General features: G+C 45.6%; 1 protein-coding gene and 1 non-coding gene across 3 annotated transcripts; one reads left to right on the forward strand and one right to left on the reverse strand.

The window, feature by feature from the left end:
* Nucleotides 1-41,508: 41,508 nt before the first annotated feature.
* Nucleotides 41,509-189,536, forward strand: RPS6KA1 (ribosomal protein S6 kinase A1). Of its 2 annotated transcripts, XM_060257997.1 has the most exons (23): nucleotides 41,509-41,701; nucleotides 74,352-74,396; nucleotides 116,810-116,860; nucleotides 129,712-129,828; nucleotides 139,725-139,806; nucleotides 140,077-140,157; nucleotides 140,916-140,995; nucleotides 145,403-145,509; nucleotides 147,091-147,128; nucleotides 147,265-147,407; nucleotides 154,528-154,598; nucleotides 155,343-155,431; nucleotides 156,583-156,647; nucleotides 159,784-159,886; nucleotides 160,744-160,871; nucleotides 168,663-168,788; nucleotides 169,805-169,894; nucleotides 170,476-170,634; nucleotides 171,740-171,901; nucleotides 172,930-173,006; nucleotides 175,914-176,031; nucleotides 185,686-185,823; nucleotides 188,437-189,536. In XM_060257997.1, the coding sequence occupies exons 1-23, from the start codon at nucleotides 41,630-41,632 to the stop codon at nucleotides 188,557-188,559; spliced, it is 2,265 nt and encodes a 754-aa protein (XP_060113980.1). In that variant the 5' UTR covers nucleotides 41,509-41,629; the 3' UTR covers nucleotides 188,560-189,536. The 2 variants fall into 2 exon arrangements, with proteins under 2 accessions (XP_060113980.1, XP_060113981.1); XM_060257998.1 differs by lacking the exons at nucleotides 41,509-41,701; nucleotides 74,352-74,396; nucleotides 116,810-116,860 and adding an exon at nucleotides 118,935-119,114.
* A 44,898-nt stretch (nucleotides 189,537-234,434) lies between these two features.
* TRNAP-UGG (transfer RNA proline (anticodon UGG)) lies at nucleotides 234,435-234,509 on the reverse strand. The gene has a single exon. It is a non-coding gene; the product is annotated as a tRNA-Pro (tRNA).
* Between the last annotated feature and the right edge of the window lie 53,849 nt (nucleotides 234,510-288,358).

A 288,358-nucleotide genomic window follows, 5' to 3' on the forward strand; every position in this document is an offset into this window, starting at 1 on the left:
CCACCTGTGCCTGTAGGGTGTAGTCATCTTCTCTTATATAGACGATTGTTTGGTTGTGGCCAGTTCCAAGCCTCAGCTTCTCGTCCACCTCAGACTGACCCTCAGTCTCCTTCAGGACTTGGGTCTTCAGGTGAATTTTGCGAAGTCACATCTGATGCCTTCAAGAAAGGTGCAGTTCATTGGCGCGATTCTGGATACCACGCCCCACTTAGCCATCCTTCCAGAGGGCAGAGCATCAGACATTATTGCTCTGGTCTCTCATTTGCAGCTCCAAAAGAAGGGGACATTGCTGCAGATCCAGCGTCTCTTGGGATTGATGGCAGCCACTACGAATGTTCTCCGCTTCGCGAAGTTTCGCATGAGGACACTACAGCTGTGGTTCCTAAAGAACTTCGATCCGTTGCTGGACTCTTGGCGAAGGTCCTTGCCCATTCCTGCTCTGGTTCTCCGCTCTCTGGACTGGTGGAAGGTGAAAGCCAGCCTTTGCCAAGGAGCTCCATTCCGACTTCCGTCCCCCTCGGAGATGATACTAACAGACGGCTGTCTATAGGGATGGGGGGCCCATCTGGACGAGCTGAATGTTGGTGGTCCATGGACCCGTTCTTTTGTGCAGCACCACATCAATTACCTGGAGCTGACTGCTATCAGATTAGCTCTCCCTTCAGGCCCCTGTTGGAAAACAAGACTGTAGTTGTTCTGTCAATACTACTGCTATGGCCTATGTCAACAGACAGGGGGGGCACAGTTTCAAGAAAGCTGTGCACTTTAGCAATGAGCCTGTGGGAAGACTGCATCCGAGCAAACATCTTTGTGGTGGCCATGCATTTGCCGGGAATGCTCAATGTGAGGGTGGACTCTCTCAGCAGAGGGGCAGCGACCCCTCACGAGTGGGAAATGAACTGGGGGTTCTGACTCCTATATTCAAACGTTGGGGACATCCAGAGATAAGACGCTTTCGCAACAGTGCAGAATCGCAAGTGCCCTTGCTGCTGCTCCAGAGGAGGGAAAGGGCAAGGGTCCTTTGGGGATGGCCTCCTGTTTTCGTGGAGGAGCGAGTTCCTCTATCTTTTCCCCCCATTATCTCTCCTCACCAGAGTACTCCATAAGCTGATGTGGGAGAGACCGGAGTGCATATTGATCGCTGCCTGGTGGCCCAGGCCGAACTGGTTTCCAATCCTTCTGGCTTTAAGGGGGATCGGTATCACATGCTTCCTCCCGAACCAGACCTCCTACTAGCTCGGGGCGGGGGGGTGTCTCTGTTTCATCACAATGTCCCTCATCCGAAGTTAACTGCTTGGAGGATCAGCTTCCGGCATTCTCCGGCAGAATTAGACATGTCCTGCTGAATAGTAGGAAGCATTCGACTCGCCGCTCTTACAGCAGCAAGTGGGCAAGGTTTTCTATATTTGTCAGAGAGCAGGGTGTGCTAGCCCAGAGTGCTGGACTTGAACTAGTTTTTGAATTTCTTTTATCCCTGGTGGATGCTGGCCTTAACCACTCTTCTATTAGGGTTTATTTGGCTGCAATTTCAGCTCACCATGCCCTGGTGGAACGGAAGTCTGTGTTCACGCACGGGCACACTAAACGTTTCTTGCAGGGTCTGCTTCAGTTATACCCACCTTCCAGAGTGCCTCCCTCTTCCTGGGACCTTCCATTGGTATTGGGTAGGCTTGCGGGGAAACCGTTTGAGCCCTTAGCCGCCTGTCCCTTGCATTTGTTATCATGGAAGACTGCTCTCCTGGTTGCTATCACCTCGGCTAGACGAGCGAGTGAACTGGTGGCTTTGCTCTCTGACCCTCCTTACATCGCCTTCCATGTTGATGGAGTGCCCTTAGCACCGATGTTGCTTTCCTTCCTAAGGTGGTGTCAAGTTTCCATCTGAACTTGGAGGGCACACTACCGGTGTTCTATCCCTCGCCCTCCTCAGCAGAGGAGCGGAGGCTGCACTCGCTGGATGTTAAGCAAGCCTTACTTTTTTAATGCATCGCACAAAGAGCTTTTGCAGGGACCCTCATTTGTTTGTCTCCTATGCACCCCCTAATTTGGGCCATAAGATTTCGGCTCAGAGACTGTCTAAATGGATCTCGGACGCTATTAGACTGTGCTACTTGTTGGTGAAGTGGCCTCTGCCAGGTCCCATCCGTGCCCATTCTACTAGGGGGGTGGCTACTTCCACTGCATTCCTCAAGAGTGCTTCCTTAGCTGACATCTGTAAGGCAGCTACATGGGCGACTCCTCACGCTTTCATGAGATACTACGCCCTTGACGTCAAGAGGCATCATAGAGCGCAGCTGGAAAACCTGGTTCTGCAGTCTGTTCATTCGGCTTCACCATCACCTCTCTTTTCCAGGTAAGCCTGGCTTGCTAATCTCCCATGGGTGTGAAGCACAGAGACCACGAAGAAGATAAACAGGTTGCTTACCTGTAACTGACGATCTTCGAGTGGTCATCTGTGCATTCACACCACCTGCCCTCCTTCCCCTCTGCTGTTGGTCATTCTTGTGACTGACTGCAGTCAGAAGGAACTGGGGGGATCTCCGCGTCGTCCTGGGAGCATGCATGGTGGAGGCTTTGCGCATGCTCACGGGAGGTTGGCGTGTTAAAATCCCGCTCTTGGGTACTACCATTCGGGGATCAGCACTGAAGCTTCATCTCATGGGTGTGAATGCACAGATGACCACTCGAAGATCATCAGTTACAGGCAAGCAACCTGTTTCTTTTAGTATTTTGTTTTGGACTAGACTCCAGCTTATTTTCAGAGACCATTTTAAGCATGCCCATTCCCTTTTCTATCACAGGGTGGCGCCAGGAAATAATGAAATCCCCAGCTGAAACAAATGTGGAATGATTCTGTCAGCCTGCACTCTGAATCACAGGACACCTCTAAGTGACAGAAGAAGAAGACTGCAGATTTATACCCCGCCCTTCTCTCTGAATCAAAGACTCAGAGCGGTTTACAATCTCCTATATCTTCTCCCCCCACAACAGACACCCTGTGAGGTGGGGGCAAATTTATACCCCGCCCTTCTCTCTGAATCAGAGACTCAGAGCGGCTCACAATCTCCTCTATCTTCTCCCCCCACAACAGACACCCTGCGAAGTGGGGGCAGATTTATACCCCGCCCTTCTCTCTGAATCAGAGACTCAGAGCGGCTTACAATCTCCTATATCTTCTCCCCCCACAACAGACACCCTGTGAGGTGGGGGCAGATTTATACCCCGCCCTTCTCTCTGAATCAGAGACTCAGAGCGGCTTACAATCTCCTATATCTTCTCCCCCCACAACAGACACCCTGTGAGGTGGGGGCAGATTTATACCCCGCCCTTCTCTCTGAATCAGAGACTCAGAGCGGCTTACAATCTCCTATATCTTCTCCCCCCACAACAGACACCCTGTGAGGTGGGGGCAGATTTATACCCCGCCCTTCTCTCTGAATCAGAGACTCAGAGCGGCTTACAATCTCCTATATCTTCTCCCCCCAGAACAGAAACCCTGTGAGGTGGGGGAAGATTTATACCCCGCCCTTCTCTCTGAATCAGAGACTCAGAGCGGCTTACAATCTCCTATATCTTCTCCCCCCACAACAGACACCCTGTGAGGTGGGTGGGGCTGGAGAGGGCTCTCACAGCAGCTGCCCTTCCAAGGACAACCTCTGCCAGAGCTATGGCTGACCCAAGGCTATTCCAGCAGGTGCAAGTGTAGGAGTGGGGAATCAAACCCGGTCCTCCCAGATAAGAGTCCGCACACTTAACCACTACACCAAACTGGCTCTACACCATAACTATTGCTATGGACCAATATATTCTCTGCACTTCACCAAACTACAATTCCCAAGATAGTTTGAGCATACATTATAATGGTAAAAGCTTGCATGTTTGGAGAGCCAGTTTGGTGTAGTGGTTAAGTGTGCGGACTCTTATCTGGGAGAACCGGGTTTGATTTCCCACTCCTCCACTTGCACCTGCTAGCATGGCCTTGGGTCAGCCATAGCTCTGGCAGAGGTTGTCCTTGAAAGGGCAGCTGCTGTGAGAGCCCTCTCCAGCCCCACCCACCTCACAGGGTGTATGTTGTGGGGGAGGAAGGTAAAGGAGATTGTGAGCCGCTCTGAGACTCTTCGGAGTGGAGGGCGGGATACAAATCCAATATCATCATGTTGCTACATTTAGGCCAAAACAAAATCCCAGACTGTAAGCCCGTATAATAATATACAGTATGTTTTAAAACCATTTGTGATGATTAAAGCGGTATGAAACTTATATGAGCTTGTAGTGTAGATATGTATTTGAGGATGGATTCACAGGTCTCTTTCACTCCAAATAGATTATCTTTTCACTATTTTTTTCTCTCCGTAACTATCATTCAAAACATGATTTCTTTACCAGGCTGAAGAATGCACTGTTTTTCAACTACTTTCTGAAGGTTTGCCATGGCACATTTAATTATAATCTGAATCCTGTGTGAACATAACTGCAAGGAGGGTGTGGGGAACATCCAAAAGGTAACCAGACCTGCAAGTGGAATGCTGCAGCTGGTGAGGAGCACCAAAGTTTAAAAAAAAAAATTGTTGGAAATATTAGGATCCGCGTGACTCACACTGAAGCAACCCCCTCTCCTCCAGCCTTTGGGATTCATGTTGAGCAGACCAAGCAAATACAATGCAACAGGTTTTCCAGGGCTGTCAGGGAGCCAGTCTGGCTTAATGGTTAGAATTTCTATCTGGGGTCTGAGAAAACAGAATTCAAAGATGCCTTGAGCCACCTGCCGCTGGATCTTGCCCCAGCGCACCACATTCTGCTAACTGAGTTCTTCCATCACAAATAGTATATGTGGGAGTGGGCTTGGAGATCACCTGATCCAAGATATTCCAATTCCTTTCAGTTTTTTGGCCCTGGAACTCTTATGATCATCCTGAATTAGGTGTCCGATTTTGAGATTCCTAGTTTCATTTTCTGACGAGTTATACATGCCACAAATGGGCAGGCAGATAAACATGCAGGTCCTTTTATTTTTATAGATGTGTGGCAACAGCCAGACAAGTTATTTTTTGTTTGTTTGTTTGGATCAGGTCATGTGAAGGGGGAGGCCCAGATGAAGTCTTTGTCCAGAAGCTTATAGTAGCTCTCAGCAGTCCTGTCTGAACCTCCCCAATGCAGGGATTTCTTAGTCCTTGACTGGCTCCTCATCCTATGCTCCATTCGGCTTAGGAGCCTTATAAATGACCTGACCCAGGTTTCAACGGCCTAGGACCTGCCTACGTCAGGGACCGTCTCTCCCCGCATGTTCCCCAGAGAGTACTGAGATCAGGTTTGCAAAACCTGCTTGTAATCCCCGTGCCAAAGGAGGCCCGTTTGAAATCTACCAGGGATCGGGCCTTCTCGGTAACGGCGCCTTACTGGTGGAACCAGCTGCCGGAAGAGGTGAGGGCCCTGCGGGACCTTGGGCAGTTCTGCAGCGCCTGCAAGACAGTCCTCTTCCGGCTGGCTTACAACTAACCGACACTGAGAATTTTGGATGGGGGTAGGGTGCATTCTGACAGACCGCTGGTTTTTTATGTTTTATTAACCTACTGTTTTAAACTGCTGCTAATTGATGTCTTAAAGCCAAACCTATGTTAGTTTTTATATGCTGTAAGCCGCCATGAGCCACTCTGGTGGGAAGGGCGGGATACAAATCGAAATATAAATAAATGCTTACTCTTGCTCATGAATGGCTACCCAGTCAGTCAGTCAGTCAAATATCTTTATTGGCATACATTAAAATCAAATAAAGCCAAATATTAAAATATACAAAGTGCAATCAAAAATCGATCATCTCTCCAGAATTTTAATCTTATATTCTCTGATTCTCATAGCAATGGGGAAAAAAAACCTTGTTACGCAGAGGATAATATAGGAACGCTGATCTGATAAAAGAAGGGAAACAAGTCTCACTTCCGGGAGGCTATGCTTGTTATACAAAATAGGGCTAATTAGAACATCCTGTATTTGGACATAGCATTCACATTGAAGCAAAATATGAGCAATTGAATTGGGGTCCCTACTATTGCATGGACAGATTCTTTCATGGTAAGGCAAATTCACAAATCTCCCATAGAGAACCACTGATGGGCAGACATTAAATGGTGCAAGCATAAAAGCACAATATAATTGTGAGACTGTAAGATGTGTAAAATAGGCAGCTGAAAGCCTCTGCCTCAATGTCGTAGTAAACTGCAGAGGGGAACAAGTTTTACCTGCAAGAGACCAGAGCATTTGTTTCTCGATGTCAAGGAGTCTCTGTTTCAAGGATCTAAATACTTGAAGTTCATTTAACATGAGAAGGGAGTCCAGAGGTATATGAATTGACTTTATTCTCCTCACGATTTAATGGAACCAGTTAGATTAAAATGAATCCAACAGCATGAGGGAGATATAACTACTAGGTCCTGCCCTGTAATGGAGGTGTAACCAAAATTTCAGTGTTGAGAGCCAAATTCTAGTCAGCAGAAAACCCTGCTCAGTCTCCGGGCACATGACCGTATAAACTATACAGTTTAGGACCCCGAGGATATGTTGCAAAACTGTTGCCTGGATCTACTCAATGTGTGAATTAAACAAATTGATCCAGACACAGGGTTACCATAAAGTAATTGGGACACAAATATGGCATTGAAAACTTTCACAGCTGCAGGGCCAAATGGGTTACTCTTCACATTTAAAAAAAAAAACCCTAGCAATTGCAAACAGACTACTTTTGGCCAATTTTAATGATTGTTTCCTCTGGGCTGTCCAGTCATTACATTGGAAGAGGACTCTGAAGTATTTAAAATATTTAACTTGCTCTATTGAGTTGCCATTAATGCATCAGTTAAGGTGCCTCCAAGACCTCGAAAATACCAGAATGTTTGGGTTTTTTGAAGTTAACAGTAAGTTGGTCTCACAATAAGATGTAAAAGTAAGTAGGAGACACTTGAGACCTTTCTGAGTGCAAGATAATACAACCTCATCATCTGCATGCAATAATAAGGGGACCACTTGAGAGTCCGGTTGAGGAAAGTAGCCATCAGCTGTGCATAAGGTAGAGTACACTCTAGGCCATTCAAAAATAGATCGAATGAATAGGGAGGCAAGATGCAACCTTGCTTAACTCCATGGTTTATGAGGACCATAGATGTTAACAGACCTGGGTTCCCATGTCTAAATTGGCAGCTGGTTACCCACAAGTGAAATTTGCTTTGTGTGCCATAGGCTTGGATTCCTTTGACTACTGATTGCTTTCCCAGACACTGATCCCTTTGTTTCTTGATCCAAACACATATACCAAAAATTCATTGAGTTGTCTTCCATGCAAGCACACATTGGGACTGTTGTATACACAGGCCAGTCACACAGAAAACTCTCTATTAGCAGTGTCTAGCCCTTTAAGCCCCAGCGGAGTGATTTTCTTGTGCTCCAAGGGGAGTAGGATTGCCAGGTCCCCCCTGGCCAACAGCAGGGGATGGAGGGGTAAATTTCCAGATCCAAATTGGAAAATCCCTGGAGATTTGGAAATGGAACCTGGGAAGGACTGGGACCTCAGTGGGGTACGCTGCCATAGAGTCCATCCTCCAAAGCATCCATTTTCTCTACAGGGGCAGATCTCTGTAGTCCACAAGATTAGTTGTAATTCCAAGGGGATCCCCAAGTCCCATCTGGAGGCTAGCATCCAGGCCTATAGCTACAGTGGGGCCAGGCCACTCCATTCAACGCCCCCCCCCCCCTTCCATCTGTATGACCCCTCCATTGCAGGGCCTCCAATTTGCCCCCTTTGCTCACCGCCACTTGCTGCCACTCTGAACACATGGTGCATGTGTGGGGAGTCTTATTTTTGTGGCATGGAAACCACCTCCCTCCTATATGCATTCCAAGAGAGTAGTTATGGGACAGATCTCTCTCCCTTGCCCACCAGCCACAGATTCCTCCTTTGTCTGGACACACTTCAGGCTCTGTGATGTGTCAAGTATTTTGGGCCACATGCCCCCCCCCCCACCTAAAATTTTATCCCCCGGGCCTCCCCTCCACCTAAAATTTTCTGGCTACGGGCCTGTTAGCATCCATAGTTCACCTTTCCCTCAGTTCGTTCTTAGCTGCTGTGACAAAAGGATCAACCTTTTAGCTCTATGAGTTGATTTCTTCTCACTGACCTGCTTTCTCTCCCTTTGCAGACACCATACATCATGTCTCAAAAAACATTGTTTTAAAAATACTCTTCATGTGGAAAGAAGATGACTTGCCCCCGGTGTGTTCCCTCTGTTTGATATACGTCAGTGAGGGACACAATGCAGCAGCCTAGGAAATGTGCCAAAATTTTACATCTAAGGCCAGAAGGGATCATGCTTTGCATTTAAAAGCTGCCCTGTGGGAGAGGGCTTTGACCAGTTCAGAATACCTGGCAGCTAAGCCATCTGCCCCAGCTGAGCATGTCTGATCAGAGGCCACTAAGACTTCTACCAGAACCAAACAGGCTTCAGGACCATCTGTCAAGAGACCCCAAACCAAGATCCTTTGGAAGGGGGCAGTTCAAACAAGACAAAAAAAAAAGGCTGAAGTGTGAGTCCTCATACCCCAGGGTAAGGCTACCACCAGCCCCCTTCCAGTATCCAGACAGACAGAGACCAAGGGACAAAGTCTTGGGCCCTCTTGGAACTAAAAATCAAGAAAGTCACCCTTGCAAGTTAGGATGCTTACAAGGCAAGTTTCACAAATCAATCTGATAGCTGTAGCCATTTCACACTAGAGCTTTAATCCTGGTTTAACTCTATCCCCAAACTGACTTTCTACACTAGAATCAGAGAAACCAATTTTATGACTCTATGATTCTATGGCTTTAGTGTAGAAAGTCAGTTTGGGGACAGAGTTAAACCAGGATTTAAGCTCTAGTGCGAAATTGGTGATTCAGTTTGAAGCCTCCTGAATTCTAGAATTCAACAAAAAAATAAAAGTGACTGATTTTAAAATTTTAAATGTGATTTATTTTAAAATTTTGCAAAGTTAATCAATAAAAGAACTATGGATAGTGAGAATAAAAATTACAAAGCTTAAAGTCTAAGCATGTTTCCACACATTGGTTCAATATCCAGATGTTACCAACAGAAGACTGAATCCAGTAAGTTTCTAAAGTCCAAGACAGTACAGTCAGTAAGACCCACACAAAACAAGAAGCATCTCAAAGTCAGATGTAATTAGGGTTGCCAGGTTCCCCTTGGCTAGCAACAGGGGATGGGGGTTCGGGTTGCCAAAACCAGGTTGGGAATTCCCAGGTCCCACCTGGAGGGTGGCACCCTAATTAACCCAAGCAAGGGATTAAACGAGAATGAGAAACCGTTGCTTTCTGACCAAAAACCTGATTCTGTGGCCTGATTCTAATTGTATTTATAACCTAGAACATTAAATAAATGCAAATCTGAGAGCCAATTCTTAAAAAAAACATGGTACACTTAAGCATCCTATTTTGATCCAGGAGATACAGTCTTAAAAGCAGTATTTGTGTTACTATTGTAGTATTGAGTCTAAGCGTACTATTTATGCTTGACCACTGAACAAGGCCAGCTAGGCTGAAACATGTTGGGTCACATTAGAGTTGTTTTGTGTATATTGCATGATTTTATCTTGTACTAAGGCTATATAATTGAGCCAAAAACTGTTTTTAAATTATCCTGTAATAAATATATGCATTTTAAAATAATTCTACATGATTTTTATGCTTATGTTTTACATTTCTTGTTTTTACAAATTGGCCCTCAGATTTGTATTTATTAGACTTTCTAGGTTCTTAATTCAATTTTTTCGGGGGGGGGGGTGTTCTCTTCTTTCTGATTCTAATTAAACAATCAAAAGTATAGCAAGTGATGTAACTTGACCATCAGGTCTATTGCTAAACAGGTGACCTGACCAATCGGAGGTCTCTGTCTCTCAGATAGTGATGTAGCTAGGACCCCACCTCTGTCTTTCCTCTTTACTATCAAGTATGTTTGTTCCTGAATAAAGCTTTATCTATACTTCAGTCACCTTTGTTGTGTTAATTACTCGGTCAACAGTAGGAAGACTAGGGTTTAAGTTCTCCTCCTCCACTTGTTTTTCTTGTGAAATCCCCCCCCCCCTCTGGTGTTTTACCTGTGTATGGTTCCAGACCTATATTTCTAAGGTAAATGTGGAAGATAGGCAAGGGTTCCAGGACAAAGCCAGATGGATATGGAAAGCTGAAGAACCTTCTTTCCAATTCCGTTGCCCTTGAGAACACCTCCCACTTAACACACTTAGCAACACTTCAAATGGCTACCATGTAAGGAAGGTAGATCCAGATGGGTAGCCATGTTGGTCTGAAGTAATAGAATAGAATCCAGTGACACCTTTAAGACCAACAAAGTTTTCTCAAGGTATGAGAAAGGGAGCTGATGTTTGACACCTCTGGCCTAGTCCTTTTAAATGGACTATAGAGATGCCAGAGATTGAATCCCAGAGATTCTGCCCCCGGGACTGAACATGGGACCTTCTGAGACCAAGTAGATGCTCTATCACTGAGCCATGGCCCCACCCCCCACCTGTAGCCAGGGAGGACCTGGCACCACTGGTAACAAAATGTGCCTGATGGCTCACTTCCTGCAGACACTTGAAAACCAGTTATGTCAGTTCTTTTGTAAATGCAGTGAGAGTCAGGTGGGTAGTCTTGTGGTCAGGGTCAGTTCAGACATGGGTTCAGTTCCTGTAAAATACTGGGTTTGATGCATTGATGTTCGAAACAGGAACATGCTTTATTAATAACTCAGGAACAAGATATCATGGCAGAGCCGCAGCCCCACTTATATGCATGCACAGAAACACACCCGCAGACCCCCATATCGAATCACAACAGGAAGGAGGTGAAAGGGCAGCACATTCCAAGGCCCTCAGCATTCTTGCATAGGGCAAAGTACATGAAAGCTTAATCCTGCTTTCTAAGTCTATAGATGAAGTCGGATCAAGGTTGGCCAGGCCGAAGGCTGCAATGGCGCCTGCATCACCGAAGATGGCCATTTTCGCACGTAGACGAAGGTGCGTCTTATGGTCCGAAAAATACGGTAGTTTTGGAGATCATCTTCAGTTTAATATTTGGGAATGTTTAGCTAACATTAACAACGTTTCACATTTTTGTCTGACGCAACACACTGATTTACGTATGTTATTAGGAACCTGTCTAATTCCTGTTTGCAAGGCTCCAGGAACTGATACAGCTCTTGGTAAATGTTTAAATGAATCCCAAATCTCTTATGCAACTTTACCCAACTAGGGCATTCCCGCCTATAAGCTTCCAGTGGATGCCTTAACTCTATATACCCCAAATGTGGCTAACCATGAAAATCTCATTTGTGCACAGATGGTAAATTGCACAGCTGCCTGCCAACAGGTGCCCCCTTGTGGAAATGTAATGCAACAATTAATGTAACCAGTAATTATGGCCATATTCCCTTACCACCTGGTTGGTTTTTCTCTTGCTTCCATTGAACTTTTAGTTATATTCCTGCTAATATATCCTTTTCTGTATGTTGTTTAAGTCACCTTGCTGTAGTGTTGCCTCAAAGATCCTGGCTTATGGAACCCTCTGCCTCACGCATTAGCAGAGAAACTATCCCCTTAGACTCTACCTGTGATTCTTCTGATATGGCATTATTATCTCAAGCTGAATATGTGTCCCTTGCTGCTTCACTCATCGGGGTGCCAGCCTTAGCTGATATTAATCACAGAACATTAAGCAAAATTGCTTGCAGCTTAGCAAAAACTATTAATTCTACCTCCATCGCCTTGGCCGCTTTGAATGCAGAACAGGTGGAGCTGCGGCATGCTGTTTTAGACAACCGTGCAGCTATAGACTATCTACTGCTCCTCCACCACCAAGGATGTGAATCACTGGAAAATATGTGCTGCTTCAATATCACTGGCAATTCTCAAAGAATAAACCATCAGCTTGATAACCTATGGCAGTTGGCTGCTTCCATTCATAAGGACATTCTACCATCCTGGTGGGAAGCACTATGGTCCTGGCTGCCTACAGGATGGCTGGGCACTTTGTGTCAGTGGGGTTTGGGAATGTTAGGACTAGCTGTAGCGGTGTGTTGCTTTGTACAATGCTTGCCTTCCTTATGTGTCTTGTTTACAAGAATATGTAAACCGTCAGGAGAAGAATATACCTTGCAAGCCAATCATGCATATGTATTAGCAAAGCAATTGGAACAATACACCCCTCTAATACAATCGATTCCAGAGAGTGATGGTGAGGGGTCAGAATATTTATGATACCCCTTAAAAAAAAACCAGAAAAGAATGGGATGAAGGAAGGGTCAACGGCCTGGCCAACCTTGATCCGAATTCATCTATAGACTTAGAAGGCAGGATTAAGCCTTCATGTACTTTGCCCTATGCAAGAATGCTGAGGGCCTCGGAATGTGCTGCTCTTTCACCTCCTTCCTGGAATACACATTTGGGGTAAAAAGCTAAGGTAAACATCGGTCTCATTATTCTGCACGTTGTTAGTAAATGATTGTGTAAAAAAGTATGTATAAGAATAAAACAACACAACCACTGTGACAGAGACACAGACAAACTGGTGCGAGATCCTCAACCCTGAGTCGTGTGACATTTCTACAGAATACAATTGTATATATTTTCTCTACACAGAATGAGAGTGTCATTTCAGTTTCTTTACCTCCATGGTCCCGTTCTTCGTTGGACATGACTGTGTCAAGCAGACTGGGGGTGCTGAAAACCCGTCTGAGGGTCCAGATGGCAGCTTGAACTCATGTGGAAGATACAGGTATCACCTTCAACCATTTGGTGTAGGAGTCCACCAGAATGAAAAATATCTGCCTGTGAAACAGGCCTGCAAGGTCCAAGTGCAGCCTTGCTCAGGGTGTGCAAGTAGACTCCCATCTATGTACAGGTGTGCTCAGGGGCTCTGGGGCATTTCCTGGCAGATCTGGCATCGCTTCACCTGCGTCTCAGTCTCCCCGTCCAGCCCGGGCCACCACACATAACTCCTGGAAAGGCCTTCATGCGCATGATCCCCAGCCGTGTCTTGTGTAGGCCTTCTAAGACTTCTTGTTGCAGCAGTGGGGGAACCACTACACAGCTTCCCCAGAGTAGGCAACCCTTGTGGGCTGACAGTTCATCCTTGCGAGAAGCAAAAACTATAAACTCCAGGCCCACCCAGCTGGTGAGCCATCCCCTTCCCATCCAGTCCAGAACAGGGGAAATGATGCAGTCCCGGGCTGTGTGTTTAGCGACATTTGAAACATGGAGGGGCCACTTGGGCATTTCCTCCACCAGCATGATCTGGTGAGCAGGAACCAGGTCCGGGTCGATGGCATAAAGCAGAAGGTGGCTGAGTGCATCAGTGTGGCCCATGACTTCCCATGGCGGTAGACAAGATCATACTGGTAGGCGACCAGAAAGGTAGTCCAGCGTAGGACCCATGGTGATAGGATCTGTGGGGCTTGCTTGTCCAGGGTGAGCAGTTCTTGCAGAGGCTTGTGCTCAGTGCAAAGGTGAAGGGGCTCCCATACAAGTAATCATGGAACTTCTTTACCCCTGCCGTGATGGGAATGGTTGATCTGGGAATAGTTCCGTTCTGCAGAAGGCAAGGTATGAGAGTAATAGGCCACTGGTACCTCCCGGCCATCCAGCAACTGATGCCTCAGTACCACCCGGACACCATAGGGAGAAGCGTCACGTGCGAGGACCACCGATAAGGACTCGTCAAAATTTTGCAGGACCTCGTTTGAGACAAGAAGGTCCTTGACTGCTAGGAACGTGGCTGCCTGCTTCTTACCCCAGACCCATGGAGCTTATTTATTTATTTATTACATTCCATTTCTATCCCGCCCTCTCCACCAGCTGACTCAGGGCGGCTAACAGTAAGTGATGGAGCGGCTTGGCCAGCACAGCCTTGAGGGGCAAGAAGGAGTGATAGAGGTTCAAAAGTCCCAGAAAAGCCTGTAACTCTGCCTTGGTGGTGGGTGAAGGAACCTTCACGATAGCACAGACCTTTTCAGATGTGGGGTGAATGCCAGTTGCAACTGCGAAACCCAGAAACTCCACTCAGAGAATGCCCAGGGAACACACTTCTTTCTTCATCTTCGGTCCGGCAGACGGGAACCAATGCAACACTGTGCAGAGATGGCAGGGAAACTCTTCTTTGGTGGGGGAGGCAATCAAAACATCATCAAAAAATGGCTGGACCCCAGGGATTCCTTTCAGGAGAGAGTCCATGAGGTTTTGAAAAAAATCCCTGGGGCCATGCTCACCCCAAATTGTAACCATTTAACTCGGAAGGCTCCCCAGTGTGTGGCTATGGTCTGTTCCTCAGCAGTAGCGTCATTGACCTGATCTAGATCCAGCTTTCCAAAAACCTTGGCACCAGCCAGCGAAGCCAATATGTGACTGACCACCGGGGCCAGGTTCTGCAGTGCCTTGTTGATAGTGCACATAGTCTGCGCAGATGCAAGCTTTGGCGTCTCGCTCAGTCTGCTGAACCACATGTGAGCTTGCTCTTCCATTAGAGGGATGAGGGTGGGCTTCCTTTTGGTTTGATGAGCATATATATATATCTGAAATCTATGTAGTACGTTCTTGCCTCCATTCGTCCTCAGTCCTAGGTGTTTCAGACTTTTTCATACTGTAACAAAAATGCCTCCCAAATCTCAAAATTCTTCTTAGGAAAGAGGAACCATAGAAAGGAAAATAGGTCGCACAAAGCTGCCTGTTTAAAAGGGCTTGAGCATTTTCTGAAGGTGAGGCAGGAGGAACAGAGCAGTGGGTTTTCCCAAGTATTTCCGGGAAATCTCAAGACCTTGGAAGCTTCAGGGAGGGTATTATGATGAGAGAGCTACTTAGTGGAGTACAAACACCCCTGAAATTCCTCTTTCCCACTGCTGCTGACCTTGCCTTGCACTGTGTGGAGAGTGTTATGCTTAGTTCACATTAAGGAATGGTCATGTCACGCAGGCCTCCCATTCGCCAGTCTCAAGGGTGCCAACTACTGGCCGTTCCCCCCCCCCTTTTGGGGTTGATGGGTGTCACAATCGGGGTTTCTCAGGCCTTGTGGGACTGGCTCTAACACCTCTTGATCTACAAGGTGGTCTGGCTCAGCCTCAATTTTTGGTTTGATTGCAAACAGAATATGCCTCACCTTCAGCCTTATGGACTGCACAGCTGGATTCAATTGTGATGACACCGGAGGACCCATATCGCAGCCAAGGGACCCATCAAAAACTTTGGGGAACTCGTCACAGATGTGCAGGAGACTGGAGGGCTGTGTCTCGTTCACCCCAATTATTTCGATTCCCAAGCGCTCAAACCAGGCCAGTCCGAATAGACTTGTGTGCCTGCCCCCCCACCAACAAGCCCAGCATTCCATCAAAATGTTTGTATTGCACTCAGAAGTGGCCCCACCCCTTAATCGTCACTGGGTTCTTTCGGAAGTCTCTCAGGATGAACCCAGCGGGCTGTAACCGGGACCCTCCCTTAGGGCAAAGTCTTTTAAGTGTGTCCTCCAGAATGATGGATATGGAGGATCCCAAGTCTATCTCCGTTCGATAAGGAGCACCATCAATCAACACCATGACTTTTATTTAATCAGGGGCAGATTGAGTACATGGAGACAGTTGACGGCAGTAATGTGCAGCTCTGCAGACTCCTAGTGCATGGCTTGGTGTCTCTGGGGAGCCTTGGCCTGGCAGATGTGGGCGATGTGTCCGATCTTACTGCAGCTCCTACATGTGGCATTCTGGAAGTTGCAGGAATGACGCTTGTGTATGTCTCCACAGCTTACTCAGGCTGCTGGCGCTAGGGTGTCAAAAGGATGAGCGGCCACTCTTGGTTGAACCTTGCGGTGAGGAGGGCATCGAATTTGATGGGTCTCCCTGCCGTCGGACACTTCAATTGTGGAGGATGTGGTGGCCTGCTGTGCGGCGGTCATTGGGCGATCTCGTTGGGATTGTTCAAAGGCAGTAGGCTCCTGAAGCTCCTTCGTCAGGTTTCTCCTCCAGGACACCCATCATGAATTTGTTGAGGAGGGCTTTGTCAAGATTCAGGAACTCACAGTTGAGGGCTAGTCGATTCTGTGGGCTTCTGTTGCCAGGAGTAGAATTCAATACAGCGTGCCATGCGAGTCAGCTGGGGTGCTAAGTGGCTGGTTGAGGGCAGTCGATTCTGTGGGCTTCTGTGGGCCGGGATTGTTCAAAGGCAGTAGCCTCCTGAAACTCCTTTGTCAGGTTTCTCCTCCGGGACACCCATCATTAATTTGTTGAGGAGGGCTTTGTCAAGATTCAGGAACTCACAATTGAGGGCAGTCGATTCTGTGGGCTTCTGTTGCCAGGAGTAGAATTCTATACAGCGTGCCATGCGAGTCAGCTGGGGTGCTAAGTGGTTGGTAAGCACCCAAATCAGGCCCTTGTAGGTGGCAGCTTCCAGCATGGTGGGTGCGATTAGGTGCTTCACCAACGTCAGGGTCGCAATGCCACATGAGCTGAGCAGCAGTGATTTCTTGCTCACCTTGCTCTTGTGGAAGATCGCATAGTACTTCAGACGGTCCACCCAGGTTTCCCACAAGTCTGGGTGAGCAGGTTCAAATTCCAGCAGATGATGTCCTGGAGCGACAGCCATGATCCCAGCTGCTATGCATTGTAAGTAGGAGTGTGGGCACTAGAGCGCAGTGCATGGTGTGGTGCAGCTGAGTGATAGGCTGACTCATCAGGATCTCACCTTCGTCTCCAGTGTAAAATTCTGGGTTTGGTGCATTGATGTTCAAAATAGGAACATGCTTTATTAATAACTCAGGAACAACATGGCGGGGCCATAGCCAGTTTATATGCATGCACAGAAACACCTCCCCAGACCCCCATATCAAATCAACAGTTGAGCCTCACACCATACCCGCTGATTGGCCCCCAAAGAGTCCAGGTCTAATTTGTATCGTGAGTCTCTGCGCCCTGATTAGCTGGGCGCGCGTGTGAATGCTCTGTTAAACATGAAGTTCAATACACAACAGTTCCCTACTTAGTATGAACACAATTGGGTCAGTCATGTGCTCATTCGTTCTCTCTTTTTCTGCCTAATCAAACCATCATATCATGAGGTTATCCTCACAATGGAGAAGGTGGGAAAACATTTACATTGCCTTGAACTCCTTCAAAGAAGGAAAGGGTAAAAAAAATGTGATAGGAATCACTAAAACAAGCTGTTTGCCAAAACTGAACTTAGTAGGTACACAAGTAGGTCTCTCTGTTCTCTTATTCTATGATGTCAAGAAATGCCTTGAGCTAAGTGCCGTTTTTAATTGACGCTGTCTGAATATGTTAGCTTTGTTAAATGACAGTTCTAAATGCATTAGCTGCTTCAGTGTGTTCTTTTTTGTGTTCTTTTTTGATACATGATTTTTATGTTTACAAACAAGCAATAACAAAAATTATATGCAAAACCAGGGGGATCTCCTGGTTTTGCAGACTCCTCCCCATCACCAGCCATCTGGCCAGTGGGGGAAAGCCCCAATAGCCACAATGTGTCTTTAATTACTACAATTGTCCTACATTACTACAATTGACGATTGGCTTACATGAACACAAACATAGGCATAGACTAGGGTTTCCAGGTTCAGTTTTATTCCTGAAGGGGGGATTCGGGGGGCATTCTGGAGGGGCATAGCCATCCCCAACATTATGACATCACACAGAGTGACAAACGGTAATCAAGGATCCGCCAATGCGGTCTAAAGATCTATACCGCAGTATAACCGTATTTACTGGATCGGTTTTAATTTAATGTTTTAATGTCTTATTATTCTATATTGTAAATCTAAGGCTTTATTTATTACTGTATGTTTTTATGGAATGTTGTTAGCCACCCTGAGCCTGCCAAGGTGGGGGAGGGCGGGATATAAATGAAATAAACAAACAAACAAATAAATAAATCATCACATTCCCAATGCAGCTCCCACACCCTCTGCTTTTCTCCAACCATTTAAAAGGAAAACTGCCTCTTGCAACAGGGGAGCTGGTGGCACCTGCTTGGAAAGAGCAGGCACTGCTCGTATCTGCCCTGCAAGAGGCAAAATCGCCTCTTGCAAGGTGGGAGCCTGCTTGGAAAGAGCAGGCACTGCTTGCTGACACCCTACAAGAAGCAAAATGCCTCTTGCAAGAAGGGAGCTGGTGGCACCCACTCTTTTCAAGCGCCAGCACCTGGGGAAAAGCAAAGGAACCTTCACCAGCACCTGGGAACTGGCATCCTTAGCATAGATGATGATGATAATAATGATAATAATCTCTCTCGGCTTGACTTCGCGAACGAAGATTTAAGAAAGGTGCAGTAGTCTACGTCTGCTGCAGGCTCGCTGGTGGCTGACGACCAATGTGGGATAGGCAGGTCCGGCCACAGTGGCTGCAGGGAAAAGTCTGATTTGGGGTTGGTGCTGTAGCAGTGCGATTCTTCTTCAATCTCCTTTTGTCCTCAAGACCAGCTATGCGTGTGTTCTCAAAGGAAGAGACAGCCTGGTGGATGGTGTGCCTCCATGCTTTGCAATCTGAGGCTAGGGCAGACCACTGGTGATGGTTAATGCAACAGGTACCAAGGGATTTATAATAATAATAATAATTTTTATTTATATCCTGCCCTCCCCGCCGAGGCAGGCTCAGGGCGGCTCACAGACATGGAAAGTACCACGATTACAGTTAATACAGTATACGATAAAATACATTAAATTAATTAATTAATTAATTAAAATCACTACAGTTTAGGTGCTATAATGCCAGACAGTGTATATCAGATGGCTAGGTGTCATTTCAGGATTCCGTCTTGTAGGCCATTTGGAAAAGGATAGTTTTGCAGGCCTTGCGGAACTGATATAAACATAGGCAATCATTCATTTATGGTCATCTACTTTTTCTATTATATCTAATTCCAACCAAAAACAATACTATTCTAGATTTTGGGTCCAGTAGCACCTTTAAGACCAGCAGAAGTTTGTTCAAGGTATGGGCTTTCATGTGTAGGCACTTTCAATAAACTTTCGTTGGTCTCAAAGGTGCCACTGGACTCCAAATCCATGTTACTGTTTCACAGCTGCGCAACTTAGGCTTGCCAGACCCCAGGTCTGGGTGGGGGATCTCCTGGTTTTGCAGACTCCTCCCCATCACCAGCCAGCTGGCCAGTGGGGGAAAGCCCCAATAGCCACCATGTGTCTTGAAATCTCGGCAGGCTTAGAAGAGGCTTGGAAACTGCTTGTGTTTTGGAAGGTGTGTGTACCTTTAAATTTCAGTAGGAGGAAAGCTGGATGGGGCAGAGGAAGCAGGCGGAGCCATTTGGCTCTTCCTGGTGAGTGTGCAAAGCTTTGAGAAAGTAAGAGAACACAGCCCCTTTGTTTTGCATTTGTTTCAGAAATAATTTGCATAGTAAGATAGATCATAAAGCATAAACCTGATTATGGAATGGAGAAAAACTCCACCCCCTACGCAGCTTTGTTACTTACTTTCATTTTCCTGTGAGTCTGAAGAAGTTGGTTGAAATACTGCAGACCGTTACATTCAACAACTCCCAAGAGTAAACTGCTCCAGTGAGCAGCCTCAGTGCTAGGGCCTTGTGCACCTGAGGCTGGCACCTGCCCTACGCCTCCCTGTGCCTGCCCTGCCGCCACACCCCCTCTTGCAGAGATGGCAGGTGCAGTGGCATGAAAGAAGGGCTGGGTGGGTTCCAGCCGAGTGCTGTGGAGTGCCTCCGAGAGCGTACTGCGCAAGCATTCTCCTCTGAGCCCAGCTTCCCTCACAGGGGAAGCTGAGCTCGGAGGAGAACTCGCCCTGCCCCGCTGCTTTTGCCTTGAAGGTGAGAGCAGCTGGGTGAGGAGCATTCTCCTCCAAGCTGGGCTTTCCTTGCAAGAGAAGCCTGGCTTGGAGAAGCTGTGCTGACACCCCACCCAGCTGCTCTCGCCTTGAAGGTGAGGCATGTTCTCCTCTGAGTCAGGCTTCCTTCATGAGATAAGCTTGGCTTGGAGAGGCCAAGCTAATGTCCTGCCTGGCATCTCCTCTGAGCCAGGCTTCCCTCTTGAGGGAAGTCTGGCTCAGAGGAGAGAGCACGACGATGCACTGTCCCACCATTCTCAGTTCCCAGGCCTGCAACCCAGGAAGCCGAGGGTGGGGGGAGGGGTGCCCAGAGGTGACTCATAGGTGAGGTGGTGCCCCAGGTGGCTGCCTACCTTGCCTACTCCATGCACCAGCAATACCAGTGAAATCACAGAAGTGTACCTTACAATGAGATCACAAAAGTATAAGCTGTGTTTATGTTGGCTGCTTTATGAGTGTGTGCATGTAAAGCCATAGCAAGGGACTTGGGGAGTATGACAAATTTCACTTTCATTTACTGGAAGTGCAGCTGCTGGGGAAGCCTTTGATGGTAGAAAGGAGGATGAGGAAATGAAGACTATTCAGGGGAACTGCATTGCTGTATTTTTATTTCTTTTTTAGGGAATGGTAAAATCTCCTGCATCCACCTCTAAAGTCTCCATACTCCACCCCCAAAGTCCCCAGAGTTGGACCTGGCAACCCTAGTCCACCTGTATCTAATGCTCTTCTATTTATTACAGTTGTCAAACAGAACTTATTCTGTTGCATAAGATTTATTTATATAAATTCTAAATTTTCTCTTATTTTTTCTATCTTTTCCTTATTACTTCATATCTTACATTTCGTTATTACAAACATGTGTTGCCTAAGTCTCTTAATCACTCTCCACTTTAACAATTCAGCCCTAGTTTTCATCTATATAATCAAACATTCCATTTTTCTTGATAGTCTAAATTTGATCTATCACGTAAATAAGATGTTAGTTTTGCCATTGTCATGTACTCAATTAATTTATTATTCTAATCTGTAAATTCTGGACATTTTTCTGCCACCATTACCATATATTTAAATAGTTCACTTTGTGTTTTTCTAATTTTACTTGATAAAATATTTAATAGTATATTTTTGGGTGCATCAGAAACTTAAATTTTAATATCTTTTTAAAATCTCCATAGACCTTTATCCGATATTGTCTTCCTTTCTTACATGTTCACCACACATGATAAAATGTTGCATCTATACTTTGACATTTCCAACATTTTCCATTATAACTCTTATTGGTTCTTGCAGTTTCTTTAGGCATAATGTGCTATCTACAAATATTGTATGCCAATTCTCCCTTAGTATTTGGGACTCAGAAAATTTAATTTATTTAGTCCATGAGTTTCCCCACTGGCTCATAGAAATATTCTCTTTGATTTTTGTTTCCATCTATTTTATCATACAGTCTTTCACTTTTTCTGATTCATATTGCAATAACATTTTATATATTTTTCCTAAGAATTTTTTAAAGTCTCCTATAATTAGTTGTTCATAAACTGTTTTATCTCTTAAGCAACCTCCTTCTTTAGCTATTTGTTCTTTATATTTGGATACCATTTGGTAGTATGACAGTCACTGGATGCTCGTTCCTTGGTTTTGAACTTCTTGCCAGGATTCACTTTTCCCTTATCTCATCATATAATCATGCTAGATAATCAGGTCCTCCCCCCCCCCCCCAGATACTTCAGTTGCAATAAGCATTAATTGGAGATGTCAATGGTGAAGTGGGCAGACTTATTGTATGTTTACATTGACACCATATTCTTAGTAATCCATCCCTCAAAATATGACTGCCATCTTGGTTTTGAATAGTTTTTAATGACTTCTTAATACATAAATAATTGTGAATTATTTCCTTTGGCTATTTCCAATTTAGTATTCCTGTTTGGATTTATAATCCAGTCTGAGATCCAAACCAATGCAGATGCTTGGCAGTATAATTTAATATTTAATACGGCCAGACTGCCTCTTTTTTTCCCATCCTGTAATATTTTAAATCTTATTCTTGGTTTCTTTCCATGCCGTATAAAATTGTTTATCGTTTTCTGCCATTTTTAAATAACCTTTTTATCTATATCAATTGGTAGCATTTGGAACAAAAAGGTAAAATATTCATTTTAGTAGAGGTTTTGCCTAGACATGAAATTTTCAATTTTTCCCATCTTTGTAGATCTTTAGTAACACTTGCCAAAACTTTTTGATAATTATTTTTTTTATAAAATTGTACTGTGTTCTGTTACATGGATCCCCAGGTGTTTAATTGGTTTGGGGTTTTTTTTTTAGTAACAATACATACTGTCGGGAGTGGAATTCTAGCAGGAGCTTCTTTTGCATATTAGGCCACACACCTGTGATGTAGCCAATCCTCCAAGAGCTTACAAGGTCTTTTTTGGTTCTCTTCCCTTTATTGTGTAGAAAAGAGTAAGATTCCAGTAGCACTTTAAAGACTAACAATGCAAAGTAATAGAGGAAAATAATAGAATGGGAAGGACAAGAGATCTCTTCAAGAAAATTGGAGAGATCAAGGGAACGTTTCATGCAAAGATGGCCATGATAAAGGACAAAAATAGTAGGGACCTAACAGAAGCAGAAGAGATTAGGAAGAGGTGGCAAGAATACACAGAAGAATTATACAAGAAGGATCTCAGTGACCTTGATAACCATGATGGTGAAATTGCTGACCTCAAGCCAGACATTCTGGAGTGTCAAATGGGCCTTAGAAAGCATTACTAACAACAAAGCGAGCGGAGATGACGGTATCCCAGTTGAGCTATTCAGAGTCTTAAAAGACGATGCTGTTAAAGTGATGCATGCATTATGTCAGCAAATTTGGAAAACACAACAATGGATTTTAGGAAGAGAGTAAAAAATGGGTACTCTTGGGTACGCGTTCTGCTAAAACCTATAGAGATTATTATCAATTAAATTAGTGCTGGCTGCATCCATCAAAGTGGTTGAAATAATGTTTTTTTTAATTTTGTCTGTAACGTCTCCTGAGCAGATGGAGGCAGCAGCGTTCCAATGTTGTGCATGAATTTGTGAAAGAACTGAACATTGTGCATATTTTCTACACATATACCACAAGTTTTACAAGATGCTTCTTGAAGGAAGGACCTGGCCATCCGAAATGGACTTTCCTCTGCTAGCGATCCATTGGAGCTCTTTTTGGACTTATGATTTGGACTATTTGCACACTGTTATATATATGTGCATAATTATGCAAAGGCGGTGTATAAAATAATGTGGTTGCTGAAATGCACTTTTTTTCTTGTATGAATTATATTTTGTAATAGTATTTTTCACAGAGTGGTTTGTTCTATTTGGTTGCAACTAACTGGAGATTGGCAACCTCACTTATTTTTCCTGCAAGTGCTTTCTCCCTGCAGAGATTCATAGGGTTATCAAGTATGTGTTGGAAAATATCTTGAGACTTTGGGGGTCGAGCTGGGAGAGGATGGGGTTTGGGGAGGGAAGGGGCCTCACCATGGTACAGTGCCATAAAGTCCACTCTGCAAAGCAGCCATTTTCTCCAGGGGAGCTGTGTGCAGAATTTCTAAGATAATGTGTTGATCCATGTGCAAGAGAGGTATTCTGTGGCTCCGTTAGAAATTTCTTGTATGAGAGACTGAGCAGAAGAAGGGCATCGAAACCATCTAAAGTTCCAGAGAGGTGAGTTCTCTTTCTCTCATTTTGTGGGCTTCGTTTAATTTCCTCAAGGTGCAAACTAAGGTTGCCAAGTCCAATTCAAGGAATATCTGAGGATTTGGGAGTGGGGCCAGGAGAATTTGGGGGTGGAGCAATAAGCAAAGTTGTGACAAGCACGATTGAACTCCAAAGAGAGTTTTGGCCATCACATTTAAAGGAACCACACACCTTTTAAATGCCTTCCCTACATTAGAAATAATGAGGGATAGGGGCACCTTCTTTTGGGGCTCATAGAATTGGACCTCCTGGTTTCGTATGCAAACTTGGAGAGCATTTTTAGGAGAGTCATCAGATGCTATGCTGAAAATATGGTGCTTCTACCTAAAAAAAAAAGCCCCTCCAGAGCCCCAGATACCCCAGATCAATTCTCCATTATACCCTATGGGAATCGACCTCCATAGGGAATAATGAAGTGCCCGGCAGACATTTCCCTCCCCCCCCCCATTTCTGATGACTCTGAAGTGGGGGAGGGCCTGCTCCTACCTGGGGTTTGGAACAGGTAGAAAGCGTGGATGCCTTCTGGCTTTCTACCTGTTCCAGTTTCCATGTTACTCTTTTTGGTTGCTACCTACCTGAGGATTGGCATCTCTACTCACAAGTTGCTGAACTTCCAACTTCTTCAAAGTAACACAGAGCCACCAAAGGTTCAAATTTACCTTTCCTATGCAAATGACCTCTGAAAAGATTGTGCAAGCAACGGAGGGTCTGGGCTGCTTTCACAGCCACTGGGAGCAGCCATGTTGTTCTGCCTGCTCCCCCGTCCCCATTCAGCCTTAAAGACACAGACACACCATCCCAAGAGGAAGCCTTTCCAAGTGGAGTCTGAAGCCTCCGGAGGTGGAAAGGCACATGGTGGCTGTGGGGGCGGGGCTTGCCCCTGCCGGCCAGCTGACTGGGAGTTGGAAGGATCCTGGGAAAGCGGGAGAACCCCAGCTGGGACCTGGGGATTGGCAAGCCTAGTGCACACAGCTCCAGATCAACATTCACTGAAACATATTTGTGGACATTTCTATTGAAATTGAAAAATGGAGTGTCACAGCACGAGGACTTAAGGAGATGTTGCCTTTATAGATTTTGGATATGTGGCTATTGTAATTTGTTGTATTTGCTATAAATGCTGTAAAGCATATTTATTGTACTAAGAGTTGATAAACAGATATTACGTATATGTCACATTGCTTTATTTAGAAAGTGAACACATTATAAATTTTGTATTCTTTCGATGCATAGTTTGTTCCTGTATTACTCACACCGAAGCCTGGTTGTATTTTCTAATTTTCTCCAGGGGAGCTGATCTCTGCCAGCTGGAGGTCAGTTGTAAAAGCAGGAGATCTCCAGGCCCCACCTGGAGGCTGGCAACTCTAATGGCATCAATTCAAGATTCCGTAAGGATGAATTCACACACGTTATTAATTTTATTTATTTATTTGGAATTCATATCCCGCCCTTCCCACCAAGTGGCTCAGGGCGGCTTACAACATGTAAAAAACTAACATATAAAACTAGCATAGAATATAAAATTAAACATAAAAAGTTAATATTTCATAATTTACGTAGTTAAAATCTAGACATTTATCACAGTTATATACATAAACATTAAACCATACAGCGATCTTACAGCTACACTCAGTTCAAGTTCAGTGCCGGTTAGTTGTGGGCCAGCCGGAAGAGGGCTGTCTTACAGGCCCTGCGGAATTGAGCAAGGTCCCGCAGGGCCCCTACCTCTTCCGGCAGCTGGTTCCACCAGGAAGGGGCCATTACGGAGAAGGCCCTGTCCCTTGTAGTTTTCAAACGGGCTTCCTTTGGCCCCGGGGACAACCAGGAGATTTTGAGTTCCCGATCTCAGTACTCTCTGAGGAACGTGTGGGAAGAGACGGTCCCTCAGGTAGGCAGGTCCTAGGCCATATAGGGCTTTAAAGGTAATGACCAGCACCTTGTACCGAACTCGGTAGAGTATTGGCAGCCAGTGCAGAGCCCGGAGTCCCGGCTGGATGTGCTCCCGTCTTGGGAGCCCCAATAACAGCCGGGCGGCTAAAAGTATGTTTAATCTTTGTTCTGCTGTTGCTGCGCGCATGTGAAAAAAAGGCTATTCTCAATCTCAAGGGGTGTACTGGGAATATGGACCAGGGTGCCAACAGAGGCACTGGCTCAGTGTTGCCGCCAGTAGACTACAGAGGAGGTTCCTGAACAGCCAGCAGTATTGCTGCTGAGCGTCCAAACCAGCTAGGGTTGCCAAGTCCAATTCAAGAAATATCTGGGGACTTTGGGGGTGGAGCCAGGAGACTTTGGGGGTGGAGCCAGGAGAAATTAGGGGTGGAGCCAAGATCAAGGCTGTGACAAGCATCATTGAACTCTAAGGGAGTTCTGGCCACCATATTTAAAGGGACGGCACACCTTTTCAATTCCTTCCTTCCACAGGAAATAATGAAGGATAGGGGCACCTTCTTTTGGGGCTCATAGAATTGGACCCCCTGGTCCAATCTTTTTGAAACTTGGGGGGTATTTTGGGGAGAGGCACTAGATGCTATACTGAAAATTTGGTGCCTCTACCCCAAAAAACAGCCCCCCCAGAGCCCCAGATACCCGCGGATCAATTCTCCATGATTTTCTATGGGAATAAATCTCCACAGGGAATAATAGAGTTCCCAGCAGACATTTCCCTCCCCTCCCCCTGTTTTCTGACGACCTTAAAGTGGGGGGAGGGCCTCCAAACCGGGGGATCCCCTGCCCCCACCTGGGGATTGGCAACCCTAAAACCAGCTAGCCCCTGTGGTGTTGGCAGAGCTGCTGGAGCTTGGCCGTTTGCTCTGGGCCTCCAGCGGCCTTCCAGAACAACGACTCACCAGGAATTTCCCTGTAAGTTAGATGGTCAGTTTTCCCCTGCTGGTCTATGAGTAAAAGGCACAGGCAGATTAAAATGCGTTTGTATTGTGTTTCTGCGTCAATAGATGGCCACACAAGGGGAAGCCGATTGACAATTGCATTTATCTCTCTGCGTTTTTGCAGGGTATGTCTGGTTTTGGGCTGGGGGGTGATTAACTCCACACACACCCCCATACACATGTCAGAACATTTCCCAGTACAATGATTAATCCCTACAGGCTGTACCAAGAAAATCTGCAAAAGCCTAGAAAGAAATTGCTGCTATTCAGCCGGAGGCAGTTGAATAAGATTGCCTTGAGCTGGAAGAGCCTCTGGGGGCTCCACTTTTCTTTTCTCATTTGATAGGCCCATTTCCCCTCAAAAGGGTTGCAGATAGTTAACGTGTGCAGGCCTTTCATTTTACCCAGTTTATGCCACAGATAGGCTTGCCAATCCCCAGGTCCCAGCAGGGGTTCTTCCGCTTTCCCAGACTCCTTCCTGCCCCCAGTCAGCTGGCCGGTGTGTGGAGGGGGAAGCCCCGCCCCCAGAGGACCCTGTGCCTTTCAACCTCTGGAGGCTTCAGTCTCCGATTGAAAGGCTTCTTCTTGGGATGGTTGCTCTGTGTTACTTTGAAGACGTTGGCAGCAACTCGTGAGTGGATAGGCCAATCCCTCGCTTCAGAGTTGCCAGAAAAGGGAGGGGGAGAGGGAAACGTCTGCTGAGCACTTCATTATTCCCTATGTGGAGATCGATTCTCAAAGGGTATAATGGGGAATTGATCTGGAGGTTTTGGGGGCTCTGGGGGAGCTGTTTTTTTGAGGTAGAGGCACCACATTTTCAGTATAGTATCTAGTGCCTCTCCCCAAAGTGCTCCCCAAGTTTCAAAACAATTGAATTAGGAGGTCCAATTCTATGAGCCCCCCAAAAAGGTGCCCCTATCCTTCATTATTTCCTATGGAAGGAAGACATTTTAAAAGGTGTGCTGTCCCTTTAAATGTGATGGCCAGAACTCCCTTGGAGTTCAATTATGCTTGTCACACCCTTGTTCCTGGCTCCGCCCCCAAAGTCTCCTGGCTCCACCCCCAAAGTCCCCAGATATTTCTTGAATTGGACTTGGCAACCCTAGCCACAGACCAACGCTGATTAATGTTTGTTCTTTTGGTACCCATTGCATAGCTATGCCTGTGCGTTAGAACGGAGAAAGGAAAGAGTACAGGTTATTTGTCCTTAAGTTGGTATACAAATTCTTGCACTAACAAATGGAAGGTCTGCAACCTGACATGCAGTGAGGAAAAAAGAGTAATAAAAACCAGGGGAGATTTGCATGCATACCTACACTTTGTAGTTTTCTATACTAGCAACCTATGCAGGGTTTTGTCCCGATCAGGAGTAGTTGGGCTGGCCAGGGGAGTTCAAGAGATGCCTTAATGCCAATGCACGAGTAGAAAATGTAGGTCAAAATGCCCCGAGCCACATGAAGGATACAGAATTAGCCTTTGAGAGATCAACCCAGACCTTCTGTTGGTTTCTGAATTCTCGGATCCATGTATTTTCACACATTGTTTGATAATAATGAACACTTGAAACCTGCTGATGTCCAGATTAAAAAAGAACGTTTGAAGGTTCTGATGTGTGTGCCGACCCCCTGCATTTGATGGCTGGATTCTATCCCATGAGTTACAATTCCTACCCCTGGCCCAATGCATGTGGAACACTTGCATGATTTAAAAGTACATTTTAAAATCCCAGACTGCACCACAAATGTGAACATGCTTTACTTCTTATATTGCCACTAAAACTGCCTTGGTGGGAACTTGAAACTGAAATAATCATTATTTGTGTTCATGCATAATGAAACTGAAATAATAATGATTCGTATCACTGCATAATAAACAGTGCAATACAAGGCACAGTTGTAATACCCTTCTCAGTCCATTGACAAGGTGTAGTGCTGTTTAGGATTGCACTGCAAACTATCTACAACGGTGAGGCATTCCAAATGCAATGTACAGATAACTGGATATAGTGAAGGCAGCATGTCGAAAACTCTATAGAGGATCATTAATTCCACCTGTGCACACAGCCCCTTTGATTCATCAGCCAAGAGAGTGTGCCTATTTTCAGTTGTGAAGTGTTAAGAAGAGGATGCAAATTGGAAGCCGGTCGTGAGCTGACTCCAGGCACTAAAAGCTTCTTGCTGAAAGTGTCAACAGTGTGAATTTTTAAATTGGAGACGACAATGGAAAGGCAGTTTTGAATGTTTAAAGTGAAGTTAGTGCTGCTGAACAAGGCGGGGGGAGCTAGAAGCCTTTATGTCTTCTGATGAACTGTAAAACTGTCTCCAAGCTTTGTCAGCTACTTGGAAGACAAAAGGCAGTTAATGGGCTCTTGTTTTTCATTTCATCCCTTCTCCCAATCCATTCCCCAAAGACTGCTAACAAGGGTACCATATTCCTCACTGCAGAAAACCAGCTTGCTGGAAACTCTCAGTGAGTCTGATTTTTTTTTTTTGTTACTGTTTCAAAGCTAGCTTGCCAGCTCAGCCTCTCTGGATGGTAAATCATCTCCGCTGGAGGAACCAATCTATTTCCTCTCTTCTTTTGGCTCTTATCTGCTAGCAGGTGCTGTGCTTTTGTACTGATCAGCTGTGGCCAAAGCATTCACTTGTTCAGTGTACTCTTCCAACGCTGGGGTATGATGACTTCCACTTTCCATAGCCTAGTATAAAAATTTAAACTTTTTTTTTAAAAGGCAGTATGCAGACACCAGAATATAATGCACAAAATTAAAGGGATGGAAGTTGAAAAGCTATGTTTTGCATTGTTTTTGAAGGATCTTGAATAAATCTTATCATAGTCTATCTTATTCAGTAGTCCTGAATACCAAAATTTATTCTCCTTTTTTGCCCCAGTGCTGTATCAATGCGGCCTGTTCATTTTCTTATGTCTACAGTGTATATGTCACCTCTCCAGAAACTTCCTCGGCATGACTCACAAAATAAAATAATAAAAGCACCATAAAACTACTTATTTACAAAATGCATGTGCCACTTTTCTGCCCAATCAGGGCCAGAAAGGCAACTAATAATTAAAAACAAAAACATTATCTAAAAAATCATAAAACTTCAACTACCATAAAAGTAAAGGTAGTCCCCTGTGCAAGCACCAGTTGTTTCCGACTCTGGCATGTGTGTGTGTGTGTGTGTATAAACACAAAAAAAGGCAATTAAAACATAGGTTAGGAAGGTTTTTGGGATCAATGAGGGAATGCCAGACAAAAAAGTCTTCAGCCCTGTGATTAAAATGAGACAAATTAATATCTTTATGGACGGAGTTTCATAATTTTCACACCATAACAGAGAAGAGTCGCTTTCAGGTTGCCACCTATCTAGGCTCAGAAGACAGAATATGACTTTAATGCATGACCTGGAGAGAACTAGGCAAGCCCAATCTCACCTGATCTCAGAAGCTAAGTAGGGTCGACTGTGGCTAGTACTTGGGTGGGAGACTGTCCTTTAAATACCCAGTCGGAAGACAGAAGCAGGCTCTATTCAGCCACCACCGTGAATATCCTCCAGGCCCCCAGTAGGGGTCAGTCTCCAGAGGTTAGAAATCAATACCAGAACCCTGAATTGGGAGGGAGTGTGGTTAGGCCAAAACTGGCGTGATATGGCTCTTATGATAAAAGCATAAAAACAATCAAAATTGTGTGTGCCACCAAATACCTTCTGACTTATAGCGACTCTGTGAATTTATGACCCCCAGAGTGGCCTATCGTTAACAGCCTTCCTCGAATCTTGCAAACTTCCTTTACAGAGTCACTCCATCTCATTCTGGGTCTTCCTTTTGCTGCCTTCAGCTTTTCCTAGTGATTGTTTTATCTAGTGACTCTTATCTTCTCACAATGTGGCCAAAGTACGATAGCATCAGTTTAGAATCAAAATTAACACAAAACGCCCTGACCTGGGTAGCTCCAGCAAGCCTGATCTCATCAGATCTCATAAGCTAAGCAGGGTCAACTCTGGCAGGTACTTGGATGGGAGACCTCCTTGGAATACCAGAGCCAGAAGCAGGGACAGGCTTTATTCAGCCACCTCTCTGAATATCCTCTAGGCCCCCAGTAGCAGTCAGTCAACAGAGGTTGCTATGACTTCTAGGTGCACACACACCTGTACATATTAAAAAAAAACCCACAAAAAATTAACACAAAATGTTAAACGCCTAGCAATTAGAAACCCAGTTGTTTATTTCATTTTTTCATTTCATTTTCATTTTATTTGCTTTATATCCCGCCCTACCCCACCAAAGCGGGCTCAGGGTGGCTCGCAACATAAAAGTTCTAACAATAAAATTCAAGAATTAAAATGCAATAATAATTGACATAATTAAAACAACAAATATGTCAGTACATCAATCAGTCTCAGTGTGCTATCTTATAGTCTTCTGTCTTATAGTCAGTGTGCTATCTTATAGTCTTTCCATATTTCAATGCCGGTCAGTTATAAGCCAACCGGAAGAGGACTGTCTTACGGGCCCTGCGGAACTGTCCAATGTCCTTTTCTTTAAGCATACACAAATCCTGTTTGGGACTTCCTAAGTCATTCTGAGTAGCTTTCTTGCATAAGAAGCCCCATGTTAGATTCGATCAAGGTCCACCTAGTTCCTTTGGACTAGTTCATCAATAGTTCATGGCAGTGTTCCTGCATTACCAGGTTTCCAATGTGTGCCTCCAATCAGAACTGGTCCCACTCCACAGAGGGGGCTATGAGCCTGGGAACAGGGAGATCTGGACGCAAATCCAATCAAATAAATAAATGTTTTTTCTGCTGCTGGGAACCTGCCAACTCCACTCAGTATATGGAGCAGAAAGATCAACCCTTCTCCTCGATTAAACTGTTCTAGTGGTGTGGACCCAATCAATTTTCCCACTCGTCATCCAACGCTCCTTACAGCAACGGCCCTGTCTCAAGTGACTTTTGTCCACATAGGTCCCATGATCCTCACTATAATTTTGGGGGGTGGTCAAAGAGGACCCACCTTCCCTTTCTATCAGCAAAAAGCTGCTTCAAGCCACACCACTAACTCCATGCTCAATCAGGAGCTCTTCATCCAAATTCTCTCCTAGGCCTCAGCAGTCCCTCATTGGTAGTAGCCAAGTCAGTTGCAGCAGACGCTGGTAGCTCTCCCTAAGGAATTGCACATCTTGGTTTGGTTTTCAGCCACAGTGCAGCAGAAGGTGTTTTGGTGCGCCACCAACTTTTATTTGTTTAAGTACTTAATTAAACAGTTGTCTTAGCCCCTGCCTGGTCCAGAGAGTTCTTTGCAAGACATTAACTAACCAGAAAGCACTATGCGGTCTGTCAGAGAGTGTCCCACAGAACCAAATAATAATAATAATAATAATAATAATAATAATAATAATAATAATAATAATAATAATAATAATAATAATAATAATAATAATAATAATAATAATAATAAAATTATTTATATCCCGCCCTCCCCGCCTAAGCAGGCTCAGGGCGGCTAACAACATCCATAAAATATACAATACAGTAGTTATGCAAGACGTTAAAATCGACATTATCTAGAAACCATTCTAAATTCACATTCACAATTCACATTTAACATAATTTGACAGTAACAGTGATGTTCCTGGTGCTATTTCTGTCAATTTACGCGATAGCGAAGATCCCTGAGGCAAAATCATTTTGGCGGATCCATTTGTTTAGTGATCGTTAATCAGCAATCTGCAAAAGCCAGCCTAAAAAGGAAGGTCTTGCAGGCCCTGCGGAATTGGTCAAGACTCCGCAGGGCCCGCACCTCTTCCGGGAGCTGGTTCCACAGGCATGGAGCTGCGATGGAGAAGGCCCGTGCACGGGTGTTCTGCAGTTTGGCCTCTTTTGGCCCAGGGATAGTCAGCTTGTTCTTCCCTGCTGACCTCAGTGCTCTCTGGGGCTCGTATGGGGAAAGACGGTCCCTCAGGTAGGCAGGTCCTCGGCCATATAGGGCTTTAAAGGTAATAACCAGCACTTTGTAGTGAACCCGGTATGTAACTGGCAGCCAGTGCAGTTCGTGCAGCCCTGGCTGTATGTGCTCCCACTTCGGGAGTCCTAGCAACACCCTAGCTGCTGCGTTCTGCACTAGCTGCAGCTTCCGGGTTCGGCACAAAGGCAGCCCCATGTAGAGGGCATTACAGTAGTCCAGTCTTGAGGTGACTGTCTCGTGAATCACTGTTGCTAGGTCCCGACGCTCTAGGAAAGGGGCCAACTGCCTTGCCCGCTTCAGATGAAAAAACGCTGACTTGGCAGTTGCTGCTATCTGGGCCTCCATTGATAATGAAGGCTCCAGTAGAACTCCCAGGCTCTTGACTTGGCGCGCCGCTTTCAGCGGCGCACCGTCAAAAACCGGGAGAGGTATCTCCCTCCCCAGAGCACCGCGGCCCACGTAAAGGACCTCTGTCTTCGTCGGGTTCAGCTTCAATCCATTCAACCTAAGCCACGTTGCCACAGCCTGCAATGCCTGATCCAGATTCCCTGGGGCGCAGCCAGGCTGGCCGTCCATTAGCAGATAGAGCTGGGTGTCATCTGCGTATTGATGGCAGCCCAGCCCAAACCTCCGGGCAATCTGGGCAAGGGGGCGCATATAGATGTTAAATAACATCAGGGAGAGAACTGCTCCCTGAGGCACCCCACAGTCTAGTGTGCGCCTCTGGGACCGCTCGCTCCCGATTGCCACCCTTTGTCCCCGACCCTTGAGGAAGGAGGAAAGCCATTGTAGGGCCAACCCCCTAACCCCTATGTCGGCGAGGCGGCGGGTCAGTAGCTGATGGTCGACTGTATCGAACGCCGCTGACAGATCTAACAACATCAGCACCGCGGCGCCACCTCAATCCAGTTGCCCACAGTCTATCCCACCCACTTTTTACCATTTATAGACAAAACTGAAGGCCATGTTAAAGTCGTGGCTGAGCAGCATAAAGAAAAACAAAAGTCTCTGTTGTTGCACACATAGCAGGAAAGAGTAAACAGATGGAGCCGAGGGCTACAATCAACAACAACCCACGGGCCAACTTGGGAGGCCCTTGGGCTTATACACCCCCCCCCCTCCTTTACCCCAGCCCAGGAATTGAGTACTTTTGCATTCCTAACTAAGCACAGCTTGTTATATCATCCAACGTGCTGTATGGTTTGTACTCTTCCTTATAAATCTGGATGGAACTGAGCTTTGAAGCCCTGATTTATAAGCAAGTTGACAACATGTTAAGTAGTGGATTGGATACAGACTAAATTGGTAATTCCCACTGATACCCCTTCCTACTGCAGACCCCATGTCATTCTGTGGGGTCCCCTATCCTCTGCAACCAATATTTCGTGGAGATCAGTGGGCAGCAATGGGGGGAAGAGTCAGGAAATGTCTGTTCTGCTGATGAAAAATTTAGTGCGGATTCAATCCGATGGTTAGTTAAGAATGTGGATGTCGTTGGTTTCTGAGACACAAGGGGGTGGGAGGGAAAGGAACATACCAGTAAATTATCATAAGGACAGAAGTGACATATAAATGCAGCAGCCAGGGATGTTTAATGAGTTTGATTCAAAATCTGTTCAGTATATTTTTATCCCATATCATCTTCTAAGGGACTCAGGTGGGCACGCATGGCTCTTCCTTCCCCATTTTATCTTCCTTCCCCATTTTGTCTTCACAACAATCCTGTGAAGTTGATTAGGCTGAGATTGTGTGACTGGTTCAAACTGGCAGAGTATGAGGATTTGAACTCAGCGCTCCCAGATCCTAGTCGCACACTATAGCTGCTATACTACATTGACCTCTGCTAGAAGCTGTCAGTTATTGGAAGGTGAAACGGTAGTGTAGAACTGAAAGGTGGCAGGATCAGCTAAGAATGCAAAAAAGAGGAATGGATGCCATCCTTGCCTAAGCTCTCAATGCCAGTTTTACATATAATTGTAATAACAGTTATTTGCACGGTTTGCCAGACATCCTGGTTTACATGAACTGGCCCTTCACTCTTGCATTATCATGTCGCTGCTGCAGTTGGATCATATTGGAATTTTGTTTCTTTGTGCCAGAGTCACTTGAGATTTTTCCATTTGTTAATGTCTCCCAAGTGCCGCTCTCTCCTTTTTGTTCACATCAAAGGAACAGATACATCTGTGCGTGGCTGGCATCTTCCTGTGGTGGTTTATTGTAGCTCATTCATTATAGCCAGCTGTATTAAAAGCAAAAGACAAAACTCTACAGAGATTCCTTGTATGACATCCTTTTATTACATGAAGTTTTGTAGGCAGTTTTGGCAATTGTATCTGCTGACTCGTATGTCTTTTAGATAGCTATCCGGCATTGGTTTATTCATAGAAATCCCTTGAACTCACAAACAACATTTTATCCTCAAGTAAATATAGTTGACTTCCAAGTGTTTAAGCTTGTAATAGCAGAGTATTTAAGGTTTTACCATCAAAAGAACATAGCATACTCCTTTCCAGCATATAAAATCTTACCCTATGAACATATGAAGCTGCCTTATACTGAATCAGACCCTTGGTCCATCAAAGTCAGTATTGTCTTCTCAGATTGGCAGCGGCTCTCCAGGGTCTCAAGCTGAGGTTTTTCACACCTATTTGCCTGGACCCTTTTTAGTTGGAGATGACAGGGATTGAACCTGGGACCTTCTGCTTCCCAAGCAGATGCTCTACCACTGAGCCACCGTCCCTCCTACATATGAAGCTGCCTTCTACTGAATCAGACCCTGGGTCCATCAAAGTCAGTATTGTCTTCTCAGACTGGCAGAGGCTCTCCAGGGTCTCAAGCTGAGGTTTTTCACACCTCTTTGCCTGGACCCTTTTTTGGAGATGCCGGGGATTGAGCCTGGGACCTTCTGCTTCCCAAGCAGATGCTCTACCACTGAGCCACCGTCCCTCCCCTGACTGGCAGTGGCTCTCCAGGGTCTCAAGCTGAGGTTTTTCACACCTATTTGCCTGGACCCTTTTTAGTTGGAGATGCCAGGGATTGAACCTGGGACCTTCTGCTTCCCAAGCAGATGCTCTACCACTGAGCCACCATCCCTCCTACATATGAAGCTGCCTTATACTAAATCAGACCCTCGGTCCTTCAAAGTCAGTATTGTCTTCTCAGACTGGCAGTGGCTCTCCAGGGTCTCAAGCTGAGGTTTTTCACGCCTCTTTGCCTGGACCCTTTTTTTGGAGATGCCAGGGATTGAACCTGGGACCTTCTGCTTCCCAAGCAGATGCTCTACCACTGAGCCACCGTCCCTCAATATTGGAACTGGTGGTCATATATGAACAAATGAAGCTGCCTTCTACTGAATCAGACCCCTGGTCCATCAAAGTCAGTATTGTCTTCTCAGACTGACCGCGTCTCTCCAGGGTCTCAAGCTGAGGATTGGTGGTTGCCTGGAGTGATTCATACTAGTCAGTGTAGGTGACCAGATGTCACTATTTGTAAACATATATTAAAGTATAGTTTGCATTTTTGCTTGCTTGATCTTGAGCAGTTTTTAAAATTTGTTGTATTTTTGTATTTGTCAGAAGTCATGGCAACCTCTGGTGACTGACCTCTACTGGGAGCCTGGAGGATATTCAGGGAGGTGGCCGAATAAAGCCTGCTTCTGCCTCCTGACTCCCAGTATTCCAAGGAGATCTCCCACCCAAATATTTGCCAAAGTCAACTGATACTCTGCTTTTCTCTCCAATAGGGATTCAAAACAACTTACAACATTGTTCTCTTCTCCATTTTATCCTTGAAACAGCCGTACACGTAGTGTTGCCAGGTCTGGATTAGGAAATTCCTGGAGATTTTGAGGATGGATCCTGGGAGGGCGGGTTTGGGGAGGGGAGGGACCTCAGTAGGCTATTGAGTCCACCTTCCAAAGCAGCTATTTTCTCCTAGGGAACTGATCTTGGTTATCTGGTGGGAGATCTCCAGGAGGGTTGGCAACCTGACTTATGAGGTCGGTTAGGCTGAGAAAGTGACTGGCCTGAGGTCAGCCAGCAAATTTCCATGGCAGAGTGAGGATTCAAAACTGAGTCTTTTAGATCTGCCAGAATAATGCATTATGATTCTATTTGCGACTTCTAAAAACTCAAGACGAGACTTATTTTAATGTCCTATTATCATTGCTAGGTACCTTGTCAATATGCCAATTTCCTTGAGATGAAACCTGTGACAGAATCACTCTAATAGTGAGGGGGTGGAGGAACAGCAGAGATTCGCACTTTGACGTGATATTCAGGCACGTTTAGCCATATCTCAAGCACTAACCCTGTGAACAATAGCCATTAACTTCCCACTGTGACCTTGACAATTAGCTCCTTAGCTCCTGCTGATTAGTGTACCACTTGCCAGCTGGCTTTTTATTAAATCCAAAGGGAACCTATTTTATTTTTTAACATATTTCCTTTTTCTTCAGTAGGCAGTCTTGACCTTTGGGGCCCAGATTTTCCAGCTGTTAAGTGGCCGTTAAAGGGTGTGGTTTAAGTGGCTGAGTGGTGATAAAAACCTTGCATTGCAAGACATACCAAACACCTCTTGAAAGATGGATCCAAGTGGGTAGCCATGAAGCAATGTGACAAAAGTTAGAGTCCAAGAGCACCTTTAAGACCTACAAAGTTGTATTCAGGCTGTGAGCTTTTGTGTGCATGTGCGCATTGTCAGGCATGCATATGAAAGCTCACAGCCTTAATAAAACTTTGTTCTTCTTGAAAGATGGGCATAAGCTGGCATTTCAGTAGCTTTGCAGGCTTGGGTTCTGTTTCCTTGAGAACACCATGCCTTATGAGACCTCATTGGCCAAAGGCAGGGATGGACCATCAGCTTTCATACAACAAGGAAAATTTTCATGACTAAAGACGAGTCATCCATGACTAAGCAGGTTTTCATGACTAAGGACGAGTCATCCACAGCAGCCTCAAGAAAGACCTTCTCGTCTTCTAGAAAGACCTTCATGTTTCAAGTCCTCAGAGGAAAACTTAACAGAGACAAGGCAGGTAGATAGATGCAAAATGCCTTGCCCCCAGGACTTTTTTGTAGAAAAAGTCAGCAGGAACTCAGTTGCACATTAGGCCACACACCTTTGACGCCAAGCCAGCTGGAACTGTGTTCATGTGCGTTCCTGCTCAAAAAAAACCCCTTTGCTTGCCCCCAAACCCAGTCTATGCTTCAGGGATTTTTTCCCCCTTGGGGAATGTGACAGAACGGAGTTTCAGAACATCTTAGTGGAAACAAAATTCTCAAAAAATGTTTAAGAGTTCATGAGGGTCACCTGTGTGTTTCTCCTTCATATCCCTCTTTAGAGTTCCAGCACCCCTTTTTCCCCAGAAAAAAATCCCTGCTATGGTCAGTTCAAACCAATGTCAGGAAAAATCAATACTACTTTGCAGTTCTGAGAGACTACAGTCCTACTTTGGTGCAAAACTGGATTTTTTTTTTTGCACCTGTGCCTCAAGAGCCAAATATGACTCCTTAACAAGGAAAATTAAAATTGAAGGTATATGGAGGGGTAGGAGGGATGTTAGAAAAACTGGGATGTAAAAGCAATGGCACCCAAAGGTTTTTGTGGGAGTAAAGGGCTTCGGATTCTTTACAAAAAGGGAAATCACAGAGCCAAACAGTTACCTGGAATCAATGTGCGAACCATGCACAGGTTTATGCCAGTGTACCAAAAGAATTGCATAGGCTGCTTCTCGGGGCTTTTGTTTTTTTTAAGCAGGGAACACACAGGAACACAGTTCCAGCTGGCTTGGTATAAGGGAGTGTGGCCTAATTTGCAAATGAGTTCCTGCTGGGCTTTTTCTACAAAAAAGCCCTGTGTGAAATAATGGTGATATCAGGGGTGTGGCCTATTATGTAAATGAGTTCCTGCTGGGCTTTTTCTACAAAAAAGCCCTGTGTGAAATAATGGTGATATCAGGGGTGTGGCCTATTATGTAAATGAGTTCCTGCTGGGCTTTTCCTACAATAATAGTCCTGTGTGAAATAATGGTGGTATCAGGGGTGTGGCCTATTATGTAAATAAGTTCCTGCTGGGCTTTTCCTACAAGAATAGTCCTGGTGCTTCTGCATATATTTATGAGTTATCGTGAGGCCTTTTTATGTGCCTCATTCCTAAGAAAGGGGTTGCAACAGCCAGTGTTTGGGCTGCAGAAAGTTTATGACTTATGAAGCAACACATCAATTATTGGTAATATTAGATATTATATTTTTAGTTATGGCCATGGGCTTTCTTAGCCTGTCTCTTTGCTGATCTCTTTCTCTGCATCTTGACATATTTTGGCTATTTAATAAGGCTGACCTTCACGAAGACTTATACCCTCTATTGCTATCTCACAGTGTCAGCATGCCCAGACAAAGGCATCATACAACTATCAACAGTGATTGCACAGAGGTACTGGCTATGCTTCTGTGTATGTTCCTGGCCATTGTATTTAGCTGGGTTTTCACCTGCTATATATACTTTATTAACCTGAAAGAAGTCTCTAGTCAACGGAAGCACTGTGTTGCCATTTGCTCCCATTTAAATCAACAGTGTGGCATCACGGGGATAAATTTTTACCTGTCAGGATCTGATTTAAAACTGACCTTAGTCCAAAAAGCGGTTCTCAGTGCTGCATTCCAGGCTTGAAATGAGTGATCAAGGAATGTTTCTGAGCATGTGCAGAATGACTTTCCTTCATCCATAGGTATCCACAGCTTGGCCCCAGCTTTTGAGACTAGGGAAAAGGATCTTATTTAGAAGGTCTCCCAGTGAGTTTCCATGGCAGGGCAGAGATTCAAACGTGGGTCTCCAAGAATCTAGTCTGGCCCTCTAACTACTGCATCATGCTGCGTCTCTCACTTTGCCCCTCTTTGGCAGGCCCCTCTTATGTCAGCCATGCGCATAAGTCCCAAAGGATGACTCAGAATTCTGTCATTCTTGGGCAGTTCTGAAATATTCAGGAATAACAATTCTTCTGACTATGCAGAGTGTTTCCCTTTCACCTAGGTGGACTGGTGAGCATGATGAAAGAAGAGGTTGGCTGATCCCTAAAGTATAAGGATGAAATTGGATTTATTTTTTCATTTTATTTCATTTATTTATTTTTTTAGCGGGACGGTCTTATACAGAGTGAATACACCCGTTGGGCTTTGAGCTCCAGAGCAGCTTTGGCTACTAGCTGTCTTAAAAGGGGGGAAAGCAGCTTACCGGAGGCGGCATACACTTTTATTCAATATATATTGTATGTATTATGTTACAGGGATGCATATTTTATATTACACATTGGTAGGGTTGCCAAGTCCAAATCAAGAAATATCTGGGGACTTTGGGGATGGAGCCAGGAGACGTTGGGGGCGGAGCCAGGAAAAAGGGTGTGACAAGCATCATTGAACTCCAAAGGGAGTTCTGGCCATCACATTTAAAGGGACAGCACACTTTTTAAAATGCCTTCCTTCCATAGGAAATAATGAAGGATAGGGGCACCTTCTTTTGGGGCTCATAGAATTGGACCGCCTGGTCCAATCCTTTTGAAACTTGGAAGGTATTTTGGGGAGAGGCACTAGATGCTATACTGAAAATTTGGCACCTCTACCTCAAAAAACAGCCCCCCTAGAGCCCCCGTTACTAGGGTTGCAAATCCCCAGGTGGGGGCAGGGGATCCCCCGGTTTGGAAGCCCTTCCCCCGCTTCAGGGTCGTCAGAAAGTGGGGGGAGGGGAGGGAAATGTCTGCTGGGAACTCTGTTATTCCCTAGGGAGATTTATCCCCATAGAAAATCATGGAGAATTGATCCGAGGGTTTCTGGGGCTCTGGGGGGGGCTGTTTTTTGAGGTAGAGGCACCAAATTTTCAGTATAGCATCTAGTGCCTCTCCCCAAAATACCTCTAAAGTTTCAAATAGATTGGACCAGGGGGTCCAATTCTAAGAGCCCCAAAAGAAGGTGCCCCTATCCTTCATTATTTCCTATGGAAGGAAGGCATTGAAAAGGTGTGCCGTCCCTTTAAATGTGATGGCCAGAACTCCCTTTGGAGTTCAATTATGCTCGTCACAGCCTTGATCTTGGCTCCACCCCTAATGTCTCCTGGCTCCACCCCCAAAGTCTCCTGGCTCCACCCCCAAAGTCCCCAGATATTTCTTGAATTGGACTTGGCAACCCTACCTGTTACCCATGGATCAATTCCCCATCATTCCCTATGGGAATCGTTCCTGGAGGTGCATGATGGCTGTGGGGGAAGGGGCTCCCCACCCTCCCCAGCCAGCTGGCTGGGGGAGTGGGGAAGTCTGTAAGAACATAAGAGAAGCCATGTTGGATCAGGCCAACGGCCCATCAAGTCCAACCCTCTGTGTCACACAGTGGCAAAAATGTTATATACACACATACACTGTGGCTAATAGCCACTGATGGACCTGTGCTCCATATATTTATCTAAACCCTTCTTGAAGGTGGCTATACTTGTGGCCGCCACCACCTCCTGTGGCAGTGAATTCCGCATGTTAATCACCCTTTGGGTGAAGAAGTACTTCCTTTTATCCGTTTTAACCTGTCTTAACCTTTAAAACCGGGGGATCCCGCTCTGGGACCTGGGGATTGGGAAGCCTATACATTTGTTATATATGTTACTCAGTATACATATTAAGCCCCGCTGAACTCATCGGGGCTTGCTTTCGATTCTTCGACTCCGACTTGGCTGGGCAGGTAGCCCCAGGAGCGGCTGAGATTCCAGACCGCTGGCGTCATCTCGGAGGCCCGAGCTGCAGGGCTGCGGCCACGCGGTCGCCCCGGGAGCAGCTCGCCACCTGCCTGCGCCACGCCGAAGACCCTCCCCGCCTCTCCGCCCTTCCGCCCTTCCGCCAAGGCAGAGCGACGCCGACTGCAGCCAGAGCAGAAGCCCGCCGCGCCTGGGCGGAGCCGCCTTTCCCTTTCCCTTGCCCGCCAGGCCGAGCAGCCAATGGGGCAGCAGAGGCCGCCGCGGCGCTCCTCGTTGGCGGGGAGCCGCGCGCTCAGGGCTGGGGGAACGAGCGGCGTATAAAGTCGGAGCTGCAGCGCAGGGGCTCGGCGGTGCGGGGCTCGCGAGGGAGGCGCGTTGCCGGCGGGACTCGCGGCGCTGCTCGTGGCGCTTTGCGGAAAGCAGCCGCGATGCCGCTCGCCCAGCTGGGAGCCGAGCCTTGGCCCGACATGGAGCTGGTGGACATGGAACTGGACGCCGAGGTAAGCCGTGGCGGGGCGCGACGTGGAGGGCAGCGAGCTGGGCGCGGGGCCCGGGGATCCGAGGAGAAGGAGGGAGGCTCCCTTTCCCCTCCTCGCCGGAGGGCTCCGAGCGGATCCTCCGTGGACTGCGCTCCACCTGGCCCGCGCTTCCTTGCGCGCCCGCGACGTCTCTCTTCTTCGCCACGTTTGGAAGCGAGCAGGGGGGAACTGCAAAAACCCGGGCTTGGTCTTTGGGCGCGGTAGTAGGAGGCCTCTGCTTTCTCCCTCCTTTTTAGGGTTGCCAAGTCCAATTCAAGAAATATCTGGGGACTTTGGGGGTGGAGCCAGGAGACTTTCGGGGTGGAGCCAAGATCAAGGCTGTGACAAGCATCATTGAACTCCAAAGGAAGTTCTGGCCATCACATTGAAAGGGACGGCACACCTTTTCAGTTCCTTCCATAGGAAATAATGGATAGGGGCACCTTCTTTTGGGGCTGGTAGAATTGGACCCCCTGGTCCAATCTTTTTGAAACTTGGGGGGTATTTTGGGGAGAGGCACTAGATGCTATACTGAAAATTTGGTACCTCTACCCCCCAAAACAACCCCCCCCAGAGCCCCAGATATACGCAGATCAATTCTCCTTGATTTTCTATGGGAATAAATCTCCATAGGGAATAACAGAGTTCCCAGCAGACGTTTCCCTCCCCTCCCCCCGCTTTCTGACGACCCTGAAGGGGGGGAGGGTCTCCAAACCAGGGGATCCCCTGCCCCCACCTGGGGATTGGCAACCCTACTCCTTTTGTGCAAGGGGAGTCTTTCCACGGCTTTAGCTCCCCCCCCCCCTCCTTCCCCGCTACATGGATTGAGTTGGGGGGGGGGGAGACTTGGCACGCCGAGAGGAACCGCTTCCTTTTCCTGGAAGCTGCTAAAAGGAACCGTCGAGGGGGGGGGGCGGAGCGGAGAGGGCCCTTTCCCTGCTCGTGAAAAGGAATCGGGACCTCGTCTTGGAGCTGATCGACGTGCGGCGTCCTGCTCTTTGCCCCTGGAGCAATCGGCGTTGGGGGCGGGATCGCTTTGCGCGACTGTCGAGGCGAAGCGGCCCCGAGGAGAAGTCAGCCGTTCCTGCACGACTAGGGTTGCCAAGTCCAATTCAAGAAATAGCTGGAGACTTTGGGGGTGGAGCCAGGAGACTTTGGGGGTGGAGCCAGGAGATCTTAGGGGTGGAGCCAAGATCAAGGCTGTGACAAGCATCATTAAACTCCAAAGGGAGTTCTGGCCATCACATTTAAAGGGACGGCACTCCTTTTCAGTGCCTTCCTTCCATAGGAAATAATGAAGGATAGGGGCGCCTTCTTTTGGGGCTCATAGAATTGGACCCCAATTTGAAACTTGGGGGGTACTTTGGGGAGAGGCACTGGATGCTATACTGAAAATTTGGTGCCTCTACCCCAAAACACAGCCCCCCCCCAGAGCCCCAGATACCCGCAGATCAATTCTCCATGATTTTCTATGGGAATAAATCTCCCTAGGGAATAACGGAGTTCCCAGCAGACGTTTCCCTCCCCTCCCCCCACTTTCTGACGACCCTAAAGCGGGGGGGGGGGGCTCCAAACCGGGGGATCCCCTGCCCCCACCTGGGGATTGGCAACCCTATGCACGACGGAGTTCTCGAAAGGGGAAAGTCGCTCTGCAGCCGGAGGCGTTGCTGACGGAGCTGAGGAAGCTGCGGGGCTGGGGAGGAACGGGCTGACTCCTTGCCCGTTTGCAGCCCGGGGCGGGGGGTGGCTTTTCCTCCGAGCCTTCCGGCGCAACCAAGGGGGAGTCTGCCGCTCGAGGGCGGCCGCTGCTTTCTGCACCAAATGCGGCAGCCGGGAACGACCCGGAGAGCAGATCGGCGCTCCAGTGGGATCCTGCGCTTTCTGGCTGCTTTGGGGAGCTTGAGCTGCTGTCCTGAGAAGTCTCGCCTGCGGGGAAGCCTCGTTGGATAAAACGGGGCTTTCTGCACAGTAGACTTGTTGAGGATTGTGCCCCCGTCTCGGCAGTACACTTGAAGGTCTTAAAAACAGTCGGGGAGGTGGGGAAGGCGCTTCCTTTTAAATAGGGATAATTCTTTTAAAACAGTTTTAGCATCTAAGCCTGACCTGAGACAGGACTCTTGTGGCATCTTAAAGGCAAGCTGATTGATTTGTGTGTGAGCTTGCTGAGGGCCAGATGCTGGGTCAGCAGATGTGCCTGCTGCATTTTTGCCTTTCTGTGTGTTTATTTTAATACTTCTGCTCGAGGCTCTTTTTGAGTTCAGCTACCTTTGGTTTTGGCTAGAGTAGAAGAAGAATAGTTGATTTTTATATCCTGTTTTTCTCTATTGGAGTCCAAAGTGACTGACAATCCCCCTTCTCTTCCCTGACATCAGGCATCTTGTGAGGCAGGTGGAGCGAATTCCGAGAGAGCTGTGATTGACCCAAGGTCGCCCAGTAGACTTCATGTGGAGGAGCGGAGAATCAAACCCACTTCTCCAGATTAGAGGCTGGCTCTTGGTGTAGGTTGAAGTGCTTATAGTAAAATGCAAAGTGATCTGTGGTCTTTATTGAATTCAGAGTCCTTGAACCCACTGCTTGAGCTGCCTGTGAGCTTGAACTTCTACCTCTTAAAGCTTTGCGTTCCTGTCGTGGACTAGCCGTGTTCATAAGCTGGTGGGAACACACATACAATCTGTGTGTATACTTTATCTTTCTTTATACATGCATGGAGTAATTTTCATGCGACATTCAGCGCCATGAATGCGCTTGGCTGTTTCTTACAAACAAATATACTGTATCATATGAACGTGGGTACTGAGCCATTGGTTCATTTAGGTCGGTCTTGTCTGCTGTGACTGGCAGAGGCTCTTCCAGGTCCAGTGTCAAAATATTTCACTTCACCTCCTGCCTGGTACTTTGAGCTGCAGATGCCAGGGTTTGGAGTTGAGAGCTTTGGCATGATAAATCACCCAAAGGGTGATTAACATGTGGAATTCACTGCCACAGGAGGTGGTGGCGGCCACAAGCATAGCCACCTTCAAGAGGGGGTTAGATAAAAATATGGAGCAGAGGTCCATCAGTGACTATTAGCCACAGTGTGTGTGTGTGTGTGTGTGTGTGTGTGTGTGTGTATATATATATATATATATATATATATATATATATATATATATAATTTTTTTTGCCACTGTGTGACACAGAGTGTTGGACTGGATGGGCCATTGACCTGATCCAACATGGCTTCTCTCATGTTCTTATGTGACACAGAGTGTTGGACTGGATGGGCCATTGGCCTGACCCAACATGGCTCCTCTTATGTTCTTATGTGACACAGAGTGTTGGACTGGATGGGCCATTGGCCTGATCCAGCAGGGCTTCTCTTATGTTCTTATGTGGCACAGAGTGTTGGACTGGATGGGCCGTTGGCCTGATCCAACAGGGCTCCTCTTATGTTCTTATGTGACACAGAGTGTTGGACTGGAGGAGCCATTGGCCTGATCCAACATGGCTTCTCTCATGTTCTTATGTGTGACACAGAGTGTTGGACTGGATGGGCCATTGGCCTGATCCAACATGGCTTCTCTCATGTTCTTATGTGACACAGAGTGTTGGACTGGATGGGCCATTGGCCTGATCCAACAGGGCTCCTCTTATGTTCTTATGTGACACAGAGTGTTGGACTGGGGGGGCCGTTGGCCTGATCCATCTTGGCTTCTCTCATGTTCTTATGTGTGACACAGAGTGTTGGACTGGATGGGCCATTGGCCTGATCCAACATGGCTTCTCTTATGTTCTTATGTGACACAGTGTGTTGGACTGGATGGGCCATTGGCCTGATCCAACAGGGCTCCTCTTATGTTCTTATGTGACACAGAGTGTTGGACTGGAGGGGCCATTGGCCTGATCCAACATGGCTTCTCTCATGTTCTTATGTTCTTAAATAGATGCTGTACTGCTGATCCATGAGCCCCTTCCTTTAGTGGCTTTGCTAAGTGGTCTCAGTGAGCTTTCTAGGGGACAGGGCGCTGCATCAGCGTAGGTAGGCATCCAGATTTCCTTTCCTGCCTTCTACGTGTTCAGTCTCCCTTGCTTCTGGAGCACCAATTATTATCTTGTATTTTATTGGGGGATGTGTTTGCCTTTTTCTCCAAGGAGATGAAGCGTGTGGTGTACTTAGGCTCTTCAGCTGTATTTTGTCCTTGCAGCAACCTCCAAGCCTTGCTTTGAGGTAGTGACTGCCTAGAGATTACCCAAAGAGTTTAGTGGCTGAATGAACAATTGAACCAGTGTAGTGAAGCGGCTAGAATGTCAAACTAGGATCAGGGAGCCCCGGGTTCAGCTCTCCTCTGTGCCATGGAAGCTTTCTGTATGACCTTGGACCAGTCATGTTCTCAGCCTTACCTACCTAAAAGGCATGTTGTGAGGATGAAATGTTGAAAGGGATAACTTCACCTTCAGTCCCTATTGGGGAGAAAAGTGGGGTATGGATGAAGGAAATAAACAATCCAGGATTTCCCTGGGTAGTTCAGTTCTCTTATCTGCTGCAGCACTTCAGTTTCCTAATTTATATCCCAGCTTTCTCACTTATGGAGACCCAAAAGCAGCTTTCATAATTCCCCCCTTCCATTTTGATCTCACAAAGCACCGTGAGATAGATTAGGCTAAGAGTATGTGGCTGGCTCGTGGTCACTTGCGATCTTCCGTGGCAGAGCAGAGATTCAAACTTGGGTCTTCCACAGCCTAGTCTGACCCTCTAAGCACTATACCACGTTGTGAGTACAGAGGAAAGTCAGAAGTGCTGACTGCTCATTCTGTCCTGATTCCTGAGTTCCATATGTTCTAGTGTCTGTTAACTTGAGTGTCCAAATCTAATACGAGGGAACAGGTGACTAGGTGGCAAGGAAAGGAAGCTGGTTTGTCTTGATACCTTGGAACGAACTGTTATGTAATGCTGACAGATATACTTCCACTGTCATGCATTCTTTAGGAGGAGGCTGGGGCTCAGTTTTGCTTGCCCAAGGTCCCATGTACAAGCCCTAGCATCTCTAGTTAAAAGGACTGGGTGAAAGACCTTAGCCTGAGACCCCGGAGATCCACTTCTAGTTTGAGAAGACAATTCTGACTTTGAAAGACAAAGGGATTTTACTCAGTAGATGCCAGCTTCATGTGTGTTCGCATGTTTCTGTGTTTGTTTAGGATAGGAGTGCTGATGTGTGAATTTGCAGGCTTGTTCTTTGACATGGCTTTTTTCCGTGTTGATTTTTTAGATAGAGGTACCTGTCACTGCACGCTCTTGGGGTTGAGGATGAGATCTAGATGACTCTTCCTATGTTTTGTGCCTATAATTATAAAAGGGTAGCCCATGTCAGTGTAGAGCAGCAAAATAAAAGTCCACTGGCACCTTAAGAGATGAATAATACTGGAAATGTAAAAAACATGAAGGTTCTTTCTTCCATATGTGGTGGACTTGTGAAAAAGCGAAAGAGTACTGGAAGATGATACAACAAGAAATCTCCAAAATTTTGGGTTACAATTTCAAGAAAACTGCAGAGACGTTCTTGCTTGGTTTAAAATTAGAAAAATTTCCAAAGGAAGACAGGACTCTAATTTGGTACTTGCTATCAGCTGCTAGGACATTGTATGCGCAGCTTTGGAAGCAAGAAAAAATACCAGAGAAATGGGACTGGACTATGAAAGTTTTATCGGGGAGTGAAATGGACAAACTAACTAGAACGCTAAGAAACTATGATTTAGAGATATTCAAAAAGGAGTGGAAGAAATTTAAAGGATATATGGAGAAAGAGTGGAATGTAAAAAGACATTGGGCAATTTTTTAGCATTAATGAGGGAAAATATATATATATATATTGAGCTTTGATCAGTTAGTAGTACCTTTAGTATTGAACTTGAATCTATAACTTCGGGGAAGTCAACATTGGAGGGAGGGGGGATTGAAATGTCATATGGGTTAGTACTGAAAATTTATAATTAAGATTTTTAACCATATGCTATTAATACATTGTTAAAACACAAAGAGATGAATAATATTTGTTCCATTGTAAGCTTTCGCAAGTCAGATCTCACTTCATTAGATGCATTAAGTGTACGTAAGGCCACAAGGACACATGAAATTGCCTTGCGCTCAGTCAGACCATTCTTCAATCAAATCTGTGATGACCTGCTGCTTGACCATTTCCCCTTGAGATGCCAGGGGTTGAACCTGGGTCCTTCCGCAGGCTAAGCAGATGCTCTGAGCCACACGTCCCCAAATTGTAGGCTAATCATAGGGATGTATACACCAATGCATCTGAAGTGAGTTCTGATTTACAAAAGCCAATGCTGTAACGAATTCCATTTAGTCTCTGTGGTGCCACACTGAACTCCTGTTCTGTGTTCTCTGCAGCCTTTTCCATGGTGCGTTTGAAAGGAACACGTTTTGTATGGACTTGCTTGTACTGCACTGTAGACATAGATACCCTGGAAGGAACAACCATTGATCTGCTTAATGGCATTACAACTTTCTTTGTGTATATTATTATTCATTCTTAATGGCTTCTGGGCTTAGTGCAGTAACCAAAGGAGTAGTTAAATTTCCCCCTCACATTATGGGGGGGGGAGAGAATGTTCTCTAAATCCCTTGCCCCTCGGGGGGGATTTCTTCAGATTCCTTTCTTTGAAAAGTATGATGCTGTGTTCTCTTAAGGGTGGAATTCAGTCCCTTCAGACTTTGTGAAGCCTGGAGCCCAGGTTGCCATATATGTTCTTAACTAGAGTAGCCCTGACATGTGGGCCAGATTAACTGTAGAGAAGGGTCCGTTCCACAGTGTAATATTCTGAAAGCCTGTCTGTATACAGACCAGGAGTTCCTATAACTCTGAAGCTGGACTCTTAAATTCTTTGCTGCTCATGTGATGAGAACGGTAGCTGTGTTCCCAGTTGGGAGAAGTTTAAAACTTTGGCAGCCTGCCCGGTATGAGCTGGGCAATGAGAAGTGCGAATGGTTGTTTTTGTGCTGTGGCAGATAACAGGTGTGGGATTAGCAGGGTAGGTTAAAAGGGTGCTCACCTACAGGAACCATTCTGAAGAAGGAGATAGTAGAATCCTGGACTTTGGACTCTAGATGGTGGGTGCTTATCTTTTGGAATTTTTTTCTCTGGTTCATGTTTCTGTTGTCCTGGAAGGTTGGACCGGAACCAGTGGGTTGAAATTAAATCGGAAGAGTTTTCGACTAAACATTAGGAAGTCGTTCCTAACAATTAGAGCAGTTCCTCAGTGGAACAGGCTTTCTTGGGAAGTGGTGGGCTCTCCTTCTTTGGAGACTTTTAAACAAGAGGCTAGATGGCCATCTGACAGCAATGCTGATTCTGTGAACTTAGGCAGATCATGAGAAAGAGGGCAGGAACGGTCACTACAGTGCTTAGTTCTTGTGGCCCTTTCTTACATGCCCAGGGAAATGCTGTTTGCCACTTTGGAGTTAAGCAGCAATTTTTCTCCAGGCAGTTTTGCCAGAGATCCTGGGGGGTTGTTTTTGCCATTTTGTGGACATGGAGCTGGTGTCACTGGGGGTGTGGAAGGTAGTTGTGAATTTCCTGCATTATGCAAGGGGTTGGGCTAATGACCTTGGACATCTCTTCCAGCTCTGATTCTATGCAGAAGATGAGCACATTTGGGAAAGGACTCTATTAAACCTTTCTTTCTGAGGTGCTAACCTTCTGTATGCAGGGATTATTTCATGCCATGGAGGGCATTATTGAAAAATGCAGCCCCAGCACTATATTGCATCTTCAAATAGTAGCTCTAAACTTTTCTGTATAGCTGTACAATCAGCAAATATGACGCTTCATCTTTTGCCCAAACTGTACTGATTGCTAGTGGAAGATGGCACGTTGGGGTGCTCCGTCTGCCTGCCTCTTTTCCTAACTTGTCTACAACATATATTTGCAACATATCCAAACATGTCAAATAAAAATACAAACAAACATTGCTAGAATAAAAACCATTAAAATGTTAAAGCGAAGCAATAATCTTCTATTTAATTAGACATGCTAAGGCACAAAAAGTAATTATATTATAAGTCAGCAAGGAGAAAAGAAGTATAAAATGGATTAGATCTACCTGGAAACCTGGATATAATTGGAGTTATATACATTTCTGAATATTTTGGTAATACTGGCAATGTAAAAGCACATGCTCAATTGTCTCTACCAATGCAGATTGACAAGAACACAGATGTTGAGCATAACAGAGTGTGTGTATCCAAGAAGGAAGAAGAAGATATTGGATTTATATCCTGCCCTCCACTCCGAAGAGTCTCAGAGTGGCTTCACAATCTCCTTTACCTTCCTCTCCCACAACAGACACCCTGTGAAGTGCATGGGGCTGGAGAGGGCTCTCACAGCAGCTTCCCTTTCAAGGACAACCTCTGCCAGAGCTATGGCTGACCCAAGGCCATTTCAGCAGGTGCAAGTGGAGGAGTGGAGAATCAAACCCAGTTCTCCCAGATAAGAGTCCGCACACTTAACCACTACACCAAACTGGTGGACGGGAGACAATTAAGTCTGGCCAGGGTAAAAGCTCTGTCGTTATTTGGAGAATCCCAATGAAAAAAAATAACCCAGAATAAAATTTTGATTGCGATTCCCATTCCTGGAACAGAGCAGGCTCTTGATCTATCCTCTTGAAGAGGAAAGACCCTATAGTCTCTGTTTAATTGGTGCTTTAGCTCCTTTGTAACCAAGGGGCAAAAGAGGTATACTGGAAAAGCCCACCTCTCCGCAGTCTACTTTTGCATCCAGATGCATTATCCAACTTGGTTGAGAAGAACTTCAGTTTAGAGATGGCGGCTCACTTGCACACGGTGCACATCTGACAAAGTTTGAGTGACTGGTAACCCAGTAAGTTTCCTGGCTTAACAGGGACTTAAGCCAAGGTTACTCTGGCCTGAGAGTCTAACCCAGTGGTTTCCCTGAGTGACATGCTGCCAGCCAGTGTAGTTCCTGGCTCCTGTTTGCTTCTTCCCTGAAGGAAAGGATATTTTGTCCAATTAACTGGAGTAAAAGATACTTTGAAAGAGCCCAGGAGGTTATGATTGGGCCCAGCCCCTAGGGCAGCCACTTTGTTGTCTTACTTCGTAACTGCTTTGCAAAATTCAGGAAGTGTGTCAGTGTGCGTGGAAGTTCTGCAGGTATGAGTGCCCTGATAAATGCAGCCCCCAGTAAAAGTTCTATGAAGACAAAAACTTCAGCAAGCCAGTTGAAACAGTTGTATTTGGTGTAAGGCAAAGAGAGTAATAATAGGCAGTCCAGATAGTCAATACACAGTAAGTTCAGTCCATCCAAGTTAGCAGTACACAGTCACAGTCCAAGAGAGTAGTCTACACATACCAAGTCATCGTCATCATCAATCAGTCCGACAGAGTAACAGCCTCTGATCAAAATAGCTCTCCACTCCTCTGCACGTCCTCCGTATTCATCAACCCACAGAGAATGAGAGTTAGGCTCTCTGTTGATATAGTGCAGCTAGCCAATCATGCCCACAAGTTCATCATGGTTGGGGTTTTCTGGATACCACACTGACATTCTAACCACCTCTGCCAAGACAGTTGAGAGCCCAGAGGTGAGAGGTATGAAGTTCTTGGAAGGTAAACAGGAACTGGGTGGATTGAATATTTCTCTCTCCCTCTCCCCCGGGAAAGGGTTGTCTGTTTTATATTTCATTCTTAATGGGGTTGGATCTTGTAGACAAAAGTTGAAGAACTGGGAACACTTGATGTGAGCAGTTACGTCATATTAGGGTTTATGATTGTCAGGAAGGCGATTTTGGTAGAAGGTTAAGTTTGCACCCTGAATTTTAGGGGAAAAGACTAATTTTAGGAATAAGAGGCAAGCATTGGGCGATCTCATGGAGCAAAATGCTTCAAGCGTAACGGAGGGTCGGGAGGGGTAGGATTTGTAAAAAAGTGAGATGCTGAAGGCACAGTCACGATTTTTCCTATAAAGAAGAATGGAAGTCATTATAAGAAATCATCCAGGCTTCATAGGGGGCTTTTTAATGATCTGAGGTTGAAGGAGGGTTAAGAATAGAGAGTGCAAGAAGGAATGTATTAATAATGCTATAAGGATAGCTAGGATCTGTAGGGAGTCAGGAGGGCTGAGGCCCGCAATGAGCTTCTGTTAATGAGGGAGGTAAATAACAACAGAAGAGTTTTTAAAATTATGTTAGAAGCAAGAGGAATAAGGAAATGATAGGTCTGCTTAGGGAAGGTGATGGGTGAGTTTTAAGGAGCGATGACATATGAACATATGAAGCTGCCTTCTACTGAATCAGACCCTTGGTCCATCAAAGTCAGTCTTGTCTTCTCAGACTGGCAGCGGCTCTCCAGGGTCTCAAGCTGAGGTTTTTCATGCCTATTTGCCTGGATCCTTTTTTGGAGATGCCAGGGATTGAACCTGGGACCTTCTGCTTCCCAAGCAGATGCTCTACCACTGAGCCACCGTCCCTCCCCTAACATATGAAGCTGGCTTCTTGAATCAGACCCTCGGTCCATCAAAGTCAGTATTGTCTTCTCAGACTGGCAGCGGCTCTCCAGGGTCTCGAGCTGAGGTTTTTCACACCTATTTGCCTGGACCCTTTTTTGGAGATGCCGGGGATTGAACCTGGGACCTTCTGCTTCCCAAGCAGATGCTCTACCACTGAGCCACCATCCCTCCCCAAACATATGAACATATGAAGCTGCCTTATACTGAATCAGACCCTTGGTCCATCAAAGTCAGTATTGTCTACTCAGACTGGCAGCGGCTCTCCAGGGTCTTAAGCTGAGGTTTTTCACACCTATTTGCCTGGACCCCTTTTTGGAGATGCCAGGGATTGAACCTGGGATCTGCTTCCCAAGCAGATGCTCTGCCACTGAGCCACCGTCCCTCCCCTGACGAAACAGCTGAGCATTTTAAATTCTTGTTTCATTTCGGGTTTTTTTCCTGTAGAGCAGGGGTGACCTAATTGTGGCTTGGGAGCCACATTTGGCTCTTTCACAGTATACTCGACTGCTCTCGAAGCCATATATTGGCTGGCTTGGAGAAGGGATTTATCAGCGGCTTGGAGGAAGCATTTCAAGTTGCCTGCCTACCTACCTACCTACATCTGATGTTCATGTCTTGCAGCTGTCAAACATCTGGTGTTTATTCTGTGTGGCTCTTACGTTAAGTAAGTTTGGCCACTGCTGGTGGGGATAATCAAGTAGAAAGATTTTGATTTAGAATAAGTATGGATCTGGTCTGTGAACACCTAATTGTTTTAAATTCATCCCAAGTCCTCAGGACCAGAGGAGTTTCATCCTAGGTTGCTGAAGGAATTGGCGGGTGTCATCTCACAACCCTGTTCTATTTTTGAAAAAAGCCTTTGAAGCCAGGGAGGGTAGTGGGGGGGGGGGGATTGAGCAATGGCAAATTTGCATGTGTTCTCAAGAAAGGGTGAAAAGATGGTTTGAGAAATCATCAGCCAGTTTGATGTTGATTCCAGGAAAGATTATTTAGGGATCCATTTATGAACATCTGGAGAGACGTGGTATGACTATTAAATCTCAGCACAGCATTATCAGGAACAGGTCATTTCCCCTGTATCTATGTAGAGGTACCAGACAGGGCTGCCCCCTATTGCCCCTATTGTTTGCCCTATCGGTAGAGCCTTTAGCCCACCTTACCAGAACCTCCAGAGAAATCTCAGGCATCCAAGTCGACGAGCACGAATATAAAACAAGCCTCTTCGCAGACGATATGGTGTTCTACCTAACCAACCCCTGCACCTCGTTGCGTCACCTCAAAACTAGCCTGGATGAATTCGGCAAACACTCTGGGTTCTCTGTAAATTACACTAAATCAGAAATTTATCCTATTAACATCCCTGCAAACCTCCAAGCAACAACAAAATCCTCCCAGCCTTTCAAAAGGAACAGGTCATTTCCAATCTTGCTGTCTTTTTTCAGTAGAGTTACCAGTTTGGAGCATCAGGGAAATGGATGCTGTATTTGGATTTTAGTAAAGCTTTTGACATGCTGCCCCATTAAGTCCTGGTTGATAGATCTCATTTGGAGTACTGTGTGCAGTTCTGGTCACCGCACCTCAAAAAGGATATTATAGCATTGGAGAAAGTCCAGAAAAGGGCAACTAGAATGATTAAAGGGCTGGAACACTTTCCCTATGAAGAAAGGTTGAAACGCTTGGGACTCTTTAGTTTGGTGAAACGTCGACTGCGGGGTGACATGAGAGAGGTTTACAAGATAATGCATGGGATGGAGAAAGTAGAGAAAGAAGTACTTTTCTCCCTTTCTCACAATACAAGAACTCGTGGGCATTCGATGAAATTGCTGAGCAGCCAGGTTAAAACGGATAAAAGGAAGTACTTCTTCACCCAAAGGGTGATTAACATGTGGAATTCACTGCCACAGGAGGTGGTGGCGGCCACAAGCATAGCCAGCTTCAAGAGGGGTTTAGATAAAAATATGGAGCACAGGTCCATCAGTGGCTATTAGCCACAGTGTGTGTGTATATATAATTTTTTTTGCCACTGTGTGACACAGAGTGTTGGACTGGATGGGCCATTGGCCTGATCCAACATGGCTTCTCTTATGTTCTTATGATCATACCCAAAGTGTAATAGTTTGTGGTTCCAAATAAGCCTGAAAGGAGGTGACAAGTGGGGAGACTGAGGGTTCTGTTTTGGGCCTAGTATTGTTTAACATCGTTATAAATAACTTAGGTGAGGGTGCTCAGAATGTGGATCAAGTCTGTGGGTGATACTGAGTTGGGGTAGTTAATACCTTGAGGGATAGAGGCAGAATGCAGTTGAACTTGGATAGGATGGAGCATTGGGCCAAGTCAAATAAAATTCAAGTTTAATATGGACAAGAGTAAAGTGTTGCATAATCAATTATGTAAATATTGGATGGCTAAAATGTGACTAGGTAGCACTACCTGGAGAAAGGATTTGGGGGTTCTAGTGGACCATAGGCTTAATATGAGCCCGGAGTGTAGCGTGGCAGCGAAAACGGCTAATGCCATTTTAGGTTGCCTTAGCAGAAGTATAGCTTTGAGGTCCCTGACCCGGATAGCCTACCTAACCCATTCTCATCAGATCTCAGAAGCTGAGCAGGGTCAGTGCTGGTTTTAGTATTTGGGTGGGAGTCTACCAAGTCATACCAGGGTTGCTACACAGAGACAGGCGATGGCAAACCACCTCTGAACGTCTCTTGCCTTGAAAACCCTACAAGTGCAGGCCAGCCACCGGAGGATTTTTCCAGATTTTCTGTCTCTAGAGAAAGCTACAGGGGAGGCCCTCCCACTCCTGGAGCTGAGAGGTGCTGTTTTCTTACCCACATGGTCATGTGCTCTGAGGGAGGGGACGGGCATTTACTTTGTCTCCTTTGCCTTGGGGAGGAGCAAGTATTGCCTTCAGTTTACCCCAAAGGCAAAATCAGATAGAGTTTCTATAAACCAGTCTGGAGTTTTTCAAGCTCTCTCCTCTCCCCGCTGCTGTCAGTGACATGCCTCAGCTCGTCCTGGGACTGTCCAAAGGGGCAGTTCAGAAATTCCCACCAACCGACACCACTAGGGGTTTTCACTTCAGGTCCTTTCTTGTTCCCCAAAAGGATGGGGGACTTGGGCCTACTCCAGATATAAGGGGCTTTTCTTTCTTACCGTTAAAACGTTTCTGCTGTGTTACCCTTCTTGAAGTTAAATTCCTGGTTTGTGGTGGTAGATTTACTTTTACCTGACTATACTTCCAGCCCACTGCAAATGCCTGCATTTTAAATTCCTGGGCATGATATATCAATACACTGTGTTCTCCCTTGGGCTTGCCATGGCTCCATGGGTGTTCACAATTTTCATGGCTGTGGTCGTGGTACACCTTAGGTCCTGGGGCTGTACTACCTATCCTTACTTGATGATTTGTTGATCGCTGCCCTATCCAGAGAGCGGATTCTTCAACACATTTCTATAATTCTTGAGACTGTACAACATTTAGGCCTGATGGTTAATTATGACAAGGAGAGCCAGTTTGGTGCAGTGGTTAAGTGTGTGGACTCTTATCTGGGAGAACCGGGTTTGATTCCCCACTCCTCCACTTGCACCTGCTAGCGTGGCCTTGGGTCAGCCATAGCCCTGGCAGAGGTTGTCCTTGAAAGGGCAGCTGCTGTGAGAGCCCTCTCCAGCCCCACCCACCTCACAGGGTGTCCGTTGTGGGGGAGGAAGGTAAAGGAGATTGTGAGCTGCTCTGAGACTCTTCGGAGTGGAGGGCGGGATATAAATTCAATATCTCCTTCTCCTCCTCCTCCTCCTCCTCCTCCTCCTCCTTCTTCTCCTCCTCCTCCTTCTTCTCCTCCTCCTCCTCCTCCTCCTCCTTCTCCTCCTCCTCCTCCTCCTCCTTCTCCTCCTCCTCTTCCTCCTCCTCTTCCTCCTCCTCTTCCTCCTCCTCTTCCTCCTCCTCCTCTTCCTCCTCCTCCTCCTCCTCCTCCTCTTCCTCCTCCTCCTCCTCCTCCTCTCGGCAAGCCTCTTGTATAGGTTCCCTTCTAGATGCCACTGCAGAGAGTGTAGAGCGGCTTGTATAAGGACTGTAGTCCGCCTTGTTTGGTTTATTTGGAAATTTAATCCCACCATTGGGGCAGAAGTTTTCTTTACCATGCTACTTGGTGCACTAACTGGGCTGGTGGCAGTCAGAGTGCAGCCTATCAGTTCCGTTTGGTCAGCTACAGATGACTATCACTATGGATTCTTCCCTGGAGGGGTGTGGAGCTTTTCCATTCAGGATAAGTGGCTGCCTTCAGAGAGAGCCCTGCATAATAAGCTGTTACAGCTGTGTGCCCATTAGCTCTTTTTGCAGCTTTTGCCAGGGGGGCAGATTGTCCAGGTACAAATGGACCACATAGTGTGCTGTGTCAGCCATCATGGAGTCACTCTGCCAGAAAGCCATGGCCATTTGGGAATTGGCTGCTACGCTGGGAGCTTCACTTCAGGCCACTTCATACCAATTTTGACATGCTGGGGGAACCTTTCCATGAACCTGTTCACCTTGAGAAGCAATGTCAAGGCAGACATATTTTGCTCCAGGGCAAGGAGCGATCTCTGGTCGATAGGGGGGGTGTTATGAACTCAGGTGGGAGGGTACCCTGTTCTATGTCTTCGCTCCATTACCCTTAATCTCAAGGGTTTAGCCAAGATTCAGAGTGAACCTGGTGTATAATAAAACCCCCCTTCTGGCCAAAACAAACCTGGTCCCAGGCTCTCATTCTGGCTTCCTAGGGAAGATTTATGCACTTCCATGCAGCCCCAACCCTATTGTGCCGGGGTCTGACACTCCACTATGAGGTATGCAACTGACAGCCCGGCTGCTGAACGCCACAAACTAAGGTTTTCTGAATGGGTATGTCAGGTTCACTTCAATGGCAGAAAACCTTCAACTAGGGCCTTGTGCACTAGTAAATGGAAGTGTTTTGCCATTTGGGTGATTTTGGGAGTTCTGCTATTTCCTGCTCCTACCTCTGGTCTTTGATTATCTGTTGTTGCCCAAGACCTCTAACCTTCCAGTGTCATCCATCAAGGTACACCTAGGGGCTCCATCTGCTTTGCATATTCTAGTGGAAGTCGAAACCCAGTTCTCACACAGATCTGTTCCTCTAGGGCAGGGGTCCTCAACCTTTTTAAATAGGGGGCCAGTTCACTGTCCCTCAGACTGTTGGAGGGCCGGACTGTTGTGGTGGCTGCCGTTACTGTACAAGGCCGCGGGCCGTCAGTTCTCCGTCTTCTGCATCTCTCTCCCTTCCCCACACCACACACCCCAGCCTGGGAACTCACCTCACCTCGGTATCGCCTCACACTCTGTCTCTGCCGCCTCAGCCCAGTGCTGGAAGTGTGCATTGCTAACGCGAGTTTAGGTCGAACGTCACTTCTGGTCTGATTTTGCCATAACCCGGCGGGCCGCATAAACGTCCTCAGCGGGCCGCATCTGGCCCGCGGGCCGTAGGTTGAGGACCCCTGCTCTAGGGGTTATCTAATATGTTTTAGCCCTTGGCGCCCATAGTCCCTCACTGGTTCCTGACTTTAATGTCAGCTAATGTCAGAGCCATTTGAGCCAATGGCTACTTCCTCCTTTGAGGCCCTGCTGGTAAAGGTATTTTTTTTTTCTAGTGGTAATCACATCAGCCAGGTTGGGGAATTAGCTGCCCTCAGGGCTGACTCCGCAGTCATAAAGTTTCACACCGAAACTAGTTAGAGTTTTTTACCCGAGGTTGTTTCTTTTTTTCCACCTGTCACAGAACATTATCCTGTCTCCCCCCCCCCCCCCCGCACCCGACTTCTGATGCAGAAAGAGTACTGCACAAGCTAGATGTCCGGAGGGCTTTATTGTATTATTTGCATGGAACAAAACCCTTTAGAAAATCTATATGCTTATGACCTGACCTGGATAGCCCAGGCAAGCCTGATCTCATCAGATCTTGGAAGCTGAGCAGGGGTGTCTCTGGCAAGTACTTGGATGGGAGACCTCCTTGGAATACCAGAGCTGGGAGGCAGAGACAGACTTTATTCTGAATATCCTCTAGGCCTCCAGTAAGGAGTCAGTCACCAGAGGTTGCCATGACTTCCAGGTACACACGCTCATTTAAAAAAATACAAAAATACCAAAAAGAAAATTTGTATGCATATCTGTGTTATTCAGGCCCCTTGAGGACCAGGGCAAACAATTTCTAGGTGGATCACAAAGGCCATTGGATGATGCTACGATCAAGCCAGACAGCTGTGTCCACTGCTGATCCAAGCCCACTCTAGCAGAGCACAGGTGACATCTGGGGCATTTGTGCAAGGCACCCACTGACAGGCATCTACACAGCAGTGATGTGGTCTTCTTTGGGCACGTTTGTCAAACACTGCTGTGGATGTCAATACTAGAATGGAGACTTCAGTTGACAAGGCAGTATTGCACTCTCTGTTCCAGTGAGAGCATTACTCACCTCCTTGGTGAGTGGCTCTATGGTCTCCCAATGTGGGACTGCACGGAAGACAAAGATGAAAACAGTCTTACACTTACCTGTAACTTGTTCATCAAGTTTGTCTTCTGTGCAGGTATATATTCCCTCCCTCCATTCCTGCTATGAGCTTTCATATTTAGTCTGGGAAATTCTTAAGGGGAATTAAGGGAGAAGGGGGGCCCTTCCCCCTCTCAAGCACATGACCATTTGGGCAGGAAAGGGCACCTCTGAGCTCTCTGTGTGTGGGTGTGTAGCTTTCGCTAGAGAGAGAGAGAAAAAACCTGGAAAAATCCTCTGGCGTCTGGCCTGCATTTGTGCAGTCCTAATCTGTGCCTGCACAGAAGACAAGTCAATGAACAGCAATTACAAGTAAGTGCAATACTGTTTTCCCTTTGGTCACCATGGCTAGTAGCCATGAATCTGTCTCATCATTTATAAGAATCATCCATGAATTTGTCCAGTCCTCAAAGTACATTTGTACTCATGGCCATTCCTGTGGGTAGTAGCAATTACCTGTGTAAATTAACTATGCATGGGAAAGAAATGCTTCTTTTGTCTTGTCTTAAGTTTAACCCAAAAAGCTTGGTGGAGGGGACTAATAATTGTGTTTTGTGTGCTCACAGGTGAGTTTGCGGCTTAATTTTCTCCACGCCGTTCTTGATTTCCTTTTTTTCCTGACTACTGTGTGATAAGGAGAGACCTTGGTTCGTGGGTGTTTTTCCAAAGTTGTCGTAACTCTTGTGGCGCTTACCCCAGCAGTGATATCATTTCTGGTGACGTTTCCGTCCCTCTTTACTGTTGCTTGGCAGGCAAAAATGGAAAAGCAGTGCTGCCCCATCAGTACTAGGAAATGCATAGCATTTTGTTTTTCTGCCTGTTTTGTGTTTATGTGTATGTGTGGGGCGGGGAGGAAGTAGGAGCTCTAGTCAGGAATACCAGTTATATAATGTGCCCTGGGTTTCTCAAACCTTTGGTGTTTGAGTCATAGGGTAGAGATGTTGTGATTGCAGTTGGGTTCCTGAACGATGTTTGTATTTCCTGAGATGTGTTCCCAAGACTATACAAGTGTCAGCGATTTAATTTTTGAAACTACTCACCCTTGGGGTATGTGTTTCTTTCCCCCTCTGTCTCAAAGATAATAGCTCATAATTCTACATGGTTAACACCCTTGTAAGTTATTTGGAGAAGAAGAGCAGCCACATCAGGCAAAAGAAAGGAAAAATTAAAAGTCTCCCTTCCCCTTTGTGCTAAAACTATATTTTTATACTAGATCACCTTTCGTGTATTCTGGGGCAATGCTGCCCATGTGGCTTTGTGTTTGGCGAGGGAGTATGTATCTCTCTCTCTCTCGGCTTGACTTCGCGAATGAAGATTTAAGAAAGGTGCAGTAGTCCACGTCTGCTGCAGGCTCGCTGGTGGCTGACAAGACCAATGCGGGACAGGCAGGTCCGGCCACAGTGGCTGCAGGGAAAAGTCTGATTTGGGGTTGGTGCTGTAGCAGTGCGATTCTTCCTCGATCTCCTTTTGTCCTCAAGACCAGCTATGCGTGCGTTCTCAAAGGAAGAGACAGCCTGGTGGATGGTGTGCCTCCATGCTTTGCGATCTGAGGCTAGGTCAGACCACTGGTGATGGTTGAATGTATGTATGTATAGTCAGTGGGATATATCCTCTGCTTTTGTTTTAAAACAGCAGCACCTCTCCCGAGCATGAGAGCCTCAGAGAATGAGGGAAAGCTCCTTTGAGCTAGTAGAAATTGTCACATTTCATAGACTAGATCTACAGGATCCAGCCCTGTAAGGATTTTCCTGGCATATCCATGTCTGCCTGATGCTATTTTCTTTTTATCTCCCTTTGGGTTTGCCGCCTCTAACATCTTCCAAGGAACTGTTCCTTATTTCAGAAATACTCCTGGGAAAAATGATTGTGTTTTGACACACAGAAAGCATCAGTCTTCTGTGCTGTTCCTTAATTTGGAGGCGCTTCAGGTGGCCACACCATCTCCTGTTCGATTAGCTAGTGCTGTGCTCTAAAGATGTTTTAAAGCCAGTGCAGACTGCTTCCCAGGCACTTCACTGTGTTAAGTAAACACCCACATGAACAATTCAGGATGCAGCCTTCTTGATGCCTTCATTCCTCTGTCTCTTCTAGTTGGTAGGTACACAGGTGTACACAGTTGGCTAGGGTCCCTTTGATGCCGGATGCAAGAAGTTTTGCTGTTGCCCTTGGATGCATTTACTGAAAAGGGCATTCGGTGATGAGATGTGCAGTGGGAAGAATCGTGTAATGCAGCCTTTTCATGTGACATTCAGACATCAAATGCGTGGAGGGGTTGGTGATGAAGCAATAGTTTGCTTGAATGTACCCTGACTTGTTAGCACACTGCTTGTAAAATAGCAACATTTTGAGGGGGGGGGGGAATTGCCTTCTCCTTGGCAACTTGATTTCCTAAGACTTCCTTTTACCAGATGTGCCGGTTTTTAATATGCTGAGCTTTTTGAAGAAGCATATGGTGAACCACATCATAAGCAAAGTGGTATACAGCGTTGTTGAGGAAGAATCGCACTGCTACAGCACCAACCCCAAATCAGACTTTTCCCTGCAGCCACTGTGGCCGGACCTGCCTGTCCCGCATTGGTCTTGTCAGCCACCAGCGAGCCTGCAGCAGACGTGGACTACTGCACCTTTCTTAAATCTCCGTTCGTGAAGTCAAGCCGAGAGAGAGAGAGAGAGAGAGAGAGACAGCGTTGTCATAGACCAACTTTTAACGCTGTCAGTTTATCTTAAAAGCAGCAAAGGAAGTCCGTTGAGGCGAGTTCTTACAATGCTTAGGATGCTGAGTTTCGAATGGTTGAGGAAGATCAGCTGAAAACTAGCAGCTTGATAAAAGTGTGTGTAATAAGTGAGCTTTGGGTTGACTCCAAGAAACAAATGGAGTTGGCACCAAATGAGGAATTAGGAGGTGAACATTCCACAGGTGATGGGCCACAACAGAAATGTCCCTTGCCCTCCGCTTGGGGCCAGTTTGTGGGTTTTCGGGGGAAAAGGCCACCTGGGCGTTTGATGACCACCTTAAAATGTGGAAGGCTTATATGGGAGTAGGCTGGTCTTAGAGCATTTGGGGCTTCGACTGTGGGGACCAGTGCTTTGAATTGAGCCTGACAATGAATGCATACTCAAAATCCTGTACTAGAATTTCCAGCGGTAATTAATTCTGACTTGGAACGTTAATTGCTGTGCCTGTGGGCTCGCACACTGTCAGCAGCAGGAGTCAGCCAGTGGCAACATCCTAGGGTGGGTATTCAACTACTGCAGTGTTTTCGAAGAAATTCAAAGGAGCGAATGTAAGCAAGACTAATTTGCTACAAGGAAATCCTGATTTCTATTTAGGGGGGGAGAGGATTTGAGCTGTGTGTTTCCCAGTGTCTCATTGTATCCTTAATTTGAATTCTGTTCTGTCCAAAAACTTGATTTACATGTTGATAAAGATGACAGGAAAGCTACAAAAAGAAAGAAATTGAATGAGTTTTGTTCCTGAACAGCAAGCAGTGTTCAAGTTAGCTTGATGCTTTATTATTATGCTAATACAACAGCAGTGTAACTAATGTAAAAAATTACACAGTCAACCCTGGACTTATTTCAAGCTGGAATTTAATTTGCTTTTCATGAAATAAATGATCCTCCTCTTTATTTAATAGTTCTTCAGTCTCTCCACTGGTAAGTTCGGTTCAATACTTTGTGAAGTGGAAATTTGGACAATAAGGAAGCTGTCTCCTTGTTTCTCAAAGTGTAACTGATTCTCTCTAATTACATCATGAGTACACACACACACACACACACAACCAATAATGTTTGACATTGCAAAGGGGTTTCCTTTTAGTTAGGGGCTCGGTTTCTCTCCCACTGCATGAAGCTTCAGCAGCAGCCTGTAAATGGAGCCAGCACAAAACATTGTGGCATTTCTGGTTTGGACACTCCCCCACGTGCATGTTTCTTCTTTGTGTCTCTCTCCTGCCAATGAGCAAAGTGGGCGTCCTCCATACATGGCTATCTCTGTGGCCGGCCAGCTGTGAAGGGCAGTGTTACTCCACAAAGTGTGGCTTGTGAAGTCCTTGAAGACCGCTGTTTGGATCGAAGCAGTCTACAAATGACAGTTTGTTGAAATTTCTGAATACAGCTGTAGGTGTCTGAAGTGTGCACACATTGTGGCCTCATTCATTAGCATGCCCATCTCCCATTCAGTTTGTTAGTGCCCGTACAGGAGAATTTCCCAGTGAAGGGCCCAAGATTTGTTGCTTGGGGTAGCTACTTTTGCATGGGTTGGATCCTGTGGATACATTCAGTAATCAATGGCATTTTTCCCCAGCTTAAGGAGGGGGGAGGTCTCATAAAGGTGTCTTATACAGAGTCAGATGCTTAGTCTGTCGTGGTCACATCTATGCTGACTTGTAGTAGCTCTCCAGGATCTCAGGTAAAGATCTTTCACAACACCTGCCATTAGATCCTTTTAATTGGTGACACTGAGGAATGAACCAGAGACCATCTGCACGCAAAATACATGCTGTAACACTGAACCACAGCCAAAAGGCTTGAGCCAGTGGAAAATGCCACAATTTGTGAAATGGATCCCCCAAATCCCATCCATAGTCTTCCTCCTTCTGACAGTGGGTCTCACCTGTCTGAAGGTTACAGGGGCGAACAAATTGGCAATTCTTAATGACCTGCCTTCATATTTCCTATGATCAAAGGCTTGTGTCTTTGTGTTTGGCTTTGGGGCTTGCCATGGCTTCTATGCCAATCACTTTCTGTCTGCATAGAAGATTAAAGGGATTTAAGAAGCAAGTTATTTCCAGATAGGCAATGTCTGAAAGGCAGCCGCAGGTTGGATGTTATGTAACTATCAAAGCCTGATTTATTAGCTAGAAATGACCACTTGAGTGGGGAAAGGGTACTATAGAGAAATATACCATCTGTAGGGGCTATTGAGGGGGCATAGCCGCATTCTCTGAATTAGCATGCATAACTTGCAGCCGAAGCAAACCTCTAAAAGTAATAGCTTCAACCCTTCTTTCCACCTGCTTTAATAACCCATCTTCTCAAAGATGACTCTGAACATGCCATCCATGACCAGACTGTGGAGCAGCCTCCAGAAAAAATGCTCCTTTCTCTTTTATTGTCATTTCTGTCATCTTCTGCAATACCAGCCTGTGAAAATGCAGTTTTATTCCACTGGGGGTGTTGAGATGCACCAAGAAGCAGAGGAACTGAAATTCCTCTGCTGTCTTCTCTGGCCACATGGTCCTACCCCCGGCATTGTAAGCAAGTAAATACGTGACCTGCCTAGGCTTGCAAATGAAGAGTCCTAAATTTTTGTCCTCCTAATCACCTTCCCGGCAACCCAGGTTATTGTTGCTAATTCTCAGGGTAGGGGGAGTGGTATGCTTCTCTGTCCCTGTCCATCTCCTGTAATGATCAGGTTGGCATACACAGTTCTTGACTCCCTCCTCTCCACTGTACCCTCACCATAGCCCTGTGAGGTAGATCAGGCAGAGAGTGATGAAGAAAGGCTTATAGTGAGTTTCAAGGATGCATGTGGATTTGAATAGCTATGGTCTAACCATTATATCTTAGTGGCTTTCTCCTGAATTATATATGAGATCTGGATCCAGTGTGCAGGACTGTGAAGCATCTTTGTAGGACCCTGAATATTGCACAGATCTCTACATGTATTGTTACAATCACATTCTTCTGGTTGCCTTGTTGTTTGGTGTAGTGGTTAAGTGTGCGGACTCTTATCTGGGAGAACCGGGTTTGATTCCCCACTCCTCCTCTTGCACCTGCTAGCATGGCCTTGGGTCAGCCATAGCTCTGGCAGAGGTTGTCCTTAAAAGGGCAGCTGCTGTGAGAGCCCTCTCCAGCCCCGCCCACCTCACAGGGTGTCTGTTGTGGGGGAGGAAGGTAAAGGAGATTGTGAGCCGCTCTGAGACTCTTTGGAGTGGAGGGCGGGATATAAATCCAATATCTTCATCTACCTCACAGGGTGTCTGTTGTGGGAGAGGAAGGGAGAGGAGATTGTGAGCCGCTCTGAGACTCTTCAGAGTAGAGGGCGGGATATAAATCCAATATCTTCATCTACCTCACAGGGTGTCTGTTGTGGGGGAGGAAGGTAAAGGAGATTGTGAGCCGCTCTGAGACTCTTCGGAGTGGAGGGCGGGATATAAATCCACTATCTTCATCTACCTCACAGGGTGTCTGTTGTGGGGGAGGAAGGAAGAGGAGATTGTGAGCCGCTCTGAGACTCTTCGGAGTAGAGGGCGGGATATAAATCCAATATCTTCATCTACCTCACAGGGTGTCTGTTGTGGGGGAGGAAGGGAAAGGAGATTGTGAGCTGCTCTGAGACTCTTCGGAGTGGAGGGCGGGATATAAATCCAATATCTTCATCTACCTCACAGGGTGTCTGTTGTGGGGGAGGAAGGGAAAGGAGATTGTGAGCCGCTCTGAGACTCTTCGGAGTGGAGGGCGGGATATAAATCCAATATCTTCATCTACCTCACAGGGTGTCTGTTGTGGGGGAGGAAGGGAGAGGAGATTGTGAGCCGCTCTGAGACTCTTCAGAGTAGAGGGCGGGATATAAATCCAATATCTTCCTCTACCTCACAGGGTGTCTGTTGTGGGGGAGGAAGGGAAAGGAGATTGTGAGCCGCTCTGAGACTCTTCGGAGTGGAGGGTGGGATATAAATCCAATATCTTCATCTACCTCACAGGGTGTCTGTTGTGGGGGAGGAAGGTAAAGGAGATTGTGAGCCGCTCTGAGACTCTTCGGAGTGGAGGGCGGGATATAAATCCAATATCTTCATCTACCTCACAGGGTGTCTGTTGTGGGGGAGGAAGGAAGAGGAGATTGTGAGCCGCTCTGAGACTCTTCGGAGTGGAGGGCGGGATATAAATCCAATATCTTCATCTACCTCACAGGGTGTCTGTTGTGGGGGAGGAAGGAAGAGGAGATTGTGAGCCGCTCTGAGACTCTTCGGAGTGGAGGGTGGGATATAAATCCAATATCTTCATCTACCTCACAGGGTGTCTGTTGTGGGGGAGGAAGGGAAAGGAGATTGTGAGCCGCTCTGAGACTCTTCGGAGTGGAGGGCGGGATATAAATCCAATATCTTCATCTACCTCACAGGGTGTCTGTTGTGGGGGAGGAAGGGAAAGGAGATTGTGAGCCGCCCTGAGACTCTTCGGAGTGGAGGGCGGGATATAAATCCAATATCTTCATCTACCTCACAGGGTGTCTGTTGTGGGGGAGGAAGGTAAAGGAGATTGTGAGCCGCTCTGAGACTCTTCGGAGTGGAGGGCGGGATATAAATCCAATATCTTCATCTACCTCACAGGGTGTCTGTTGTGGGGGAGGAAGGAAGAGGAGATTGTGAGCCGCTCTGAGACTCTTCGGAGTGGAGGGCGGGATATAAATCCAATATCTTCATCTACCTCACAGGGTGTCTGTTGTGGGGGAGGAAGGAAGAGGAGATTGTGAGCCGCTCTGAGACTCTTCGGAGTGGAGGGTGGGATATAAATCCAATATCTTCATCTACCTCACAGGGTGTCTGTTGTGGGGGAGGAAGGGAAAGGAGATTGTGAGCCGCTCTGAGACTCTTCGGAGTGGAGGGCGGGATATAAATCTAATATCTTCATCTACCTCACAGGGTGTCTGTTGTGGGGGAGGAAGGGAAAGGAGATTGTGAGCCGCCCTGAGACTCTTCGGAGTGGAGGGCGGGATATAAATCCAATATCTTCATCTACCTCACAGGGTGTCTGTTGTGGGGGACGAAGGTAAAGGAGATTGTGAGCCGCTCTGAGACTCTTCGGAGTGGAGGGCGGGATATAGATCCAATATCTTCTTGTGAGGCCAGGCAAGATGGGTTTTGCTGGGTTTAGATGGTGTTATGGGTAGATGATGGGCCTACTCAAGAGGGGGAACTTCTTTTGTACAAGCTCCACTCTGACAAATAAGGAGCTGCATAGAACTACTCTGTAGTTTGCGTTCTGTACAAATCGGTGTGTTTGTGTTGAACTGGAGTGTCATTTGGATTTTCTTCTCTGGCCACCAGAATGCCTTGGCCTATGCCTGAATGTGTGGCCAGCCTCAATGTTAAGAATCGCTAACCTTCAGGTGTACCTTGAAGTTCTCCTGGAATTACTACTGATCTTATCGGGAGAAACTGACTGCTTCGGAGGATGATCTCTGGCATTATGTGCAATTCCCACAGTGGAGGGAAGCGAGCAAGGTTATCACACCAGGATTGGCATTGGGGCCAATATTGTTTAAATTGTTTATGAATGATTGGAACGAGGGGCGAGCAGTGTAGTGATCAGGCTTGCAGATGGCATAAAATTATTCAGGACTAGGAATAAGGTTCGTTATGGGGGAGAGATATGGGGGACTCTAGAAAGAGCCTCTGGGTGTGTGCCCCCCTCCCGTTTGCTGTCTTCCCACCTACCCAAGTGAAGGCATTCACTCCCCCTATCCTTGGTGTCTTCCCCACCAACACCCATCGGTGTACCTCCCACCCCAACCACCTCTTCCTCTCAACTACACCCACATCCTTTGCAATTCATCCGCCATCTATAATACGATCACGGAACTATCTAAACTGGCAGAACCAGCGCCAAACAATTTTATTGCTGCCAGATATATTTAATGTAATTTGAATTACCCTATATACTCGAGTATAAGCCTAGTTTTTCTGCCCAAATTTTGGGCAGAAAAAACCCCTCCTCGGCTTATACTCGAGTCACTATTCCGCCCGCATCCCCGGAATTCCAAGGACAGCTAAAGCTGCCCCCTGCTCTCCTCTCCTCAGTGAAGGGGGAGGGGTCGTGCTGGGACTGGTGTTTTCAGTCTGACCAGAAATGACTTCTGCCTTGGTATTGTTGATTTGTGTTCTGCACCACCATTCTCCTCATCTTTCATTGCAAGCAGCATTGTGGCCTTACCTGCCACAGGAATAGTAACTGCTGCGTTTCCCACCCTCGGCTTATACTCGAGTCAATAAGTTTTCGCAGATTTTTGGGGTAAAATTAGAAGCCTCGGCTTATATTCGGGTCGACTTATACTCGAGTATATACGGTATGTATTTTAACTTAATTAACTGGTTTTTATGTTTAATTTCTTTTTAATTGTTAAATTTAAAGTTTTATCTATTTATGTTAATTGTGTGAAATGTTGTTAGCCGCCCTGAGCCGCCTAGGCGGGGAGGGCGGGATATAAATAAAATCTATTATTATTATTATTATTATTATTATTATTATTATTATTATTATTACTCCACTACTTCTCCCACCCATGGCCTTTACTCACCCCCACCCCTTGCTATCTTCCCATCCACCCACCTGCCCTTGACCTTCACTCACCGCCCGCCCTTGCTGTCTTCGCTCCCACCCTGCAGCTGAAACAGATGCTGGCTCCCCCTCCCCCATGTGTGTGTCCCTGTGTTTGTGATGAAAGCCGTGAAAGAGGCCCAGAAAGGAGATAAGAAATAATAATTACGGGGGTTGCGGAGGGGGGCATGATAATGGTCACACAGATGTTGAAGCTCAGCATTCATTTTGTTTGCACTGCATTGTTGCCACCATTTTCTGTCATATTCAGCCGTGTGGCATTTATCATCAGTGTAAGCTTCTGATGTGATCTGTTTGTGTTGTTTTTATTTTTTGTTTTTGCCTGGCATGGTTGTGTTATGGTATACCATAGAGAATGTGCCTCAAGGTGGCTGTTTTCTGTAGGGGAATTGATCAGCTTTCCATCTCCCCCTCCCTCAACCTAGGAAAAGTTCAGTCTTTACCCCAGTGGGCACCAAAGCAGGAAAGAATTGTCCTCAGCAGGGTGTAATGACACAGAGTCCACCCCACAAAGCAGCCATTTTCTCCAGGGAAGCTGATCTCTGCCATCTGGAGAGCAGGTTTAATTCTGAATTATTTCCAGCCCTCACTTGGAGCTTGGCAACAATGGTTCCCCGGGAGGAAATGGCTGCTTTGGAGCGTGGAGTCTATGATGATGTACCTGTCACATCCTAGTTCTCCTCAAACCCCCACCCTCTCCCAGCTCCACTCCTCAAATCTCCAGGAATTTCCCAACCTGGAGTTGGCAACCATATCTCCTCAGCCAACCATCACCCTACCTTATGTGACCTTCTGACCAGCTTTCCATCTCCTCCCCCTCTCTGCAGCCTCTACCCAAGAAAAGGACAGTCTTTCTCTGCAGTAAGGACCAAAGCAGATTACATAATTCTCCTTTCCCCCTTTTGATTTACACAACACCCATGTGAGGTAGGTTAGGCTGAAAGTCTGAGTTCTCCAAAATCACCCAGTCAGCTTCCAGAGTCAAGAGCCTTGGTTTGGCAGACCCATCTCTGAAGCGCTAACTCCTATGCCATACTGACTGTCATTGGTGGGGCTCCTGCTGAACAGTAACAAGCAGCCAGGCTTAGGGTAGCCAACCTCCAAGCTTGCTGAAGATCTCCTGGTATCACAACTGAACTCCAAACAGATCTCTCTCCCCCTGGAGAAAATAACGGCTTTGGAGGGTGGACTCTGTGGCATTATATTCAGCTGAGGCCTCTCCCTTTACTGACAGAACTAAGCTTCGTTGCCTAGCAAAAGCCTCTGCTTAGCATCTTCCCCAGTGGCCCAATCCTTTTTTGTCCTGGTGCAAGGCCGAGGGGAGGAGGAAGGTAGGGCCGGGAAAGAGGTGGCTGCCATGGCCTCTGAGGAAATACGCCTGGTGGGGCCAGGCCTTGCTGCCTAGTCGTATAACCTCCTTTGTTCCTTGTCTCTTCATTGTCTCCCTGTAGCTGCTGTGTACTTTCTCTTCCGAATACCACACAGAGTGAGTAGGTAACAGTGGGCAGGAGAGAGGAGCCAGTGGCACACAAGTTCTCTTGTGGTGGCAGTTGACGGGTCAATGGCTGATGGAGCACACACCACAGCCAGTGGGAGAGCCAGAAAATGCTTGTGCTTTTCTATATATAGGGTAGTAAAGCCCAAGGATGACTGCGAAGAGCAATCTCCATAAACTGGGTGAGTAATGAACAGCATGGCAGATGAAATTCAATGTTCATCAGTGTAGGGCGATGCACACTGGAATATCCCAGATTCAAGTACAAGCTAACTAGGGTTTGAACTTGCTGACACTGAGAGGGAAAATGAGATAGCTCAATGAAAGTGTCAACTCGGTGTTCTGCAGCAGTGAAAAAGGCAAGCTCTGTACTGGAGATTATTAGCAGAGGGACTGAAAATATAATAGCCAGTGTTATCATCACAGAATCTTTATTAGGCATTTGTTACGAATATTAAATAGTCTCTCTCTCTCTCGGCTTGACTTCGCGGACGAAGATTTAAGAAAGGTGCGGTAGTCCACGTCTGCTGCAGGCTCGCTGGTGGCTGACAAGACCAATGCGGGACAGGCAGGTCCGGCCACAGTGGCTGCAGGGAAAAGTCTGATTGGGGGTTGGTGCTGTAGCAGTGCGATTCTTCCTCAATCTCCTTTTGTCCTCAAGACCAGCTATGCGTGCGTTCTCAAAGGAAGAGACAGCCTGGTGGATGGTGTGCCTCCATGCTTTGCGATCTGAGGCTAGGTCAGACCACTGGTGATGGTTGATGCAACAAGTACCAAGGGATTTCTTCAGGGAGTCCTTGTACCTCTTCTTTGGTGCCCCTCTTTTTCGATGGCCAGTGGAAAGTTCACCATACAGGGCAATCTTGGGAAGGCGGTGGTTTTCCATCCTGGAAACATGCCCTGCCCAGCGCAGCTGTGTCTTCAACAGCAGTGCCTCGATGCTTGTAACCTCTGCCCGCTTGAGGACTTTGTGTTGGTCACAAAGTCACTCCAATGGATGTTGAGGATGGTGCGAAGGCAGCGCTGATGAAAGCGCTCAAGGAGTCGCAGGTGATGACGGTATAAAACCCATGATTCGGAGCCGTGGATAAGGGTTGTCATCACAACCGCTTTGTAAACATTGATCTTTGGGCCTTTTTTTCAGATTCTTGTTGCTCCACACTCTTTTGTGCAGTCGGCCAAATGCACGGTTAGCCTTTGCCAGCCTGTTGTCAATCTCCTTGTCGATCTTAGCATCTGAGGAGATGATGCACCCCAGGTAGCTAAACTGCTGGACTGTCTTCAAAACTGATTCACCCACAGTGATGCAGGGAGGGTGATAATCTTCCTGGGGTGCAGGCTGGTGGAGAACTTCTGTCTTCTTCAGACTAACTTCTAGGCCGAATAGCTTGGCAGCCTCTGCAAAGCAGGACGTCATATGCTGCAGAGCTGATACCGAGTGGGAGACGAGTGCAGCATCATCAGCAAACAGTAGCTCTCGGATGAGTTTTTCCATTGTCTTGGAGTGGGCCTTTAGTCGCCTCAGGTTGAACAGGCTGCCATCGGTGCGATAGCGGATGTAGACACCATCGTCATCATCTAGATCTACTGCGGCTCTCTGAAGCATTAAATAGTATAACATACTGCATAGTCAGTTAGCGTGAATATACACATCCGAAAGTACACTGATAAATGGACATAAACTTAAATAGAGATAAAATTATTCATGGTCACTAATAACCAAACCATGGATCCTCATAGCAGTGACTAGTATTATAATGCCCCTTTATAATATAGATCTATGGTGCGGCCTCACCTGATGAAATACTGTGTGCAGTTCTGATTGCTGTATCTTAAAAATGACATAGCAAAACTGGAGAAAGTACAGAAGAGGACAATCAAGGCAAGAAAGTTTTTGAGTGGGGGGGGGAGGCTTGAGCATCTTCTAATGAGGAGAGGCTGAAGAATCTGGGACTTTTCAGTTTAGAAAAGAGACAACTAACTGGGAACATGATAGAGGTTCATAAAATTATGCATGAGGTAGAGGGAGTTGAAAAAAAGTCTGTAAGGCTTTGCAATGGAATAGAGTGTTTACTCCCTGATGCTGGGCAGTAGTGAGATGCTTCTGGAGCTGGGTGAGCCTGACCTGAAGGAAACTGGGTGTTAAAGTAGTGGTAAGAATCAAAACAGTTGCATTAAGGAACGTTGTTTGCTAGCTGATTTCTTTTCCTGGACGCTTTGCCCTGTGAAACTGTAATTTGCTCTGTGAACACAAGCGTTTTCTTGTTTCATCTGTTGTGTTAGTATCTGGTAAACTAGCTTTTCTGTTCACTCTACCCGGCTCCTTCAGACGTCATATTTGGTCATACAGCGGGACGTGTCCTGACGGAAGAGGGAGTTGTCCTGGCAGCAGGGACGGTGTTCTGGATTATCTCTTCCTTGATTCACCTTTAGAAATCAGGCAAGGAATATTAAGTAAAAGTGAACAAGCTTTAGATGGTCTGTCGCTGGAGTACTTGACTCAAGTGCCAAAGTCCGTGGCTTCAAAAAACACTCCCATGGGCAAGATCTGTTCTCTTTGGCTTGACTTTGTACCTGAGGAGGATGGCAAGAATCCAGCTGATAAAACTCTTGCCAAGTTCTTGCTGCAGCTTCTGCTGCACACTCCCCACCTATGGCACATCCGCCGGGCTTGCTGAGTCATGATGAAGTGCTGTAGTTAACTCTTTCCTTCAAACCAGCAAGAAGAACTTTGCACTGCAGTGGTGATTTGCCACAGGTGTAGTGGAATGCACACCATTTGGTGTTAGAAAAGTGTGTTGTCATCACTGGTGTGCACCTCTGTATGTTACAGGGAGGGGCATAAATCTCTCCCAGAGGTGAGGGCAGTAAAGGCCTTGGAGCTCTTTGTGACACCCCCTCAGGACTGGCTTTGCAGTATTTGCTTGAACATTCCCTGGTACCAGTAGAGAGGTGAGAGAATGCGGGGGGGGCTCTGTTGTCTCTCTAATTCTAGTCCTTCCCCAGCCGCCTGAGGAGACAAACTGCAGTAAAAATAATTTTCTGATGAACATAAGAAGCTGCCTTATACTGAATCAGACCTTTGGTCCATCAAAGTCAGTATTGTCTTCTCAGACTGGCAGTGGCTCTCCAGGGTCTCAAGCTGAGGGTTTTCACACCTATTTACCTGGACCCTTTTTTGGAGATGCCGGGGATTGAACCTGGGACCTTCTGCTTCCATCATCATCATCATCAATTTTATTTATATCCCGCCCTCCCCGCCGGAGCAGGCTCAGGGCGGCTAACAACACAATCAATACATTAGTTATACAAGGTATTTAAATAAAAACTAAGTAACAATTTAATTAAAATTCTAAAATTAATAAAATAGGCTGGTGCTAGTATACTGATGGTGAATTTCTTAGCAGTTTCCTCTTAGTCGGTGAAGGCCAATTGAAAGAGGATGGTCTTCCCAAGCAGATGCTCTACCACTGAGCCACCGTCCCTCCCCAAATGTGTATGATGTGCATGTAAAGCTTCCGTATACCGAGTCAGACAATTGGTCCCTCAGGGTAGTCATGGTCTTCTTCCCTGGTCTTCCATGGGAAACTTGCCAACTACCTGTGGTTGCTGAAGAGTACTTGTGTGGCCCCAAGAAGATTCAGGAAAATATTGGGAGGGAGGATTGCCTTGAGACAAAAACACCTGGGAAGGGTTAGTCAGCTGATCTACACGATTCTCTTTGTGCCGAGAACTGAAACCTGTCCTGCTGTTAGCTCTTTCCCTTTTCCATGCTACGAGAGAGAATAAACAGCATTTCCTCAAGTAAGCATGAGGAAGAGGGCTGTGGGATTGCCCAAATACAAAAAATTGCAAGGCGGGGGAGGTGGTTTGTGGTGTAGAAAGGACAGTTTGGGATGGGAGTTGCTTGAACCTGGGATCTTCCGTGTTCTCTGCCACTGAGCCCTGCCCTGAATAATAAAGTCACAAACAGAAAAACTGTAATAAAAAAAATCACTGTAGCCATTGGGGGGATAAAAATACCATTAAATGAGAGCAAACGATTTCTGCTAAGAATGTAATAAACCTGTAGTTGGGTGAGAGGCCAATCAAAGAAGTAGCAAAAGGATGTGATAACCTCTCAGATAAAAGCCTGGCTAAAGGGAAATGATTTGGCCTGGTAACTTAGGCAATTAAAAATGAAATTGTTGCATTAAAAATGCAAGGATCAATATGCTGGTATACCTTTATTGCTCCAGACATCTTGTTTGAATTACGTGCTCTTGGAGGAGCCTTCCCTCTCCTTGAGTTTGTGCGTGGTCACTGTTCTGGGGAGGTGCTTCGTGTCTGGAAGGGGCCTAAACCTTAGTGCAGGGTTTTGTGGAGAGATGCTGTGGATGACCTTCCTTCTGGGTGTGTTCTGAGTGTCCTCAGGACCCTCTAGATATTTCAGTGTTGCACATGGTCTTCCCTGCCATGGCACACCAGTGCTTTCTGGAATGCCTGTGTTGTGTAAACCTGAGGGGTACCTGTCTGCCTTCAGAACTCCGTGTGCAGTGCTGGATGCCCAGCCTTTGCAAAGATATTATGTTGAAAGGCAAAATGGAGCATCTTCCTTTTGAAGAACGGCTTGATCGGTTAAGGAGGCATTCAGTAGGTTTTACGGGACGGGACATGGGAGAATGAGATACATGGGGAAAGCTGACATCTAGCATCCGCTGCTGGGTGTATGGCTAGTAGTAACTGAGCGTCCTTTTGCTTTGCAGAATGGGCAAGCTGCTCCAGAAGAAAAGAAAGGGGCTCTGTCTAAGGTAAGACTCTTCTTGCATCTCTTCTTCCTGCTGGGTGCCTGATGGTTCTGACCGAGATTCCTAACCTCTCTTTCTGGCAGGCCTGAGAAGGAATGAAATTGAATCTACTGCTTTTAACTTCTGCAAAGAAAGTGTTGGAATCTAGAGCAGCGGTTCTTAGCTCACTGTCAAGCCACGAGTTAAAAAAAAAAAAAAATAGGACAGCAAAACAGCATTTGAGATGAGGTCATTATAGTTTTATTGATATATTTGTATGGTGTGCAGATCTCGGTCACACGCTTGCTGAAATCTTTGTGCCTGAGGACCATCAGCCATTAATGTTAAGTTTGATTCTGATTTGCTGAAAACTTTAAAAGTTTTGCTTAAAGGTCTAGTGAAGTAGCTGTGAGGTTTTATCCTTGGGGTGTGGTGAGCTGTATAAACCAGCTTGCCTCTGCTGGCTATTACAGGCTGTTGCAGATGAGGAAAAGGGTCTGCCCAAAATCCCAAATGCCTCTCGATTGTAGAGAACTTCCATGAGGATCCATATACCCAATTTACAGCCAATGATCTAGAATGCTGAAGATGCATTACCTACCTACACCTCCCAGCTTGCTGGGGGTGGGGGGAAGCGTAGATGACTGGGGAAGGCAATGGCAAACCACCCGGTAAAAAGTCTGCCATGAAAACATGAAAGCAACGTCACCCCAGAGTCGGAAACGACTGGTGCTTGCACAGGGGACCTTTGCTTTTCCTTTCTCCATTGTATGCTCCCAACAGCACAAGTAGATTAGGCTGCTTTTAACAAGAGATGTTTTGTTGACCTTCTGGGAGTAGAGGAACACCATCACCTAAGACTATCTGACCAGTGCCTGGGATAAGAGCAAACAATGCTGCTGAAATCTGTAAATCATCCATTTAGTACTTTTTTTTTTTTAAACTGCAGCCAGCCCAGATATTGCAAAGTAGTGAAAGCTGGCTCCTGGTTTTGTAATACCAGGTTTGCTTGGTGAAGGGTTTGCATTGATAGCCAGTTAACTGATTATTATGACTCATCCATGATGGAAGCACAAACTTAAGGGAAGACTATGGAGTCGAAACAGGTTAGGAGTAACAGTGGAGAACATATGAAGCTGCCTTCTACTGAATCAGACTCTGGGTCCATCAAAGTCAGTATTGTCTACTCAGACTGGCAGCGGCTCTCCAGGGTCTCAAGATGAGGTTTTTCACACCTATTTGCCTGGACCCTTTTTTTGGAGATGCCAGGGATTGAACCGGGGACCTTCTGCTTCCCAAGCAGATGCTCTGCCACTGAGCCACCGTCCCTCCCCAAACAGATGAACATATGAAGCTGCCTTATACTGAATCAGACCCGTGGTCCATCAAAGTCAGTATTGTCTCCTCAGACTGGCAGCGGCTCTCCAGGGTCTCAGGCTGAGGGGAATGAACATATGAAGGAGGGGAATGAACATATGAAGCTGCCTTATACTGAATCAGACCCTTGGTCCATCAAAGTCAGTATTGTCTACTCAGACTGGCAGCGGCTCTCCAGGGTCTCAAGCTGAGGCTTTTCATGCCTATTTGCCCGGACCCTTTTAGTTGGAGATGCCGGGGACTGAACCTGGGACCTTCTGCTTCCCAAGCAGATGCTCTACCACTGAGCCACCATCCCTCCCCAAATGAATGTCTTGTGGTCCGTTAAAGTCTTACTGTGGCATCAAATGGGCTCTGCTCACAAAAGCTATCAAAGCAGATGCTCTACCACTGAGCCACCGTCCCTCCCAGTGGGAATATTTCAGGTTGGTGGTGGGGGTGGGGGGAAAGTTTTCAGTGGTGGGTTGATGGAAATATTCACAGCAGAATTCATAAGCCCAGTTTTGTAGTACCTTTGAAATTAAATGTGAGAGGGGATGGAAAAGAGCATTGTTTGCATGAAACATTAGTTGTAGTAGCTGGCAGATGTTATGCAATCTCTGGGTTCGACATCCTCTCATTCCTGATAAAACTAGAGAGATGTTTGGGAAATAATCACATGGTTCAGAGCATGCGCTCATACATGCCGCTCCAATTTGTGTGTGATCACAACATCTAGCAATATACTGGCTAGCTGCGCACAGGCAAGGTAGTGGGCCTTTATAGCTGGGGGTTTACATCTACCGAAAAAAAAATGTGTGTTTATTTTGCACATTAAACTGAAAGAAAAAACCCCCCTCTGTTAAATAGCCATTGATGACTGAACATGCTCCAGAAAGGATAGAATGTTGAGAGTGGTTGAGAGTCAGTTCTGTGAGGGCAGGATATAAATGTTGTAAAATAAAGAGGGGAAACAGGAGGACACTGATTGGCCTGTTCAGACTTCAGGGAGTTTAGAGAATTTTGGATGGAGAAGTCATGAAGGGTGGGATTTCCAGACTGGCACCCTCTGAAGTTTCTCTCCCCCCCCCTCCCCCAATATGCTTCATCTCCTGACAGAGCCCAGATGCAATAGCAGGGAATGGTCTGTGATAACCTGGGTGATCTCTGGACTAAATCCAGTGAACACACCATTTTTCTCATAACCCTCTGTGATGTCCATTTGACCAGAAGAACAGTTGTCCTTTACCGATTCTGAGACTTCTGTGCATTTCTGCCAGTGATTGAAATGATGCAATGCAAAAGGAAGGCACTGGTCTCCTTTCCTTTGACTTTTGTGCAGTTTTGGCACCCAAGATTCAGGTGTTCAGATTATTTGGAATCTGTCTGGAAATGGGAGAGGGGACGGCAGACGATGGCAGTTCGTATACTGCGACCAAAGCAAATGTGGTTAACTAGATAACTTCATATTTGCAGAGTTTGGTTTTGGATTTCTCGTCTAAAGTTTCTTCTGAGCATCCAGTTCTTACCTAGTGTTCAAAGTAAGGATCTATGGATTGGGGCCGTTGTCCTGTTGGAAGAGAACTGCACAACTCACTCCCTTCCACATCATGACGGTCAGGGAAGGAAGCAGGAGGGCAGATGCTGCTGTGGTCAGAAGTTTTGTTGTTTCAGGGGGCTAGGAATCTCGTACAGCACAAATGAACATATGAAGCTGCCTTTTACTGAATCAGACCCTCCTTGGTCCATCAAAGTCAGTCTTGTCTCCTCAGACTGGCAGCAGCTCTCCAGAGTCTCAAGCTGAGGTTTTTCACACCTATTTGCCTGGACCCTTTTTTGGAGATGCCAGGGATTGAACCTGGGACCTTCTGCTTCCCAAGCAGATGCTCTACCACTGAGCCACCATCCCTCCCCTGCTCTCCAGGGTCTCAAGCGGAGGTTTTTCACACCTATTTGCCTGGACCCTTTTAGTTGGAGATGCCAGGGATTGAACCTGGGACCTTCTGCTTCCCAAGCAGATGCTCTACCACTGAGCCACCGTCCCTCCCCTGCTCTCCAGGGTCTCAAGCTGAGGTTTTTCACGCCTATTTGCCTGGACCCTTTTTTGGAGATGCCAGGGATTGAACCTGGGACCTTCTGCTTCCCAAGCAGATGCTCTACCACTGAGCCACCATCCCTCCCCTGCTCTCCAGGGTCTCAAGCTGAGGTTTTTCACACCTATTTGCCTGGACCCTTTTTGGTTGGAGATGCCGGGGATTGAACCTGGGACCTTCTGCTTCCCAAGCAGATGCTCTACCACTGAGCCACCGTCCCTCCCCTGCTCTCCAGGGTCTCAAGCTGAGGTTTTTCACACCTCTTTGCCTGGACCCTTTTTTGGAGATGCCAGGGATTGAACCTGGGACCTTCTGCTTCCCAAGCAGATGCTCTACCACTGAGCCACCGTCCCTCCCCAAATGAATGTCTTGTGGTCCGTTAAAGTCTTCCTGTGGCATCAAATGGGCTCTGCTCACAAAAGCTATCAAAGAGCACCCTTGCTTAGCAGATATCTCCCTTGGAACAGCTGAGTCAAAAGGCAGCAGAAAAGCCAGGGGGACTTCCCTGCTTCTGTGAAATTAGCACAACGGTCCAGGAGCTGTAGTGCGAAAACTTTTGCAGCTTGGAAGAAAGGCTTTGGATCTCTCTCAGCTGTATCCAAACAATTGTTTCCTTGCAAATTGCTCGTTGGGTCAGCGAAGGGCAGTGGCTAACTTCAGATGTCAGAAATGGTGAGTTTGGATCTTTTCCGGAGCAAGTAGTGCCCTGTCAAGGTCAGTGAAAGTTGTACGGTATATTGCTGGCAAGGTGTGGTCATGCTCTGACTGTTTTCTTTGTCAGTGAGTGCTTGGAGCAGAGCTTGTGCATATGTACTTTTTCAACGATGCAGAACGAAAACGACGTAGGAATTTATCCTGACCTCCTGATCCAGTCTGTCCCATTAGATGGGAGCCACATCAGAGAATGCTCTGCTTAAGGCAACTGTTTGTACTTATTTGTAGGCTGGCACTTTCAAAAGGCCTTCCTCAAATGAGCCGTGCTGTCACGTTGAGGCATATTAGGAGAGGCAAATATGCAGGACCTAGGCTAGGGAAAGGCTTTGTAAGGGATTAACTGGCACCTTGAATTGAATCTGGTAATTGTAGCCGGTGGAATTTAGAATAGTTGTGATAGGCATACTCCATCCAGCTTGTAATAGTAATTGAATTGACTCTCCTGATCTGAAAATGCAATAAGGTGCCAACGCAAAAAACGTCCCAAGGATAGTGTTGATGCACATTTCTCCCCATCCCATCGCCAAAACAGAGGACTTGTCTCTGTTGTTGAATGACTTTAAACTTCAGACATATTCCAAAAGTTGCAGTAGTTATCTCTGTTTAGGGAGGGTTGTCCTATTAGCAAATCATGTGTTTATGCTTCCCTGATGATTTGAACTCTCAGGATGTTGGTTTCCTTCTTGGCAAGAGCTACTGAGAGTCTTGTGAGTCAGGAAGCCCTTGCAAGGTTGAGATGCCAGCTTGCCTGTGGTAACATGTTGTGCCAGCGTTAGCTTTTCCACCACCTTGGCGAGGGTTACGTTGCCACCGGAAGGGAGTGTTGTCATTGAGGCAGCTGTTGCCGTTTAGAGCACCCTGTATCTGGGGTTGCTCAGGGCTGGCCGAAATACTTCCTGGGTCTTGGTTGTGGTGGAAAACTCAGTTTCATACCTGCTTCTACCAGAGATGTAGGACTTTTGTGTTTTAACAATTTATTGATAACATACGGTTACAAAACTTAATTATAAATTTTCTATACTAACCCATATGATATTTCAACCCCCCCCCCTCCAATGTTTGACTTCCCCGAAGTTATAGATTTAAATTCAATACTAAAGGTACCGCTAACCCATCAAAGTTCAATGTTCTTTTTTTTCTCATTAATGCTAAAAAATTATCCAATGTCTTTTTACATTCCACTCTTTCTCCATATATCCTTTAAATTTCTTCCACTCCTTTTTGAAAGTATCTAAATCATAGTCTCTTAAAGTTTTTAGTTTGTCCATCTCACTCCACGATAAAACTTTCACAATCCAATCCCATTTTTCTGGTATTTTTCCTTGCTTCTACAGCTGCGCATACAATGTCCTAGCAGCTGAGAGCAAGTACCAAATTAAAGTCCTGTCTTCCTTTGGAAATTTTTCTAATTGTAATCCAAGCAAGAAAGTCTCTGCTGTTTTTTTAAAGTCATAACCCAAAATTTTGGAGATTTCTTGTTGTATCATCTTCCAGAATTCTTTCGCTTTTTCACAAGTCCACCACATGTGAAAGAAAGAACCTTCATGTTTTTTACATTTCCAACATCTGTCCGACATTTTCTTACTCATCCTAGCCAGCTTTTTCGGAGTCATATACCACCTGTACTTCATCTTAAAACAGTTCTCTTTAATACTCTGACAAGTTGAGATCTTCATCGAGTTCTTCCAAAGGTGCTCCCACGAATCCATTTGTATTTCTCTATTCACATTGATTGCCCATTTAACCATTTAAGACTTTACTACTTCTTCTTCTGTAGACCATTTCAATAATAATTTGTATACTTTCGATATTAATTTTTCATTATCTCCAAGCTGAGATGTAGGTCTTTTGAAAACATTAGAAAATTATTTGATGCCTTAAAGTGAGCATGACCTGATTGAACAGGTTTTTGAATCATTTTAAGTGCCTCATTGCAAATTTCATGTCCCAGTAGCAACAAATTCCACTAGCAACGAATGCTTGAGTTGAAATATTTTATAAGGAAGAAAAATCCAGTGTTGTATTTAAAGCTTTAATGAGAGCAAGTGTGGTATAGTGAACAGAGTGGCAGACTAAGACCCTGGGCAGCACGGATTCAAATCACCTCCTCTGCCATGGGAGCTCGCTGAGTGATCTTGAGCCCATCACGGACTTTTAATCTGACCTGCCTCACAGGGCTGTTATGGGGAAGTGGAGGAGCGGCGTGTGATGTCCTAGAAGCCGCTTTGAGTAAAAGCAGGATAAATAAAAGTAAATGCAATGCGGAAATTATTTCTGCTGGAATAATACTTGCAAGAACATGTTATACTGTATGTATAATTTTATATTTAAATTTAAGAAGGAAAAGAATCATTAGTACTGACGCTGAGTTTAGCACACCTAGACAAGAGCGTATGATGTGCCATGGATATGGTTCTGAACTAGGGTTGCCAATCCCCAGGTGGGGGCAGGGGATCCCCTGGTTTGGAGGCCCTCCCCCCGCTTCAGGGTCATCAGAAAGCGGGGGGAGGGGAGGGAAATGTCTGCTGGGAACTCTGTTATTCCCTATGAAGATTTATTCCCATAGAAAATCATGAAGAATCGATCTGTAGGTATCTGGGGCTCGGGGGAGGCTGTTTTTTGGTTAGAGACACCAAATTTTCAGTATAGCATCTAGTGCCTCTCCCCAAAATACCCCCCAAGTTTCAAAAAAATTGGACCAGGGGGTCCAATTCTATGAGCCCCAAAAGAAGGTGCCCCTATCCTTCATTATTTCCTATGGAAGGAAGGCATTGAAAAGGTGTGCCGTCCCTTTAAATGTGATGGCCAGAACTCCCTTTGGAGTTCAATGATGCTTGTCACAGCCTTGATCTTGGCTCCACCCCTAATGTCTCCTGGCTCCACCCCTAAAGTCCCCAGATATTTCTTGATTTGGACTTGACAACCCTATTCTGAACGTATCTGTTTTAAGTGGAACTGAACATTCACAGAGGTCCTGGGGCCACCTCATTGATTACATTACTTGCTATAGTTCCGTAATCAGGCTCGTGATTTCTTCCATGTGAGAGGAGATATATAAACACTTTTAGCTTTGGCTGTGAATTTTATCTTTACAGCTTCCGTAAATCAAAAGACCAGTTGCACCACAATATGAACATTTGCTTCAGGATGACCTTTCCTGAGCAACAGTTCACTTCCTCATACAGAATGAGCTGTGAGTCACAAAAGTTCAATATTTAAATAAATGTTAGTCTTTAAGGTGCTGGTAGATTTTAGGATCAGCCCTCAGTTAGAAAATTAACAAAACGTTTAAACTGGGAATAAAACAAACTTGACAGCAGGTGTTTTTCAAAAGCCTGCTTGAAGATGCCTGTTGTTGAAAATTAGGTAGATTGCCAGTGAGGAAGCTGCGGTGTGCTGTGCTGTGCTGTTGGGCTTGGGGGCAAGCGGACCTTGCTCCTTCTGTGCCAATAAAGCATGTGGTGCCAGAACGAAATAACACAGCAGGCTGTATATTATCTGCACAGTGGCTTTCTTGACAGTAATTGACCAAGTAGGTACTCAAGGAACACTGTTGATTGGCATTCCAACACTCATGCAAGCCCCATTGCAATGCACAGGTGTTGCATGTGACATTACTTTAAGCTGTTTTTGCAAGTTCTTGTGCAGGCCTTATTGTAACACATGGGAGAATTCCCTGGCGGATAAGTCCCCTGAGTCAGATCTTCCTACTTTTGCCTTTGCTGCCCTTGACCTTGTAGGCCCCTCAAAAATCCTTTGGACAGCTACCTTGCTTTTGTATGTTCTTTGCAGACCAGCCTACTTTTAGTCCATACTCGATAGCTGTCTCCTCTTGTTCACCCCTTTGAATGGGAAAGGGTGTCCCTTCTAAAGTTGCAATGGAAACACAAAATCTTGGTGGATTTGTGAAGGGCAAGAGTATCCCAGCAACCTGATCCTATGCCAGTTTTTCATGGATACTGTCCTGTTGGCTGCCCCAAAACAGAAGGATTTGCAAAGAAGAAAGCCAGATGCTGGCTGGGTTTTTCTTCTGAAACCTTTTCTGTGAAATGAGGAAGGCTGGGAAGGTTTATAGGCCAGTATCCTAGCAAAATTGATATTGCTGAAACGAAAAGGGCTAGGGACATTTCTTTTTTAAAAAAAAATGCAAGTTAAGAGTTTCCAGGTAACTAGAAGAACATGGCAGTAGGTTATTATAATATTGATCCGTAATATTATAATATTATAATAGATCGTTGTAATGTTGTTGTGCTTTAGTGATCTAGCTGTTATCATTTCACAAAAAAAGCCTCTGGTGGCAGGCATGGCCACCAACAAAGCAAGCACCAAAGTGTGTTGAAACATCCAAAGCGAAACAAGAAACTGTGGGCACAATAGTCAACAAGTGAGTGCTTCTTAAAGCTATATACAAAATACAAACTAGGATTTAAATAGTAAAGTAGCAGTAAATATAATTGCCCTAAGTCCATTTTCAGCAGTAATGTATCAAAATGTCCTTGTCAAAACAGACAGGTGCAGGGACAACAAGGTCCAAGCCTGACAATTGTTTTGATATTATTTTTCTTTAAGAACCTGGAGTTCTTATCGTGTATTCATGGATGAATATAGGCAATTCAGAGCAGAACAGCTAAGCCTTCAGTAGTAATCGGTACACAGAAAAAAACTTTCAGAATATGCTGCCTATTGACCTATCTGCTTTGAAGGCGAGTCCATTCCGAGTCATTTCTTATCTACGAATGCCAGCCGCCATGAGAAAGTAGCCATCGCTGGTAGTTAAAACATGGTTAACTAGCAGGAGTAAATAACGTGAGTTCTCCTTGCTTTGAGACAAGTGATCGTGAGGGAACTTCTTAGAAACTTGGTTGACGCTCCTTCCTGGATCTTAAACTCTTTGGGTCATGAACCTCCGCCTCCTCCCCAGTTTGTGGAAAAATGAACAGCAAAATATAGTGTCTTTTCGGAAGGATGATGTCTGTTAATTCACTTGAAAACCTCTTGAAGCAGAGTAATGCCAAAGCAAAAAGTATTATCAAACAAAGAATCTGTGATGTAGAGAGACAAAAGCAGCCTTCTTTTTTGGCGTCTACTGAGACCAAATATGTTATGAGGATGGCCAAGTACTTTTCTTATTCGGAGGTATCAGCTCACAGAAGAGCCTTTACATTGGCTCGATGCGCAGCCTTGCCCTCAAAAGTGTTAGAAGGGAAATACAGAAAAGTTCCGTTCGAAGATCGACACTGTTCTTGTGCTACGGGAGAGGTGGAGTCGATGACTCATATGTTTTTTCGATGCCCATTCCACCAAGCATATAGGGACAGGTTTGTTTCCCCGTTTGTAGTCAAACCAATAGCAGATGCGGACAGGGCGTGTTTGGAGAAACTTTTGGTGGATGCAAGTCCATCTATCTCCAGACAGATAGCTAAATTCTGCCATTACCTTGTGAAGTTCCATACTAAGAAACAAGAAATTGTAGGTTTTTTATGATCTGTTTGAATTTTAGGTTATAAACAATTTTATATATTCTGATTTAAAGGATTTTATATTAATTTGAACTGATTCTGGATTTTAAAATTGGTTAAATTATAGTTTTGTCATCCCCGACCTGTATAGGTGCGGAAAAGTTTTATGTATTTTATTGTATTTTATGTAATTTAGGAGGGTTTTTACATGATGTGTTATAGTTTTTATATTGGTCTATGACCGTAATAAAAAGTTCATAGTCTCTTTTCGGAAGGATGATGTCTGCTAATTCTGGCCAAGATAAAAATATTAAATCTGCATCTCACTTCAATAGTGAGTGTATAGCTGCTGCTGCTGCTCCTCTTTAACGCTGCTGTATACCTCTTCCTTCAAGGACTCTGGGTGGCTCATGCCAGGAACCTCTTCAGTGCCATTAAAATGAATATATGTAGGCCCCCATGAATAATTCAGGGAAGGTCTGCTTTCAGAGCAGTGCATTCCTCAGTATCTCCGCTTGGACTGTGGAAAGACCTGCATTGCATAACTAGCTTGGCTTGTGGCTGTCTTGAAACAGCTCCAAACTTCTTGCCTCATACTCTTTCGTAAGGAGGACTTGTAATAAAAAAAGCTGCCTCTGGGTACCTGGTGTCCAAAAATGCTTCCCAACAGCCTGTAAACGTTTAGGAACAAAGGTGCACTGTGGTTTTTCAGCCTATAATTGGTCATCCCAGACAACTTTCAGATCCCCTGAAGAGAGGCTTCAGCAGTGGTGCAGTGAAGGATAGAGAGTAAAATACTGTCAGGATACAGCCTTTTGTTTTCGGAGGCTCGTGCATTATTCATCACCCTCTCACAACACTAAACCTCTGAGCACCAGTGCAAGGAGGCATTGGGGGAAGGCTATGGCCCCTATTCCCTGTTTCTTAACCCTCCAGAATAACTGGTTGGTAGGGTTACCAGGAAGTGCCTGGTAACTGCGGGGGGTGGGGGTGGGGAGGGGGCAGCTAAATATTGTTCATATCCTTGTTTTATAGGTGTTAGACAAAAGTTATAAAATATTATAATTTTTGTTCTTTGGTCACACAGTCAAGTCCCTTTGTGACCCCATGGACAAAGTCACGCCAGGCCCTCCTGTCTTCCACCACCCTCCGAAGTCTGCTCAAATTCGTGTTTGTTACATCAGAAGCGCTGTCCATCCATTTCGTCTTTTGCCGTCCCCTTCTTTTGCCTTCTGTCTTCTCTAGCATCAGGATCTTCTCCAGTGAGTGCTCCCTTCTCATTTGCTGGCCAAAGTATTTGAGCTTCAGCTTCAGCATCTGATCTTCCAGGAAACAGTCAGGGTTGATTTCCCTTAGGACTGACTGATTTGATCTTCTTGCAGTCCAAGGGACTCTCAAGGTTCTTCTCCAGCACCACATCTCAAAAGCATCTATTCTTCTGCGTTCGGCCTTCCTTATGGTCCAGCTCTCACAGCCATACATTACTAAGTTCAGATTAAAAAGCATTTGAACCAGTTCAAAACTTATCCAACATGATTCTCAAATAGTAGTTGGAACAAACCTTTTTTTAATGGTGCAGCATTTAATCAGAACTGAGCCAGATCTAGAACGATTTGATGTCTCGCTCCAAAAGAGCCAGTTCCTGCAGACAGCTGCACTTCCATCCTAAAATGTTTGGTAGAGCTGCTTCAAGGAAAGGCATCTGAATAGGCAGCACAGGATTGGTATGTGACCCAGACAATCCCAGTAATCAGCTGCCGGCCCAGACACCTCCTTTTGAAGCAGAGTTTCTGTTAAGCATTTTAGAATATAAGCACAGGCAGGGGCTGTTTTGTACAAAAATAGGTGGTGGAGCGCATCCAGGGATTGTTATGCAGCTGCACCTACTATTCAATGGACAAGGAGGTGGAACTCTCAGAAGGAGGAGGTGGAACTCTCAGAAAGGTTCAGGAGCTGTGCGCCTGTGAGCTCCCACTGAATCTGAGGCCTGAGCACAGCCATCTGCAAGCAATGAAAGACTGGGGAAGCTATTGAACAGCCACTAAGATTCTGCGACAAAGCTTGCCCTGTGTGACTCCCGATAGCTACTGAGCAGGGCTTCCTGCGTTAATGAGTGGTCACTCACGCACGCAGCTTAGAGTGAACACTGAGCTTACTTACGGTGATAGGCAGCAACACAGCGGTGTAGGCTACAGTCCTTATCGCTTTACCAGTGCAACTTTCTGAACATTTGATTACAGCACAGTACCTGTGCAAAAAGTCCTCTTGAATCATTGCTTTTTGCTTTGTTTATGGAAAGCTTGGAGAGTGGGAGCCTTCCTGACCCTTTAGGGAAGCCATTCCATAAAGTAGGGGACACGACAGAGAAAGGGCAGTTATCAGTTTTGCCCATTTGCAGAATGGTAACCTGAAGAAGGCTCTGCTGGGGTCAATGAAGTTGTGGCGGAGCGTATGGAGAGAGAGGTGGTCCTGCAAGATAAGAGGGGCCAGGGCCACAAAGGGCTTTGTCTGTGATAGAGGATACTTTGAATTGAGCCTGATGATTGATTGATTGATTTATTATTTATTTATTACTTTGCATTTATATCCCGCCCTCTCCGCAAGCGGACTCAGGGCGGCTTACAGTATCATAAAAACAATCAATTCCATAAAACATATAAAACCATAATACATTTATCAGTTTAAAACTATTACGCTATCTCAATCCAGTCTGGCGGTATTCGGTTCTGACTATGACCACCAGCTTCTGTAGGATGTCCGGTGGCAGCCCATTTTCAGTCAACCAGAAAAGCCTGTCTAAACAGTTCGGTCTTACAGGCCCTGCGGAACGCCGACAAATCCCGCAGGGCCCTTATGATGAGCAGCCAGTGGAGTTACTGCAGAATGGGAGTAATATGATAATGACCTAGTTGTGGCATTTTGAACTAACTGGAGTCTCCAAATAGTGAAGGAAGGACCATGGCCTGGCCAACCTTGTTCTGCCTCCATCTTAAGATTCAGAAGGCAGCATTAAGCCTTCGTGTACCTTGACCTATGCAAGAATGCTGAGGGTCTCGAAATGTGCTGCCCTTTCACCTCCTTCCTGGAATCCACATTTGGGGTAGACAGCTAAAGTAAACATTGGTCTCCTTAAATCTGCACGTTGCTGGTAAATGACTGTGTAGAAGAATGTATAAAATAAAACCACCACCACTGTCAGAGACAAGCAGGATGGACAGACTGGTGCGTGACCCTCATCTCTGAGTCGTGTGACCATTACTACAAAATAGACTTTGCGGGGAGACATATGTAGAGTGCATTACTATAGTCTAGTCTTAATGTTACTATGGCATGGGTCCAGGTCATCAGATTGGCCATCTTGTGGGATAGACTGAGTTGTTAGAAAACTCCTCTCCTCTCCTCTCCTCTCCTCTCCCGCTAGATTCAATGAAATCCCAAGGCTTAAAACGGAGTCAGCAAGTGTTAGTTGAACTCCTCTGAAATTGTGAAGCACAAGGTCCCTTCAGCCTTTCCAACCAGCATTACTTCTGTCTTGTCTGGGTTTAGTTTTTATTTATTTGCTTTCAGCCATTTGTCCGGAACAGTTGGGCAGCAGCTCGGGACCTCTATTGCAGCACCCAGAGGTTTTGGATAAAGAGATGTAAAGATGGGTGTCATCCATATATAGATGACATGCAGTTCCAAAGCTACAAATGATTTCTCCTAGGCTTTACATAGAGGTTGAATACCATGGGGGATAAGATTACATTCTGAGGAACTCTACAAGATAACTCACAAACTGATGACAGCTGGTCTCCAGGGTCAACCCTCTCCGTTTGATTCATGAGGAATGATTTAAACCAGTCGAAGGCACATCCTGTGACAGCTACTTCAGTCTTAAAACACCATAGGAGGATGGTATGGTCTACTGTGTCAAAAGCTGCAGACAGATCCAGGAAGAGCAACAGAAAAGCATGACCTTTGTCTATATTCAAGCAGAGGTCATCAGCTAAAGCCACTAGAGCCGTCTCTGTCCCATAGCCCAGTTTGAAATCAGACTGGAAAGGGTCTAAAGTCTGAGTTATCCCGGAAGATCTGGAGTTGGTCCACTACTGCTCTCGCAATCACTTTGCCTTGTTGACCTAACACTATGGGAATGAAGTCATTTGCCTATTAGAGAAAAGCACTCTGGTAACATGGGGATGTGGCTGCTGCAGGAAAGTATTGGGGGAGGGAGGTACTACTATGTGGAGGCTCTGTAGCAGCTGTGAATGCCTCTACATTCCGAGTGCAGAAAACCGTGTCGATGCATCCTCTGCCATCCAGAATCTATTTCCAGTGGTTGAGAGAGCTCTTTCACTTGCAGCCAAAGCCTGCCTTGTGCATCTCAGATAAGCGGTAAGAACAATGAAACTATGCTGTAGTTGTGTGGGTTAGGGCGAAGTGTGTGTGGCTTCCACTTCTTTTGATACCTGGCCACTTCTTCAGCATCAGGATTTGAGAGAAGTCATTGAGGTAATTAAAGCATAACACTATTGTTTGAGAAGGCCACCAGTTCCTGTAGTCCAAGGGAAAACACAGAATGTCCTACCTTCAACTATACTCCAGTTCTTCAGAAGCTCTGTTTTTTGTTGTGGGTGCATATCAGGCATCTGGCTGAAATAAGACACTGTTATTGCTGTATGTTTGCACTTGTGAAAATGCTGTCTGGCACAGGAAGGGTTTTGTTTAAAATGGGTATTGTATCTTGGAAGTTTTGATGACTGCATATGGCTAAAAAGAAACTACTTTTTAGAATGCAAGAAAAGGGGCTTCCGGGGTTGGAACATGGTGAGCTGACCTGTCTCTCACAGAGGGGCAGTACGAGTTCTTTGTTTTGGACATAAAAAGCATTTTAATGCCTGCTGTCTACCTGTTTCCAGTAAAGGAACTTGTCTAGGACAAGTAATCTTGAGGGAAGAGACTTTGGCTGACGAGAAACCCCAGGAGGGTTTTGGGGGGGGGCTTTGAAGAACCCCCGATGAGAGATTGCATCCCATTGTCTACAAAGAATCTCTGGAGTCATTGAATTGACTTAAACTCATCCAGGTTCCAGCCTTCTATAGACTATAATAACTTCTGAAGGAAAACTGGACGGTATGAGCAAGATTAGACGGTGCTAAGGTAAAAGATTCTTATCTATCACTCCGGGAGCAAATTAAGACTGTTTAAAGAAAAGTGCTAAGATCCAGAACTATTTGTCAAAGTAAGAAATTAAGGAGAAGTGGAAGGGGGTAAAGGTGGAATTTTTGGAGCTAAGAGAAAGCAGTAAAGTGCAGAAAAATACTTGCTGTTTGGAATTTTTATGGCTTAAAAAAAAAACCCCAGCCATAACAAAGCTGCAGACTCTCATGATGAAGTAGGAAGTGACGACTCCTTCAAGTATCGTGAGATTTACAATAATAGAGAACGGGACTTCACTGCCAGAGAGTCAGGAAGCAAGTGGCGAAAGAAGAGGGACCTCCAAACATCCGGGAATATTCCAGAACCAGGAACCATAGAGAATCATCACAGGCCATTATAGAAAGGCCAAAGTTTTATTAAAAATAAACTGGATTTGGACTATAAAAACGTTTAAAACTAACACAAATCATCCTCAAATGGCGAAATAGTTTGGACTATATATTTGGAAATAAAGACTAAGCCCTAGGGGAAAAAGGAAAACTTTTTAAAACAGAGGCTTGAAAACATTGCGACCACCATTTTGGGGGATTTAAGAACTTTAAAAATTAATATCTGGAGCTAGGAGGCTCCTAGGATGCCGATTTTGGCCTTGCTGAAAAGGGCATGCTCCAATCTATTGAATGCAACCATTGGATTGTAGATTGGTGAGACCAACTAAGATCCCATTGTAAGCAGTGGGCAGACAGTAATGTCTGATCAGAAGCTGGGATTTAGAGTTACACGTTTAAGAGCAGCCTCAGTGGGAGAAGGGAAAATGTCTAAACAAGTCCAAGAACAATTGGACGCTATGGAAACAAGATTATTAAAGGCAATGAAGGAATTAATAACGGACAGTTAAAAGAAATTAACTAAAGAAATAACCAAAGAAATCAACTCTAGTGCTGAAGAAGTAAAGAAAGAATTTAAGGAGATTGAGGAACTTTAAAAAGTTTGTTTGGTTTGGATTAAGGACTGGATGACTTTGATTAACAAAAAGCTATTGGTATTAGAAGACCATGGAAATGTTTTTGGTTGGCTTGCGTATATGTACTATGGGAAGGAAAAGTTGGATGGGTTTTTTTCACACCATTATATAAGGAGGACTTTGTTGAATACCTGGAAAAAATATAGTAAATATGGAAACCGCTTTGGATACTGCCAACTGAAGTCATAAAGCTGTCTCAAAGTTCACAGGAAGAGAAATGGGTTACCCATGAGCAACTGCTAAAATTTCATGGAGGCAAAATAGAAATGAAGTCAGTGGAAGAGCTAAAAGATAAATTTGATTGGTTTCAATTTTTACAAATTAAAAGCTTGGTAGAGAAAGATATCAGGAGTACAGGTATAAGATGTGAAAAAACAAATGGAGAAAGTGCTGTTGGGTGAAAATGAAAAATTGATTTCAAGGATCTATAAGCTATTACTGAAATGGTCTACAGAAGAGGAGGTGGTAAAACCTCAAATGATTAAATGGGCAATAAATTTTAACAAAGAAATACAAATGGAGATGTGGGAACACCTATGGAAGAACTCTATGAAAATATCAACGTGCTATAACATAAAAGAGAACTGTTTTAAAATGCTGTATAGATGGTATATGACACCTAAAAAACTAGCAAAAATGAACAATAATGTTTCGGATAGGTGTTGGAAGTGTAAAAAAAACAGCAAGGTTCTTTTTACCACATGTGGTGGACTTGCGAGAAGGCAAAACAATTTTGGTCTATGATTCAACAAGAGATATCGAAAATCTTGGGTTATAATGTCAAGAAAGCACCGGATGTTTTTCTGGTGGGATTACAAATAGAAAGCTTCCCAAAGCAAGATAGGGCATTGTTGTGGTATTTGCTTTCAGCTGCAAGAACATTGTATGCGCAAATGTGGAAGCAAGACAAAATACCTGATAAGTGGGACTGGGTCTTAAAGGTTCTTAACTGGAGTGAAATGGACAAACTTACTAGAATTTTAAGAATGTAATCTGGAGAACTTTAAAGAAGATTGGAATAAATTTCAAAACTATGTGGAGATGCAATGGAAGGTGAAGAGACATTTAGTGGTTTTTGATAATATTAACTGAACTCTAAAAGAGAAAAAAAACTGATTACTGAGTACTGTTTTAGTAGCGAAATATAAGTAGCTGAGTTTATATAGTAAGTTTATGTGAGTTAAGATAAGATTAAGATTTGAATAATTTTTAGTGATGATTTAAGGACTATGAAATATATGTTTAATGTTTAACAAGTAATAATTGAATTTTTAAAAGTGCAAAGAAGAATAGATTATGGTTATCTGATTAAATCTAATATTGAGGATTAAGAAGTTAGTAATGAGTAAAAGAATAAGAATAATAGTTATATTGGAGTTAAGATAAAGTTAAGTGAATAATAACTTTTAGTTAAGATTCTATATATGTGAATTTTTACTTTTAAAAGGTTTTGAATTTGTTTTGTACCGGCAGAGGTCACAATTTGGAGGGGGGGGGGGGTAAGAAATTGTGTAATGTATTGAGGAACTATATTTAGATTTTGATAGTAGAATACTTTTCAATATATTGCAAAATAAAAAATTTTGTTCACAAAAAAAAATGTAAGAAAAGTACTGGACAATCAGATGGAGGGGCCAACATTCTATTTTGTAGGATTTCTAACCAGGTGCATCTAAGAAGTCTGCAAACAGACTATGAAACATTTGGACCCCCCCCCCCCCCCCGTTCCCCACCAGCCAACTAGTGCTCAGAAGTACATGAAGGTTCTATTTAGTCATTGTCCTAATAGCCATTAATGGATCTGTGCTCTATGAATTTGTATAACTTCCTTTTAAAACTGTGTGAGCTACTGGAAGTGCCTTCTGCAAGTTTATTCTGCATTTGAAGAAATGTGTACTCTTAAATCTAGTTCACAGTAACTTCATTAGCTGACCTTGAGTTCTAAAATTATGAGACTGGGAAGAAAACTCAACTCTGTGCTTCACGTGCTTCATGCATAACTTTATGAATCTGTGGAATTATGCTTCTTCCATCACACTGGACCACTGGTAATCATTTTGTAAATAAGAAGCCTCAAATGAATTAGCCTCTCTGGGTGCAGAACATATTTCACCTTGGTTGCCATTTTCTTCTCACCCTGGTTGCCATTTTCTTCACCTTCTCTGGCTCTATATTTTTCTTTCATAATGGAGCAACCAGAGCTATGCATTCTACTTCAAATATATCGTATCATAGGTCATAAGCAATGTTCTGTTTAAGCTGCCGAGTCTTGTGAGCAAGAATTCTATGTTGTGAGCTACTGGCATTAACGTTGTGAGTTAGTGCATAAATTGTGTTCTGGGGCCATTTTTCCTGAGCTAAGACACAAATGTGTGAACTGGAGGCTAAAAATCTGTGAGCTAGCTCCTGCTAACTCAGCTTAGAGGGATCACTGGTCATAAGATGGGAGGGCATTACATACTGGCTGTCTTATGATCAGTCCCTTCTTTAATAATCATATGTGTGGAACAATGTTCTCTCTAAGCTGCAGAGTCTTGCGAGCAAAAATTCTAGTTTGTGAGCTACTGACATTAAAGTTGTGAGCTGTTGCATCAATTAGTGTGCTCTGGGGTCATCCTTCCTGAGCTAAAACAAAAATGTATGAGCTGGCGGCTAAAAATCTGTGAGCTAACTCACACTAACTCAGCTTAGCAGGAACACTGGTGTGGAATAATTCATCTCTTTCCTGCCTCCTGCACACTGAGTTGAAGTTCTCTGAAGCAATGAACCTCCTCCCCAAGAACTTTCCTGGTCATTTACTGCCGGTTATGTTCTGTTTGTGCATACAGAAAGAGAGAGACTGAGATTTCTGTCTTAGTGTGCATCATTTTACCCTTGCTCAAACTGAGCAATACTTTCTATGCTGTCAGTTTTTACCAGTTTGGAAAAGTAGGGAAAAATGCTGCTTCTTTCCCTAATATGGAGAGCCAGTTTGGTGTAGTGGTTAAGTGTGCGGACTCTTATCTGGGAGAACCGGGTTTGATTCCCCACTCCTCCACTTGCACCTGCTGGCATGGCCTTGGGTCAGTCATAGCTCTGGCAGAGGTTGTCCTTGAAAGGGCAGCTGCTGTGAGAGCCCTCTCAGCCCCACCCACCTCACAGGGTGTGTGTTGTGGGGGAGGAAGGTAAAGGAGATTGTGAGCCGCTCTGAGACTCTTTGGAGTGGAGGGCGGGATATAAATCCAATATTTCCATCTACCTCACAGGGTGTCTGTTGTGGGGGGGGGGGGAGGTAAAGGAGATTGTGAGCCGCTCTGAGACTCTTTGGAGTGGAGGAAGGGATATAAATCCAATATCTTCATCTACCTCACAGGGTGTCTGTTGTGGGGGAGGAAGGGAAAGGAGATTGTGAGCCGCTCTGAGACTCTTTGGAGTGGAGGAAGAGATATAAATCCAATATCTCCATCTACCTCACAGGGTGACTGTTGTTGGGGAGGAAGGGAAAGGAAATTGTGAGCCGCTCTGAGACTCTTTGGAGTGGAGGGCGGGATATAAATCCAATATCTTCATCTACCTCACAGGGTGTCTGTTGTGTGGGGGGGGGGAGGTAAAGGAGATTGTGAGCCGCTCTGAGACTCTTCGTAGTGGAGGGCGGGATATAAATCCAATATCTTCATCTACCTCACAGGGTGTCTGTTGTGGGGGAGGAAGGGAAAGGAGATTGTGAGCCGCTCTGAGACTCTTCGTAGTGGAGGGCGGGATATAAATCCAATATCTTCATCTACCTCACAGGGTGTCTGTTGTGGGGGAGGAAGGGAAAGGAGATTGTGAGCCGCTCTGAGACTCTTCGGAGTGGAGGGCGGGATATAAATCCAATATCTTCATCTACCTCACAGGGTGTCTGTTGTGGGGGAGGAAGGGAAAGGAGATTGTGAGCCGCTCTGAGACTCTTCGGAGTGGAGGGCGGGATATAAATCCAATGTCCTCATCCACCTCACAGGGTGTCTGTTGTGGGGGAGGAAGGGAAAGGAGATTGTGAGCCGCTCTGAGACTCTTCGGAGTGGAGGGCGGGATATAAATCCAATATCTTCATCTACCTCACAGGGTGTCTGTTGTGGGGGAGGAAGGGAAAGGAGATTGTGAGCAGCTCTGAGACTCTTCGGAGTGGAGGGCGGGATATAAATCCAATATCTTCATCTACCTCACAGGGTGTCTGTTGTGGGGGAGGAAGGTAAAGGAGATTGTGAGCCGCTCTGAGACTCTTCGGAGTGGAGGGCGGGATCTAAATCCAATATCTTCATCTACCTCACAGGGTGTCTGTTGTGGGGGAGGAAGGTAAAGGAGATTGTGAGCCGCTCTGAGACTCTTCGGAGTGGAGGGCGGGATATAAATCCAATATCTTCTATATCTTCTTCATCTTCTACAGAAAGAGAGAGACTGAGATTTCTGGCTTAGTGTGCATCACTTTACCCTTGCTAAAACTGAGCAATACTTTCTATGCTGTCAGTTTTTACCAGTTTGGAAAAGTAGGGAAAAATGCTGCTGCTTTCCCTAATATACAACTTGCCCTGACCAAACCTTCCAAGACTCAACTCAAACTGAACTGACCGTCAGCTTCCCCTGACAACTTTTAACTGAGGGCTTTCCTGCCCAAAATCTTCAATATAAAATCCAGTTCCCGCCCAGGAACTGGTTTACCTTCTTGCAGCATTATGGGAGACCAGCCTGACAGACTTCCTGTCGCTCTTGGAATTGCTGTTCCCAGACAGGAGCGGGAAGGGAGGAAGAGACTAGGCCCCAAGCCTGTCTCCAGTTTGACAACCACCTCTTAGCCAACTCCCAGACAAACACCAGCCAAAATGGCGTTTCTCCACAGGCTGGCTGGCTGGCTGGCTGGCTGGCTGGCTGGCTGGCTGGCTGGCTGGCTGGCTAGATAGATAGATAGATAGATAGATAGATAGATAGATAGATAGATAGATAGATAGATAGATAGATAGATAGATAGATAGATAGATAGATAGATAGATAGATAGATAATAAACTTTATTAAGACAATCAAAATGAACACAAAACCAAGTCAGAAATTTTTTATCAGCAGGGACTTTTTTTCTTCAAGGAAAAAAAAGGTGAAAAGAGATTTCAGGTTAGGATTTTGAGTCTTGCAGGCTTCAGAAACAGTAGACTTCTAGGGGGGAAAGCAGGGTTGCCAATCCCAGGTGGGGGCAGGGGATCCCCTGGTTTGGAGGCCCTCCCCTCGCTTCAGGGTCATCAGAAAGTGGGGGGAGGGGAGGGAAATGTCTGCTGGGAACTCTGTTATTCCCTATGGAGATTTATTCCCATAGAAAATCATGGAGAATTGATCCGAGGGTATCTGGGGCTCTTGGGGGCTGTTTTTTGAGGTAGAGGCACCAAATTTTCAGTACAGCATCCAGTGCCTCTCCCCGAAATACCCCCCAAGTTTCAAAAAGATTGGACCAGGGGGTCCAATTCTATGAGCCCCGAAAGAAGGTGCCCCTATCCTTCATTATTTCCTATGGAAGGAAGGAATTGAAAAGGTGTGCCGTCCCTTTAAATGTGATGGCCAGAACTCCCCTTTGGAGTTCAATTATGTTTGTCACAGCCTTGATCTTGGCTCCACCCCTAATGTCTCCTGGCTCCACCCCCAAAGTCTCCTGGCTCCGCCCCCAAAGTCACCAGATATTTCTTGAATTGGGGAAAGTGAGACTTGGTAGCCACCCATTGTAAACATCAAAATATGGTGGCTGATTAAATGTCAATATTTTATTGTCTCCTCTTAACCCTGTGAGAGAGCCAAGCAAGGTGTGGTGACAAGTGTCCTACTAGGCTCAAATGACTGTTCTGCCATGGCTGGAGACCAAGGAAAGGCTGAGGGACTAGGGAATGTTTGGTCTGGAGAAGAGGTGGGTTGGGGGGCCTGATTGCTCTCTTTAAGTACGGTATTTGAAGGGCTGTCACTAAAAAGAGGGCAGCGGCTGTTCTTACTGGCAGCAGCGGACAGGACTCACAATAATGACTTTAAATTAAAGGTGCGAAGGTACCGGCTGGATATTAGGAGAAGCTTTTTTTACAGTAAGAATTGTTCAACAGTGGAATCAGCTGCCTAGGGAGGTGGTAAGCTCTACCCCCCCCACACACACACACACTGGCAATCTTTAAGCAGCAGCCAGATGAACACTTGCGAGGGATGCTGTAGGCTGATCATGGATTGAGTAGGGGGTTGGACTAGATGGCCTGTATGACCCCCTTGCAACTCTGATTACCGTATCTTTCGCTCCATAAGACGCACCTGACCATAAGACGCACCTAGTTTTTAGAGGCGTTTGTGTGAATTTAGAGGCGTTTGTGTGAATTTTTTGCAGTATTCGCTCCTTAAGACGCACACACTTTCCCCCCACTTTTTTTGGGGGGGGGGGGAGTTTGTCTTATGGAGCAAAAAATATGGTATATGATAATCTTGCAGGGAAGCCTTGAGCCAGTGCCTCTGTCTTTCAGGCTAGCTATCTCACAGGGATTTGTTTGATGAGGATGAAGTAAAATAGCAGCCACTGCTAAGTCGGCGTTTTTCCATCTGAAGCGGGCAAAGCAGTTGGCTCCCTTCCTGGAGCGTCAGGACCTAGCAACAGTGATCCATGCAACAGTCACCTCAAGATTGGATTACAGTAATGCCCTCTACATGGGGCTGCCTCTGTGCTGAACCCGGAGGTTGCATCTGGTGCAGAACGCGGCGGCTAGGCTGATATTGGGGCTCCTGAAGTGGGAGCACATACAGCCGGGGCTACGCGAACTGCACTGGTTGCCAGTTACCTACCGGGTTTGTTACAAAGTGCTGGTTATTACCTTTAAAGCCCTATATGGCTGAGGACCTGCCTGCCTGAGGAACCGTCTCTCCCCCATATGAACCCCAGAGAGCACTGAGGTCATCAGGGAAGAACCAGCTGACTATCCCTGGACCAAAGGAGGCCAAACTCTAAAACACCCATACACGGGCCTTCTCCATCGCAAGCTCCACACCTATGGAACCAGCTCCCGGAAGAAGTGCGAGCCCTGCGGTGCCTTGACCAGTTTCGCAGGGCCTGCAGACCATCCTTTTCAGGATGGCCTTTGCTGGCTGAGAGACCGCTGTTGGGTGACTTTCGCTATTATCATTATAAATGGAATTAGCACCTGGAAATCTGTATAATACTTGGTTAACTGGAATGTTTTAAAGTTAATGTGATTTTAAACTCTGTATAATTTTATGAAATGTTGTTAGCTGCCCTGAGCCCCGCCTCGGCGGGGAGGGCGGGATATAAATAAAAAATTATTATTATTATTATTATTATTATTATTATTATTATTATTATTATAAAATGAGGAAGAGTGATGTGAGCTGCTTTGGGTCTTCATTGGGGAGAAAAGTGGGGTATAAATAAAAATTAGACCTCCTGGTAAATCTGCCTTGGCGCATGGTATGCCGGCTCGTATGTTGCTTGTGAAATGTTGGGACTGTTCCGGTTTTCACCTGTAGTTCCGGTTCTGTTCTTCTGGCTCCGAGTTATCTATGGCTGCTTTAAACACTGGTTAACCCCCTGGATTGTCAATTGAAGCGAGTTAACCTCTTGAAGACAACAGCTATGAACAGAGTCTTCATGCCCCCTTGAGGTGTGTGAGGTTAATACAACTTGTTTAAAAGGACATCAGGAAATAGAGTATCTACTGCCTTCACTTGAAGCCCTCTCTGAAGAAAATCAGTCTCATAATGTTGAGTGTATCTGAGCAGGCAGTTAGATCAAGGTGTTATCCAGACCAGAAAAACTTACCATGAACATTTAAACCACCATGGCTGCCAGAGCACTGTGCGTTCACTTGGGAAAGCAGATCAGAAGCACTGCACAAATCTTTGTATCTTTGCTAGGCATCTGCCCCTGTAAGCTCTACCTCATCTTTAGTTGCATGCTGTGTAACAAGAGCTCTTCAGGTTAAAAGAGACAACTAAGGTGGGTCACAGAGGGTTTATGAAGTTGTTCATTTGTTGGGGAAAGTGATCAGAGATTTTTCTCCCTTTCCTGTCATGCTAGAACTTGGAAGCAGCCGATGAAGTTGGTGGGCAATAGACTCTAGACTTGTAAAAGGAAGTATTTCTTTACTCAACAAGTAATTAAATTGTGGGATTCACTGCCAGTGAATGTAGTGATGGCTATGAGCATGGATGACTTTAAAAGGGGGTTAGACAGATTCCTGGAATGGAGGTCTGCCATTGTGACTAAGGGAAACCTCTGTATTCAGAGATAGCACACCTCCAAATACCAGCACTAGGAGGTGACATCAGGGGAAGGCCTGATGGTTGGCTTCTGTGTGAAAACGGGATGCTTCTGTGTGAAACGGGATGCTTCTGTGTGAAACGGGATGCTTGGACTACTGGGCTGATCTAGCAGTGCTTTTTTGATGACTATTAGCCAAAAGTTTTTGTAAGTTGCTTCGAGCTCTGAGAAATATAGGTAATAGCCTAGTGAATCCTCCATTGGCAAAGGCAGTCTACCTTTGAACATCTGATGCTAGGACAAACTGGAAGGATCCTCACACCATACTTGGGGGCGTTCTGGATGTTTGATTAAATGGACTTTTTTTTTGTTCTGTTCTCATAAGTCAGTTACTAGGAGGCAATAAGGCCAGTTTAGACTGCATGAATGGAGATCCTTGCTTGGTAGCCACAGCTACAGTTCAGAAGGCTGGTTCTTGCCTTTCAAACTGGGGCAGAATGGGTCTCTTCTGGCCTGGCAGGTCCTTTTCCACCCTGTCCTCCAAGGCTTCCCAACACCTGGAGAAGCTTTTTGTTTGCTCTCACGTAACCCACCGCTACCGCCTGAGCTTTTAAAGGAATTGTCCGCAGAGAGGGTCAGGACTTCCAGCTTCCCTTCCAAGTTCCGAGGCCTTGCCTCTCTGTCTCCTGCTGCCCAGCACCTGGTCACCACGGAGACAGTTTACTGCCTTGTGCACTCTTGGAGGAACAGCTGCTTGCCAACTGCCTGCCTTCCCCAAGTGCTCCTTTTAAAATAGTGCGGCCAAGACAGGGGAGGTCTGTGTGGTACAGAACCAGAGCCAGCATCAAAAGTTAGAAATATTTATTTAAAAGAAGATGTTCACAAGCATACTTTTAACACGGCACCAGTTTGAACAAGGGATTCAAAAGAAATGGATAAAATGCAAATCCTTTGTTCCTCTCTCTATACATGCCCTATCAGTTGTTGAACGTATGAAGCTGCCTTATACTGAATCAGACCTTTTGGTCCATAAAAGTCAATATTGTCTTCTCAGACTGGCAGGGCTCTCCAGGGCCTCAAGCTGAGGGTTTTATCACACCTATTTGCCTGGACCCTTTTTTGGAGATGCCAGGGATTGAGCCTGGGACCTTCTGCTTCCCAAGCAGATGCTCTACCATTGAGCCGCTGTCCCTCCCCAAACATATGAAGCTGCCTTATACTGAATCAGACCTTGGGTCCATCAAAGTCAGTATTGTCTTCTCAGACTGGCAACGGCTCTCCAGGGCCTCAAGCTGAGGTTTTTTCACACCTATTTGCGTGGACCCTTTTTTTGGAGATGCCAGGGATTGAACCTGGGACCTTCTGCTTCCCAAGCAGATGCTCTGCCACTGAGCCACCGTCCCTCCCCAATTGTTAACAATGTTAAAATATAGGACATGCGCCTTAGCTTAGAAGCTAAGGATTTCTTCAGAGTGGCCCTTACGTTGAGGTTTCCTTTAGCTCCTCAGGACAACACATGTTTAAATGGCCGCCTCCTCCATAGAATCATAGAGTTGGAAGGGACCTCTAGGTTAATCTAGTCCAAACCCCTGCACAATGCAGGAAATTCAGAAATTTCTCCCCCCCCCCCCCCACACACCCAGTGACACCTGCTCCATGCCCAGAAGATGGTGAAACAAAAACACCATCCTCCAGGATCCCTGGCAAAAAATGGCCTGGAGAAAAAGCGGCAAACAACAGTTCCCTGGGTGTATAAGAAAGGGCCATGAGAACTAGGCACTGATACAGCCCTTCCTGCCTTCCCTTTTATGTTCTGCCTAATTCACAGAATCAGCATTGCTGTCAGATGGCCATCTAGCTTCTGCTTAAAACCTCCAAAGAAGAAGAGCCCACCATCTCCTGAGGAAGCCTGTTCCCCTGTCAGGAAGTTCTTCTGAATGTTGAGCTGAAAACTCTTGATTTAATTTCAGCTCATAGGTTCTGGTCTGACCTTCTGGAGTAACAAAAAACAACTCCATATCATTCTCTATATGATATCCCTTCAAGTTCTTGAAGATGATGATCTTACCTGTCAGTCATCTCCTCTCCTCTCCAGGCTAAACATGCCCAGCTCATAGGAATTGATCTCCAGACCCCCTCACTATCTTTGTTGCCCTCCTCCTTGTCTATATCCTTAAGTTGTGGTGCCCAAAACTGAACACAATACTCTAGGTGAGGTCTAACCAGAGCAAAGTAAAATGATACAATCACTTCACATGATCTGGACAGCTTACGTTGGTTGATATTGCCCCAAACCACATTTGCCTTTTTAGCTGCTGCATCACACTGCTGACCCATGTTCAGTGTATGGTCCACTGAGACCCCTAGATCAGGGGTGTCGAACTTGTCGGGCCAGGCTGTGTGCATCATAAAATGTAATGCCAAGTAATGGAGATATAAACAGACAAATGAAAGATTTTTTAAAAACTTAAAACATGCTTAAAAGATTAGCACTCTTGCAGTATTTTGTTTATTTAACAGTCTGATAACTGACACCTCTTGCTCTGAATTATTGCGTCAAAATCTGGAGACAATTTGCTGTAGCAATCTTGAGTATGCTGTCCAGTTGCTGTTCACTTGTGTATCTGTAAGTTGCGAACCTACTTTTGATTTATTTACATTCATTATAGAAATCTCATGGTCAATGCTTTGAGCCTAGGACCCAGAGGAAAATATGAAATGGCTGGACATTGTTAGTTTTTGTACATAAATGTGTTCATGTGCTGTTCAAGAACACGTGAAGGCATCATAATACACAATGAAGGCTATAGCCTTCCCAGAAAAAATAAGTACAACTCCTATGAGGCAGTGCAAGAACAGAGAGACAGCTATGCTATCTGGTTAAAAACATCAGTCTACAAAGGAATTGTAATAATTCTGTACTTTGTTTTATTGTAGAGCCAGTTTGGTGTAATGGTTAAGTGTGCGGACTCTTATCTGGAGAACCGGGTTTGATTCCCCACTCCTCCACTTGCACCTGCTAGCATGGCCTTGGGTCAGCCATAGCCCTGGCAGAGGTTGTCCTTGAAAGGGCAGCTGCTGTGAGAGCCCTCTCCAGCCCCACCCACCTCACAGGGTGTCTGTTGTGGGGGAGGAAGGTAAAGGAGATTGTGAGCCGCTCTGAGACTCTTCGGAGTGGAGGGCGGGATAGAAATCCAATATCTTCTTCAATATCTTCTTTATCGTTTGCTGTGAGCCGCCCTGAGCCATTTTATGGGAAGGGCGGGGTATAAGTTATAGAATAAATAAATAAATAAATGTGCTAGGTGAACTTTGTCTGGACACACTCATCCACCTCACTGGCTTGTTATTCTTCATCTTTTGCTTTCCTACTGAGAAAGACTGGATCATGAAGGCATGAATACAGTGAAAAGAGGGAGGCAAACCCAGGTGCACTCAGCAGAGCCCTGGCATAACAAGCCAAAAAATCTCTCTCTCTTTCCTTCTTCCCCCAAGGCGAAAAGCTCATACTTTGAATAAAACGTTGTTGTTCTCAAAGGTGCTTTGCATCTCTCCCATGCAATTGAGGGAACTGGGCAAAGGAAGCTCTGGCTTCCTCCCACCTTCTTCCTCCCAAGGGGATGAGGAAGAGGAAGGAGCCTCAGCCAATAGAAGGAAGAAAGGCTTGGCTCAGTAGCTTTGCTGTGTGGTTGACAGAGCCTGGCAAAGCAAGCTCTCCCTCCCCCCGCCCCCATCTTCTCAAGGGAGGAACCTCAGCCAATGGAGAAAATAAAGACTTTGCTGTATAGCTCCTGTGTGATTGAGCAAGCCTGGCAAAGCAAGCTGTAATAAAAAAGGAAGCAAGAGAAAGGGAGAAGGAAGCAGACAGCAGCCCTCTGAGGGCCTGATCTGTCCCTTGGGCCACATGTTTAACACTCCTGCCTTAGATCCTTTTTGCACAAACTACTGCCAAGGCAAGTCTCCCCTATCCTGCAATTGTATATGATTCTCCTGCCTAAATGCAGAGCTTTACATTTACCACTGTTAAAATTCATTGTATTTGTTTTAACCCAGTTTTCCAGCCTGTCAAGATCATCCTGTCTCTTGTCTGCTACTATATTTGCTACCCCTCCCAATGTAGTATCATCTGCAAATTTAATAAGCCTTCCCTCTATTCTTCATCCAAATAATTTATAAAGATATTAAAACTGGTCCCAGGACAGAGCCTTGAGGCGCTCCACTTGTCACACATTTCCAAGAGGATGAGGAACCATTAACAGATCTCAGTTAAGAGTTCTGCCCGCTCTGATGGACTCCACACCAGAGAGAGCTTCCTCCTCACATCTGGAAGTTTTATCACCTCGCTTTTCCCCATCCTCTGACCAGGTCAGGCCAGGTCAGAGAAGCTTTTCTGGAAGTCTCCAGAATTTTCCTTCCTGAAGTCTTTCTAGCTTTTTAACACCTTCAAACTCTGTTTCTTGCTTGAAGGGGGGGAAGGAGCTTGACCATTCCATTGTCTCATCCTATTAGCATTTGTATGAAGTGTGTCATAATTTGTAAAAACTGTATCAGAATAGGTGATTTTAGCTACCCACAGATTGACTGGGTCAATATGTGTTCTGGTCGGGAGAAAGAGGTTGAGTTTCTAGACACTCTCATTGACTGTGCTATGGAGCAGATGGTCACAGAACCTACCAGGGGAGGGGTGATCCTGGATTTGGTCCTAAGTAATGCCCAAGACCTGGTGAGAGATGTAAAAGTGATTGCACCACTTGGGAGCAATGACCATAATGTTGTTGATTTCACCATTTAATAAATAGGGAGTTGCCCCAAAAGACCAATACAACCACTTTTAACTTTAAAAGGGGTAAATTCTCTGAGATGAGGAAGCATGTGAAGACGAAACTCAAAGGAAAGGTAAATAGGGTCAAAACCCTTGGGGAAGCTTGGAGCCTATTTAAAACTATAATCCTGGAAGCTCAGATAAAATATATACCACAAGTCAGGAAAGGCACAAATAGGTATTTTAAAAAGCCTGCATGGTTAACAAAGTAATGGAAGCTGTAAAAGGTAAGAAGGATTCCTTTAAGTGGTAGAAAGCTAGTCCAAGTTAGATTACTAAAAGGGAACACAGGCTGTGGCAAATCAAATGCAAGTCTGTGATCAGACAGGCAAAAAGGGACTATGAGGAGCATATTGCAAAAAACATAAAGACCATCAATAAAAATTTCTTCAAATACATTAGAAGAAGGAAATCAGCCAGGGAAGCATTGGGGCCCTTGGATGACCAAGGGATAAAAGGATTACTGAGGGAGGATAGGGGAATGGCTGAGAAGCTGAATGCATTTTTTTGCCTGCCTCTATTGGCCCACTCCAGAATTGCTAATTTTGGGAGGGGTGTTGAAAGACCTGAGTCAGATTGAGATGACGAGAGAGGAGGTCCTATGACTGATAGACAAATTAAAAACTGATAAATCACCAGGCCCGGATGGCATACATCCAAGAGTTCTGAAAGAACTCAAAGGTGAACTTGTTGATCTCCTGACAAAAATATGTAATCTTACGTTGAAATCTTCCTCCGTTCCTGAGGACTGGAAGGTAGCAAATGACACCCCCATCTTTAAAAAGGGTTCTAGAGGAGATCCAGGAAATTAAAGGCCAGTCAGTCTGACTTCAATACCGGGAAAGTTGGTGGAAACCATTATCAAAGAGAGAATTAGTAGACACATGGTGAACAAAAGTTATTGAGGAAGACTCAGCATGGGTTCTGTAAGGGAAGATCTTGTCTCACTAACCTGTTAGTTCTTTGAGGGGGTGAACAAACATGTGGACAAAGGGGACCCAATAGATGTTGTTTACCTTGACTTCCAGAAAGCTTTTGATAAAGTTCCTCATCAAAGACTCCTTAGTAAGCTCGAGAGTCATGGGGTAAAAGGACAAGTCCTCTTGTGGATCAAAAACTGGCTAATTAATAGGAAACAGAGTGAGTATAAATGGGCAATTTTCTCAGTGGAGGATGGTAAGCAGTGGGGTACCGCAGGGCTCAGTATTGGGTCCGATGCTTTTTAATTTGTTCATTAATGATTTGGGGTTGGGAGTAAGCAGTGAAGTGGCTAACTTTGCAGATGACACTAAATTATTCAGGGTGGTGAGAACCAGAGGGGATTGTGAGGCACTCCAAAGGGATCTGTCGAGGCTGGGCAAGTGGACGTCAATGTGGCAAGTGTGATTCAACATAGCCAAGTGCAAAGTAATGCACTTTGGGGCCAAAAATCCTAACTATAAATACAAGTTGATGGGTTGTGAACTGGCAGAGACTGACCAAGAGAGATCTTGGGGTCGTGGTAGATAACTCACTGAAAATGTCAAGACAGTGTGCGATTGCAGTAAAAAAAAGGCCAGTGCCATGCTGGAATTATTAGAAAGGGAATTGAAAACAAATCAGCCACTATCATAAATTGATGGTGCTGTCTCATTTGGAATACTGTGTACCGTTCTGGTCACTGCACTTTAAAAAAATATTATAGCATTGGAAAAGGTGCGGAAAGGGCAACTAGAATGATTAAAGGGTTGGGACACTTTCCCTATGAAGAAAGGTTACAACACTTGGGGCTCTTTAGCTTGGAGAAATGTCGACTGAGGGGTGACATGATAGAGGCTTGCAAGATTATGCATGGGATGGAGAAAGTAGAGAAAGAAGTCCTTTTCTCCCTTTCTCACAATACAAGAACTCGTGGACATTCAATGAAATTGCTGAGCGGTCGGATTAGAACTGATAAAAGGAAGTCCTTCTTCACCCAGAGGGTGATTAACACATGGAATTTACTGCCACAGGAGGTGGTGGCAGCTACAAGCATAGACAGCTTCAAGAGGGGATTGGATAAGCATATGGAGCAGAGGTCCATCAGTGGCTATTAGCCACAATTTATCATTGGTACTTTCTCTGGCGCAGTGATGTTCTGTATTCTGGGTACTTGGGGGGACACAGTGGGAGGGCTTCTAGTGTCTTGGCCCCACTGGTGGACCTTCTGATAGCACTTGGGGTTTTTTGGCCACTGTGTGACACAGAGTATTGCACTGGATGGGCCATTGGCCTGATCCAACATGGCTTCTCTTATGTTCTTATGTGGGCTGAGGTAAGTCCTCTTTGTCCTCTTCCTATCTGTTCTGTGCCTGGGGTGGGGGGAACTTACAAAAACAAATGTGAAGGTTTTGCTCATTTCAAATCTCCAAAGGGGAAAAAAATGCATTTCTTCATATAGGCCCTAAACTGATTGGAGCTGGAGTTCTTGAAGCACTGCTTTATCCTGTATTGTTCCACTTCACCCGCATGCTTTTCCCATGCTCTGATCTCTGTGCCTTCCGTGGCAGCAGTGAAATGGGTGGCAAGCAGAGATGGAGCTTCAGTGATAGCACCTGGCCATTGGAATGCCTTTCTCTTTGAAGCTTTCTAGATGCCAGGCCCAAAAATTTCTTTTCACCTAGGATTTTTATGGTCAGGTGCCATCTTTGTTTTTGGGTTTTTTGCTGATTTTGAGGTCTTGTACCCAGAGGACTGTTTATGGATATCGTTTTAGGCTTCTGAAGGCCTTGTGTTGTTTTTGACTTGTTCTAATATTGGTGGTTCTAATATTGTATTTTTACTGTGAGCTGTCTTATAGCAGATCTCTGGAGAGGTGGCCTATTTTCCCTCCTAAATAAATATAGCTATATCTGTTCCTGAGATGCCTGGATAAGCAAGTGGTAGGGATTCCTTTTGCACTCTGTGGCCGTGTCTAGAGAAGTACATCTGCCTTTCTAATAGGTATTTATCACAGTTGCAGACTAGAAGAAATGCATCTACTCTGTGAAACAGCCCTAATCTTTAAAAGAGAACAGGAAGAGCAAGTGTGTGGTTTTTGTAAAGGGTGTTTTCATTTCTGCTGAAGTTATTTTGTTATCCTGTGGTTTTTAAGCTCTTCTTCGGTTCCCTTCTGTTGTGGAGGACTTCATCAAGCCCCTTTCTGCAAACTCTGAATGTTTACTATAAGGAAGATCTAAGAATGTCTTTCTTTACTGGAATCCCCAATCAGTCAGTTCCAGTTTTTTTTTAAATTTTCTTTGTTAGTGCAATGTTACCTCAACAGCTTTATTGTAAGATGTTGCCTTTTGATTTTATGTTGGGGAATTAGCAAAAAAAGCATTGGCCAACGAGAGGTGTGGTAAAACAGGATATGGCAACCAATGTTTATGGAGATTGTTCCCTAGAGAGAACCCTATTTGGAGCCAAGGACCAAGCCAATATAAAGGAAAATAGGTTTTATTATAGAAAAATAATAAAGTTAAAATATACACACAGATTGGGAAGCATACACACAAGATAATGAAATTAAAAGAAGTAGCTGGTATGCGTTGAGGGCAAGGATCTTGGAGAGTGAATGAGACTGAGGTTTGGGAGAAGGAAGGTATGTGAAAATGACCAGTGCTACATGTACAGAAGACCTGATATGAATCAGGGGTGTCTGTTTACCTGGGCACCCAAACAGAGCCATGCTGGGCATGTGCCAAACTAGGTCTGCTTATGCCAAAAAATGTATCCTGAGGGTAAGATTACTAGGTTGAGCTAATGCAACAATGGTGTGATGGGTTTAGGATATCTTGAGCAAAGAAGTGTCTGGCATTTCCCTGGTACCAAACAGAAGGGTAAGATTTATCCTAACAATTGCAAGGATAGAGCTAGATGGTAATAATTTGGTAACATTGGAAAGTTAATATTTTTCCCTTGATAGCCTGGAGTAAAGGAGGAGATGCAGATATAAGACAAACACTGGAAGAATCACTTCAGGAATGTAGTGATGATCTGGTATGAGAACATAGAGTGTTGAAGGCAAAGACAAATAGATTCAAGGGCAGCTTCTATCCAAGTGCCGTGGTTAAGCTAAATGCAGGGTTATGAATGGTTATGTGTTTTTAGATGCATTTAAATGGTCTATGTATATGTCCTTTTGTGGGTGTTGATGTGTTGGTATGTTTGTGGAAGAGCACCTCATTTCGTTGCTCTCATTTTCTTGAGAACAATGACAATAAATTTATCTATCTATCATCTATCTATCTATCCATCTATCTATCATCTCTCTCTCTCTCTCTCTGTCTCTCTCTCTCTCTCTCTCTCTCTCTCTCTCTCTCTCTCTATCTCTGTCTCTCTGTCTCTCTCTCTGTCTCTCTGTCTCTCTCTCTGTCTCTCTGTCTCTCTGTCTCTGTCTCTCTCTCTGTCTCTGTCTCTCTCTCTCTGTCTCTCTCTGTCTGTCTCTCTGTCTCTGTCTCTCTCTCTGTCTCTCTCTCTCTCTGTCTCTCTCTGTCTCTCTCTCTCTGTCTCTCTATCCTCTATCTCTCTCTGTCTCTCTATCCTCTGTCTCTCTATCCTCTGTCTCTCTATCCTCTATCTCTCTATCCTCTATCTCTCTATCCTCTATCCTCTATCTCTATCTATCTTTCTATCTTTCCATCCATCCCATGGTATGACAGAAAGGAAGACAGGAAACACATTACCAAACATAATCCGTTCATTCTGGTGAAGATGGGCTAGATGTGTGATCCTTTGTCTATACTTTTGCTGGACAGTAGGCAGTATCTTAGCCATTAGGTGTTGGGACCTTGATTCAGAGAATGGGGGGGGGGGGGCTGCTTGGAGGAGTCTGGCAGCAGTATCGTTCCTGTTATTAGCCTATATATCTCTCAGGCCAATGTCTGTGTTCTCCTTGCATGGCACCTCTCTTGCCAAGCCTGGCCTTCCGCTGGGGTACAGTACCTTTAAGGAGGTTCTGACATTCTCCGGGGTGTTGGGGTGTCTCTGCTCATGTGGAAAGACTGCCTCAGTCGCAGGGTTACAGCAGTGGGTGGCAAAATATCTGCCAAAAGGAAGAGTCCCTTTACATTTGCTTTGAAATGAATCAAAGAGACGAGGGCTGTTTAAGGTAAGAGAAGCCATGTTTGATCAGGCCAATGGCCCATCCAGTCCAACACTCTGTGTCACACAGTGGCCAATATATGTGTGTGTGTATATATATATACATACACACACACACATATATATACACACTGTGGCTAATAGCCACTGATGGACCTCTGCTCCATATTTTTATCTAAACCCCTCTTGAAGCTGGCTATGCTTGTAGCCGCCGCCACCTCCTGTGGCAGTGAATTCCACATGTTAATCACCCTTTGGGTGAAGGAGGACTTCCTTTTATCTGTTCTAACCCGACTGCTCAGCAATTTCATCGAATGCCAACGAGTTCTTGTATTGTGAGAAAGGAAGAAAAGGACTTCTTTCTCTACTTCATCCCGTGCATAATCTTACAAACCTCTAGCATATCACCCCGCAGTCGACGTTTCTCCAAGCTAAAGAGCCCCAAGTTTGATACACTTAACAGGGCTACTCCTCCATATTTGGACAGGGATTTGCAGAGCCCTTTGGGACACTACAGAGGAATCTTCAGCACTGGCTGTATATGTGTACAATTAGGTATAGTGCATTTTTTATCCTGTCCTCGTTTCAAGGCACTCAGAACAGTTTACACTGTTCTCCCTTCCCCTATTCTGTCTTCACAACAGTCTCATGATTTGTGGGGCTTCTGCTTTGGCTGTATCGTCTTCAGCAGCAGGCTATTTGCAGCCTCCTGGACTTTACACCTTCCGGAAAAAGGCTTCCTTCCTGTATTCGTTTTCATCATCCTGGTAATGAGATACTGGGACACAAATAACTGCTTTGTTCACCTGGGAACTTGTGCTCTGTATAAAGGGAAAGCTTGACTTTGTGCCAGAGTATTCAAACATGTTTCTTCCCATGAATGATTACTGAAGCTTCAGAAAAGCTCTCAGTGAGACCACTTTGCACACTGTGATCTTATTGGACCAAAGTAAATTTGGTGCATGTATTCAGGCTAAATAGTCAGCTAGACTGGATCCTGCAGATCTGTTAGTGAACAGACTCTCCTCCAGCAAAAGGAGACTTACTCTTGTATATGGTGTTTCTTCTATTTGAGAGAAATGCCAGTGCCAGCAGAATGGATCTGTATAATCCAAGCCAGTGGCTGTAGAACACCAAACTAAAGTGGCAGTTAGGGATGCTACTGGATTTTATGACTGCTGGGCTTGATTTGAAAGTCTGAGTTTCTTTTTATAGGGTTTTTTGTGTTTGGCACAGAGTAGTGATAGTCTCTCCTCCTCCTAAAAAGAAAAGAAGCACAAATTCAAGTAGTAAAATTGATGTCTATGTTTGCAAGAAAGTGGTGTTGGAGAGAAATGAAATGAGGGAACTAGGAGAGCAAATGAGCTGGATTAAAATACCCAGTGAATGAATGCAATCAGACTTTTAAAAGAAGAAGAAGATATTGGATTTATATCCCGCCCTCCAGAGTCTCAGAGCGGCTCACAATCTCCTTTACCTTCCTCCCTCACAACAGACACCCTGTGAGGTAGGCGGGGCTGGAGAGGGCTCTCACAGCAGCTGCCCTTTCAAGGACAACCTCTGCCAGAGCTATGGCTGACCCAAGGCCACTCCAGCAGGTGCAAGTGGAGGAGTGGGGAATCAAACCCGGTTCTCCCAGATAAGAGTCCGCACACTTAACCACTACACCAAACTGGCTCTCACCCTTGGGACATGACAGTTCTGTACATCTAGTAAAGTAGATTCGCTATATCAGCTATAAGTCACTGAATAGTGTGACGCTTCCTTTGGTACAGATGTCCAACACACTGCTTTAGACATTTGTGAATAATTATTGGAAGTTCAGTCATCAGTTATTTATGTGACTTCCTCCAAAGTTCTGCAGGAATCTTCTGCACTGCAGCTATTTCCTGGATGATCAGCTGCTGTAGGAACCCAGCCTTTGCTGCACAGCTGCTTGAAGTCCAAGTGCTTTACATACAATCCATCAGCAAGCGCAAGAATGCAGACTGTGTTTCACTTTGTCAAAACATTGACTCAAGAGTTTAGTATTAACTCTGTGCATGTGAATGTGTGTAGAGTCACACCCCTCCCTCATCCTGCATTCACATACTCCACTCAACAAAAATTATTAAAAAGTTGGGTAAACGGAAGCTTTTTCACTGGATGTCTAAAATGATGCCCTGGGGGACATGAGAAGAAAAGTGTGTGTAAGGGGGGGGGGGGGAGTTCCAGAGCTGAGGCACCACCTCAGGAAAGGCTCTGTCCTGCCCCTGTCAATTGCTAACCTTCCTTCAGAAGATGGAGGCACACAGAGAAAGCCTCTTCAAGAGATCTTGAGTGGTGAGCCGATTCATATGCGAACGAGCATTCCTTTAAGCATCCTGGCTGTAGACTGTGCAGGGCTTCAGAGGTTCACATCCTACAGTTGTCACCCATTTTCAGGGCCAGATCTAGGGGAGGGCAGAGGGGACAACTGCCCCAGGTGCTGCCCAGGGTACGGGCAGCAGGACCCCTGCCTCTTCTTCCCGGGTCTGTGCGCAGACCCAGGAAGGAGAAAAGTGGCAGGGCAGCATGTTTACTCCGTCCTTGGAGCATGCCTTCCAAAGGAAGGCAAGCTTCAAGGACAGAGCAAATGTCACACCACTCCCCGCCCCTTTCTCCTTCCTGGGTCCGTACACAGATCCAGGAAGGAGAAAGCAGCAGCAGTGTGTGCTTGAGGGAATGTTGCCGCACTGCCCCCCCCCCCCCCGGGAAGGAGAAATGGGGGGAACGCCTTTGTGGGAGTGTGCTTTGCCCATGTGGGGGGGGTGCTTTGTCTGCGTCAGTTGGCGCGCCCCGCCCCACTGTTTTTTGAGAGGGGGTGCCATTTATTGATCAGAAAAAAACCAACATCAATTTAAATGCTAAAATATGTTGAAAGCTTTATGTGGAAGTCACATTAATATGAATAATACTTCTAAAAATTTAAAGAACACAGCATGCACTTACATTTTTAATGTAAGAAAAAGACGAAGGCACTGAAGCATACATAAAGAACTGCGTGATATGCCATGGATGTGGGTATGTAGTTATCAATTTCAACAGAGATTAACTCGTATCCATGGAGGTCACTGGGGCACCCAATCACTTGCCTTACTTGAGCTCCATATCAGATTGGTGATTTCCATGTGAGAGGAGACATAGTAATATGAATTTTGGTTTGTGGGTCAAATTGAAATCACTCTCTCGCTCTCTTGGCTTGACTTCGCGAACGAAGATTTAAGAAAGGTGCAGTAGTCCACGTCTGTTGCAGGCTCGCTGGTGGCTGACAAGACCAATGCGGGACAGGCAGGTCCGGCCACAGTGGCTGCAGGGAAAAGTCTGATTTGGGGTTGGTGCTGTAGCAGTACGATTCTTCCTCGATCTCCTTTTGTCCTCAAGACCAGCTATGCGTGCGTTCTCAAAGGAAGAGACAGCCTGGTGGATGGTGTGCCTCCATGCTTTGCGATCTGAGGCTAGGTCAGACCACTGGTGATGGTTGATGCAACAGGTACCAAGGGATTTCTTCAAGGAGTCCTTGTACCTCTTCTTTGGTGCCCCTCTATTTCGATGGCCGGTGGAAAGTTCGCCATACAGGGCAATCTTGGGAAGGCGGTGGTTTTCCATCCTGGAAATATGCCCTGCCCAGCGCAGCTGCGTCTTCAACAGTAGTGCCTCGATGCTTGTAACCTCCGCCCGCTTGAGGACTTCAGTGTTGGTCACAAAGTCGCTCCAGTGCATGCTGAAAGTTAATGAAATATTGGACTAGGGTCTGTGAGACCCAGACTCAAATCCATGCTCTGCCATGGAAGCTTGCTGGGTGATCTTAGGCCAGTCACACACACACATCCTAAACTACCTCACGGGTATTGTGAGGATAGAATGGAAGATGAGAACATTGTAAGGGGCTTTGAGTCCTCATTGGGGAGAAAAGTGGGGTATAAAAGTAAGTAACATGATTTTTTTCCCCTTGAATTTTTATATGTATTTGTGATTCTGTTCCCACTCCATTTGCAGATTAATAAAACACACTACTGTCACTCCATTTATAGGGATTATCCCCTGAAACACATTGATTACAACTTCTAAATAGCCAAGCTTGCCAAATATTGTATCAGCAATGGCATATATTGTTTGTTGCTGATTTTGTGAAATGGAACACATTGCAAAGAAGTGAAGCCTGTGAAAATTTCCCCCATCAGAACCTTACTTACTACCTCTGTACATGGAAGTTCTATTGAGCTATTTTAACTAGTTTCCATTTAAGATCTGGATAATCAAGCTTAGATAGCTTTTTCTGGGGAAGAATATTGCCACATCTTGAAGTCAACCTCAGGGTACACATTTGGGGTGTCACAACAGCATTCAGACGTAAGTAGAACTGTTCAAGCCCAAATGTGTTACTTCCAATTATAGCCTTGTGGGCAGTAGATTTTTTACTGACATTGTCCATATAGAGTAACCCTGGTTAGAATTTTCTTTGCAAGAGGTCATGTGTCCTTTTACTACCTGTCTGATTCACTGACTGTGCACTGTCAACACTGTTGTGGCTTTTCAGTGTGGAAATTGCCATTTCCTTTATGTTGAAACTTCCAAAATAGGCCCAGACAGTTACTGCTTGGGTCTCTCACTTTGTAATATCCATGCTTAAGGGAAGGTAGTTGATGTGCTGTGGGGAGAACAAGCTCCTTGGAAGCTGTGGAGATGATGAGGCTTCTCTTCCGCACCAAGGCAAGTTTAACAGTTTGGTTAGCTGGGCTTGATTTACAACATGGCTGCCCCCTTTCTTCAGTGAATGGGCTAGTTGACCCTCATTGGCATTCACTAAGGTGGTGGGGTGTAAGGTAAGGACCTCTTGGTTGATAATGGAATAGGGAGCAGTCTCAAGCTGCGGTTGAGGTGGAGCTGCTAGTTCTAGGAAGTTATGGGGTCACTCTTTGTGGTAATGATAGATAAGCATCCTCATAACTTCCCTTTGAACTTTTTCCCAATGCAAGTAAAATGCTGGTTTCCAGTAAGAGGGTGTGTATTAGACTTGTCGGGGGAACAGAAATACTCTGGTTGTTTTTGTGGGGAATGGGAGTAATAGTAGTGTAAGGTCACTGGGAGGATCTCTGTGGTCAAAGTGGAAGAGGAGCTGAAGTGCGTGTGCTGGTGTGGGCAAAGGGGGTGTGTGTGTCAGTTGTTGAGACACATTTTGGCCAAATTGCCCAGCTTCTCTTGACCGTTATCTGGATGTATGCACCCATTATGCTGGGTGATAGTGGCCTTCCTGTGTTGAATGATACTTAAAAGAAAGATGTCTATGCTCAGTCAAATGTATCCATTTTCTGGTCCCTCCTTTGTGACCTATTCTACTCACTTCCCGTACATACCAGCAAAGGCTAAGATTAGGATTTGCTCGAGAAATATGTAAAGCTGTGAGGTTTTGTGGGTTTTCCTGTGTGTTCAGGCAGCTTGAGAGATACTTAAAGGGCAAGGAGGTAGAAATGAAACTCTTGGATGGTAGGCAGACGCTATATCCACCCCAGCATGTAGCAATCTTTCCCCTACCCCGTCTCTCTATGTACCTTACTCTTTCTAGCCTCTGAATTTCATGCAACATACATGTTCTCTTTGTTTGCTGGCTCCCTCTCACCCTGACGACTGTAACATTAGAAAAGATGATGCATGTTTATAAAAATTAGAACACAGAAGTTAGTGGAGTTGATCACATAGACTTCAGGTGCACAAAGTAGCTGCGCCTGCTGGAAAATGCGCAATGGTGCTGGCCCTCATAATTGTTTCGAACTAGAGAGGGGCCAACAGAACTTGGGTTTTGCTTGCGTAAAAAAACAATGGGTTTGCTGTTGGCTTGGGTTTCAACAAGAGTTTATATGCCACGGTTAAATTGTTCGACCATCTGTCTGTAGTCATGAGGACAAGGAATGTCCCCCGCCCCACCAAGCGACACTTCCGTACTGCATAGTGCTGTAAATTGCAGGCTGATGTACAGGGCCAATAAACAGTCTTGCCAAATGTGTATCTGCCTAGACAGAATGCATTATTTGTGTGTCTCAGGTTACATTTCCATTTGTCTTTGAGCCATAAGTGGTGGACCTGTCAGTCTTCTCAAAAGATGGAAAACCTTTGAACTGGTCTATGACTTGGTAGCTGCCTGTCTGGAAGGATATGAAATAGCCATGGAAGTGGGGGGAGTTGGCATGGTAGAGTGGATAGAGAAGTAGAGGGAGAGCCAGGTTTGAATCCCCACTCTTCCATGGAAACTTGCTGGGTGATTTTTGGGCCAGCCAAAATCAGCTTAAGCTCTTAAAATAGAGGAAGAATAAGAATTTATGATTAAGTAAAGGAAACCAGAAAATGAAATTGAAGTGGTGGTATTGTGTGTCCTCGGCACAGAAGAAAATGAGTAGGTGCTAGAAAGGTGTGCTCACAGTGCCATGTCTAGCTAGAGTTAATTCCACAATTTTTTTTTAAAAAAACCTCTTTATTCTAAAGTGAACTTCTGAACTTGTAAGTACCCAGGGGAACCCAAATTCTGGAGCCAAATGAAACTAAGCACATTTAAACTGTCTGTCATATCAGAATGCCTTCTATTTCCATGGTTTAGGCTTTCAAGAAGTGTTTGGCAAGGAAGGGAAATAGCATCATCAATACATCTAATCCCCTATCTGTGGGTACTTATATCCAGAGACTGGAGCCATAAACAGATTTTTCTAAGAGAAGATCTAGGTTTATTTTAGATTTCACCAAAAGAATTATTTAGGTGGTTGACTCCCCCCCAATAATACAAGCAGTAGCTATATCTTTTAAGAAATGAATGTCCTCTGAGATATCCATGGCCATTATTCACGTTGCTAGACAAATACAACAGTATTGTCACCAAACAAGTCTTGGTTTTTGTCAGTAAAAAGCAAGAGGAAGGGGCTTTTCTAGGGCTGTTTTGTTCTTCCTGTCCACTTGCGTTCCCCTACCTTCCTTTCTGTCCTGAAAAGAGGATTCACTGGGGCTAGGCTCAGCTGCAATCATTAGGCAACTTGCTACCCTGTGATATGTGCAATTCACCCAAGTCTGGCAAAGGCTACTTAGTGACTTGATGCATCTCAACGCTCCTGGGCCAAGCAGCTACATAACTCGCACAATTTGGCTGGCTCAGCAGTGGCCACTACACAATTCACCTAAACAAAGCAAACTATGCTACTGCATGACTCTTGCAACTTGGTTATACTTTTCCTGATCTACCTCACAGAATTATTAGGATAAAATGAAGGAGAGGAAAACGACACGAGCCACTTTGGGTACTCATTGGTGAGAAATGTGTGGGATAGAAATGAAGTAAATAAAGATGAAGACAGGGAAGTGACAGATAAAAAAGAGGTTATTTGATGAGTGGAAGGAGAGCAGGAAGCAGCTCAAAGGGGAAAAGAGATAAGGCTGCCAAGGGGAGAAAAAGAGGAAATAAAGGGGAGGGTTACAGGGGAAACTGAAATGACCCCTGTAAATGTTTGTGGGTTCCCCACATGTAAGAACGTCATTTAAAATATATATATATATATTCCTGCTGTAGTGTGATTTCAACTTTTCACAGAGGGAGAATAATGCTAACCTAAGGAATTATGTACCAAACATCAGGTGCTGAAGACTCCTAGAAGTTGTGCATCCCCCCCATATGCAGTGCAGTGGCAGTTTGGGGGTACCTTTAACGATGGTACTTCATATAACAAGGCCATATTTTTGTTTATTCCCCCTTCCTTTCATCCAAGGAGTTTGGAGCCCCTTTCATCCTCCAAGTAGCACTGTGAGGTAAGCTAAGTTGAGATATGGTGCAGGTCATCCAGGCAGGCCTCATAGGGATTTGAACCTAGTTTAGGCAAACACCATGTAGTGCTGATTCCCTACCTTCACCATATCAAACATGAGTGGTCTTATCAAACTTTTTGGCACCCCTCTTCCCAATTCCATGGTTAATCCCATTTGTATCTTTCCTCAAGGAGCTCAGGGGGCCATGCGTTGTTCTCCCTTGCTCCATGTTATGCTCACAAAGAGTGAGGCAGGTAGGCTTTGAGGCTCTGGATCAGTAGTATATGCCTGAGTGGATTTGAACCCAGATATGCGCTTCATTCTATTCTGTTGTTCTATTGTCTTTGGTTTGCTAATTTTATTGTGTTGTTTTTTAAATTTAAATTGTAGGTTTTATTGTCGTTCAGTTCATGTCGTGATCCGTCCTGAGCCCGTTATGGGAAAGGGCAGGATATAAGCCTACTAAATAAATAAATAAATTGCGGCTCTGGCTCTGTTCCGTTTGTACCGATTTGTGATTATTCGTGGATCCGATAAAGGGGCTTTGGCACATGAAAGTCGTGTGATTAATTTTGTTAGTGCTCATATTGGATCTAAACACTGTTCTTGCTTCGGTTACGTGGTGGAAGAAAATGTTTGGGCAACTTAGTTTACTTACATTACTTTTTTTCTTTCATTTTGCAGGCGAAACAGGATCCCATTTGGATTGAGAGAGATGTGAGCTCTGTAGTTAAGGTAAGGATCTGAGCATTACAGAAAACCTCCTTGCCCAATGAACTGCTAACACCTTTTTTTAAAAAAAATTTATTTATATCCCGCCCTCCCCACCGAAGCAGGCTCAGGGCGGCTAACAACTTCTGAGTTCAGGCTTGGAAGTGGGGAAGGATGCTTATGTTAGGACAGAAAGTTGGAAGGGCGGGGGTGTTGGATGTTTGACAGACTGGTTCTGCATCCTGCCTTCTGCCCACTATATGTGATTGGGGGTGGGGGGAACCCTGAGGTACCCTTCCTAATATATTGTCCTGTAAAAAGAACATGGGCTAGCAAGAGCACCTGAAATGAAGCTGTAAGTGAAGCAACGAAGAGGGAAAATACGATGAAATAAGAACAGAAGGTAAAGCAGATTTCTCTCAGGCTTTTCCTGGGTCTTCTAGGGGATGCACAAGCTACTGCTCAGCTATTGGTGAACTTCTGATGCTACAACCTGGTTTAGAACAATGATTGCAGAGGCAGTTATGCTAGTCTGTTGTAGCAAAATAAAACCAAAGTCCAGAGGTGCCTTAAAGACTAACATTTGTTTAATTATAGGCTTTTATGACTCTCAGCTCTTTAGGGAATAATGTCTCTTGAGGGAAAGCTAAAGAAAAGGGGAGTTGCTGATAGTGACTTCTCCCCGCAGGCTAGGAAGGTTAAGCAATGTGTGTTCTGGACAAAAAAAAATGATGGGTTTATTGTGATTGAAAGTGTTTTTCGGGGAAAGTAACGAATTAGACATGACAGAGCTGATCTTAATAATAGATTAGGAAGTTTGGTGCAGTGGGTAAGTGTGTGGACTCTTAACTGGGAGAACCGGGTTTGATTCCCCACTCCTCCACTTGCACCTGCTGGAATGGCCTTGGGTCAGCCATAGTTCTCTTATCTGGGACAACCGGGTTTGATTCCCCACTCCTCCATTTGCATCTGCTGGAATGGCCTTGGGTCAGCCAGAGCTCTGGCAGAGGTTGTCCTTGAAAGGGCAGCTGCTGTGAGAGTCCTCTCAGTCCCACCCACCTCACAGGGTGTCTGTTGTGGGGGAGGAAGATAAAGGATATTGTGAACCGCTCTGAGACTTGGAGTGGAGGGCAGGATATAAATCCAGTATCTTCTTCTTCTTAAGAATTCTAGCAAAGGTACAAGCTGCCAAAGATTCTTTCCTGGAATCTTTTGAAGGCTAGGACAAGCTACAGCAGGGGGTGCTGTCTTTTAACACCATCCTGTCTTAATCCCTATGAGAAAAGATGCATATATGTTCTTTTCTTCATCTCCCCCCTCCCCATATACCCACTATTCCTTGTCACAACAACCTGTGAGGCAGTGTAGTTTGTGTCCCAATGCTACCTTTCTTTGGCCTGGCTAGCACCTAAAAGACAGTAAAACAGACACCCAGAGAGCCTCAAGGGGGAGGCATCCCAAAAATGAGAGGTCGCCACTGAAAAAGCCCCTGTCTCTGATTGCCATCTGCCTCACTTTTGCAGGTAGGGGCACAGAGCAAGGCTGGGGAAGAGGATCTTAACTGGTGGGCAGGATGCTACAGGAGGAGGCATCCTTTAGGTGGTTCTTTTCATCCATTTTAACTCTTGAGCTAGTAGGTTAGACTGAGAGAGAGTTTCATGGCCAGGTGGGAACTCAAGCCCAGATTGGACCATGGTATCACACAGACTCAGACTAGTTGCAATTCAAGTTGTGCAACTAAGCAGGATTTCTACCCAAGTGTCCTTGTTTTCTGTCCACTGTGGCTCTGTTAGTCCCTTTTGCAGAAGTGTGAAGATACACAATTTAAATAAACCAGTCCCCTACCAGTAGGCTGGAGGGGAGTGCCCTGAATAGAAAAGCCATGAAGCTGGGCAAATTAACAAAAGAGGTGAATAAACCACAAGGGTTTTGGTTCTCGGCAGAGCAGGAAACTTTTTTTTTTTTAACCTGTTTTGCTGCCTCCACACTTCCGTTGGCTGGGGCCCTCACACTACCTTGTGTCTTTTGTGAAGCAGAAGGTGCCTCAGTCGGTACGGCATCCCAACCCCCAGCCATGTTCCCATAGGGAACTAACTCCACAGAGCTCTGGTGTCTGGCGATGTGCCGCTGTGGTGGTGATGGGACAATGGCAATGATTAAGGAACCTCGGCTTCCTCGCTTTTTTGCCTTACTGGCACTGTGGCTGCATGGCAAACGGCGCTCGGAAGCTTACAGCCTCCCTCTGCTCTCCCCAGGCCATGTCAATGGCACTGATACGGTCAGTACTTCACCTTGGCTCTTGTAGTGTGGCTGGCGGTGCCTTGTTGCTGTCTGTGTTTGCTTCTGCTGTGCCATATTGTGGATGGCGATGTTTTCCTCTTTGAGTGCTTCTTCAAGAGAAATTCTCTTTTAGCTGCACTGCAGTTCTTTAGGAAATGCTTTCCAATGTATTTATGGGGGGACTGTGGCTCAACATTACAGCATCTTCTTTGCATGGAGAAGATTCCAGGTTCAGTCCTTTCAGTACCCCATTAAAAGGATCCAGTAGGTGATGTGAAAGACCTTTACCTGAGCGCCTTGAGAGCCCTTGCCAGTCAGAGTAGACAAAAGAATACGGCGGAGGAGAGAAACATGTTTTCAGGTGCACTAGGAAGAAAAGCAGTTCTAAGTAAAATAAGTTTTACTTATCAAAGATTTCAGGTTTTCACGGCTGGTAACATCATTAGGGTTTGTAGACTCTTTCGGGATCAAGTGCCGCGTTCTATTGGAGAAAGTTTTCCTTCCAGACGTTTTGTTCTCAGCTGCGGAGAACATCCTCAGTGGCGTTGCAGCTGGAGCAGGCGCTCTGACCTTCTTGGCTGCTGTGCATTGAGTGGGGCCAGGTTTTACTTAAGTTTTACTTGTTTTGGTGTTTTGGTCAGAGGATACAAGGTCTCCAAAATTCTGTTTTAGTCTCTGAAGATGCCACTTGAGAGGAGGGCAACAGCTCAATGGTAGAGCGTCTGCTTGGCAAGCCGAAGGTTACATTTTCAATCCACAGCATGTCCAGTTAAAAGGATCAAGTGGAAGGTGATGCAGTAAACCATGGAGAGCTGCTCCCAGAGAGTAGTGATGCTAACTTCATTGGGCCCATGGTCTGATTCAGTATACGGCAGCTTCATGTGTGCTGTGATATATGACCAGATAGGGATAGTAAGCTGTAGCCACCAAGAGGCCAGAACTCTAGTTTTGGACATACCACCAGGCTCTCGCAGCAGGCCAGCCCTGAAGAAGAAGAAATTGGATTTATATCCCGCCCTCCACTCCGAAGAGTCTCAGAGGGGCTCACAATCTCCTTTCCCTTCCTCCCCCACAACAGACACCCTGTGAGGTAGATGAAGATATTGGATTTATATCCCGCCCTCCACTCCGAAGAGTCTCAGAGCGGCTCACAATCTCCTTTACCGTCCTCCCCCACAACAGACACCCTGTGAGCTGGGTGGGGCTGGAGAGGGCTCTCACAGCAGCTGCCCTTTCAAGGACAGCCTCTGCCAGAGCTATGGCTGACCCAAGGCCATTCCAGCAGGTGCAAGTGGAGGAGTGGGGAATCAAACCCGGTTCTCCCAGATAAGAGTCCACACACTTAACCACTACACCAAACCGGAAGTAGACAACACTTAAGGCAGTAAATACTTCAGAAAGTTTGAGCAGTGATCTGACTTTGTACTCAGCTGCTTCTTAGGCTATAACTCTCAAAAGCTCTTTAAAAACCCAGCTCTCTTCCAAATGAAATCGTTGGCAACGTTTTTAACAATCCTCAGATTGGCTAGAGACTGCAGAAGACGGCGTCGCCACCAGCGCCTAGAATTCTTTAGATGAGTTATTCTGCATCCTCTGTTTTGTCTCCACTTCTAACAAAATGATGCATTTCGAGTCATGCTGGCTGCAAGCTTTGTCACCTCCTCAGTCTTTCCCTGCGGCGGAGTGAGGCTGCCAAGAGGCAGATTCCTATTTTCTCCAGAACTGTTAGCCAAGCTGAGCAGATGGGCGAGCAAGTCTTTGTGTCGTTGATGTGCCAGCTGCATCAGCTGTGTTGTGCAACAAACAAGGGTGTTTGCCATGGTGTGATGGGTAATTTTTGGGGGGTGCGAACATTCCGGGTAGTTGCCAGCAGCCAAAAAGCACTGGAAAGTAGATAGCTCTGCTTCTGTTGAGGGTGGGGAGGGCATATGGTGTTGGATGAAAACAGCATATTTGTCGGGTCCCAAGGTGCTGGAAAAAAGTGTTCCTGCTGGCATGGGAATTATGCTAAGAGCGGGATGGGGGAGAGAGCATGGTTTAGTGTAAACTGGAGCTTAGTCAGATTCCGAAACTTGAGGGCTAGTTTCTGTGTGTTCGCTTTTTGTTTAGGGACAGAGACCACCCAAAGAACTTTAGCATCTTAATACCCTGCTGCTCGACAGAGACAGAGTTTCTCTAGCCAGACAAACTACCTGGTAGCGTTCCATTTCTGCAGGTTGCAGATAGCTGTGTTGGTCCGAAGGAAGATCAGGAAGATCTGATGCCGGCAGCATTTCAAATTTGCATGCCTGCTCATAGCCCACTCACTTAACTTTACTGCCCACTGCTCTCCACTTGACTTGCTTCTCCTTGGGGGGTGATCTGTGTTTGTCAGCCTGCCTCCCCCACCCTGCCTTGGGGGACTTGTTCCAGAGTTACTGGGATGACTTCGCTTTATTCCCAGCTCTCCATTTGAACCCCCCTGCACACCCACCGGACGGCTTCTCCTCTGCGGGACCATCAGTCTGCACCTGTTTGCCTGCTGCCCTGCCTATCTGCTTCCTTCCTTCTCTGGCATCTGACCCACCTGAGCCGAGGTGGGGTTGGGTTGGGTGCTTGCTTGGTCAACTGTTGGGTGCCATGAGAGGGGTTGGAAAGGGTCGCACTTGGCTGCAGGAGGATGCCATCACTTTCCCCTGTGCCAAGTGGTCATGGTGACAAGTACAGCCTCCTCCCCGCAGAGGATGCCTCCAGCTCACCATCAGGGGTCTCAGCACTCACTTCCTCTGCTCCATCCACATCCACATGGCTTTCAACTTGGAAGTTTTCAAGGTTGCCACCTAAGCTGCAGCATGAAACTCTGTTTGGAAGGGAGGATAGTGATGGTGATGAATTGGAGGGTGGTGGTGGTGATGGATCCTCCCCTTCCACATCCCAAGATTCCCGACTCCTTGCTGCTCCTGCTTCCATCAGTACACCCCCACCTAGCACTCCGCAGCCCAACACCAAGAAGCTGCTGTGCCTCCCACCTGCTCCAACATGGACATGGTTCCACTCCACTGCATGGAAATGTTTCCACACCACACCATGTGTGGTGGAGTGCCAGGTGTGCCATGTCTAGAGGGGCCGAGACCTGCAACACTTGGCCACCAGAGGCATCTACAGTGAGCACACCCAAGTTTGTCACTGCTGGACAAAGGAGTGTTGGCCACTAGTGGGAGGCAGAAGAGGCCCACTCCTACGCAGCAGGGAGAGGTGGAGGGAAGAGCAGGACACTCAAAGAGAAGCTCCGGGCCAAGAGGATGCTACTCATGGGGATGCTGCCAGTGCCTGGGAAAAGGGCAAGCGGGAAGGCTCAGGAAACACTCTCACCTCATTGGTGAAATGATTGCTGGGGATGGCCAACCATTCCTCCTCTTGGAGGATGTGGCTTTTCATCTGCTAATGTACCACGTGTCTGCCTGGTACACCATCCCCTCCCAAGAGGACCATAAGCCAACAAGAGTTGCCCTCCATGCACTGCTCCACGTGAAGGAGATAGTCAAGGCTCTCTAAAGCATGAGGCCAAACTATCCACCTGACAGCTGACCTCTGGAGTGGCCAGCGCCACAGCTATCTCTCCCTCACTGCCCACTGGTGGCAACCGGAGAAACTTGGGAATCAGAACCACAGCCACACCTCGAGAGGAGAGAGGCCTATGGTGCTGTCAACTAGCTACAGGATAGTTTTCCTCCATACACAGGGGATGGATGTGGCCCACACAATGGCGAAAATCGTGTGATGATACAGAGTAGCCTGAGAGCGTGGTTGGGCAGTAGTAGTAGTAGACAAAACTTAAAAAACAGAAACAAACCCCTCACCTCTTACGCAAAATCCCTGTCTCCTACTATTACATATATTGTTAAAACCCATAACCAAGATTTACACTCTCAATTACCCTCCTTTCCAACTGAGCAGCGTAACAGAAACAGGCAATCTTAGAAGAAACATCAGAATGAGCGTCAGACAGGAGGAAGGCAATTTGCTCATCTTCCTGCCAGCCCGCCAAGGACCCGAGAATCGGAGAGATCAGTCTTGCCCTCAAGTTCTTGCAATTTGGGCACTGCAAAACAATGTGGAGAGTGGGGAGGGACGGTGGCTCAGTGGAAGAGCATCTGCTTGGTAAGCAGAAGGTCCTAGGTTCAATCCCTGGCATCTCCAAAAAAGGGTCCAGGCAAATAGGTGTGAAAAGCCTCAGCTTGAGACCCTGGAGAGCCGCTGCCAGTCTGAGAAGACAATACTGACTTTGATGGACCAAGGGTCTGATTCAGTATAAGGCAGCTTCATATGTTCATATGTTTCAACCTCATTACAATTGCAGGGGCACAATCTTTCCAGATATGGGCACCCGGCGTAACGTCCCAAAAGCACCGAAGAAAAAAGTGCGTTGAGCCGTGCTTTTGAGAAAGCTATCCGATATTTTGGGATAGTGACGTTGAAAAGATACCTGGCCGGGGATAGTACTTTGGCTTGCTTCCCTAAGTAAATGTGCACAGAAAGACTAGCTCTGGCAGATCTCAGTTCGAGCTCAACCAACCTCAGGCGCAGAAGTTCTTGCGCATCCCTCGGTTCCATCATTGCTAAGGACTCAGGGGAGAAATCACAGTGTCTGGGCAGTAGACACATCACTCTTGGGTACCTGGTCACAGATACAGGTGGCAGTGAGGAATATTTGCCTCAGGAACATCGTTGTCTGGTGCGCAGGCTGCATCTGAAGAAGAAGAAGAAGATACTGGATTTATATCCCGCCTTCCACTCCGAAGAGTCTCAGAGCGGCTCACAATCTCCTTTCCCTTCCTCCCCCACAACAGACACCCTGTGAGGTAGATGAAGATATTGGATTTATATCCCACCCTCCACTTCAAAGAGTCTCAGAGCGGCTCACCATCTCCTTTACCTTCCTCCCCCACAACAGACACCCTGTGAGGTAGATGAAGATATTGGATTTATATCCCGCCCTCCACTCCGAAGAGTCTCAGAGCGGCTCACAATTTCCTTTCCCTTCCTCCCCCACAACAGACACCCTGTGAGGTAGATGAAGATATTGGATTTATATCCCACCCTCCGCTCTGAAGAGTCTCAGAGCGGCTCACAATCTCCTTTCCCTTCCTCCCCCACAACAGACACCCTGTGAGGTGGATGGGGCTGGAGAACGCTCTCCCAGCAGCTGCCCTTTCAAGGACAACCTCTGCCAGAGCCATGGCTGACCCAAGGCCATGCCAGCAGGTGCAAGTGGAGGAGTGGGGAATCAAACCCGGTTCTCCCAGATAAGAGTCCGCACACTTAACCCCTACACCATACTGGCCTTGAGACCAGGGCCCTGCTGGAGAACTGTCAGTGCCTGGCCAGCCACTTCTCACACAGCGTCAAGGCTGCACATCCGCTGTGAGAGAAGTAAGGAGAGTGGGAGGAGCATGAACTCTGGCTCATTCGGGATGTGGCCATCCTGTGGAACTCCACCTACACTGTGATTGCATGTTTCATGGAGCACAGAACATGGTGCAGGATGTCATTTCCTCCATGACCATCCAACACAGGAAAGAGAAGCTCAGCATCAGCTCCAACAGCTGTCTGACCCTCTCCCAAATGGAGCGTGTCCTCAGGCCCTTCCAGGAGACCACTGACGTGCTCTGTGCCCACATAGCCAGCAAGTCATCCCCCTCATTTGAGGGATGGAACAGTTGTTGAACTCCGTGGTGCAGCCAGGTCCTGAGAGGATGCTGGTTCTCCCATGGGAAGGGCCTGGGCAGACAGGTTGCAGGTGGGCATCAATGGGACGTTACGCCTTCTCCGTGAGGAGCAGGAGTACAAGCTGGACTGCATGAGCGACCCCCGCATCAAGGGCAGCATTGCTCTCTGTAATTACAGCTCGTTCAGTGGAAGCATGTCTTCTGCCATAAGGTGTGTGGGCTCCAGAGCTGCGGACATGACCAGAGGCAACAGCAGGAGGAAGAACCTGAGGAGGAGGAGTGGAGGGCGGAGAAGGGTGTGCAAGCCAGAATCCCCAGTTCTGGTTGTTGGTTGTGAAACGGGAGGTCAGAGCAGTGCTGGCCATATGATGGCAGAGGATTCTGTTGAGGTGATGGTCAGGGAGAGAGTACCTCACGGAGTCCCTTGAGCCTGCCAGTTCTGACCTCCTTGAGAACTGGGTGTGCAAGATTGTCATATGGTGAGTCTTCGCTTGCATGGCCATCAGTCTCCTTTCCTGCCCTTCCACCAGCATGAACATATGAACATATGAAGCTGCCTTATACTGAATCAGACCTTGGGTCCATCAAAGTCAGTATTGTCTGCTCAGACTGGCAGAGGCTCTCCAGGGTCTCAAGCGGAGGTTTTTCACACCTATTTGCTGGACCCTTTTTTGGAAATGCTGGGGATTGAACCTGGGACCTTCTGCTTCCCAAGCAGATGCTCTACCACTGAGCCATAGCCCCATTCATGGCTCTCCAAGGTCTCCAGCTGAGGTTTGTCACACCTATTTGCCTGGACCCTTTTTTGAAGATGCCAGGGATTGAACCTGGGACTTTCTGCTTCCCAAGCAGATGCTCTACCACTGAGCCACAGCCCCATTCATGGCTCTCTAGGGTCTCAAGCTGAAGTTTTTCACACCTATTTGCCTGGACCCTTTTAGTTGGAGATGCCAGGGATTGAACCTGGGACCTTCTGCTTCCCAAGCAGATGCTCTACCACTGAGCCACCGTCCCTCCCCAGAGCAAGTGGGTGTTCTTCTCCCTGGGAGAAATCCTCAGCCTCTGCTGTTCCTGCCTGGGCCAGGCCAGGTCTGCCTCGCCCTACTGGACCATCCTGCTCTGGACCTCGTGGAAAACAGCTTCCAGTTGGACAGATGAATGCCTTGTGTGCCTCTGGGAGAATAGCCAGTTGCCAGCTGCTTGCCTTTCCCCCCATCCTGGGGCTTCTCTTTAAAATGCCATGTCCAAAACAGTAAGGGTCTACATGGTACAGAGAATCACTTCCAAAATCAGAAGTTTAAAGTATTTATTAAAAAAATGTCCGCAAGTATATTTTTAGCACAACACCAGAGTGAAGCAAGGAAGAACAAATAAATTGGTACAATGCGTATCTTACGTATTTGTTTTATTCATTTATATATTAGACTTACGGTAATTAATCACCCCATCCCAGCTCACACCAGGTTGTGGGTGATGCACAGCAGAATACAAAGTACATACATTTAAAACAATAAAAACATTCAAGCTAAAACATCTTATAAATTCCCTGATATTGGCTTATTCATTTCTATTGTTCCATCAAAATGGGGGAGGAGAGAGAGCTTAGGAAGCAGAAAATGAAGTGAGTTGCCAGTTTGACTATCGTTGCTGTCGTTACTTGAAAGCCTGGTGGAACATCTCCGCCTTGCACCCCTGCAAAATTGTCGAAGATCCTACGGGACCCTGTTGTTGGCAGAGAGTTCCACCAGGTCAGGGCCAGGACTGAGAAAACACTGGCACTCGTTGAGGACAGCCAGACCTCTTTTGTCCCTCTCAGCTATATGTGGCCTAACAGATGTTAAATTAGGACAGGCTCTTTAACTTTAGTAAGTTACTGTTCCCTACTGAGTTATCATTCCTTTGAGGCTGAGTCCAACTCTCTAGGCCGGAAGCATGGCCCTAAATGGTGGCCGGCTCCCAACCGCAGACAAGAAGTCTGTGCATCTCTGCATCTCAAAGAAAATAGAAACTGCCTCCCCCTTGCAAGGTGGTTTTAGCAAAACTGTGTCTTTTCTTCCTTGACTCTGGTCAGCCCAAGTTAAGGCTTCTTTTCCTCTTGTCTCCAAAGATTTTGATACCCCCAACTCTCTATTCCCTGCCAGAAGAAAGGGGGAGAGGAGGGGGATGACTGACTATTCTTTTGTCTAAATCCATTAGAATCTGTATGAGGAGAAGCTGATATGCCAGCGAATGGGTTTCCTCCTCTGACTAAAGAGAAAAAAACTGATAAAACACACAGGGAAGGCTTTGCAGTATGCCAGGCCTCCAGGAGACAATGTATTTCTCCACAGATGCCTCTAGCTCGCATGAGGTCCATTCTGTACACTCTCGAACCCGTGCCTAACATCTCCCCAAAAGGCACATTTTTGGGGGCACCTAACTCAGACCCCCAAGTCCAGTCTTCATGTAGGGCAGGTAAGGGGGCATCCTGGGGAAGTCCACTTCAAGTTTGATGCCAGTAGCTCACATAGGGGGTCTGTTCTGTACACTCCAGAAAACCACCCCTGACATCTCCCTGAAAAGTACTTTCCTGAGGGCAATTGGTTTGGGGGTCAATAACCTGGACATCCCAAGACCAATCTTCACTAAACTTGATGGGCAGGTATAGGAGAGTCAGCTGGGGTGCCCTGCTATGTTACAATCTCTAGGACCCTGGGGGGCCACCTCCTCATGTCCTGAACTTTCCAAATCAGTTCAGTTCAGAAGAGCAGCTGGGTTCGGTTCAGCAGAGCAATTGTGTTTTCCCGGTTTGTGCCCATCCCTAGTGTTAAGCCTAACAAAGGTTTTGTTCTTGGATTGTATGCCATTGTAGATGAGGGATTACTGGAGTTTCTCCTGTGCCACTCTGCGCCCCCCGCCCCCCCAAATAAGTAAAAATTCAGGCTATTAAGGCAGTATCTAGCACAAGGGTCTTAGGCAGATAGCTTGTGAGCTGGCTGCTGCAGAGTAGCTCTTGGATGTCCTAGAAGACCAGGGACAAGATTGCAAAAAGATCATCTTTCCTAGTCTTCTTTTAACATTGTATTTCATGGGATTTTTCCCTATGATGATGGTGCTTTTCCTAGTCCATGTTGGATTTCATACAGGAAGAATGTGCAAAGCCTTCTTCCAAAAGAGCCTTGTAACAGATTTAGCTGATTTATTTTTTATTGCCAGTTTTTCTGCTTTGAGAGGGGTGTCTGTGTGCTGTATTAAAATACTGTGTGCAGTATTAAAACACTTTCTAAGAAAAGTAGTGCAAGCCAGGTACACCTGACCTGCTGATTTTATCTCGTTAACACAGTTCAACAGATAGTCGTTGAGATGCAGAGCAATTGAAGGGTATATGTGCGTGTGTCAACAACTTACGAACTTGCATAGCACAGAGCAAACCCTTTCCGTTCCAGTTTGTAGCTGGTCTGCTTTGGCAAAAGAAGATGCAGCTTCTCTTTGACAACCATTCCAAGGCTTCTCCTGATTTGGTTCAGTGTGACTTCTCACTTGTTACATTTTCCTGTATGAAATTCAAGTTGGGCATCAGCAGCTGGGATGTCTGTTTTTTATTTGGCTTACTCTGCCAAGCAAATGTGTGGTTTTTTTTCTGGCATTGTTTAACTTGGCCTTTCTGGGCTGCCCTAACCCCAGGGTTCAAGGCTCTGAAGAATCCATGTATTATGGAGTACACAGGTGGACTCTGGAATCCTCTCCCTGTGTAACAGTCAAATGTGATTCAAAGGTTCTCCCCAGAATATGCATACATCATGTCCAGTACAAATTGGGACCATGGTACACATGGAGAAAAGGCCTGTCTTGAAACAGTGGGGGAGAGGGGTGATAACTTGAGAAAAAATATGTATCACAGGGACTCTGTGGGTTTTCCCAGTGAGCTAGATAGCATCTGATCAGGTCAGTAAAACAGTGAGACTGAAGCCCTTTTTTCATGTGCTGTATGGTCTTTATCTCATTGCAAACATAGGAAATGAGAACCCACAACACATGTTTGACTGTTTCACAGAATGTACACCCCAAACCCAAGATGTGTGGTTCAACCCCTAACGGTGTTATACAAGCGTAAATACACCATTCCCATTGCACTATTAATTCTAAGCTATTTCTCCTCTCTTTTTTTTTCCTGTGGCCAGACTGGCACCTGCTTGCTTTCATCCTGTGTGGGGGTTGGGGTGGAAAGAGAGATTGAGGTGTCTCTGAGATGGTTGCACATATGCCGCCAATGTCGAAGAGACATCAAACTTTGTACAACTTTACTGGCATGAAGCACTCCCTGTCCCGTCCTCCCTGCCCAAAGCAGCATTCGCTCCTGTTCATTGTAACATCATCCTCTTGGATTTCCATAAAGCAGCGATGGCCAACGGTAGCTCTCCAGATGTTTTTTTGCCTACAACTCCCCTCAGCCCCAGCTGGCTGGGGCTGAGGGGAGTTGTAGGCAAAAAAACATCTGGAGAGCTACCGTTGGCCACCCCTGCCATAAAGCATGAATGGATGGGCTTGATTGTCTTGAGAACTTTGACTTTTGCAGAGCTGTTAAGTGTCTTTGCACACTATCAGGGCACATATTTCTAGGAAGGTGCAGGCACTTTGATACAATTGTGTCGAGCAGTTTTGGGTACCTACCACTATCTTGCTCACCTGATTGACTCAGGCATATTTTGGAACTGTCTAAAATGAGGAACCCCCACTTCCCTAGGACTACGCCTGGTGACTCTTTGTGAGCTTGAGGCCTAAGGAGTGCTTCAAGTTGGTAAGAGAATGAATCTGTTTTCCAAGAACTCTAACTGTGCAGTGGAATTGATCCACCCTTCCATTTAAGTCTGAAGATCTGCTAAACCTGTTGTTTTCCTTAACTTTCAGAATGAAGGCTCGGTCCAAGAAATTACCATCACGTACCTTGTGAAGGAGGGAGCTGAGAAGGCCGATCCATCACAGTTTGAGCTCCTTAAAGTACTGGGGCAAGGTTCTTTTGGCAAAGTGAGTTCATGTTTTTAATAAAATTTGTCCACCTTTGAGCCAATAAAGGGGGAGAAGTGGGGTGGCTTCTACCTCTCATAACTAGAATTTGTAATTGTCCCATATCCAAGGAAACACAAACCGTCTGTACAGACTCACTCAGCTGTGCTACATGCGGTTTTTAATTTGGGTTATTTACTGTGGCAGCTGTCATCTTGAAGAAAAGGTAACTCTTTAATTTTCTTGTAGTTAAGCAACATAGTTTTCTTTACAGTAGTTAAGGCATCTGAGCATTATTGAGTGGAGGATGGATCACACTACCTTCATTACAAAAGGAACAAGACTTTCCCCTGGCTAACAATTCAGATTGTTGGGCAGGGGCAGTGGCTTGATGGTAGAGCAGGGGTCCTCAAACTACGGCCCGCGGGCCAGATGCGGCCCGCTGAGGACGTTTATGCGGCCCGCCAGGTTATGGCAAAATCAGACCGGAAGTGACGTTCGACCTAAACTCGCGTTAGCAACGCACACTTCCGGCACTGGGCTGAGGCGGTGGAAACAGAGTGTGAGGCGATACCGAGGTGAGGTGAGTTCCCAGGCCGGGGTGTGTGGTGTGGGGAAGGGAGAGAGATGCAGAAGACGGAGAACTGACGGCCCGCGGCCTTGTACAGTAATGGCAGTCCAGCCCTCCAACAGTCTGAGGGACAGTGAACTGGCCCCCTATTTAAAAAGTTTGAGGACCCCTGTGGTAGAGCATGGCATGCAGAAGACCCCCAAGTTAAATCCCCAGCATCTTCGTTTAAAAAGGACCCAGGTAGTCATATAAAGGACCTCTTGGAAACTGCTGCCATTCTGAGAAGACAAGGCTGACCTTGATGGACCTATGCTCTGATTCACTCTAAGGCAAGCTGATGGTTTAAGTCTGTGCAGGAGATTTAGCTCTTAGAGCCCTGGCAATGCCATTTCTGAAGGTTGTTGCACAGAGAAGAAGCTAAAATTGCATCCTTACTTTTCCTTCTTTGTGAGTTTGCTGTTTGTTCAGCAACCCATGGCGGCCAAAGAAATCCTCAGACATGTTCCAGAACATAAATTTTAAACTAGAGTAAGTGGTCTACAATCCAAGTTAGGTCCCAAAACAGTCCCCCAGTTAACATATTGGAAGCTACCTTAAGAACCACAAAGGCAGCACAGATTCCGTTCTTTGTGCTGCCATATCTGTGGAGTCCGTGATTGATTGACTGACTGACTGATTTGCTCGCTTAGATCTCTATTCCACCCTCCCACTGCATAGCAAGGGATAAGCATCCTTGTGCTGCCAAGCATACAAGCATGTGCAACAAATCACAGGTGCTGCTATTTACCTATCGTTATCTTTTCTTTTTGGCTGCTGGGAGCACCTGGCACAAAGGTTTGAGTGGAGATGGATGGGTTTGACAAACGAAACTGAAAATGGAAGGGCATCTGATGTTCTAGTATTTCAGTTATGCTCACTCTCACATCCACCCCATCCCAAACCATTTCTCTTCGGTGGTAAGCATCCTGTACCGTCACTAGCCTTCATAACTGTTCTCAGTACTGGACCAAGACTGTGTTTTGCTTCATGATCCAAATCCTGTGGTGAAAACTTGTAGAGAAGGAGAAGGAGAATTTGCTGTTGGTGTGCTGTGACACTACAGAATTGCCATGGCAAATGTAGCCTACAGATCAGCTTTTTTGACCTGCTTTAAATGAGAAGTACTTAAACTTAACCCAAGTAGCTTCATAACGCAACTAGCATTTTTGTTAAATGGGGAATTTGGCTACCGCACAAACAGCAGTAGCCTGTCAGAGAGCTTTGGCTCAGGTGGTTGTTGTGCTGCTGGGGCGACAATTGCACGTGTAGTAAAGCTGCGGGCATTGCGGTGCAGTTAAAACAGGGATGCTGGGGATGTGCTGCCCTGAATAGGTAAATATTTTTTGTTCTGGCTTACCAGCGTGATAAATAAATTGGGCCTCTTGGTGGTAACTTGAGATGTGACCCTGCCTCTCTAGGTGAGGATCTCTGCTTGTTGTTGTTGTAAAACTTTTTTGTTTTATGTCAGCAGCATCAGACTTCTTTGCCTTTTTTAAAGTAGGAGTTGCAGTTACCCATGTGATGTTAATGTTCTCCCTCTCCCCTCCCTCACATACAAATGCTTTTGCCCACACGGTGCTTTCCCTGTTAAGCAGCAAGCAGAGAAAATATGTGTCAACTTCTTTCCTGCTGCCAACAAAGCATAACAAGTGTGGTCTCCGCAGGTGGCTGTTCATTGGGGTTTGGCTGCGTTCAGTCCCAACTTTTAACTTGGTTAAATAACAATGGATGTAGATTAAGCTTGTGCCTGATTCTTCCCTCTCCCCTTCTTGTGCAAAACATGATTTATAAATAGCTGTTCAAGACTAGTTCCAGTTACCATGAAATAGGAATGTGGGCATATGGCGTAACCAGAGATAATCCCTCTCCCCTGGTGGGGATTTAGTGGGGCTTCAAAGCAGCTTATAACATCATTCTCCCCTCCTTCATTTTATCCTGACAAGGACCCTGGGAGGTAAATAATACTGAGAGTGGTCAAGGTCACCCAGTGAGCTTCTATGTCAGAGTAGGGATTTGAACCAAGATCTCCCAGATGCGGTCCCAACACTCTATCCCTTACTATACTGGCTCTTTCTCTCTTGGTTGAGTTCTGAATGACTGGCAGCTGTATATGGCAAGGTTGGAGAGAGCATCCTGTTTCTTGATGATGATAAACACAATTCAGCATGCAGCAAAGGTTTGTGTGTGTGTCTGTGTCTATTTTGACAGAATTTTCAAGGCAACATATAAACCAAATAAAATAGCCTGAGGCACAGAGGCAAGACTTGCAGCTGAGCTACTGTTAACATAAGAACATAAGAGAAGCCATGTTGGATCAGGCCAATGGCCCATCCAGTCCAACACTCTGTGTCACATAAGAACATAAGAGAAGCCATGTTAGATCAGGCCAATGGCCCATCCAGTCCAACACTCTGTGTCACATAAGAACATAAGAGGAGCCATGTTGGATCAGGCCAATGGCCCCTCCAGTCCAACACTCTGTGTCACATAAGAACATAAGAGGAGCCATGTTAGATCAGGCCAATGGCCCATCCAGTCCAACACTCTGTGTCACATAAGAACAGAAGAGAAGCCATGTTGGATCAGGCCAATGGTCCATCCAGTCCAACACTCTGGCCGTTTTCGCACTAGCGTTTACTCCGGCGTAGCACCCCATTTACCTCCGGATCTTTTCCTGGTTTTTGCACCTGTTGCTCCGGCGCTGCGTCTTGCTCCGGTACTGCAGGGGTTTCACACCGGAGTATCTAGATCCACCTCCTTCCGGAGTTTTTGAAAACCTCCGGATCCACACCGGATCCACTCCTCGGAGTTTGCTGTGGGAAATCCATCCGCGCCGGATCGACTGCTTTGTGGGCGTCACCCTCTCCCTTTCCGTCCTCCCACCCCATCCACCCCCTTGGCCAATCATCAGCCGTTCGCGGCGCTTCCCAAAAGTGCCCGCATGGCCATTTTTTAAAAAAAACTTCATATTTCTTGCGTAATAGCGATATTTCGAAATTAACAAAAAAAAACACCCCTCCTGCGTTATTTCGCTGTTGCGTTATCTCGCAACTACATTATACATTGTTGGGGGGGGGGAGAAATCTAGTGCCGGCGTGGGCCAAAGCGTTCATGTGTGTGTGTTTTAAAAAGGCAATGCCTCCCTCAGCTGTGCCACCAGGATTTCTGGACCTGCACAAAATCGCCATGTATAAAATGGGAAGTTGGAGTCCTGCATTCTTCTCCCTGGCTACATTCCGCTCGGTTAGAAAATGGACGCGAGCTCGCTCTTCACACGCGCCACAGAAGGGGAAGGAGAGAATGGGGCGGGGGGGGGGAGTTCTGGCGGCAGGAATCAGTCAGGTCCCCGTTGCAAGCGCCAGCCAGGGAGGGGAAAGAGCGCAGAGGAAATCCCAGCTTCGCCACCCGGGAGGGAGCGAGGCTCGGAAAGGAAGAAGCTGCCACACACACACACACATTTGGGGGGGGAATCTAGTGCTAGGATTCTCCACTGTGAATGCTTCTGTTAATACATAAAGGGCTGTGGAGGATCCTACAGCTACAGCCAATCCATGAGCAGAAGCAGCACACGTGATGCGGTTTGTCCATGAAAAGAAGGGGAAGGAACAGCTGTGACTGCTCGATGTTACGTTATTACGTCCTTACGCAACCAGACTTGCGCTTAAAAAAGAATGATTGACAGGGCATCGAACTCAAGTCGATGCCAGTGGGAAAACGATTTGAGCCGGGGCTTCATGGAAAGCGACTCCGCAAATGAGTCCATGTGCAAAAACGAGGAAAATGAGCCGGACATAATTGCGCCGTGGAATAAGGGGAGCAAATGCTAAGTGCGAAAACGACCTCTGTGTCACATAAGAACATAAGAGGAGCCATGTTAGATCAGGCCAATGGCCCATCCAGTCCAACACTCTGTGTCACATAAGAACATAAGAGGAGCCATGTTGGATCAGGCCAATGGCCCCTCCAGTCCAACACTCTGTGTCACATAAGAACATAAGAGGAGCCATGTTAGATCAGGCCAATGGCCCATGCAGTCCAACACTCTGTCACATAAGAACAGAAGAGAAGCCATGTTGGATCAGGCCAATGGTCCATCCAATCCAACACTCTGTGTCACATAAGAACATAAGAGAAGCCATGCTGGATCAGGCCAGTGGCCCATCCAGTCCAACACTCTGTGTCACATAAGAACAGAAGAGAAGCCATGTTGGATCAGGCCAATGGTCCATCCAGTCCAACACTCTGTGTCACATAAGAACAGAAGAGAAGCCATGTTGGATCAGGCCAATGGCCCATGCAGTCCAACACTCTGTGTCACATAAGAACATAAGAGGAGCCATGTTGGATCAGGCCAATGGCCCATGCAGTCCAACACTCTGTCACATAAGAACAGAAGAGAAGCCATGTTGGATCAGGCCAATGGTCCATCCAATCCAACACTCTGTGTCACATAAGAACATAAGAGAAGCCCTGTTGGATCAGGCCAATGGCCCATCCAGTCCAACACTCTGCGTCACACAGTGGCCAAAACAAAAATAAAAAAACCAAGTGCCATCAGGAGGTCCACCAGTGGGGCTAGAAGCATTCAGTTCTGTAACTTCTCACTCTGAGGAGGGGGGCATCTTGGAACAGGTGATTCCCACCAACTGCTCAGAGAGGCAGGACTAAACTCTTCAACTTCCTGTTTCCCAGGTGGGAGTCACCCTGGCTCAGTTAACTTCTTGCCTTAGGGAGTGTGGCTTTGGAGCAGAGCTCTTTGCTCTTTTTTACTTGCTTTTTGATTTCATACCTGAGGAAAAATTTCCTAACCTCTCCAGCCTGTTCCTCTTTCTCTTCACACCTTCTTTCACACCGCTGCTTCTTTTCCCTTCCTGATTTTTCTCTACTCCCTCCTCCCCCTCCTTCCTTGAAGGAACATGGAAGAAAATAACCCAGTGGCAAGCCTTTGGAGGCTCTGGAGGGATCTAAAAGAGACAAAATTATCTCTGAAAATGGAGACTTTTCCTCCTCCCTTCTTTCTCTTGCAAAGAGAGCTCTTTTGCTGAGACTACCCCAGATGGCCTAGGAAGACTGCTAGGCCCCCAAACAAACATGCTTAAAACATGCCATAACAAGGCTTGATAAAATCTCCTCAAGTACAAATGGCTCTCTTGGCTACTGGTTTGGCCCCTGGAGGCTATAGTGAAATACCAGACTCCCTTGCTAGACCAACAACAACAACCGGCCCTCTTGGCTACCATTTCAGCCCCTGGGGGCTACAACAGTATATCCGGCTCCCACAGACACCTACTGGCTCTTTTGGCTGCCAATTCAACACGTATGGGGCTATGATGGACTCCTGAAACTCAGCTACTCCTCAGAAGTTGCAAGACCATCATATTTCCAGGAGCGCCTCCACAAGATGCATCTACAGTATTGCATTGGAAAGAACCTTCTCAAGGTGGTGCCAATGCACAAGCACATCAACCTCCTCAACTCTGACCTGGGCCATCATTTGGCCCTTTTTATCTAACCCCCTCTTGCAGCTGTCTATGCTTGTAGCTGCTACCACCTCCTGTGGCAGTGAATTCTTCAGTCGGAGCCGTCTGCTCACGATCTGAGTTCGATCCCAGCGAAAGCTGGTTCAGGTAGCCGGCTCCAGGTTGACTCAGCCTTCCATCCTTCCGAGGTCGGTAAAATTACCCAGCTTGCTGGGGGGAAAGTGTAGATGACTGGGAAAGGCAATGGCAAACCACTCCGTAGAAAGTCTTGAGTCGAAAACGACTGGTGCCTGCACAGGGGGACTACCTTTACCTTTATAGCTGGCAAACAAAATCACAGAATGAACAGAGGAAGTCTACAAAAGCAGGATCCTGAGTCTGACCAAACCTATGTGATCAGTTTACAGGGGGAGATTTTTGCTTGCTCTAATCCGTTTTTAACCCCACTCATGTCTCTGGTTATCGTCTGCTATGTTTCTAATTGTTCTGGTTGTTGTTTTACCTCTGTTCTGTCCCTGGGTTTATTAGCTGGTGAACTAGCAAACTGAGACAGGGCAACTCCCACCCAGGAAACATGGGTATCTAGGGGAGCCGGGTATACTATCGTAGCCCCCAGGGGCTGAAATGGCAGCCAAGAGGGCCGGTTGTGTCGTTGGTCTCGCAAGGGAGTCTGGCATGTCACTGTAGCCTCCAGGGGCCAAACCAGTCCTGCCTCCCTGACCAGTTGGTGGGAATCACCCATTCCAAGATGCCCTCCTAACCTCAGAACAGAAGGAACCCTCACAGTGAGTAGCCAAGGTTCCATTCTGTTGCAGGACAAGATTAGCATAGAATTCACCACAGCTCTAACTTTATTTCTGTCTGCATCCGCAGTGAAATCATTCCAGAGGGGTGGCATATTAGTGTGCTGCTGCAAAAACCAATAGGAATCCAGCAGCACCTTAAAGACAAACAAAAGTCTTATTTTGACAAGTAACTAACGTCACCTGGCACAATTGAGTGGATTCTCATTAGGCAGACATGCAGAGAACAGGGAGCATTTGGATAGCGATATCCAAACTGAAGGAATAAGAAAAAAACAAGCAAAAATGGAAGAAGTTCTGCTTGGAGATAATGAAAGATTAATTTCAAAAATATATAAATTACTTTTGAAATGGCCTACGGAGGATGAAGTAGTGAAATCTCAAATGATTAAGTGGGCAATTAATGTAAATAAAGAAATACAGATGGAAACTTGGGGATACTTGTGGAAGAATTCTATGAAGCTCTCGACGTGTCATGGTATTAAAGAGAACTGTTTTAAAATGATGTATAGGTGGTATATGACTCCTAAAAAAGTTGGCAAAGATGAACAATAAGATGCCAGACAGATGTTGGAAATGTAAAAAAACATGAAGGTTCTTTCTACCATATGTGGTGGACTTGTGAAAGAGCAAAAAAGTATTGGCAGATGATTCAGCAAGAAATTTCTAAGATCTTGGGATATGAATTTAAGAAAGTTGCAGAGACTTTTCTATTGGGATTACAAATGGGAAAATTTCCAAAAGAAGATAGAACTGTAATCTGGTACTTGCTTTCAGCTGCTAGGACATTATATGCGCAGTTGTGGAAGCAAGAAAAAATACCAGAGAAATGGGATTGGATTATAAAAGTTATGACATGGAGTGAAATGGACAAATTAACAAGAATATTAAGAGACTATGTTTTAGAAGTTTTTAAGGCGGAGTGGAAAAAGTTTAGAAGATATGTAGAAAAAGAGTGGAAAATAAAAGGACACTGGACAATTTTTGATAATGATTACGTTTTAAAAAGAAGAATATAAATTTTTGTTTTAATAAGGGTACCTTTAAATATTTGCATTTTAAGTAAATAACACCGGCGGGGGTCAAGTAACGGGGGGAGGGGGGAGTAGAAAGTAATATATGGGGTAGATAAAAGAAGTTTTTAAAGATGTGAGAAATAGATGTATTACCATATGTTACCAATAAGATTGTTTTAACCAAAGAAAATAGGGAGCATTCATCCTGCGGGCAATACTTCCTCTAAGCTGTGGAGTTTTGTGAGCAAAAATTCTGCTTTGTGAGCTACTGGCATGAAAGTTGTGAGCTACTGCATAAATTAGTGTGCTCTGGGGTCATCCTTCCTGAGTTAAGACAAAAACGTGTGAGCTGGAGGCTAAAAATCTGTGAGCTAACTCACACTAACTCAGCCTAGAGGAAACACTGCCTGTGGGAGCGGGGGGGGTTCTTTTTTCTCTGCACGAAAGTGAGATCTCTTTAGGGAAGCTAAGAGATGCAGGATTTATTAAGGCTAAGGGTGGCTTTGTGTTTAATTTCCAGGTCAACCTATCCTGGAGGCTTTTTTAAAAAAAAAAGTCTGTTAATAATTTGAAGTAAGGCATCCAAAGCACTTTGTGTGCGTTTAGAAAAGCTCAGGAAAAATCCATTCTCACCCCAGCTGTCATTTATTTTATTTGCTTCAATTATGCCCAGCTTATCTTCCCAATAGGGCCCTGAAGTGCCTTGCATCAGTCTCCTCTCCGCCATTTTATCCTTGCAACACCTCTGTGGGGCAGGTTAGCCTGAAAGTGTGACTGACCTAAGGTCATCTAGCAAGCTTCCATGCCAAGGTGGATCTGGACCTCCCAAATACTAGTCCAATAACTATGCCACGCTGGGTCACTCCTGGATTATGCTTATGAGGTCCCAGACCCTGTTCTGGATCCTGTGCTTTGGTGAAGAGTAGGCTAAAAGTATTTTGATAGCTGCAAGATCTTCAGATGAACCAGTGTGGTGTAGAGGGCTAGGGTCTGTGAAGCCCAGCTTCAGAATCTTTACTCTGCCATGCTAGCTGACTAGGTGACCTTGGGCCAGTCACTCACTCTTGGCCTAATGTACTTCACGGGGTGTTTTTGAGGCTAAAGTGAAGAAGAGGTAGTAATGTAAGCAGTATTGGGTCCCCATTGGGGGGAAAAGCGTGGTATAAATGTCTAAATAAATAATATTGTCTAGCAGCTCAATATTGTTGAATATTCTAGCCACCATCAGACGCAGGATTGGGCTTTTGAACATGCATCAGGAAGTGATAAAAACAGAATGTCCTAACTAGTGCTGGAACCAAATTTTGTTCGTGGCAGCAAGTGTGCACAGTGGGTCTGGCACAGGCTGCGAAGCAGTGGGTGTTGGTTTGCAAACATCAAATGATCGTCATGTGCCGAGATGGTGGCATGACTGAGCCTGCAAGCTCTGGCCAGTTTTGAAAGGAGACGCTCCCGTGGGGATACCATGTCCTTGCAGCTTGGTCTTTGCATTGCCCGTGCTCCGCTTTGCAGACTGTCATTTTGCTTTGAATAAGCAGCAGTTATCAGGGTCAGCCATCCTGTTATCTTCCCCCCCAGTCTGAAGAATGAAGCTATTGAGAGGGGAAACAGCATAAGCTCAGGAACTCTTGAATCCTGGTGAGGTCTCATTCGACTGCAGTCACGCACACTAAATAATGCACTTTTAATCCATTTTCATTTTCACTCTGTGAACTGGCAAAATCCAGTTGGAAAGTGCATTGAAGGTGGATTGAAAGTGCATTTTTTAGTGTGTGTGATCACAGCTAACAAATGGCCCTGTTCTCATCTTTTGTCTCAACACATGGCTTCCCCCACCCCCAGTGTTGAAGGTAACAGTCAAAATCACACTGTTCTTGACCTGAAGAAATCAAGGCACAATGAAACTTCCTTTTTCTCTCTCCCCTGCTTCCCCCCCTCCCCCACACTGTTTAATTACTGGTTAACTAAATTCTGCTAAGTGTTTGTGGTCTGGCTGTTCTCTGTACAGGTTTTCCTAGTAAGGAAAATCACCCCACCGGACAGCGGCCACCTCTATGCCATGAAGGTCTTGAAGAAAGCCACTCTGAAAGGTGAGGTCCTGGGTGCTGAGGATGTCTGAATAGATTTGAATGTTGCAGGGGAAGCACACTTCAGTGAGTCCCCTCGCCCAGCACAGTCAGCCTCCCTGTTTCTTGAGAAGGGGATAGCCTCAATAAAATTCTCCCTACCCCTTGTGGATGCCTGAACAGCAGGTTTGCTGTGGTGTCAAAAGTTGCCTGGCCTTAGGGTTGGTTCCTGTAGTTGGTAGCAGACACTGTTTCAGCTGTGCAATATCTGAATTGGGGCTTCTCTGTCGACAGTGCGTGATCGAGCAAGGACAAAAATGGAAAGGGACATCCTAGTAGAAGTCAACCATCCCTTCATAGTGAAACTCCACTATGGTGAGTGGGGGGGGGGGGACTATTTACCAGGTTTTGTGGGGAGAAAATTGTAACCATGGTAAGACCCTATGCCAATAGCAATAGGTTTCTAAGTAATTGTATCCAGAATTGGTTTGCTTCCGCTTATTCCACCTACCTGTGGCATCCAGGTAGTGGGCCCCATACAGAGACAGCTGCTTCTGTACCCAGGACCCTGGAGAATAGCTGGCAGAGTAGACTCTGTACGAAGCTAGATGGATTAGCAGCCTTACTCAATGTACATGTATTTCACATGTTTATAATGTATCCAGATTTGCTCTGCTAAGTCCCAAATTCATGGCTAAAAGCTGTGCATACTTGTCCTGTGCAGACATAATGCTAGTTTCCTGATAATCACAACTTTAAAAAAATCAGGAACTGATTGCAGAAATGTGGGATCTTTCCCTGCAGCCTCTATCTTTCTTTGGAGCAAATTCATTCTCTCCCACCTCCCCACCCCCATTCCAGTTAAGCAGGTCTTTCTTTCATCAGATATCATCCAGGGCTGCCTTATAGGATCTGGACTTTGGTTCAAATGAGATCCTGTCGAAAGTGGGGTGGGTAGTACTTCATAGCACGTGAGTTGTAAGGGAGTTGGAAGTGACCAAGCAGTGGAATATTTTAGCCGTTTACACATGCACTACTCTTTTGAAAACCTAGAAACTATAAAGGCTTAGCTGGCTGCATCCTTCTATCCAGAAAAAGGGGTGATGTGAATTCCTCTATATCTTGCCTTCCAGCATTCCAAACAGAGGGGAAACTCTACCTCATTCTTGACTTCCTCCGAGGGGGAGACCTCTTCATGCGCCTTTCCAAAGAGGTGAGTCTTTTTTTATTATTTTGCAAGAGAATTATTATGCCACCTCTCCAGGGAAAGCTACCCCTTGAAATTAAAGTGGCACTGTATCTCACGATAACGCGAATGGCCCATGCCAGTCACAAAACAGCAAAGCTGCGCCACCTGCTGACCAGATGGGACTTCTACATATTTGTTGGGTTCCCCCAAGTATGTGGAAAAAGACAGTATGGTAAATTAATGAGAAGGAGGGAAAGCAGCTTGATAAGGCACATTCTTGGATGCATAGAATGCTGTGAGGGTAATTTTAGCTGAAGAGTAGGAGAAAACAAGGGGATGGGAAAACTGACCTCATATCTGAGTGGCTGATATAGTCTTGTTGGAAGGGGGTGTTAGGGAATATCCAGGGGGTTTTTTTTGTAGCAGGAACTCCTTCGGATATTAGGCCACACACCCCTGATGTAGCCAATCCTCCAAGAGCTTACAGGGCTGCTAGTACAGGGCCTACTGTAAGCTCCAGGAGGATTGGCTACATCAAGGGTGTGTGACCTAATATGCAAAGGAGTTTCTACTACAAAGAAAAGCCCTGGATTCCTCTATCGCTTCCTCCCCTCTCCCTGCAGTTCCTTATGTGTCTTCATGCTTATCTGAGTGTATTTGTACAATTGGTCTGGATCAGGGATGGCCAAACTTGCTTAATGTAAGAGATGCGTTGGATAAACTTCAGATGTTTGAAAGCCGTAAGTCATGAACATCAAAGGAAGGAAGGAAGGAGGGTGGGTGGGTGGATGGATGGATGGATGGATGATAGACAGATAGATAGACAGATAGATAGATAGATAGATAGATAGATAGATAGATAGATAGATAGATAGATAGGATAGGTAGCAGGGGGAGGGAAACATGGAAAGAAAGCAACTTTAAATGCCTTCTCCAAGCCAGCCAACAGGGTTGTGGTGGCTTCAAGAGCCACATAATGTTTGTGAAAGAGCCACATGTGGCTCCTTAGCTGCCATTTGGCCACCCTTGGCCTGGATGCTTCACCTGCTAGAACTGAATAAATTTGAAGCACTACAAATTAATATTTTTAAAGTCTGCAACATGACATGCCCCATCACCTTTCCTGGCACCCATTAAGCGAAAGCGAGTGGAGCATTTGCTCAGCAAGGCTTCTGACTGGCCACTGGACATCCTGTCGGCTGACCATATTAAAATAACATTGTTTCAGTGACAGCAGCCGCCTCAGAGTTTATTTTCATCTTTTTTTATTTTTTATTTTATTCGATTTATATCCCGCCCTACCCCACCGAAGTGGGCTCAGGGCGGCTCACAACACAAAAAGCTAACAAGAATCAGTTTAAAATACGTTAATAATTATATAATAAAATACATAAAAATACATAAAACTCTTAGTGTATTTTTAAAATTCTTCTCCTCCTCCTCTGCACTTAGGCCTTCCCCTGTGCAGTTGGCTCAGCCTCCTATGGCAGCCATTTTGTGGTTGGTTTGGCCTCCTGTGGCAGCCATTTTGTAGTTGCATCCACATCATCCCTGTGTCAGAATTCCAGAGCTGCCTGCAGGCTCAAAAAGGTTGGGCACCCCTGGATTAGGAGCTTAGAGACATGGATTCAAATGTCTAGTCAGCTGTGAAGGTCACCAGGTGCTTGAGCCAGCTACAATTTCTAAACTTAACCTTACCCCACAGGGGAATTATGATCAAATAGGGAAGGGAAAACCATATATGCCCTTAGTCTCTTGGGGGAAGAGTGGAAGTAAAAATAAGTCAGATGGACTTTTTGTGTCTGTGTGGGCTCTCTTGGGATTGTATAGATTTCACACTTCCCCACATTCATTATTTTTATTTTATTTCATATATACCCCACCTTTCTACCCATGGGGGACCCAAAGTGGCTTACTTCATTCTCTTACCATCCATTTATCCTCACAACCACCCTGTGAGGTAGGTTGTTCAGCTGGTCCAAGGTCACTGAGCAATCTTCCAGGGCAAAGTGGGGATCTGAACCTGGGTCTTCCAGATCCTAAACCTGATCCTCCAACCACTATGCCATTTTATGACTGGATCAAATTAGACAGGCCAAATCTGCTAAACTCCAGAAGATTCTTGTGACTAGAAAGGGGCATAGTTCCTCACTTTCACACTTCAAGTTTCTAGGCACTTGCACAGAACTCAGCACCTCTAATCTTGAGTGGTAGATCCGAAAGGGAAGGGAATTTTCTTCCTAAGACTTCCTGGAACTAGGTCTAAATTTAATATTTAACCTTTGAAATATTAAATTCAAACCTAGTTCCAGGAAGTTTTGCCATCCCGTAGAGGCTTCATTCCACCAAAGAGTCTCCATTCCGCCCAAGATCTCTTGTGGAAGATGCTTGAGCACAGCTCTTAGATCATGTGTTGCTTTGCAGAGGCTCTTAGAGGATGGCTTTCTTGGGCAAGTGTTGAGGTTGTTTATTTGTTCATTCAGGCTGACTCCTTGACGTGTGGATGATGATCTCCCTAGCTAGCCATAGAGTTAAATGTAGGATGTAGAAGTTAGCGGAGAAGGCTTAGCCTTTCATGAAGTGGAATAAATTACAAAACAAGGAAATGTATTTATTCAAATCATTTGTACCCTGCCTTTCTCCCCAATGGGTACCCGAAATCGCATTCAGCATTCTCATCTTCTGGGGCCAAAACACATATGGTCCTATTGGTCATTTGATATATTCATCAACTGCGTATCTGAAATCATCAGCTCTATATGTAAAATGATTATAGAAGAAGAAGACCACAGATTTATTCCCCGCCCTTCTCTCTGAATCAGAGTCTCAGAGCGGCTTACAATCTCCTTTATCTTCTTTCCCCATGACAGATGCCCTGTGAGGTAGGTGGGGCTGAGAGACCTCTCACAGAAGCTGCCCTTTCAGGGACAACTCCTGCGAGAGCTGTGACTGACCCAAGGCCATTCCAGCACCTGCAAGTGGAGGAGTGGGGAATCAAACCCGGTTCTCTCAGATAAGAGTCTGCACACTTAACCACTACACTAAACTGGCTTATGCAGAGCTTATGTTGATCTTCTATGTAGTCTGATCTTCAGACTGTAAACAGTCTCTTAATCTTTGCCACTATATACACCATAAATAAAATATTTTTGATAATATTTTTTGAGCTTAGCTTGACCCTTTTAAAATTGTGAGTCAACCAACAGGCCATAGAGACTGAGGTCTTCCTCTGGTGTTGCCTCCTGACACTGGTATTCAGAAGCTTGTTGTCTGTGAATGTAATCTTCCATTTTATTTTCCTATATATAAAAGCCCAGGAGATCTTCAGGGTTCACCTGGAGGTTGGCTACCCTAGGCCTGGCTGCTTGTTACTGTTGAGCAGCAGCCCCCACAATAGGCCTTATTTCTAGTTTATTTATAAACCACCTATCTTGCTGAGACTTGAAACTAGTTAATATTGAAGAACTTCTCAATGAGGCACTCACAGGCATCTGTGCTTGCAGCTATCACTATGTTCTCCTGCAGTTATTTTTGTAATTTAATTACTGATTCCGTATATAAGTGCTTCCTGTTGTCCCTCTTGAATCTGCTTCCCATCAGCTTCACTAAGTGTTCCTAAGTTCTACCATAGAAGCAACTTTGTTCTGTCAACCTAGAGCAAAATGACTGTAAAACAGGGACTTGGTCATTCTTCTGTGTGCTATTCCACTATAACTGATTGAGCAATCTGACTGACTGGGGGGGGCAGGAAGTGTGGCAAGAAGAAGCCCCAATGGGGCAGGAGGAAACGGCTCTGCTAATGAAGGGGCATGTGATTTCAGGGGGATTGGCAGTGCAAGAAATTCCTCTCACCATTATTCAAAATCTGCCCTTCCTGCTGCCACTTAGCAAGTTTTAAGTGTGCTTTTAGAATCGATGCCTGTACAAGACGCTAGGATTTGCTTGGGGGGGGGGGGGGGAGTAGATAATCTAACGGAGTGCATTTGACTTTGTACTTGGATGCTTATGTACTGAACAAATTCACACCCAAGTCCTGCCTCAATGTTGGTCCTGCAGCCAGAATAAATGACGCAGACGTCTCTTTATCAACTGATCCAGAGTAATGGTTTTGCTTCAGAGAGCTTCGGCCCCCTCCCCATCAACCTTAGCAAGGGCTCCGTTGAAAGGTCTCGTCAGCCATCTTATGAACCAAGACGTACCAGATCTTATTTTCACATCACTTGCCTGTTAATGTCTAGAAACTTGTTTAAAAAAAAAACGGAGCAATAAGTTGAAAGATGCAGCCTTCTATATGAGTTATTAAATTGCTTCTTCAACATAGTTGCAGTGCCTAGGATGAAGGCAGCCCTTGCAAAAACTCCACTGCTCTTGGCTTCAGGATTGTGTGACTCTTCCCACCCCCCATGCTTCTGCTGTCTCTTTTTCTTCCAGGTAATGTTCACGGAAGAAGATGTGAAGTTCTATCTTGCAGAGCTGGCACTGGGACTTGGTCATTTGCATCGCTTGGGAATTGTCTACAGAGACCTTAAACCAGAGAAGTATGAAGAATTTGCAGGTTTCCACTGTGTGTCTTCAAATCTTCCCGGGTGCAGTCCTGCAAGTGAAGGCTGAAATGTGTGTTTGGCTCCTGGGGTCGAAGCACTCCCTAGGCCAGGAGTGTCAAACAATGCAGACTGAGGGCTAAATCAGGCCCCCGGAGGGCTCCTATCAGGCCACCAAGCAACTGGCTGTCATCTGCTTCCTTCTCTCTCTTGCTTTTTTCTGCATAACAGCTTGCTTTGCAAGACACAGGAGCTACAGAGCAAAACCTCTATTTTCTCCATTGGCTGAGGCTCTCCCTTGGGGAGGAAGGAGGGGAGGGAGAGCTTGCTTTGCCAGGCTCTCTCAATTGCACAACAAAGCAACTGAGCCAAGCCTCTCTTCCTTCCATTGGCTGAGGCTCCCCCCTGGGGAGCTCACGATTCCCTGGGGAAGGAAGGAAAGAGCCAGAGCTTCCTTTCCCCAATTCTCTGGATCCCGCAGGAGAGATACAAAGAAAGCACCTTTATGACCAACAAGCACTAATGTTTTAAGCGTGTTTTAATTTTTTTTAATAAATAAATCTTTAATTGTGAATGCCTGTCTGCTTTATGTCTCTGCTGCCTGGCATTACATTTTATGGCACACGTGGCTCCAGCCCGACAAGGTCACATTTATGTCAGATCTGGCCCTTATCACAAATGAGTTCAACACCGCTGCCCTAGGCTGTAGGGTGGGTCCAAAAAGAGCATCGTTCTGCCTGAAGCTCCTGGAGGCCAGAGTGGCACAGAGGAATGTTCAGCTGTGTCCTTCAGACATCACTGCAAACCGAAATTAGCACAACTGGTCGTGAACCGACTAGTCTCAAACCGAACCCCAGAGAGCACTGAGGTCAGCAGGGAAAGACCTGTTGACTATCCCAGGGCCGAAGGAAGCAAGACTGCAGAGTACCCGTACTCGGGCCTTCTCGGGCCCACACCTGTGGAACCAGCTCCCAGAGGAAGTACGGGCCCTGCGGGACTTTGACCATTTCCGCAGGGCCTGCAAGACCTTCCTCTTTAGTGAAGCCTTCACCGACTAAACACTGAGAGTCTGCTTAAATGATTTTTGTTATTGGTCAGAACAGCACCAAGATGTAAATTGTATTGTTTTATTGCTTTTAGAATTTTAATTAATTTTTATCTACTGTTAAGGTATTGTATCATTTGTTATATTGATTAATGTTGTTAGCCGCCCTGAGCCTGCCTCGGCGGGGAGGGCGGGATATAAATAAAAGGTATTATTATTATTATTAAAATTCCCAGATTGGTTCCCACCAGCATCTCCCAGTTTGTTGGACTTCGAGCATTCAGATGTTGCAACTAACTGGGATTTGATTGAGCAAAACTGGAGTTTAATTGTGGTGTCAGAATGCAGCCTGAGAAAGGCACTTGAACTTTGTCCCTCCGCCCACAGTTAGGCCACCCTAATCTGTTTGCCTCTATCCCAGAGACTTCTGTGCCTTCACATTTACTGTAATTTGTCTAATTATTAGACTTTTTGTTGGCTTGGTGCCGTACAAATAAACTGGCTGATGGACGTGTACTGTCTCTTCTCCATAGCATCCTCCTAGATGATGAAGGACACATCAAACTCACAGGTATAGTATCTCCCTACATATTACACTCCGGTGGAGACTTCCATTTATCATCTTGTACTGTTCTTGTTAAGTTGATGTATGATTTACCATCTCATTCTCTTCTGCTCTGCCCTTCAACCCCATACGCCACTTGTAGATTTTGGTTTGAGCAAAGAAGCCATTGACCGTGAGAAGAAGGCCTATTCTTTCTGTGGGACTGTGGAGTACATGGCACCAGAAGTGGTGAATCGTCAGGGCCACACCCAGAGTGCTGACTGGTGGTCGTATGGAGTCTTGATGGTATGGTTAGTGTGTTTCAAAACTCTGCTTTGGGTGGAAACTTCCTGCAAATGTTGGGTAGAATGGGCATTAACTGAATCAGTGCTGCCATCTTGTAGGGGAGGGACGGTGGCTCAGTGGCAGAGCATCTGCTTGGGAAGCAGAAGGTCCCAGGTTCAGTCCCTGGCATCTCCAAAAAACGGGTCCAGGCAAGTAGGTGTGAAAAACCTCAGCCCTGGAGAGCCGCTGCCAGTCTGAGAAGACAATACTGACTTTGATGGACCAAAGGTCTGATTCAGTATAAGGCAGCTTCATATGTAGGAGGGATGGTGGCTCAGTGGTAGAGCATCTGCTTGGGAAGCAGAAGGTCCCAGGTTCAATCCCTGGCATCTCCAAAAAAGGGTCCAGGCAAATAGGTGTGAAAAACCTCAGCTTGAGACCCTGGAGAGCCGCTGCCAGTCTGAGAAGACAATACTGACTTTGATGGACCAAAGGTCTGATTCAGTATAAGGCAGCTTCATATGTAGGAGGGATGGTGGCTCAGTGGTAGAGCATCTGCTTGGGAAGCAGAAGGTCCCAGGTTCAATCCCTGGCATCTCCAAAAAAGGGTCCAGGCAAATAGGTGTGAAAAACCTCAGCTTGAGACCCTGGAGAGCCGCTGCCAGTCTGAGAAGACAATACTGACTTTGATGGACCAAGGGTCTGATTCAGTATAAGGCAGCTTCATATGTAGGAGGGATGGTGGCTCAGTGGTAGAGCATCTGCTTGGGAAGCAGAAGGTCCCAGGTTCAATCCCTGGCATCTCCAAAAAAGGGCCCAGGCAAATAGGTGTGAAAAACCTCAGCTTGAGACCCTGGAGAGCCGCTGCCAGTCTGAGAAGACAATACTGACTTTGATGGACCAAAGGTCTGATTCAGTATAAGGCAGCTTCATATGTTCATATGTTCCAGTTAATGTCCCATCTGTGCCCTTAGGAAACAGGAATCCAGAGACAATACTGAACAAAATGTGTTCCAGCATCAGCTTTCACGAGTCAGCATTCACTTCAGCAGATGCACAGAGTGTACAGCCATAGCAGATGGATTTGCTTAAAGCAGCAAGCAACACAGAAAGGTGGGAGTAGGGAGATAGACAGGCCAATTAGAAACAACGTAGAAGAGAGATTGGTTCATTTAGTGTGAGTAAAGAGCACTTTGACCTGTAGATAGATGGGCAGAGGAAAATGCAGCATAAGGCATTAGCTGAATTAATTAAAATCGGAAACAGATGGATCGTGGCTTTGTTAAATATAGAATAGGGCGTGGTCTCTGACAGCTTGAAGACTTTCCGATTTTATTTAGCATATTTTTTCACGGTACTCCCATTTTATCAGGTGCATGAAACATAATGCATATTACTGCCCGTAGTGAGCCTAAGAGACCCTGAAATGTGAGAGGTCCAGTAGGTTTGACATACTTCTGTGACAAGTGCAAAGGTATACAAGGTAAGAACAGAGCGGCAGTCCTGGATAATAGTGTAATGACACTAAACCAGTAGTTGGAAAGGAACCCAAAGTCCTGATTAAACTCTAATTGAATAGAATAAAGTTTGCTGATTCAATTTTGTTCAGCAGCTTCATGCTAGAGTTTCCCTCTGCCACGTGAGGGTTCTCAGGTCAGCAGCAAAGAGTCTTGGGGGACTGAACTGTCTTCCCTCTGGATTCTGGATGTTGGGAGTGAGCAGTGAAGTGGCCAAATTTGCGGATGATACTAAATTGTTCAGGGTGGTGAGAACCAGAGAGGATTGTGAGGAACTCCAAAGGGATCTGTTGAGGCTGGGTGAGTGGGTATCAACGTGGCAGATGCGGTTCAATGTGGCCAAGTGCAAAGTAATGCACATTGAGGCCAAGAATCCCAGCTACAAATACAAGTTGATGGGGTGTGAACTGGCAGAGACTGACCATGAGAGAGATCTTGGGGTCGTGGTAGGTAATTCACTGAAAATGTCAAGACAGTGTGCGTTTGCAATAAAAAAGGCCAATGCCATGCTGGGAATTATTAGGAAGGGAATTATTAGGAAGGGAATTAGGAAGTGTGTGTGTATATATATATATATATTTGGCCGCTGTGTGACACAGAATGTTGGACTGGATGGGCCATTGGCCTGATCTAACATGGCTTCTCTTATGTTCAGTGCAGTCCTGTATAGAGCTAGGCCCATGTAATCCCACTGATCTCTGCAGGCTTAGATTACACTGCTGAGGACTGCTGCATACGTGTTGTATTTGTGCCCATTGCACTGAGGCCGATGTCCAGACAGATAGCAGAAAGGCTCTGTAGGCAGGTGATGCATATTGCAGCAGATGAGCAAGGGAAGGAGCCCTGAGTCTTTTAGATCCTGTAATTGTGTTGCCCGAAGAGCCCTCAGGACACTGTTGGCATCTGGATTTGTTGCAGGGCTGATCCCTGCAAATTTCTCTGCTAGGACTTGTTGGGGGCTGTCTATAAATGAGGAATCTGCAATGCCTGAGACATAAGAATCATCTCTCGATGGTAGCTAAATGAAGATCACTGCTGACATATGGGAGGTGTTTCAGCTAGAAAACTAGGCAATGGTTTGTGTCTTAGCACTTTCTCTCCTAGGCCTATCCTGTTCCTGAGGACCAGTCTGGCCTTGCTGATTCTTTTTGTAGGGTGTGGGTCTTATCACTTCAGGGGTATCTTGTGATGTTTTCAGGGGTTTGCCTGTGTCTAAGAAACCAGAACAAATGTGCTTGCAGCATAGGGCTTTCCACTGAACTCGGGATATCTAACTTTGTTGAGTCTCTAGGGCGCTAGTGAAATTTGAGAATGGGTAGTAGGCATTGCCACAGAATGGCAGGCCAATTGCACGGTGTTTGGAGGCTGCAAGCCAAGCTTCCTACTTCAGAGGCAGCAGCTGTTTCCAAATGGGCAAGTCTTGCAAACCTTCTAGGGCTAATCCAGGGCTTCCACCTGTTCCAGGGAAGTTTATAAGAGCTGGAATGGGCTCATTATTTCAGGAAAGGAGGATCTGGACACCAGGAAACACATCAATGGGTCCCATATCGTGGTTCACTGCCATAGACAATGGATTGTGAGTTGTGATGACTGAAAACATGTGAATATGTGTAGCAGCCAGTGAGTTTGACAGAGGATGGGTGCGGTCACACGTACCATTAGTGACGACACAGCTCCGCCTGGCTGATGGATTAAATGTGGTCGTTCAGACAGCCACATCTGGCAATCGAGCGTTATCCGGGCTCATCCAGGCTTGCTACGCATGAATGGCGCATTAATTTGACAGTACATAAAGTCTGTCCCTTTTTCAAAACAGCGGCACAAGATCGGCTTTTTGTTGTTTGGACAGCTCACGCGCGATACTGCCTCTCACCTTATTTTTTTAAAGAAAGCCCCAGCAGACATGCGCATTGCCAGATCATCCGGGAATCTGAGGTGACGCTTCTGCTTCTCCAATCAACACAGGATCGGGGGGGGGGGGGAACGTTATCCCACTATTCAGGACAGGAAAAAATTCTTTTTTTTTCAATGTGGAGGATTTCAAGATATCATTGTCACTGCCAATTTCTAGGAAAATAATTCCTGGCAGTTCCGTGGTTTGAATCGGCAACGTTAATTCCGGAAACTTTCCCCCTTCCCCCCTGCCTCTGAAGAAAGTTTTGATTTCCCAGCTCCAAACAGTTGGGCGCATGTTCAATGGACCCCCTCCCCTCCCAGAAATCACCATCTGATTACGCATGCTCCAAGAAAAGAGCGTGATAGTATTGGATGTCTGATCGCACACAACAGAATGAATCGCATTCTTGGATGCTCATCTGAACTGCCCTGCATCGATTCAATATTCAGCAGTTCAGATTTGAGCGCTATACACCCGCTTTTAATGGTAGGTGTGACCGCACCCGATGAGATTAATCCATTCCACAGTAGTGTCTGTGGACCTGCTTAGGGTTATAATGGGGTGGAAGTTTGATATGATGGAGTACTTGAATTTGCCTGGCTTGTGTATTATGGTGAGAAGACCCCTGGATCAGGCTCCTAAGTCAGCTTGTTCCTGGCAGGATGATTTGAAGTTAGGCCCTCATCAACTAAAAAGTTTTATCAATGAGAATGCAGTGTAATATAGATGGGGCTGAGATTGAACCTTTGATCAGTTACTATAATAAGGAATGGAAAGCATAAAGCTGGATGGATTTTCCAACAAATGGTAGCTTTTCTTCATTCAACTGCAAGTTCTGACTTTTCTTTCAGTATTTCAAAGGCCTTTAAATCTAAATGGACAGTAGTTAAAATCTAAATGGACAGTAGCTAACTAGATAGGCTCTGAAAAATCCAGCAATATTCATATTCTTCTGTGCAAAAAAAAAAAAAGACTCTTTTATCTGGTGAAGTGAGCTTTTACTCCAAGCTTGTAACGTGGAAATTTTTGTTGGTCTTTAGAAAGCTACTAGATTTGATTTTTATTCTACTAGACCAGGGGTGTAGCCAGAAAATGTTGGGTGGCGGGGCTTTGGGAAATCCTGTGGGGCAGGGGAGCTGGGGGAAAGAGAGAGAAAGAGAGAAGTCAGAACATTGGAAGCTGCCAACAGAATGGCTTTCTCTGGCAGCCCTCATGACTATATTTAAAAACATGTTTATTTCATGCCCGGAAAAAAAAAACCAGACTGAAGCTTCTCTGACTATGCCCAGGCTAATTTTGGAAACCCCATGTGCAACTTACATTTTAAAAACATTTTTAATTCTAAAATGTATTCTGAATTTTTTTTTTTGCCTTTTTCCTAGGGGGGGGCTGCGGTGTTCATCTATGGGGGCATTGCTCCCAATGCTGCTCCCCCCCCCCCCCCAATGCCTACAGGCTTGCTGCAGACTAACACAGCTACCCACCTGACACACTTTGAGAATAGACTGCACATGAGTCGGCTCAAACATTGACTTTTAGAACAACTGATAATTTGAGTTTTCAGAATGTACTTGGTGTACCAGTGCTTCTTGCTTAGGTTTTCCCTCCATCTGCCCAGCATCCGTTTTCATGACCTAGAAGGGCAATGAGTGCCTTTAGTTTGCTGTCATATCAAGTGAAGGTTCACAAATCCATGTCACATCATGGCTACCGGATTGGCTTTGCTGGTGGAAAAAAAATCACAGTAGAACAATCTGGACTCAGAATCTGAAGAAAGAGATTTTATTGAAGCTAATGGCTGTTAGGAGCCAAGCACTGTCAATCAGTGAGATCTGAAAACAGTTACATTTAATCTTTGTACCCTGATGCAAAGAACAGATACTTCCTTTTTTTGAGTACACTGTATGACTCTTAGAGCACCACAAGTTTGCAAAATGGCACTTTGTTTCAGCAAGATAACACTGTAACACAGTGTTACAACAAGCAACTTCTGTGTGTAACCTCCTGAGACTTGTGTGTAACCTCTCCCAGGAACTATGCATTTTATTTATAACTTTACAACTTCTTTCTTTCTTTGTTGTTCAGTTGCACAGTCGAGTCCAACTCTTTGTGACCCCATAGACCCAGTCACGCCAGGCCCTCCTGTCCTCCACCACCCTCCGAAGTCTGCTCAAATTCATGTTGGTTATATCAATAACACTGTCCAGCCATCGTATCTCTTGCTGTCCCCTGCTTCTTTTGCCTTCTGTCTTTCCCAGCATCAGGGTCTTCTCCAGTGATGACTCCTCATTTGGTGGCCAAAGTATTTGAGCTTCATCTTCAGCATCTGACCTTCCAGGAAACAGTCAGGGTTGATTTCCCTTAGGACTGACTGATTGGATCTTCTTGCAGTCCAAGGGACTCTGAAGATTCTTCTCCAGCACCACAGCTCAAAAGCATCTATTCTTCTGTGCTCGGCCTTCCTTATGGTCCAACTCTCACAACTGGGAATACCATCGCTTTGGCTATATGGACTTTCATTGGCAGGGTGATGTTTCTGCTTTTTATTACACTACCTAGGTTCGCCATAGCTGTCCTCCCAAGGAGCAAACATATTTTAATTTCATGGCTACAGTCACCATCTGCAGTGATCTTGGATCCCAGAAATGTGAAGTCTGTCACTACTTCCATGTCTTCCCCTTCTATTTGCCAAGGAGTGATGGGGCCAGATGTCATGATCTTAGTTTTTTTGATGTTGAATTTCAAGCCTTCTTTTGCACTCTCCTCTTTCACCCTCAACAAGAGGTTCTTTAAGTCCTCTTCTCTTTTTTTTCTCTTTTTTTTCAAATAAATTTTCTTTTATTAAGTCTAATCCAATACAAAGGGAGAAATATATATAATAAAAATATATAACATGCAAGGATTTAATTTAGACCATTGGATGCATATAACAAACAATTTACAAACAGTATTAAGAATTAGAAATAGCCCGTAATTCATTCTGTTAGGCAAAAAAAGTCCACTTTCTGCCATTAGAGTGGTGTCATCTGCATTTCTGAGGTTGTTGATGCTTTTCCCGGCAGTCCTTCTTGACCAACATTTTCAAAGAGCCTGACCAGAGTTTTCATCGGGCCAAGGTCTGGCCAGTCTGTTTTATTTCTACATGATAAACCATGATTTACCAATTCGGGCATTGCACCAAACGGCAGTTAAAACTTCCTTAACCACATCTGAAGAGGTGAACAGTGACTCACAAAATTTCATAACCCTACCGCCAATGTTGCTAGTCCTTAAGGTGCCACTGGACTCTTACTGTTTTCTGTTCCTTAACCACATTTTGACAGAGTACGTGGACTGAGCCACTGAGACACAGGGCTGCATGTTTCTTTATTACTTACTGAAGAAAGGTTTGGTATTGTGTTAATTTTTCGACTCCACAGGATCCTCAAGGTGGTTGAAAACACAATAGAGTAAATTCCTCTCCTCCAGAAAGTTAATTGCCAATTAAACCAGTATAGAATATTACATTATTCTCTAATTTTGTATTTCAGTTTTAGTGTAATGTTGTGCATACGATACTGTGTTCGTAGCATTGTGGGTTTTTTAAAAAAAATTCTGAAATCTGCTTTTAGTCTGGGTGAGAAAGGAGGATGATAAATGAAGTAACTTCTGCGGCTGGCGTACTGAAAATGTACCCCAGAATCTGACTCATGAACCTTCACCTTGACCTCTTGCTTGTTGTTTCCAGTTTGAGATGCTGACGGGGTCCCTGCCATTCCAAGGGAAGGACCGCAAGGAAACAATGATGCTCATTCTCAAGTAAGAACACTTGCCTGGCAACCTGGAGAGTTTGCCTTGGTTTTACAGTGTCATCTTAAGCAGAATTACACCCTTGAAGTAAATGGGCTTCAGTGGGTGTAACTCTGCTCAGGATAGCCGTTTGTCGCTAATCAACAGCTAGTTTTGTCTGATGGCTCCTCTCAACTTGTTTTGCTTTGAAAAAAGGCATGGGAGGTGCACATATGTGGTTCCCCCATGCTCTTATTCTCTAGGGTAGGCAGTTGGGGTGGGGCACAGATAGGGGTGTTCCCTGCATCTGCCCATTGCTAATCTGGGTGATAGTTTGGCTCCTCTGGAGACAGAGGAAGGCTTCTTGCACCAGAGGAAGCTGGGCACAGTGGCGCTGTGGGATCCAGCCCCAGACCTCCTGGAGCATGGCAGCCAAAGACCATAGCATCCAAGTCAGCAAGCAGAAAATCCTTTGGCCTTGCAAGAAGCTACCATGCACCAAGAAAAAGCACCACTGTTAGCAGCATAGTTCAGTAGGTGACAGCCCACTGCTCTCAGTCTCTTTGCTGTCATAACACATCTAGTTTTGTGCTGTTTAAGTGCCACGGAGCATGCTTTCCTTGTCAGTGGCTTTTGACAAGGCTGGGTATCAGGAGCTAATGGTGTCCCAGGAAGGTAGTGATGCTACAGTCTCTTGCTTGTGTTTGTCTCCCTCCCTCCCTCCCTCTCTCACCAGCTAGTTCCACAAGCTTTTTTTCCCTGCCTTTCTTCTAGAGCAAAGCTGGGCATGCCCCAGTTTCTGAGTGCCGAAGCACAGAGCCTCTTGCGAGCGCTTTTCAAGAGGAACCCGGCCAACAGGTTAGGTAAGATGCCCTTGAGTCTTTGCATCCAAGTACCTCTGGAGCCGCAGCACCGATAGTCAAAGATGTGGAGTTGGAGGCTGTGTGACATAGCTCTGGCAAAACTCATATTTAAAATTGGCAACATCCAGGAAATGGAGAGGGGGGGCGGGGACTGTTGCAAAAGAACATTCACGCTTTAGCACATAATCATATAAAGGTCCCTGGACATATTGCAAAGTTGCCTTGCTGAAGCCAAATACATCTGGGGTTGACCAGTGTGGCAGAGTCCTCTGTTTTCTATGCAGAAGGTCACAGGCTCAGTACCCAGCATCTCAAGTTCAAAGAAATCAGGCAGAAGATTATGTGAAAGCCCTGCGCCTGAGACCCTGGAGAACTGCTGCCAGTCAGAGTACAGCACTGAGCTTGACGAACCAAAGAGCTGTTGTAGTATAAAGCGAGCTCATGTGGAACTTAAACTACAGTGCCTTCATTTCCAGGGAAGAGTGTCAGGGTATAAGTGAAATAAATTACAGCTGTGATTGCTGGGGAAAGGTGCCGTATATTTTGGGTAGTGTTTGCAGCACTGTTAATCCTTCTCTGTGCCTACCATGAAGATTAGACGGGTGGGGAATTTAGAATACGTAGTGCAGCGTTGCTTTGTACATCCCTTTTTTTTTAAAAAAAGTAACAGCAGGCATAAAACATAGGCAAATCAAACCTATTTGCATAGCCACCGCTTGGCAGAATTTTTGGTTTTGGCTACAGGTGTGGAGGAAGGAGACAGCTTCCCCCCTGTAATATAATACTAGGAGGTTGCCTAATGAAATTGGCAACAATCCAGTGGAACAATCATGTTCAGAGGTTGCATAGCTATGATGCAATCTATAAGGAGCCTTTGAATGCTGGCTGCTGGTAGGGAAATGGCACTGGAGGCCTGTTGCCTTCATGCCCTGCTTGTAAGCTTCCCCAAAATATCTGGCTGGGAAAAATGAGATGTCGTAGACGTATGCATGCATCTTTTTTTCAGATGAGCGCTAGGAGTTTGCACATGCTGAAATTCAGCAATCCACTTCCAGAATTTGCCGTGTTTCATTTGTGTGTCACTGCACAGAAGATGCAGTCCTGAACACACTTATTTAGATCTGTTCTAGAACTACGTGCTTATGTTGTAGGTTCAGGTCCCGACGGCGTGGAAGAAATCAAGCGTCACCCCTTTTATTCCACCATTGACTGGAATGTGAGTACTGGCCTTTGGCTCTGCTTTGTGTTTTAGCCCTGGAAAAGCGAACATTGGTGCAGCAGGCCTCGATTTGCATATCAACCAGTGATTTGGGGAAATATAAGAATGCAGTTGATATTGACATGAAAAAGCTTATCAAAACTTCAGCCAAGGTGATTAGGGAGTTTATGGCACCTCTAAGACGTAACTCCTTCAAGATTTAAGCATAGTTGTTATTTGTTTAGTGCAGACAAACTATGAATGTGGAAATATAACGCCTGCTTTCAAATGATGCCTATTAACTGGACACTTTTGCAAGTAAGTACAGTTGTTAATGAAATCATGGATTTGAGTTATCAAGGGAACCTAAGTTGTGTCTATCAAAGATTTCAGGTTTTCACGGCTGGTAACATCATTAGAGTTTGTAGAATCTTTCGGGATCAAGTGCCGTGTTCTACTGGAGAAAGTTTTCCTTCCAGACGTTTCGTTCTCGGCTGCGGAGAACATCCTCAGTGGCGTTGCAGCCAGAGCAGGCGCTCTGACCTTCTTGGCTGCTGTGCATTGAGAGAGGCCAGGGCTGCTGGAGAGCTGCCTTTCACCACACCCCCTCCAGCCTAGAAATAGCAGCTCTCCAGCAGCCCTGGCCTCTCTCAATGCACAGCAGCCAAGAAGGTCAGAGCGCCTGCTCCGGCTGCAACGCCACTGAGGATGTTCTCCGCAGCTGAGAACGAAACGTCTGGAAGGAAAACTTTCTCCAGTAGAACACGGCACTTGATCCCGAAAGATTCTACAAACTCTAATAAGTTGTGTCTCTTAGGAATTTTGAAGGAGCCTATTGGATCTGTTGACATTGAGTCAGTTACAGCTGTAACTGTAGCAGATATATGCATTGCTGCTGTAGGAAAGTCAAGGAATCCACCCTCAGTATGTTTTTAAAAATCTGAACTGGTACCCTTCTTACTAAAATGACCTAATATAAAAGAGGAAATAAGGCAACCCCAAGCAAATAAATATTGAAAGCACACTCGTGAAATTTCCTGATTGTGTACAGCTGCACATAACCATTTGTGTGTGTGTGTGTGTGCAAAATTTATTTTATTTTCTTTAATTTATTTCCTGCCCTCCCTGCAGAGTGGGCTCAGGGTGGCTTACAAATCAGATGATACCATGATAGATAAAAACAATAGCCAGATTTAAAATTCAGGCAGTTAAAAGAAATTTGACAAGGAACAAATGAATTTGTTGACACACCAGTAAAAACTCTCTGGGCAGTGTTGTGGGATGTTAGCAGAGCTGGTAGCAGGGAAGGCCAAAGATGGAGGCTTGGACATCGGCTTGCCTCAGCTGAAAGCCCAGCGGAACAAAATGGGACTTCCAGTGTTGTGGGAGGGGGGAGGATAGTTTGTGTTAGGAAGCAGCTCCTGGGCTCGCAGAAGAACCCTGACCTGGATGGCTCAGGCAAGCCTGATCTCATCAGGGGAGGGACGGTGGCTCAGTGGTAGAGCATCTGCTTGGGAAGCAGAAGGTCCCAGGTTCAGTCCCCGGCATCTCCAAAAAAGGGTCCAGGCAAATAGGCGTGAAAAACCTCAGCTGGATACCCTGGAGAGCCGCTGCCAGTCTGAGAAGACAATACTGACTTTGATGGACCGAGGGTCTGATTCAGTAGAAGGCAGCTTCATATGTAGGAGGGACAGTGGCTCAGTGGCGGAGCATCTGCTTGGGAAGCAGAAGGTCCCAGGTTCAGTCCCCGGCATCTCCAAAAAAGGGTCCAGGCAAATAGGTGCGAAAAACCTCACCTTGAGACCATGGAGAGCCGCTGCCAGTCTGAGTAGACAATACTGACTTTGATGGACCGAGGGTCTGATTCAGTATAAGGCAGCTTCATATGTAGGCAGGATGGTGGCTCAGTGGTAGAGCATCTGCTTGGGAAGCAGAAGGTCCCAGGTTCAATTCCTGGCATCTCCAAAAAAGGGTCCAGGCAAATAGGTGTGAAAAACCTCAGCTTAAGACCCTGGAGAGCCGCTGCCAGTCTGAGTAGAAAATACTGACTTTGATGGACCAAGGGTCTGATTCAGTAGAAGGCAGCTTCATATGTTTGGGGAGGGATGGTGGCTCAGTGGTAGAGCATCTGCTTGGGAAGCAGAAGGTCCCAGGTTCAATCCCGAGCATCTCCAACTAAAAAAGGGTCCAGGCAAATAGGTGTGAAAAACCTCAGCTTGAGACCCTGGAGAGCCGCTGCCAGTCTGAGGAGACAATACTAACTTTGATGGACCAAGGGTCTGATTCAGTATAAGGCAGCTTCATATGTTCATCAGATCTTGGAAACTAAACAGGGTTAACTCTGGCAAGTACATGGATGGGGGACCTCCTTGGAGTACTATATCCAGGAGGACAAGGGCAGGCCTCATTCAGCCACCTCTCTGGATATCCTCCATGGCCCCAGTAGTGGTCAGTTACCAGAGTTTGCTATGACTTCCAGGTGCACACACACACACACACACCCTCGCATGCGCACACACACAAATTTAAAAAAAGGTCACAGAAGAGATGAGAGGTTTTTTTTTAAAGTCAAACTATTCTAACTGTGACTTTGACTTAATCTTACACAAAAGCAGATTTTGGTTAACAGCAGTATGTTGCTTTGCCTGTTACGTTGTCATTTTGGCCAAATCTTCTTCCCAGGGCTGACAGTATAGCTATCTGTCTTGCAGCTGTTCACACTGGGCTTGTGTGACTGAACAATCCTACTCCATGCTGAAAACCAGTCTATCATGAGAGCAGCCTAGGGTGGACCTCTAATATGTGACATGGTGTTCTTCTGTGTGCAGGGAAGGGGTCATCTGTCTACATGAAGAAGCACTCAGCTGTCATGGGAGCCTCTAGTCTGAAATGGTTCAGCCAAACATAGGATTAGAGAGAGAAGGAGACTTCTAGCATTCTTGGACTACATCCAGAAATTGTTGGATGTTGTGCTATCAACACACTACAACAATAATTTGCAAGTGGGTCAGCTGGTCCACGCTAGGAAGATCTGCTTACCAATAACTGGTGTAGCAATGCAACAGTGCAATAGCCGCTGCTGTATGGACTCAGCCTTGGCGTTTCTTCCTTGATTAAAATGGATGCATTCACTGTCCCTTCTTTTCCTCTGCAGAAGCTCTATAGGCGAGAAATTAAACCGCCTTTCAAGCCTGCTGTGGGCCAAGCAGATGACACCTTTTATTTTGACAAAGAGTTTACTTCCCGCACACCTAAAGGTTGGTTTGCATCTTTTTTTTGATCCACTGCAAATTGGCTTTAAAGTCACTTCAGCCATGTAAAATGAAATGCGATCCCTGAAGTTTGAGCACCCAGTTTGTCCAAACCCAAAAGCATCCCTGTTCTTGGTCACAAAAGAGTTAAGCATGACACTGGGTGGGGGTGTATTTGTTCAAGAGAATGGAAATTGGGGCTGGGGGGCTGGGTTCTCTGTTACACTTATTTATATATTCAGTTTTAGACCACCCTCCCTATCAAGGCCTAATGCACTTAATGCCCAGTTGCCACGTTGAAAACTCAAAGATTCTCTCTTATATTAAAAATTCCCTGTGGGTGGGGAAAGGTTCTAGCCTACCCTTTCCATTAAATTCATATGTCAGGTGCAATACTCCCTCTAAGCAGTGGAGTCTTGTGAGCAAAAATTCTGCTTTGTGAGCTATTGGCATTAAAGTTGTGAGCTACTACATACATTTGTTTGCTCTGGACCATCTTTCCTGAGCTAAGACAAAAATGTGTGAGTTGGAGGCTAAAAAACGGAGCTAGCTCACACTAACTCAGCTTAGAGGGAACACTGGTCAGGAATTCTAGATAACGGGGGAATATTTGATTGTTCAGTGCCCAGCCTGCAGGCTGAAATGGAACTGTCCAGAGAAAGCTGTATCAGATGAGGGATCCCAATTCTTTTTTTTTTCCCTGCTCAAACTAGTCACCAGTCACAGGTAGACTCTAGACAGCAGTGGGCCCTGTTGTCTGCTTTTTTCCCTCTGTCTTAGAGAACTGCTATTGGGAAGGGAACAGATGTGTCCCGACCAAGCGGCTTCTTTTGGCCTGATGAGCGTTTTGTTCCCCATTTCAGACTCCCCTGGGATCCCACCGAGCGCAGGGGCACATCTGCTCTTTCGGGGGTTCAGTTTTGTGGCAGCTGGGTTGATGGAGGATGAGAAGGTCAGATCTCCACCTATTCCTCTGCATTCGGTGGTGCAGGTAAGAAAGGGATGCCTTTGAAAAGGTCACAAAAGCTGCAGTGCTAGCTCCAGAGCAATGCTGCCTCCTTCCTTTTGCTGGATTGGATCCTGACAACAATCTCTGCTAGTGTAAGTGCCTTTCATTGGCAGAACGTGGTGCCCTTTTCTCCAAGGCCCGCTGATCTTCCCAAAATGCTTCTCCTGGGAATCCCCTAGGAGCATGTGGGCAGATCAGAAGTCTTCGGCGGCCACGACCTAGATAGGCCAAGCAAGCCCAATCTCATCAGATCTCGGAAGCTAAGCAGGGTCGACTGTGGTTAGAACTTGGATGGGAGACTGTCTTTGAAATACCCAGTCAGGAGGTGGGGTCAGGCTTATTCTGTCACTTCCCCGAATATCCTCCAGGCCCCTAGTAGGGGTCAGTCACCAGAGGTTGACATGACTTACAGGTGCGCACACACACACACACAAGAAAAATTCAAAAAGAAGTCTTCAGTGGAAGGGAGGAAGTGGCAAAAATCACCACCTTGCTTCGAGGCAATGATTGTCAGGATCCAACCCTTTCTTTACAAATTCCCAAAGCAGATAAGCAGAAAAGAGTGTTAAATTAGTAAATGATCCATATAGCTTTAAAGGTAAGATTTTTATGCCTTGAGCCCATACTCTGAGCCCTTTTTGTCTACAGCTGGTAGGTACCACTACCCCCACTTTTGCTTCCAATTCATAGCAAAAATAAAGTCTTATGGAACAAGCATATTATGTTAGAAGCTTTTGTTGCCTAAAACCAGCTTCATAGAGAGAAGCAAATTCTTCAGATGTGCCCCCACCAACAATTGACCAAGATGTGTAAAGTGGGGCATATACTCAAAGTACATAAACTACCTGGCAAAGAGTCCAATTGCATCAGCATTAGGGGAGGGACGGTGGCTCAGTGGTCGAGTATCTGCTTGGGAAGCAGAAGGTCCCAGGTTCAATCCCCGGCATCTCCAAAAAAAGGGTCCAGGCAAATAGGTGTGAAAAACCTCAGCTTGAGACCCTGGAGAGCCGCTGCCAGTCTGAGAAGACAATACTGACTTTGATGGACTGAGGGTCTGATTCAGTAGAAGGCAGCTTCATATGTAGGAGGGATGGTGGCTCAGTGGTAGAGCATCTGCTTGGGAAGCAGAAGGTCCCAGGTTCAATCCCCGGCATCTCCAAAAAAGGGTCCAGGCAAATAGGTGTGAAAAACCTCAGCTTGAGACCCTGGAGAGCCGCTGCCAGTCTGAGAAGACAATACTGACTTTGATGGACCAAGGGTCTGATTCAGTATAAGGCAGCTTCATATGTTCATATGTTCAAATAAAGCAGGCCAGCATTCACCAAAAAAACTATCACAGCAAAAGTCTTAGTCTTTCTTTGGAACTCTTGTATACTGCAGGAGAGGAACTGGAAGCTGATTTTCTGTGTCTTACAGTGATTGCTGGGAGAGTCTATTTAGTATCCTCTCCCCTTGAAATGGAATTTCCTGCTGTGCGTGAAGAGCCTGAGTTTTCTTCTGTGTATGTAAGATTTATATGGGCTTAGTCATCTGGTATTAGCACTGACCTTGGTTATTCCCACTCCTGTGAACTTTATAATTGAACTGGGAAGGGATGAGGGCCAAAACTGTAAAAATCTGGTGAGGAGGTGAGAAAAACTAAACCTTCTGGAACTGGAACATCCAGTAGACATTTTTGCATATCTGCCTGCATTTTGTTGAAATCAGTACTTCAGATTCTGCAGAAGCGTCACATGAAGGTTGCCTTCTACTATCAGTGTAACTTGCTGGAGATTTGAATTTACTGGAACAGCAAGGTTAGATGTGGATATGCAGGTCTGTCTATCTCTGTCCTTTTTTTTTTTTTTTACAAAACCCTAGCATAGGCTACACAATGGCATGATCTTACATGAGTGGAGTTCGTATGGTGTCTTCTGCGGTTAACATTTCCCAGCATATTGAAAGGGGGAATGTAGCAGATGCTGCTTGTTCATCATTGGTCTTCTGTGTAATCCCACATTGTGGCTGCACACGCACAGGCTTGCTGACAGAAATTTCTGGCTTTCCAGGAGCAGTGTGGGCACCCCTCCCCCTTGGAGCATGCTCACTGTGTTTCCTACTGAAACAACGAGCTGAACAGGAAAGGCACCATTTCCCCCTCAGTTCTTCTATTGCTGCTGAGCTGAAAGGAGCATTTCTAGCGCCACTGGATTCTTCATGATCGTCTTGCATGGTTCCTAGGCTTTTCTTTTCAGGTTGGTTCACTCTACAATAGCCCAGAAGTCTCTTTTTTTTAAAGTGCCTTCAGTGCTGCACAAAAATGCCCCAAATGGATGAGCACTCCCGCCGTGTAGTCTGCCTAGAGAGTCTCACAATGTCAGCTCTTGGTGGGCTTTGTGAACAGTTTACCCCCAAGGCTAGGGCAAATAGGGCCTTCCACCTAAAAGCTGCCCTTTGGGAGCTGACAGCAAAGTCATCTGCCTCATGTGAACTTGCTCCGAAGACCAAATCCATAGTTTCTGCACATTTGGTTCCAACACCAAATCCACATAGGCATCAGTCCCAATCTCCAGATCCAGCAGTCACCCAGCAAAGTGCGTCTTAATCCCCAGCAAAGAAGGAGCACTCTTGTCCAAGCATTCTGACAAGTCTTCAATTCCAAGCCACCCCAAGCAGCCTGAAAAGATATTTGTGACGATGACTTAGGATCCCCTGGAATCCAGACTCCTCCAGAACCCACAGTCTCAGAGAATGTTCCATCCCTGGTTCCACATATGCCAACACTGCATTTCCATGAACCTGATGACTCAGGTTCTGACAGTGAACCTCTGCAATGATGGACAAAACCACATCTGACTCCACAGCCGTTGGTTCCAACGCAGCAGAGCCAGCAGCTGATGCCCACCCAGCCGTTCCCACCTCAGCCATGGTGCCCCTTGGCCTTTTCTGTTCCAGCAAGCCCATGGCCAGCATACCTACCCATAGCACGGGGGTCATCCATCGGACCAAGCTGTTTCTCAGGAATGATCTTCAACTCCATTCCAGGCTCCAGTTCTGTACTTCCACTCAGGAGTCCTGTTGGTGGTTCGGAAATGCTTCTCTGACTCCGACCAAGAGGAGGGCTCCTGTTCTCACCTGAGTTTGGAACTAGCCTCTGACCCCTCTCCAGATGAGGCTGTTGGGGATGCAATTTCAATTCCCCCTTTTTGAGGACCTATAACCTGTTCTCTGAGCAGATGCTCAGAATGGCAAAATCATTGGCATTAGATGTTCTATCTGGTGTAGTGGTTAAGGTGTCTGTTGTGGGGGAGGAAGGGAAAGGAGATTGTAGGCCGCTCTGAGATACTGTCCTTGAAAGGGCAGCTGCTGTGAGAGCCCTCTCCAGCCCCACGCACCTCACAGGCTGTCTGTTGTGGGGGAGGAAGGGAAAGGAGATTGTGAGCCGCTCTGAGACTCTTCGGAGTGGAGGGCGGGATATAAATCCAATATCTTCATCTACCTCACAGGGTGTCTGTTGTGGGGGAGGAAGGGAAAGGAGATTGTGAGCCGCTCTGAGACTCTTCGGAGTGGAGGGCGGGATATAAATCCAATATCTTCATCTACCTCACAGGGTGTCTGTTGTGGGGGAGGAAGGGAAAGGAGATTGTGAGCCGCTCTGAGACTCTTTGGAGTGGAGGGCGGGTCTAAATCCAATATCTTCATCTACCTCACAGGGTGTCTGTTGTGGGGGAGGAAGGGAAAGGAGATTGTGAGCCGCTCTGAGACTCTTCGGAGTGGAGGGCGGGATATAAATCCAATATCGTCATCTACCTCACAGGGTGTCTGTTGTGGGGGAGGAAGGGAAAGGAGATTGTGAGCCGCTCTGAGACTCTTCGGAGTGGAGGGCGGGATATAAATCCAATATCTTCATCTTCTATCTGCCAGCTCAAAGCCCAAGCACAAAATCCCATCTGCTCTTTAATCAGATGAGACTATCTATGTCACTCTTCTGGTCCTTCTTGAACACGGCTAAGGACATCTGTGAAAATGTGTCTACCATTCCTCCCAAAGCTAGAAAGACGGAGAACTGCTACAAAGTACAACAGATTGTTGTTTTTCGTTCAGCCCCATCTTTACTTCTGACAGAAGTGGTTCAGGCCAAGCATCATCACGCTTCTCACTCTGCCTCAGTGGGCAAAGGAAGCTGTAAGACTGATGCCCTAGGCTGCAAGGTATATTCAGCTGGTGCTTTGAATTTTAGGATCGCCAATTATCAGGCAATAATGGCTGCCTGTCAGTTTTTCTTATGGGACCGGATGCCCTCGTACATTGATTCGTTTCCTGAGGAACGGCATTCAGTGGCCAAAGTCCTATGCACTGCAGAGGGCTGCTTAGCACATTCTGTGGCATTTTGATTCGCTGTCTGTCATTTTGTCTGGCTCTGGTTCACTGCCTTGGCCCCAGATACCCAGCCTAAGATAGAGGACTTGCCCTTTGAAAGGGGACCATTTATTTTCTGCTAAAACAGAAGAAAAACCTTGGAACAGATTTAAAAAAACAAGCCACCTGCCAGATCCTTCAGTGTCAAATCTATGCCTTCACAACCCACCAGTCGGTGTTTCCAGCCAAGAGACTGTATCCATCAGCAGCAGAGGTACCAGAAGGGACAGAAGGTATTATTCTGAATATATGGCAGCAACCTGCCTTCCCTCCACTTCTTTCATGACAGATTAACCCTGTTTTTGGCCACTTGGCAGAATATCACCACCAACTCCTGGCTTTTTTGCCATTGTTGAAGGGGGGGTACAAGTTGGAGTTCATACAGAGCCCCCCTCTGGACTCCCCTCCTTACAGAGGTGAAGATGATGATAACCACCTAAAGGATGCTGTTACCGAACTTATCCAAAAGGGAGCTGTCCAGCTAGTTGCTGGATGTTCTGTTTCAAATTGTTTTTATTCACGTTACTTCTCTGTTCCTGAGAAGGATGGGGGCCTTTGTCCCATCCTCGATTTGTGCAACTTAAACAAGTTTTCATCTGTTAAAAAGTTCTGGATTATTTTCCTTCTCAGGTTTTTTCAGATATTAAAATTAAATTAGTGGCTTTGGATCTAAAAGATGCATATTTCCATATCTCAATCCATCCCAACCACAGGAAGTGGTACCTTTATTTTCAGTGTGGGGGATTCTGTTATCAGTATACGGTTCTCCCTTTCAGATTGGCTGCCACCAAGGCTGGCCCTGCCTCTAGGCAAACTAGGCGGTTGCCTAGGGCGCTGGGAGGCAGGGGGCGCCAAATTGGGCTTCCCCCCTCCCTCCCTCAGCAAACGCCAAGTTTGCCTTCTCCCCCCCTTCCCTCCCTGGTCAAGTTCAGTGCCAGGGAGCCAGCGCTCAAACGCCGCACTCCCCAGCGGACCATCTGAAGTTGCCCCCGCCGCTGAACACCTGATAAAGACTGCAAATGTGAAAGACTTTAGATGGCCCGCCGGGGAGTGTGGCGCTCGAGCGCCAGTTCCCCAACACTGAACTTGACCAGGGAGGGAAGGGCGAGAAGAGGAGGCGTGGCCACGGGGGGAAGCCGAGAGGAGGCAGGGTGCTGCAGTGGGGGCCCGTAGGTTTGCCTAGGGCGCCATTTGCCCTTGGGCCGCCCCTGGCTGCCACACCCCATGTCTTCACAAAGTGCATGGTGGTAGTCACTGCCTTTCACCAGTCTAAAGGTTGTACTGTCTTCCTATAGCTGGATGACTGGTTGCTTACCACATCTACTGAGAAGTTGCTGCAACATCAACTGTCTCTCACCCTTTCTGTGGGCTAACAGTCAGTGGGGGGGAAATCTAGGGTGGCCCCTTGTAGCTTAATTTGTTTCAGTAAGGAAGATTTGGATTCCTCTATGGAAAAGGCCTACCCACTGCCCAAATGCCTCATCGCTATTAAAGGCTTGATTTCTAAGTTCAGTTCAATTTTTTTGCATGGGGCCAGTGGCCGTTACAAGTGATAAAAAAAAAAATCAGTAAAATATAGTATGGTAAAACGAGATTAAGACAATGTGAATATTACATTTTAAAACTTGTTTCATAAGAAAAGGAAAAACTCCCATATTTGTTGAATACTAGTTAAATTCTTAACTGGACTATGCTGACACCAGCTTAGCTCAAATTTTCTTTGCTGCTGAGGCAGAAAGAGCAACTTTATATGAAACCTCTGGCTCCACATCTGCAAGTAAAAATATAACTTTTTTCCATCACAGTGCTAGGGCCTAAATTGGCCAGGATTATACTTAAGAATTTCTTCCTTGGGGATGAATAAAGTGAACAAACCAAGGACTAATGGCACAGGTCTTCAAGATTTGGGTCTCCTACACTGCTCCCAAGTGGTGCTATCACTTTTACATCTCTCACCAAGTCTTGGGCATTACTTAGGACCAAATCCAGGATCGCCCCACCCCTGATAGGTTCTGAGACCATCTGCTCCATAGCACAGTCATTGAGAGCATCTAGAAACTCTCTTTCTCTTGACCTGAACACATATTGACCCAATCAATCTGCAGGTAGTTAAAATCACCTATTACAACACAGTTTTACGTGTAGCTGCTATCTTTAATCCTTCCATCATATTATAATCGTCCTCTATCTTTTGATTTGGTGGGCGATAACAAACTCCCGTAGTTAAATTTCCTTTTTGGCCCTCTATTTCGACCCAAAGCATTTCTAGAAGGGAATCTAATTCTTTGACCTCAGGCTTACTGGACTGTATGCCCTCTCTGACATACAGAGCCACCCAATCTCCAACCCTTCCCTCCCTAGTCTTTCGATATATATCCAGGAATCACCAGGTCCCACTGATTCTCCTCATTCCACCAAGTTTCTGAAATTCCCACAATGTCTATGTTTTCACCCAACACTAAACATTCCAACTCAACAATTTTACTTCGAACACTTCTAGCATTTGTATACAAACATCTATAATTTCCCAGGCAAGCTAGGCCCGCAACCTTCCTCCTGCTGCCTCGATTCTTTGGCAGACACTCCATACTGTTTGTCACCATTTCAGTGGACAACTCTGATCCGTTATCCGGTAGAAAAGTAACAGCTAACCCTTCATCTGTTTGTGATGAGTCCTCCCGAACCAGAGACATTTCATCTCCTGTTGGCTTTCCCCCAAGATTTAGTTTAAAAACTGCTCTGCCACCTTTTTGATTTTACACGCCAGCAGCTTGGTTCCATCTGGGGACAAGTGGAGACCGTCTCTTTTGTACAGCTCCTGCTTGTTCCAAAAAGCATCCCAGTGCCTAACAAACTTAAACCCTTCCTCCCTACACCATCGTCTCATCCACACATTGAGACTTCTAATTTGTGCCTGTCTCTCCAGCCCTGCACGTGGAACAATGAATAGCTTGGTACTCTTCCCAATGTGGGAACTGCACAGAAGACTGAAGATGAAAAAAGGGTTGTACTTAACTGTAACTATTGTTCATTGCATTGTCTTCTGTGCAGGCACACATCCCCTTCCTCCTACTTTGTTGTGAGGTCTCTCTGCTGGGTGTGCCATATGCCCATGGTGGGGTTCAGCAATATGGGAATTACTGAGGGGAAAAATGATGCCTCTACGCTTTGGTGTGTTATTTCATTGGGAAATGCAGTCAGCACATGCTGGGGCACCCTCTCTACTCTTGGAAAGCTAGAAATTTCTCTCCATCAGCAGACCTCCGCATGGGCAGCCCCCATATGGGACTGCACAGAAGACAACTCAACTAACAACAGTTACAGCTAAATGCAACCCTATTTTCTTCTCTCTCTCTGCATTTTCCTGACTTGTAGCAACTGCACGGCAAGAACCTCGAGTTCAGTGATGGTTATGTGGTGAAGGAAGCAATTGGCGTGGGCTCTTATTCCGTGTGCAAACGCTGCGTGCACAAGGCAACAAACACAGAATATGCTGTGAAGGTCAGTTGCCTTTTCTTTTATTGTGTCCATGAACAGTGACTGCTTTTAAAAAAAAAAAAAAATCATGATTTCAAAATAGCATCCACTAGAGTGGGGAAAGAGTAGCATTCAGTGCTTAAGACTTGGTGTTAACATGGCTGAGGTCTTTCTTGGAGTCCCAACAGCACTGCCAACATTCCTTTTGACCTGCAGGACCTTAGATCCAATGCAATATGGAAGCTGGAGCACCAGTTCATATATCCTTAGGTTAAATCTCTGCCATCATTGAGTAGATTTGGACAAGCTTCTTTTCCGCTGCCTCATTTTCTATCTACCGTATGGTGACCTGCCTTGCAGGAGTGTTTGAAACTGAGTGTATGAAAAGTGTTTTAAATAGGGAGGGACAGTGGCTCAGTGGTAGAGCATCTGCTTGGTAATCAGAAGGTCCCAGGTTCAATCCCTGGCATCTCCAACTAAAAAGGGTCCAGGCAAAGACGCGAAAAACCTCAGCTTGAAACCCTGGAGAGCAGCTGCCAGTCTGAGTAGACAATACTGACTTTGATGGACCGAGGGTCTGATTCAGTATAAGGCAGCTTCATATGTAGGAGGGATGGTGGCTCAGTGGTAGAGCATCTGCTTGGGAAGCAGAAGGCCCCAGGTTCAATCCCCGGCATCTCCAAAAAAGGGTCCAGGCAAATAGGCATGAAAAACCTCAGCTGGAGACCCAGGAGAGCCGCTGCCAGTCTGAGAAGACAATACTGACTTTGATGGACCAAGGGTCTGATTCAGCATAAGGCAGCTTCATATGTTCATATATATATATATATGTAAACACTCCACTGCTATACAAACGTGCCATCTTCCCCATCATCCCGCCTGTTCTGTTTACAGCCTAATGTTCCCTCCAGTACCTCCAAGCTACTAAGCTGTGGCTTGGCAGATGCTGATTCAGGAAAAAGTTTTGTTAATCTCTTAAATGCTCTGGGACTCTTTTATTTTTAAAAATTTCTTTACAGTAAGCAATATACTACTTGCAGGTCATTGACAAGAGTAAGCGAGACCCTTCTGAAGAGATTGAGATACTCCTACGGTATGGACAGCATCCAAACATCATCACTTTGAAGGATGTGAGTATAGAGGATTAATAGGCTCCCCAATGCATATGCTGGTGATGGGCAGGGCCTGTCTACTGGTGGAGTAGCACTACGTCTGTAGTTGATTGAATAACAACGCGTAGTTCTGTTGAAGAGTGACTCCTCTTTATAGTACCAGAAGCAGATCAGTCTCTCTGCTACAGATTTCCTGCATAGTTACGGCCTTGAAAGATTCACAGGCACATGCAGTCACATACTTTGATTTTGCACTCTTGATGAAGCTCTGGCCTTCTCCTTGCTTGGAAGCAGCTCTCAAACTGACCTTGCTTTGGGGCAGTGCAGGAGATGGAGGGGCAGGCAGCAGCCACCCTAGAATGATGCAGCCCTCCACCCCTTTGCCCTGTACCTTTATCCTACTGAGTGCCAGTGGAGAAAGCTGCACCAGCCTTGTTAATTTCAAGGACTGCACAATTGGGTCATGTGCCTGTCTGTGTAGCAGTTCTGTCACTGCGTGGAAAGTACCCTTTAGTAAGATATATGCAAGAGCAGTGGATCCCAGTATACAAACTGCTTGGATAAGGAGTTTCTTTAAAAGTCTGCATCCCCTTTGGCAGGTGTACGATGACGGCAAGCATGTCTACCTGGTGACGGAGCTCATGAAAGGAGGGGAGCTGCTGGACAGGATCCTCAAGCAGAAGTGTTTCTCAGAAAGGGAGGCCAACTCTGTCCTGCACACAATTTGCAAGACCGTGGAGTATCTGCATTCCCAAGGGGTGAGTACAAGATGTGATGAAACATACCAGACCTGTTGGCTCTCCTTTTCTTTCTGCTTACAAAAGTGAGGGGGTAGGCAAAGACCTGGCAGTGAAATTTGGCAGTAACTCACTGGGAGGGGTATGGGGGGGTTTTGCTGATTTTCCCTTCCCTTGCAGATCTCCAGTTTGCCATTCTGTCTGTTAGGGGCCCCTGTCCTTGGTGACGCTGGGAGGGGGTGGAAGGAGCTGCAGCAGAAGGGGGAAAACAGGGAAATTGTTGGGATCCAACCCAGTCGGTTTAGCTGTCACACTTCTGTGCTTGATACGGATGTCCAGTGGCCTGTGTGACTCCTCTTTCCTGTAAAAGCTGTCCAGTGCTGATATCTCAGTCCTTCTTGGCTTTTCTGATGCCACCACACTAATTACCTGGGATGAGAAACATATTAGCCAGCTTAGTTGGCAATGTCCAGTCGTGTGGTTCTGGTGAAAACACTGCTCTGGAAGTGTTGCTTACTAAATATGAGGAAAGCCTCAGAAAAACTGGCCGCTTGGAAGAGGTCTTAGGAGTGTTATACATTGATAACTTCCATTCCTGAAGCATGCAGAAGAGTTCCCTGCCCCAGAAGCGGCCAAAGTGCTTGTGAAATGTGTTCTCTGGTTTGCCATGGAAGGATATACTAACCAAAATGTTTAGTCCATTTTAATCACTTTTTGCACTGCCGTGCACAGCTTTCTGGATGCTGCCAGTCCTTAACACCGCAAGCTCAGATTTGTTAATGAACAAAAGCATTTTTACTAGCAACAGAGCATCTAAATAACCAATAAATGAATGAGTGACATAGTTGGAGAGTCTGAGAACAGGCTTGTACATCTGGTTACCCTGCAGAGCTGACTGCAGCCTACTCAGGTTTCACTTAATGAGCCTGTTGGCATTGCATGGTTCCTTGGGTCCTAGTGAGAAGTTGGTAATACGTGGCTGGTGCACTGCATTATGTGGCTGGTGCACTGCATTCATTTCAGTGAGGAGGATAGGATAATGAGCTCTTACTCTACCACACTTGGTGCTTGACATAAGCTGAAAGGTAGGGATTATGATCCATGATTTTGACTTTTGCCTCCACAGGTAGTCCATAGAGACTTGAAGCCTAGCAACATCCTCTATGTAGATGAGTCAAGCAACCCAGAATGTATCCGCATTTGTGACTTTGGCTTTGCCAAGCAGCTGCGGGCGGACAACGGGCTTCTTATGACTCCTTGCTACACAGCCAACTTCGTAGCTCCAGAGGTAGCAAAGTCATTTATATACACCCTGCAGCATTTTCATAAAGTTTGCTTTCGTCTGTTTAAGGATATGGATTTAGACGAGTGCATTTCCGGCAGAGCTTGTCATTGTGGCTGCTTCAACGATACAGGACAAGATTGGAAGTCAGCCTTACCTTGCTTGTTCCCAGGTCATTAAACACACTTTGACTGGCTTCCTTTCTTGAACCTTTCCATACAACAACAATGAATCTCTCCTAAATGCTAAAGCAATGATTCCCAAACCCTGTACTGGGCATACTGATGCGGCAGACGAGATGGGTGAAATGTCCCTTGAAAAGCTTAAGAGATACCAAAAGCATCACCATTACCCAGAGAACATGTGTGTTCTCTGAGATCTAAACTAGTTGTTCCTTAAGGTGACGTTACTGGAGACACACTGCTCAGCTTCACTGAAATTAGATGGGGAGCATGTGTGAGAGGGCATAGGGGAAAGAGCATGAGCTTTTATGAGCCACAGATGTATGTGCACCTGTGGCAGAAATGCTTAGGTACAATATTTCTGCTGTGGATGGCCACTTCAGACATCTGTGAAATGAACTTGGACAAAAAGCTTATACTGGAATAAACGGTTGTCCTTGAGTGCCTGCTCTCTTGGTACAATTGCAAAAAAGAATATAGAACAAAATGCATGTCATCGTTCTTATTTTGCAGTTTTACATTTGCAATTTTTGAGCTCACCAGTATTCTTCATTGGTTTGGATGTTACAAAATTTTTAAAAGCTAGAGGGGTCGGAAAGAAATTTTTGCTTCAGGCCACGACGTTTCAACCTGATCTTGCAAACATCCTCTGAGATAAATGGAAGCAAAAAGCTGGATTCTGTTGCTGCTGTTAGCCTTTTCGAGAGCCATGGTAGCAAGGAAGTCTACTCACTGAACTCCTTCCTCAGCTGGATCAAATCTTATCATGCTCTTTGTGGTGATGGGACTGATGTACCTCTTCTCCCCCCCGCCCCCCCCCCCACACACAGCTTTTTTCCTTCTTTAATGCAGGTTTTGAAACGACAGGGTTATGATGAGGCCTGCGACATTTGGAGCTTAGGAATCCTCCTCTACACTATGTTAGCAGGGTAAGAACGGCATCCTTTTTTTTGTCACATAAAGCAATTGTTAACAGCCTGTGAATGCTTCCCTTCTGAACTGACTTGGCCTGCTACCCATATAGCACGTAGCTGCTTAATCTAGCAGCGATCTTTTAAAAGTTTGATTCACACCTGATGGGAGATGAGCTGGTCCCTTGGACAGGCTGTCTGATAACGGGCCTTGCCACTGGGTGGCACTGGCAGCATATTTCTCCCAAGTAGCAGAAGAATCTATCGCTTTCCAGGTGGAGGTTAGGTCATATGCTGTCGTTGCTTGGGGAACAGCAGTCTGAAAGAAGGCTGTGAGGCCTCCTGATTCAGGGAGGCTTTTTAGGAAGGAGGCCAGAGAGTGAGCAATAGCAGATTCTTAAGATGCTTTATCAAGGCCTTGCGGGATGCCACCAAGTTCTAGTCGGTAAAGCTGTGGGTTTCAGGTTCTCATGGAGACCCCTAGTGGGAGAAAGGGACAGCATAGCCCAGGAATTCCTGGGCAGCAGAAGGAGGCAAGGATATGTTCCGGTGCTGCTGTTCAAACACTCCAGAGCTTTCTTAATTTCACATACCTGTTCTGAGCTGGGACCCTGGGGTCTTCCATCCAGGCAATTCACAGTGCTGGCCTGCACCAGAAGTACATTGTGCACCTTAAGGCTGCTTCAGGCTACTAGACCTCTCCCATTCCCCTATCCAGGGTGAAGAATTGCCCACCCCAGCCCCAATTTCTTGCTTCTGAGGAATTGAGGAGGGTTAGGAAATGGCCTCCACATAGGGCAATTTCCTATAATGTTTGTAAAAGGCCATAGGGAGGCAACCCAAAGCATCACCTGGAAGTGACATCACATCCTCATGCACTACTGCCAAAATTGTCCTGCATTTAGTCAAGGGAATCCTGCCAGTTACATTGAGACATGCTCTTAAGGAATGACAAAACCCAGTATGGCGGGCAAGTAGCAGGAAGGGTACATGTGATTATAGCAGGAAGGGTACATGGGATTATAGCAGGAAGGGTACATGTGATTATGCTTGTCCCTAGGATGCTCCATGGTTTCCCCAGGGCTTAGCATTTTTATATGCTATCCCTGGACCCCTTTTTTGGAATAAGACATGGAAGACTCTCAGAATTGGCGGTTCTGTTCTATTGCTTATGAACAAGGGAAAGTGGCATTCACGACCTCGACCACCACCACCACCACGTCAGACCACACATGATGGGAGAACATTTGTCTCATTCCTTCTCCCCCTGCCTGGACCAGCCTCCACCTCAGTCATTCAGTATTCTGCTTGCAGCATGAAGCCCCCATGTCCTCAGGAAACCCGGTCGTTCACAGGGATGGGCTCTGTGCTGCAACTGCAGGCGAGGAGCGTTGTAAGGGAGGGGAGTACATTGTACTGAGTAAGGAGAGAGAATACGAGGGAAAGCTTTTGTAGGGAGAAGGTCTTTGAATCCGCCAGTGGAGAGCAAGTTTGGTGTAGTGGTTAAGTGTGCGGTCTCTTATCTGGGAGAACCGGGTTTGATTCCCCACTCCTCCACTTGCACCTGCTGGCATGGCCTTGGGTCAGCCATAGCTCTGGCAGAGGTTGTCCTTGAAAGGGCAGCTGCTGTGAAAGCCCTCCAGCCCCGCCCACCTCACCGGGTGTCTGTTGTGGGGGAGGAAGGGAAAGGAGATTGTGAGCCGCTCTGAGACTCTTCGGAGTGGAGGGCGGGATATAAATCCAATATCTTCATCTACCTCACAGGGTGCCTGTTGTGGAGGAGGAAGGAAAAGGAGATTGTGAGCCGCTCTGAGACTCTTCGGAGTGGAGGGCGGGATATAAATCCAATATCTTCATCTACCTCACAGGGTGTCTGTTGTGGGGGAGGAAGGGAAAGGAGATTGTGAGCCGCTCTGAGACTCTTCAGAGTGGAGGGCGGGATATAAATCCAATATCTTCATCTACCTCACAGGGTGCCTGTTGTGGAGGAGGAAGGAAAAGGAGATTGTGAGCCGCTCTGAGACTCTTCGGAGTGGAGGGCGGGATATAAATCCAATATCATCTTCTTCTGCCAGTGCTTGCTTGTTCACCGTGGTAGATATCCTGTGGTGCAGCTTGTGTTTTCTGTCCCCAGATCTTAGTTTGCTGCCCACAGTCCTGGCCTTGATATGAGCCGGGCCATGACTCTGATTACTCTTCTTCCTGTCATGTGACTCCGGGGACAGGTTGCATCCTGTTGTATGCTCAGAGTCCCATGGTGGTGATTAAAGGTGGGTGGTCCTGAGTCTTGAAAAGTTGACGCCGCACTAGATTAGACTGTATAGGGCAGATCGTAATAAGACTAGAGGCCAGGTCTCCCAGCCTCTCTCTTCATTGTCTAACCCTAACCCTAAGGGACACGGGGGCAGGGAAGTGGTAGAGAGCCAGCATTGTTCTAACAGCACAACATCACTTTCAGTAAATACCCATAAATGACATGACACCTACATGATACTCTAGGATTTGGACAAAACTGCGCTTCACGATTATTGTGTCTGAATCCTAGCACTTTAAAGTATTTGCTGGAAGTGATGTTGCACCATCAGTACGTCATTCTCTCCCCCTGCCCAGCCACTGCCCCCACCCTCTACCACTGTTCTGGCAATCCTAAATAGGGCACCCTGGCACTGCATGGTGATACTTATTATGAATTATAGCCAAGTCAAGAGTCTGGATGTTACTTTAGAGTCCCAGCTTTTTTTAAATCTTTAAGAAGGATTTTTTTTTTTAAGTGAGTCTTTTCAGGAAGTTTCCCCTTGTTCTTCTCCTTGGATTCCTCCCCTTCCTCCTTGTTACCTGGTCTTTCCCTCCCTTCTTTCCGTCTGTGTATTTTTTAACATAGTCCTTTGCTGGGGGTGGGGGCGGGTTTCCTCTTCTTCGTTGCAGGTACACTCCGTTTGCAAATGGGCCCAGTGACACTCCAGAAGAGATCCTCACTCGGATCGGTGGGGGAAAGTTTTCCCTCAAAGGAGGGAACTGGGACACGGTTTCTGACATGGCAAAGGTATGATGTAGCAACAAACTGCTCAGCTTCAGAGCGGATTTGCTTATTTCAACTTTGATCTACAGGAATTGGCAAGGAGAGCTTGGTGTGTCCATTGGCTTCTAAAGGCAGAAGCCTTAACCGTGCTGGGCAGATCCCTGGATCTCTGCTTCTTCTTCAGTTCTGTACAGGTTTCTTTTGTAGCATTTAGTTCTTAGTGCTGAGCTTGGATTCCTGAGGGCGCTTGCTTCTTTATCTTTTCTACTCTCGAAGATCCATGGCTATAAAGATGGACAAGCAATATGTGCAGGGCTGTGGTGCTTGTGCCCAGAATGCCTTCTGCTGCTCCTTTCCCTCCCTATAAGCCCTCCCGCTCCTGTTCTCCGTATTCTGCCTACTTGCAAAATCCAGGTTCTGCACATCACGTTGCATATATTTTCTTCTCACACTTTTTCACACAAGCTAGGCTTGGCTTAAATGGGTTTACCTTTTTAAGCTTTGCTAAATAGGTTTGCCTTTTTAGTCTGACTACAGACTTTTTTTGTAAGAATTCTGTGCAGGACTTGATTTCGATTTGGGGTAAAATAAGAGCAATTCAGCCAGCAGCCAGGACACGATGGAGGCATGAATCTTCTGATTTTTTTTTTCAGTTGAGTCAGAGATGGGAAGAAGAAAACATTTTTTCCCCACAAATAGGTGGGAAAGTGAACTTGCTGGACAAAACACTAGTTCAAAATGCATCCGGTTAATCTTGCATAATAATATTTCTTCTAGCAGATTAATGCAGATTCCTGATTTCTTCATAGAAATCTCTCTCGGCATGCCAGGTTATCCAAAATAAGTTGGAGATACTCATAGGAAAAAGTGGGCATATAATCATTTTAAATATAGTAATCTTATTATTTGAATTTTTGGGGGGTTTGTGTGTATTTTAGGGGGGTAGAGTCTGCACACCTGGACATCATGTCAACCTCTGGTGACTGACCCCTCCTGGGGGCCTGGAGGATATTCAGAGAGGTGGCTGAAAGCCCACTCCTGTCCTCTCAACTGGGATATTTCAAGGACATCCAACTACGAACCACAGTTGACCCTGCTTAGCTTCTAAGGAATCTTTCTTGGGGATTGCTAGTAACTTAAGCTGAGCCTTGCCAGAGGCTGAGCACATTTCAGAGAGTTCTGAGAGAGAGCAGAGAAGAAGTGCTATAAGGGTGAGGTTTGGCTAAGAAACTGGGGAAGTTGCTGAGAATTTCTGAGTTTGTGTGACTGCTGAAAATTCTGAGTTAGTGGTTGCTGGGGAACTGCTGTCTGTTTGGTTTGAATGGGCGGAAGGTGAAGGTGATTGTTGCTGATGGATTAGGAGTGGCTGTGTTCCCCACCCTCCTTGCATTATTAAACTGAGCCTTGCCAGAGAGCTAAAGGGCTCATGGCCTGTGGCTCTTAGCCTGGGGGCTGTGTAAGGACCAGGAACCCAGATCCCTAATTTCTTGGTGCTCCCAATAAGGTAAGTTGACCCTCCAGAAGGGGAGCCACATAAACATACAGGATTTAAAGGGGACTGTATATATTTTTTAAAAAGCTGTCATGAATGCCAGCGGAGGGGTGGGGGCTTTCCAGTGTTTTGCACTGAGTGTCGCATGTATGACCAACTGCCCACAGGACAGAAGTCTTGGGTGTGTTCTTGATGCAAGGAGCTGCTGGTCCTCAGGGAACGAGTTCGTACCCTTGAGGCCTGGAAAGCAGATACGGTCAGTTAGGCACTCTGGGAAGACTATCGGGACACATTAGATGAGCCTCGCTCTGAACGTGGTAGCCTTGTTGCTGCCAGGGAGCATGAGGGTTGAGAGGGAACAGGGCACCATGCCGAGGATAACGGGAATGCGCCCTCAGAAGGGACCTCTTCTTCAGTCGGTGAGCAGGAATCCTTTCGCGCCAAGGAACCATCCCTGGGTAGGGAGAGAGGAGGGGTCTTGGTAGTTGGTGATTCGATCCTTAGGCAAGTAGACAGCTGGATGGCAAAACCGCGTACTGACCGTATGCTGACTTGCCTGCCTGGTGCAAAGGTAGCGGACATTACGCGTGTAGATAGGCTGATAGACAGTACTGGAGAGGAGCCGGTGGTGATGCATGTTGGCACCAACAGTGTGGGAAAATGAAGTCGTGAGGTCCTGGAGGAAAAATTTAGGGTGCTAGGCAGGAGACTTAAGGCCAGGACTTCCAAGGTAGCCTTCTCAGAAGTGCTACCTGTTCCACGTGCAGGGCTGGACAGACAGGTACAAATTAGAAGTCTCAATGTGTGGATGAGACGATGGTGTAAGGAGGAAGGGTTTAAGTTTGTTAGGCACTGGGATGCTTTCTGGAACAAGCGGGAGCTGTACAAAAGAGACGGTCTCCACTTGTCCCCAGATGGAACCAAGCTGCTGGTGCTTAAAATAAAAAAGGTGGCAGAGCAGTTTTTAAACTAAATCTTGGGGGAAAGCCAACAAGAGATGAAACGTCCCTGGTTCGGGAGGACTCATCTCAAAGAGATGAAGGGTTAGCTGTTACTTTTCTACCAGGTAATGGATCAGAGTTGTCCAGTGAGATGGTGACAAACAGTATAGAGTGTCTGCCAAAGTCTCGAGGCAGCAGGAGGAAGGTTGCGGGCCTAACTTGCCTGGGAAATTATAGATGTTTGTATACAAATGCTAGAAGTGTTCGAAGTAAAATTGTTGAGTAGGAATGTTTAGTCTTGGGAGAAAACATAGACATTAGGGGAATTTCAGAAACTTGGTGGATGAGGAGAATCAGTGAGAAACGGTGATTCCTGGATATAAGTTATATCGGAAGAATAGGGAGGGAAGGGTTGGAGGTGGGGTGGCTCTGTATATCAGAGATGGTATACAGTCCAGTAAGACTGAGGTCAGAGAATTAGATTCCCTTCTAGAAATGCTTTGGGTTGAAATAGAGGGCCCAAAAGGAAATTTAACTACGGGAGTTTGTTATCACCCACCAAATCAAAAGATAGAGGACGATTATAATATGATGGAAGGATTAAAGATAGTGGCTAAACATAAAAACTGTGTCGTAATAGGTTATTTTAACTACCCGCAGATTGATTGGGTCAATATGTGTTCAGGTCGAGAGAAAGAGATTGAGTTTCTAGATGCTCTCAATGACTGTGTTATGGAGCAGATGGTCTCAGAACCTACCAGGGGTGGGGCGATCCTGGATTTGGTCCTAAGTAATGCCCAAGACTTGGTGAGAGATGTAAAATTGATCGCACTGCTTAGGAACAGTGACCATAACATTATTGATTTCACCATTTGTATAAATAGAGAGTTGCCCCAAAAGACCAGCACAACCACATTTAACTTTAAAAGGGGTAAATTCTCTGAGATGAGGAGACATGTGAAGAGGATACTGAAAGAAAGGTAAATACAGTCAAAACCCTTGGGGAAGCTTGGAGGCTATTTAAAACTACAATCCTAGAAGCTCAGATAAAATATATACCACAAGTTAGGAAAGGCACAAACAGGTATAAGAAAAGGCCTGCATGGTTAACAAACAAAGTAATGGAAGCTGTAAAAGGTAAGAAGGACTCCTTTAAGCGGTAGAAAGCTAGTCCGAGTGAGATTAATAAAAGGGAACACAGGCTGTGGCAAATCAAATGCAAGACTGTAATCAGGCAGGCAAAAAGGGACTGTGAGGAGCATATTGCAAAAAACCATAAAGACCAACAATAAAAATTTCTTCAAATATATTAGAAGCAGGAAACCAGCCAGGGGGGCAGTGGGGCCCTTGGATGACCAAGGGGTAAAAGGATTACTGAAGGAGGATAGGGAGATGGCTGAGAAGTTGAATGCATCTTTTGCCTCCGTCTTCACTGTGGAAGATGAGAAGTGTTTGCCTGCTCCAGAACCACTAATTTTGGAAGGGGTGTTGAAAGACCTGAGTCAGATTGAGGTGACAAGAGAGGAGGTCCTACAACTGATAGAAAAATTAAAAAGTAATAAGTCACCAGGTCCGGATGGCATACATCCAAGAGTTCTGAAAGAACTCAAAGTTGAACTTGTGGATCTCCTGACAAAAATATGTAATTTTTCATTGAAATCTGCCTCCGTTCCTGAGGACTGGAAGGTAGCAAATGTCACCCCCATCTTTAAAAAGTGTTCCAGAGGAGATCCGGAAAATTACAGGCCAGTCAGTCTGACTTCAATACCGGGAAAGTTGGTAGAAAGCATTATCAAGGACAGAATGAGTAGGCACATTGATGAACACGGGTTATTGAGGAAGACTCAACATGGGTTCTGTAAGGGAAGATCTTGCCTCACTAACCTGTTACAGTTCTTTGAGGGGGTGAACAAACATGTGGACAAAGGAGACCCAATAGATGTTGTTTACCTTGACTTCCAGAAAGCTTTTGATAAAGTTCCTCATCAAAGGCTCCTTAGTAAGCTCAAGAGTCATGGAGTAAAAGGACAGGTCCTCTTGTGGATCAAAAACTGGCTAATAGGAAGCAGAGAGTGAGTATAACTGGGCAGTCTTCGCAGTGGAGGATGGTAAGCAGTGGGGTGCTGCAGGGCTCAGTACTGGGTCCCATGCTCTTTAACTTGTTCATAAATGATTTGGAGTTGGGAGTAAGCAGTGAAGTGGCCTAAGTTTGCAGATGACACTAAATTGTTCAGGGTGGTGAGAACCAGAGAGGATTGTGAGACACTCCAAAGGGATCTGTTGAGGCTTGGTGAGTGGGCCTCAGCATGGCACATGAGGTTCATTGTGGCCAAGTGTAAAGTATTGCACATTGGGGCCAAGAATCCCAGCTACAAATACAAGTTGATGGGGTGTGAACTGGCAGAGACTGACCAAAAGAGAGAGATCTTGGGGTCGTGGTAGATAACTCACTGAAAATGTCAAGACAGTGTGCGATTGCAATAAAAAAGGCCAACGCCATGCTGGGAATTATTAGAAAGGGAATTGAAAACAAATCAGCCAGTATCATAATGCCGCTGTATAAATCGTTAGTGTTGTCTCATTTGGAATACTGTGTACAATTCTGGTCACCACACCTCAAAAAGGATATTATAGCATTGGAAAAAGTGCAGAAAAAGGGCTACTGGAATGATTAAAGGTTTGGAACCCTTTTCCTATGAAGAAAGGTTAAAACTCTTGGGGCTCTTTAGCTTGGAGAAACGTCGACTGCGGGGTGATATGATAGAGGTTTACAAGATTATGCATGGGATGGAGAAGGTAGAGAAAGAAGTACTTTTCTCCCTTTCTCACAATACAAGAACTCGTGGGCATTTGATGAAATTGCTGAGCAGTCGGGTTAAAACAGATAAAAGGAAGTACTTCTTCACCCAATGGGTGATTAACATGTGGAATTCACTGAAATATTTTTGGCCACTGTGTGACACAGAATGTTGGGCTGGATGGGCCATTGGCCTGATCCAACATAGCTTCTCTTATCTTCTTATGTTAACTCCTGTGGCCTTCTTACCATGAATTGTTTTTTTAAATGGTGCAAAAAGAAACTGTAAATCAGATAAAGGGGGGAAGGAGAGATTAACGACAAACAGGTTTTCCTAAGCATAAGTCTTGGATATTTTTTAAAAGTTGCTCAGTTAAATTTCTGAAGAGAAGAAAAAGTCAGCTCAAGGTACAATTCCCCAGTGTATTAAGATAATACAATCTTGCAAAAGCTGCCAAGTGGCATCCAACTAGAGACAGCAACTAGGGTTATATTCTGGGAGTGGATCTCAAGCAAATGAGCAAAACCATAGGAGTAAACTACGTGGGGGCTGGGGGGCTGAAGTCCCCCCTGTATTTTTCTGGCAGGGGCTTAAAACTTGGGGCTTCAGCGGCATGAATGGGGTGATAAAGGCTATGTGTTTATTTTCCCTCTGAGCTGCAAAGTCAGGGAATGACTTTAGAACCTCAGGTCCTTAGAAATGCTAATTGAGCTTCTCCTGCCAGAGGCTAGGTGTCAATATGCTTATTAACCAGTGTTTTGCTGCTGTTGGTTTTATGATATGAGCCATCCTGAGCCCATTCTGTGGCTACGGCAGGATATGTTGAATACATGAAACGAAATGAAAGTTTGATTTCTGAGTATAAAGGAAAACTGAATGATTTAGGTATCAACAGCAGCTGTAAACTGTAGCATATACCGAACTCAACATGTAGTTGGCGACAACCAATTTGGTGCAGTAGTTAAGTGCCCGCAGCCCCGTAGCCAGAAATTTTTGGGTGGGGGGGCCCAGGGCATAAAATTTTGGATGGGGAGGGTCCGTGGAGGCATGGCTGCTTCTTCCAGCATCCAGCCACCGGGTCCCAGCTCGCTTACTGTCATGCTCTTGGGGGTGGGAAGATCCTGGGGAGAGCGGTAGCTGAGAAAACAGGGCTGTGGGGAGAGCGGGGGAGGCAGGGAAGAGCCCGGGGAGAGCGGCAGCAGTTAAAACGGGGCCGTGGGGAGAGCGGGGGAGGCAGAGAAGAGCCCGGGGAGAGTGGCAGTGGTGAAAATGGGGCTGTGGGGAGAGCGTGGGAGGCAGAGAAGAGCCCAGGGAGAGCGGCAGCGACGAAAACAGGGCCGTGGGGAGACTGGGGGAGGTAGGTAACCCCAGAAATTCTAGTGTCTGAAAAAAATCAAAAAGTAATAAGGCACTGTGAAGGGGGCTATAGACACCGCTTCGTTGGTGTTAAAGATGCCACTGGGCTCCAACACAGTTCTCACATTTGTTGACTGCTTTATTATCTGTAAGAGCCCCATGGCGCAGAGTGGTGAAGCTGCAGTACTGCAGTCTGAGCTCCCTGCTCACAGCCTGAGTTCGATCCCGGCAGAAGCTGGGTTCAGGTAGCTGGCTCCAGGTTGACTCAGTCTTCCATCCTTCTGAGGTTGGTAAAACGAGTACCCAGCTTGCTGGGGGGAAAGTGTAGATGTCTGGGGAAGGCAATGGCAAACCACCCCATAAAAACGTTGTGAAAGCAACGTCACCCCAGAGTCGGAAACAACTGGTGCTTGCACAGGGGACTACCTTTACCTTATTATCTGTATACCAATTTACTGTGATTTACACATCTTACCCAATGTGTTATTCCAATCTTAGCTGGATTTATTGTTCAGTTACTTACCCCTTCTTTCTTACCTATATGTAACACTTGAGGACATCTGTTTCAGTGAATCTTAAGGGGTGGGCATACTAAGCTTCTCAGCTGTACCCATAATGGAATGTTGTTTGACTTGTAGGTAAAAACTGAAACCTCAGACCTTATTCCCATATTTGATTGTCAACTCTTGTGTTTGCATGCTAATTTTATGCAATTCACAGATCTTTCTCACATCCAGTCTCAGCTGTAATCAGCTATAATCACCCAGTATTTTATGGACAGAGGTCCATCAGTGGCTATTAGCCAGTGTGTGTGTGTGTGTGTGTGTGTATCTGGCCGCTGTGTGACACAGAATGTTGGACAGGATGGGCCATTGGCCTGATCTAACATGGCTTCTCTTATGTTCTTATGAGACACAGAGTGTTGGACTGGATGGGCCATTGGCCTGATCTAACATGGCTTCTCTTATGTTCTTATGTGACACAGAGTGTTGGACTGGAGGGGCCATTGGCCTGATCTAACATGGCTTCTCTTATGTTCTTATGAGACACAGAGTGTTGGACTGGATGGGCCATTGGCCTGATCTAACATGGCTTCTCTTATGTTCTTATGAGACACAGAGTGTTGGACTGGATGGGCCATTGGCCTGATCCAACATGGCTTCTCTTATGTTCTTATGAGACACAGAGTGTTGGACTGGATGGGCCATTGGCCTGATCTAACATGGCTTCTCTTATGTTCTTATGTGACACAGAGTGTTGGACTGGAGGGGCCATTGGCCTGATCTAACATGGCTTCTCTTATGTGACACAGAGTGTTGGACTGGAGGGGCCATTGGCCTAATCTAACATGGCTTCTCTTATGTTCTTATGTGACACAGAGTGTTGGACTGGATGGGCCATTGGCCTGATCTAACATGGCTTCTCTTATGTTCTTATGAGACACAGAGTGTTGGACTGGAGGGGCCATTGGCCTGATCTAACATGGCTTCTCTTATGTTCTTATGAGACACAGAGTGTTGGACTGGATGGGCCATTGGCCTGATCTAACATGGCTTCTCTTATGTTCTTATGTGACACAGAGTGTTGGACTGGATGGGCCACTGGCCTGATCCAACAGGGCTTCTCTTATGTTCTTATGAGACACAGAGTGTTGGACTGGAGGGGCCATTGGCCTGATCTAACATGGCTTCTCTTATGTTCTTATGTGACACAGAGTGTTGGACTGGAAGGGCCATTGGCCTGATCCAACATGGCTTCTCTTATGTTCTTATGAGACACAGAGTGTTGGACTGGATGGGCCATTGGCCTGATCCAACAGGGCTTCTCTTCTGTTCTTACGTGACACAGAGTATTGGACTGGATGGGCCATTGGCCTGATCCAACATGGCTTCTCTTATGTTCTTATGTGACGCAGAGTGTTGGACTGGATGGTCCACTGGCCTGATCCAACATGGCTTCTGTTATCTGACACAGAGTGTTGGACTGGATGGGCCATTGGCCTGATCTAACATGGCTTCTCTTATGTGTGTGTGTGTGTGTGTGTATATATATATAATTTTTTTTGGCCACTGTGTGACACAGAATGTTGGACTGGATGGGCCATTGGCCTGATCTAACATGGCTTCTCTTATGTTCTTATGCATCTTGGCTTTTCTGACAACCGCCCAACCCCTGTAAGTAAGGGTTGAGGAAACTTTTCAGTGTATCTGATGAAGTGTGCTAGCACAGGATAGCTTACACCCAGAATAAAACTTAATAAGTCTTAAAGGTGTTTCTAGACTCAAACTTTGTCCAACTAGTTAATGATTGGAGAAGAAATTGGGGGGAAGAATAACACTGTATTGCTATGTTGCATACATATTGCTATAGTATTTGGGGGTTCTTTTGGCAGATAGATATTTGGTGATTGTCTACATTCATTTAAGTGGATGCTGAACCAGATCCTTTTGAAAATTAATGGCCCCAGCAAGCCTTTTTTTTTTTTCAAAATGACGACACTCTTAAAGACTTGGTCAAGTAGGTGTGTATTGACAGTTGTTCACCACCTAGGCATAGGGTTGCCAATCCCCAGTTGGGGGCAGGGGATACCCCAGTTTGGAGGCCCTCCCCCTGCTTCAGCATCATCAGAAAACAGCGGGGGGAAGGGGAATGTTCCCCTAAAGCTTTTCTGTATTGCCTTTTACTTTCAAATTTGTGACCATTAGTTTGTCCTATGCACATGCCATGTAGATTTGCAGATCTTAAAGTGACTATTCTAAAAGTGAATTTCAAAAACAGGACACAGCAAGAGACCTCTGAGATATCACTACAACCACTGGCCAACTTCCATCTTTTTCTGGGTTTGGCCCAGTCCTTGGGCATTGTTTGGAGGGGGATGCTCCCTAAATTTATGGGGAGGGAGCTTCTCCATAAATTCATAGGTAGCGATAATGGAGGCCCCTCCCTGTGATGTCACTGGATCAAATGCCCAACCCCCCCACCCGGAGATTGAAAAGTCTACGCTCCTGAGCAAAGCAGCTTTATTTACAACACTTTGGACCACCAATGTGAAAAGGGCATTACAGCTATTGTATTCTCTGATTTATTGCAGGACCTCGTATCCAAGATGCTCCACGTTGACCCTCATCAGCGCCTGACTGCCAAGCAAGTTCTCCAGCACTCATGGATAACCCAAAAGGACAGGTTGCCCCAGAGCCAGCTGAGTCATCAAGATGCACAACTTGTGAAGGTGCACACTTTGGGGTGGGAAAGGGAGCTTGATAGGCATAGACCCCCCCAAAGGGGCTTTCATACCCTGAACAGAGCGGAAAAAATCCCCCTTACTAGAGGTCAGCAGCACTGTTTTCCAGCCAAACAGGAAGTGAAAGGTGGGGAATAAAAGGAAGAGAAGGGAACCAAATTGTATCCTGCTTTTCGTAGCAAAAATCTCTTAAAGTGGCTAACAGAATCAATTAAAGTTCACTATACTAAAAGTAGAGAAGTGTCAGTAGCCACTATATATGACTTGTAAACTGCCTGGAGCCATGAACAAAGGCCAGATATAAATTTTTATGTAAGTATCCAAAACTCTAGCAAACAATAGTTTTTAATATAGGCTAGCTGTCTGAAAACACTCAAGTGTGTCTCTTTGGGCAGGGATTCCCACAGGGGTGAAGGGTGAGACCACAAAGACCCACCTAAGAACTTGTCATTCATGATCCAACAGGAGTCCAGTGGCACCTTAAGAACATAAGAGAAGCCATGTTGGATCAGGCCAATGGCCCATCCAGTCCAACACTCTGTGTCATATAAGAACATAAGAGAAGCCATGTTGGATCAGGCCAATGGCCCATCCAGTCCAACAGTTTGTGTCATATAAGAACATAAGAGAAGCCATGTTGGATCAGGCCAATGGCCCATCCAGTCCAACACTCTGTGTCATATAAGAACATAAGAGAAGCCATGTTGGATCAGGCCAATGGCCCATCCAGTCCAACAGTTTGTGTCATATAAGAACATAAGAGAAGCCATGTTGGATCAGGCCAATGGCCCATCCAGTCCAACAGTTTGTGTCATATAAGAACATGAGAAGCCATGTTGGATCAGGCCAATGGCCCATCCAGTCCAACAGTTTGTGTCATATAAGAACATAAGAGAAGCCATGTTGGATTAGGCCAATGGCCCATCCAGTCCAACACTCTGTGTCACAGAACAACATAAGAAAAGCGATGTTGGATCAGGCCAATGGCCCATCCAGTCCAACAGTTTGTGTCATAGAAGAACATAAGAGAAGCCATGTTGGATCAGGCCAATGGCCCATCCAGTCCAACACTCTGCCACTGGACTCCTGTTGGATCATGAATGACAAGATCTTAGGTGGTCTTTGTGGTCTCACCCTTCACCCCTGTGGGAATCCCTGCCAAAGAGACACACTTGAGTGTTTTCAGACAGATCCTTAATAGGTACAACAACAAGATCTTTTGGCTAGTTGCCCAATTCTGGACTACCTGAAGTTCCTGAGCAATTGGATCTTACCAACTTTTCTGCTGGTGAAGGAAGAAGGAGGAGCTCCTTCTGCAGTCCAAAAATTGGTGTTTGTGGGGGGGGGGGGGGGGATGTAGGACTGTGTGGTCAGAAATTGTATAGAACAGGCAGGGTCTGCAGTGCGGATAGAATGAACATATGAAGTTGCCTTATACTGAATCAGTCCCTCGGTCCATCAAAGTCAGTATTATCTCCTCAGACTGGCAGCGGCTCTCCAGCGTCTCAAGCTGAGGTTTTTCACACCTATTTACCTGAACCCTTTTTAGTTGGAGATGCCGGGGATTGAACCTGGGACCTTCTGCTTCCTAAGCAGATGCTCTACCACTGAGCCACCGTCCCTCCCCTGCTCTCCAGGGTCTCAAGCTGAGGTTTTTCTCACCTATTTGCCTGGACCCTTTTTAGTTGGAGATGCTGGGGATTGAACCTGGGACCTTCTGCTTCCCAAGCAGATGCCCTACCACTGAGCCACCGTCCCTCCCCTGCTCTCCAGGGTCTCAAGCTGAGGTTTTTCTCACCTATTTGCCTGGACCCTTTTTAGTTGGAGATGCCGGGGATTGAACCTGGGACATTCTGCTTCCCAAGCAGATGCTCTACCACTGAGCCACCGTCCCTCCCCTGCTCCCCAGGGTCTCAAGCGGAGGTTTTTCTGACCTATTTACCTGAACCCTTTTTAGTTGGAGATGCCAGGGATTGAACATGGGACCTTCTGCTTACCAAGCAGATGCTTTACTACTGAGCCACCGTCCCTCCCCTAATGGGGCAACTTCAACTGAAAAAGGAGGTAGGATTCAACCCCTCCTTTCTCAAAAAAGGGGGCAGCTGATATAGAAAACGCTGCTCTCAGAGCCCTGTTCAGGGGCTCCACTGTAACGCTGAGAAGGAGATCAGTAAATTCTGGCTCCTTGGGGAGCATGCCTGTAATTACAAACGTCCATAAAATACGCATGGGTCCCATTCATGCGTAATACTTAAAAAGTAATGTGCGAAGGGGCCCCTGCCATAGACTGCATTCCTCTGCACCCAGTTTATGGGGCTGTGGCTCAATGTCAGAGCATCAGATTTGCATACAGAAGGCCCAGGTTCGGTCCCAACATCCCCAGTTGAAAGGATTAGCTTGTCAGTGATGTGGAAGTCCTCTGCCTGAGACCGCTGCCACCCAGAGTAGATAAGAGTGACTTTGGGTAGGCTAGTGGTTTGACTTGGTGTATCAAGCAGCTTCATGTGCTCATTACTTCTGAGTAGTTATTGGGGCCATCTTGCTTGTACCTGTGACTTGAGTGATGTCTCATGTCTCGTCTCTCTCTCTGCCCCTGCCCAGGGTGCTATGGCTGCCACGTATTCTGCGTTGAACAACTCGAAGCCAAGTCCCCAGCTGAAGCCCATCGAGTCATCCTTCCTTGCACAGAGGAGGGTGAAGAAGCTCCCGTCTACCACACTGTAATGAGGGATTTCCTTTGCCTTCCCATGCTCAACTCTGCAAAAGCTTCCTTGGGGATCCCAAGAGAGCCAGAATCGTAACCCCAGTGAGAAGTCCTGTTTTGAGGCATTTCCTCAGATGCACATCAAGGCCGTGTGCCTTCTGACAGACTAGCTGTTGCTTTCCTCATGGACTTCACTCTTTTCTTTTTTTAAGTGTACAGTGAAGACTCTTTGTTAAAGAGTTCATATATGTGTATATGAGAATTGAAATACGCAACAATCTGTGTTTTTGACAACACTGATGCAGCAGATCTCCCCCCCACCTGGAAAGGGCCTGATATTACACAGATGGATGCCTCTTTAGAGCCAAATCTGGTACAGCGGGGGCAATTTGCTTGCCTCTCCACACTTTACCACGGTCAATCCAACTGAAGATTTCAAGACCCCTTTGTTTGTCCAGGTTCCACCCGCCCCAAATCATGTGTAGGTTTTGTAGGGACAAGTTTCTCAGACTTCATCCTCTTCCAAACTTTGTGGCTTATTGCTGACAGCATCTTCAATGTCCCTGTTCTGTCATCTTCCTCTCCTGCCCTCTCCAACTATCTTTGAACATCACTCTCACAGACACTCACCGGCAGACCTGGGATTGCTCCTTTTACCCTCCACCCCATTTCCTTGAATCAACTTTTAAACATTTTAGGGCAGATGCTACTACACTGCTTTGAATACACAATGGACTTGGAAGAAAATTTATTTCCCCATGGTGAAAACGTCAGGTTGTATTGGTGTATTTGTGTGTGTGTGGGCGGGGGGGTGGGGTGGGGAGAAGAGTCTTCTAGTTTTTAAAATCATCTCTGTCAAATAGCACAAATCCAGATCTTCATGATGCAAAAAAACCCAAACCCTGTCTTTTAAAAAAAAAAAATGGAACTGATTTCTTTGGCTGATAACTCAGGGTTTCTGTCTGAACTATCAAATAAAAGATACCATGCGGCTAAACTTTTACTGATTGACCTTTTAGCCCTGTCTGCGCTTCTTGTGTTCTGTGGTTCTCGATCTGAAAGGTTTACCAGCATCTTCCAATGGCTAATATCATTGTAATTTCAAGTTTATTGGTTCTTTTTTTAAAAGCATCTGTGCAATGCTAGTGTTCAAGCTGAATATATCTCTAAACGTGAAACTAGGCATCGCGACAGCCATATTTTGCTCATGTTATATCCTCATAGCAAGAAAGGTGCACTCACTGGGTACTATTTTGGATGAGCTTTTGGTACCACCACTAGGGTGACAGAAAAATGTCTGGCATTGAGGCGAAAACATGTTCAATTCCCACCATGTTCTTTATTACTAACTTCACTTACAGCCTGCCTTCCTCCCCAGTGAGAGGCCCAAATGAGCTTAAATAACAACTCTGAGGTAGGTTAGGTTGAGAGTGTGTTACTGGCCCAAAGACACCCAGCAAGCTTCCATGGCAGAGTGTTCTGATTACCTTTCTTGGGATTGCGGAGGCCAGAAGCAGATCACTTCCACATTTATTAAATTTTACTTTCAGTAAATTTGCATCTTTTTATTGCAGCTTTTTGTCCTTTGCCATTGTAGACTTTGACTAAGCTTGCATCAGTTTCCTTTACCTTCACACCTTGTTTAATGGGGGAAGAAATTGTCCATCATCTACATAGAGAAATGTCTAGATTGGTTCTAAGGTGCTACATACACATTTCCCCCAGCTAGTACTGAAAACAGCAATCTTGTGTGACTTTGACATTCCCATACCTGGATGGCCAAGGCTAACCCAATCTCATCTGATCTTGGGAGCTAAGCAGGGCTGATCCTGGCTAGTATTTGAATGGGAGACCACCAAGAAGTCCCAGGGCAGGCCATGGCAAACCACCTCAGAATGTCTTCTGAAAATGTCTTCTGAGAGCCAGTTTGGTGTAGTGGTTAAGTGTGCGGACTCTTATCTGGGAGAACCACGCAGATGTGCTTTCCCACCCACGAACCCTCCCTTTCTCCATTATGCTTGCAGAAGTTACATCCCAGTCATTCAGCCAGAGCTGGGACCGATGCATGGTTTAACCATCTCACCTGGCAGAAATCCCCGCTCTGTAGTCACTGTCATCCCTTGCCCTTTTCAGCAGATCCTAAGCAATGTGAAAAACGGAATGGTTGACAGGGCCAGGCCACCTCTTGGCCACAGCTTTACAGCTCCATATTGTTTTAGAGAGCCAGTTTGGTGTAGTTGTTAAGTGTGCAGACTCTTATCTGGGAGAACCGGGTTTGATTCCCCACTCCTCCACTTGCACCTGCTAGCATGGCCTTGGGTCAGCCATAGCTCTGGCAGAGGTTGTCCTTGAAAGGGCAGCTGCTGTGAGAGCCCTCTCCAGCCCCACCCACCTCACAGGGTGTCTGTTGTGGGGGAGGGAGATAAAGGAGATTGTGAGCCGCTCTGAGACTCTTCGGAGTGGAGGGTGGGATATAAATCCAATATCATCATCATCATCATCATCATATCTTCTTCTTCTTCATCATCATCATCATCTTGCCTTGAAAACCCTACAGAGTTGCCATAAGTTAACTCTGTAACTTGATGGGAAAAAATTACTTGGTATTACTAACTGGTGGTGGCAGCATCACATGGCTTACATCCTGTGGAGGAGTTTTGTTGGCGGAAGAATTTTCCACCCACAGAGCATGACTCCCCCCCCCCTTCCTCCTGCGGCAGCCCAAAATAATGCCTGAAATGCTGCTTCTGTGGGACAGAGACCCCCTTCCCCAGGATCAGCACGAAGGGGGACACTGAGCCTGCGACAGATTTAAAGAATCAGTAAAAATCCTCCCCTTCCACCTGTAGAAATCTGTGGAATTCAAGCCACTGTTCCCATCCCCCACCGGCAGCTCTTTTTCTCTATTGGACTGTTCACAATTTTATTTAATTCTGCATTGCAATCTAGGATTTATTTTGCCACTACCACTATTGGAATAGTTTCTATTTTGTTTTGGGGTTTTTTAAAAATTATTTTGTGTGTGCATGCACATATATGCACCTGGAAGTCATGGCGACCTCTGGTGACTTATCCCTACTGGAGGCATGGAGGATATTTAGAGAGGTGCCTAAATAAAGCCTGCCTCCTCCTCCCGACTCCTAGTATTCCAAGGAAATCTCCCATCCAGGTACTTGCCAGATTTGGTCCCACTTAGCTTCCAAGATGAGGCTTGCCTGGGCTATCCAAGTCAGGGTAGAATTGAAGTGCACATACTTCAAAGAATGCAGATGTGGATTCATGATACTAAATTTCGAGTCCCTTAGATGTTTCTTGGAACACTCTTTACTACTACTTTGTGTGAATCTAAGGTTTTTTAAGGTGAATGGATTGATGGTGGGGGGAGGGTTCTTATAACTTTGGGGCAGAGTCACAAGTCCTTGTTTTAACGCCGGAAGAGAGCGTTGAAGCGTACACCCTCATTTTGTTGTGTGAGGACAACCTGAGGAGGACGCTTGCCTCCTCATATAAAATGCTCTTGAGGCCTCAATGGTCTGGTTGTGTGTCCTGGGCAGCAAAGGGTGTTGCTTGTAAATGACAATCCAGGCAAGGAGGGCCCCTATTCTTGTTCGTGATTAGCTGCTCTAACAATACAAGTATACAGTCTGAAGAACTTCTAGTCCTAGTTTCTGCTTTTAAAGGTGATTTTCACTGTGAAATTAAATTCATTGTGCCAAGCCTGCTATCTGTGTGGGAGATAGGAGGCTTGAACACACCTGTGGAGAGAAAGCATCCTATCAAAATCACTCCACCTTCACTGGAGTAGGGCTTGAGAGTTTAGAACACCACACTTAATTGTGTGGGAGAGCATGCGACCAATTGGTGAGCCAGTCCTGTCCTGAAAAGCAGCTCTAAAGCAGGAGCATCCTGGGTTCAGTTACTGGGAAAGATCTTGTGTCTAGCACCTTGGAGACCAATGGGACAGGACAGCGGCAACTAGTCTTGCCACATGCACATTGTGAGAAATTACCAGTAGATGTGTTCACCCTTCTGATGCCTGTAGTGATTGACTGGCCCTTTCTCTTTAGTGGGGGGAAGCATCCAAACTGGTTAGGTCACGCCTCCACTCGCTCCAAGCAGGGCTATGGAAATTTGTGGGTGCCATATTTGGACGAAGCAAGGTTGTCCTTCCAGTTTGAATAGCCCTGCTGCTCTAGGAGGACACCAGAGCTGGCTCTATCTAAATTAATTCTTTTCTGGCTTACCAGGATAATAGAGGCTGGAGGCAGATGGAACATGCTTCCTCAAAAAGGCCCAGGGTTCTGGATCTATGGGGAATAAAGGCAGACTTAAGGATAAGATCTCCCTTGCCCTAGGCAAAGGGGAGGATCAGTCAGCAGCTGTGGCACTGCATTCTCAATTGGGAGAAAACGTGGGTGTGCCCAAGGCGTTGGACCCCCCGCAGCATTGGAGGTGGCTAGATCTACATTACACTCAGAGATGGTCTCTGAATGGTTGGAGAGGAGAGGTGCTGCAGCACAAAAGAAGCCGTACACCAGCAAAAGCGAGTCGGCCACCACCTTGGCAAATATAAATGCCCTTATGTTCAGCCAGAACCCCAGGCTTGGGGTGCTTATGACCAGTGCGCCCACTTATTTACTAGCTTCAGCCACTATTACAGGAACACCAGTGCCCCTGGGAACATCTAACATGGTGGCACAGCCATTTTTTATGGCCAGCCCTCCTCCAATTGTCTGATACAAATATGGAGGTTTATATGGTTCCCTCCCACATGGCCCTCTTACTCAGTTCCAACTCTGCAGCATATAAAGGCCAGAGAACAGAAAGAGATCAGAGGGGGGAAAGACACTTCAGGAAGGAGGAGACCTCGCAGACATAGTCCCTCCCCTTCCATTGCCCCCAGTTCTTCAGACCCCTCTTCTTCAGAGAGAGACCAACCTGGGAGAAAAAGGATTAAAGCTGCCTTAGCCCACAAGAAATGCCACAAGAAAACTAGAGGAGATAGAGAAGAATCTCCAACCACCCAGCCCTACAAAAGATCCAGATGCGCTCAGAAGGAACGACTACAGGGTCAGGGTTCTGAACCTGAGGACTCTCATCTCTTTAGCTATCATTGCTTGTGACAAAGAGGAGAGAGAATGGTCTGGGGAGGAGTCTGACAACAAAGGCAGCTCAGCCAGACTTTTTCAGGTAGAACAGTTTCAGAGACTCCTTAAAAATGTGGTGTTCACCCTTAACTACTCTTTGGAGACAGCAGAAAAACTAGTGACCTCACCTTCTGCCAACCTGGATGTTAAGAGGTTTTAAGAAGCCTTCAAAAAAAATTGGCAAGCTGTCCATCTTCTTCGTGGTCTCTGTGCAGTCCCACACATGGGTTATCCGCCAGGATCGAGCCCGACATCAGAGAATTCAAAGCAATCTTGGAGCGTTAATTTTGGCGTGCACTTCCTCTCGTCCCGGGGAGGAGGCATCCATTGCGTATGCCTAGACGAGAGGGAGGCGCTTCACCCACCCAGTTTCTTCTTTACCGCCGCCCGGGATATACCTACCTCGCTGAGTCTCCTCTATTCATCGCGATCTTCATCCTTTTCCTGTACTATTTCCTCACCATTTTCCTCACCTTTCCTCGTCTTTTTCTTCAACTCACTAGTATCGTAAAAAAAATATATTATTATCCCTCTCTCCTCCTTTGGACTTCGTCCCTCTCCTTCCCCTCCCCCCCCTCCTCCCCCAAGCGGATGGAAGGAAAAGACAAACTCACTTTTAAAAAGTGTTCAGTGCGCCTCAAAAATCCCATCTATCAACGGACATTCTTTATGCCTTTTCTGTCTGGGTGAGGCTCATCATACCAACACTTGCCTGCATTGCAGCCAGTTTGGGAAGCAAGTGAGAAAAAACCGCGCGGCTAGACTCAGAAGTCACTTGTTAGAGTCCTCACTGCGCCCTACTATGTCCCATACTTCGGGATCCCAAACCTCGCCATCTTCCCTATCTACTCAAAAGGGAGTGGCTTGACCGGCAGCTTCCGTGGCCTTGGTTCCCAGCAAGCTTAAGCCCAGGAAACATTAGAAGAAGTCTGACGATTCTAGGAATCCCTTCGACTTCGACATCACCAAAAACTAAGTCTAAGACAAGCCATAGACCCTCGGATTCGAAGTCTCCAACAATGACTTCTACATCGCACCCGACTATCGACACCACGACCTCGGTACAGACAGCACCGACTCCATTGGAAGTCTTGGCGCCCATCGATACCGTATCTCTCGAGGTCGTACACATTCATTCTCGGTCCCCTTCAGTTCACGGATCTTTACCAGACAAGATCCTCGACACTGAATCTCCAGATTCCATCAGAAGTCAGCACGCAAACATTCTCGGCGCACACTCATTCCGAGAGGTTTCAATGCCTACCAAACAACAGATAGTGACACCCGCATCTCCACTCCTAAGAGAACCCTCGACACCGAGAGAGCCATCCACTTGAGTTCGAGCTGAGAAATCTCAAAGCTGTCATAGGGAACGCTATTATTATTATAGCCCATCGAGGTCCAGGTCACCATCTCCTTGCAGGTACCGAAGATATTACAGATCGCCATCCTCGGTTTCCCATTGGTATTGATACCGTGAAGACTCTCGGTACCGTGAGGTATTTTACCATCCCTCGCATCGGGATCAGGCATATCGGTACCATGAAACTCCTTCACATCGAGAGCAGACATACTGTGAGGACCGTCCTCGGTACCGTGAAAGTCCCTATCGTCACCCTAAACACTACACTATGGTATCGAAGCCATTGTCTCCAACCAGATCAACGTCGGTGTGTTCAGTCTCTCCTAAACAACCGAAACAGCCTCCTCTGCTGACCAAACAAACTGCTACAATTACTAAGCCTCTTGAGACACCCATCAAAACCCAGGAAGAGTCCAAAGCTGAGCAATCCGACTCATCCCACTCCACAGCCTCAGCTCCTCCTTCACTGGCATCTGACATTATCAAACCTGCTGACCTTTCACCCTCAGAGGGTTCCAAATCCTATCTGGATCCTATTATCTAATATGGCAAATTCTCTTAACATCAAGCTGACTACTGACGCACCTAGAGTTTCGGATGTAGTCCACGATTTAGTGCACGCAGACCTGCCAGCAGGCTCCTTTCTTCCGATGTTTCCAGTTCACCTGGAAACCTCAAATGAAGCTTCGTACAAACCCGCTTCAGTGCCACCCACATCAAAACGAGTTGAATCCCTTTACAAAATTAATGCTCCTGAATCTAAATTATTTTTCAATCATCCAGCCCCAAATTCCATGATAGTGCATTCGTCCTCAAAATCAAAACAAACAAGACACCCAGTCCCACCTGAAAAGGAAGGCAAGAAATTGGATACTCTAGGAAGAAAGATCTATTCTCTTACCACTGCCACAACAAAAATCCACAATTATATGGCTTATTTTTCGGCATATGCTTTCAACCTGACCTCCCAACTTAACACCTTGGTTCCTTCCTTACCAGATATAGCACAGAAGCAGGCTTCGCACCTCCTTCAGGAACTTACTAGGGTCAGCAAGCAGCAAATTAACACAGTGCGTCATGCTGTGGCATGTTCATCTAGGACTATGGCCTCATCGATTGCCCTATGACGGCATGAATGGCTTAGGTCCTCGTCACTGCAGCCTGACATCAAATTCAAAATAGAGGACTTACCTTTTGACGGACAGGGCCTCTTTAATGCCACCACGGATGACATTTTGACCACTGTTGATGACAGTAGGAAACGGGCCAAAAGATTGGGAGTTACTCAACCGCAATCCCAGCCTAATCAGCAGAGAACCTGGAAACCATCATATTACAAACGTTCTCAATCCCCCCGACAAGCCGAATTCTGGAAACGTAAGGCTCCTCCAGCAAAACAACCGTTTCAGCAGAGAGCACGTCCACAAACCTCAAAAAAGTCAACACCGGCCCCAAAGCAGTCTCTTTGACTTCTTCCCTCTACCTTTCAACCAGCCACAATACCATCCAGACGCCACCACCAGACTACGACCATTCTACCCTATGTGGGAATCCATAACATTGGATTCATGGGTCCTGGTGATCATCCACAGGGGTTACATCATAGAGTTCGATTCGACTCCAAAATTCCACAGGTTCATACCTACACCCCCCTCTTCTCCTCTACAATCAGAAATCGCCACCTTGCTGGACAAGGGAGCTATAGAACCAGTTCCATTGCAGTTCCATCACATGGGATTCTACTCCCGTTATTTTCTGGTCCCAAAGAGAGATGGGGGGCTGCGCCCTATACTGGATCTTCGAAAACTCAACCTTCATATTTGCTATAAGAAATTCCGCATGGTTACTCTACAATCTATCCTACCACTGATTCCAGAGCAGGCCTGGATGGCATCAATAGACCTATAAGATGCCTACTTCCATCTCACCATCAGTCACCATCACAGAAGATTCCTCAGGTTTGCTGTCGGAGATCAGCACTATCAATTCCGCTCTCTCCCCTTTGGTTTCTCTATAGCACCAAGAGTCTTCACGAAATGTATGGCTGTGGTGGCAGCAGTACTCCGACAACAACAGGTCTCCATTTACCCTTATATAGATGATTGACTGGTCGTATCCCAAACAAAGGAACAACTTCAGAAGGACATTTCATCTACCCTGTCCCTCCTGTCTGCACTAGGTCTTCAGGTCAATCATGCAAAATCCAACCTGAATCCCACTCAGAACATAAAATTTATAGGAGCACGCCTGTCAGCAATATCTCACAAGGCTTATCTTCCAGCAGACAGAGTGCAGCATATCCAATCCTTAGCCAATACGATAATAACACATAGTTCCCAAACAGCCCTCATCTTTCAAAGGATGTTAGGTCTTATGGCGGCCACCACCGCCGTCCTCTGTTTTGCAAGACTTCACATGTGCCGTCTTCAACTGTGGTTTGTTTGGACATTCCATCCACACCGGCAACACCAAATGACCTTACTTATGGTTCCATCTCACATTATCCCATCTCTAAGGTGGTGGATGGTGGATCGTCATCTCCTGGCAGGAATGCCGTTCATACGAACACCGCCGTCTGTGATTGTCATGACCGATGCCTCCAAGTGGGGATGGGGAGCCCACTTGGGAGCGCTGACAGTTCAGGGACAATGGACTGATTACAAGAGATCCCTTCACATCAATTGTCTAGAACTTCTGGCGGTCCACACAGCCCAGAGATCCTTTCTCCTGTCTCTTCACAACCACCACATTCAGGTCACCTCCAACAATGTAGCCACTGTCTTCTACATCAATCTGCAGGGAGGCACAGCCTCTGTTCAACTGTGCAAACAAGCCCTATCCTTATGGCACTGGAGTATCACCCACGGCATTTTCTTGACAGCGGTGCATCTACCAGGAGTCCAAAACATCCATGCAGACACACTGAGTCGCCATCTAGTCAACGATCATGAATGGGCCCTCAACCGTTGTTACCTGCACGCAGTGTTCCAGACCTTCGGAACTCCAACAGTAGATGTATTTGCATCTCCAGACAATGCACAGTGCCCGCACTTTTACACTCGAGGCCTCCATCCCCACTGTCGGCGGGGGACACCTTCCTCCAGCAATGGTCAGGGACACTACACTACCTATTCCCTCCAATCCCTCTCATCATGAGGGTATTACAAAAGATAGTTAGATCAGACCAATTGCATCCTGATTACACCATGGTGGCCTCGTCAACCTTGGTTCACCACTCTTCTCCTCCTCTCAGACAACACATTCCTCCGACTTCCCCAAGTTCAGGACTTGATTTCACAGCAAGAAGGCAAGGTTTTACACCACAACCCGGCACTTCTACGACTGACTGCCTGGAAAATCAATTTCTGAATTTCCCTCCAGACGTTTGGCATGTCTTACTCAACGCCAAAAAACCTGCCACCAGAAAATCTTATTCTTTGAAATGGAAACGTTTTTCAGCATATGCTGTTCTACATAACTTCAAACCTGAACTCTCCACTATCACTCAGATCTTAACCTACACCTTATCTCTCTCTAACTCAGGACTTTAGTACTCTTCTCTAAAAGTCCACTTAGCGGCCATCTCTGCATTTCATCCTCCAGTTTCGAAAGGACACTAGACTCTTTATAGCATACGCAACCCACAATCAAGGCACTAAAATCTCAACGCAGAGATTTTCTAAATGGATGGTGGCTGCTATTACATTATGCTATAGACTGGCAAAACAGCCTATGCCTGAACATTTACGAGCTCACTCTACTAGAGCCGTTGCAACCTCAACAGCCTTCTGTAGGGGTGTTTCGATGGAAGACATCTGTGCTGCTGCAGTGTGGTTGTCTCCATCGACATTTGCCTTGCACTACGCCTTAGATGTCTGTGCCCGGCGTGACACATCCTTCGGACAGGCTGTACTATGATCCATCTTCGACTGATGTCCCAAGTCGCCTACACTGTAAGTACGATATTGCTTCTTATATGCATAACCTTGTCCATTGGTTACAGATCCAGCGCCCGCCTCTGGACAGAATAGCTTGCCAGTCACCCATGTGTGGGACTGCACAGAGACCACAAAGAAGATAAACAGGTTTCTTACCTGTAACTGATGATCTTCGAGTGGTCATCTGTGCAGTCACACACGCCCGCCCATCCTTCCCCGCTGCTGGTTTCTTGTTCCTGAGTAACAAATTTTCCACCTATGCGGAGGTGGGAAGAAACTGGGTGGGTGAAACGCCTCCCTCTCGTCTAGGCGTGCGCAATAGATGCCTCCTCCCCAGGACGAGAGGAAGTGCACGCCAAAATTAACGCTCCAAGATTGCTTTGAATTCTCCGAGGTCGGGTTCGATCCTGGCGGATAACCCATGTGTGTGACTGCACAGATGACCACTCGAAGATCATCAGTTACAGGTAAGAAACCTGTTTTTTCCCTGAGTCTTTCAAAGAGCTTCTGCAGGCTGAATGGGCAGTACCTGGCTATGATACTTCCCTGCAATCCATTGCTAAAAAATTCTAACCCCCACCAGATGAGACTGGAGGATCTCAAGTCCGCTTGGCGGATGTCCCTGTTGTTGCCTTACACTTGGGTGCTGTCTTGTCCAAAAATGCCTTTATGGACCCCATAGATAAAATGGATGAGTCCACATTCAAGAAATCTCATTAGATGGCATGTTTGACTATCAGATCATCAGCAGCCCTCTCCAACTTTATGTGAGCCATTGTCATCTGGGCAGACAATTTGTTGCGGCAGCTTGAACCGTATCCATTGACACTTAAGAGATCTCTGCTCAAGACCAAACACGCAGTGCAGTTTGCTTCAGATGCCTTTCAGGACAATATACAATATTGTGCCAGAGCTCAAAGGGCAAATATTGTGGCCTGGTGCAACCTCTGGCTTAAACATTGCAAGGTGGACTCCCTGTTGAAGTTCAATCTTTCCACTGAATTTTTTTTCTGGAAGACTGCTCATTGGAGAGAGAGCCCTTGACAAAGTCTTAGTCAGGACTAAGGAAAAGAAAAAAAATGCCTTCCTTGTCAGCCAGTGAGAAGAAGGACTACAGATCAAAGTACTTTTGACCCTTCAGGTAATCAAACAGAGGCAAAGAGGCAAAGACCATAGATACGGGGGCGGGGGGGGAGGGTGCTAATTCAACTACCAAGCAAGATTCCAACTGTGACAGTTCCCCTACAAAAAAACAATGAGACAACGAGCACCCAAGGGAAAAAGCCTTCAGCATGACCCAAGAATAGGGGGAGATCTAATGATGTTTGTAGGTAAACGGCAGCTGTTCTCTCACTGGTTCCTATTGACCTCTTAAAAGCAAAACTTTCAGGAGGCGATGCAACATCTGTTGGTCATTGGGGCCACAGAATCAGTACCCCTCCACCAATGGTTTCAAAGGGTATATTCTGCGCATAGTTCCCAAGAAATTACAAGCAATATTAATTTTGGGGTGTTGTGTGGAACCTCTATAGACTATTCTTCAGGCCATTCCTCGAAATGATTTCCTAACTTCCTTGGACCTCAAAGAAGCCTATTTGCATATACCTATCCACCAGGCTTCCAGGAAAAACCTTTATTTTGCTTTCTGGAAACAACATTGTCAGTACAAGGCTTTACCTTTTGGATTCTCATCATTCCCACAAGTATTCACAAAGGTCCTAGTAGTTACCTTGGTAGCAGCCTTAAGACACAAAAGGGTACACTCATACGCCTACTTGGACAATACCCTTATCAGAGCACAGAACCAAGAGCAGAGCATGTGCAACACTCAGGACTATGGTACTGGTTCCTGATACATACTCAGGAGTCAACTGATACCTTCACAAAATTTGATCCACCTGGGAGTTTGTATAGCCCCCCCCCCCAAAACTAGCAAAGCTCTATCTGCCCTTGGAGAAACAGATAAAGATCAGAGTAAAAAACATACTGCAGCAACATCAGTCAGACTTGATGGTTCTAGTGCAGCTTCTGGGTCTGCTCGTGTCAATAGATCTAGTTCCGTGGGCAAGGTTTCACTCAAGAACCTTACAGTGGACTGTATTACCGTACCAAAAGTATATCAGGAAATGGAGACACAAGACCATCATGCTGGCTGCTACATTAAAGAGGTCTCTGACATGGTGGACATCCTCGATGAACCTGAGTCAGGGAGTTCCCCTTCTCCCAATCCCTTCACATAGTAGTGACAACAGATGCAAGCCTGAGGGGATGGAGAGCTCATTGCGTGGACAAAGTTGCTCAGGGAAAGCAGATTTCATGAGAAACAGAGAACAGTATCAATTGGCTGGAACTCAAGATGATAAAACTCACACCTTTCACTTTTCAGAAAATGATCCAGAACAAATTTGTTCTGGTTTGTATGGACAATATCATGGCCACATAAACCACCAACGAGGGCTGAGAGCACTGCTTCTTCATCAAGAGTCCACACAGACCTTCCATTGGGCAGAGAAACATCTGGTAGGATTAGGAGCTCAATGTGTCAAAGGCGTCCTGAACTCACAAGCAGACTGGCTAAGTCAACAAAACACAGACCACACAGAATGGTCTCTGAACAACCAAGTTTTCATGGATGTGACAAAACGTTTTGAGACTCTAGTAATGGACCTCTTCGTGTCTGTAAAGAACCGGAAAGTGGAGAACATATGAACATATGAAGCTGCCTTATACTGAATCAGACCTTTGGTCCATCCAAGGCAGTATTGTCTTCTCAGACTGGCAGCGGCTCTCCAGGGTCTCAAGCTGAGGTTTTTCACACCTATTTGCCCGGACCCTTTTTTGGAGATGCCAGGGATTGAACCTGGGACCTTCTGCTTCCCAAGCAGATGCTCTACCACCGTCCCTCTAGAAGTTCCTGCCTAGGTTCCACAAGGCAGAAGCAGTGGAGATGGATGCTCTACATCATCCCTGGTCAGAAGGCCTTTTGTATACCTTCCCTTCACTTCCCATTCTCAGCAGGGTGTTGAGCAGGATATGGAAGGAGAAGGGGGGGTATCATTCTTCTAGCTCTTACTGGCCACAAAGGCCATGGTTTTCTGAACTAATACAGCTGTCAACAGTGAACCCTTGGAGACTTCCAGCCAGACGAGATTGCCTGAGACAGGGCACAGTATTTCATCCATTTCATCTTTTGCATCTGAAATTGATGGCATGAAGGCTGAAAGGAGTGACTTAGAACGATCAGAGTTATTGACAGAGATCATTGACATTATGTTTCAAGCCAGGCAGCTGGCCACCAGATGAATATATAATTATATGTGGTCAGCTTTCAAAAAATGGACACTTGAGCAGAACATAGATTTTCCAAAACCATGTAAGTGAGATGTTGTTGGGTTTTTACGGTATAGGGTGGATGAAGGATTTGAGTCCTAACACCCTGTAGAGACAAGTGGCAGCCAGAGCTGCAGTCCTGAACAACAGAGGCATGGGGAATATAGACACCAATAAGTATGTTACAAAGGTGCATCAAGGGTATGGTACAACTGGTGCAGCATAATTTCCCAGCCTGGAGCCTAAAGTTCTAGAGGCTTCTAGAGTTCGGTGTAGTGGTTAAGTGTGCGGACTCTTATCTGGGAGAACCGGGTTGGATTCCCCACTCCTCCACTTGCACCTGCTGGAATGGCCTTGGGTCAGCCATAGCTCTGGCAGAGGTTGTCCTTGAAAGGGCAGCTGCTGTGAGAGCCCTCTCCAGCCCCACCCACCTCACAGGGTGTCTGTTGTGGGGGAGGAAGGTAAAGGAGATTGTGAGCCACTCTGAGACTTTTTGGAGTGGAGGGCGAGATATAAATCCAATATCTCCATCTACCTCACAGGGTGTCTGTTGTGGGGGAGGAAGATAAAGGAGATTGTGAGCCGCTCTGAGACTTTTTGGAGTGGAGGGCGGGATATAAATCCAATATCATCATCTTCTTCTTTGACTAAGCACCCTTTGAACCAGTACCTTCTATTGACCTTAAACATCTATAATGAAAGGTAGCTTTCTTGGTGGTCATAACATTGGCCTGGAGGGTATCCAAGCTAAGGACTGTATCTATTAGAAAAGAGTTGTATACTCTCCAAAAAAGATTAAGTGGCTCTTAGGGCTGATCCACCTTTCATTCCAAAAGTAAACGTACCTTTCCACCAGCAGATTGTGTTGCCTTCCTTTTGTCCAAAGCCTGTGCACACAAAAGAAAAAAATGTAGCACAAATTGGATGCATCCACAGGACAGCTGCCTTTAGGCTGTCCAATTCTCTCTTCGTGTCCTACAGGCCCATAAACTTGAGGGAGAAGGTGTCTAAGTCCACTGTGGCCTTCTTAATAAGAATGTGCATCAGTAGGGTTTACAAGATACTAGGTCTCAGGGTCCCCTTTGGAATCACTGCTCATTCCACCAGAGTAGCTACCTCTTCTACCGCCTTCTCTACCAGAGCTCCTATTGAGGAGATTTGTAGGGCAGCAACTTGTCCTTTGTCACTTTTGTCAGGCATTACAAGATAGATCAACTGAATTCTATGAAGGCTGCCTTTAGAAGAATGGTTCTCCAGTGAGTGTTAGAACTGTAATATTAATTTCTCTCCCACCAGGTCTGAGCTTGGTTATATAACCAGTTTAGATGCTTTCTCCCACTGAAAGAGAACAAAACATCGGACTTACCTGAAGGTTTCTTCTCTTCAGTGCAGTGAAGGCATCCCGTTTTCCGCCCGTTTTTTTTCCTAATTGCTGTTTTACATTTGGGTAATCATGTTGTTCAGGTTTTCTTATGCACCTTATTTACGGTACCTCTTTTTTGTGTAAACCGTTACTGGTTTTTTGGAAGTGACTTTGGAGTGAATTCTAAATTTGTTTTCAAGCAAGGTATTCTATGTCTGGAAGGACACTTTCACTCTGTCCAAACAAATTTGCATAGCCCTGCCTGGAGTGAGTGGAGGCAGGACCTAACCAGTTTGGTGCTGGTTATTACCTTTAAAGCCCTATATGGTCTAGGACCTGCCTACCTTAGGGACCGTCTCTTCCCATATGTTCCCCAGAGAGTACTGCGATCTGGCTCCCAAAATCTGCTCGTAATCCCTGGGCCAAAGGAGGCCCGGTTGAAGTCAACCAGGGACAGGGCCTTCTCAATAACAGCCCCTTGCTGGTGGAACCAGTTACCGGAAGAGGTCAGGGCCCTGCGGGATATTGGACAATTCCGCAGGGCCTGTAAGACAGTCCCCTTCCGGTTGGCCTATAACTGACCAGCACCAAACCACCAAAGTACAAAAAAAAAACTGAAGGAAGTGTATAGATTGCATGTTGTTGGACGGATGCACTGTTTTTAATGTTTTAATGTTTTAATTTCTTAACTATGTAAATTGTTATTATATTTAAAATTTGAATTCTATGTTAGAATCTCTGTATTGTAAGCCGCCCTGAGCCCGCCTCGGTGGGGTAGGGCGGGATATAAAATAAATAAATAAATAAATGCCTTCACCCCACTGAAGAGAAAAACCTTCAGATAAGTCCAGTGTTACATTCTGTGATGTCACAGAATGTTCAGAAATGGCTGAGTGTCCATGACTGTTTTAGAGCTTCTACAGTGAAGCAAATGTGAGGGAGGAAAAAGGTCAAATCAACATTACAGATGTAAAAAGAAATTTTTTAATGGAAATATTAGTAAAGCAGCGTCTCAGAAACTTGTTCATAAACCACAGTTTAAATCGATTAAAATGCATTGTTTTCAGTAGGACTGAGGAAAAATAGATTTGGGTGTGTATGCATGGGAGACTTTAATCCAAAATTTAGCCACCCTCTACTTATTCATTGATTTACTCTACCATAATGTATGATGTTGCTGGACATTAGCAGGATTTTTTAATTAAAACAAGTTTGAGTTCAGTAGCACCTTTAAGAGCAACAGAGTTTCATTCAAGGTGTGATCTTCAGATAGAATGGAATGAAAATAGAAACAACAATCATACATATAGAAGATGGGCAGTAAATTAGTGTACAGAATAATGAAGGTGTTTTGAATAGGTTAAAAGAACAATGAAGAAGAAGAAGAAGAAGATATTGGATTTATATCCCGCCCTCCACTCCGAAGAGTCTCAGAGCGGCTCACAATCTCCTTTCCCTTCCTCCCCCACAACAGACACTCTGTGAGGTAGATGAAGATATTGGATTTATATCCCGCCCTCCACGCCGAAGAGTCTCAGAGCGGCTCACAATCTCCTTTCCCTTCCTCCCCCACAACAGACACCCTGTGAGGTAGATGAAGATATTGGATTTATATCCCGCCCTCCACTCCGAAGAGTCTCAGAGTGGCTCACAATCTCCTTTACCTTCCTCCCCCACAACAGACACCCTGTGAGGTAGATGAAGATATCGGATTTAGATCCCGCCCTCCACTCCGAAGAGTCTCAGAGCGGCTCACAATCTCCTTTCCCTTCCTCCCCCACAACAGACACCCTGTGAGGTGGGTGGGGCTGGAGAGGGCCCTCACAGCAGCTGCCCTTTCAAGGGCAACTTCTACAAGAGCTATGGCTGACCCAAGGCCATGCTAGCAGGTGCAAGTGGAGGAGTGGGGAATCAAACCCGGTTCTTCCAGATAAGAGTCCGCACACTTAACCACTACACCAAACTGGCCCTCGTATATAAGGTTATCAGAGGAAAAGAGTTCCGAAACATGAACCAAGTAGTAACTGGGAAATACTCAGGTCCTTCTGTGACTGTTTGCTGTCTTGAACTGTATTTGCTGTGCAATTAAAGAATATGCACAATCAGGCCTCTGATTCAGTGGGAGCTCACAGGAGCGCAGCTCATGAACCTTTCTGAGAGTTCCTCCTCCTTGTCCACCGAATAGCATGTGCAGCTGCATTACAATCCCTGGATGAGCTCCACCACCTATTTTTCTACAAAATGACCCCTGTGCACAATCATCCACTCTGGAAAAATCTTGGATGAGGCAATAGAAGGTGTGCTTCAGGTATGTCAAAATAACATGATTTTTTCATCTATATCTAGGAAGCCACGTCTGCAGGGGGTGGTGTCTAAAATATTGCTAGATCAAGCAGCTCGTTTTTCTGGGTACTGAACACTTCGAAACTAAAACCAGCTTCTCCTCCCGAGGTGGTTAACCCCGAGGCCTCACTGTGCATAAAGCAATAGTGTGCTAATATACACCTTGGCAAACCATAGCATGAGGCAGGTGTGTGGCTTGCTAAATGCTGTCAAACTTGTGCTGCAGGTATGCTGCCTTCTTGCTCTAGCAGAACACTGTTCCCTGTTTCACACCCAGCAGCAAGCCCTGTTCTCCTTGGCTGTTGTTTAGAACAGGACTAAGACATTCTTCCTTGCTGCTTCTGTGTAATTGTGTTCTGAAGCAATACCTGTTATCAGAAAGATTCTGTCCACATTCAGGATGGTATGAGTATATATAAATTGGGTGGAAATCTGAATAAAAGTACTGTAACCTCTCTCCCCCAAAGTGGTGTTTTGTTTGTTTTCTTGTATGGTACAGGCCTCGGATTCAGTGGGAGCTCACAGGAGCACAGCTCCTGAACCTTTCTGAGAGTTCCACCTCCTTCTGAGAGTTCCACCTCCTTGTCCATTGAATAGTAGATGCAGCTGCATAACAATCCCTGGATGAGCTCCACCACCTATTTTTCTACAAAATGGCCCCTGGTAACCTCAAAGGGTATGTTGTATTTCTGGCTCTCAAATATTCATTGGAATGAACATAAGATCTTTGAAGCACAGTGCTGTGGGGCTGGACATCTGTGACTTCTCCTTGGCTCTTCAGTCATTCCATAGATGTCTTCAGTAGAGGTCAGAGTGGCCAAAATGGTTTATTCCCTTGGGGCTAGGGTTGCCAGTCCAATTCAAGAAATATCTGGGGACTTTGGGGGTGGAGCCAAGCTCAAGGCTGTGACAAGCATAATTGAACTCCAAAGGGAGTTTTGGCCATCACATTTAAAGGGACGGCACACCTTTTCAATTCCTTCCTTCTATAGGGGCACCTTCTTTTGGGGCTCACAGAATTGGACCCCCTGGTCCAATCATTTTGAAACTTGGGGGGGGGGGGTATTTTGGGGAGAGGCACTAGATGCTATACTGAAAATTTGGTGCCTCTACCCCAAAAAACAGCCAGCCCCAGATACCCGTAGATCAATTCTCCATGATTTTCTATGGGAATAAATCTCCATAGGGAATAATAGAGTTCCCAGCAGACATTTCCCTCCCCTCCCCCCCCCCCACTTTCTGACGACCCTGAAGCGGGGGGAGGGTCTCCAAACCAGGGGATCCCCTGCCCCCACCTGGAGATTGGCAACCCTACTTGGGGCAGTGTTAGACAGATTTTGCACTAGGCTTGTTCCGGGTGGAGAGCCCTTTTGCTCCCAGTGCTTCTCTCTGTTTTCGCACAAGCTGCTGCAGAGCTGTGAATTGGCGCGCAGCTTTCCTGCAGCAAGCAAGATCCTCTTAAAAGCAGTTTCTGCTTGCTGTGAGAAAGCGGCGCACCAACTTGCAGCTCTACGGCAGCTTGTGCAAAAATGGAAAGAAGCGCTGGGGGCAAAAGAGCTCTCCATCTGAAACAAGCCCTAGAGCAAAATCAGTCTTAGTTTCATAGAATCATAGAGTTGGAAGGTACCGCCAAGGTCAGCTAGTCCCGCCCCCTGCACAATGCAGGAAATACCTCCCCCCAAACACACACACCCAGTTACTCTTGCTCCATGCCCAGAAGATCCACCCCCCCACAAAAAAAATCCTCCAAAATCCTTTGCCAAACTGGCCTGGAGAAAATTGCTTCCTGACCCTAATTTTCCTAGTTGGAACATGCCTGTTATAAGATCTATCTCCAACTGTTTGGGGATATATGTGGGCAATCCTCATTGCAATTATGGGAAATACAAGCCCAGAGGGCACCAGAAACGGATAAAATGTTAAAATTTGAGGTATGCGACTTGAAAATCACTGGCATTTCAAATACAGGTACTGTAAAAACGTAAAAGCCAAGAACACTATCCGTCATACCTTTTATTAGGATCAACCCAATTACACCTAACATTATGCAAGCTTTTGGGTTCCCCAGAACTTATATCAGGCCAGATGTTATGAAATAGGAAAAAAGCCAATCTTTTTCAGAGTTAAGGTAACCTCATGCTGCCATCTGGTGATGAGCAGGGGGTTTTTTGTAGCAGGAACTCCTTTGCATATTAAGGCACACACCCCTGATGTAGCCAGTCCTCCTGGAGCTAACAATAGGCCCTGTAATAAGAGCCCAGTAAGCTCTTGGAGGATTGGCTACATCAGGGATGTGTGCCCTAATATGCAAAGGAGTTCCTGCTACAAAAAAAAAAAAGCCCTGTTGATAAATAAAGAAAAATCAGGTTTCAGGTCTCTGCAAGCCAAGGACCATAAGAAGAAAGGGTGATGAAACTATTAAACTCTAAGGCAACAATTCTCCCAGAGTAAAAACTTGCCAGAACTGAGACATGCTGAGAAATATTGAGCCTGATTCACAACTCTTGAGTCTATACCCTCTTGGGTGTATTGCACTAGTGCCAGGTAAGCTCAAGTTTAGACCTGGGCTCTAAAAGTTCCTACGTTGGTAGGAAGAACCATTCTCCAGCAACACTGTTCCATGGGCCTGACCAAGTGCAAACTGCCATTCAGGGACAGGGATGAACAGGTACCACTGCGTGAGGCTCACTTGGGCTCAAATTCCTATGGGGGAGAGATGCTGTAACAGTTCTCAAGGGAAAAACCAAAGACCATCTCACAGTTCTATACTAACAATTGTGAACAGCCTGCTGTTGCCATACTTCTGGATTTCAGCAGCAATGCTGGGACAGCATGGAATACCATTTGTCCATTGCATTACTCCCTGTGTTTTGGATTACAAACTTAGATTCAAATAGCACCTCAGCGCTGGGCTGAAGGGTGGCCATCACTAATGACAAGATGGGCAATTATAGTGATCTTCCATTGTTGGATTCACATTTGACTATTAGGGTTTGTAGAGTCTTTCGGGATCAAGTGCCGTGTTCCTGGAAGGGTAGTGATAAGGAAGCCCCACCAAACAATGGGCACATCCACAAACCAATTGCCCTTTCATCACACCCCCTCCAGCCTAGAAATAGCAGCTCTCCAGCAGCCCTGGCTCCACTCAATGCACAGCAGCCAAGAAGGTCTGAGCGCCTGCTCCGGCTGCAACGCCACTGAGGATGTTCTCCGCAGCTGAGAACGAAACGTCTGGAAGGAAAACTTTCTCCAGTAGAACACGGCACTTGATCCCGAAAGACTCTACAAACCCTAATGATGTTACCAGCCGTGAAAACCTGAAATCTTTGATATCACATTTGACTGTTAAGATGTTTAGGGAAGAGACGGAGACAGGCAATCGTTGAAGGCTGAGTAAAGTTATCGGTATTTTAAAAGGAAAAAATGAGTTCCGTGCTCCAGGACGGGGTTAAAGGCGGCTGGACTACTTGCTGTTTGCAGAAGAATATTTTCCAAGTCAAAGAAGCTTGCAAAAAATGGTGGTGGTTTTTCTAACATGCAGGATTTAAAAAAAAAAAAAAATGTGGACCTGTTTTCAAGGCTCAATGCAGACAGGAGTGTTTTTTTTGTGAGGGTGGAGGCGGAGGAAGAATTAATGAAATTAAGGAGATACATGAAGCAAGGATTGGAAAGCATTCTATATGCTCAGTGTCATACAATCGAATGAGGGAATTATTTGGTATCTTTGTTGCCTATTAAAACTGTGTTAGATTATTTCCTGGTCTGGTAGATGTACCGGTGTGGTTGCCTGGTTCCATTTAGCATACAGTGGGACCTCGCCCAGTTCCACAGGGCCTGTAAGACAACCCTCTTCCGGCTGGCCTATGACTAGCTGGTACAAGAAACTGAGTGTAGTTACACTAGATGTCTGCTGTCCCTAATGTTTTAAATGTCTTAAAATTTTAAATGTATTAATTATTTTAACTGTTTTTATGCTTAAATTCTATTTATGTCAAATTCTTATGTTGTGAGCCGCCCTGAGCCACTTGTTGGGAAGGGCGGGATATAAAATCATAAAATAAATAAATAAATAATACAGATTAATTCAAGCAACACAACTGCATTCAGACTGTATTAGACTCTGGACACACCTCTGATAAACCACAACTACAGCCTTCCAGGAAAGTCACCATTTTTATGACTTTAAACAGGGTGCAGTGTCATTTTCCCTCATAGTTATGAGATTTTTTTTTTTTAATAAAGCTACTGAATAGAGACATGTGGTATTTGCCATTTCTTTCTTAGCCATGACACCTGTTTCCTTTTCTGTACTCCCATCAAGCCAGAGGCAGACCTGTGCCATGTCAGTTAGAGATTTAGTGTTATAGTACTGCCCTGGTTATCTTCTCTCTGTTCCCACCCCCCACTGCAATAGAATCAGAATGGCTGGTTTCTATTGGCTTGTAAACTAGAAAGCAAGTTTCCCAGAAACTGCTAGAGCAGGGGTGTCAAACATGCAGCCCATGGGCCAGATCAGCCCCCCAGAGGGCTCCTATCAGGCCCGTGAGCAACTCACTGCTGTCTGCTTCCTTCTCCTTCTCTTGCTTCCTTTTGCATCAGAGCTTGCTTTGTCAGGCTTGCTCAATCTCACAGGAGCTACAGAGCAAGGCCTCTATTTTCTCCATTGGTTGACCAGCACATGAAGCAGCTTATATACGAAAGCTCGCAATGCCTAGTCATTTCATGTTTTCTGCTGGTCTTAGGTTCAAAGCAATGACCATGAGCTTTCTGTAATAGATGTGAATAAATCAAAAGTAGGTTTGCAATTTGCAGATATGCACCTGAACAGCATACTCAAGATTGCTACAGCACAGACATTGTCTCCAGATTCTGATGCAACAATTCGGAGCAAGAGGTATCAGTTATCAGAGAGTGTTAAACAAAATATTGCAAGAGTGCTAATCTTATTAGTGTGTGTTTAAGATTTTTTTTAAACATTGTTCTTTACTTGAATTACATTTTATGATACACATGGCCCGGCCCGACAAGGTCGCATTTATGTCAGACCCAGCCCTCATGAGTTTGACAACCCTGCACTAGAAGATAGTGTTAGTTGAAAAGTAAGCTTTCTGTTCTGTTGAAGCCTGCTGTTTTCCACCCCGAAGGACAGACACTCTGGATTTTTAAAGACAGCCAGGGTCACAAAACATTGGGAGCTGGAAGGCCGCAGACACTCCACCCATAGAGACGTGGAGATGCTAGACCTTGCAGCCAGAGAAAAAGTAATTTTCAATCAGAGTGAAATGTGGATATATAGTGGCCTGCTTGGGTGGGGGCATATTATAAGGGCCTCACAATGCAATCCTAAACACAGTTATACTTTCCTAAGTCCACTGAAGTCAGTCAGAAGGGTGTACTCTGCTTGGGATAGCACTGTTAGTGTACATAGCCCTAAGACGGCTGCACCCTCTTTCGGCATTGTTTTTCCTTCTGTCCTAGAACTGCATTGACATGGGGGGTTGGGAGAGGTAGATTTCTATATAGTTGGATTCTTTTTTTTCTGTAATAAATTGGAAAATGGCTTTGATAAAAGTCCAAGATCTCTTTCAGCATTGTTTTTCCTTCTGTCCTAGAACTGCATTAACATGGGGGGTTGGGAGAGGTAGACTTCTATATAGTTGGATTCTTTTTTTCTGTAATAAATTGGAAAATGGCTTTGATAAAAGTCCAAGATCTTCAGGTCCAGATACACTGGTACCTTCCCTAAGTAACAGTTTATTGTTGTACTGTGTTTTTCTCCTGCCCCATCAGTTTCCAGATAAACAGCAGGATGATCTACTTTTTGTTTAGTATGGACAGTGGATACTCTTGTGCTGGATCCACCATAGACCCCCACAAAAATATATATGTGCAGAGAGTTTATTGTTTATGTGTTTTTCAGTGCACTGCAGTTTTAAAAATGTCTTTAGTAGGCATTCCTATTTTGGGACTTATCCCCCCGTAGCCACTATTTTCCAATATGGTTAGTGCAATATTTAAAATTTACATAGGATGCTCATCTTGTCAAAATAATTACACAGGATACTCATCTTGTCAAAATGTGTTTTTGAGGTCACTTTCTTGTAGAATGCTCATATTGTTGTAAAACCATATCTTTTTTGGATTGATAAAACCAAACCTACTATTTCTTTCATTGTAAAAACAACAACAACAACAAAATTTTATTTGTATCCCGCCCTCCCCACCGGAGCAGGCTCAGGGCGGCTAACAGCATAATTCAAGTCCCAGTTATACAGAAATAAATAAAATTACATTTAAACATTATGAACATTTTAATTAAAATTCTGATTAAGTTTTAAAATTAAATTGAATTAAATTAGCAAAAGTGCTAATGCTATGTTTGCTTTTTATGATGGCAGTTTTCCTTAGCAATTTCCTTTTTCATCAGCGAAAGCCAGTCGGAAGAGGAAGGTTTTGCAGGCCCTGCGGAACCGTTCAAGGTCAAGGTAAAAACAAAAGTATTCTTATAAGGTTTGTAATACTTAGGGGGGAAAGGATAAATCTGGACAAGCTCTTTTTTAATGTTTGTAATATTGTTTAATGTTTGTAATATTGGGATTGGAGTAGTATGCTCAGTATAAACAAAGCAAAAAAAAATCTAATAAATGCCTTATCAGCATTTATCAAGTATTTTCTCAGCCAGTCACCAAGGGGGCTACTTGAAAATATTCAGGTTTTTTTGGGGCTGCCAAAAAAAGTTACAGGCCACTTAAAGGGCTCTCAGTCCGTTTAACTGCCTTCAGAGTGAATTCTCGCATTTAAATGAACTGTGGTCTGTTTAAATGCTTTTGGCATTTACTCACCATGGAACGGTGTCACACCACAGCTTGAAGCGTTTAAAGAGACCACATCCCTTTAAACACCTTCCCCCACCACCACTGGAAACAATGGAGGATGGGCGCAACTTCTGAGGCGCATAGAATTGAATGCTTTGGAACTTGGGGAGTTTGAGGAGAGGCATCAGCTGCGATGCTGCAAATTTGGTGCTTCTACCTCATAAAGCAGCCCCCCCCCCAGAGCCCCAGATATACCCAAACTGATACTCCATTATAGACTATGGGGACCATTGACTAATTTTTTTATTTTTTGTTTATTTTTTTCTATTTATATCCTGCCCTCCCACCGAGGTCCCCATAGGATATAATGGAGCTGGAAAAAACTGGCAATCCTGAATATTTCCTGAATCCCGAAACCATTCTAGTATTGGAATTACAGAATATCAGGAAATACCAATTTTTTCGGGTTCTATATACCCAAACCTGAGAGAGAGAGGGGTGGGGAGAGAGGGGGAGAGAGACAGAGAGACAGACAACTCCTACAAGTATAGAAATTATTTATTCTGCAGCCTTAAACAACAGTAAACAAAATATTAGAGTCCCTGTTTGTTATTTGATATTTATAGTGCTTATATACTAAACTCTCATTCTTAAATAAAAATTATAGTCCTAATTAAAAAAAAAAACTTGCTATGCAACAATTACAGTTCTTTTGACTTCTGTAGAAAAGAGAACAAAGCTTTGTACCTGCATGCATTAGATGTGCAAGTTTTACAGCCACACAATCTCAGTAGCTCCTCCAGTATGGGTCTGAGACATTTTGCTGGTATCAAATGCCCACCCACCACCTCCCACCTGTTGTCCACAGGGTTCAGCATTACATGGTTAGAAGAGAGGAGTACAAGTGACTGTCTGTCGTGACTGGCCCTGGATATGTGTGGGAGGAAGAGTCTTTATTAGAGGATGACCTGTCCCTGAGACCTACAGTGGTAGATGCTCTCTGTTAAAGTATGCCCAAAGTACGTATGCCCTACCCAAGAAAATTTAAAAACAGTAGTGCCCTGAAACGCACAACCAATAAAATTCTCTGTAGACAGATGAGAGAGAGAGAGAGAGAGAGAGAGAGATATTTTGTGGGGGTCTGTGGTGGATCCAGAACTATTGTTATACAGCTCCTCAAGCTCCCACCACACACTTCTGTCAGTGAATCTTCTAATGGTAACATGGGTATCACAAGGGGAACTCTGACCTAACTCTAATTGGTGGTATTATATTTTCTGGCTGAGCTTCAAGAATTTTTTGTCTAATCTCAAGCAATGCAAACCATTCTGCAAATCTGCAAAAAGCTACATTCTTTACTTAAGGCAGTTTCCCAAAGTGGGCGATATTGCCCCCTGGAGGGCGCTGGAACGATCCAGAGGGGTGGTAGTAGCCTTGGGTGCAATGGGGGGGGGTGAATAAAAATAAGGGGGTGGTGGAAGCATAAAGGGAGAAGAGAAGAGAAGGGTGGGAGGTGTCAAAACATCACATTTCTGGGAGGCATCCAGAATTTCTAATTTAGATAAAAATTCCAATTAATAAAAATAGAGGGTTCCTTTTTGTCTGCTACTTAGTGCAATTTCACCCAATTAGACTAGTAATGAGGACCAGAACTCCTTCCAATTAAAATATAAGAAGGATGCAGTTTATTTACAAGACAGACAAACAAGAAAGACAGAAAAAAAAACCCTTACTAGTCTATCCTAGCCAATACTTGCTATAGCTAGCAGCTTCTCAAGGTTGCTTGCAGTTTCTCTCTCAGCAATACAGTTCAAGTCAGGACAGTGGAAGCACTGAGGCAATTACACAAACTTCTCTGAAGAGTTTCAACCTGTAGCTTGTTCCTCACAAGGTTTTCTGCAGAGCATCAAGCTTCTTAGAGTTCTCTGCTTACCAGGTGGTTGCTTCTGTTGATTTCAGCCAACCACAATGCCCCAGACACAGAGACCAATTTCCCACCCATCTTACGCGGCTCTCAAACTTCTCTTAGTGGGGCTTCCCTCCGATTTCTGGTTCAGCTCTGTCCCCAAATTGATTTTCTACCCTAGAATCACAAAATCATAAACTCATAGAATTGGTTTCTGTGATTCCATGATTCAAGTGTAGAAAGTCAGTTTGGGGACAAGGCTGAACCAGGGTTAAAAATCTAGTGTGGAATTGGCTTTGTTGTAATTTCATGGAAGCAGATGAAAAACAAAGATGTCATTTCTACAGAAAATAATCTTTGCATAGAATGGCAGATGGTAGACAGCTGACCATGAAACAGGACAATGCAAGGAACCGTCTGCTAAGGAGGAAAAAGAGGATGGACCACATTAAAAAAGACCAGGTGATGGAGAAATATAAACTATGGACAGACAGGAAACAGTGTCAACACAGCTAAATGAGAACCTACAATTGAGGCACTTATCAAATAATCTGAAAGACCTTGAGGCTTGTGTGAAATAAATCAGTGTAGCTACTGAGTATGTTCAGAAGAATAATGTAATGGAGGGGGGCAATGTCCTAAATCCAGAGAGCTTCTAGAAAAAAAAATCTCTATGGTCGTTTTCGCACTCACCTCCAGCCGGCGCGACCCCCCTCTTCACCGCGCAGGATCTGCGCGGATTTCCCATTAAATGCCGCGGAGCAGCCTTTTGCGCCAGAAACTCCTGCCGCAAAAGCCGCTCAAACGTAAACCTCCAAAAAGCAGTTTCCGGCGCAAAAAGCTGCTCCGCGGCATTTAGTGCGAAATCCGCGCAGATCCTGGAGGTGAGTGCGAAAATGCCCTATATAAGAGAAAAGGGCTCCCACAAAGTAAGACCTAGAAGTAAAGGGAACATTAAATCGCTGGCCTGGATAGATACCTGTTCATAAAATTTTGGTTTGCTGAATCAACTGAACATGCCTTCTTTTTTCTTCTTCTTCTTCTTCTTCTTCTTCTTCTTCTTCTTCTTCTTCTTCTTCTTCTTCTTCTTTTTGGCAGTCGCCATTGTAAGTAGAGAGAATATGCAGGTCCTCAAGACAAGGGAAATTGCCCCCTGTGTGAAGGCAAGTGAGCTTTGTGGTCTGGAAGTCTAAAACATCAAAATAAGGAATCATGAATCAAAAAATGGAGAAGAGGGAATGCTGTATTTCAGAGATAATCTTCCAAATTGTTGGTTGGCTAAAGATTTTTGGCACATATGGTAGAAGGAAACAGCTGCATGTCATTGCAAATCCCCAATTAGGATTTGTATTAATGAAAAAAACTGTATGAATAGATATAATAACATTAATGTAAAATTTGTAAGAAATGTTTTTATATTGGTAATAAACAACTAGCAGTTGCTCCTTTGCATATTAGGTCACACACCCCTGATGTAACCAATCCTCCAAGAGCCTAAAGGCTCTTTTTTGTCAGCTCTTGGAGGACTGGCTACATCAGGGGGTGTGGCCTAATATGCAAAGCAGCTCCTGCTAGAATTCCACCCCTGGTGATAAACATTCCTATGTTACAAAAATATCTAGAATCCACTTTCATAAACACCAAATTTTACATAAATGAATAACATGTATACAGAATGAAAAAATATTTGTCAAATGCCAATTAAGACTAATCTCATGAAATGTCCTGTATGACGATACTAATTCATTGCATTCATGAGAATCATTCATCAGCTTGAAAACATTGGTCCAAAGCACATTATCTCCAATGGGCTGGCTAGCTTGAAGTCAAGCTGCATTTCGCATACAACTTTATCAAGAACCAACTTCACAAATATTCCAGCATTCTGACATAAAGATATACACATAATTATAAACTGCAAGGGAGCCCCCAAAAATACAAATTTCAAACATAATTACCTAGAAAGAAAATAGTTTCTTCAAAGAGACGTTCATGAACGTTTTCAACCAAAATGGTTCAATAGCAATTCTTACTATCACATGGTAGATAGTTAAAGGGGCATACAGGTGTTCCTAATTAATTATTTAAAGATACAATTAATTAAGACAATTACATCGACCTACATGGACCAAGCAGATAAAATATACAGGAATTATTTTTTTAATTAGAGAAAACAAGATAGGTCACATGATTGATTCAAACCACATGGAGCTAAGGTTTTTAAATGAAAAATCCACATAGCCTCCTTCTGTAGCAATATTATGCACATAAACAGGTCTATACATTTGGCTCTCATGTCTATATATTACAAAAAAACCTGAGGGAATCCGTGTCATGATTAAAATTGGCAAAATGTTCAGCCAAAGAAGCCTTGAAAATGTTATGGTGAATGAGAGACTGGTGTTCTAAATTCCAAGATGTTATAGGCTTAATAGTGCATTCAATGCATAATTTCTGGCATGGACAGACCATGGCATATACAGCGCACTCTTACTAAGCCACGTTGGTGGGAAGGGCAGGATATAAATAATAAATAAATAAATAAATAAAGGTCAACATATTCTGTACTGCAGATTGCTAATCCGCAACCCCAATTGGGGGCAAGGGATCCCCTGGTTTGGAGGCCCTCCCCCTGCTTCAGGGTTATTAGAAAGTGGGGTGGTGGTATGAATGTCTGCTGGGCACTTCGTTATACCCTATGGAGTCTGGTCCCCATAAGTTATAGTGGAGAAATGATCTTTGGGTCTCTGGGGGGACTGTTTTTTTTTCGATAGAGGCACCAAATTTTCAGTATAGCATCTGGTGCCTCTCTTTTTAAAAAGTTTCAAAAAGATTGGACGGGGGCCCCAAAAGAATGTGCCCCCATCCACATAAGAACATAAGAGAAGCCATGTTGGATCAGGCTAGTGGCCCCTCCAGTCCAACACTCTGTGTCACATAAGAGAAGCCATGTTAGATCAGGCCAATGGCCCATCCAGTCCAACACTCTGTCACATAAGAACATAAGAGAAGCCATGTTGGATCAGGCCAGTGGCCCCTCCAGTCCAACACTCTGTGTCACACAGTGGCCAAAATTTTTATATAGTGTGTATGTATGTATATATATATATATATATATATATATATATATATATATATATATATATATATATATATATATATATATATATATATATATATATATATATAAAATAGCCACTGATGGACCTCTGCTCCATATTTTTATCTAACCCCCTCTTGAAGGTGGCTATGCTTGTGGCCGCCACCACCTCCTGTGGCAGTGAATTCCACATGTTAATCACCCTTTGGGTGAAGAAGTACTTCCTTTTATCCGTTTTAACCTGTCTGCTCAGCAATTTCATCGAATGCCCACTATTATTTCCAATTAACGGAAGGCATTTAAGAAGAGCACAGTCCCTTTAAATGTGATGGCCAGAACTCCCCTCGGAGTTCAGTTGTACTTGTCACAACCTTGCTCCTGGCTCCACCCCCAAAGTCCCCAGATGTTTCCTGAGTTGGAGCTGGCAACCCTAAAACAGCATCTTTCCTTGAGTAAGCAGGAGATCTCCACCGTTGCTGTCATTTGACATTTCTGTGTTAATTCTTGAATTAGCTACAAACCTGTTATTGTCAGCCTTCAGACTGAATTTTTCTTTCAATCGTGCTTCCTGTTTTAGGATCCTGCAAGCCCTGACCTACATACCCTGATCTTGTCAGAACTTGGAAGTTAACCAGTGTTGGGCCTGGTTAGCATATGGTTGGGAGACCATCAAGGAAGACCTGGGTCACCATCTGGAAGTAGAGAATGGTAAATTACCTCTGAATGCCTGTTTCCTTGAAAACCCTACAGAGTTGCTATAAGTCGGCTTCGAACTGATGGCAAAACAAAAATGTCTGTCGCAGACTAGGATAGAAAAGTTATCATGCCTTTTCTATTCTTCTCTGGTCTTGGAGAGAGCAAGTACATTCTGGCATGTTCTCTGACATTCCACATGTGAACATTGCCTGAAAATTAAGACTGATCACTAACCAGCCCACTGTAAAAAAGATTTTGACAATGCAGTAGGACAGACACTCTGCTCTCACTGTACTGGGAAATAAAATGTGGGAACATTCTCTAATCCTTTTTGTTAAATACTGCCTGTGGGTTGCTTCTGGTCCAGTAAGCTGCAGTGCTGTGTCTTCTTCCCTCTCCTTGGAGGAAAATCGAAAGGAATTGCATTAATCATTACCCCCAAAGAAGGTCCTTGCTTCAAGTTAGGCTTCTCAATCCCCAGGTCCCAGCGGGGGATCCCCCGTTTTGACAGGCTTCTCCCCACCCCCAGCCAGCTGGCCGGAGGGGAAGCCCCGCCCCCACAGTCATCCTGTAGTTTTAGAGCTCCTGCAGGTTTAGAAACCTGCAAACAGGTCCCTTTTTAGAATGTGTGCCTTTAAGGCTGAGCAGGAAGTAGAAGAAAGGAAGGGCTTCATGGCAAAGGGTCAGTAACAGTTTCCTCAGAGAAGGGCCCCTCCCTTTCTTTTGCTTTCGTTTTCAGAGCAAGTAAAGTTCTGCAGGAACAAGACCCAGAAAGTATTTGTGTGTGTGAGAGAGGGAGGGGGCAGGGGAATCCCTGGTTTGGAGGCCCTCCCCCCCCTTTAGAAAGCGTGGGGGGAGGGAAATGTCTACTGGGCACTCTATTATTCCCTATGAAGAACGATTCCCATAGGGAATAATGGGGAATTGATTCCCGGGTATTGGGGGCTCAGGGGGCTCAAATATGTACAGGCTATTTTTTGAGGTAGAGGCACCGAAATTTTAGTATAGTATCTAGTTCCTCTCCCCAAAATAATCCCCAAGTTTCAAAACGATTGGACCAGGGGGTCCAATTCTATAAGCCCCAAAATATAGTGCCCCTATCCTTCATAATTTCCTATGGAAGAAAGACAGTTGAAAAGGTGTGCTGCCCCTTTAAATGTGATGGCCAGAACTTCCTTGGAGTTCAATTATGCTCGTCATACCCTTGTTCCTGGCTCCACCCCCAAAGTCTCCTGGCTCTGCCCCCAAAGTCCCCAGATATTTCTTGAATTGGACTTGGCAACCCTACTTCAAGTCTTAATTTTTAAAAAGCAAACACTGGATAATAAAAATATTATCATTCTATTTACTTTTATAAAGTCTGTTCTCCTACTTTACAGAGAGCCCTTGCTGTGTTAAAGAACCACGAGATTGGATAGCGATGCTTCTGACCTGATGGCTGACAATTTTCTGGTTTCAAATTAAAGAGAAAACAAAATTAGCAAACTAATTGTTTGCCGTGTTTTTGGTAGGCCTAATTTAAGCTGCTTTAAGCTTTGCAGCCAATCGCAAGCTTGACTTGTGCCGTCGCATGCAGGAGGTGGAGCTCTCTGTTGGGCCTTGCTATCCACCAACGTCAATCATATTAATTTTAAATTACTTCTGTACAGGCTAGTGTCAAAATGATTAAAGCATGAAGAGGACAGCAGAGAGAGAAATTTACCTTGCAATTACAAGGACACTTGGTTTTTCTCTTCTCTCAATCATTTACACTCAGTGAAACGTATATACCCACTATGGAAGGACCCCAAATCTTGAATGTGAAACATTACATTTATAACCCATTCGATGGGGCAGGCAATTATTAAATAGCACTATAGAGTGCATTGGTAGAATGCTCTATGTGAAGTATCACATACCATGCTGGGTCTTCCACATTCAAAGGAAACGGTGTTAAGTCTGAAGAGGGAACAAAGGATTTGAGAACCTTGTGTTTTAAAGAGATTTTATCACATTATATGTACAATAAAAATAATCTTAGATTATGTTCTTAAATACAGTAGAAAGAGGGAATGGCAGATTAAAGAATTTTTAAATATCTTTTTGAAATACTGTTTGCCTTCTACAAACATATTGTTTTGGCTGCCGTAGGAGATCTCTCCCTTCCTAAATCTAATGATTGTTAAAGCATATGACCTGACCAGCCACGTGTAGGATGTCCTACTTAAAAATTTAAGTTTTCTTCACACTGTAGGCCCTTTTCCTTGAATCTAAAACGTCTTAAACTGTGTGAACAGAAACCTGTTCATTGAAATTTTCGTAAAGAGAAGTAAAAAGTAACTATGGTATGCCAAATTTCCATTTCCTATTAGATATGATTCTTATGTATAATAAAGATTCAGAACATACTATTAAAGTTAACAGATGTCTTTCATAACTAACAGAGCAATCCTAAAAGACTGGATGTAGCTAGTGTATAAATGCAGTAATGGGTTTTGATTAAGGGTAGGGAGATAACAGCTAGATATTAGGGAAAACTTTTTTTTACAGTACGAGCTGTTCCACAGTGGCATCATCTACCTAGGGAGGTGATAAACTCCCTATCACTGGCAGTCTTTAAACCATGGCTGAACCAACACTTGTCAGGGGTTCTCTAGGCTGATCCTGGATTGAGCAGCAGGTTGGACTAGATGGCCTGTATGGCCCCTTCCAACTCTATGATTCTATGATGTGGACATTCCAGGGGGTATGGTGATAGGTAGCTTCCAAAATGTTTTCAGTGTGGGGAACCGCCCAGCCCCACCCCCCAACAGGTGCAAAGTTCTGCTGGCAAAAATGGTGTTGTAGCCCACTGACAACCATGGTAAACTTCAAACTCACTCCCCCCACACACAGTTGCAGGCAGTCGCTCCCAGGGGACCCCAAGCAGCTCAGCATACAGACTAAGTGCACACCCAATCAGCATACTTCTCTGCTCCAGCAATGTCCCTCTTTGGGACCCAATCATAGGGGGCCTGTCCTATACAATAGTTCCAAGAGGTTGTTCCAGAATTCCAGAGGTAGGATGGGCAGCATACAATCTGACATCTCCCTGTCATGCAGACTTAGAGCAAGTACACATGCACCTCAGTGGCGACACAACACAGACAAGTCATCTAACATGGGCAAGCACTTGGGGGTGGGATATAGCAAGGGAAAGCAAAATCCACACTTTGTGACCGGCCTTTCCCAGGCTTCAGCCCACACGGGCACATCAGTCCCTCCATAAGGAGCAGCCACAGGTGAACAGGTAAGCAAGGCACTCCCGGTCCCTTACCCCCATACATCCCCAGAGCCCACCACAGTAGCATCAAGCCACACTGAACACATCTCCCCCTCCTGAACCTGGCAGCTGTGGGGATGAACAGCTACGCCCCCGGATGTACATAGACACATACTAGGTGCTGGGGGGGGAGAGGCCATTATGTCAGCCATGAGCTAGGCTTCTCACCTAGCCAGGTGGCAACATCCCCCCCTGGCCAAAACCCTGCATAAGCCAGCAAGCACCACCAATCTGTGTGCTAGCCAATTCTGCATGATGGCCGCTCCCTTTCCCATCCAGGAGAAGTAGAAGAAGAAGAAGATATTGGATTTATATCCCGCCCTCCACTCCAAAGAGTCTCAGAGCGGCTCACAATCTCCTTTCCCTTCCTCCCCCACAACAGACACCCTGTGAGGTAGATGAAGATATTGGATTTATATCCCACCCTCCACTCCGAAGAGTCTCAGAGCGGCTCACAATCTCCTTTCCCTTCCTCCCCCACAACAGACACCCTGTGAGGTAGATGAAGATATTGGATTTATATCCCGCCCTCCACTCCGAAGAGTCTCAGAGCAGCTCACAATCTCCCTTACCTTCCTCCCCCACAACAGACACCCTGTGAGGTTGATTAAGATATTGGATTTATATCCCGCCCTCCACTCCGAAGAGTCTCAGAGCGGCTCACAATCTCCTTTCCCTTCCTCCCCCACAATGGACACCCTGTGAGGTAGATGAAGATATTGGATTTATATCCCACCCTCCACTCCGAAGAGTCTCAGAGCGGCTCACAATCTCCTTTCCCTTCCTCCCCCACAACGGACACCCTGTAAGGTAGATGAAGATATTGGATTTATATCCCGCCCTCCACTCCGAAGAGTCTCAGAGCGGCTCACAATCTCCTTTATCTCCCTCCCCCACAACAGACACCCTGTGAGGTGGGTGGGGCTGGAGAGGGCTCTCACAGCAGCTGCCCTTTCAAGGACAACCTCTGCCAGAGCTATGGCTGACCCAAGGCCATGCTAGCAGGTGCAAGTGGAGGAGTGGGGATCAAACCCGGTTCTCCCAGAGTCCGCTCACCTAACCACTACACCAAACTGGCTCTCCAACACCATGTATGCCCTAAAGATGCTCTTCCATTACAGGGAGGTGCTAACAAGCTGCCGACTCAGATGAGGAGGGTGCCAAAACCACCACCGAGGGGCCCCATTGCAGCATCAGAGTGCCAGACCCTTTCACTGCATGGAGGTCCCTTCATTCTGTCATGACATAACATTGCTGGCTGCTCCTGTGTCTGTTTTGGGCCGTATGCAGGTGCTGATCCAATGGAGAGAGCCACACAGCCAAAGCACTGTCGAGTGCTCACACCGCAGCAGAAGCCGTCTCCTGTAAGCACCCAGACACATCCACTATCCTGGTCGTTCCTTCCCCACTGCCATTGAGGAGGTGCCCCTAGCGGTAAAGGACAGAGATGCTAATGGTCGCAGGGGTTACGATCCCACAAGAACCACTCAATTGTCCCTGGATCCTTAGGGTTTGTAGAATCTTTCAGGCTCAAGTGCCGTGTTCTACTGGAGAAAGTTTTCCTTCCAGACGTTTCTTTCTCAGCTGTGGAGAACATCCTCAGTGGCGTTGCAGCCGGAGCAGGCGCTCTGATCTTCTTGGCTGCTGTGCATTGAGTGGGGCCAGGGTTGCTGGAGAGCTGCTATTTATAGGCTGGAGGGGGTGTGATGAAAGGGCAATTGGTTTGTGGATGTGCCCATTGTTTGGTGGGGCTTCCTGGAAGGGTAGTGATAAGGAAACTGGCTGTTGAATGTGACCATTGTTCTGTGTTAATTGCTGGGAGGGTTGGAAGGGGTGTGAAGATAAGGAAGATGGTTGTTGACTGTGCTGATTGTTCTGTGTAATGTGCTGGTTGTTCTGTGACTTTCTGCAATTTATAGTCTGTAGGGTGTTTTGCAGAGCTGGGTACCAAGATTGGTGGATGAAAATGCCTTCTTCTTTTCTGTTAAAATTGTGCTGGTGTTTGTAAATCTCAATGGCTTCTCTGTTCAGGCAGGTATGATAATGTGAGACCATAGAAAGGACTTCAGTTCAGGACTTTGAAAGAACTGAATGGCTCTGGCAGAGGTTGTCCTTGAAAGGGCAGCTGCTGTGAGAGCCCTCGGCAGCCCCACCCACCTCACAGGGCGTCTGTTGTGGGGGAGGAAGGGAAAGGAGATTTTGAGCCGCTCTGAGACTCTTCGGAGTGGAGGGCGGGATATAAATCCAATATCTTCATCTACCTCACAGGGTGTCTGTTGTGGGCGAGGAAGGGAAAGGAGATGGTGAGCCGCTCTGAGACTCTTTGGAGTGGAGGGCGGGATATAAATCCAATATCTTCATCTACCTCACAGGCTGTCTGTTGGGGGGGGGGGAAGGGAAAGGAGATGGTGAGCCGCTCTGAGACTCTTTGGAGTGGAGGGCGGGATATAAATCCAATATCTTCATCTACCTCACAGGGTGTCTGTTGTGGGGGAGGAAGGGAAAGGAGATTGTGAGCCGCTCTGAGACTCTTCGGAGTGGAGGGCGGGATATAAATCCAACATCATCTTCTATCTTCTTCTTCTTAGTGAGGATATTGCTTTTAAATGTTTTTATGTTACAAACTGCCATTTGGCCTGTAAGCCACCCTATTTCAGCAGGGAGGGCAGGGTATAAATATAACAACTAAATAAATAATAAAGGGTCCCAGGTGCACATGGTAGCAACCTCGCCAACTCCTCTGGATGTCAGAGGCCACCATGGCTCTGGCAGTTGGGCCGTGGCCATAGGCCTCACCAAGTCCTGTACCTGGCCAGGTGCACCAAGGGGCGGTTCTTTGTTCAATGTGTACTGGCAAGCAGACCACCCTGTCAGTTCCAACAACACACAAATGGAGGCATGTGCTGGGGGGTCCGGCCCTCATTGGGGCAGAGCTCATATGGGGCCTGGGGGGCTCGCATGCACTTTGGTGGGATTAAGGCATCATCAGGAGGCCACCAGCAGGTCCTTCATTCCGCAACTGGGCTGAAGCTGGGAGAGGCTTCCCAACTGCCTCTACAGCTATGAGGATGCCTCTGCCACTAGATGCATACTCACACATGCTCGTTCTGGACCTTCACAGAAGTTCCTGGTGATAGCACAGGGTCCCGTACCCTGGGCCAGGAACCTTCCATTGCAGCTCCACCAAGGGAAGGAAGGAAGGAAGGAAGGAAGGAAGGAAGGAAGGAAGGAAGGAAGGAAGGAAGGAAGGAAGGAAGGAAGGAAGGAAGGAAGGAAGGAAGGAAGGAAGGAAGGAAGGAAGGAAGGAAGGAAGGAAGGAAGGAAGGAAGGAAGGAAGTGCTGCCACATGCCAATTTTGTGGAGCATGGCACAAACTGCAAACAGAGACTACATAGCTCTATTGTCCCCTGTGTAGTGGAGGGATACCAACTGGCCGAATACCCATTCAATGACCATGCATGTTTGCCAGTGGGCTTGGTTGTAGGCTGTGCAGTCTCACAGGTCATCTTTGGGTTATGGCATCAGCAAATATGGCAGCAGTGGATATTTCTATTTATTTATTTTATTGTATTCATATCCCGCCCTCCCCTGACAGGCTCAGGGCAGCTAACAACAGTTAAAATGACACAGAATTAAGTTGTTATTTATTTATTTATTTATTTATTTATTTATTTATTTAAGATTTGTATCCCGCCCTTCCCACAAGTGGCTCAGGGCGGCTGAAATACAATAAAATCACAATAAAACCCTTAAAACATCTCAAAATATATACAGTTCTAATCCTTAGATAGCGTTATTAGTTCTTGATTAGCGCTATTTACCATGCTGTCGTTGGATGTTATTTAGCGCATTACAAGGATGTCATTTAGCACATTGCAAGCATTACCCTTGGTCACCTGGAGGGAATGGAATGCAAGGCATCACAGGTGGTGTTCTCTGCTGTATGCCTACCCAGCCACAGGCCCGTCCTCTAAGGTCAGTGAGGAGAGCCAAGGATGCACTCGCAGCCCAGCAGCCAGATACTGACCCCCACCCTCACGGAGGAGGGAGACACTGCCATTGTCATGCCCCAACAGCACCCCTGGGACCTCTCACCAAAGACCCCATGTGTTTAGCGAGGTGGGGCTGAGCTATGGGGCACAGGACCAAGGCAGCCAGGCTCCCAGGCTGGTGGCTGAGGGAGGAGAGGCACCTCTGGATGGAGCTGGGATGCAAGAGTTTGGCACCCACCTGGGAACTGCCATGAACTAACTTCTGGGTCCCTGGACATGGGCCCAGCATCCACCACATCCCCCTCTGTCCAGATCCCTATTCCCTGAAGTCTGCTGCTGATGTCATGGACTAACTCTGCACCCTAACCCCAAGGAGGCCCCAAACAATGGCGGCTTCTGTGGTCCTGCAGTTGCTTGGCATTACAGGGTCCCTGGCCCCAGCACCTGAGGAGGAGGTAACACAGGTGGTGAACTCGATGACTTTGGATGGCACCTATTTTATCTATTTTATTTAATTATTTATGTAACTGATTATATTTAAATTGTTGTGTTTATTGTTTTATTTGAATCATGGAATGCCATGTCTGTAAGCCGCCCTGAGCCCGCCTTTGGCGGGGGAGGGCGGGATATAAAAATAAATTTATTATTATTATTATTATTATTATATGGCAGCAGCCTTGTCCTGGCAGAAGGAGGGGGTACTGTGGTGGGGCAACTGCCCCAGGACAGATGTTATGGCTGCTGGTTGCCCATAGAAAGGAGGGGATTCTGGCCCCTTTCTGGGTCCCTGGACATGGGCCCAGCATCCACCACAGACCATCCCAGGCAGCTGGAGGGGCTTCTCGCTGAAGTAAGGGGCATGGGTGAGGAACAGGATCATCAAGAAGCTGCTGGGGGACAAGTCTGAGTCCCCCTAGCACCCCTGCCCCTCCTCCTACAGTGCCTCCAGAGGGGTGGCACACAGGTTGGCATGGGTCACCCTCAATGGTGTGGGCACCCTGCTGGACACTGAGGCCAGTGATGAGCAGGGGCACCCTCACACCCACGTTCTTGCCCATCACCACCCTCTGAGGCCTTGTGTGCTCTCTGTATGGAGTGCCACCGTGCGGCTTATGGGTGACAACCAATACTCTCTCTAAGCTGTGGAGTCTCGTGAGCAAAAATTCTACTTTGTGAGCTATTGTCACGTTCTGCAGGCAGGCAGAAGTACAAAGCCAGTCCAAGGACAAAGTTCAGGAAGTCAAGCAGGAGCCAAGTCACCAATGCAGAATCACAAACCGGAATCAGAAGTCAATGTCCAAAAGCCAAAAGGTCAGGGTGCCAAGGAAATCAAGCAGGTCAGGATCAGGAAGGAGCGTGCCAGAGAATAGACTTGTTGCTTCCACAAGGTTACCAGGTCCTGGGATGGAAGCTATATGGGAGTCTCAATCAGCCTGCTCCCTGGGTGGCAATGACTCTGCTAGAACTCAGGGCTGAGAGATCTGAAGCATTGGCGTGCCTCATGTCTTCGCTCTGAAAGTTCTTTCCAGAGCCTGCTTCGAACTCTTGAGATGGGAGGAGGAGAGCTTGGAGGAGATTGATCGTCAACAGCTGACACTGATACCTGGAGAGTGATTGATAGGCCAGCTGCTGTTTGTTCAGCTGAGGAACTGGCTGGCAACTCTTCCAGGTCTGTTAACCCTTCCAGCTCCTGCTCGTCAGGGCTCATGACAGCTATTGGCATTAAAGTTGTGAGCTACTGTATTCATTAGTTTGCTCTGGGGCCATTTTTCCTGAGCTAAGACAAAAAAATGTGTGAGCTGGAATCTAAAAAACTGTGAGCTAGCTCACACTAGCTCAGCTTAGAGGGAACACTGGTGACAACCCCCTCTCCATTGTCAGGTGGCTGGAGCTTGTAATGCCAGATGGTCTCTTTAAGGGGTGTGTGTGGCAGAGGGGGAGCATCGGCCCTCTTTGCCCCCTGTCACCAATGGATCCTTGATTCGGCCTTCTTGGCTCATGACTCCCATTAGTCCTGCCTGTCCTATCATGCCACTCTTGCCTCACAACAGCACTCCGGTGGGATTGCCATGGACTTCGCTGTGGCAGCGCTTGGCAACAGTGTTGGGGCATCTTTTTTTCCATTCAGCTGCTGCATAACTATCCCCTTAGGGAGGCAACTAGCAGTACCACAGCTGCGCCCTGACCAGCTTCTGCTCTGCCAACACATACAGGTTCTTTATACTCAGTAAACCCTTGGTTCTACTAGTAGCGGTATGCTCTATTCTGACTGGCTGTGGCTCTCCAGAATTTCACATGAAGTTTTTTCATGTGAAAAATGAGCAAGTTTGGAGAGCAAGTTTGGTGTAGTGGTTAAGTGTGCGGACTCTTATCTGGGAGAACCGGGTTTGATTCCCCACTCCTCCACTTGCACCTGCTGGCATGGCCTTGGGTCTGCCATAGCTCTGGCAGGGGTTGTCCTTGAAAGGGCAGCTGCTGGGAGAGCCCTCTCCAGCCCCACCCACCTCACAGGGTGTCTGTTGTGGGGGAGGAAGGGAAAGGAGATTGTGAGCTGCTCTGAGACTCTTTGGAGTGGAGGGCGGGATATAAATCCAATATCTTCATCTACCTCACAGGGTGTCTGTTGTGGGGGCGGAAGGTAAAGGAGATTGTGAGCCGCTCTGAGACTCTTCGGAGTGGAGGGCGGGATATAAATCCAATATCTTCATCCACCTCACAGGGTATCTGTTGTGGGGGAGGAAGGGAAAGGAGATTGTGAGCCGCTCTGAGACTCTTCGGAGTGGAGGGTAGGATATAAATCCAATATCTTCATCTACCTCACAGGGTGTCTGTTGTGGGGGAGGAAGGTAAAGGAGATTGTGAGCCACTCTGAGACTCTTTGGAGTGGAGGGCGGGATATAAATCCCATATCTTCATCTACCTCATAGGGTGCCTGTTGTGGGGGAGGAAGGTAAAGGAGATTGTGAGCTGCTCTGAGACTCTTCGGAGTGGAGGGTGGGATATAAATCCAATATCTTCATCTACCTCACAGGGTGTCTGTTGTGGGGGAGGAAGGTAAAGGAGATTGTGAGCCACTCTGAGACTCTTTGGAGTGGAGGGCGGGATATAAATCCCATATCTTCATCTACCTCATAGGGTGTCTGTTGTGGGGGAGGAAGGTAAAGGAGATTGTGAGCCGCTCTGAGACTCTTCGGAGTGGAGGGCGGGATATAAATCCAATATCTTCTTCATGTCACCCTGATCTTTTAAACTGGAAATTCTGGAACTTGGACATGCAAAGCGGATGCTCTGTCACTGAGCCACAGCCCAACCTCAAGCTTGATAGCAGAGGCATATATATATAATGGTGTGTGTATGTTTGTGTGGGAGATATATTGGATAAAAGTGTCAGACTGAGGGACATGGGTTCAAATCCCCATTCATGGAATGGAAACTCGCTGGGTGACCTTGGGCGAGTCACATTCTCTCAGCCTAACTTACCTCACGGGGTTGATGTGAGGATAAAATGGAAGACAGGAGAAGGATGCAAGCCGTTTTGGATCTCCATTGGGAAGAAAGGTGGGGTACAAACTAAAAAATAAAAGATAACCATCATAAAAAATAAATAATAATAAACATTCTAATCTCTGGCATCTTCCATTTAAGTTTTCTGAAATCACAGATGGAGAGAGATCTCTGCCTAAAAAGAAGAGGAGATTGGATTTATACGCCGCCCTTCATACAGAGTCTCAGCGTGGCTTACAATCTCCTTTCCCCTTCTCTTCCCACAACAGATACCCCGTGAGGTAGGTGGGGCTGAGAGAGAGCTCTCCAACAACTGCTCTTGAGAGGAACAGCTCTCTGAAAACCATGGCTGACCCAAGACCACCCAGCAGCTGCATGTGGAGGAGTGGGGAATTAAACCCAGTTCTCCCAGATTAGAGTCCACACACTTAACCACTACACCAAACTGGGTCTCAACTAAGACAACTGTGACCAGCTTCTAGTCAATATAGACAGCAGTTAGACAGATGGACCGTTGAACAAATGTGTTGTAAGTGAGCTGCTTACAATGCCATTCTAAGCAGAGTGTCACCTTTCGAAGTCCATTGAAGATAATGGGCTTAAAAGAGTCCAGCTCTATTTAAGACAGTATTATTACATCCTTATTAGACAGTGTTATATAAAAATTCATACCACTATCAGATACAGCTTTAGTACTTGCAAGCAAGCAACTAGATACAAAACATAATCTATGCTACCGCTTTCTACAATTAATGTACTTGGCCTTTGCTAGCACCATTACTGACCCATGGGGTGACATCACATTATGTTTTCTTGGCAGACTTTTTGTTAAGGGGTGGTTTGCCATTGCCTTCCCTAGACATCTACACTTTACCCCCAGCAAGCTGGGTACTCATTTTACCCACCTTGGAAGGATGGAAGGCTGAGTCAATCTTGAGTCAGCTACCTGAACCTGGCTTCCACTGGGATCAAACTCTGGTTGTGAGCAGAGAGCTTGGACTGCAAGACTGCAGCTTACCACAGGGCTCTTCGCCACAGGGCTCCTACTTGGCCTCATCAAGGTGCTAAAATAAACAAGAATCTTGTGGCAGTGTATAGACTAACAACATTCTACTTCAGAACAAGGTTATGTGGAAAAGAGACTATTTTTCAGGTGCTAAACAGTAAGTGTGCTTAACGGATACAACTGAAGCATATGCATGGGACCTTCCTGACACCACTATTTGCTTAAGACCACTATTTGCCAACACTGGAACAAACGGAAGAATATTGACAATAATCTACTTTCGTGGACCACTGTTGGAGGCTGACAAAATTGTTCCATGTGCAATAGCAATAAAAAGGGAGGGAACAGATGATCTGGAAAATGCTTTTAATGAGCACTTCTCAAAGTGGGAGGTATGTTGCCAGAGGAGGCTTCAGATTTCCCCAGCCTCTTTCCTTATCTTGATTAGTCCAGGGATCAAAGTGGCAATCCTTGTATTGATTATTAGTGCTGGAGATAATCGGAGCATCTTTTAACTAATATTTTTTTCTCTTTTTCTCTTCAAGCATAATATGGGTTCACCTCAGGGTATCCATGCTTCCTTTTCTTGCTTTTGATGTTCTTGTCTCTAAATGTTTGTCTGTGGATGGACGGACGGACAGACAGACAGAATCCCCACTCTTCCTTTAAACTCAGGTTGGTTTATACTATTATTTCAAAATTGTTTTTACAGTCCCCTTCTGGCCCAAGAACTGATGGAGGTTAGTTTTAAACTACCAAATGCTTTATGTTCTAGCTTTGTTTAATACTGGGCTTTTAGTATTTTTTTTTTCAATTTTAATGCTGTTGCAAGTTTTTATCATGTTTTGTGAGTCTCCTCAAGCAGGTTCTTTGGAAAAATGGAATAGAAATGCTCTAAATAAATATTTCTTCCGTTCTGTGAGGTAGCTTAGGGTGAGATAATATGACTTATCCAAAATCACCCAGCAAATTTCATGACATGAACCTTTGTGTAACCAGTATAAAATACTGCCTTGTGCCAAGGATAAGTTCTGTAAGTGCAAGTATTTGTCTTCGTGAGATTAAAGAGATTTGTATTGTTGTTTGGAGGGGGGTGCTTTTGAGAAGTTGGCTTCAATGCGTTGTCTTCAGCTGTAGGATGTGGCTGGATTCACTTGGGTAAAGGGAGGCTATGCTTTCACCTTTATGTAGTACAGTACTTGTGGCAATCAGTGAGGGGTGATCTGGGAGAAAGCCAGGACCAGATCTACATGTTCTTTGAGGGGGGGGGGCAAAATTAAAAAATGATGCCCCCATTCTATTTTATAGGCCCATAGAACAGAATGGACTTCATATGCAATTCACCCGGGGTAGGTGCCCCCTCTGCTCCCCCCCTAGATCCGGCCCTGGAGAAAGCGGGAAGTTTGTGGTAGTACAGTTTCTACAAAAACTTAAAACTCCATTTTCTTGGCAATCATTCCGCCTTGTGTACAGCCAAGCAGAAGCAAAATGCATTTTCCTTGCGACAGCCATTTTCCATAGAGTATTAGTCTCCTAGCAAAATTACCCACTGGTTAACCTTAGCTGTTCTGCTCCCCCAGCACCTTCCTGTCTAGTCACTCCCACTTCTCCATCGCTGTCCTAACAATCCTGGCTTCCGAAACATGCACACCCCTTTTTCCTTCTCTGCTTCAACTGCTCTTATAATAAGGCCTAGCATGTTTTGCCTAGGACATGGAACCTCCGTAGACCACATTAAGTTATCTGAGCAAATCCCGACTGCAGCCTAGGAGTGCAACCTTGCTAATTACACCAGCAAGTTGGAAGAAGGAAGGAAAAAAGAGAGTTGTTGGTTTTGTACATACACATACGTGTGTGTGTGTGTGTGTCTGTGTGCCTTCTTTTGCTGAGAGAAATGTGCAGGAATTGGCGCCAGGGGGCAGCAAAGGGAGAGTTTTTGTTCTCCTCTCTGCAGTTGGGCCTTTTCCCCTCCTGATTGTGCTAAATGCTTATATACCAATGTTTCCATTTACAAACCCTGCCTCCCCTCCCCCATTCTCCAACGCTGCTCTGCCATTAACCCTGTGCGCTGCTGCAGCTTGGCTAGCATGGAGCCTGTTCTCTTTCTCTCTCCACACCCCCCCCCCTCCCCAAACCTCCCAGCTGACATGCAGCTCTGGTGATGGGATAAATTGAAGGTCTCTGAAAGGAGACTGAAGGGGGGGGGGAGCTCTTAGCAGAAAATGAAGGGGAAATACAAAGGGGTAGAAGATGATTTGGGCCCCTCTTCTGGACTCAGCTAAATTTGTAGGGCTACAGTGGGAAAGCGTTTGCTTTCCAGTGTGTGTGTGTGTGTGTGTTGGGGGGGGGGGGTGTACCATTAACTCTTCTCCTCCTGGTTTCAAGATCCAGTTCTTTCTAAAGTTCTTCTCTCCAGTATGGGAAAGTTAGAATCTGAACTTTGGGGGAGGGGAGGGGAGAGGGGGACGGCTTTATTTAACCTTGTTTTGAAGGTGTTCAGGTCCCCCCCCCCCCCCGTCCTGGGGAAAGATTTACATGCTTTACACCATGTCCATAGAAGCGGGCTTTATACTTTTTTTTTTTTACATAGGGAAACTTTCTCACTTCCTCAATTCGGGGGTGCTTTTTTTGGGGGGGGGTACCCCTGAATAAAGCATTGAGGGTCCTTGCAGTCCCGCTTTTGCAAACTAGCGTCCCTTTTTGCATTTGGAGCCAGATCCCAGGTTTCTCCTTTTTGAGGCTAAAAGGGAGTCAATGGTCCATGGACCCCCCCACCCCACCCCTTGAAGATTTTGCAAGTTCTAAAAGACACCAGGATTCACTTTTTTTGGGGGGGGGGGGTTGAGGATATATCCATTTCTGATGGGGAAGCTTTCTCCAGTTCTGCAATGCTTTAGGAAACTGTGTTAAGGGACACTGTGGCCCTTCTGTCGACTGGAGTCCATTTTTGTTTGCTCCCCCCTTTTTGTTCCGGGGGGGGGGGGGACAGGCAAAGCTTTGGAGGCCACTTCCGCCTCCAGCACCCTCACCTCGCCCTCTGGGCTGGGTCTTGTCTCTACCTGACTGATTACCCACCCAGCCAGCCATGCACCGCGCTCCCCGAGCAGGACTCCCTCCCCCCCCGGCCTGCCCTGCCCGCTCCTAAGCGGGAGTTTCCAGGAAGCGCCGAGCAGAGCCGCAGTGCCGCTCAAGCCGTCCTTTCCCTTCGAACCCCTCCGCCGGGGACTGTGGCAACCACGTCAAAGAGTGCGCCCCCCCCCCTCCTCCCAAAGTCAAAAGTCTTCTTTATTGGTTTGAATCTCGCTCGCCCGTCGCCTCCGGCAGAATCGAAAGTGTCATGAAAGGTCGTTAAAAAGTGAGAGGGTGGAGGGGGGGGGGGGCTTTAAACGGCGTTTAAAAAAAAAAAATTGGAAGTCTGTCTAAAGCGAAGGAAGGAGTCCCGGCTGCGGCGGCGGCATACACAGGCGAAGGAGAGGCTGTGAGAAAGCCCGAAGAGCTCGTTGAGCGAGAGGGGAGGGGAGGGGAGCGGAGCGAGCGGGAAAACGCGGTGCGGAGCGCGGAACAGCCTCCCTTTCCCCCCGTCCCTTCCCACCCACCCTCGTTCCACTCCCTAGCCGGGGGCGCTTCTCGCTCACTTACGGAGGCGCCAAGCTCAGCCGAGGCAGCGAGTTTCTCCCTTGCCTGGCTTTGCTCGGAGTTAAAAAGGGGGTGCCTTCCGTCGGGGGGGTTTCTGCATCAGATCGCTGCACTGCTTTACACGAATGTTAGCAGAGGAATGGATATATGTATCCATTATAGACATATATACACACACACACACACACAGGAATTCAGTGGACCCTGGAAAACTTGACATGTACTCCTCTTTAAAAGGCCACTGAACTCCTGCTTCGCTTTTGCTGCTACAAACTAACCCGTTTGGAATCATACAATATGCACTTACTTATGAACATATATATGAACATATGAAGCTGCTTTCTACTGAATCAGACCTTTGATCCATCAAAGTCAGTATTGTCTTCTCAGACTGGCAGCGGCTCTCCAGGGTCTCAAGCTGAGGTTTTTCACGCCTGCTTGCCTGGACCCTTTTTTGGAGATGCCAGGGATTGAACGTGGGACCTTCTGCTTCCAAAGCAGATGCTCTACCACTGAGCCACCATCCCTCCTACATATGAAGCTGCCTTATACTGAATCAGGCCCTCGGTCCATCAAAGTCAGTATTTTCTTCTCAGACTGGCAGCGGCTCTCCAGGGTCTCGGGCTGAGGGGAATGAACATATGAAGCTGCCTTATACTGAATCAGACCTTTGGTCCATCAAAGTCAGTATTGTCTTCTCAGACTGGCAGCGGCTCTCCAGGGTCTCAAGCTGAGGTTTTTCACACCTATTTGCCTGGACCCTTTTTTGGAGATGCCAGGGATTGAACCTGGGACCTTCTGCTTCCCAAGCAGATGCTCTACCACTGAGCCACCATCCCTCCTACATATGAAGCTGCCTTCTACTGAATCAGACCCTTGGTCCATCAAAGTCAGTATTGTCTTCTCAGACTGGCAGCGGCTCTCCAGGGTCTCCAGCTGAGGTTTTTCACACCTATTTGCCTGGACCCTTTTTTGGAGATGCCAGGGATTGAACCTGGGACCTTCTGCTTCCCGAGCAGATGCTCTACCACTGAGCCACCATCCCTCCTACATATGAAGCTGCCTTATACTGAATCAGACCCTCGGTCCATCAAAGTCAGTATTGTCTTCTCAGACTGGCAGCGGCTCTCCAGGGTCTCAAGCTGAAGTTTTCCACACCTATTTGCCTGGACCCTTTTTTGGAGATGCCGGGGATTGAACCTGGGACCTGCTGCTTCCCAAGCAGATGCTCTACCACTGAGCCACTGTCCCTCCTGTACATAAATACAGTTAACCCACACAAGTGAACCCATCACTTCATAAGAGGTCTTGGGAGAGCCGCATCTTTGAAAGGGGAAATGACCCTGTAGAATCACCTACAGCAATGCAAATATTCATCAGAGCTGCTCACAGATGTTCTGTTAAATACCTTGCACCCATGAAATCTTTGGAGAGTCGTAGCTATAGGAGATCTCTGGCAATGATCCTGAGAACGTTGCTCTCAGGATTACCTGGTTTCCCTGCTCAAGGTGGAAATGGGGGGTAGGGTTGCTATCCCCAGGTTCAGAATCTCCTAAATATCTCAGGATGGAGCCTGTGGAGGACACAGACCTCATTGGGGTACAATGCCATAGAGTCCACCCACCAAAGCATCAATTTTCCCCAGGGGAATTGATCTCTGTATTTTGGAGATGAGCTGTAATTCCAGGGGATCCCCAGGTCCTACCTGGAGGCTGGCATCCCTCTATCTCAGAAATAAACCTGTTCAGGATCCCTCCATCTCAGAAATAAACCTGTTCAGCCTTGCAATGGATTTCAAAAGGATATAACAGCTCCGGATGGCATTAGAGGTATAGGTGGTGCCGGACTTCTGTTTTATGTCACAAAAATGTGCTTTAATGTTTGACATTCCTAATTCCACTGCACACATCTGAACAGGACACAGATTTAAAAAAATAGGTTTGCCAGCTCTGGGTTGGGAAATACCTGGATATTTTGGAGGTGGAGCCTGTGGAGAGCAGGGTTTGAGTATAATGCCATAGAGTCCACCCTCTAAAACAGCCATTTTCTCCAGGGAAAATAATATTGTTCCACTGGACTGAGAAGAGGACTGGGATGAAGCAGAGAGAAGAAGAAGAAATGTAGAAGAGGTGTGATGGTTAAGAGGGGATTTTAACAGGAGTTCTGGAGAGTTGGTAAAATGTATTTGTATTGAGAAATATAAAAGAAGTGTGCAGGAATCGCTCAAAACAGGTTAGTGGCATCCTTTCAAATACAGAGTAAACCAGGAGTCCAGTGGCCCCTTAAAGGCTAACAAAGTTTAAACTTCCATGAGTCAGAGCACATGTAGATCCAGACACAAATCTACCTGAGGAGTTTGATTTGGAATAGATTGTTCTAGACACTAATTCTGATGTAGTACAAATGCGGGTTGGAGCGGTTTACTTCAGAGGAACCACTGGTGGATATCTTGGAAGGCAAAAGCCACAGAACCCAAAGCAGCAGCAGCAGCAAATACATTTCTAACAGCAGCAGTATTTTCAGTTGAATCCAGGCTGACTCTGACACCACTCACTGACAGGCTCCCACACCACTGAAGGCCACGCTAAAAGGCTTTCAAAGTCTGTCTCCCCACTTTAGACTACAACAGAGACTTTGGCAGTGTCCTTCATTTTAGGCACCCCTGAACCTTGCATCTTTGGGCATAAAAAGTTTATACACTTAAGTGTATAATAAAGGGAAGGCCCTGCCAAAGTTTATTGTGCTGTTCAAACCCTTTGCTGATATTTTGGCTTGGAAGAAAGTGGCTGCTTTCCTTGTCATCCAGAGAGATGTAGGGTCCTTTGAAAGGATTGGTCTCTAGATAGCTAAACCGCAGAGCGGGGATCTCCAACCTTTTTGAGCCAGTGAGCAGGTTAGGAAACCTGACAAAGTGGTAGCTGGAGTAGTGGAGCATCTTGTGCTTTGGTGGCAGCTACTGTCACAGCATTGGTGGTGTTTGTTTATTTTTTACAGCCAATCAAATCTCCAATGGCCAATCAGGAGCCTTGCTGGGCAAAAGCCCCACCTGGCCCCACCCAGTTTCTAAAACACTTGGTAGGTGTCAGCAAGTGCCGTGGTGTCCACAGGCACTGTGTTGGGGACCCCTGCTGTCAAATATATTGCTGTTAACATTCTCTAGATATATTTTTCATAGTAGAGTCACAATGTGGTTAATTGGGAAGACTAGTTGCTCATTTACAATGCATTCTTATTTTTATCAATTCTGTAGAAGAGAAATTATGAGCTCACATTTTTTTCCCTGCACCCCAATAATATTCAAAAAGTCTGCCTTTGCCTTAACGGAATAATACAATTACACAGAATCCTTCTTTTGAAGAGATCATATTATGTCAGAACACCTCCTAATATCACACAGTTGTGGAGTCTTAAATGCCCTGCTTCTCCAGAGGAACTATTTTCCCCCACTACCTCTTTCTGCTGGGTATGTTATTCCCCACCCACATGGAATGATGTATTGAGTCTCTTTCCTGATAAGGAAAATTCAGAATCTAGCTGTGAGCGTAGTGCTTTGCACGAGAATCCACAAATCCTAACTCTGGATCTCTACCAGAGCTTCACATCCTCCAATTAAGCTATCTGGAAAACAGGGGCAAAAACCAGCAATGATTCTAAAGACTTGTTTTCTGCAGATTCAATTTCTACCTCTCAGTTACCCAGCATTCCTATTAACCCTGAGAAAGAGGGCAAAAAACCTAAGTAAGCTTATTCTTTCTAGGTTTTTCTCATCACCCTTCCCAGCTATAAAAAGCTTCACATTCTCCATTCCTGCCTCTGAACAGAGAAGAGTAGTGATGAGATTTTCTCAGGCCTTGCTTCACTTCTCCCCACCCCCTCCACCATCCCCATCCCCCATCGAGGCTCCCATAACTTCATCCCTTCCCATTAACCCTGAAAGGGGCAATACAATCAGCTCTGTTTTTTTTTCTTCTTATTCTCAGTTTATTTCACTGTGTTCCTCCTTCTCTCTCTCAGCAGAAACCTAGATGAACAATTCTGTGTGAATACAAACCCAACAATCAGCTTTTTGTCATCTCCCCCAAACTGCTTAGCTTTTCAAAAAAAAACCCCAACAGATTGCTAGTATTTCCCTAGTATTAATTGCAAGGTATTGGTAGTTTGTCTTGTTTAATATACTTTTGTACGTATAAGTTCCTCAGATTCTCAGAGTCCTTTCGTTAAAAAAAAACAAACACAATCTTTAATTATCTTTTGTAATTTTATCAAGATCATTAAATTTTTGTTTAACCCTTTATTTTTTAAGAGAATGAGTACTTTTAATAATAGTGAGAGGCTTTTCTTATCCTAGTGATTTTTTTTTAGTTTACTTCTCCCCCCCCCCCACTGCCCCAAGAACATTAGAAAATAGGCCTTGCCAGATCAGACCAGAGGTCCATCTAGTCCAGCATTTAGTCTCACAGGTTACATACAGGGTGAGAGGTCCAACAATAGGGCATAGAGGCCAAGGTCTTCCCCTGATGTTACCTCCTGGTGCTGGTATTCAGAGGCTTACTAACTTTGATTGTGGAGGTTCCTTTTAATCCCCATGGTTAGTGGTTACTAGCCACAGGTAGATCTATCCTCCTTGTATCTATCTAGTCCCCTTTTAAGGCTGTCTGTGCCTGAGTAATGTAGTAATGCCTATTACTAGTAATGTAGTAAAAGTAACCTATTACTAGTAATGTAGTAAAACTAGTAAAAGTAATGTAGTAATGCCTATTACTACATTATCTGGCAGCAAATTCCACATTTTAATCACTCTTTGTGACATTTTAATCACTCTTTGTGACATTTTAATCACTCTTTGTGAAAAAGAATTTCCTTTAGTCCATCTTGAATCTACTGGCCATTAGTGTCATTTGATGCCCTCAAAGTTTAGCATTTCTATCTTATCCTACCTTTTTCTATGTTTGTTGTTCCATGTATATATATATATACACACACACACACACACAAAGTTTACTGTTCTGGGTGAAGAAGAAAAGGCTCTCTTTCTCAGCTGTCTTTACTCCATGCATAATTTTACAAACAACTACCACTGCTTCAGGCAACAAAACATATGCTTGTATATGTGTGGACATCACTGAACAGCCAATATAGAAATCAAATAGATTACATCTTTGGAAGCAGAAGATGGAGAAGCTCTATGCTCTCTGCTAAAACAGGACCGGGAACCGACTATGGTACGGTTCATGAGTTGTTAATATCAAAAATTATAATAAAGCTGATGAAAAACACCAAAACAGTCATAATGCCAAAATACAATCGAAGCAACATTCCTAAAGAGTTTAAAAATAATGTAAACAACAGGATTGCATTACTGCGTTCAAGTGAATGTGAACCAAATGAACCATGGGTTGAAACGAGATATATTATCAAGAAAGAATGTGCAAAGACTATTCCTGTGGTCAAAAGAAAAGAAAAGCCTTGATGGATGATAGATGAAACTCACTAAAGATAGCCAAGAAACAAAGGTAAAAGGGTGACAGAAACAGAATCAAAAGCCTAAATGCAGCATTCCAACAACTCACATGTAGAGACAAAGATAACTAGTACAACAAAACAAAATAACAAAAAAGGAAGAACAAGAGATCTGTTCCACAAGATCCAAAGAATCAAAGGGAAATTTAAGTCATGGTAGGCATGCTGAGAGATCAACAGGGAAATACATTAACTGAACAGGACAAAATAAAGAAAACATGAGAATAATCGACTGAATAACTATACAAAAGAGATGAAAGGATGACATTCTTTCCAATAAGCAAATTTTGAAGAACGTACAGTTTTAGAAAGTGAAGTGGCAGCTCCATTAAGAGCAATTTGGAGAAACAAATAATCATGAGTAGATGGGAATATCAATACAGCTATTCCATGCCCCAGAAATTGAGTCCATCAAAATCTTAACAAGATTGTGTAAATATGGAAAAGAAAACAATGGCTCACAGACTGAAAGCACTAAATTTACATCCCAATTCCAGAAAAGGCGACGTCAAAGACTTCAGCAACTGTTAGACCATTGCATTAATTTCTCACACAAGTATAGTGATGTTCAAAATCTTACAGCAAAGATTGTTACCGTATATGGAATAAGATCTTTTCAAGCTGGATTCAGAAAAAGAAGAGACACTAGAGATCATATTGCTAATTTATGTTGGTTACTGGTGCATATGAGAGAATTTAAGAAGAAAATCAGTTTGTGTTTCACAGGTAACAGCAAAGCTTTTGACTGTGTGAATCATGAAAAGCTATAGTTGGCTTTAAAGGAAATAGTTGTGCCATAGCATTTGATTTTTTTGACATGCAATCGATACTCTGGACGAGAGGCCACTGTTAGGACAAAAATGTGGAGAAATAGAATGGTTTCCAATTGACAAAGGTGTCAGACAAAGATGCATTTTGTCTCCCTATCTGTATGCAGAACACAACATAAGAAAAGCTTAATTAGATTTAGATGAAGGTGAAGATTGGTGAAAGGAACAATACATTTGAGATATGCAGATGACATCCCAGATTACTGGCAGAAAATAGTAACGACCTGAAATGGCTAATGATGAAAGTTAAAGCAGAAAGTGCCAAAGCAGGATTACAACTGAACGTCATAGAATCATAGAGTTGGAAGGGACCTCCAGGGTAATCTAGTCCAGCTCCCTTCACAATGTAGGAAACTCACAAATACCTCCCCCCTAAATTCATACCTTCCCCCCTAAATTCTGCCTAAATTCACAGAATCAGCATTGCTGTCAGATAACCATCTAGACTGTTTAAAAACCTCCAAAGAAGGAGAGCCCACCACCTCCCAAGGAAGCCGGTTCCACTGAGGAACCATTCTGTCAGAAAGTTCTTCCTAATGTTTAGTCAAAAATTCTTCTGGTTTAATTTCAACCCATTGGTTCTTGTCCAACTTTCTGAGGCCATAGAAAACAAATCTGTACCATCCTCTATATCAGGGGCGGCCAACAGTAGCTCTCCAGATGTTTTTTTGCCTACAACTCCCATCAGCCCCAGCCATTGGCCATGCTGACTGGGGCTGATGGGAGTTGTAGGCAAAAAACATCTGGAGAGCTACCATTGGCCACCCCTGCTCTATATGATAGCCTTTAAGTGAAGACGGTGATCATATCACTTCTCAGTCATCTCCTCCCAGGCTAAGCATACCCAACTCTTTCAGCCTTTCCTTGTAGGACGGTCTCCAGACCCCTCACCATCTTTGTTGCCCTTCTCTGTACACATTCCAGCTTGTCTATAAGTTGTGATGCCCAAAACTAAACACAATGGTCGTTTTCGCACTCACCTTCCGCCGGCGCAACCCCCCTCTTCACCGCGCAGGATGAAACCGCCAAAAAGCAGTTTGGCATTTGCGCGGCTTTTGCGACGGGAGCTTCCGGCTTTTCTGGCTGCTCCGCAGCGTTTAGTGCGAAATCCGCGCAGATCCTGCGCGGTGAAGAGGGGGGTCGCGCCGGCGGAAGGTGAGTGCGAAAACGACCAATACTCTACGTGAGGTCTAACTAGAGCAGAGTAAAGTGATACCATAACTTTGCGTGATCTGGACACTATATTTCAGGATCAAGAAGACGAAAGTAATGGCTACTGAAGAATTACACAACTTGAAGGTTTATGATGAAGAAATTGATATTATTCAATATTTTCTATTCCTTGGCTCCATCATCAACCAAAAGGGAGACTGTACCCAAGAAGTCAGAAGGAGATTGAAACTGCGGAGGGCAGCCATGAAGGAGCTAGAAAAGATCGTTAAGTGTAAGGATGTGTTGCTGGTGGTGACCAAGATCAAGTTAATTCATGGCATAGTATTTCCCGTTACTATATTTATGTGTGAAAGTTTGATAATGAAGAAAGCTGACAGGAAGGAAGTAGATTCCTATGAAATGTGGTGTTGCATGAGAATGTTATGGCTACTGTGGACAGCCAAAAAGACAAATAAGTGGGTCCTAGACCAAATCAAGCCTGAACTCTCCCTAGAAGCTAAAATGGCTAAACTGAGGCTATCATACTTTGGTCACATTGTGAGAAGACAAGAGTAACTGGAAAAGACAATAACACTAGGAAAAGCTGAAGGCAGTAGGAAAAGAGGAAGACCCAACATGAGATGGATTGACGCAATAAAAGAAGCTACAATTTGCAAGTCATGAGAATGGCTGCTAATGAAAGTACATTTTGGAAAACATTAATTCATTGGGTCACCATAATTCAGAAGCGAATTGATGACACTGAACACACACACACACACAATCATGTACTCCCTTTGGTGCCTCTTTTCTAAAAAGTCTCAAAATCTTCAGCCTTTTGTCATAGAAAAGGGCCCTCAAATAACTTTGGTTGCCATCTTCTGTACGTCTTCCAGCTTGGTGATATCCTTTTTGAGACACAGTAACCAGAACTTCTCACATTATTCCAAATGAGGCTGCACCATTGTTCTCTCTCTGTGTGTCAAGTGTTGTCAAGTTGCTGCCCAGCAAGGTGCTTTCAAGGCAAGTGAGAAGCAGAAGCGGTTTGCCGTTGCCTTCCTCTGCAGAGTCTTCCTAGGTGGTTTCCCAACCAAGTATTGACTTTGCTTAGCTTCTGAGATCTGATGTGACCAGATCATACCATGCTGTCATCCCTCCCCCATAGATCTATATAGAGACATTATAATATTGGCAGCTTTATTTTCAATCTTAGTAATCTCTGATATAGAGTTTTTTCACTGCTGCAGCACACTGGGTTGACACTTTCATTGAGCTATCCACTATGACCTAAAGATCTCATTCTCTCTCAGTCTCAACAAGTTTAGACCCCATTATCGTGTACTCAAAGTTGAGATTTTTTGTTCCGGTGTTCATCACCTTACACTTATCAACATCTGCCACATTGTTACCCACTCATCCAATTTGTGGAGATCCTTCTGGAGCTCTTCACAGTCATCTTTGGTTTCTACCATCCTGAATAATTTTGTGTCAGATTATTTATGAACAAATTAAATAGTACTGGCCCCAACACTGAATTTTGTGGGACCCCACTGCTGACTTCCCTTCATTGTGAGAACTGTCTATTTATTCCTCCTCTTTGCTTCCTGTCATTTAAACAATTTTTTATCCATGAGAGAACCTGTCATCTTATCCCATAACAGTTAAGTGTACTCAGGAGTCTTTGGTGAGGGACCTTGCCAAAAGCCTTTTGAAAGTCAAAGTCTATAATATCTACCAGGCTACTGTTATCTTCATGCTTGTTCACTTTATCAAAGAACTACAAAGGTTGATGAGATAGGACTTCCCTTTGCAGAAGCATCCTCTAGGGATTTGACTCTAGTATTTCCCTTTCTGCTTCCTTGTAATGATTCCCCGCATTTTTGTAACATTCCTTCTTTTGAAATCATGTGTTGCAGTTTTGGACTTTAGGTTTAACTTTCAATTGATGTAAAGGCAGAACTGAATAGCACTGTGATCACTGTTCCCAACTGGTGCAACAGCATCTACATCTCTCATCACTATCTTAAAGCACGGAAAAATATTTCACTACTGATTAAAATCATGTACAAGTTAATGAAATGCCTTCAGGTTATACGTGTGTAGCTATAGAGAATGTTTAACCAGATCTGATCTCTTCCATTGTATAGCCAAATTGCACTCAGTAATACTGAAGCAAAAGATTCTTGTCATACCATCAAACTTCACATACAAGCAAATGCCACCAGTATAACTTTCCTTTCTTACTGATAATTGAAATTTTCCAATAAAAAGTGGGGGGTTTTGTGTGATATCGAAATGCACCAATACATATTTCCACAGGTGTTGGTTTATGTTTTTTATTTTATTGTTTTTCCTTTATTTATACCTCATCTTTCTTCACAATGGGGATCCAAAACAGCTTACATCATTCTCATCTCTTCCATTTTATCCTTGCAACTGTGAAGTAGGTTAGGCAAAGAGTATATATCTGGCTTAGGGTCACCCAATGAAATTCCATGGCAAAGTGGGGATTTGAACCTGGTCTCCTAGATCCTAGTCCAACATTTTAACCACTACATTGTACTGACATACTGTTTAGCTTATTTGTGCAGATAGGAAGTTCAGATGTCTACATCCCTCTGATCCAGTCAAGTCTCTAATTTGCCATTTCTGGGCAAGGTAATTGAGACAGTGGTAGCCAAGCAACTTCAGAGCTTCATGGAGGACACATTGGCACTAGATCTGTTCCATTCTGGCCACGGGTGGAGACTGTACTTGTCACCTTAACAGAATCTCCATAAACAGCTGGATCGAGGCGGGTTGGCATTTCTGTTGTTACCAGATCTAACGGCAGCATTTGACACAGTTGATTACAATCTTTTGGCTCACCTCCTTGCCAAAATGGGCATATGTGGGGTTGCCTTACAATGGCTTTCCTCCTTTCTCCACGGTTGGGGACAGAGAAGAAGAAGAAGATATTGGATTTATATCCCGCCCTCCACTCCGAAAAGTCTCAGAGCGGCTCACAATCTCCTTTACCTTCCTCCCCCAAAACAGACACCCTGTGAGGTAGATGAAGATATTGGATTTATATCCCGCCCTCCACTCCGAAGAGTCTCAGAGCGGCTCACAATCTCCTTTCCCTTCCTCCCCCACAACAGACACCCTGTGAGGTAGATGAAGATACTGGATTTATATCCCGCCCTCCACTCCAAAGAGTCTCAGAGCGGCTCACAATCTCCTTTCCCTTCCTCCCCCACAACAGACACCCTGTGAGGTAGATGAAGATATTGGATTTATATCCCGCCCTCCACTCCGAAGAGTCTCAGAGCGGCTCACAATCTCCTTTCCCTTCCTCCCCCACAACAGACGCCTTGTGAGGTAGATGAAGATATTGGATTTATATCCCACCCTCCACTCCGAAGAGTCTCAGAGCGGCTCACAATCTCCTTTCCCTTCCTCCCCCACAACAGACACCCTGTGAGGTGGGTGGGGCTGGAGAGGGCTCTCACAGCAGCTGCCCTTTCAAGGACAACCTCTGCCAGAGCTATGGCTGACCCAAGGCCATGCTAGCAGGGGCAAGTGGGGAATCAAACCCGGTTCTCCCAGATAAGAGTCCGCACACTTAACCACTACACCAAACTGGCTCTCAGAGGGTGGCACAAGGGAAGGATGTGTCAAATAGATACCCCCTAGAGTGTGGGGTTCCTCAAGGGGCACTCCTTTCCCTTATGTTGTTCAACATCTATATGTACTCCCTTGCCTGGCTAGTATGGAGTTATGGGCTTAGGTGTCATCAGTATGCAGATGACACCCAGCTATACTTGCCATTGGGTGACCAGTTGGCCACTGTCCTGCAATCCTTGGCTGAGGGATTGAAGGCCATGGTAGGCTGGCTAAGAAAGAGCAGACTGAAGTTGAACCCATCAAAGACAGAGGTTCTGTGGCTAAGGGGATCAGGGCTGGAGCTGGAGCTCAGATTATCAACTCTTGACGGGGGTGCCCCTTACACCGGTGCAGTCCATGAAGAGTTTGATAGTTACGCATTCTATGGAGGCCCAGGTCGCACATATTGCCAAGGTGGCATTCTACCATCTCTGCCAAGCCTAGCAATTGACTCCCCTCCAGTCCCGCTCAAACCTAGCCGCAGTAATCCATGCAACGGTCAGCTGCAGACTAGACTACTATAACTCACTTTTATGCTAACCTACCCGGGCCTGACCCAGAAGCTCCAATAGGTCCAGAATGCAGCAGCACAAGGCGTGATGGGAAAGCCACAGACAGCACATATCCAACCTGTGCTGTGCCAGCTACACTGGCTTCTGGTTGAGTACCAAGTCAGATTCAAGGCCTTGAGCAATCTGGAACAGACATATCTACAGGATCGCTTCCTCCGCTTTATCCTTGAAAGAGCATTACACTCTGTGGGTAACAACTTATGGTGATGCCCAGGCCTGAAGAGGTCTGACATTGAGCCACATTGGACACAGGGTCTGTTGCTCCTGAACCCATCAGCTGGGGGCCAGCAGCGCTCCCCCAGATGGACATGGACCCTATGGACCATGTAGTTCGGTGTGTCAGGGGCCACACAAGGCAGCTGCTGGGGGAGGGGCCAAAAGGTGGCCTGCATGCCCCTCCCATTGGCAGCACCCCATGCACAAAATGAGTCAGTGGGTGGGAATCCCCTCCAACCCAAGTGTCCCTATCTGATGCCCAGATCCGATCCCTTAACCCTTCCCTTGCAGGTACAGAATGCCCTGTTGCTGCTGACAGACTGTGTCTCCAGATACTTCTGTCAGTTTCTGTCAGGACACTGGATCGAGCGTAGATTATTTGAGGGATTGGAGGCCATGGTGGGCTGGCTAAGAAAGAGCAGACTGAGTACCAGATGGGGCATCCATGACTGCCAAATGCCCTACAAGCTGTCAACAAGGAACGTCAGCAGCTACTTCAGTATGAGTTTGCCCCACATGTGGGTGCCAATCCAACAGGGAGAGCTGTCACTTCATCCACGGAGCCAAAACCGCATCATGTACTCTCCTTGCACAGAAGCAGGGCCTCAAGAGCACATGGACTCATCCAGCCTCCTGGCCCTTCCCTACAGACTCCCATTAAGGAGGCATCCTTAGTATCAACTAACAGAGCGGGGGTCCAGATGTCAATGCTGCAATCCCAGCCTTACCATGCTGTTGTACTAGGCTCCCTCCAATAAAGCTCATCCATTGTGTCTGTCCCAGATGTGTTTGTTGTTGACTATGGGAGGTGGGAGTGCATGGCAGGTGACACAGAAGCCAGATGATCCTTACAGACCAAATTCCAGCAGAGGGCCCATCCTGAAAATAATGGTGCCACAGCAGCGGACACAAATGGGTGGGAGGAAAGGCTACACAACAGGCCAATATCCCCCCCCCAAGCCCACAGCACATCCTGCACACCCAAAAGTTGCAGGGCCACCACATGAACTGTCTCAAATCAGTTGGGGGGCCAGGGGAGATGTACTGCCACAGCATAGAGCACAGACACAAATGCCATGGGTGTTTACTAATGAATCAATCCTGGCAGCGGTCTCTGGACCCATGCATGAACTGTTGTGCTAACAATGCTGTTGGCTTTAGGGTTGTTGTTGTTCAGTCACACAGTCAAGTCCGACTCTTTGTGACCCCATAGACAAAGTCACGCCAGGCCCTCCTGTCTTCCACCATCCTCCGAAGTCTGCTCAAATTTGTGTTTGTTACATCAGTAACGCTGTCCAGCCATCTCCTCTTTTGCCATCCCCTTCTTCTTTTGCCTTCTGTCTTTCCCAGCATCAGGATCTTCTCCAATGAGTGCTCCCTTTGCATTTGGTGGCCAAAGTATATGATCTTCAGCTTCAGCATCTGACCTTCCAGGGAACAGTCAGGGTTGATTTCCCTTAGGACTGACTGATTTGATCTTCTTGCAGTCCAAGAGACTCTCAAGATTCTTCTCCAGCGCCACAGCTCAAAAGCATCTATTCTTCTGTGCTCGGCCTTCCTTATGGTCCAGCTCTCACAGCCATACATTATTACTGGGAATACCATCGCTTTCAGACCACAGTCAGCCTACTTGACAGCTTCCCTGGTTGACTACTACCATGAGGGTAAATGCTGCCAGTACGTGTGCCAATCCAGGTCCCAGCCACCCAAAACCATCCTGGAGCCCAGAGCCCAAAGAACAAGGAGGATCCATCCACCATCAGGTGGATGCTAGATGCCTGGACCATGGAGGAATTGGTCATCTGTACAGATGTGCAGTCTCTTCCACAATCCCACCTCTGTTGTGCTTGCAGAAATTACATATCACAGTGGTCCCACCTGATGGAAGTTCGTAGCTCTGTAGGCATTGTCCTCCCTCCCTCCCTCTGTTTGTTTGTTTTGTTAGACTTTTAGCCAGTCCTCTCCTGCATTGCAAGGATCAGGGCAGGTAACAAGTACAGGAGATTCAAAGCAATGTTAAAAACAGAAAGGCTGAGGAGGTTGACGTAGATGACCCTGGAGGTCCCTTCCATCCCAATGATTCTGTAATTCTATTATTCTTTGACCTGTTGGACACAGCCTTGGGGGCTTAGTAGTCCCAGGTACAAATTGACTCCATAGCAGTAACCCCTCTGGATGCCAGAAGCCTACATGGTTCCAACGTTGGCCACAGTCATATGGGTGCAGACCTGACTGAGCCCTGATCCTGGCCAATTAAGTCCAGAGGCTGTGTTTGCTTTGGTGTAGCAAGCAGGCCACCCTGTCAAGTCTGAGGACTTCAGATTGGTGCCATGTGCTGGGAGAGTGGCCTTCATGGGAGCAGGGAAAGCCATACAGGCTGGTGGCACCCTGAAGCCCCATGCTGGGCTTCATCTATCATGGGTGGCCCACTAGCAGCTCTGTCATTCTCCATCTGGGCAAAGTGGAGGAGAGGTCCCACACTGTCTCCATGACCATTGGGATGTTTTTGCTACCAGATGCATACCTGAGAGAGCCAGTTTGGTGTAGTGGTTAAATGTGTGGACTCTTATCTGGGAGAACCGGGTTTGATTCCCCACTCCTCCACTTGCACCTGCTGGAATGGTCTTGGGTCAGCCTTAGTTCTGGCAGAGGTTGTCCTTGAAAGGGCAGCTGCTGTGAGAGCCCTCTCAGCCCCACCCACCTCACAGGGTGTCTGTTGTGGGGGGAGAAGATATAGGAGACTGTAAGCCGCTCTGAGTCTCTGATTCAGAGAGAAGGGCGGGGTATAAATCTGCAATTCTTCTTCTGTACATGTTCCTACTGAAAATGGTCCCTAAGGTCCTACCATGAAGAAGTCAGTGGTGACAGCAGAGGGTCCCATTCTCCAGGCCAAGGGCCGTCCATATCAGTTCCACCAAGAGGAGGCAAGAGATGCTGGTGAACAGCTTTGCCACTGCCAGAGGTTGCATAACTCTGTGCCCCCCCTGGCAGCACCACAGCTGTGCAGTAGCCAGCCACCTCACCGCTGGCATGGCTCAGGATTGTTCTGCCCATGTGGGGTTTTTTTTTTTTTTGGAGGGGGGGTGGTTTTAATGTTTTTAATATGTAGTTTTATTATGTGTTACATTGTTAGCTCCTTTGGTGGATCTTGTGAGGCAAGAAAGGAGGCATACAAATGTTGTAAACAAATAAATTATATATATTGCAATAAGTAAGTGTATACATGGACTGCAGCCTATATTGTTTTCCTCAGGCCAGTTAAAAACAAGACTGATCACTACAATGCCACTTCTGCCTTATCAATTTGATACCAGCAGTGAGTTTTAATTGCTCAATATTTTCATAAGTCTTTCTAGAAGATATTTTTTTGGATTTATATCCCGCCCTCCACTCCGAAGAGTCTCAGAGCGGCTCACAATCTCCTTTACCTTCCTCCCCCACAACAGACACCCTATGAGGTGGGTGGGGCTGGAGAGGGTTCTCACAGCAGCTGCCCTTTCAAGGGGCGTTTTCGCACTGACCTTAATCGGCAGCGACGCCCCTCTTCAGCGCGCAGGATCTGCCCGGATTTCGCACCAATTGCCGCGGAGCACCCGGAAGAGCTGAAAAGTCCCGTGGCTTTTGCAGTGCAAATGGAAACTGGTTTTTGGCGGTTTCCATTTGCACCGCAAAAGCCGTGGGACTTTCCGGCTCTTCTGGGTGCTCCGCGGCAATTGGTGCGAAATCCGGGCAGATCCTGCGCGCTGAAGAGGGGCGTCGCTGCCGATTAAGGTCAGTGCGAAAACGCCCAAGGCCAACCTCTGCCAGAGCTATGGCTGACCCAAGGCCATGCTAGCAGGTGCAAGTGGAGGAGTGGGGAATCAAACCCGGTTCTCCCAGATAAGAGTCCGCACACTTAACCACTACACCAACTGGCTCTTTCTAGAAAAAAGGAGGTCCTTTTCTCTTGTGGAGTGGATAGATTCCATCAATATTTGGAGAAATATTATGCTGACATACTTATTGCAATACTTATTATTGTAATTTTAATAGTAATATTTAAAATGAGTTCAGCAATTTGCAGTGCAATCCTAAACGGAATCACTCTCTTCTAAATCAGTTGGCATCAACAGACTTAGAACGATGTAGCTCTTCTTGGTATTGTGCTGCTAAAAGCCTACAACACTCTAAGAAAGGAATGGGGAAAAGGTAATGCTAGCCCCAGCCTGCAACTCACTTATTAGGGGATTAAACATGTGGGAAAGGAACAGAAGAAAAGGGAAGGCTAAAAAAAAAAATGCTGAGTGGCAAGAAAAAGCTGTAAGTGTCATTGAATAAAGAGGAGAGGTTTTTAATACCCAGGGAAGAAGCCAGATTAATATCAAAAGGGTATTCATTCTAGAAATAAGGAGCAGCAATAAAAAAAGCGATATAGACAGGAAATAGAGCAAAGCATATGAGCTAAACTAACATTTAAAAAGGAGGAACTAAGAGAATGGGGGGGAGATGGAAAGAATAGAAGATAAGCAGAGGTAAGATCATAAAAAGATTTAAAAGAAGAGCAAGTTTAAAAGATTAGTAAAGCCATTAAAGTATGTAGAATAACAGGGTGAAGCCTGGTCAACATGGTGGCCAGCAAAGATAAGGCAAGCTGTGTCACAGAGAATAGAAATTAACCCATCCAGACAAGAGAAAGAGGAAGAACATTACAATAGCCTTTTGTGAGAAAAAGATCACACTAAAGTTAGCACAAGAAAAGTCTGCTTCTGGAATGATCAAAAGATGAAACAAAAAAGATTCACAAATTAATTATGTGTAAAGGGTCTATCGAAAATTATATTCAAGTTGTGGACCAGGTAGAATGTTAGATAGTAAAGCTACTGAAAAGAAGGGAAGAGGAGAACGAATAAATGTGGTCTTATCCAGCAGAAGGGAGGAGGAGAAAGACTAAAATGTGCTCTTCTCCAGCTGCATAAATTAGTTTGCTCTGGGGCCATTTTTCCTGAGCTGAGACAAAAAATGCGTGAGCCAGAGGCTTAAAAATTGTGAACTAGCTCACACTAACTCAGCTTAGAGGGAACACTGGTGGGTAGCTGTGTTGGTCTGAAGCAACAGGACAAACTTCAAGTCCAGTGGCACCTTTAAGACCAACAAGTTTAATTCTGGGTATAAGCTTTCGTGCGCGCACACACTTCTTCAGATACCTTGAAACAGACTTCCTCAAGCGTTACATATAGATGGACAGGGTGGGGTTTAGCTATCCTGCCAGGAAGGGCTACTTAGAGTCTAGATGTATAAGAAACTAAGCAATAAGTACAGCTAATGCAAGCAGTAAGACTTGTGGATTAATGCAGGTGGTAAGACCTGTGAATAGCAGCAAATTAGACAGAGATTATAATTTGAGGGATCTACAATGAACCTTTTTGGAATGAAAGTATCTACCTGCTGAAGTAACAAAACAGTTAAAGCCAGAATGGTACCCAGAGAAAATCTGTTGCAAGACAGGCTAAAAAAAACGACAATAATAGAACACCACCAGTGGTCACACCAAAGGGTGATTAACATGTGGAATTCACTGCCACAGGAGGTGGTGGCGGCCACAAGCATAGCCACCTTCAAGAGGGGGTTAGATAAAAATATGGAGCAGAGGTCCATCAGTGGCTATTAGCCACAGTGTGTGTGTGTGTGTGTGTGTATGTACGGTATATATAATTTTTATTTTTGCCACTGTGTGACACAGAGTGTTGGACTGGATGGGCCATTGGCCTGATCTAACATGGCTTCTCTTATGTTCTTATGTTCACATACAGCTCTTAACTCAAAGCAGTTCAATGCATCAGCAGCAGCTTACAACCACTACTGGATAATGACAGTTCTCTTTCACAAGTACTGGAGGGAAGGGAAACCTTTTCTTGCTAACACCCCCCCCCTCCCAGTATTAAACAGCTCCTCACACACAATAATACAACATCTAACTGCAACACGGACACTGGCACCAGAGCTACCATGGTACCTAGATGCCAACTTTATTGCCACATATGCCCAAACAACACAATCACTGGACTTAACAACATCAATTACACTATCTCAGGCTCATTCACTTGCTCATCTTCTAACATTAAATGTCAACAATGCCCTTCGGTTCTCTACATAGGACAAACCCTATACCAAAAGATAAATGGACACCAATCTGACATCAAGAATCACAAAACTGCGAAACCTGTAGGAGATTCCAAGGGCATTTCAGCCTCCAAGGGCATTCAGTCGGGGACCTCAAAGTAGCTATTTTATTGCAACGAAATGGCAGATTGCTGAATTAGTACATTCAGGATAATTGAACCCTCAGGACTTAGACGAGATAGCAGGTTCTTATCCAACTACAGATGGGATATAAAATAAACCAAAATAAACCAGTGGGTACATGGGAAACCTCTGACAGGGACCTGTCAGTGGTTTTCCATGTACCCACTGGTTTATTTTCCCAAGAACTGAAGCCTTGATTTTGGCTGCATTGAAATTCTTACTGATACATCTATCAACATTTAAGATCAATATCGGCCACAGGACTGTTGGAGCGCGCTACCACTTTAATCCACCGCAAAGGAGCGGCAGGATCGTTTTTTCTAAACTTTTGGAAGTCTTCTGGAGCAATGACGTACTTTAGGACTTTAATGGACTGTTTGTTACGATTTCTGAGTGATGTTATCAATTATATTGTGTATATGATCTTATAGATGCTGTGGTAATAAAGGTTTTGTAAATTTTCTATGAAATTAATTTGACTGCTGCTTTTTGGATTTTGTTCATAGTATTGGGAATCAGTATTCATTGCTTTTCATGATTTTCCACAGTTATTATTTTGTTTGCCATTAACCTTCACTGTGGTTCTCTGGTTTTTCTATACCCCACCTGGGGATTGGCAATTCTAGCTGCGAGTGAAGCTTCTATCTCTCCTTTCAAGAGAAAGCCACCTGAGTGCTCTTTGGGCGCCATTGATAGGTTTCAACGAGCTGTCAAAATGGTGGTTGTGATTCTAGCACCTCTGACTGATGATCGTGGGATTGAAGGAGAAAAAGATCAAGGAGTGAAAATATAAAGAATGGCTATTGGGAGGACAGAGTAAGGAAGTGTAGAGAAGAAGTAGTAAGAATAGGTAAGAAAGTAGGAAGAGGTAAATGAAAACTTATAAAGATGGAGAGAAGGCAAAGCCTGTGATATAACTGCTCTCCCTGTTGAGGCAGGAACAGAACTGAGAAGGCGGGTGACTCCCACGACACAGACAGGAAGAGGGGGGAAAATTGTTCCCGCCTCTATGAAAGGATGGTGGGATTCACTCACAAAGATGTCCTCCACCTCAGAGGGAGAAAGACCGCTTTCCTCAATGAATAAATAAATGCCTGTGAAATTAAGTGCTACAAAATGGCCATCAGGGAAGTCCTTGGCCTCTCTGCTTTTTATTTGCACTCCAGAGCGACTTGTTGGCCACTGTGTGAAACAGGATATTGCCTCAGATAGACCACTGGTCCAACCCTGTAGGCCTCTTATTTATGTTCACGTGCCTGTATTCCTTCTGTTTAGCCAATTTAGCCAATGGAGAGCCAGTTTGGTGTAGTGGTTAAGGGTGCCGACTCTTATCTGGGAGAACCGGGTTTGATTCCCCACTCCTCCACTTGCACCTGCTGGCATGGCCTTGGGTCAGCCATAGCTCTGGCAGAGGTTGTCCTTGAAAGGGCAGCTGCTGTGAGAGCCCTCTCCAGCCCCACCCACCTCACAGGGTGTCTGCGGTGGGGGAGGAAGGGAAAGGAGATTGTGAGCCGCTCTGAGACTCTTCGGAGTGGAGGGCGGGATATAAATCCAATATCTTCATCTACCTCACAGGGTGTCTGTTGTGGGGGAGGAAGGGAAAGGAGATTGTGAGCCGCTCTGAGACTCTCCGGAGTGGAGGGCGGGATATAAATCCAATATCTTCATCTACCTCACAGGGTGTCTGTTGTGGGGGAGGAAGGGAAAGGAGATTGTGAGCCGCTCTGAGACTCTCCGGAGTGGAGGGCAGGATATAAATCCAATATCTTCATCTACCTCACAGGGTGTCTGTTGTGGGGGAGGTAGGTAAAGGAGATTGTGAGCCGCTCTGAGACTCTTCGGAGTGGAGGGCGGGATATAAATCCAATATCTTCATCTACCTCACAGGATGTCTGTTGTGGGGGAGGAAGGTAAAGGAGATTGTGAGCCGCTCTGAGACTCTTCGGAGTGGAGGGCGGGATATAAATCCAATATCTTCATCTACCTCACAGGGTGTCTGTTGTGGGGGAGGAAGGGAAAGGAGATTGTGAGCCGCTCTGAGACTCTTCGGAGTGGAGGGCGGGATATAAATCCAATATCTTCTTCTTCTTCTTCTTGCAATGTACAGCAGTCATTAAAAGATAACACACATGACAGTCTTGTAGTTGTGCACCATACACAAATTGGATCTACACATTCATTTGTAGCGCTGTTGTGATCAAGATGCATGTTCTGCAGATCAGACTGCTTCTCTGACACTTTTTCTATGATGCATTGCATCTCCCCCCGCCAATATGTTTCTTATCTGAATGTGATTACCTGTCTCTCTTGGAGGATATGAAGAAGCAATGCCATATAATGTTGGGAGTGTAGCTCATATGCTGGCATATTTTTTGCACTGGCTACCAACTCTTGCTTTCTCCCATGACCTTAGCCATTTTTTAAAAGTGTGTCTGTGTCTGTTCAGTATGTATAACCATATATTTGTGGTGTAATAATTCTGGCATCTTCCCATTTACCTTCCAAAAGGTTATATAAGCTCCATGGGAAAAAAAAATTAAGCACATAGTTCAAAATAAAAGGATGCCAAAGGGTAGAAATTGCCCCTGGTGCAACAGTGAGCAATTTTCTAATATACTTTCGTCAGATCTATGGTTAAGCAATCCTATTCCAATTGCTTATTGATTCTGCGGTGGTTGTATGGTTTTGATATTAGATTTAGAAATACATTGGCAGTTCTAATGTAAATGCAGAATTGTATAGGTACATCACACTTCTGGTATTTACAATGTGATCTTTGCTCATGCCGTAAACCTATTGCTTCCATTTCTTGTCCAGCTTTTTAAAAATCATCTTTCAGTGATAACTGTTCACAAAACAAGGGGCTATCTTATCCACTATCTGTGGAAGATTAGCATCATCTGACATACCTATATCTATTATTTTATACATTATACATAATTTAGTTGTCAAAATTTTCACCTCAGAGGCTGCTATCCACGCCAGGCAGCATACTTCAATAAAAGTTTGTCAACATGAGGCATATATATCGCAGATATATATATTTTTTGCCGATTTGGGGGGAGATTTTCTGGCTGTATATAGGGGTGGTTTAAGTGAGTCTGGAACCCTGGAGAAAAGTCCCAGTCACTAGGGATCTTAGAGGTTTGGTTAATATAAGTATAATATAGTGCGTTCGATGCATTGAGAAGGTGAGCTTGTGGTGATAGTGAGCTCTTTATTATTTTTATTTTATTTATTTATTTATGATTTATATCCCGCCCTTCCCACAAAGATGGCTCAGGGCGGCTCACAACAGATAATAAAACAAAAATTAAATTAACATTTAAATATATAAGCAGTTAAAACAGTCAAAACATTTAAAACCTTTAAACCAGTCAAAACATTTAAAACCTTTAAAACCTTTAGATAAAACATTTTATGTGGGCTGTATATAGGGGTGGTTTAAGTGAGTCTGGAACCCGGGAGAAAAGTCCCAGTCACTAGGGATCTTAGAGGTTTGGTTAATATAAGTATAATATAGTGCATTCAATGCATTGAGAAGGTGAGCTTGTGGTGATAATGAGCTCTTTATTAGATACAGCATAATATAGGGCTGCACTAAAAGACTGGCCAACGGGGCCAATTACATACAACTCTGGGTTCTCGCGCAAGCACGTGATTGGATCATTCAAACCAGCATTGGGACCCATGATTGGAGCAGGGCAGCAGGGGTTTGGATCCTGCTGCCCATTGTTCCCAAGTCCCCAGCAGGAACACCCATCTCAGTCTTCCTTTGGTCTGCCTACATAACAATAAGTGAAAAGGGCTGTGAGGACTGAGGGCCACCAATCACTATCTGGTGGAGAAAAGTCAAGGATTAGGCTCCAGAGTCACTGCCGTGGTGCCACCCATAGATGGTGAGGGGTCTGGAGACCAAGGCTTATGAGGAAAGGTTGAAGGAGCTGGGTATGTTTAGCATGGAGAGGAGACAGCTGAGAAGTGATATGATCACCATCTTCAAGTTACCTGAAGGGTTGTCATATAGAGGATGGTATGGAGTCAGGGCTGGACTAGACTGTTTGGCACCCTAGGCAGGGCTTCTTGCATACACACACACACACACACCCTGCACTGTGATAACCAATTCTATCCTATGGGCCCAATTCCGTCAGCTATTCCAAGAGGCATGGGGGGATGGGTGTTACCAAGGTCCAAGTCTGTGCCCCTGGATTGGCAGTGCCCTAGGTCTCCTAATTTACCTAGTGGACAGTCTGGCCCTGTGCAGAGTTGTTTTCTGTTGCCCCAGAAAGTCAGACCAGAACCAACAGGTTGAAATTCAATCAAAAGAGTTTCCGGTTCAACATTAGGAAGAATTTCCAGACAGAGCAGTTCCTCAGAAGAACAGGTTTTCTTGGGAGGTGGTGGGCTCTCCTTCCTTGGAGGTTTTTAAACAGAAGCTAGATGGCCATCTGACAGCAATGCTGATTCTGTGAACTTAGGCAGATCATGAGAAGGAGGATGGGAAGGGTTGCATCAGTGCTTAGTTCTTGTGGCCCTTTCTTACACATCCAGGGAAATGCTGATTGCCACTTTGGGGTCAGTCAGTAATTTTTCTCCATTTTGGCAAGGGATCCTGGAGGCCTTTGCCATCTTCTGGGCATGGAGCAGGGGTCGCTAGAGATGTATGTGTGTATTTGTGAATTTCCTGTATTGTGCAGGGGTTGGACTAGATGATTTTGGAGGGTACCTTCCAACTCTTTGATTCTATGATTCTACTGGACCTTTTTCATTTCGTTATTTGAAAGCTATGCATTTTGCTCTGCAGCTCTAATCTGGAATTTATTAAAAAGGGTTGTGGCACAGATGCAGCAGCAGAGGCTACAAGAGGTCCCACCTACTGAGCTCAAGGCAGCAGCTGTTCCAGGACAGGGTGGGGCACCTTATAGCAGCAGCCTGATAGGCCAGGCAGGTGTGGGGGTGCACCACTTGCAGGACAGTCTCCCTCCCACCAGGCAGCAGGGGCAGGAGGTTTGGCAGTCCAGGGCATTAGGTAGGGTCATGGAGGATAGCCTCTGGCTAGCCCGATGCAATCCCAGCTGGGACTAGGGTTGCCAAATCCAATTCAAGAAATATCTGGGGACTTTGGGGGTGGAGCCAGGAGACATTAGAGGTGGAGCCAAGATCAAGGCTGTGACAAGCATCATTGAACTCCAGAGCAAGTTCTGGCCATCACATTTAAAGGGACGGCACACCTTTTCAATTCCTTCCTTCCATAGGAAATAATGGAGGATAGGGGCACCTTCTTTTAGGGCTCATAAAATTGGACCCCCTGGTCCAATCTTTTTGAAACTTGGGGGGTATTTTGGGGAGAGGCACTAGATGCTATACTGAAAATTTGGTGCCTCTACCCCAAAAAACAGCCCCCCCAGAGCCCCAGATACCCGCAGATCAATTCTCCATCATTTTCTATGGGAATAAATCTCCCTAGGGAATAACAGAGTTCCCAGCAGACATTTCCCTCCCCTCCCCCCGCTTTCTGACGACCCTGAAGCGGGGGGAGGGCCTCCAAACCGGGGGATCCCCTGCCCCCACCTGGGGATTGGCAGCCCTAGCTGGGACAGAGCAAGGCTATGTATGTGAAAAGCAGTTGGTTATACCAAAGGAAATGGAGTCATCACTGGATATATCTACATTTTACTAGTTTAACTGTAATAGTGGTCGTCTTCAGATAATCCTGGGAAGTATAGTTTGGTTAAAGTACTGAGCATTGTCTTTTTGCCTCCTCACAAAATTACGGTTTCCAGTGTTCCTTGATAATAATTTAAACTGGTATTATAGATATGTTGTCTTGTCATTGGGCAGCATGATGACCTCAGAATGGGAACTATGGCTTAAACCTGATTTAATAACAAAGCCAGATTTATTTTCTACCAGAGGACATAAAGGCAAATCCTTCCTGTTGCTAGAACAAAATATTTTTTTCTCACTAAATATACAACCTGCATAGGGTTGCCAATCCCCAGGTGGGGTCAGGGGATCCCCCGGTTTGAAGGTCCTCACTCTGCTTCAGGGTCATCAGAAAGCGGGGGGGAGGGGAGGGGAAAATCTGCTGGGAACTTTATTATTCCCTATGGAGATGTATTCCCATAGGAAATAATGGAGAATGGATCCCCGAGTATCTGGGGCTCGGGGGGGGGGCTGTTTTTTGAGGTAGAGGCCCCAAATTTGCAGCGTAGCATCTGGTGCCTCTCCTCAAAATACCCTCCAAGTTTCAAAAAGATTGGACCAGGGGGTCCAATTCTATGTGCCGCAAAACGTGCTCCTCTCCTTCATTATTTCCTATGGAAGGAAGGCATTGAAAAGGTGTGCCGTCCCTTTAAATGTGATGGCCAGAACTCCCTTTGGAGTTCAATTATGTTTGTCACAGCCTTGATCTTGGCTCCACCCCCAATGTCTCCTGGCTCCATCCCCAAAGTCCCCAGATATTTCTTGAATTGGACTTGGCAACCCTAAACCTGCACCATGCTTGAATTTGAATTAAATAAAAATAATTAGACAATTTATTGCAAGGTGGACTTAAAGAACATCCAGCCTCTTGCTGAAATATGAATTGTACGACACGGTGTGGTTGACTTCAATGTTGTTTTGATTTTTGAACTGCTCACCTTTTCTTTAATGGTCATTGGTGATCACTGTAGACTAGTAAAGGCACAACTAGCCTATTTCAGACATCAGAAATCTCTGAAGGAGCAGCCTTGTTGATCAAAAAGTAAGCCCAGAAAAATACGCATTTTGCATTTCTTTCCTTATATCCTGCTTTTCTCCCCAGTCAGGACTGAAAGCGGCTTAGAACTTTGTTCTCCCCTCCTCCATTCTCACAACAACCACCCTGCGGAGTAGGACAGGCTGAGTGTTTGTGATGGGCTCAAAGTCACAGCGAGCTTCCATGGCAGAAGTGGGGATTCAAACCCAGGTTGCTCAGGGACCTAGTCCGCCACTCTAACCTAGGGTTGCCAGGTCCGACTCAAGAAATATCTGGGGACTTGGGGGTGGAGCTGGAAGACTTTGAGGATGAAGCCAGGAGCAAATTTGTGACAAGCGTGATTGAATTCTGAAGGGAGTTCTGGCCATCACATTTAAAGGAACTGTGTGCCTTTTAAATGCCTTCCCTCCATTTGGAAATAATGAAGGATAGGGGCACCTTCTTTTGGGGCTCATAAAATTGGACCTCTGGTCCAATCTTTTTTGAAATTTGGGAGGTGTTTTAAGGAGAGGTGTCAGATGCTTTGCTGAAAATTTGGTGCCTCTGTCTAAAAAAACACCTCCCCTAGAGCCTCAGATACTCATGGACTGATTCTCCATTATACCCTATGGGAACCAATCTCCATAGGGTATAAAGAAGTGCCCAGGAGATATCCCCCCCCCTGGATTTCTGATAACCCTGAAGCAGGGGGAGGGCCTCCAAACTGGGGCATCCCCTGTCCCCAACTGGCAATTGACAGCCCTACAAATCTAACCACACTGAATCTCAGTGCAGCATAATTGTGGGCCCATTTTCTCTTTTGTAGTTTATGGAAAGAAAAGCATATGGATATTCAGAGTAGATCTATTCTGTATATAAGGAGAAGAAAAAACACCATGAATAACATTACACTGAGTATGTGCCGTGCTTGCCTGAAAAATTCTTGGGTTTCTGAAACTGTTGCAGTGACTGCCAAAGCTAAGATTTTTCTAGAGGAAGGATCACTGTTCTCCAAGCACTGTCTGACACAGGGAATTTGCTGAGCGTGCTTGTATTCTAGGACTAGGTCAGGCGAGCTAGCTACTACTCATTCTGTGTATTTTCTGCTTCTTTACACTCTTGTGACCTGGTTGGGTTTTGCAGGGAGGGATGTACTTATACTTTGGCAGTGGTTTCTTTTTAAAGTTATTTATATTGTAGCAATTTGAAAAATTGAGCTTAATCAGATTCTCTTCGACAGCGAAACCAATTAAAATATATTGATCTACAAAGAAATGATGTTGTATTTGGTAGCTTTTTTTGCCACTCACAGAAGACTCACATGGACTGTGCAAAGGAATTCCATTGTGTTATAGTTGCATACATTCATAGTAACTGAACATGGCCATTAAGGGTTAGAGATTAACCATATGACTGCTGGAATTGCTTAGCCAATTGATGTCTATAAATCAGATATTAATAATCACAAAGTTCAGATATGGTTTAGCAGCCAGATGTTAATAACCATGATGTCTTCTGAAATCAGGATTCCAAATCCCAGAGGATGTGAATCTCCTGTTTATAGCTATAGCTATAAAGCTCTTGGGTTTCTTTCCAGGACTGAATATTTTATATGTAATCATTGCAGTTATCTGAGGTAGTTCATATATTCTGTATAGTGCCAATATGGTGTAGTGGTCAGAGCACTGGACTAGGATCTGAAAAACTCAGATTCAAATCTTTACTCTGCCGTGGAAGTTTGCTAGATAACCTTGGACCAGTCACAAATGTTCAGTCTGACCTAATTTGCAGTGCAGTCCTAAGCAGACTTACACCCTTCTAAGTCCATTGGTCAATGCATTTGGAAGGGTAAAATTCTGCTTAGGATTCAATGTGAAAAAATGCACAGTTTCTATTTTCCCTGGAAGAGACAATAGCACCTTTGATGCAGGGGGAAAGAGACCACAGGACATTCCTTTCCTTTCCACAGCAAGGGTGCATGTGTGAAAGAAGAGGAGCAGGATAGGAAGGGGTGCTGGTGTTTCCCCATCCATAGCAAAGATGCATACAGGTGGATCCTTCTTTGGCCTGAAAGAAAGACGAGAGAAGCTGCTGAAATTACTTTAAAGCAAAGCATAAGAAGCTGATTACAGAAGCATTGGTCCATCTATTTCTGTATTGTCTATTCTGACTGGCAGCAGCAGTCCAAGATCTCAGGCAAATAAAGTTCATTCCCAATACCCGCTGAGAGTTTAAACCAGGGGTGGCCAAACTTGCTTTAATGTAAGAACCACATAGAACAAGCGTCAGATGTTTGAGAGCCACAAGACATGAACAAATATTACACACATGCCTTTATTAAAACTCTTAATGCTTTCTTTACACTGAACAATAAAATACATATGTATGCACTTTACAACATGATTATGATAGGAGACTTCAAACCAAACCAAAGAAGCTGGGAATAACAGTTCCCATAAAATCAGCATAGGGAAAGGTTAGGGGATTATTTGTTTGCACCAGTGGGAGAAGGAAACACACATGTACCATATAAATCACCATTTGCATCATTATGCATCTCTTTTTGCCTTGACACCAAGGTTAGTTAATACAACTCCTAAAAGAGCTATGAAACTAAGGGGGAACCCTGCGCCACCCTCTTTAATTCCATCCCTCCTTCCAGAGGCTCCCTCAGCTCTCGCACTCTCTTTCCCTGCTCTAGGTCTCCAGGCAACTTCCGTGGTGGTGGAGAATAGCTTGCAAGCCTGCCCATTCCCCCTTCCTTTCCTGCTTCAAACAAGGCAGAAATAATCACCTGCCCATGGGTCAGTGCTCAGAGGCTGACTGAGGTCTAGGGTTGCCAAGTCCAATTCAAGAAATATCTGGGGATTTTGGGGGTGGAGCCAGGAGACATTGGGGGCGGAGCCAAAAGCAAGGGTGTGACAAGCAGAATTGAACTCCAAGGGAGTTCTGGCCATCACATTTAAAGGGACCGCACACCTTTTAGAATGCCTTCCTTCTATAGAAAATAATGAAGGATAGGGGCACCTTCTTTTGGGGCTCATAGAATTGGACCCCCTGGTCCAATCCTTTTGAAACTTGGGAGGTATTTTGGGGGGAGGCACTAGATGCTGTATGGAAAATTTGGCACCTCTACCTCAAAAAACAGCCCCCCCCAGAGCCCCTGACACCCGCTGATCAATTCCCCATCATTCCCTATGGGAATCATTCCTGGAGGTGCATAATGGCTGTGGGGGTGGAGCTTCCCCCGCCGGCCAGCTGGCTGGGGGAGGGGGGAAGCCTGTAAAACCAGGGGATCCCCCGCTGGGACCTGGGGATTGGGAAGCCTACTGAGGTCCCAATTCTAAGCACACTTACTTGACAGTAAGCCGGCATTAAGTTCTTCCTTGACCTCCAGGAGCCACACAATATGTGTGAAAGAGCCACATGTGGCTCCTGAGCCACAGTTTGGTCACCCCTGGCTTAAACGACCAAGAGGAATTTAGGAAGATCAGCCATCTGGTTCCATCCATAAACTGCAGCCTCAGTTTGTTTCAGGACTGCAAAGGAAGCGGGGGTGGGGGGTGTAACTCCTGTCTTCACCCTTTGAAATTAGGCCACTTGCTTTGTTAGTACTTTAAAGAAGAAAAAAACACATCATCAACTTACTAGATAACCCAGTTTTGAATAGCAAACCAGCTAGGGTTGCCAATCCCCAGGTGGGGGCAGGAGATCCCCCGGTTTGGAGGCCCTCCCCCTGCTTCAGGGTCGTCAGAAAGAGGGGGGAGGGGAGGGAAATGTCTGCTGGGAACTCTGTTATTCCCTATGGAGATTTATTCCCATAGAAAATCATGGAGAATTGATCCACGGGTATCTGGGGCTCTGGGGGTGCTGTTTTTTGGAGTAGATGCACGAAAATTTCAGTATAGCATCTAGTGCCTCTCCCCCAAATACCCTCCAAGTTTCAAAAAGATTGGACCAGGGGGTCCAATTCTATGAGCCCCAAAAGAAGGTGCCCCTATCCTTCATGATTTCCTATGGAAGGAAGAAATTGAAAAGGTCCCTTTAAATGTGATGGCCAGAACTCCCTTTGGAGTTCAATTATGCTTGTCACAGGCTCCACCCCCAAAATCCCCAGATATTTCTTGAATTGGACATGGCAACCCTAAAACCAACTAGAGGTCGAAGGGATAACCCCCCCTCCCCTCTTTTCCCTTCACTGTAAACAGAGGTACCATGAGCCTGCAGTGTGCATTTCCCCTAGCTGAGCCCTGAGTTCTTGGTATCTTCTGCTTGTATGAAGCATGTGTACCACTGAACCATTGCATTGTGGTGGGTGTAGCTTGTCATACCCAGTGCTTCAGGAGTCTGAGAAAGCTAAATTGCTAAGTCTTCCATGGCCTGTAAAAATATGTCATATCCCTTCTAATAGAGCCTTAATGGGATTCTATTTACCAGGCAATGTTATTTGTCTTCGTGTCAGCTGCCCGTTTCCACAAATTAAACCTTTTGTTAAAAGGACATGATGTTTTTCTCCAGCCCTGTTGACAACCCTATAATATATATGGACTGAAAATCCTCTCACCTACCCAACAGTACAAAAGGCTGGCAATCTTTAAGAACACTGAAGCAGCACAATTGTACCAGTGCAGCATGAATCGTTTAATGCATATAATTCTTTTAAAAATGGAAAGCGGGGTACCTTCTACATCATCTTCTGGGCCAGATAAAATGGCAACGACAACTTGAGGGACGAGAACAAACTGGCCTCATGTTTGTTAACTAATCAGTTAATTAGTTTGCTAATTAGTCAAATTGTGAGTTCACCCATAACATCCGGAGTTCAACTTGGAATGCTGGTTATTACCCATAAAGGTGTTCTTGGCCTTGAAGCAGGACCCACATATCCAGAGAGGAGACCATCTCTATTGCTTCAGCTTGGCGCATCCACACGAGGCCTTTTGAAGGTGTCACCCAGCAATCAGGCAAGACCAGCAGCCGCCTATATCTGAACATCCTCTGGTGAAGTGGCCCACTTGAGGAGGTCGGGAAAGGCTGCCGTGCTTTGGATTGTTCAGGAGTACATTTTTTAAAATAAAGGAAAAAGGTTGTTGCTGTTGATTGCCTTTAGACAGCTTTTATTTGCTGTGCTTATTGTAGATATTGCACTGTTTGTGTTGTGGTGTTCTTCAGTTTTGTGGTCCTGATTTGTTGGTATGCTTTATACAGCTTTTACAGCATTCTTTGTAGGTATGCTTTTACTGTGTTGTGTATTGTTCCCGTTGTTTTAATTGTGTGATCTGCCTTGAGTCTTAGCAAGGAAGGCAGGTTATACATGAAGGAAGGAAGTATGTTGGGGAAAATCATACAGGAATGCTTTTATGGTGGTGAAAGGAGTGCTGTCCAATGCTTTTATGCCAGTATGCATCAGATTGCTGAAATGGCCTCGTTGCAATAGCTGGAGAAAGTGTAAAGTCATGTTAGTATTTCCAAACTCACACATTTTTGTGTTGTGCTACACTTTAAATAAACTCTTGCAGCATGCAGATATAACCAAAGCCATTAACAATATCCATATGGTTAGAGTATTTCAGCTTTTGGCTACGGGCTTTCAATTGAGGCAGTGAGTGTCCATACTAAATCGATATTGGCCTCCCTTGCCACAGTGCACTGACATATCCAAAGTATACTGAAATGAAGTGTGCTAAAGTGTCCATTTGATGGCCCAGTTATGACACGATATTATCTAAGTCATCTGCCAGCTGGGAATTTTTGTGAACTATTTATGTCTCCTGTTTGTGACTATGGTTAACTATTTTAATGATTGTTTTATTGAATTTTATTGGATTTGTTTTAATTATTTAATTGTGTAATCTGCAGGGTAGAGCAGAATATAGATCTCTCAAATGAGTAAGTAAATAAATAAAATAATACATCAAGTTCATCTCAGTGCTGGTCTGCATTAAAACCATAGATGGACGCTCCTGAAGCTTAAGAATGAGATCAGAATGATAATGTGCCACAAAATCTCCTCCCCAGTTGCACATTAAAGTTTTCCCATATGGCAATCAACAAATAATGTACCCAGAACATTCAAGATTTTCTTGTTTTCCCTTTTTTCCCCTCCTGCTGTTATAAATATTTTCTCTCTATGGGAAATTCTGACATAGCTGTACGCCTCCACTACCACAAAGCCTGTAAATGTTCAAACACGATGCCTCTGAAAGGGAAAATATTTTGACCATAGATTTAGTAAAACCTAGTGTTTCAAGTAGCATCATCACAGCCTAACCATACCACAGAATTTTTTTTTCCTGTTTACCTACTTGTTTGCAACTGAAACTGTTGTAATAAATATAAGAGAATGACTCAAGCTGCAAGGGCAGAACTTACCGTTTTCAGCAGATATTAGATTAGTCCAAATATAAATTTAAATCATTTCTAATCTCTGTCGAGGCTTTTGGTTTCTTATGTTGAAAATCCAAACAGCCTCTCTTCAACTGTATCAAATTGGCATACCCCAGTGATACCAGTTGTGCACAAAAATGCCATCAGCATAACATGCCCCAAATCATTTTTATAACCCCAAATAATCACATTGCACAGAGCATGGTATAAAGGTGCAGACAGAAGATGCCGCCCTTTAACAGTACCCAAACTCTGTCGCAGTTGCTTCAGTTTATTTAATGGAAAGGCTGATATTAATGGATGATCTCTGGGAGTGCTTCTATACATTTAAGAGTTCTATAGAAGGAAAAATTCAGTCACGTGAGCTGGGAACATTTGTGGGCAGAAGAGAGTGTTCAAACATTCCCCTTTGGCTATTGATTTGGTACTTTTTTGGTCTTTTCCTGGATGAGTACAGAAGTAAGAAGACGACACTGGATTTATATTCCACCCTCCACTCAGTGTCTCAGAGCTGCTCACAATCTCCTTTATCTTCCTCCCTCACAACAAACACCCTGTGAGGTAGTTGGGTCTGAGAGAGCTCTCTCAGAAGCTGTCCTTTCAAGGACAACCTCTGCCACAGCTATGGCTGACCCAAGGCCATTCCAGCAGGTGCAAGTGGAGGATTGGGGAATCAAACCCGGTTCTCTCAGATAAGAGTCTGCACACTTAACCGCGCACTTAACCACTACACCAAACTGGAGAGCCAGTTTGGTGTAGTGGTTAAGTGTGCGGACTCTTATCTGGGAGAACCGGGTTTGATTCCCCACTCTTCCACTTGCACCTGCTGGAATGGCCTTGGGTCAGCCATAGCTCTGGCAGAGGTTGTCCTTGAAAGGGCAGCTGTTGTGAGAGTCCTCTCAGCCCCACCCACCTCACAGGGTGTTTGTTGTGGGGGAGGAAGATAAAGGAGATTGTGAGCCGCTCTTATACTCTGAGTGGAGGGCGGAATATAAATCCAATATCTTCTTCTCGAGCTTGGCTACTGGGAGCAGAGACAGATTCTGGGGGGTATTAGCTGGAACAGATTTTATTCTGCCTATTTCCTGAAGTCAAACAACATGGGTAATAGTTAACCTCAGGGCTTTTTGTGATAGAAAAAGTTCAGCAGACACTCATTTGCATACTAGGTCACACCTCCTAACATCACCATTGTTTCACAGGTTTCCAGGACCTCATTTGCATATTGGACCACACCCCTGATGCCAAGCCATCCAGAACAGCATTCCTGTGTGTTCCTGCAAAAAAAGGAGCCCTGGTTAACCTATCCTGTTCTTGTGGTTGTTAGCAGTCCTGAAGAAAAATGCCTTGTCCTTTCAATTAAGGCTTAATGGGATCTTTTTAAAACTTCCCATGTCCTGATAAAATTCAGCTGCTCCTTTTATTGCGTTAAGTCTCTATTAGAGAGAGAGGACATTTTTCTCCTGGCCTGTTGGCAGCCCTATGCTGTGAAGCTCCCCCTCCCCCCCATACATTTATGTTACCTCAGCAAAGGTGTTCTGGAATCAAGTCTTTTGAGGTAAGCCATCTCAGTATTACCTTCCCCCCCTTTGGTTTAAATGTGGACATGTGCTAAATTTCAACCACTTGAGGCTGGGGTATACACCGTGGGTTTTATAACACACCTTCCTGTCTCCCAGTCATGAGCTTTAAAACTGAAAGCATGGCAGATCTATCATTTGGCTTTAAATTCAGGCATGGCTCTAAGGGAAAGAGAGGAAGGTAAGAGAAGAATTGTAATACCTTACCACTAATACATTTGTATTAAATCCATGACTGTACTTTTCCTTGAGAACTAGGGTTGCCAAGTCCAATTTAAGAAATATCTGGGGCCTTTTGGGTGGAGCCAAGATCAAGGCTGTGACAAGCATAATTGAACTCCATGGGAGTTCTGGCCGTCACATGTAAAGGGACGGCACACCTTCTCAATGCCTTCCTTCCATAGGAAATAATGAAGGATAGGGGCACTTTCTTTTGGGGCTCAGAGAATTGGACCCCCTGGTCAAATCGTTTTGAAACTTGGGGGATATTTTGGGAAGAGGCACTAGATGCTGTACTGAAAATTTGGTGCCTCTACCTCAAAAAACAGCCCCCCTCAGAGCCCCAGATACCCGTGGATCAATTCTCCATTATTTTCTATGGGAATAAATCTCCATAGGGAATAACAGAGTTCCCAGCAGACATTCCCCTCCCCTCCCCCCGCTTTCTGACGACCCTGAAGCGGGGGGAGGGCCTCCAAACCGGGGGATCCCCTGCCCCTACCTGGGGATTGGCAACCCTATTGAGAGCTGAGCCACCTTGTGGGAAGGGCGGGATATAAATTACAAATAAATAAATAAATCCAGTTTTTTTCTCTCTTATAGCCCATGTTTATTGACAAGTAAGCCCTGTTGTGTTCAATACAAAAGCAACACTAAACAAATAATTTATAAACAAATTATTGCATAAATACAGTTATACAATACAATAACTGGACTGGTGGTCACAATACCAGACCCAAGGTATCACAACAAGGTCTCCATAAATGCAATAAGTGAGAAAATCCACAAATATGAATAAAGATACAACAAGATAGGTGGGAAATTCCTTCTACAATTGGCACTGTCCAAAATATCTCAGTAGTTCGTAGTATATGTCTGTGTTCACTGGCAAGTGCTTCCTAGCAAAGATGAATTTTGGATCTTGGAGCAAGAAAGCAGAACTTCTCTACCTCATAGGAGTCCATTCCTATAAATTCCTTGTCCATATTTTCAGACCGCCTCATTTTGTTTGGAAAATGGCACTGTAGAATGCGTTTGGTGTAACCTTAATCCTGACCATCAGCATCTGGGCTCTTTTTTTAAGCTTCTAAGCAGAAAATTCTGTATATGTTTGCATGCCTGAAATCTAAAACATTTTAAGCTCCAAAATAAAATATCCAACATGTTATGGTGCAACGAAACATTATCTGGACTGGGATGTTGTTATGCTTGTTAAGTAAAAGAGTTTATTGATCTAGCTGTCCTGTTGTATTCCACTTCAGGTGGAACCAGTCTGATGGTGTCTGTGGGCATTTTTGTGCATGACGCTAGTCTTGTGGGGCCCTTCTTGTGCTGTTGGGGCTGTGTGTGAAATGTGGTGATGCAGGCCAAAAGAGGACAAAACCCATTTTAAATCTGGAATGTTCATCTCCTTTATAAGGTTTACATTTACATGGTAAACTAGATTACAAGTGCAATACTAAACAGAGTGATACCTTGTTAAAACTTGTTGTCATCCAATGGTTGTAGAAGGGTATAACTCTGTTTAGGATTGCACTGTAAACCTCATGGGTTAAAAAAAAACCACTTTTGTTTTGTTTGTTTTAATTAAGAGTGTTTATATGCTGTCTCTCCATAGTTCAGCTCCAGGTGGCTTATAGGTAAAAACAGTGCCTTAAAATAATTTTTAAAATAAGTATAAAAACAAAACAAGCCAGGGCATTAGACAACCGTTGGGCTATTGTATTTGGATGCACTCCTATTCAGCTTTATTTGGGAATAAGTTCACTAGGACTTATGAGCATAAAGTTGTTGTGTAAATGGGCTTTCAGGATGGACCACCAAAACATAAGAGGAACATTTAAAGAAGACACTTTAAAGTTTTTTTGTTTTACATATAGTTAATTGATCATCTTTCAAGTCAAAGGTACGGATAAAACTGTAGCAGAGCAGGGAAATGACTATTTCATGTTTCATGGGCTTTTCCTATCATTACTTAGCAACATCTTTTTTTGTAGCCCTCTGCTATGGTGGCATCTCAATAGACTTCACAGAGCAAAGTAATGATGACATCGGGGGATTCCCCTGCTCAGTAACGAATACTGTTGTCTGAAGCAGTTAAATCATTTGGGGCAGGGCTTTTTTTGAGCAGGAACACACAGGAACACAGTTCCGGCTGGCTTGATGGTGTGTCCTAATACGCAAATGAGCTCCTGCTGGACTTTTTCTACGAGAAAAGCCCTGATTTGGGGTAACAATTTCCAACTGACCTCCATACTACAGAATTTTCCCCAGAATAACAATGTATCTTCAGACTACAGAGATCAGTTCCTCTGGAGGAAATGGAAGCTCGGAGCAGCAGATTCTTTGGCATCACATCTCATCTGAGCTCCTTCCCCGGGCACACTCCCCCTTATCTTCAGGAATTTCCCAAACCAGAGTTCGTAACCCTGAAATCCATACTTCAATGGGTTTAGAAGAGTGTAGAGTAGAGATTACTCTCTCTCTCTCGGCTTGACTTCGCGAACGAAGATTTAAGAAGGGTGCAGTAGTCCACGTCTGCTGCAGGCTCGCTGGTGGCTGACAAGACCAATGCGGGACAGGCAGATCCGGCCACAGTGGCTGCAGGGAAAAGTCTGATTTGGGGTTGGTGCTGTAGCAGTGCGATTCTTCCTCAATCTCCTTTTGTCCTCAAGACCAGCTATGCGTGCGTTCTCAAAGGAAGAGACAGCCTGGTGGATGGTGTGCCTCCATGCTTTGCGATCTGAGGCTAGGTCAGACCACTGGTGATGGTTGATGCGACAGGTGCCAAGGGATTTCTTCAAGGAGTCCTTGTACCTCTTCTTTGGTGCCCCTCTATTTCGATGGCCGGTGGAAAGTTCGCCATACAGAGCAATCTTGGGAAGGCGGTGGTTTTCCATCCTGGAAACATGCCCTGCCCAGCGCAGCTGCGTCTTCAACAGCAGTGCCTCGATGCTTGTAACCTCCGCCCTCTTGAGGACTTCAGTGTTGGTCACAAAGTCACTCCAGTGGATGTTGAGGATGGTGCGAAGGCAGCTCTGATGAAAGCGCTCAAGGAGTCGCAGGTGATGACGGTATAAAACCCACGATTCGGAGCCGTAGATGAGGGTTGTCATTACACTAAGAATAAGATTACTAAGAATAGCCAAAAGACCGTTACAAGACCATAAAAACCTAGCAATTCTGTTTAGAATTACCTTTTCAAGAAGAAACAGGAAATTTTAAATTAAAATTTTATTTTGCTGTAGAGTCACAATTTGTGCATTAAGCTGTGATGTGCCCATATCCAGCTTCTTGTGCTCACAACTATGATTGCCCATTCTGGCATGGGAACTACTTGGAGATTTGGGAAGTGGTGTTTGAATACAACAGAGTTTAAGTAGATATATGATGTCACTCTAGGACAGGGTTATCAAACTCATTTGTTATGAGGGCCAGATCTGACATAAATGAGACCTTGTTGGGTTGGGCCATGCGTGTAATAAAATGTAATGCCCGGTAGTGAATATGTAAACTTTATAAAGGACACAGACAAACACAATTAAAGATGGTTTTAAAAATGTAACCCATGCTTGAAAGATTAGCACTCTGACAATATTTTTTTATTTAATATTTTCAGATAACTGACACCTCTTGCTCTGAATTATTGCATCAAAATCTGGAGACAGTGTCTGTGCTGTAGCAATCTTGAGTATGCTGTTCAGGTGTTGTTCATGTGTGTATCTGTAAGTTGCAAACCTCCTTTTGATTTATTGACATTCATTACAAAAATCTCATGGTAAATGCTTTGAAAATAAGAGGAAAACATGAGATGGCTGGGCATTGAGAGCTTTTGTACATAAGTTGCTTTATGTGCTGGTCATCCAATGGAGAAAATAGAAGCCTTGCTCTGTAGCTCCTATGCAATTCAGCAAGCTTGGCAAAGCTAGCTGGGATGCAGAAAGAAACAAGAGAGAGAGAAGGAAGCAGATGACAGTGAGTTGCTGGCGGGCCTGATAAGAGTCCTCCAGGGGCCTGATCCGTCCCTTGGACCGCACGTTTGACACCCCTGTTCTAGGACTTTTGGTTCTCCTAGACTCTATGGCACACCATAGGAAACACCCCTCCCCCAACTGACATTCTCTCCAGGGAAACTGATCATATAGCCTCAGGGGCATAGCCAAGAATTTTTTTAGGTTGGGGGCTTTTTAAAAAATTGGGGGGCAGTCGAATTTTTAAAAAACATTTTATTAATTATCACAACAACCAATAACAAACTGACTAACATTAGAACAATTGTGAGTAATCACACAGTAAAACTAACAAATTCAATCATGTTAAATAGATATTTTCCATATACATTAGAAAGATAAACAAATAAAGTACATACAGTTCTTGATCATAGGGAGTTGTTACACTGTATTCAATAAAGATACAATAGATTAATAAAATGAGGAATTTCTTCTTGAGAGCCTAAATATTCCAATACCGGAAACCATATTGGTTCAAAATTTTGTGTTTCTGTTATACTTGTTTTCCCTTAAAATTTCTGTAATTTTAGCCATGCTACACATGTTCCAAAGTTTTTTGTGCCATAATTCTAAAGAAGTCAGATTAAAAAAACCACTGTGACAATTTTTTTTACAAACAATGTCCAACAATTATTTATTTATTTTATTTATTTTATTATTTCTGTCCCGCCCTTCCCAACAAGTGGCTCAGGGTGGCTCACAGCACAAAGTTCCACGTAAGTACAATTTAAGCATAAAAACAGTTAAGATAATGAATACATTTAAAATTTTAAGACATTGAAGACATTTAAACCATTTAAAACATTTAAAACATTGGGGACAGCAACCTCTATTATAACTACACCTGGTTTCTTGTACCAGCTAGTCATAGCTGCCTGCCTACCTGAAGGACCGTCTCTCCCCACATGTTCCCCAGAGAGCACTGAGGTCAGGAACACAAAATCTCCTCACAATCCCTGGGCCAAAAGAAGCTCGTCTGAAAGCCACCAGGGAAAGGGCTTTCTCCGTTATGGCTCCCGTATGGTGGAATCAGCTGCCGGAAGAGGTGAGGGCCTTGCGGGACTTGACGCAATTCCGCAAGGCCTGTAAGACGACCCTCTTCCGGCTAGCCTATACCTAGCCTATCCTTTAGCAAGGATAACAACATGTAGTAACTGGCCAGCCATCTGTTTACAAGAAACTGAATTACTCTGTTTTTAAGGTTTTAATTGTTTAAATATTTAATTGTTTTATACTCGAACTGGTTAAATTTTATGTTTGATTAAATGTTGGAAGCCGCCCTGAGCCATTCGTGGGAAGGGCGAGATATAAATCCCGAATAAATAAAAAAATAAATAAATAAGCCAGCCGGAAGAGGGTTGTCTTACAGGCCCTGCGGAACTGGGCAAGGTTATATTCTTATACAACATTATATTCCACAAATTAATTCTCAATTTAGTCTCAAGTCAGTGTATACAATTGCTTATTGTATTCTTATACAACATTATATTTCACAAATTAATTCTTAAGTCATTGTATACAATTACAATGTTACTTTTGTATTTCATCCCCCCCCCCCCCCCCAATAAATAAAGTCCATAATACAGCCAATGGCATGTCCAAAATTCTTTTCAATAGAGGGATAATGCCAGGAAATCTGTGCAGCCTTCATAAGACGCCCCTTCTAGATATTCCAAGACATTTCAATTATGTTCTTCTTCAGTTGTCAGGCTGTTAAATGGAACCTGATTTCAATAGCTTTATATACAGACACAAGGTTCACACCTTTCATAAATGAATCCATGGGTTCTCCTGTTGTGAACCTTGTGTCTGTATGAAATATAATGTTTTATGAGAATATAATTGTTGGACATTCTTCTCTTGCCACTCCAGACTTTACCATCTTAAGAAAGCTGGCTTTCTTAAAGTGGTAAAGTCTGGAGTGACAAGAGAATAATATTGTTTGCTGAACCACACTTTTGGACTAGTTTGATTTCTATTTGTTAAGCGTGACCTGCAATTGTATTGGGTTACTGCACTGTGTTATACTACAAATTGTATTACTTTGCTGATTGTAAATTTCTTTGTTATAATGTGTTTTAAAACTTACATGTTGTTCCTAGTTATAGATGTTATATACCTAAGAGTTTTGTTAAATACCTAAGAGCTTTGTCACCCTGGGGCCTCTCTTTAATTCTGTAGTCTCAATTGCCCAGCAGAGCTACCGAGCCAAGCCTCTCTTCCTTCTATTGGTTGAGGCTCTTCCCCCTTCTCATCACTATGGGAGGGAGGGAAAGAGCCAGAGCTTTCTTTGTTCAGTTCCTTCAATCCCACGAGAGAGATACAAAGAAAACACCAAAGCAAGAAAGCAAGCAAGCAAGAAAACTTGTGTCCTTTATAAAGTTTGTATCTCTGCTTCCTGGCATTACATTTTATGACACAATTGGCTTGGTCCAACAAAGTCTGATTTATGTCAGATCGGGCCCTCATAACAAATGAGTTCAACACCCCTTCCATAGGGTATAATGGAGAATTGACAAGTGAGTAACTGGGGCTCTGGGGGGGGCTGTTTTTTTAGGTAGATGCACCACATTTTCAGCATAGCATCCGGTACCTCTCATCAAAATACCCCCAAAGTTTCAAAAGGATTGGACCAGGGAGTCCAATTCTATGAGCCCCAAAAGAAGGTACCCCCATGCTCCATTATTTCCAATGAAGGGAAGGCATTTAAAAGGTGTGTGGTCTCTTTAAATGTGATTGCCAGAACTCCCTTTGGAATTCAATCATGCTTACCACACCCTTGTTCCACTCCCAAAGTCTTCTGGCTCCACCCCCTAAGTCCCCAGATATTTCTTGAATTAGACCTGGAAACCCTACCCCGTCGTCATTATTAGATGCTCATGTAAGCAGCTATTGTCTTTCTGAGGGTGATGTCATTTCATTGCATGCGTATATATAACCATGTGCCTAGTGCATGAAATGTTGTGTATGTGTGTGTGGTGGAAGATAAATCAGCAGTGTTTATGAGAACACAGTATGTAGTGTGGGCTGGACTTTTTCCTCACTGTCCTCTGTTCTACTTTTCAAATGGATCTGTTTGTACCCAGATCTTCAGACTAAAGTTGAAACCAAGTGAGCCATTCTGCTGATGTCCAAATAAGATATTAATGGGGTTGTCAACTCCAGGTTGATAAATTGTTGGCGATGTAGTGAGTAGAACTTGGAGAGGATAGAGTTTGGGAAGGAGAGGGACATCAGCAGGCCATAATGCCATAGTAAACTGTATATTACGGATTATTAGGAAATAAAACAAGGAGCTCCGTGATGCGGAGTGGTAAGCTGCAGTACTGCAGTCCAAGCTCTGCTCACAACCTGTGTTCAATCCCGGCAGAAGCTGGGTTCAGGAAGCAAGCTCAAGGTTGACTCAGCCTTCCATCCTTCCGAGGTTGGTAAAATGAGTACCCAGTAGGGTTGCCAAGTCCAATTCAAGAAATATCTGGGGACTTTGGGGGTGGAGCTAGGAGACATTAGGGGTGGAGCCAAGATCAAGGCTGTGACAAGCATAATTGAACTCCAAAGGAGTTCTGGCCATCACATTTAAAGGGGCGGCACACTTTTTAAATTCCTTCCTTCCATAGGAAATGATGAAGGATAGGGGCACCTTCTTTTGGGGCTCATAGAATTGGACCCCTGGTCCAATCTTTTTGAAACTTGGTGGGTATTTTAGGGAGAGGCACTAGATGCTATACTGAAAATTTGGTGCCTCTATCCCAAAAAACAGCCCCCCCCCAGAGCCCCAGATACCCACAGATAAATTCTCCATGATTTTCTATGGGAATAAATCTCCATAGGGAATAACAGATTTCCCAGCAGACATTTCCCTCCCCTCCCCCCGCTTTCTGACGACTCTGAAGCGGGGGGAGGGCCTCCAAACCAGGGGATCCCCTGCTCCCACCTGGGGATTGGCAACCCTAGTACCCAGCTTGCTGTCAAGCATGCGGTTTTCAAGAACGAGTCAAGTGGATACAAAACTACGTTTATTGATAGACCGATATGCTCTCCTGGTACAGGTTTTTGAGAGTGATACTAAAAATACATTGATACAATTCTTTTAAGGCATACTTCAAAGGGTTCCCAAAGGTGGGGGCGAGGGATGCGCTCTAACACATAAACTATCATAAATGTCTACATTCTCACAATGTTATCAGTGTCTTGTCCTTGCTTTCCCCAGATGTCTCACACTCCCAGGCAGGAATGCATGGGAAGGTGTTGATTATTCTTTCTCTTGTTAGTTTCATTTCTTACTACTCTACTTCACAAGCAATAAAGCAAGAAGGGGGAGAGGGAAAGAATAACAGAGCTAACATACTTCGGTCTTCCATGATGTTTCACAGACCAGCTTTATGGAGGACCCTAAAACAATTAATTACCATTGGAATTTTACCATGCTGGACATACTGCCCTCCCTTTACTCAACACTGGGGTTTCTGAGGGAATGCTTTGTAAAATTTATTAATCAAATCAGGGGCCAAAACATTCTGCTCTGCCACCCATTCATTCTGGCTGGCTGGGAAATGCTTCCACTTGATCAAATAATACAATACTCCATGTTTAAATTTTGCATCTAAAATTTCTTGCACTTCATGATGACTCTGATTCCCAATCTGGATAGGATGTGGAGCTGGTGGTCGAGGGTGCCAAGGAGTACTACCAGGGTCTCTTCGCAAAAGACTGCAATGAAGACAGGTTGTATTTTACTAAATATCTTGGGTAACTCTAGTTCTACTGTCACTTTATTGATTACCCTCTTTATTTTGAATGGCCCCAAGAACCGATAAGGCAGTTTCCTCGAAGGCTGATTCAGCGGGAGATTTTTGGTGGACGCAAACACAATGTCTCCCACTTTAAAGTCCCACACAGGGACGTGTGATTTGTTATACTGTTTCTTATAAGCTTCTTTGGCCGCTTCCAGGTTTTTCTGGATCCCATTCCAGCTCTTCCCCAACTTTTCCCACCACTGCTCAAATGTTGTGGGGTCTCTAGCTCTCTCCCCCCCTGGTAACAACAGGACGGGCTTGCCTTTGTACCCATTCACGATTTGGAATGGGGAGGCTTTGGTTGAGCTATGAACACTGTTATTATAACCATACTCAGCAAACGGCAGCAGATCTACCCAATTAGACTGTTGGTGATTCACGTAACACCGTAAATATTGCTCTAAAAGCGCGTTCATCCGTTCCGTCTGTCCGTCTGTTTGGGGATGGTACGCTGAGCTCAAACCTTGTTCTATACCCATTAGTTTGCAAAACTCCCACCAGAAGTTGGCAACAAATTGCAGGCCGCGGTCGCTAATTATCTTATCTGGGAATGAGTGGATTTTCACAATGTGATGGAAAAACAGATAGGCTAGTCTCTTGGCTGTTGGCAATTGCGTGCATGGGATGATGTACGCCTGTTTTGAAAAGGTGTCCACTACTACCAGGATTATGGTTTTCCCTTGCAAGACTGGCAGTTCTACTATAAAATCCATTGACACTACTGACCATGGCCGCGTTGCGGTTTCCAAAGGTTTCAGCAGACCAGGGGGTTTCCCTCCCCTCCTTTTGGCAATCAGACATATAGGACAGGAGGCCACAAATTCAGAAATGTCTTTTTCACAGAGGGCCACCAAAATTGCCTGTTAATCAAATGTAGTGTCTTCACATACCCAAAATGCCCCACCAGTTTGTTAGAGTGGCAGAACTGTAAAACCTCCACGCGGAGGCTCTTGGGGACGTATAGTTTGCCATCTTTGTACCAGAACCCATTCTCCCCCTTTTGCACCTCGCTCGGCCGGTCTTCCCCTTCGCTTTCCATTTCTATGGCTAGCCGTCTCCCCCCCACACTTCTCTGTCTGAAGATTCTGCTTTGACTTAGAACGAGTGGTCACCATGGCAGCTACTTGGGAGGGGGAGATCAGGGAATCCACCACCTCTTCCTTTTGGCTATTGTGCTGGGGAAGGCGCGAGAGGGCGTCTGCCAAAAATTTTTTGTTCCAAGAATGTGCTTCAGCCTGAAGTCGAATTTAGAAAAAAAAAACCCGCCCACCGAATTTGCTTCTCTGTGAGTTTACGGCGGCCAGTGAGCGCCTCCAAATTTTTGTGATCAGTCCAAATTTCAAATGGCAGTTTGGTGCCTTCTAGCCAGGACCTCCAGGTCTTTAATGCATAAGTCACTGCAAAGGCCTCCTTATCCCACACCAACCAGTTTCTCTGCCCGGGGGAAAATTTTTTGGAAATGTATGCACAGGGTCTCAGTCGCCCCTCCTCATCTCTCTGCATAAGGATGGCTCCGACAGCGACGTCGGAAGCGTCACATTGCACAATGAAGGGTTTTAGTTCATTGGGGTGACTTAGGACGGGCTCACTAGTGAATAGCCGCCTAAGCTTAGTGAACGCCTCTTGGCATTTAGGTGTTCAATTTAGCTTCGCACCCGGTTTTTTAGCGTCGGGATCCTTCCCCTTGGTTTTCAACAATTCAGTGAGGGGCAACATTGTTTGGGCAAACCCTTGTATGAAGGTGCGGTAAAAACTGGTGAACCCGAGGAACAATTGGAGCTGTCTACGTGTCCTCAGGGGAGCCCAATCTAATACCGCCTGGACCTTGCTCAGGTCCATGGCCAACCCTTTCCCGGACACTCTGAAACCCAAGGAATCGAGTTCGGTTTTGTGGAACTCGCATTTTGACAGTTTGGCATACAGTTTATGCTTTAACAACGTACTGAGTACTTCCCGCACTAATTTCACATGCGATTGGAGATCTTGTGAATAAATAATTATGTCATCCAGATACACCACCACCCCCTTAAACAAATACTCTCTCAGCACTTCATTTATAAAGTTCATGAAAACTCCTGGGGCCCCTTGTAACCCAAACAGCATCACTAGATACTCAAATTGTCCCATGGGTGTATTGAAGGCCATTTTCCATTCGTCCCCTTCCTTGATGCCCACCCTAAAGTACGTGTCCCTCAAGTCCAATTTGGTAAAGATTTTTCCCTCTGACACCGTACTGAGTAAGTCCTTGATGAGAGGTATCGGGTACGCGTTGGAGGTTGAAATCCCATTAATCCCGTGAAAATCAGTACAAAGTCTAAGTGAGCCATTCTTCTTTTTCCGAAAAAGGTTGGGGGCTGCATGGGGGGCTGTGGCTGGTCGTATGAAACCCCTCTTCAGATTCTTATCTAAAAATTTCCTTAGTTCCATCTTTTCGGCCCACCCCATCGAATACAGCTTTGCTTTGGGCAGGGTTTCCCCCAGGATTAATTTAGTGGCACAGTCTGTGTCCCTATGGGGCGGAAGCTTGTCTGCTCCCTGCTCACTGAACACTCCCCGTAAGTCTTGATATGCTTTAGGAATCGCTTGAACTTCCTCCACCGTCAGGCAAACCTTCTCATTTCGGGGTGGAGGATTCGGCCCCCATTCCCTTTTCCACTGATGGGTTTGGCACCTTACATAATTGAACTCTATTGTCTGATCCCCCCAGGAGATGTCTGGTTCATGCTTCACCAACCATCCCACTCCTAGAACCACATCATATGAGGAGGAGGGGGCTATCACAAAGGCCTCTTGGTCCCAATGGTCTTTAATGCCCACGGGTACCAACTGAGTTTCCAAAATTCAAGGCTCCCCCCTCATCACTGACCCGCCCATTTATTCAAACTGGATAGGATGGGGTAAGGCCACAGTGGGAAGTCCCAAAATGTCTACTAACTTAGGGATGATTATGTCCCTTGTGCACTCCGAGTCAATCATGGCTTTCACCTGGATGAACCGCCTGAGTTTGCTGTTTAGCAAAATCACTGGGACAAAAAATAACGACCCCGTTACTCTCACCCTGAGCGGTGCCAGTTCGTCAGTGACCTGCTGATTGGCACCATTTAGAGCAGGTTGTCCTCGTTTCCCGCTGGCTCGTCTTCCCAGGACATCTCACTCAGCTCGTCGATGATGATGGTCTCCTCTTCTGGGATTGAACTCGCCGCCGCGCTGCTCTTTGCTGCATCTTTAGGGCGGCTGGCCTGCTTCTTTGGTGTTGGGGTGCTTGCCTTGGTGATGGTTGATGCCGGTCGAGGGGGGTTAGGGCAGTTGCTGGCCAGGTGGTTCGGGTCCCCGCAACAGAAGCATTTACAGGTTGCCTAGGACTTCCTTACTGCTCCACCCACCTGGGTCTTCTTTGCCTCCGTCTTCACCCCCATTTTCAAATCGCGATCCCCCCTTTCTGCTCTGCTGTTGGCATTATAGAGCCACCCTCTTCATGTTGGTCTCCACTTCTCCCACCAGCTGTATCCACCCTACTAGGGTGGTTGGCCTCGCTTGCTGTAGGGCTCGATCTAGAACGCTCGCATTCAGCCCGCGGGTGAAGTGCTTGATCTTCATCAACTCACTCCACCCCCTCACTTTGGCCGCATTGGCATGGAACTTGGCCGCGTACTCACGGATCGACTTGGACCCTTGTTGTATTTCCCTCAGGGTGACCAATGCGCGGGTCTTCTGTAGTGGATCCTTGTACTGGGTCAGCAACGCGTAGAGGAAGGTGGCCACATCGTCCAGCTCAGGGCTCATGGCCTCGTACAGGCTTACATACCAGCTTTTAGCCGCCCCCTTCAGCTTCGACCCCAGGTAGTCAACTCTGCTGAAGTCGTCAGGGAAGGTGTTTCCCCAATAGTGCATGTAGTTGTTAGCTTGGATAGTGAAATACTCCACCTCTTCGGGGTCCCTGTCGAAGGTGGCCTCCAGCTCCCTTCCTTGACCACCTTCTCATGGGGGTAGTGTCCCTACCGGTTGCACTCAAGGCGGTATCGCCAAGGGTCTAGCCGCGGGTGGTTGCGGGACTTTTCTAGGGTCCGCCGTTCTCAGGATACGGTCGACCTGCCTGTTAAATTCGCTGGCCATCATAGTGATCATTGCTTGCATCTTGTCCCGCAACCCCTTGGCGTCCCCTTTGACTTTTTTTCTCACCATCGAGCGGAATTCTCGAGATATCTCATCTTCCTCTTCCCCAGGACCTGCTGGCTCCTGAGATCCGGCTGTCTCCACCTCTAACAGGGGGGGTTCAGCTTCTGTGCACGTTGTGGCAGCGCTTCCCTCCTCTCTGGGCTCGGCTGCCTCGTCAGTCCCTGCAGTCATTCTCACCCGGCTCATGTGCCTGGTCAAGATGGCATCTCTGCGCGCTGGAGCCTCATCCATCGTTGTGGTGAACTTGCGTGGTTGCCACTGACAAGGGGTGACCGATAGTTGTTGAATGTGGAGAGGTGAGCCTTTCCCTGCGACTCTCCGGGCGTCCAGCACATGCCACGGTGGTGTTGGTGCTCTCGCCCCTTCTTCGGGTTCTGGAAGTTCACTGCTCTCTGGGATCTTTTCAGCCATCCGGTTACAAAATTGCCAGGGCCATTAAACTTCTTATAGGATCACTCTCAAATTGTCAAGCATGCGGTTTTCAAGAACGAGTCAAGTGGATACAAAACTACATTTATTGATAGACCGATATGCTCTCCTGGTACAGGTTCTTGAGAGTGATACTAAAAATACATTGATACAATTCTTTTAAGGCATACTTCAAAGGTTTCCCAAAGGTGGGGGCGAGGGATGCGCTCTAACACATAAACTATCATAAATGTCTACATTCTCACAATGTTATCAGTGTCTTGTCCTTGCTTTCCCCAGGTGTCTCACACTCCCAGGCAGGAATGCATGGGAAGATGTTGATTATTCTTTCTCTTGTTAGTTTCGTTTCTTACCACTTTACTTCACAAGCAATAAAGCAAGAAGGAGGAGGGGGAAAGAATAACAGAGCTAACATACTTCGGTCTTCCATGATGTTTCACAGGCCAGCTTTATGGAGGACCCTAAAACAATTAATTACCATTGGAATTTTACCATGCTTGACACTTGCTGGGGGTAAAGTGTAGATGACTGAGGAAGGCATTGGCAAACCACCACGTAAAAAGTCTGCCAAGAAAACATTTTTGTGATCTGGATTGGTAACAACTTGGTGCTTGCACAGGGGACTACCTTTACCTTTTTAGGAAATAAAATGGCCAATATTGTAATTCCCCTGTATATATCAATGTAGTCTCATTTGGAATACTGTGCAGTTCTGGTGACTTTTCTGATGAGGAAAGGTTGAAGAGTCTGGGACTTTTCTGTTTAGAAAAGGAATAGCTAAAGGGGGACATGATAGCAGTGTATCAAGTTAAGAACATAAGAGAAGCCATGTTGGATCAGGCCAGTGGCCCATCCAGTCCAACACTCTGTGTCACACAGTGGCCAAAAAAACCCAAAACCCAAGTGCCATCAGGAGGTTCACAAGTGGGTCTAGAAGCCCTTCCACTTTGCCCCCCCAAGCACCAAGAATACAGAGCATCACTACCCCAGACAATTCCAATGATATACATTGGTTAATAGCTACTGATGGACCTCTTCTCCATATTTTTAAGTTATGAAGGAGGTGGAGAGAGCTAACTAGAGGAAAATTTCTCTCTTTTCCAAAATACTAGAACTCAAAAGCATCCAATGAAGCTGGTGGGCAGTAGATTCAGGATAGACAAAACAGAATACTTCTTTACAATACCGAGCAATTAAAATGTGGAATTTGCTGCCAGAGGATGTAGGGATGGCTACAGATACAGATGGCTTTAAAAGAATATTAGATGCATTCATGTATGATAGGTCTATCAGTGGCTACTAGCCATGTTGACCTCCACATTCAGAGGCACTAGATCTCAGAATACTAGTACCAGGAAGCCACATTAGGAGAAGGCCTTGGCATCCATGGCCTGTTGTTGGAGCTCCAGAGGATCTGGTTGGCTACTATGTGAGGCAGGATGTTGGGCCAGATGGATCACTGGTCTGATCCAGCATGGCTCTTCTTATGTTCTTAAGTGGTGTAAAAGCAAGATTGTACCCTTCTGACCTTTGGTGTCATGGATTACAAAGTAGGGTTGCCAATCCCCAGGTGGTGGCAGGGGATCCCCTGGTTTGGAGGCCCTCCCCCCGCTTCAGGGTCGTCAGAAAGCGGGGGGGAGGGGAGGGAAATGTCTGCTGGGAACTCTGTTATTCCCTATGGAGATTTATTCCCATAGAAAATCATGGAGAATTGATCCACGGGTATCTGGGGCTCTGGGGAGGCTGTTTTTTGGGGTAGATGCACGAAAATTTCAGTATAGCATCTAGTGCCTCTCCCCCAAATACCCTCCAAGTTTCAAAAAGATTGGATCAGGGGGTCCAATTCTATGAGCCCCAAAAGAAGGTGCCCCGATCCTTCATGATTTCCTATGGAAGGAAGAAATTGAAAAGGTCCCTTTAAATGAGATGGCCAGAACTCCCTTTGGAGTTCAATTATGCTTGTCACAGCCTTGATATTGGCTCCAGCCCCAAAGTCTCCTGGCTCCACCCCCAAAATCCCCAGATATTTCTTGAATTGGACTTGGCAACCCTATTACAAAGCCAATAGTAAGCTTATTTGTTTTTCTAGTGAATTATCTTTCATGGTTACTGCATGATGCGCTTATTACATTTCTAGTCAATGGATTTAAATAAACTATATTATCTGATGTCATTCTGAAAGCTGTAAGAAGAGGATCCCTAATTACCTCTGCCTGTACTCTGGGCAGGCAGGTGCCATATAAATAGAACCAGGGACCAAGGCAGGAATACCTGATATCTGCAAGAAGAACCTACTGTTAGTAAATTGGTCCAGACCAATGTTTCCCGTTAAGCTGAGTTAGTGTAAGCTAGCTCACAGATTTTTAGCCTCCGGCTCACACATTTTTGTCTTAGCTCAGGAAGGATGACCCCAGAGCACACTAATTTATACAGTAGCTCAGAACTTTAATGTCAGTAGCCAGGGCTTTTTTTGTAGCAGGAACTCCTTTGCCTATTGGGTCACACACCCCTGATGTAGCCAATTCTTCAAGAACTTACAGGGCTCTTAGTAGAGGGACTACTGTAAGCTCCAGGAGGATTGGCTACATCAGGGGTGTGTGGCCTAATAGGCAAAGGAGGTCCTGCTAGATTTCCTTACAGGGCTCTCCGTACAGGGCCTGCTGTAAGCTCCAGGAGGATTGGCTACATCAGGGGTGTGTGGCCTAATAGGCAAAGGAGGTCCTGCTAGAATTCCTTACAGGGCTCTCCGTACAGGGCCTGCTGTAAGCTCCAGGAGGATTGGCTACATCAGGGGGTGTGGCCTGATATGCAAAGGAGGTCCTGCTAGAATTCCTTACAGGGCTCTCCGTACAGGGCCTGCTGTAAGCTCCAGGAGGATTGGCTACATCAGGGGTGTGTGGCCTAATATGCAAAGGAGGTCCTGCTAGAATTCCTTACAGGGCTCTCCGTACAGGGCCTGCTGTAAGCTCCAGGAGGATTGGCTGCATCAGGGGTGTGTGGCCTAATATGCAAAGGAGTTCCTGCTACAAAAAAAACCCCTGCCAGTAGCTCACAACTTTAATGACAGTAGCTCAGAAAGTAGAATTTTTGCTCACAAGAATCTGCAGCTTAGAGGGAACATTGGTCCAGACCTTGCAAAAAATAAAAAATGCTAGGAGCAACCAGCCTCTCTCCCTGTATATTAATAATATCCTTGAGACTCGTGAGTATACTATGTTCTGAGAGATGACCTTCATTATACCGTTTCTGCCTCTTTTTTTCTTATCGCAACAATCTTCTAATGGCCTGCTTTGAACAAATGATAGCATTCTAGGTAGGGTTGCCAGCTCTGGGTTGGGCAATTCCTGTAGACTTATGGGTGGAACATAGGGAGGACAGGGTTTGCAGAGGGTAGGGACCTCAGTAGGGTGTAATGCCATAGAGTCCACCCTCCAAAGCGGCCATTTTCTCCAGGGAAATTGATGTATTGTCTGAAGATCAGCTATAAACCTGAGAGAACCCTATTTGTCGACCTCCAGGAGGGCCCCTGGAGTTCTCCAAGAATTTTAACTGCTCTCCAGGCAACATAGACCAGTTTCCTTGGAGAAAATGGCAGCTTCAGAGGCAGCTGTTATTTTGTAGAAAAGAGGTGCCAGAGCTTCTCAGCACAACTCATTTGCATATGCCACACACTGACATCACGGGAAGGTAGACTAAATTATATCAGCTCAGTGTCTACCTTAAAATGCTTCTTGAATTATAATTGTCATAATGAAACCTTACTCCTATCATACTTTTAAAATTACTTTCTCCTATCTGGTCACAGTGGCATGATGAAGATTTCCATCTGTTTGCTTTATATGTTTTGGTTATTTTCCCATTTTTTGTCAGGGGGTAATATTAGAAAGCTTGTCAAATCTTAGAGTTCAGCAAAATTTTCACAGGGGATTTGAACAACAGAGCCCAGAAGCAAGTATTTGATAGGGTGGGGGTGGTAAAACAGCACAATAAAAGTTGGTTCCTGAGCTCCACTCCTGTGAACTCCTGCCCAAAATGAGGCCTGTTCAGAGGTATACCTAGGTGATACCCTTTCCCAAATTCCCCTTTCAAAAGGCACTGCCCCAGATCTCCAGGAATTTCCCCAGCTGGAGTTGGCAGATCTGTTCTAGTGCTATTGCACAGAACTTCCTATTTTGTTCTCGTGTACAGCGGCAGCAAAACGATATTCTGATTGGTGATTCCCTGCCCCTTTTCAAAATCTCCTGTTTTTACACCATTAAACCCCTTGCTCTTGTTCTTGTAGAGATCTCCCATCCTAGTCCTCCTTTCCAAAGTAGCCTTTTTTCATGCATGATGTGTCTGGGGGTTTTATTCCACATGCTGTGAATGCAGGAAATGCATGATCATCTCTGTACATGTGACCGCTGTTTTGTATTAAAAGAGCAATCCGAGCATTTTGCAGCCTCAGTACAATGTGGCGTTGTACCGAAGAGCCAGGGTGGTGTCGTGGGTTAGAGTACTGGACTGGAATCTGGGAGACTCAGTTTCAGATCGCCACTCTGCTATGAAAGCTTTCTGGGTGTCCTTGGACCAGTCGCACTGTCGGCTTAATGTACCTCACAGGGGTGGTGTTGTGATGATAAAATGCAAGGAGAACAATGTCGTAGGCTGCAGGTTGTAGGTTCTTGTTGTGGGAAAAGAAAGAATGAGTATGTTTTAATAAATGTACATCAACACGTATTACTGAACATCCACGTTTTATGTTGCGTATACTGAAAATGCAAAATGTTCATATTGCCCTTTGCAGCCATAGGAACACCAGAAACAACACCTGAAAAGGACTTTAGTGAAGTCTACAGGGTACAATGTGGTGTTGTACTGAAGAGCCAGGGTGGTGTCGTGGGTTAGAGTACTGGACTGGAATCTGGGAGACTCAGTTTCAGATCGCCACTCTGCTATGAAAGCTTTCTGGGTGTCCTTGGATCAGTCACACTGTCGGCTTAATGTACCTCACAGGGGTGGTGTTGTGATGATAAAATGCAAGGAGAACAATGTTGTAGGCTGCAGGTTGTAGGTTCTTGTTGTGGGAAAAGAAAGAATGAGTATGTTTTAATAAATGTACATCAACATGTACTACTGAACATCCAAGTTTTATGTTGCGTATACTGAAAATGCAAAATGTTCATATTGCCCTTTGCAGCCATAGGAACACCAGAAACAACACCTGAAAAGGACTTTAGTGAAGTCTACAGGGTGCTGGTCACAAAATAGAGAATACAAGAAACATTAGGTGGAAAAAACCCTGATGGACAGCTGAAAGGCAAAGACATAGCTCACAAAGACTTTGAGCATATATTTATGGATAAAATTGTGATGACTATAAATTTAAATCCAGGAGAAATGTGTATGTCTAAGGAGGATGCTTTGAAGGTTCAAGCCATGTTCTGTAGCTGCTAACAGATTTCAGTATGTGGATGCAGTAATATCGCAGCCAGCAGAGGTCTTCATGAACTTGATACAGGGCTCAGGTTGTCAAAATGTCACAATTAGCTGTTTTTTAAGTCTGTTTAAGTCACAAGCTTCTGTCAGTACAGACTTAAGCTGTAGATTTGTGGGTTGAAGTGTATCTCAAGTATTAACAACACCAGGAGGACGTTAATCTCTAATGCAGGCCTTCCCAACCTTGGTTAGCCTCTGGACACTTGTCATCTTGAGAGAATGAAGTAGGTGCTGCCACAAAATGGTGGGCATGGAAGAGGGCCAATCACAAAATGGCTATCAATAGAACTGAACCAGTCAAAATATTGGGAGGTTCCACCAAATGGTAGAATGTTCCAACCCAGGCATTTCTAGGCTTGCCAGGTCTGTGTTGGAAAGAACGGAAGACCTTGGGGTTAGATCTGGGAGAGGGTGGGGTTTGGGGAGGGGCCTCAGCATGGTACAATGCCATAGAGTCCACCCTTCAAAGCAGCTATTTTCTCCAGGGGTGATAAACACAACTGGAACTGGTGTACTCAATTGATAATAAAAGGAAATCACCGGAAACAATGTAACTTTCATAAAACAGTGTACAAATATATTTAGTGCAAACTGAATTGAACAAAAAGAACAGAACACTGAGTATACAGTATGAATAATGTCCCCACGAAGTCTTTCCACAGCCTGAAAGTTGGCTTCTTCTGATAGATACATGGTGGGCAAAATCCTTTGAACTCAGCGCTCAACTCCAAATGGCACGGAGAAAGTAAGGAGGAACTGCTTATTGCAGGACTCCTTGCGATTTCGATAGAATACACTTCATCACTAGAATACACTAGAATGATTAAAGGGCTGGAACACTTTCCCTGTGAAGAAAGGTTGAAACGCTTGGGACTTTTTAGCTTGGAGAAACGTCGACTGCGGGGTGACGTGATAGAAGTTTACAAGATAATGCATGGGATGGAGAAAGTAGAGAAAGAAGTACTTTTCTCCCTTTCTCACAATACAAGAACTCGTGGGCATTCGATGAAATTGCTGAGCAGACAGGTTAAAACGGATAAAAGGAAGTACTTCTTCACCCAAAGGGTGATTAACATGTGGAATTCACTGCCACAGGAGGTGGTGGCGGCCACAAGCATAGCCACCTTCAAGAGGGGGTTAGATAAAAATATGGAGCAGAGGTCCATCAGTGGCTATTAGCCACAGTGTGTATGTGTGTGTGTATGTGTATGTATATATATATATATAAAATTTTGCCACTGTGTGACACAGAGTGTTGGACTGGATGGGCCATTGGCCTGATCTAACATGGCTTCTCTTATGTTCTTATGTGACACAGAGTGTTGGACTGGATGGGCCATTGGCCTGATCCAACAGGGCTTCTCTTATGTTCTTATGTGACACAGAGTGTTGGACTGGATGGGCCATTGGCCTGATCCAACAGGGCTTCTCTTATGTTCTTATGTGACACAGAGTGTTGGACCGGATGGGCCATTGGCCTGATCTAACATGGCTTCTCTTATGTTCTTATGTGACACAGAGTGTTGGACTGGATGGGCCATTGGCCTGATCCAACATGGCTTTTCTTCTGTTCTTACGTGACACAGAGTGTTGGACTGGATGGGCCATTGGCCTGATCTAACATGACTTCTCTTATGTTCTTATGTGACACAGAGTGTTGGACTGGATGGGCCATTGGCCTGATCCAACATGGCTTCTCTTATGTTCTTATGTTACGTTCTTATCAGCCTCCTTCTTTCAATGTTATGTGGAACCTTAACTAAATGTTCTTTACACATGGATTAATGCATGCTCTTCTACAGGTGCTGCTGGCTGTCCTCTGTAGAGCCGGCAGCACCTCTCTTTGTAGGGGTGCCATCTTTGAGTTTGGGCTGACAGCTTCCCGACAGAGGAGGCCAAGGTAATCTACATTGGAGGGTGCCTGGAGGGAGCTGCAGCAGATTGGTATGTTACCCTCTACGAGTCTTGATCACCCACCCTAGACACAACGCGGGACCTGCTACGTGCCCTGAGGGTGCAGTTCGAAGACCTCTTACAGAAGACTAATGCTATCTCAGCACTTCATGACCTTTGGCAAGGGGTGAGGTCTGTCTGGGACAATACATCAGAATTCTGCCTCCTCAACAGCAAGTTGCATTGTTGGGGTGTGGGAACAAGGGTTGAGCAGTACTAGTGGGGCCTCAACTCCTTGTTCTTCATGGAGGCTCTGTCCACGGGGAACCTTCAGACCCTGGTCGAGTGGATACAACTGGCCTGCGAAATCGAGGACCAACAGATGGTGGTAGCACTCCACCATAAGCAGCAAGGGGGGTTCACACCCAAAGAGACTAAAGACAGGGGGGAGAAAAGAGCTTCCCGCAAAT

This window comes from Heteronotia binoei, chromosome 17, assembly GCF_032191835.1.
Source record: "Heteronotia binoei isolate CCM8104 ecotype False Entrance Well chromosome 17, APGP_CSIRO_Hbin_v1, whole genome shotgun sequence".
NCBI lineage: Eukaryota > Metazoa > Chordata > Lepidosauria > Squamata > Gekkonidae > Heteronotia > Heteronotia binoei.

Coding starts and splice junctions, on each gene's coding strand:
- RPS6KA1 (XM_060257997.1), top strand. CDS start 41,630: ATGCCGCTCGCCCAGCTGGGAGCCGAGCCTTGGCCCGACATGGAGCTG. Junction 140,158..140,915: donor CATAGTGAAACTCCACTATG/GTGAGTGGGGGG, acceptor CTTGCCTTCCAG/CATTCCAAACAGAGGGGAAA. Junction 160,872..168,662: donor CTCTGCATTCGGTGGTGCAG/GTAAGAAAGGGA, acceptor CCTGACTTGTAG/CAACTGCACGGCAAGAACCT.